This window comes from Natator depressus, chromosome 10 (genome assembly GCF_965152275.1).
Source record: "Natator depressus isolate rNatDep1 chromosome 10, rNatDep2.hap1, whole genome shotgun sequence".
Taxonomy (NCBI): domain Eukaryota; kingdom Metazoa; phylum Chordata; order Testudines; family Cheloniidae; genus Natator; species Natator depressus.
In genome coordinates, this window is record NC_134243.1 from 62,116,720 (window position 1) to 62,405,077 (window position 288,358).

The 288,358-nt window shown below is 40.3% G+C and overlaps 3 protein-coding genes across 6 annotated transcripts; 1 reads left to right on the forward strand and 2 right to left on the reverse strand.

The window, feature by feature from the left end:
• Positions 1-10,078: 10,078 nt before the first annotated feature.
• On the reverse strand, positions 10,079-47,491 carry CYP19A1 (cytochrome P450 family 19 subfamily A member 1). Of its 2 annotated transcripts, none has more exons than XM_074964773.1 (10): positions 47,330-47,491; positions 31,241-31,406; positions 29,277-29,427; positions 24,715-24,869; positions 20,530-20,802; positions 19,618-19,732; positions 17,736-17,850; positions 16,855-17,017; positions 12,923-13,164; positions 10,079-10,834 (listed from the first exon to the last, which is right to left on the reverse strand). In XM_074964773.1, the coding sequence occupies exons 2-10, from the start codon at positions 31,380-31,382 to the stop codon at positions 10,583-10,585; spliced, it is 1,608 nt and encodes a 535-aa protein (XP_074820874.1). In that variant the 5' UTR covers positions 31,383-31,406; positions 47,330-47,491; the 3' UTR covers positions 10,079-10,582. The 2 variants fall into 2 exon arrangements, with proteins under 2 accessions (XP_074820874.1, XP_074820875.1); XM_074964774.1 differs by having other exon boundaries at positions 20,626-20,802; positions 47,330-47,490.
• Positions 47,492-87,116: 39,625 nt separating this feature from the next.
• Positions 87,117-126,917, forward strand: GLDN (gliomedin). The gene is made up of 10 exons (XM_074966350.1): positions 87,117-87,437; positions 92,482-92,533; positions 95,155-95,172; positions 101,133-101,240; positions 106,315-106,470; positions 108,572-108,691; positions 117,425-117,508; positions 117,602-117,727; positions 118,926-119,076; positions 121,404-126,917. The coding sequence occupies exons 1-10, from the start codon at positions 87,117-87,119 to the stop codon at positions 121,861-121,863; spliced, it is 1,596 nt and encodes a 531-aa protein (XP_074822451.1). The 3' UTR covers positions 121,864-126,917.
• On the reverse strand, positions 125,790-229,780 carry DMXL2 (Dmx like 2). Of its 3 annotated transcripts, none has more exons than XM_074966349.1 (44): positions 229,462-229,780; positions 217,293-217,418; positions 214,299-214,370; positions 213,361-213,439; positions 209,014-209,173; positions 205,175-205,241; positions 202,787-202,965; positions 200,848-201,031; positions 198,937-199,111; positions 196,682-196,909; positions 190,454-190,731; positions 189,543-190,239; positions 186,847-186,968; positions 183,858-183,947; positions 181,940-182,057; positions 176,835-176,954; positions 175,874-176,101; positions 173,573-175,255; positions 173,106-173,216; positions 171,213-171,382; positions 164,857-164,954; positions 162,894-163,059; positions 162,065-162,206; positions 159,678-160,786; positions 158,274-158,465; positions 156,284-156,360; positions 155,282-155,412; positions 153,737-153,985; positions 150,084-150,265; positions 149,459-149,592; positions 148,250-148,335; positions 147,615-147,816; positions 143,783-143,900; positions 142,867-142,929; positions 142,384-142,470; positions 142,155-142,276; positions 140,657-140,795; positions 139,454-139,514; positions 139,201-139,328; positions 133,995-134,072; positions 133,274-133,365; positions 131,754-131,806; positions 129,414-129,631; positions 125,790-127,284 (listed from the first exon to the last, which is right to left on the reverse strand). In XM_074966349.1, the coding sequence occupies exons 1-44, from the start codon at positions 229,546-229,548 to the stop codon at positions 127,075-127,077; spliced, it is 9,111 nt and encodes a 3,036-aa protein (XP_074822450.1). In that variant the 5' UTR covers positions 229,549-229,780; the 3' UTR covers positions 125,790-127,074. The 3 variants fall into 3 exon arrangements, with proteins under 3 accessions (XP_074822450.1, XP_074822448.1, XP_074822449.1); XM_074966347.1 differs by having other exon boundaries at positions 162,065-162,329; XM_074966348.1 differs by lacking the exon at positions 142,867-142,929 and having other exon boundaries at positions 162,065-162,329; positions 229,462-229,779.
• Between the last annotated feature and the right edge of the window lie 58,578 nt (positions 229,781-288,358).

Genomic DNA, 288,358 nt, shown 5'->3' on the forward strand with positions numbered 1-288,358 from the left:
AACTAAAAGGCACAATCAAAATCTCCATTTTAAAAGACAAACTTTAAAACTGAAAAATAAGTTGTCACGGGGTCACTCAGCACACTGGTGCCTCCTGCCTCCTCATTTCAGGAATTAGCTCAGTCTTAGCAGGTGTCCCCTTGGGTGGTGGAGGCTCTCCCATCCTCACCTTTGCCTGCAGACCTGTTACGGCTCCTTTCTCTCAGAGTCTGCTTCCTGGCACCATGTGTCTGGTTTTTGACTGGAACACCAAGTTGAAAAGGGACCTGGTGGCTTCAGTCAGCACAGCTGACTGGACCGTTAAAAGTCCGGTCGACAGTGCTGCAGCACTAAGGCAGTCCTGGCACCATGCTGTGCCTTGGAAGTGACCAGTGGGTCCAGTTCCTAGGTTGTGGGGGGGGTAAGGGGCTCCACATGCTGCCCCCGCCCCAAGCACCAGCTCCGCACTCCCATTGGCCGGTTCCCAGCCAATGGAAGCGTGGGGGGGGCAGTGCCAGTGGGCGAGAACAGCACGCATGGAGCCCCCCACCTGCCTACTAGCGCTGGACCTGCTGGCTGCTTCCGGGGCACACGTAATGCGGTGTCAGGACAGGCAGACAGCCTGCCTTAGCCCCTTCCCCCCCCCCCACTGCACCGCTGACTGCGAGCTGCCCAAGGTAAGCCCATGCCCCAACCCCAAGCCCCTGCCCCAGCCCTGAGCCCCTCCTGCAAACACCTCATTCCCAGCCCCACCCCATAGCCTACACCCAAAGTCCTCACCCCCCTGCACCCCAACCCACTGCCTCAACCCACAGCTGCCTCCCATATTCCAAATTGCTCAGCCTCACCCCCCCCAACCCAGAGCCCCCTCCTGCAAACCCCTCATCCCCAGCCCCACCCCAGAGCCAGCACCTCCAGCTCAGAGCCCTCACACCTTCCCACACCCCAACACCTTGCTCAGCCTCCTCCCACACTCCGAATCCCTCAGCACCATGCCGCAGCCTGGAGTCCCCTCATGTACCCCAAAAACCTCATCACCAGCCCCAACCCAGAGTCTGTGCCCCCTCCCACATTCCAAATCCCTCGGCTCCCCCCCCCCACCTGGAGCCCCCTTCTCCAGCTCAATCCCCTCATCCCCAGCCCCATCTGGATCCTGCACCCCCAGCCGGAGCCCACACCCCCTCCCTCACCCCAAGCCTCAGCCCAGTGAAAATGAGTGAGGGTGAGGGAGAGCAAGCCACCGAGGGAGGGGGAATGTAGTGAAGGGGGGGCAGGGCCTTGGGGAAGGGGCAGAGCTAGGGCGTTCAGTTTTGTGCAATTAGGAAGTTGGCAACCCTTACACCTCCAAGGAGAGTCCAGCCACTCCTTGCAGTGGCTTGGCAGTCCGCAGCCGGGTCGTTCCTTTAGCGGAAAATGGGGGAGGGCCTAGGCCCACCCACTACTCTGTAGGATCCCTGGGCCAGGGCCCAAAGAGCAGCTTCCTGCTGCCTCTTCCTTACAGCTCCACCAGTCTGTCTTAATCCCCTGGGCCACTTCCCCACAGCCTCAGCATGTTCGGCTCCTGCCTCTGGCTCCTTCACCGTCTTCCCAGGGCCTCAGGCCTGCAAGCCCTAGCATCCCTGTTCATGGTGCAAATCTCTTCAGCCCTCTAGGAAGCTGGTCCCCTCCTTTGGGCTTCCTGCAGCAGATTGACTTGCTCTGGACTACAGCTTCCTTTTATAGGGGCCAGCTGGGCCCTGATTGGCTGGGCCAGCTGCTGCTCTAATTGGCTGCAGCCACTGCCCTAAGTGGCTGCTTCCTTGCAGTCCTCCAAGCTGGGTTTTAACCCTATCAGGGCCAGTGCTGGACAGATGCCCCATCACATAAGTAAACAATATTTGTTTAGAAGTTCTTTAGTATCGAGTTTAAGGCTGCTGCAACTAGTAGCTGGGTTATATTATTTTCAGCCTTAATAGTTTTAAAAGCCCTGAAGTCCTGGGAAATGTATTCTTCCAACACCAAATTCTACTCTGCTACACAATGGAGTTGCTTCAAATCTTTACTGGTGTAACTGAGAGCAGAATTTGGCCCGATAGCTGGATTGTTTTCCTGCCCATAACAATATTAAATTCCTTTCCTTCCACAAAACTGTAATTTTAATAAAGGCTATAGTTTAAGATTTAATGTTTCAATCCAGTAGAATAGTAACTGAAAGGATAAAATTAAAACTATTGGAGAATCCAGAGAGTGAACACTCTGAGTGCTATTGTTCTAATGTTAGTTTGTCCACTCTGACTTTTGGCATTTGTATTTTGTTAATAAATAATAAAATATAAATTTAAGCCTTTAAGACATCAAATCTTAGTTCTTTCCTTCAGACCTATGCTAGTGCGCCCTTCTCGATTTGTAGTGCCAGACCAAATTCTTCCTTGTTATACCCATGCAACTGTATTGATTTCAGTGTACTGTCACAGGTATGAATGAGGTGAATTTGGCCCACTTTCTTTCCGTTGAAGACTTGTGTCATAATTTCACAGTGCATTCCGGAGTAAACAGACAAACTCATGTTTGAATTTTAATGATTTAATCTCTCATGATTTAATCGAAAACCATTGTGTGAAATCCTGGCCCCATTGAACAAAATGGGAGCTTTGTCATGGACCTCCATAGGGCCAGGACTTCACCCATTGTATCTAATATTTTAAGTACTGATTGTGTAAATATACACGCTTTATTTTATTTTTTGTAGTTTGAGATCATGAAGTAAAGTGGACAATTTAAAACTTTTTTTTATGCACAGTACTTTTATTTGTACTTTTATTTGTCAAACACCTTTTCCATATTTAAGGTCTGTTCATCTATAATGACACTAACTTGTAAAATACAGTTAACAGTTTTGATCTATATGAATAGATTTAACACTAGTGAAGTAGTTACTGCGCAATAGTAGACCCAAAGTCATTCTGAAGGTCAATAAACTTTTCACAATACCTGATAATGAAACATCATTTAAATCCAGAGCAATAACAAGGTACAATAGCACATTCATATCTAAATCAACAAATTTGCTTATATCCACACTGCAAATTTGAAAAGTGTTTTCACTATTTGCAGATCTTGTGGGGATGAAGGAAAGCACAGGAGAAGAATATGGGCCTGATCCTGCAAATACCCTTACAAGTAGCCCTATATATACTAACAGCTGGCTTGAGTAATGTTTTGGAAGATTGGGGCCCAGATTAACTGTTTATGGGTCCAATCCTGTAGTCCTTTTGTAGGTACATAGCAATAGGAATAATGACTGCAGGATCAAGCCCACTATTATCAAAGCAGATAGGGACAAGGCTAATTCAAAATATTTATGGAAAATAAATTTACAAGTTTCTGTACAAATAACAAAACAAAACTCTCTTCATTTGACAATATTACTTCTGTCATGTTTCTAAATTCCAAGCCACAAACTCTCAAATAAATAAGGTATTAAAGGAATGATTGTCATTCATTTTCCAGTTATCTACATAGTTTAATATAATACTTTTTTAATTTGATAGCAAAATTCAAATATAATGTATTAATTCCATTACTGAGGAAAGCTTTATCTATTCAAGAATAATAATAATTATTAAATGGAAAATTAGAAACTAAGGTACCTCTAGAAAAGTAAAGTCTGTTTCCTTTTTTTTGTGTGTGCAGAGTGAACAGAAAGAGAATTAGTATGTAGTTCGTTCTCAAAGAAAATGAAGGCACCATGATTTTTACAAGTTTTTGTACCAGTGTAAAATATGTGGTCAGCAAAATACTGTGCTTAACATTTTAAGGTATCAGGCATATCAAGGCATGTTCTTGACCGAAAGATCCAAATCAGTAAATGATCAAGTTAAAGGAGACACAATCAGGACAAAATGTTCTCCTTTTGTTTTCTAAATCTATATTAATGGAGGCATCTTAGTCTAGAATGGAGGTACTGTGATCTAGGGGTGCAGGCATGGGCATGGTAAAGAAGAATTTCTCAGTTCTAATCCTGGCTCTGCAACTGAAGTGCTAAGTGGCCTTGGGCAAGACTCTTGACCTCTCTAGGCACAATTCAGATCTTAGTTGTACTGAAGTAACTCCATATGAGTTAATTTCACCTTGGGTGTGAAATTTTAGCTCTAATGAAGTCAATGGCAAAACTCCCAGTCACTCCAATAGGGCCAAGAATTCACCATGTGTTTCTGTTTTCCCATCTGTGAAATGTGACTAGTAGTACTTACTTACTTTCCTCATGTGAAAATGTATTAGTTAGTGTTTGTAAAGTGCTAAGTAACATTAATAGTACATTTAAGAGGTCCTTGGAAGGGAGATGGGATTTAAGCGCCCTTTGTCTTCTATAACGTGCCCATTTATGTACATTGTTTAAATTTTTAAGTTAGCCGTTATAATATTAATACCAGGTGGTTTTTAGAAGTATTCTCTTTTCTACTTTAATTAGGGTGTCAGATTTTTGATATCCAGTTTTTAAGAAAGTTGAATAAAAGTTTATTTCTTTTATGTTATAGTGAGAAAAAATAGTCTAATCATATAACATATGTGGAACTAACAAACCAGTAGCATTTGAACTCTCATCCTTCAGGTACCTGTCCAATCCACTGGCTGACACAGTGACATCAACATGTTCCTATTACATTTTTTTAATGCCTGCAAAGAAAGATATTAAAACATTTTATAGGGATTACAGAGGTAAACAATTACATTCTATACCTTCCATACAAGCCTCTATCTGCAACATGTCATGAAAAATTAGATTTAATATTTTGTAGCTACAGCAAGAAAAAAAAGATTAATTTCCCCACTTTTAGCTGTCTGTTTCTCCAGAGTACTGTATCAAAAACTAGGGCTGTTGACTAATCACAGTTAACTCACGTGATTAACTCAAAAAATTAATTGCAATTAAAAAATTAATAACGATTATTCACAGTTTTAATCACACTGTTAAACAATAGAATACCAATTGAAATTTATTAAATATTTTTGGATGTTTTTCTACATTTTCAAATATATTGATTTCAGTTACAACACAGAATACAAAGTTTACAGTGCTCACTTTATATTATTTTTATTATAAATATTTGCACTGTAAAAATGATAAAAGAAATAGTATTTTTCAATTCATCTCATTCAAGTACAGTAGTGCAATCTCTTTATCATGAAAGTGCAACTTACAAATGGAGATTTTTTTTGTTACAAAACTCTACTCAAAAACAAAACAATGTAAAACTTTGGAACCTGCAAGTCCACTCAGTCCTACTTTTTGTTCAGCCAATCACTAGGATAAGCTTTTGTAGGAGGCATTGCAAGATATTTGTTTGCCAGATATGCTAAACACTGGTATGCCCCTTCATGCTTCAGCCACCATTCCAGAGGGCATGCTTCCATGCTGATGACACTTGTTAAAAAAATGAATTAATTAAATTTGTGACTGAACTCCTTGGGGGAGAATTGTATGTCTCCTGCTCTGTTTGACCTGCATTCTGCCATATATTTCATGTTATAACAGTCTCAGATGATGATCTAGCAGATGTTGTTTGTTTTAAGAACACTTTCACAGCAGATTTGACAAAACACAAAGAAGGTACCAATGTGAGATTTCTAAAGATAACTACAGCACTTGACCGAAAGTTTAAGAATCTGAAATGCCTTCCAAAATCTGAGAGGGATGAGGTGTGGAGCATGCTCTCAGAAATCTTAAAAGAGCAACACTCCAATGCGGAAACTACAGACCCTGAACCACCATTCCAGACCACATGAATCCATGCTGATTCCCTATTTGGAATGGTGGTTGAAGCATGAAGGGACATATGAATCTTTAGTGCATCTAGTAAAAACCTTGCAAACTGTCTAAAACAGTGCTACGAGAACGCCTGTTCTCACTTTCTGGTGACATTGTAAACAAGAAGTCGGCAACATTATCTCCCGCAAATGTAAACAAGTTTGTTTGTCTGAGCGATTGGCTGAAGTAAGACTGAGCGGACTTGTAGGCGCTAAAGTTTTACATTTTGTTTTTGAATGCAGGTTTTTTGGTACATAATTCTACATTTGTAAGATCAACTTTCATGATAAAGAGATTGCACTACAGTACTTGTAATGAGGGAATTGAAAAATACCATTTATTTTGGTTTTTACAGTGAAAATATTTGTAACCAAAAATAATTATAAAATGAGCACTGTACACTTTTTGTTTTGTGTTGTAATTGAAATCAATATATTTGAAAATGTAGAAAATATCCAAATATATTTAAATACATGGTGTTCTATTATTAACAGTGTGATTAATGACAATTTTTTTAATAGCTTGACAGCCCTATTAAAAATGCTTTTGTTCATGCAATGTGAGGGTCACCACATCTGTGCAGAAGCCCAAAGAGAATAAAGCCATTCCAGTGAGAACCGTTACAATATGTTTTCTGCAGAGACTTCATAATAACTTATCTATTTTCTACCAAGACTGTCAATACATTAATGCTCTGTTTAGGCAGCTCTCTTAACCTAGGGATCTGAAATAACTTACAAACAGTTTACAACTGAATCAATCTATACCCAAATCTGAGGTGAATACATCAGCTACTAATTAATGGGACCTGAATTTTGTTGTTGCTTTTCTTCTAGTCATTCCACATGGGTTTCTACATCAGGATATCTGCTGTGCCCTAGTAGTGTAAGGTGGGGAATTTAACTAGTTCATTACCACTTCCTCCTCTTTTTTTTTTCTATCCAACTCTCTGGGCATGAATTTTTCCAAAGCTCCTGAGTGACATAAAAAGAAAAAAGAAAAGGAGTACTTGTGGCACCTTAGAGACTAACCAGTTTATTTGAGCATGAGCTTTCGTGAGCTACAGCTCACTTCACACACACATCTCAGTGGAAGTCAATAGGATTCATGCTCTTAAGTCACTTAGGCTCTTTTGAAAATCACATCCTGTTTCTATAAGGTTTCAGTAAAAACATTTTCCTGGACCTTATATTTAACACAAAATCAGCATTACCAAACAGATACCTAGTATTGCCTCTACACTTAGTTGACAGAATGATCTAGGGGCTGCACTTCATTAAGATATAATACTTAGATAACATGCCAGTGGGTATAAGGAAGGCACTTTGGAAAAGCCTTAGCTAGCTAGCAGTAGTAAATTAGTCTGCTGCCATTTTGATCTTTGAACTCCCTTGTAGCACCATCTTCCCTGGAAGATCTCCTTTTTCCTTTTCTTCCGATTCTTCTTGGCACTTGTGAGACCTCAGCTGGAGTACTGTGTCCAAGTCTGGTGCGACAATTCAGAAACAGAGTAACCCAAAGGGGAGCAACAAAAAATGATAACCTTTCCCCGGGTCAGATTTTAAAAAAACTTGGCATGTTTAGTCTTGAGAAAAGAAGATGGGTGGTAACAGTTTTCAAATATGTTTAAGGCTGTAATAAAGAGGATGGTGTTCTCCATGTCCACTGAAGGTAGGACGAGAAGTTATGGGCTTAAAGAAAATTTAGGTTAGTTAAACTTTCTACCTATCAGAGTACTTAAACTCTGGAATAGGCTTCCAAAGGAAGTTGTCTAATTCCCATCAATGGTTTTTAAGAGCAGGTTGGACAAACACCTGTCAGGGATGGTCTAGGACAGGAGTGGGCAAACTTTTTGGCCTGAGGGCCACATCTGGGTATGGAAATTGTATGAGGAGTTCACTGTGCAGGAAGGGGCTCCGGGCTGGGGCACAGGGTTGGGGTGCGGGGGTGAGGGCTTTGGCTGGGGGCATGGGCTGTGGGGATGAGGGTTTGTGGTGCAGGAGAGTGCTCCGGGCTGGGACCAAGGGGTTCGGAGGGCAGGAGGGGGATCAGAGCTGGGGCAGGGGGTTGGGGTGTGTGAGGGAGTCAGGGGTGCAGGCTCCAGGCAGTGCTTACCTCAAGCAGCATCCAGAAGCAGCAGCATGTCCCCCCTCCAGCTCCTACGTGGAGGTATGGCCAGGCAGCTCTGCATGCTGCCCAGTCCGCAGGCGCTGCCCCTGCAGCTCCCATTGGCCATGGTTCCCGGCCAATGGGTGCTGTGGGGGTGGCGCTTGGGGCTGGGGCAGCGTATGGAGCCCCTTGGCTGCCCCTACATATAGGAGCCGGAGGGGGGACATGCTGCTGCTTCCAGGAGCCGCATGGAGCCACAGTATGCATGGAGCGGGGCAAGCCCCCGACCCCGCTCTTCGACTGGAGTGCTGGAGCAGGGCAAGCCCTGGACCCTGCTCCCTGGCCGGTGCTTGAGGGACAGATTAAAATGTCTGAAGGTCCAGATGCAGCTCCCGGGCCATAGTTTGCCCACCCCTGGTCTAGGATAACTTGGTCCTATCTCAGCACAGGGGGCTGGACTTGATGACCTCTTGAGGTCCCTTCCTGTTCTACTTTTTGATGATTCTGTGAGTCCCCAAAATATGCAGCTTCTCGTCTTGATCATTATTTACAACTGAAGCTGTTTCATTACACATGGCTGAAAACTCTTATTTGTTTCAGTGATTGTCATATTCTTATTTTAACATTCGGTACTGTATAAATCTTGCTCTTGACAGAGTTATGAGAGAGCAGTGAGCTGCAAAAGGACACCAGTCAGAGATGTTGCGGACCTCACTTTGCTATTCTCCTAAGTGGCATAAAACAGGATTTAGATATTTATTTGTTCTAGGCATAGAAGGATGTACTTTGTTTGACCATTTGTGTACAGATTAACTAACCTGTCAGGACAGGGCTAAATAAGAAGGCTTCTGACTGATTGTTTGGCCTTTATCAAGACATTAATTTTGAGGGCTCCCTTTTCATAGGCATAAAAACTGGAATTTCCTTGTCTAATCAATGTCTTTCATTAAACCACAAAGTATATTTTTATGACAGTTGCTACTGACCCATGTAACTGGTAAGACACATTTTGATACACAGGACCTTGGGGTGCTATTCTGTAGGAATGTGCAATGAAAGATGTTTCTGCACCTAGCCACATTTTCAGCGGGAAATGTTGCTCTGCATGTAGAACTCCTGTTAGCTGACTTTCACATATCTGATTTCTGGAAGGTCAAAAACTGGTTTCAGACCTGTTCTTAAAGCTAATCCTGATAAAAGGTGTACCTAGTTGTAAAAAATACCCTTCACAATGCTCTATACGTGTCTGTTTACTGTTTCAGGATGTTTCCTGATTGACGTACCAAACTTCTGATCAGTCAACCCCTGAACCCCACACCTGCCCTGGAGTGGATGAATGAAGTCCATTCGTCATCGTCAAGAGTGACCAGCATCCACATCTGGAGCCAACTGCTGTTCTCGTTTACACCAGTGTAGCCCTATTGAAGTCAATGGGAGAGCACCCGTGTACTTGAGAGCAGCATTTGGCCCGTTGCCTTGAAAAAAGAGTGATGAGGGTTGTGTGGGATTTGGAAGGGATTCTCCCTCCTGCTGGGGTCTCTTTAGGAGCAACAACCCAAAATCTTACCCTTTAAGACAGAAGTCCCTGGCACGTGTCAGTTGTCGTTTAAGTAGATGGGGTCCTCATCCATGATGATGGTTCCTAGGGGCCATGATAATGTATGTAATAAATAATAATCATTGAAATAGGAGGATATGTTTTCATTGCAACAGCTGAGGAGGAAAAAGAACTACTCCCGCCAAGCCGGGAGAGGTGAGAAAGCTCTCCCTCAGGGTTGGGGAATGCTGTGCTCCACCTGTTCCCTCTTCCCTTATCTCCTGGGTGTCGGGCTCCATACTTTTCAGTCATGATTGGGCTTTAATGGTGTAAGGTGAAGACACTTATGGAGCTGCTATGGCTATGACTTTGGGAATAGAGACCTTGGAAGCCTACTGCAGTTGTCTCAAATGCTATCTATTTCTTGATACCTTTTAGAATTTAATATAATCAACAAAATGTATCTAACCTAATCATTCTTTGATCTTATCTGTTTAATATACCAGAAGGAAAAACATTGCAGAGGGAAAAATTGTTTCAAACTTCTCATTCTATAGACAGTATATTGGTAAACTGGCTATATCCTCATTACCCTTAGAGGAATTTAGTAATTGCTATAGATAAATACAGTTCATACATTTCCCAGTGTTTCTCATACTTTATACTTTATTTCTCATACATTAGTAGTGTTCACTAAAATGTTTTTGATGACAGATAATTAGACCTGTTATAACAACAGCTGATGATGCTTCTTGCGGGGGCCCACCTCTGCCAAAACAAAACAAAAACCCTTCACAGTGAATCCCAACCATATCATGCAAGCCTGCAGGCATGGAGCACTCAGGACTTGCAGTGTCAGAAGCAGAACAGAATTCTGTTTGAACTGGATGTTTTTTAAAAAGTAATGACAGTTTCTGCATGCAACATCTCATCAACTGAAGACAGCACTTGTCTATATACTTGGAACTTATTTATCAGTTTTGAATAGTGACCAGAACCTGGTTCTGCTGTGCAGCAGAACACGTGATCACCTAGAGCAGCAATGCATTAAGAACAACAAAATGTTTAGTTCAGAGCATGCGTGACTGCACCTAGGAGGGTGGACATTTCTCAGAATTTGACTACAACCTCAGAAACCTTAGACCTCTGAGACCACTAGTGATGTGTTGTTAGTCATCCTGACACTTGTCTATGTTTCTTCTTGGCATGAGAAACATCTCCAAAAAGGGCTGTCGTTCATTTGGGTGCATGGATAAGTCATTGCTTTTCTGGATGTTGTTAAGGCCTCTTCCTTTCGGGGTCTGTACTCTGTACCGTCTCAGAAGAGTCACCAGGATCGCCTTCATCATTACCATGGCAATAAACTTTCCTACACAGCCACGAGGGCCAAATCCAAATGGCTGAAAGTAGCGAGAAGGAACCTGTGTGAAACAATCAGAAAGCTGCATTGAAAGCACATAGAACAATTTCCAGAACTGAATTATTAAGAATATCATTGAGATCTCTAAGCATTTTATGGGGAAACCTTTAGACAGATTCTTTTTGGTTTAAGTATTTTTTTACATGCAGACTTCGTGGTCTTAATATCATTTTGTTTGTTTTTATCCTTTTTTTTTTAAAAAAGATCAAATAAAAAAACTTGTGGAAATAACATTTAAAATTGCAATCTCATTCTATGACCTCAAGAACTGCAAAAGTGAGGCAGCCAAATTCTGCCCATAAATGATGGCCAGTAGATCCCACTGACTACAGTGGTCTTGCACAGGGTGTGAATGAGGGCAGGAACTGGTCTCGGAAGCTGGAAATATGTGTCTGGATTCCAATGATATCATAATCTCATCAGTTAACTTATTGATTGGTGTGGGTTGCTGTTCATTTAGAATAATGTGTGTTATGTGGCAAACAGAATGAACCAAGTCAGATTGTATTGCTCACATTACATTAGTTATGAATCCCAAGAAAATGTCTGCTTTAAATACTTGCTCAAAGGGGAATATTTTTAGCAGCAAAATGAGTTTAGAAAGCAATCAAGAAATCCACTGAGAGAAATGGTTAGAATGGAAATAATGGATAAAATTGATGAAATAATCTAGAGTGAATAATTAACTTGATAAATTTAGCCACTTTTTCTCTTTGTGAATTTTCCACAATGATAAATTCTTGGGCTGAAGATTGTGTACAAAGTTCATTGTTGCTAGTTAACTATCAGCATGAAAATATTCGCCTTGTTGGTTAGTTTTGATTGGTTGGACAGAGTACATGATACTATTTATTCTCTGACTGGATGAATGTAAATCCTAGGATCTCATTTCTGGTTTGAATCTTCACGTTCGAGAGTTCAACATTAATTTATGGCAAATATCCCCTCATATTTTCTTAATTGTTTCTGCAAAGATCCCCACCAGTAAACATGTTTCCTAAAACATTCACTAAAAATTAGCACAAAATGGGTGTCAAAATGAATTCTTCTATTCACTTTTTTATTTGAATATTATGTGTGGATGTTTTTGGAGGTATTTGCCAAGAGCTAATAAAAGGTTTGAATAGGTTACAAAACAGTACCCACACACTAAGTACACAACAGGTGCTACTAAACCTCTGGGAAACATTAATACTAATGTTACCCTCAAACCCTTAGCATTTGGCAGGTTACTAGAGCATGGGGGAGGGAGTTTGCATAGTGGGAAAACCCACAAAACCAGCATAAGGAGGTTTGCCTTATACAATCAAGATGGGGATGTACCTGTTCTAGAAGAAGATCGTGTCAAGCCCTCCAAGTTTGCATGGCTTTTTGGCCTGCTACCTCTTGAAGTTAAGGAACTCAATACTTGCTTCAAACCATTAAAGCCTGATAATCCTAAGTGCCTCTTGAGAAGTGCTAAATTGATCTTAAAATTTCATAGTCCATGTCCTTTACCACTGAATGCATTGCAGTATCTTCAGCTTACTTCCAGTTAATTTGATCAAAAGCCGAGGAACCAAATAATTTGTGTTATAAGTAATACACCCCCCGACCTCTATTTTGATACATTTTTACCACTTGAAACAGCTCTTAGTGGATAATCTAATTTCTAGCTATGGAAAGCAGCCATTTAATTAATGACAAGCCAAAATTCTGAATAGGAGAAGAAGAAAAGCCCAAGGAAGACCCCTTAATAGTAAAAGGTGATTGCAAATAAGTTTTGCTGTTCATACATTGCTGTTGACATTGGGCCCAATCCTACAAGGTGCTGAGGAGGCTATCCCCGATGGTACTACTTGTGTGCTTACACTTAAACCTTTACTGAGGCACTTGCTGGAGTGGTGCCATTTTGCTCAGCATCATGCATGATTGAGCCCATCATAATCATTATAATGTGCTATGAAAACTGATGTGCATCCAGGTGCTTATATGGATAATGAGAAACTGACTTGTGGAAAGGACTTAATCCAATTAAGAGGAAGACCCATTTTGCATTTTAATTAGAATAATACTCTATCCCCTAGCAGAAAGAAGACAGGAAACTTACGTTCTTCTCAAAATTTTTGAGAGAAAACTCATTAGGCTTTGGGAAGAATTCAAGCTTATGCATACGTCCAATGTTCAGAATGATGTTTGTCCCCCTTTTCACAGGATAGCCATCAATTACATCGTCTTGTAAAGCCTTGCGCATGACCAAATCCACAACTGGCTGGTATCTCATACTCTCATTAATAAAATTCTCCACAACCTTTAAGTTTGACATGTCATTGCTCTGTACGTCTCTGTCACCTTGAGGAATAAAGCAGACAAAAGCAGTTGATTTTGCTATTCTAATTTTACCTGATTGATATTTGAAATGTTGCAGTTGATGCCAGAATGGTTTTGGAAATCCCTCCATTCAGTAAAAATGCTGTCTCCTTTCATGATACCTGGTGACAAGGAGCCTATGGGTTCTTGTGGCTTTGTGTTGCCTCACATACTACAGAAGCCAGCCATACTGTTTACCAACATGGACACTATGTGACTAATCAAATGATCTACCCCAAAGCCAAATCTCCTCTCTCCCACACAGTCTGGCTCTAATCCTGCTGCCATTGAAGACCATGGAAAAACTGCTTCAGTTCAGTGGAGCAGGAGCAGGGCCTTGTATGAAACTGATTTAACATGCCATAGATTCTTAAGCTGAAGGGCCAGATTCACTGACATGTGGTACAGGCTGTGCGTGTAAATTACACCTCCAGTGCACCAGTAAGGCCCTTTGCTGAAAGATGGGGATACATACACAAGGAAGGCAGTTAGCATTTCCACTGCCTTTCTCTCTTAGGGGTCGCACTAGTGGGGGAAGGCAGGAAAACAGGGCTAAGACCTGAAGGTTTCTCTACACAATATGACAATGAGCAGTACGGAGGTGTGATTTTGAAAGCATACTAACATGTTGAGCACTAATTGGTCCGTGTAGACCCTGCTAGGTCATTCTAGAAGTTCCCTAGTGGATTTTAATGGAGTACTATTTCAAAGTTTTCAAATTATGAAACATTGCTGCATCATGTAGATGAGCCCTGGTTCAACTCCTGTTGGAGTCAATGGAAAGACATTCATTTAAATAGAAATTGGATCAGGACTTTAATTCCTGCCAGGAACCAGGAGTGATATAGGAGATACAATACCCTCTTCTCAGCCATCCACTCTTAGATTGGTCTACTGATCTCTCTATCTACCTTACAATGATGAGGACCATGTAAGTGTAATGTATGAGATCTTTTCAGACATCTGCAGGAGCCCTACTATGGCTGGTCAGAATAAAATTCCCCAAACATTCATGAATTGGCAAACTGTGATTAAAACAAAATTGAAACCTTTCATGGTGATGGGTAGATTAAAATAAAACTCCACTGAAAACCAGGCAGGATTCTGATGGAAGCCTACATGCCAGGGGTTTCAAAACATGCCTGCCAGGCAGGTTTCCATCTGAAACCTTCCTGGTTTTCTGACAGCTCACCTATCTGGCTTCTTGGGAATCTGGGCTTATAGGCTTCCAGCTCCTTGATGGGGAGCTGAGAGCCCAGCAATCCTTGGTTCCCAGTATTTCAACTCCTTGAGAGCCCAAACTCCCAGGGTGCTCTGCACCAGAGCAGGCCACCTGGAAGGCTGTTTCAGAGTGGGGGCTCCCTGTACAGATGAGGAGAAAACGTTTAATAGAAATTTTTGAAATGTTTGGGTTTCATTCTGAACTGTAATAAAACCAGACTTGAAAATCTCTCAACCTCCACAAAATGTAAGTACCCTTCTCTGCCCAGCTCTACTTGTACTCCCTCAGTGCAGGGGACAGTGAATCTCGCCCAAATTTTACAACTATCCTATACTAAAATATTTATTTTTTAAAAAGTTAGCTATTTGCTGTCTTCGCGCTGTCCCAGTACAGTTCTGTATCCTCTTCAGTGAACTTTAATGGAATGGTGCAGGGGACAGTCATGGAATTTTTTGAAATCCTGGCAATTACTGGAACTGTTTGAAAGCTAAACATTTGGAGAAGTAAACTTTCGGTCAGTTGTTCAAAGGAAACAAATATTTCTGAAAGCTTCCCTGCTGTATTAACTCTATCTTCTGCTCTCCCAAATGAGACTGCCTTCAAAATTACAGGTCTTTCTGAAAAACTGGAGCCTAAGGCAACAGGGGTTAGATCTTAATATGGGCAGAAAACTCTGTATTAGTAAAAGAAGAATAATTAATTAAACTTACTATCTCGCCAAGGTACATAACACTGACTGGGGAAATCACTGATGTGTACGAGATTATAGGAGACAATTTACTTTAGAAAACTCAGCAGTCTGATACATTGTGGCACATGTAGGTTTTGCTGAGGCATTTTGTAGTTGATAGATATGAGGCTGCCTTTTGGCATTAAATTATAGCTGACTGCTTCTAGGAAGCCAAGTATAGTTGTGAAAGAGGCCTTTCAGCTACATATTAATGAGAACTGTTGTTACTCTTGTATGGCCCATGGGACTCAACACTTAGATATCAATGTGCTGACTTAACATACAAGTCCAGAGTTTGCTGGATTCACTTGGGTTACAAGGCTCCTGGCCAGCTAGAAAGACAGACACATCCACATGAAAGAAAGAGAAGAGAGATGCAGCTTGCTAGCTGGAGGGAAGAAAGGTGACAGGTGCCGTTTAGCTAAAGCTCTGGGACAACATTGAAAATAGTTTTGCACAAATGTTACTTATTTCAGATATGCAACTTGGTTTATAAGCAACATAATGAACCAAAATAAAGGAGCAGAGTGCCTGGAGATAATGGTGGATGAGAGTGAATACAGTGAATATTTACATTGTTTTTTAGGTTGGGAAGAGAAATTAAAGAAAGGGAAGACTAAAAGTTTAAGATAATTTGTGGGTCTGCTGTTCATTAGCATCCCTCAGAGGAGACCAGAAAATGGACCAGAGTTTTAAAAATCCTCAAGTCATTCTCTTCAGCCATTTAACCATTTTTGTTGCTTTTGTTTCAACTTACTCCAGTTGATCTACAACTTTCTACTAATGAGGTGCTCAAATTCAGGGAAGCAATTAAGCACATGTTTAAATCCATATGTATTCAGGAAGTATTTAGGGACATGCCTAAATCCTATTAACTTTGGGATTTAAGTATAGGCCTGAAGCTAAGCACTTGCTAAAGTGGTCTCTGAAGAGGGATGCTTCCCAGAACGGGGGCCTCATTTCAGTATTAGAAATGTGGCTTCACCAGTATCTTAGAGAGGGACTTTCATGATGCAGGGGATTCATCCTTTGGTGTGTCCATATAATATATCTTAATGAGATTGCATATTCAAAATAAAATAAAAGATTAAGTTTATCGCTAATAGATCAACTTGCAAATTCTGACTTTCTCTTTTTTCCATATGCTTTTTTGATTGCTTGAATGGTTTGACTATTATGCAGAAAATATTCACATGATAGATTTCTTAATTTAAAATTTTCCAGAGAGAATGTAGTATTTTTAAACAGCTTTTTACCTGTGCATACTATGTATATAGGGATAATATGATGTGAATAGTTGTTAGCTCAGCTAAGCTGGAGAGATCATACCTAATTTCACAGGTCAATACCAGTGGTTAAAAAGCACCATGAATCAGTTTCTGCTCTCAGTTACACCAGTGTAAATCCAGAATAATTCCACTGAGGTTGGTGAAGTGACTACAGGTTTATACTGGTGTAACTGAGGGCTGAATTTGGTCCCATCATTCTAGCCGATTGCCTCTGATCCTAATTTATTATTTCCTTAGTAGTTGTTTATCTTTTATCATTTTTTTTCCACTCAGTTTTGAAAGATCTTTCTTTTTACAATATTATGCAGCAAGATAATTATTGCACCCACTTCACAATAAATAAACTTTAGATTTTTCTTCCTGAAAATGATTAGATCACTGCTCAAGCATAATTATTTTCCAACATCATTGTCTTTATAGACAGCCCTTACCTATAATAGCTTGGATTTCCTTCATCATATCCTCTTCCACTTTAGGGTGCTCTGCAATCAGTACTAGCATGAAGAAGAGAGTCACAGACAGTGTGTCAGGTGCAGCTATCATCATCTCCAGCACACACTGGTTCACATTCTCACCAGTCAGATCTCCACGACTCTACAAAATTCAAGGGGGCAAATGTTGAATGCTGTACTTGAGCTCCAGCAAAGGTTCTGAGGTCAACAGGAAAGGGAGAATGTAGAACATGTAGACTCACTTGAAACAACTGGTTCAAGCCCTATCAGACTTTACTCAGTCCTTTATACTATTGGGAGAGAGAAGTAATAACCACTTCATATGTGTCTCAGATGAAGCACTGAAAACCAATGTCTTGCCTGGCGTATATGATCCTATAACTCTTTTAAGAAAAGTAAGGGTTTGTGCTTAACCCAAATTCCTCCTCCACTCACTGTGCTGCAGCATACTATGCACCGTTCACTTGCTATACTCCATCACAGAGTGTACTTGATTGCCAGACATTCTGCATGGTTATGATTTCTGAAGCACTTGGGGATCCTTTGGAGTAAAAGGTGTTTATATAAATGGAAAATATATGGGCCAAGGAGAGGGTGGAGGGGATGTGGGCATGAGCTTGAGAGCCTTGGGCACGTGGATATAACCTGAAAAGGTTCAGACAAGCAACCAAACATTTGGATGCAATTATTCAAAGCCTGGAACTTTTGCGATGCTCCAAACACTAATTAATTTGTATTAGTTTTAAATGACATTACTTTCTGCTATATAGGTTAAGTCAAACTCTGTTTACAAATCCCATTTTGTTCTCGGTGACAGGAGCATTTTGGACAAATTCATATTTTGTTCATATTCTCAGTACCTGTGCAAAAATCAGTTGTGATGCAAAGTCCATGTGGTCTTCTAGTTTTTCAACAGTGGAAAGTCTCTGTCGTTTCTGTTCTATTAAGATTTCAATTGCTTCTTTCAAATCCTTGCTGAAAACAGATAGAACCCAGTATATCTATAAACATCTGTGATATTTTAGTGCTTAGTAATGCAGGATGGGAAATGTAACAATAAAACAGACAAACAAAAACATTCTTTGGATAATTCTGTAGTGAAGCAGTAAAATAAGGCAGATTGCCTCTAGAGAAGTGAAAAGTGATGCTGTTCTTATAGTGAAGCTATAAGAGCATAGATTTGCCCTGCCAGACCAGATTGGTCCATCAACTAAGGTAATATGTCTCTAGCAGTGTCCAATACAGGTGGATCCAGAGGAAGGTGGGCAAACCCACAGATCGGGTAGCCTACTGTAAAATGCTGTACATGAGAGAGGAAAAAATTCATGACCATTATTAGACTTGATGAAAATGTGGCAAGGAATTTCACAACTTGGCTATATACTGAATGAAGTCCTTTTTTGCACAAAACCGTGGGAGCGTCTACACTTGCCAATGACTTTTTGCGGTGAAACTCAGATATGCCCAGTAAAAATAATGTGTGTTTTACTGGCACTATATTTAATGTTTTCCAGTGAGAGATTTGACTGCCCTCTTCGTGACCAGGGGAATCCCCAAAAAGGCACACTTATTTTTTGTATAGTGATAGAGCCATTTTAATAACAACTGTAGAGGGATTAAAATGTCTGTAGTTGATACAATTTGTGTGGAAATAGTGTATGCAGGAAGTCCTGATTAATGCATGGTCTTCCCTTCCAGTTGAATCAGAAACTATGGGAAACCCTGGTATGCTACAGTTCTCTAATTCAGTTCCCTTTAGGTTCAGGAGTCTGTCACATTCACAGTAAGAAGTAGTGGCCACTAAAAATTCAACATTTGCCTGTAGTTGTCATCTAGCAGTAACTGAGCCACCACAGTTGTCTCCTTAAGACATATTGAGTAAAGCTCTAGTATCATACATACCATTGCGTAGTGACTAATGTTGGCATTTTAGAGATTGACTGGAGGCAGGATTTCACCTTCTATGTGAATTTTGCCATTGACTTTCCTGGGGACAGGATTTCCACCACGGTAGATAGCCTTCCTTCCTTAAAATCCCATGAGTTCTTGTGACACAATAGTATGAAAAGTACTTAATACACATGCTTTTATAGTGAATATTTTATCAGACTAGTCAAGGACATCTGTCCAAGTAAGGACAAAGTGACTGCCCGTTTGTTTTATAACCAGTCATTTTTTGGTAGAGGAAAACAAAGGAGACCCTGAAAACTCAGTAGAAAAGGTTTTGGTTGTTTTTTGTGCTTGTCTTTAAACAGAAAGACGGCAAAACTAATTTGTTCCTATTTGAGGGAAAAGAGATGACAACCAGCATGATAAATGCTAAGCTTAAATCTGAAATGAAGAATTTTGGCAAAGATATAAGCACCAACAAGCAGGATTATACTGATGCGCTGATTTAACATTCACTATATTGCCATGGCTATAAAAAGGACTTGCTGTCTCAAGGAATTGCCAGCCTTCCAGGTTACTACTGGAGCCCTGGTTGGTTAGGTAGTAAGTGAAAGTGGATACCATAAGATGGCATTTCACTGCCTGTGTGAAGTGAACTGGTGATTTTCAGTTTTATACCTGAGTTAGCACTAATGTGTGTCTCAGCAGAGAAACCAAGACTAAATTGAATTAAACTGAATGGTCCCTCTCATTCATTTTTAAAAACAGAGAGAGAAAACTGACAAGCAAGAGTGACTCTAGGAAGGAGGGATTTATGTTACTCAGGTAATCTGTAAATCCGTTGATACTTACGCTGACTTTTCATATTTCTTGTACAGCCAAGAAATCTTAAAGAAGATGTCAGGTTTCAGCAAAAGCGTTTGCCAAGCATCGAAGTAGTTCTGAATTTTAAGCACAATGGCATTTTCTGAAAATTAAAAATAAACAAACAGCAATGTAAAATGTAAACTTCAATAGTTAGTTCACACAAATGTCACCCTAAGCTGCACAATAAAGGCCTGCTCCTGCTGAAGTCAATGGGAGCCTGATCAGGCCTTAAAAGTAGGGTTTCAATATTATCATATTTCTCTTTTACTGCCATGGCATTGTCATTACTGACATTCAAATATTTTGTTTTAATGTGATAAATAGCAGCGTGAAATATTTTTAGACTCCTGTGCAGATTGTGCAGTTTGTAAAAAGCAAGGCACTTCAGCTGAAAGGAGGCTGCAATGTGATAACCAGTGCCAAGCCATCTCCCACACAAGTGGAGTGATGGTGGGTGGGGGATTACAAATGAGTGGAAAACTTGCAGGTGAAAGTTTAGCTCAGTGGAAAGTTTATTCTGACTCTTAAATGCACATAATCGTGGGATAGGTGCCTGCAGGTACATGGAAATCTTGTTTTGCAGATTTCACAAACTTTTGTCTGCCAACAAACATTCTGCAGCTGGCAATTTGGTACTTCCTCTATTGTGGGCATGCTGCAAACATAAAGTTGGATTACTTTGTTGACTATATCGTGATTGTTAGGAACACTGGAAAACTAGCCTAACTGTCAAGATGCAGATGCTACTTCTCGATACGTGGGTCTTGTCAGGCTTAAAAACTGAATACAGGTTTTAAAGACCATTTTAAGCTCTTGCTCATGATTAGAATTAATTGCAATCAAATCTGACAGTGTTATTAAAAACTGAGCATTAGAGCCAGACCATGATGTACTTACTCAGGCAAAACTCCCCATTCATGGCAATGGGAAATTTTGTGTGAATATGCACCTTAAAAGTGGATCCATTATGAGATATAAGAATGTTATCTGTACCATCCAAAGGGATCCCTAGAAAGAGTGTGTTAGAAGCGTCCAGTGTGATCTGTCTCATAAAATTCAGCACATTGATGTTTCCTGGTCCACCAGTCACATCCTCCAATCTGTCCAGATGGTCTTTCGTTGATTCAACACAAATTGCTATCATGCGCACGAGACCTGGACCAGACAAAGCTGAAATGTACATATAAAATAGTCAGATTGTTCAACTTTCATGTTATCTGTATTATCCACCCAGTGGCAATAAAGTTGTAACAGATGATGATGTAACCAAAATAATTGGAATACAATATTTTTACAATTTTTAGCTTTTTAACCTATCCTCTGATTTAAACAAAAAACCCACTTTGGACATATTGATTAAAATAGCAAAATGTTAAATCAAAGCAAATATATGCTCCCATTCCCCAGCCATTACTATTATAATACTTAACACAGTGTGAGGCTTAATTAATCTGGAATTTTCAATTCTCAGTGCTTTTGTTAGGTACCTGGATCCATATTTATGCACCTGAGTAAATGGCCAGATTTAGAAAGGAGCTGGGCAACAACTTACATTGACTTCAGTAGCTGTGGTGCTCAGCACCTGTCATGATTTAGTAAAACAACTTGGAATATCCTGAGCATGAAAGATGCAACATAAACCAAATTCTATTTAATTCTTCTCCATTTTCTAATTTTAACAAAGCTCTAGTAATAACATATACCTCATCATCTGCCCACTTTCTATAAAATTCCAGTAGACTTTCATCTAGTCTATATTGGTTTCTAATGGTATCTTCTGATTTTTGCCAGGGTGGTTGTTCTCACATGGACTATAGGTTGTCTACAGAGCACTTGCTGGTGGTCTGTAGAGAACTAGCCAGCCACATAGTGGCTTGTTTATCTTACTACCAGATTGCATTAAAAGAACAAAAGAATGGCCATTCTGGCTCACACCAATGGTCCATCTAGCGCAGTACCCTGTCTTCTGACAGTGGCAAGTACCAGATGCTTCAGAGGGAATGAACGGAACATGGCAATTATTGAGTGATCCATCTAGTTGCAGTTTCTCGCAGCCAGCGGCTTAGGGACACCCAGAGTGTGGGGTTGCATCCCTGACCTATCCTCCATGAACTTATCTAATTCTCTTTTGACCTCAGTTATACTTTTGGCCTTCACAACATCCACTGCCAATGAGTTCCACAGGTTGACTCTGTTATGTGAAGTACTTTCTTATGATTGTTTTAAACCTGCTGCCTATTAATTTCATTGGGTGACCCCTGGCTCCTGTGTTATGTGAAGCGGTAGATAACACTCTTTCTCCACACCATTCATGATTTTATAGACCTCTATCATATCCCCCCTTAGTTGTCTCTTTTTTTCTAAGCTGAACAGACAGTCTTTTCAATCTCTCCTCATCTGGAAGTTGTTCCATTCCCCTAATAATTTTTGTTGCAATCCTCTGTGCTTTTTCCAATTCTAATATATCTTTGATACAGGGTGACCAGAACTTCATTCAGTATTCTAGGTATGAGTGTACCATGGATTTATATAGTAGCATTCTGATATTTTCTGTCTTATCTATCCTTTTCCTAATGGTTCCTAACATTTTGACTGCCACTGCCTGTTGAGCAAATGTTTTCAGAGAACTATCTATACTAGCTCCAAGATCTTTTTATTGAGTGGTAACAGCTAATTTAGACCCCATCACTTTGTATGTTTAGTTGGAATTATGTTTTCCAATATGCAGTACTTTACATTTATCAACATTGAATTTCATGTGCCATTTTGTTGCCCAGTCACCAGATTTTGTGAGATCCCTTTGAAACTTCTCACTGCCAACTTTAGACTTGACTATCTTGAGTAATTTTGTATCGGCTGCAAACTTTGCCACCTCACTTTTTACTTCCTTTTCTAGATCATTAATAGGGCCCTACCAAATTCACGGCCACGAAAAACGTGTCACGGACCATGAAATCTGGTCTTCTGCTGTGAAATCTGGTCTTTTGTGTGCTTTTACCCTATACTATACAGATTTCACGGGGGAGACCAGTTTTATCAAATTGGGGGTCCTGACCCAAAAAGGGAATTGTAGGGAGGTAATTTTAGGGGGGTCACGGTATTGCCACCCTTACTTCTGCGCTGCTGCCTCCAGACCTGGGAGGCCGGAGAGCAGTGGCTGCTGACTGAGGGCCAAGCTCTGCCGGCAGCAGCGCAGAAGTAAGGGTGGCCATACCATACCAAGGCATCCTTACTTCTGCACTGCTGCTGGCGGCAGCTCTGCCTTCAGAGCTGGGCGCCTGGCTAGCCGCCACCGCTCTCCAGCTGCTCAGCTCGGAAGGCAGCACTGCCACCAGCAGCAGCGCAGAAGCATGGGTAGCAGTACCACAACCCTCCCTACACTGACTTGCGCAAACACCCCCACCCCAACTCCTTTTGGGATCAGGACCTCTACAGTTACAACACTGTGAAATGTCAGATTTAAATAGCTGAAATCATGAAACTTACGATTTTTAAAATCCTGTGACCATGAAATTGACCAAACTGGATTGTGAATTTGGCAGGGCCCTAATTATTAATGAATATGTTGAAAAGCAGTGGTCCCAGTACAGATCCTTGGGGGAACCCCGCTATTTATCTCTCTCCATTGTGAAAAATGACCATTTATTCCAACCTAAAAATGTTATGGGTGGGATTTTTAAAAGCATTAGTCAACTCTGCTCCCAAGAAGTCAATGAGAATTTTAAAGTTCATTTAATGGGAGTAGACTTAGGCCAATTTTGAGTGTGTTTGAAAATCATGCACTCAGTGCTTACTCTACTCTTCGATGTAAGAAATTTCTGTAGTTGCCTCAAGGATGTTAAGCTATCATATATGGGGACAGGTGATCGACACAGTGGTGAATGGGAGGGGAGGAGGTCCACACTGTAACTGAGTTGGTGAACATTTGTGTAATTAGAAGTATACCTGCCCAGGACTGAGTAGACCAATTGAACCAAAATCTAGATGCCATTTGGAACCAGCTGATATTTTTCAGCAACAATGTCCAGTAGGGTGAAGATGTGGGACAAAACCCCAAAATAGGGGGTGGCAGAAGAATAATAGCATAGAAAACTTAGAATGATGGCAAATTAATACTTTTCTAATATTTCATGTCTTTTCAGCTTCTTACTTCAGGCCCCAAAATCACCACAGGGAGCTGTGCAGTTGCAGTGAGCCCACAGCCTTTCTTGAATTATGGGGGGTTGCAGAAGGACAAAGTAATAAGGGAACTATTGAAGCTCAGTGGGTTTGTTAAGAAACCTGCAAGTTTTGTTGGAATCATTAAAGTTGTTAGGTTCAAATGATCCCCAAATGTTATAAAAAGTCTACAACTGAAATTTGACAGTTTAGGTTTGTTGACACCACATGAGCCCAAAATTACAAAAGTTGTACAGCCCTAAAATAAAGTTTCAGGCCCAGATTCTCAGAGGAATTTAGGCACTTAACTCCCATTGAAAGTAATGGATGTTAATGGATCTAAATACTGCTGCAGATCTGGGTCCCATTGTTTAGTACGGTCATAACACCTCACATTTCCTTTTTGAGTCTGGGCCGTGTTACATAGCAACTAAGTTGATATTCTCAGCTGACCCTGTTACTTCCCTGATTTTCAATGTTCTAAAACAATTAATGATTCCTGCTGCACAGAGCTCTTAAGTTCATTCTGAAATGATAAACACATTTTAAATTAGGGTAGGAGTGAAGTTTCTTTGAAATCAGTTGAAGTTGGGATACAGAACCTTCTAGTTAAATAAATATTCTTACAAAATTGCCACTTGAATTAAGATGAACACTGGGCCACAAATGTAAAAATATTCAAATCTGGGGCTTGTGGGACATAATTAGGATTTGCTTAGAGGAAATTAGGAATTTGCAAAGTTATTGAAAGTCCTTCTCTAGTGTCGTGAGGAAAGAAGACTGAAATATTTTAGGGGGCAGGTCAGAGAAGGAAAAATGGCTCCTTATACTTACTTACACAAAATGCCAATCCCAGCATTTCAGAAGCACAAAATATATGGTACAGTAGATATGTGATAAATATAGAAATACATAATAATTTACCTTTGGTGAAAAAAGGTCGAATTTCTTTCCAGAGTGCTGGGTTATTATTAAATATAATACCATTTTCATGCATGCCAATGCACTGTAACCCAAGCTTGCTTCCAAATCTAGAGATATATTGCCCATGTTTCATTACATGGAAGATACTGGAGGATCTGGGAAAGGAAAAAAAGATCCTTTTGTAAATATATACCTTTAATTTGACTTATTCTACTTCAGGCCCAATTGTCTGAGGTGTTGATCACTTGTGAGACACAAAGCACTTTCAACTCAAACATACTGTGCACGCAACATTGAGAATGCATCCGATGAAGTGAGCTGTAGCTCACGAAAGCTTATGCTCAAATAAATTGGTTAGTCTCTAAGGTGCCACAAGTACCCCTTTTCTTTTTGCGAATACAGACTAACACGGCTGCTACTCTGAAACATTTCTTATACATACGATTCTTTAAAAGCCATGAATTGATTGACAGTATGATGCATGGCATTATTTTTATAAGTACAGTTTTTTTTATACATGGGCCTAGGCATGCACTGTTTTCTCAGTAAAATGGCAATTGACTGCCACGGAAATTCAACCGGAGTAAAGAGTGGAGATGCATAGAAATCTATAGGAACATAGACTTTGCCATACTGTCTCTGACAATGGCCAGTATCAGATGCTTCAAAAGCAGATGTAAAACATTTGATGGCAGTTATGCAATAACATGTCTATAAGGGAAGTTGCTTCTTCACCCTCGACAGTTTTTGGTTGCATTTCATTTTGAATCATGAGGATTGATAACCTCTGTACATTTTTAATTTTGTTACTGGTTAATGTAATAGAGAATGATGTTCTTATTATTCCTGTGTCTCATCCTTTAGTGATTTCTATTAAGATTTGTTCCTCAATAATCTCTTATGGCAGGGAGTTCCACAAGGGATTGCATGGGAGTACAGACTTGGAAACCTTATATATACTCATTACCCTGGGAATGTGGTGGTGTGTTTTATTCATGGAGAGTATTGTGTTTGGGAAGGTTGAGTCTGGTACTGAAAATACAACCCCCTACATCTGGTCACTAGCCCCAGACACATTAACAGAGTGAGATTTTCTAGGTCACCAGTTGAAATCCAGTCCAAATAACTGGAAATTGTTATAATCTAACAGCTTCTCAGTGACCTAAATGAAATGAGTTGGTGTTCCCGAGTGCACAGGCTTTCACATCTTAAAAACTACCAGCACCATTAGCACTAGCTGGCAATAGGAAAAATTAAATACAAACAAAACAAACGTACCCAAAAGTTTTGGAAGGGGTATAAATTCTCATGCTTCAGAGCATAAGCCAATCTCCATTAATGTGGGTTAGGAACAAACCAAAGTAGTGAGTGTTGCTAAGGAATCTCTGGTCACTTAAATCACATGATATTTATCTGTTTTCTAAGTAGATGATCCAGTCTTTATAAACTACTGTTGCTTCCATCCAAAATGAATGTACCTGCACTCTTGTGAAAAAACAAATGTTGTGCTGAATGTAAAGATTTTGAACTATTGACCCCATTGGAGCTACTGACTTGCCACAGATAATTGTCCAAACTGAAGTTTCCTTTTATGCAGGATATGAATGTGGCCATATTTTAATGTGCTTTGGAATTCAGCATAATGGTTCTGAATTTTCTCTCTACTTTTCACTCAGCTCTCCTTAAGACCACAGTCATATTCTGATCATTTTGACAGGCTCAATTTATAAACTATGGGACTGCAAAACTGCATAGCCTGTCTTTGAGGGATTAAAATGTGCAGATGTTAGATCCCATCAGTCATAGCGGGCATATACTGCCACCTACACATTTTATAGATATTTGATCATTGGCAAACCGATGATGAAACCACAGATATACATTTGTAGTAAATTTCTGCTACCTGAACATAAACACTACCCATTGGAGAATAAGGGAAGTCTGTCACAAGGATGCTCCTTAGAGACAAATAAATGTGACCTCAGTCTTCCAGTTTCATAGGGCTCAATCCTGCAAGGTTCTGAGCCCTGTGGACCATTAGCTGCTTTGCTGGATCAGAGCCAGATCGCTCATTGCTTTGCAAGATCCAGCCCATAGTGCGCAACATGCATCACGCGATTCAGTGCCTGGTCTAACTATGTACCCACGGTGAATGCACAATATAACAAGGACCTTGCTTTACCAGTATATGGTAGTTAGTTACATTACAATTCTTTGCTTTCATATGTTTAATATAAAATTACTAATTAATTAGCAGAGATTAGAATTACTCATATATATAAAACCAAAGAAGAAATATTACAAAAACAAAGTATGTGTCAAAAACAACCCTAAATAAATAAATAACCCTAACACCACCAGAATATACCCTCCTCTTTTTCTGTTAACCATGCTTATTCAATTATCACACTCTGGCAAACTGGCCTCCATCAGCATTACTACTTTAGAACCCAATTTCCTGTAGAGGGAGCTAGCTGCTTAGAAATGCTGATCCAGTGGCACAAACTGATCAGATCAAAGACACCAAAGAAAGGAAGAGTGAGACTGGCAGAGACCAAACAGTCAGCCACTTTTCATGCCACGCACGCTTCAGAGACCAAAGTCTGAAATCCTTACTCAGTGTTAACTAAGACAAAACTCTCATTGAAACTCATGGCCTGAGTGAAGACAATGGAGTTTTGCTATTGCCTTTAATGGGGCCAGGATTTCACCCAGGGAGTTTTGCCTGAGTAAAGATTGAGTGAACACTAAGGACTAGAGTATGGGGTAGAGCAGAGGCACACAATCAGAGAGGAATTCTGCTTCAAGGATTCTGCCAGGGGATTGTGCTCAGAGCTGCAACCCTTCAGGGAGTGCAGTATATTCCCCCATGTCCCTACTGCCCTGCTCTCTTTCTCTTCCTCCCCACCGCTCCTGGGCATCCATTGTGGTGGATTGTGCAGGGAAGGAAGAGTCCCTGTACTTCCATGCGCGCAGGGAGTGGAATGACGACAGGCCCATCACAGATGTGCAATCATGGGGAGAGGCTCCCTATGCTCTTTTTCCAACCTGTACACTCACCTAAGTGCGGATTTCAGGATTTACCCCCCTGAGCAGAGAGAAAAAATAAAGGTAGCTATTAAAATTGGGCTGGATTTTGCTGATGGAAGCTATAAAATCATATTTCATAACAAAATTATGCAATCAAGGCCTGGAGGAGACAATGTAAATTGTATTGCAGACTCTGCAAATCCCTCTGTGCATCTGCTAAGTGGAGTTGATGGCAAAAGTTCAATTGCCTTAAAGGGAGCAGGACTGTACCTGTATTTTTACAGAGCTCAGATCTTGCTGTTTAACTGTGACAGGCCCTAAGAACCACTGTGATTGCTCTATTGACATTGTAAAGGATTTTTAAATATTAGTTTTCCATGTCCTGTCGTGGTTTTTAAGTGAGAGGCAATCCTGACCAAAGCTGAGGTAATGACTGCACAGTCTGATTCATCTGCTGCATGGATTTGTGTGTCTGATTATTTCTTATAGACCTGAATCAAATAGTGAAAGAGAGCAATAAGCAGTCTTTGCATTTACACAGTCTGACATGTTTTAAGCACTGTGTGGACATTAAGTAATTAATCCTCACTACCCCTATATCCAGTCAGGAGGACGGGTAGTATTCTCATTGTCATTACCAGTTAGGTAGAAACTGAGACAGAAAGGTGAAATGACTTTCCCAAATCTGTACAGAGTCAGTGATAGCATCAGGATTAGAGCTCATTTCCCTGGACTACAATGTCTTTCAACAAGCTGGCTCTGACTTTTATATGACTGACGTATCTGAATCCAGAGTAGTTAGAACGGCTAATCCAACAGTTGTTTTTGTTGTTCTTTATGTGTGGAAAAGACTTTATTAGAGTTTTCATTTATGGAAAAATCCTCATCCTTATTACGAGTGCCCAGAACGTCCAATAAAAAAATCACTCCCCAAAAAACAAAACAAAACCCCCACCTCTATTGCAGTTAGTAAAACTACATGTTCCAATTCAGCAACATGTTCAAGAATATGTAATTTAAGCACATGAGTAGTCCCATTGATTCCAACGGGATTACTCCTATTCCTGAAGTTTTGCATGTGCTTAAGTACCTTGCTGAATTGGGGCCATAATCTTCAGCTTTTACTCACATTTTGAGAAAGATCTCCATGAGGCTATATGAAATTAATTTTTGGCTTGATCCTGCAGGCTATCAATCAATCAATGTTCTTATATAGTGTCTTATACTCAGTAGTCCTATTATAATTAATGCAGTACAAGTGAGAGTAAGTGTTTACAGGATTGGGCCTTAGGGTCTGATCCTTGTTCCATTGAAATAAATGGCAAAACTCCCATGTACTTCAGTGGTGTAGGGCCAAGCCTGTAGTATATAAGTATTGACATTCAGAAGCTGCACACAAAAAGAGAGTCAGCAAGTAGCAGAAGACAGAAGATTTCTGTTAGTGAGAAACAATTTTGAAAATCATGAAATAATTCTAATATAGCAAAGTGCCTGGCAATGTATATTATTAGAGACAGAGAACAAAGATTTACTTGCTAATAATGAGTGTTTCCTCTCCACTGATCCAGACTCTCATAAATTCTCCATACATCTTATTGTAATAGTTGCAGGCATTGCCCACTCCCATCCAAAGGAATCTCCCATGTGAAATGAGGGGACCAATTCCCATACAGAAACCAGGCCCTAAGGAAAAGGTTAAAGAAAAATGACTCTTAACAACTGATTAGAAAATATATCAGTATCACTCTTTGCCAAGGATCCTCAACACCCAAGTCACAGAGTCTATTGGACATTTGATTTCACATAAAATTGGCTTATGCAAACCTGATATGGAACACCTGTATCTGCAGAGTTGATAGTTTTATATCCACAGCAGTTCAATCCTGAGCCTGATGTACATTCTGTTTGCATGTAATAAACTAGACTCTGAACCTTTTTCTGATACTTCAAGCAGATGACTATGGGGTGGTTTTCATTTAGAGGTATAGTGGCTAGGTATCAAGGCAAAGGAGTAAGAAATAGTTCAAAGAATAATGACATCATACTATTGTTTATCTACTTGCAAATTTAACAAATAGTTTTAGTGACAAGGGCCTTTTTTAGACAGTAATATCACCTACAAAAGTCAACTTCCTAGCTTTCTTTTAATATAAAGAATGGTAAATGAGGAAAATACAGTTTTAGAAGATTGGTTTGTATAAGAGCATTCTACTCAATGAGTTTATGGAAAGTAACATTCTAATGTAAGAGGTCAGAACAGAATCATCTAAATTTAGTCAATGGTTAAGATTCTGAATTGAGTTCCACCAGTGTAAATCTAGAATAACTCCATTGACTTCAGTAGAGTGATTCCAGAGATGCACTAGTGTAACTTAGAGCAAAATTTTGTCCCCTTGGGGAAAAAGTGTGGGGGAAGAGTCTTAGAATGGCTAAAGGAACCTGTTCTAAAGGGACCCCCCTCTGTTCTACGTGGTCAGTCTGGCTTGCCTGCTGTAATGTCTTGGGATTTGTTCAGAGACATGAAAGAAAGCAAGTAAAGTTCTTACAGAAAAGTTTCACACATTATGTTCGCAAGATGTACAAATACCTCAAGATACTAGCCTTTATGAACAGGAATCAGAAGCCAGGGTTATTTAACTGTAAATTTAAGGCAAATGAATGCTGTTATCTCTCCTGGTTAATCCCATAAAGCATTCAGGCTGGACTACATAACCTTCTGCAAATGCTTTTCCAGTATTCTCTGAACTCTCCATGAATAAAGGTTATTCAAAGATAATTTGCCTGGGTCTCCTCTCAATTAGTTTTACTCAGGTGTAACCCCATTAACTTGAATAGCTATTCCTTATTTACACCAGTGCACTATGTTCCAGTTTATGGAAATGTATTATCCTGTACCTAATGGAGAATAAACTGAACAAGTGACATCTACATATGTTCCTGAAAACCTAGCAACAAGGGTCATCTGAATGAGAGGACTTTTGATGTTGGTCCATAAGGGGCTGTTCTTTAGTGTCAGATACATGGGAAAAGGTGGGTAACCAAAAAGCTCCAAAATGACCCCATCCCCTAAATTAGGCTTTTTTCGAGCAGAAAGCATCTTCCAAAGCTCTAACATTTGCAACAGTAACAAAATGTGAAGCTCTAAAACATCCATGAAAATAATCCAGACCATAAATATCTAGGCACCATGCTTAAAATTATATACTATTATTCTATCATATGCACACAAGGACAGATCTGTTCTGAAGAAAGTAAATAATGTGATACTTTTAGCTGACCAAACAAACTTCAGTGCACAAAGTTTGCGGGCAAATAGGGCACTTCAGATTTTTGTTTTTCTTAGCATTAAATCCCTCCTATATTTTATACAACATATTCCTTCTGTGTTTCCTTGATATACACTTATTACCCATCACTCCCCTTTTTAGCATAGTGTGAACAACCAAAAAACCCCTTTGTAGCATTTTGGGGGATACCATGTCTAAAATCAATTTACCTGGTATTGATGTTTCTTCATAATTCCATATTAGGAAAAGAAAGCACATGAGGAGGAGTATGGGCACGGTGGCAGTTGGCATCACTTCTGGCACCACTCTGGTGATATTGTAATGCATCAGATTCAGGGTTTCCAGTATCATCTTTTCTAAGAGAGTCTACTTTGCCTTCAGGGGGAAAAATATGGAAAGAGGCAGAAAGTTTCAAAATGCTAAGACACCTTTAATCGGTACCTTGCAACCCCTTTGCAAGTCCTGTAACTGAGCAAATTCATACCAGTAGTAGCTTTGTTTTATAATGAGACTGGCTGCTTAGACAAGACAAGCTAAACCACAAGTCAAAACAGACGTACAGCAGATTTACTTTTTGCCCAGAAATAACAAAGCATTTCTGACCTTGGTATTGAAGCTCAGGTTCCTTTGGATGCTTTGGCCAATAGACCTTTTATCTTTGATATTGCCCTTGGCTGGCCAACAATGACGTTAACTCCAGACAGAGTGCCAAATTTCTAATCATAATAAAAGAAATTAAACTCTCAACACATATGGAGGGGTTGAATGAACTCACTTGTAGTCTTTTATTTAAGATACCTACCTTTTTTCCCCCTCCATGTCACTAGCATTTGTGAATGTCCTTGGGTTTCCAAAATAACCAAGTATATTTCCCAGTAAACAAATGTAGCTTGCCCTGGGTAAAAATTAGCAGGCATCTGGGTAAAAATTATATTGGGCTTTATTTTTATCTGACACTGTGTGTCGTAATGCTTTGCCTTTCTTTACTTTTTTCAAAATATTTAGCAGAAGAGTATAGTACTTGTCAGACCAGACCATAGATTCATCAGGCCTCATGCCATATTTTCTCTTTGACAATGACCAATGCTTGACTCTTCAAAGGAAGTCAAAAACATAACAAACCATGCTGTAAAAGAGGGAGAAGAAGGGTTCCTTGCTGGTCCCTGCAGATGTTAAGTTATGCCATAAAGCATGGGATTTGATTGTCCCTGTGGAGGCAGATACTGTTATCTGTATGAGGATGATCATGCAGCGGGGTGGGGGAGCATTGTCCAGCTTGCCAGGGAAGAGGGAATAGTGCTTTACGTGTGTGTGTGTGTGTGTGTGTGTGTGCGTGCGGGGGGAGGGGTGCGGGGTGCTGCAAAAAGGGGGAGTGGGTCAGTGTGGTGACACTGACTCATCCCCAATGTCCAGAAGGGTTGGGGAGTTGAAAAGGGACAAGCACAGCAAGAGAAGCCCCTTTCCCCCTGGACCAGGTGGTTCAGCACCCACCCACGCTCCCTCCCCTTGAGGCGGCAAAATACTAGGTTTGGTCAGGACCTGCTGTGGGCATCATGCTAGCCCGCTCCTTCCTGGGGGGCTGGGCAAGAATTTTTCCCTCACCACCATATTGGCCTAGGTGGAGTGGGGGGCTGGGATTTGTCTTCCCAACAGTGGGTTCAGGGAGAGTGAGTAGGGAAGGGAGTTAGGCTATGACGTTACAACTCATTATGTAAGTGTGGGGCGGTTGTGCAGTGCACGGAAGGGATACAATGACCTCATAAATGGCTTTGTAAAGGACATATAAAGGAGGTGTTGGTTAAAGGAGCGGAATGAGGGAGTTCAGGGCTCCTATGACTGCTACAGGAGGAAAACCAGCCCCTCTTTCTTATAGCCCACCTTAACCCTCGTTGTGGGTGGTGGTGGTAAGGTCCCAGCAATGGGTTGGCTGGGGGACCTGGATGGAAAAAGAGGGGGGGCTGGTGAAAGCCTGCCAGGTAGATATTGAATGAACATGGAGTTACCTGCATTGTACACTTTCATCTGCCGGGTAGTCCCAGACATCTAATAACAAAGTCGTGGCCTGATTAAAACCATATCAAGTGTCTCCTGTCCTTCTTTTAGTATAGCCAGACACTAGATGTTTTACAGCTTGTTACTGTGCAATACATTAGATTAGATGAGTAAAACACCCTTTTAACTCTGCTCTTACAATAACTGTCTATTTGTGTTGTTCCCTAATCACTTAATATCTAAGTTCCAGGGTATAGGTACTCAGCATGTCCAGGTACAGCTGTTCTAGCTATTTCTTCCCAATAGTTTGTGTTTTCATAATGTTTATCTTGAAACTTTCTCTCATATTGTGCTTTTATTTATTGTGTGTTTTTGTCTCGTACTGTAGACGAATGTACTACCATACTCAGTTAGCAGTAAGAGTATTATTATTATTATTATATTTATGTAGTGCACAGAATGTGCTAGCTGCTTTACAGAAAACAAGAAGATGAGCTTACAATCTAAGAAGAAGATGTACAGAATACAAACAAAGGATGGGGCAGGGAAGTAATGATTCAGAACCTTATGAATTGAAGTGTTGCTACAGTGTTTTGGATCATTACTGTGAAATACTTGTAGCACTTTTTAAAGAAAATGTCTTACTGTAAAACAAAATGCCAAATGACCCTTTGGAAATACGCGTACTACACTGATAGGTACTTGGATCTCTTGACGCCTTTTGTACCTATGGATGCTCCTGTATCTTACGTTGCTTTACTGTTGTCCTCTCTTGCATGCTGGGAAAGCTTTGTGGATAAAAGCACAGGAGATCAGAGCTATATTCGTTGCTTTGTCACAGCCTTACCAGGTGAGTCTGGCCAAGTCACTTGACCTCTTCATAATGCAGGTAATTATACTATAGTTATCCACAAGGTACTATGAAGACTAATTCATTAATGTCTGTAAAGCGTTTTAAGATTCTGGGATGGTAGTATAATTGTATTCTAATTATTGTTGTTCTGACTTCAACAATAATTTTGATGTTAACAATATGTGGCTCCATAGTAGCAAGAAGGTAACTGCCTTAAAGATTATAGATTTCATATATGGTAATGGAGATGTCTGCTTTTATATGACCGTAAAAGATAAGCATAGAAAGTGCTGCCTATGAAAAAGTTTGCTTTCTTCTACAATTCAAGAAAATATACCCTGAGAACAGGGTGTGCGTATCACCGCTGTGTATCTTTGCTCTCTGGTAAATTTAATGGACTGTGATTTAAAATAAGTACCATTGACATTCCCCTATATCTGCTGCAGAGATGAAGACAGCAACTGAAGTTTTAAGAATGCAGTGGAGATGCAGAAACAGAGGTTGAGAGTCCAAAGTGCCCTAGTGTCCTTTCTGACCCCCAAGTCCTCTCCTCTGGAACCTTCATCTCCTAAAAATCCAATCCCTACTGTGTAAGACATTCCGTCTCCAATATGTCTCCAGTACATGTATGGGATGTGATAGATTAAATCCTGGATTAACATGAATCCCATGACTTTTACTGTCACCTTCCCAGAACCTAACTCTAGGGACTAGATTTTCAAAAGAGCTCAGCACAAGGGGATGCAATTGGATGCCAAGCTCTTTTGAAAATCTGGTCATCCATAGGTTTCAGAGTAGAGTGAGCTGTAGCTCATGAAAGCTTATGCTCAAATAAATTGGTTAGTCTCTAAGGTGCCACTAGTACTCCTTTTCTTTTTGGTCATCCATAGAGGCTTGTTTGTTCTGGTGAACCTGGTATTTCATTGGTTAGTATTAAATGAGTGTTTTAATTGGAATTGGAACAGGAATCCAATTTCTCCATAAGAATGAATGTAAATAGTGGGGGTTACGTTCTAGGGAAATTTTTTTTGCCAGTCAGAAGACATTATATACATATACAGTATAAGTTTTAAATAACTGTAAACAAGCAATTTAATACTGTACTCACCAATGATGATTGTGAAGCTTGGTTGAGGTGGGGCGTAGTGGGGTCGGAGTGTGGGGGTTTGCCCCATTCCACCTGCTCGGCACTCCTGCCGGGGAGCAGGGTCGGGGGCTTGCCTGCTCCCTGGCTGGAACGCTGGGTGGGCAGAATGGGGCAAGCCCCTCTGCCCCAACCCCATTCCCCAGCAGGAACACCAGGTGGGCAGAGCGGGGCAAGCCAAACAACGTTATAATGGAATATTGTGTGTCTTTAAACGAGGATATTCTGTAATAGATCAGCAACCTAATAACAAAACAGTGTTAACCAGGACGACTTTAAATGAGGAGTTACTGTACTTTCAAGTTAAAAGTCTCTGGCATTGGAGAATGACGTTGTTCAGTTCCTTCATCCATAGATGTATGTTTCCCCAACCTATCTGCTACCCCAAATACTACGTCCTAGAAACACCATTGCCCACAGCCACCACCCAGACAGTGAGATAACAAGTATCTAAATGTTTCCTTGTAGTACATCTGTTGTTTAGAAAACAAAATATGGGGCCAGCTCAACAGCCTAGAGGCAGTTCTGTGTGCTACCAAACAAGAGACCTACCCTGGGCTCACTTTTTCACTCCAGATAGTTGGTCCAGCACATGATGCAGTTGAGGACCTTATCTCTCAGATGAAGGTTTAGGCTTGTGTCACTTTTGTGACCTGAGCCAAAGGATAGGCAAAGTGAGGGGCAGTATGGATAGTGGTAAGAGGAGGAGATGGTAGGAGTGGGGAATAAAGAGAAAAACAAGGCTTAATGCAGGTACATTTTTAGAGTGGTCTTCCTGGGTGTCAAGCCCGAATGAAGCCGTTGACAGTCGGCTTTTGGAGGTTTGTGTGTTGCAGAGAATGGAGCTATCACAATTTGTGAAATGCAGCTATTGTGACTGCAGTTGTGTGGGATCTGAAAAACTTGAATGGAGGAAGTGGCTAGTAATTGAACAAACAAATTTTTTAAAAATGCAATTGTTTTCACTGCGCAATGGTATTTATATTAATGACAGTAGTGCATTATTGCAAACTAAAAACAAATAGAAACACCTAGCACTCTTACTTGAAATTGAGAGATTAATTAGAAACAAGTTTGGGTGCTTTATGTGTGTTACCACAATATCTGGATGCAAGCATGCTTGAATTTATAGTGTACAAATGGATGAGTTCCTCCCATTTTTTACCTAGTCTCCATCCCTTTCCACCTGCTACATCACTTCATGAGCCTACAGTCTCCAGATGGTGGTATGTACCAAAACAAAAATAGCACATCTGTGTGGATTAGAGATGGAGGAAATGAAGGTGTTTCTTTTCAGAAGTGCCAAAATTTTAGCCATATATAAGCCATATATTCATTACAAATTCAAACTCTGCGACCCTGCTTTTCAAGGGCTGCTGGTCTCTCCTACCGACCTTTGGCAGCCAGTGAACTGCAGATTCTTTGTTAACCTGCCAGTGATAATTAATATGCCACATTCCCTTAGCAATGCAAAACATGACATTATCTTTGTCTTGTGGTGGGTTCATCCTTTGCCTCTGTCTTTAGTAATCCATGGCAATAAAGGCAGCAAACAGAAATAAGTGACAGCACATTTGGATGCTACAGCATGGAATAACAGCTGTGCAAAGGCCCATACATACAAATATTTCAACTGCAGGCTCAAATGCCATGTGAGGGTCCTGAGCACCTAGCAGGAAGTACTCAACATCTTGCAAAGTTGAACCCCAAAGTATCTTCCAGGCAGTCCTAGATTTTGAACATGTTCACAGCTGGGATTTTGTCCCATTGTAAAGATATGGGCCAGCTGCAAAATTCAGACCAAGAAATCGATGCAGACTTCAAACCCCTCCAAAATTCAAGGATTATGGGGGTTTGAGGTCAGACTACTGCTAAAATTTTAACACTTATTCTTCTGTCAGAATAAAAATTGCACCTCTCTGATCCTTTGTGCGGTGGCATAAAAACAACTCAGTTACACCTTGTCATTAGTTTGAGTTTTACACTGAGGACTAACTTATTTTGGATGGGTGAGCATTGATGTTATTTTTCTACTCTACTAAGACATAATCTATTTCAGAGTGGCTTGAGAAATAAAATGGAAAATTACAGCTTCTTTCTTTTAAGTGTTATGCTTCACAATATGTGCTTCAGTGTTTAAAGGTGTAACTTACAAACCATCAATCAACACTGATACAAACACATTCATGTGTTTAATTTCTTGTAATTCAGCCTTTTTGCCATGACTCTCCACTTTCTACTTTTAACTGTCATTCACTTCCCTTTTTCAATGAGTCATTATATTGCTAGATAATAAAACCTGTTGAATGTAAATGTTTATGAATAAATGTAACTTAAACATACTTGGCCTAATTCTTATTTACACTGAGACCTTTTAACATTATTCTGCCTTAAAGTTATGACCCCCTTTATACTACCAGAGTGGTGTAAAGTAGTCTTAGGGTATGTCTTCATTGTAAACAAAAAGCAACAACAACAAAGGTGTGTTCTTAACTCAGGTTAGCTAACTTGGATTAAAATAGCAGTAAAATGAGGTAACTCAGGTTAACAGCTTAAGTTATAGTTTATAAGAGCGCCTTGGGTTGAATTTGAGCTGCTAATCTGCTTAAAACCCAAGTTGTTTTGTCTTCACTGCTGTTTTAACCTAAGTTAGCTAGCCTGAGTTAAAAACACACCTGTACTTTGCAGAGAAGACATACCCTCAGTGTAGATAACAATCAGACCTCAAACTCTTTCATAAAGAGAACAGATTTCACTTACGTTTCTTAAATATATTCTCTCGTGCACAGAAAAACGTTGGTCCTAGATTCAGTGAGTGTTAAGTGCCAAAATTTGCAGGTTTCTATTTTTTATGTCTATTTACTTTAAAAAAAAGTTTGTTGTGAGGAGAGAGTGGGACGATATTTATCCATAGAGAATCACTTCAGCTGAGCCATCCTGCCTACCAAACTGCTTATACTCCTTCCTGTATCTTCCTCTTCTGATGACAGCCATATGTGGCCTCACTTCAGTGTTATTCTAGGAAATAATATGGATCTGATGCACAAGAGTTTATTGACAGACAAACTTGCCTAGATAATAGATCTTGCTGCAAAGACTCTTATTTTCTTGAATTTCTATTATATATTCTTTGAATCTTTTGATAAAAGACTTAGAAACTGAACAAAACCAGGAATGACAACTGAATTAGTGACAGAGGCTTAGCTATTCCTGGTAATTTCTTCCTGGAATGTACCTTGTGTGTATTATTCCTTTCATGAATAAAACAGGCTGATTTGTGCATTTGGTTAGATTCTTGCTAATGGACTGTGTCTTTACTTTACTTTACTTTACTTTACTTTACTTTAAGGAGAAAATTAATAGATTTTATATTTTCAGGGAGGCATGTGGTACATTGTAGATCAAATAATCAGTGAAGTGAAAGGGGAAGCAATGGTGAAATTAGCAAAAAAAAAAAAAGAGAGAGAGAGAGAGGTTATTGCTTTCACATCTTGATTTTTATTTTGAGTAGAAAATGCATCAAACATGTTAATTCACTTTGCCTGTATCCTTACTAGGAGACAGCCTTAAAAAAAAAAAGTAAAAGTCAAATACTGGGGGGAAGCCCATCTCTATTCAAGAGAGAGGGTTTTGTGAGATAGAATGTTTCTATCATTGTGGAGCTATGAGTGTTTACTGCAAGTTTCAACTGCTGCTAAAGTATTTGCCACCAGAGGTCGCTGTAGATTATAAATCTAAAAGGTCTGCAATCAAGTATATTAGGAAACTTCTAGACTGAACTGAATTCCTTAAAATAGATGTTGCTGTGAGTGATTAGATGGGCTTCAGTCAGGCATAAGAATGTCCAGGTTTTAATGATTTTTGTTTTTTTCTCTCAGGTTATCAACGTTGTAACTGTATAAGTTTTAAAATAAAAGTAGGGAACAATAATCCTTCTCACCTGGCTCACAGAATGTGTGATGGCACAGGCCTGAGGTCAGAGCTCAGTGTGGCACACTAAGTATGGAGGAGTTTATGATCCCTCATTGAGAGAGCGGTTAACTGATCCCAGAAGGTTCTTTACAGAGTCAGTCTTGCCTGTAGGAATTTTCCTCCACTCCTAACAGCGAATCAATGCTTCAGGGGAGGGGAACGTTCCATCCTTTATTCCAGGAAAGGTTTTAAGCCTCCTTGAGAAAGTATAGCTACCTAGTTAAAATTATAAGTCATCAAGAGTTTTGCAGAGTAACATCATCCTCACAAATGACTCTGGCTTAGCTCAGGTCAGAGTATTTTCTCTGAATAGCTGGGGATAACAAATTCGGATATGTTTATTTAACTGTACACAGGTTTTACAAAAGTGTAACTCCACTGACTTCACTGCTGATTTACCTTGGTGTAAGTGAGGGGACCTCAGGTGTTAATTGTATAGTACTTTCCTTATTCTAGGGGTAAATCTTACCGATTGCCTGCTTTCATTGCTAGTTTAAGGTTGAAGGTTTCATTCAAATAGCAAAGGCTCAGCCATCCAATTGTGAGTAGACACCTGCCAAAAGCTGTGTGTTGCACATTACATGTTCATCTCTGGCCAAAAAATTATGTTATGTTTATTCTGTGGATGCTGCTTAAATGTGATATAAAGAAAGAGCTAAAGTGGAGAGGAACCAGGGAAAATGAAGTACACCTTGATGGGGAAAAAAGGAGTTAATTTCATAAATAAGGGAAGTGGGTAGACAATCCCCATATAAAAAGTTTCCAAATCAATTCTGTTTTACTCCAACCAATAATATTCCAGTGCAGGATATTCATAAGGAATGTGACTATTCACATAAAGAAGATTTTTTTGACGGCTGTAGCAACAAGTTCCACAGAGTTGCAGTGAACTCTATGACTATTCTAAACATGCTTTTTTTAATAATAAGGCTGTGATGTGTTTTTCTGGCAATAAAATCCATAGCTTGAAGAAAGTATTTATATAGATTATAGTTTGTCTGCAAGACTTGTGCAGAACTCCTTCAGCATTAGTGCTCTGATATGAACAATATGATTATAATTTATCTCGTTATGGGCATGATTTTGCCAGGTGCTGAGCATTATATCCCAAACCAGAAAAACAATCATGCTGTAAACTAAGCACATGAATAATCCCACTGAAGTCAGTGGGACTCTTCAGATGCTCAAAGTTTAAGCATGTGCTTAAGTGTTTTGCTAGATTGATGTCAAGTACTCAGCACCTTGCAGGATCAAGCCATGTAGCTTTTCCCTTCTGATTGCAAAAGGATATTGAATATGGCCATAGAAATTCCTCTGGTGCTATATGCATAGTTTTTCTCTAATGCTGTAATTCTTACAAGATGTGAAGGAATGGCAATAAAAGAGTTCCTTCACGATGTACCATGCACCTGATATCTGCCTATCACTCCTTCCTGATATTTTTTTGTTTTCAGAAGTTCCATGATTTCTTATTTCCCTTTTTACTTGCTTAATAGTGACTCCATTATGACAAAGCATACACCTTGCCATAAATGATGCTATCCGCCTTTTCTTGCATTTTGTAATAGGATGTGCAGTGCTACCTTCCAAGAGTTACTTGTTTACATTTTTCTACACCAGAAAAAAGACTTTTTTATTTTGGTCCATATAGTGTTTTGTTTTTTTTTTAAAAAAAGCTTCATTCCAGATTAGAAAAAGAAACACAATTCCCTAATCTGCACATTTAACCATAATTAATACCCAATGCCTACAGTTAACTCTTCCCCAATGGTTTCTAGAGCTATAGTCAGCACATCTAAAACTAGGTCAGTCACATAGATCTGACTTTTTAATCAATTTTACATAAAATCATTAGGTTATATTCCAACATCTTAAAGATGTTGCAGGTTTGGTGTCTTGTAGTTAATCCTGCAGTATTTGGCAGAGTATGAGCTCAACCAAAGTCCCCCCAACAATTCCTTTAAACTTTCTTTTTTTCTTTGAAAAGATTTTTGGAGGGAGTAGAGGCAAAGTGGGTGAAGTAACCAAGACAGCAGGGTCTTCATTGAGGGGCTGAGATGGAGCGGGGGACTTTATACTGAACCTCTTTGCAGTCTGAGAGGAATTCAGCACTACTCTTGTTTAATGATGAAAGGGGGAGGAGTTTGGCAATTTATTGTGTTTTGGGGCAGGTGAGGTATGAGAATGTGGGGGTATGCGTCAGCATAGACAGTAGAACCTAGAGGTCCTAGTTGAGATCAGGGTCCCATTGTGCCAAATACTGCACAAAGACCTAACAAGAGACAACCCCTGCCTTGAAGAAACTGTAAAGAGAGACAAAGATTATCCCCACTTTACAGATGAGGAGCAGACACACAGGGTAGGTTTAAGTGACTCGACCAAGGTCACACAGGAAGTCTGTGGCATACGTAGCAATTGACCCCAGGTCTCCTAAATCCCAATCCAGTATTATAATCAACCACTATGTCTGTCAATCCTGGCAGAGAGAGAGAATTGCATGTGAATGGGTCTATTCTCTCTTTTCTTAGGACCCAGAGAGCCATATTGGGACAAGCAAGGATCTGTTGTCACTTCTGTTCAAAGAATACTAGAAGGTGGTGCTGGAGATAGGGAGGCAGTTTGGGTTTCGGTACTGTCCCTCATGGTGACATGTTTTTCATTTGATCACTTACCTTTGAGTGTCGGACTAAGATTGGGGCACCATGCTGAACTAGTTAGTTAATTAATAAGAGTGGGGTGATGTTGGGATGGGGGGACAACCAAACCAAAAGGAAATGTGCCCTTTCAGTCGAGTGGATCCACCCTTTTGTGACACAGGTAACGTAGGAGTCTTATTGGATTCTTGGCTCTTTTATTGTCCAGATAAAAGCTGTAGATAAGAATATATTTTCCATCTTTGCGTAGCAGGGTGGTTGTTACCTTGCCATTATTATCCATGCTTTTGTCATCTCCTGTTTTGATTACTGTCATGTACATTGGGTTACACCAGAAGACCATTCAGAAACTTTAATGCAAAATGCAGTTGCCACTTGTCATTCAGGGAATGCATTATATCCATGTCCCAGAGACTGTGCTGGCTTCCGATTTCCCTCTGCATGATATTAACAATGCTAGTTTTGAGCTGCAGTGCCCTGCAAGATTTTGATCATAATAATTAGTATCATGTTTGAGCTAACAATCCCTTTAGAAATCAAAGGGTAGGGGTTAGGCTTTTCCAATGAAGTCACTTCCCTCCCACCCCCCATTGGTCCTCAAGTTTGTTGACCTTCCAAGTAGTCAACCAGTCTTCTCAATTAACTCAGGCCATTTCTGAGTGGTGGATTGGGAAGTATGTTCATTTTCATTATACTGGATATTTTAAAAAGTCCTATTGCTCATGCATGCAGAGAATTATAGGTGAACAATAGAAGTTTATTAAAAATATTTCACCAGCTGAAGCAATAGAGTCAAAGAATTCCTATTCACAGCCTCATAAATATGCACCCCATACAGCACTATTAGTAGTAAATCTTTTTTTCAGAGGATATCTAGAAAACAGAAGATGAGAGATCTGGCCTTAATTTCACTGTATGATTAAGTTTATTATTAGTACCCTACCTATACACCACAAACACGGAGAAACAAGCACCTTTCCAAACCCATAGAAATAAATACATGAACAAACCAAAAGCCATCTGTTAATTTTATTTTATTTATAATACCTGTATGCATTCAAAATATCTTGTTAGTCATTGCTCCACCACCACATGCAAATTTCAAATCTATGAAAAAAAGAATTTGAATATAAGTGGTTACTATCAAACACCAATAAACATTAGAAACATAAGGAAAAGTTAAACAAACAAACCCTGTGAAATACAATCAGAGTGGAAAACTGTGACTAAACAATCGGCACAAGGAAAATAACGGGCTACACTCTCTCCACTTCCAGGAGAGAATTTGACCCACTACTTCTGTGTCCTCCAGTCTTTTTGCAAACTCCTCCTTCACTCTCCACCATGCAATTTCCCCCATCTCCAAGATTTCAGTCACATTCTGGTATCCTGGTACACCACTTCAGCTTGCCTGCTGCCCCTCAGCTTTTCCTTCTTCTATCTTTGCAACTTTAGTGTGTATGGGAACACTGCAAATCTGAAAGAGAAGAGAAGGTCATGCCATGCTGGTCTGACAGTTGGACATTGACTCAACAGTTATGGTTATTTTATTGTTCATAAAGTAAGAGCATTGTCTGCACACACAAAGAACAGCTAGATAAAAAGCCTACCTACAATACACAGATGTTTTGCAGGCAAATTCTACCATAGCACACCTTAGCACAACTCCTCTACACAGTGACTAATGATCAAACAAGATACTGATTATCAAACCTGAAATAATATAAAGCTTTACTTACAGCCTGGGAAGAGCAAGATCCACAATTGTATCCCATCCTAGTCTCCACAGATGGTTGCAGGGGCCATGTGTAGCCTATTAAAGGTTACCAGTTGTTCCTGGGTCATTGGGATTGCTACTTTGATGGTGCATCTTGTTGATTTGTAGCTATACATCAAACGTGCATTGTTTAGTTAGATTTCTGAATGGCGCCTATCTAAAACTCTGTACAGTACCAGTACAGTACCAGTACAGTAATTATACGAATATATTCCTGGATCAACACAGAAAAAAGAAATACCCCACAGGAAAATGAAACCTTCAACCCCAGTCTTCACAATCACACCCTCTGTTCCTGTGTCAGTGAAAATCTGAGAAATTGGCTACGCATTGCAATCTGACCTGGAGAGCAGCACATTAGGCCTCTGATAGAGGAACGGGGTAGGAGCGAGGAGAGAGTTCCATAACTGGGGACCTCTTGGGGAAAATGTGCTGCTGCCATCCTTTCCCTGTTTATACCAAATGGCTGTTTGTGATCAGCAAAGCTGCTTCAGCTATTGCTGCATCCGTGTCACACAGAGTCCTCAAGCTCCTTAAAGATCAAAACCCACACCTCTAAATGCATCCAGAAACTAACTGGAGGCCAGTACAGATTAGAGTATTGGAGTAATGTGGTCACTGTACCACCTGAAGTTTCCAAATGGTCTGATGGTGTAGCCCCATGTTGAGAGCATTGCCAAAATCTAGTCTTGGGGTGACAGCAGGGGATCGTCTACAAGGAGGTCCACTTCCAAGAGGAAAGGTTGGCCACTTTTGGCCACTGCTTATACCTGGCTTCTTGGCAGATTATGGAAATGCCAATAAGACCTTCAGGTTACAAACGTGACTAATAAAGAACAAGAAAACTGCCCTCATAGGGGGGATAATTGTAATCTCTGTTTGGGTGCATCCCTAGCCTAGCAGCACCCCTCCTTCAGGCTTACCTGACAGAGCTTCAGCACGCTACCCTGCTCTATTTAGTGTATGTAGTTATTATGCATCTTTGGTCATAGTTGGTCACCATATGCCCATTAATCCATGTCCCCAAACACAGCAATGCTCCCTCCTTCCTCGTAATTCTTATAATTTTTTATGTGTATAAAATATTTGCTTAGGTAATACAGGTTTATCTAACGCATTTATGTGACCCCTTTCTGTAGTATCTGAGCACCTCACAATCTTTAATATATTTATCCTCACAGTACCCCTTTGAAGGAGAGTCCTACATGCAATGTTTCATGTACCCTAGTTGATATATATTCTGTCTTTTGGACGGGTACAAACCTATGCAATGATTTCTCCAGAACAGGCATATTTTTGCAGACTGCTCTGTTGCTATATTATTTCAAGGAAATTTTGTCATGATGCTTTTAGTGGGTTCTCTGCTGGAATACTGTGCAAATTGCCACTCATCCCTTCCCCACCCCCTGAAAGAGCAGTCTCATTTTGACAGGGCAGTCCTGTACCCTGCAAGGTATTAAAATGGTCCCAAATATCTTTTCGGACGATGCAACAGGATAATAGAATCTCTTAACATTACAACACAATCACTGTGACCTAGAGGACAGTGTCTCTAATATGACCAAGGCCATGTGGATGCCTTGTTTAGTTGTGGGGCTGTGAAATGGCAGACTCAGTGTTACACCAGTATGAACTTAAGCCAAGACTTTCAAAAGTCACCAGTGATTTTGGATGCCTCAGTTCTTGGGTGGCCAACTTCATTTTTCACAGCGTGGTTGCTCAGTGGTTTCTGAAAATCAGGACCCAAGTTGGGCACTCAAAAACTGAGGCACACAAAATCACTAGTAACTTCTGCAAATTTTGCCCTAGTGAATTAATAGACCTGCCCAGTTATAGAGTGATGTTAGTTGCCCATAGTAAACGAGACTAGAAAACACACCTGCTTTGGGTAACTTCATAGCGAGTATTGCATCCACCTTTCTTTCATGCCAATCACTGTGGTACCTTGGGAGCTGTTATTTACCTTAGATCAAAATACAAGGGAAGGTTCACTACATGGTGTCCCAGTGCACAATAGGGCTCTTCATTTCCACAATGATCTGTGATTGATTAAATTACAATTTCCACAAAAAATAAGAAGGTTCTGAAATTAGAATTTGGACAATGGCCCTTTCTGAGATTTTAATTACATTCTGATGTATGATTTGAAAAATACCTTGCCAATTGTGTCGCTTTTACAATAGGACTTTTTGTTGCTTAGAGACCAAAGTAGTGTTCATGAAAAGTGGCATCCCCAATAGAAGCTAGATGATGATTTTTGCATTGTACCTTTTAATGGAAAACACTGGATGATGCAGAATGAGAGTATATCAGTTCATGCTAGCCATCAGATTGAGACATATATACTAACAAAGCAGATTCAAACATATATACTAACAATGATCTAATGATCTAATTTGTAGGGACACTTTCAAGTTTTTTTTTTATTCCTGGTTTGAGAGTCTTATAAACCATATTATTCCCATGTCTTGTCCAAAAGAAACTTTTAGGACAACTTAAAGTGCAATTATACCTTCAAAAGTGACAGGAAGATTAGTGGAGAATGGATGGTCAGCATTTATCTCTAATTTCTATATCAAATGTGCTCAGTTTACACGTCAACAGCTGTTTTTCTTAACTGCTAGCAGCCCTGCAAACTCTACCTGTTATCTGAAAATCCAGCTGTGTTCTTTTTGCCTCTTACATCACCACTAGCAATATAGATTATGCAATTATAACTGAGCAGACAATTTAGTTTATCATATATAGAGAGAACAGAATCCAGATCTCTTTGTCATGATTATATGTCTACCATGGTAATGCTAATAGTCGTAGTAGAAACCTGTTTTCGCTGGTAAACAGATACGACTTTTAGAGATAGAGGGAGCTATTTTATTAAGTGGCATCACTTTTCACATATTGCCTTTAATGTCTGTAACCTCACCAAATGTTACCTAGGATATGAAAACCGCTGCATATATTCCAATGAGTATGTTAATAAAATTTAGAAAAGCAAAAACAACTTTGGTTTGGAAAAGGAAATAACAAAACTCATTTAGAATACAGTTTTTCCAGACATAATTTTCTATTCAAACAACTGTATGTATCAGAAGTGGACAAGGAAGAAATTCTAGTAGTTTAAGTAAAGACAGATCCTTACCACAGAAAACACCAGTGGCCATGAGACAATTAACCAACTCTCCAGATCAGTTATAGATGTGTAGTGTTCTACCCAATGCCTTCTTTTTCACCTCCATTTTCATAATTCTGACAGTTGATTTCTCCCTGCTATGGCTGTGTTACTTGGAAACCATAGTTTGCCCAATTCCAGTCATTTTCTGCTTAGCTTTACTTTGAGAATCCAGCTAACAGTTGACAATATCCATTCTCTCCCATATCTAGTTATGGAGCAAATCTTTCTCTCGAGCAGTGCATATGGACAGAGAAAAGGTTATTCTAAGTAGAAGGAACCCAGAAGGTACTAAAACATTAGACAGCGAGCATATTTCTTGCCCATGGAATTTGCACCAAAAATGCAAGAAGTTTGTAATTAAATACTTTTCATACTGTCTAAATGGTTTGAAAAGTTGAATGAAACGAACAATTTCATTACTGCAATAGTTCTGCCAAAATGTGCTCCTTTTTTGAAAAAAAAGTGAAACATCCCATAATAAATACTTACAAAATGAGTTTCTCTAATTTTGTTTTAAATTGCAAGACGTGTTTGAGTAAGAATGCTTTATGCTGTAAGTCAGAAAACATGTAAAGAGCTATTCAGACATTATATCATTTACAGAAAGTTAGCCAGAGTAAAGTAAGATCGAAACAACTCTAAAATTAATCAAATAGAATCTATGTCTCTTTCACAGTTATTCTAGCTTAATTTTTAAAGAAAAAATGCTAAAATATGAATGCTAAATAAGTTACCTGTGTCCTTTTGTTATTACTTCGTTCAGTTCCTGATGAGAGCTACCTGTGTTATCGGGTGTGCTCCTTTTAAAGATCAGAACAGGTTTTCTGATGACCACTCTGTGTGGCATCTCTTATGAAGGTGCTTCTTGTTGCTAAGAGATCAGTTGCTTAGAGATGAAGGTTTTTTGGTTTTTGTGTGTGTTTTGCAATAGGTTGGGGAAGGAAGGGTGTTAAAACGGATAGCATAGTGAGGAATAATGGGATAACGTTAATTCCTTGAAAACAGGAGACTTTTAGAAACAAAGCTTCCTTACACTGAGATGTATTAAGCAATCAAATAATTTCCAGCATAAATGCGAAGAAATGGAAGCTGCAGTACTTTGGCTATTTAAAACTGGAATGGACAAAACAATATAAAATGTGTTGTATGGAACAATCCTGAAATGGCAGCTGCATGACTAATGGGTCTTTTAAAGATCTATCTTGTGTGACTTTCTGACTGTATACAGATACAGTACACATAACGACACATACAGTTTACAGTCATAATGATTCTTTTGAGGAATTGCATATACACTGCTTGTTTCTTTAAACTTCTGTTTTATAGTGCTCCTAGTTACTTGTATAGTTTTGGCCACCTTTGTAACTCTAATTTACCCTATGGAAGTACAAATGAGTTATTTTGCATTTGTTTAAGATGTTGCTACAAGACACACAGAATGCCCACTTTGCTTTGGAAAAAGATTTGCAGCTTTGTTAAAGGGCAAGATTAATAATGATACCTGAGGATAATATACCTACATCAATTAATTATTCTCATATCCAACATAGAGGTCACCCTCACAACTTCTACTGAGGCTTTATGTGAACGGCAAATCTTTAGTCAATTAATTGCCTCTGCCAGTAATCTATAGAGGAAGACTCCAGGATTGTCACTCTGTGTGGCGTGTCATTATGAAGCCTAGAATGTCTGTATAGTCAGTGTGAATGATGGAAACAACTACAAGGATGATTCTTTTTGTTCAGAATATCACCAGGTTCAATCATCACTGGGATTTGTGCTCTGTGACTGCCCAATCTTTGCTGTGAGCCATTTTCAACTCACCGGTTTTCCTTATTACTGACAAGGGAATGTAGCCAGCAAGGTGGCAGCCATTGCCCTATATTCTATCTCCATGTAGAAGCGAGGCTGCCCTTAATAAAGTTGGATGCCACCTCTCACTGTTTTCAGTAAGATTGAAGCTGTGCCCACAGGCACAGAGGCTGCCCCGCTATGGTTCAGGGATCTAGACAACACACAGGGACTTGATGAGCAGCAGAGACACTATGAAAGGTGGAAGAGTGAGGGGGAGCAGACAGTGGGGGGAGCAGAAGACAGATTTAGGGGGTGGAGGGGGACGTGGGAACAAGGAGAGGCTGAGGAAGGAGGGAGGCTGTTGGGACGTGGAAGCAGGAATCAGAGTTAGGAGTTGCAGGGGGCTATGGGGGGCAGGGGAGGCTGAAGGCTAGGAAGGAGGCTGGGGGAGTACAGGGAAATAAGGGAGCAAGGGAGGGGTTGGGGGGGTGCAGAAGATGGGAGGCTGAGGGGAATGCAGAGGACAGTTATGAGGGTGGGATATGGAGGGAATAAAATGGCAGCTCCCCCAGCCTAGGGGTAATGGTGGGTAAGGGGAGTCACCACCAAACAGCCACAGGAAATAGTGTTGCCAGCTCTCATGAGCTGATCATGAGTGGTGGGATTTTGGTGTCTTCAGGGGGCAGCTGTTGTGATGATACAAGAAGTTCCTTCGAACTCACGAGGTTCAGAGCAGTGTGAGAGAGCTTCAGGGCTGAGGACCTAGAGCTGCCCTGCTAGTGAGCCCTCTCTTCATGCGTGGCCCTATAACAGAGAGGGTCCTGGGGCAGTGGGAAGCAGGGGAGGGTGAATATGGGGAAGTTGGATCCAGGCAGAAGAGAAGCCCCTGGGCAGCAGGAGGTAGGTGAGTTGGGGAGTGGGGCTGCTAGGTACCAGGTAGAAAAGCGCTGAAGCAGTAAAAAGTAGACAAGTATTTCTGTTGAGTCAAGACTGTAATAGGTAGTTCCCCTATCCCTGGGGTAAGGTAGAGGGTAAGTAAAGTCTCCAGGGAGAGGCATGCAATTTTTGTGTGCGTTAGAGGTTGACATTTCAACCTAAAATTATCACACATACATTCAGAGAGGAATAGAGGGGAGTTAAAAAGTCCAGAGACAGGCGACGGTGGAAACATACTTGAATACGTCATCAGTACAGTGGTATACTGAGACTGGCAAAACGTAATAAATAAGTTTCATATTCAAATCAAAGAACTGGGAGGAAGGTGGGCCTGTTTTCGGTTAGGTGGTATGAAATAATGTTGTCACATGCACATGGCAATTTGGCAACGTGCATATTTTCTTTCTATGTTTGTTGCCTAATATTTTCTTCCAGCAGGCACTGTTGCCTCACATGACTTGGGCTTTCAGCCAGTTTACCTATAATCTCTCCAGATTAATTTAGAGCAGATTAGACAAACACCTGTCAGGGATGGTCTAGATAATACTTAGTCCTGCCTTGAGTGCAGGGGACTGGACTAGAAGACCTCTTGAGGTCCCTTTCAGTCCTACTATGTTATTACATACAATGGGCCAATTTATTCCTCAATGGGAGCTTCTAGTGTTCAAAACCTCTGAAAATCAAGCCAGTAGAGCCTATTTTTTTCAGACGTGCTGGGTGTCTCCAGTTGAATCAATGAAGGGCAAGAGTGCCACATCGTAGATTGGGTACCTAAAAATGGTGACACCCAAAGTAAGGCCAGTTTTGAAACTGCAGCCCTTAAACTTTCTCCACCTAGTTTTATCCATCTAGGAAGATATGAAAATGTATCCGTCTTTATAATGCTCTTTCAGAACGTAAGAACTGCAATATTGGTCAAACTGATGGTCCATCTAGCTCAGTATCCTGTCTCTGGCAGCAGCAAGTACCAGAGCTTCAGGGGGAGTGTGTAGAACAGGACAGTTAGAGTAACACAACTGTCTTCCTCTCCCAGTGTCTGGCAGTTGGAAGCTTAGGGTCGCCCCGAGCAAGAAGTTGAGTCCCTGACCACCTTGGCTAATAGCCGTTGATAGACCTATCCTCCATGAATTTATCTATTTTTTTTAATTCAGTTATATGTTTGGCCATCACAACATCCCAAGGCAATAAATTCCACAGGTTAATTATGCTCTGGGTGAAAAAGTACTTCATCTTCTTTGTATTAAACCTGCTGCCTATTAATTTCATCAGATGACCCCTGGTATTTGTATTTTGGGGAAAGGGTCAATAACGCTTCTCTATTCATTTTTTTTCCATACCATTCATGATTTTATAAACCTCCATCATATCCCCCCATTTGTAATTTCTTTTCTAAGATGAACAGCCCTAATCTTTTTAATCTCTCCTTGTATGGAAGATGTTTTGTAACCTTGATCTTATTAGTTGCCCTTCTGCAAACGTTTTCCAGTTCTACTATATCTTTTCAGAGAAGGGGCAACCAGAACTGGACACATTATTCAAAATATGGGATTACCATGGTTTATATAGTGATATTATGATATTTTCTGTCTTATTTTCTATCCCTTTCCTTATAGTTCCTAACATTCTATTAGCCTTTTTGATCGCTGCTGTGCAATAAGTGGAAATTTTCAGAGAACTATCCATGGTGATTCCAAGATCTCTTTGTTAAATGGTAACAGCTAATTTTGAATCCATCATATTTGTGTAGTTGGTATTATTTTTTTCCAATGTGCATTACTTTGCACTTATCAGTGTTGAATATCTTCTGCCATTTTGTTGCTCAGTCACTCAGTTTAGTGAGATCCCCCTTGTAACTCTTTCGCAGTCAGCTTTGGACTTACAAAATTATTCAAGGTACCTGTAGTTATCATCTGCATACTTTACCACTTTACTGTTCATGCCACTTTACTGGTTGCTCCATTTTCCAGATCATTAATGAATACAGTAGAACCTCAGAGTTACGAACACCAGAGTTATGAAGTGACCAGTCAACCACACACCTCATTTGCAACTGGAAGTGTGCAATTAGGCAACACCAGAGATCCCCAGAAAAACAAAACAAAACAAAAAACCCCACACAAATACAGTGCAGTACTGCATTAAATGTAAACTACTAAAAAAAAAAAAAGGGAGGGAAGCATTTTTCTTCTGCATAGTAAAGTTTCAAAGCTGTACTAAGTCAATGTTCAGTTGTTAACTTTTGAAAGAACAGCCATAACATTTTGTTCAGAGTTATGAACATTTCAGAGTTACGAACAACCTCCGTTCCCGAAGTGTTTGTAACTCAGTGGTTTTACTGCATGTTGAACACCACCGATACCAGTACATATCCGTGGAGGACCCTGCTGTTTTACTTTTTCTCCCTTGTGAAAGCTGATCATTTATTCCTACCCTTTGCTTCCTATCTTTTAACCAGTTACTGATCCATAAGAGGACCTTCCCTGTTATTCCATGACCACTCAGTTTCCTTAAGAGTGTTTGCTGAGGGACCCTGTCAAAGGCTTTTTGAAAATCCAGGTACACTGGATTACCCTTATCCAATTGCTTGTTGACACCTGCAAAGAATTTTAATTGACTGGTGAGGCATGACAGTACTACAGCTTCTACCAGCTTGCCCGGTACTGAATATAGGTTCACTGCCCTGAAATTGCCAGGATTACCCCTGGAGTCCTTTTTAAAACCTAGCAGTCTATTAGCTACTTTACAGTCATCTGGTACAGAGGCTTGTTTCCGCAACAGTTACATACTACAGTTAGTAGTTCTGCAATTTCTTATTTGAGTTCCTTTCAGAACTCTTGGTGAATATCATCTGGGTGCTGGGGACTTATTACTGTTTCATTTATCAATTTGTTCTAAAACCTTTGCTATTGGCATATCAGTGTGGTACAGTACTTCAGATCTGTTACCTACATCAGAGCTATCTTTTTGGGCATCTCTCCCACATCCCCTACAGTGAAGACTGATACAAAGAATTCATTTAGCTTCTCTGCAATGGCCTTGTCTTCCTTGAGTTCTCCTTTAACACATTTGTCAGTTAGTGCCCCTACTGCCTGTCTGGCAGGCTTTCTGCTTCAGATTCTTGGAAAGAAGTGAGCACATAAATGCAGAATATCATTACAGCTATAAACCAGCTTCGAAAAATAAGGGTAGAACTATGTTCCTTATACTGTGAGGGGCAAAGGGGGCAATTGCCCAGGGGCCAGGGCGATTTAAAAGGGTCTGGTGTCTGGGAACCCCAGGCCCTTTTAAATTGCTCGGGCGGTCCACAGGGCCCTCTCTGCAGAAGCGGCAGGCTGAGGAATTCAGTGGCTGCCCTGGCCCCGCAAGGAAACACGTCCTCTCTGCTGTGGGTACCAGTACCAGGCAGGTAGGGCTGGGTGGGTCCCTGGGGGAGGGGACCGCTCTGTGCTCCCAAGCTTCAGCTGTTCTTGCTGGGAGGGGGGATCCTTGCTCTGTGCTGGCTCAGCAGGGCCGGTGAGTGAAGCCGGAGGGCAGGGAATGGGGGGGGCTGGGCTGTGAGGAGGTGGGTGGCGCTGGGCAGTGGGGCGGTCTGTGTGTTGGGGTGCTGGGCAGTGTGGGGGTCTGTGTGGAGTGCTGTGTAGTTGTAGCAGAAGGGCATTGGGTAGTGCAGGGTCGGGGGATTTGTGTGTGTTGGGGTGCTGGGCAGTGGTGGGTCTGTGTGGAGTGCTGTGTACTTGTGGTAGGGCTGTGGGTGGCGGGAGTGCTGTGCAGGGATGGTAGCGTGCATGGCACTGGGCAGTTGTGGTGGGGCTGTGGGCAGGGGGTGCTTGGCATAGCAGGTCCGGGGGAGGTGGGGCATAGGGAGTTGCAGGGTGTTGGGTGGGGGGGCTGTGTGGTATGGCATGGGCCCGCCCCAGAGGGAAAGGGGCACGCTGGCAGCACAGGTCTGGGTGGGCCAGTGTGCATCTGGCAGCTGCAGGCTTTTAAACAGTGCCCTTGCACTGGGCTGGGCAGAGCAGGGCTGCCCCCCTCCATGACATGCCTCATTGCCCCTGGCCGGCCCCTCACTCCAGGTACTGACCTCCCTGCACCGTGCTTGATTGCCCCCATGGGGGCCCAAAAATGTTTGGTGGTGGGCCCACAAAAGATTAATCCGGCGCTGGCTCCTAGGCACGTTGGGGTGGTACTGACGACAAAGGCAACCTGGTCGGCACATCCCTTTCTAGGAGGCCCATTAACTGTTCTGCCCTGGGGCCCAGAATTGCTGCTGGCAGGACTGTATAGCTTTAATATATTTTATCTTGAACTTTGCCAGCTGCTAGTTTTCTCTTTTCCCCTGTTTTCTTATTTTTTTCTTCTTCTTCCCTGACTGTTCCATATGTCATAATCACCATTAAAAAGTAACCATTTGCTGATAGATAATACAAATTTATTATGGTTATTTTCTATTCTGAGTGTAGGGGGAAATTATGGGATCTCAGATACCATTGTGTGGTTACTATTGGCAATTGCTGACTTTTTAAAAGTGACTACATTATTTTATAGATCCTGGAGCAATCTCTAGTATTTTGTAAGTGTAATAGCACTATTAGAAAGGGGAACACTGTGAAGCATCAGATTCTCTATTGTTGAATCTTAAAGGACACCATGATTGTCTTAACATACAAACAAGTATAGTAATAGTAATAATGGATGGGGTTTTAACTTCCACTATACCGGAATGGTAAGCATTTGGAAATAAGCTACTTAACTATTCCTGCTATATGAACAGCATCAAAGTGAAAAGATATTGGGCCAAATCCAGAGGTGAATGTAAGGGAGACTAAACTGGTGCAGTTCCCCCCTTCCTTTGTTCCCCGCAGCATGTAATTTACACCCACAGTGACTTCCAGAGACTATGATTCAATTACACATCACCAAGTGGGTGTGAGTGTAAATGAAACCTCTTAAAACTCACCTCAGTTTTCCCCACTGAACCTAAGGGACTTTCTCGTGGTATAATTCTATTTCAAGGGAGCAGAAATAGAAGAGTGTAATGGGAAAAGCAACTGTTGTACATTGGGGAACAGGACTAGCTAGTACACAGTTGGCTCAGGGTTAGGGAAATCCAAGAGTGACTCGTCACTTTTGCACACATGCAGACCTACCGGATTTTTAAGTGCCCTATGGACATATCTCTTCCTAAACATACTCTCAGGCACAAACCTGCAGCTGCTCTGTATGCAGAACACCTACACGAACTAGCCTATTATCTTCATGTGCCCTCTTGAGACCTGTATTTGAAACAGGCTGCTGAAAATGGCAATGTCTTTCAGGCTATGGCAGAATCCATGAATACTGCTAAGAACTCATTACTGTCATCCTGAGTAAGTGAATATCAATAGTGATTTACTGAGAATTGCTTGATTGAAAGGATAGTGTCACAGATGTCAAATTATTTTCTAAAAATGGACAGTCCAACCATCTTTTAAACAGGACATAGAACTTTTTGGTGACATAAATAATGTTGGTCTTTTCTTCTTTTTTGTCTGAGCCATGTATTTACTTATTGATGAAAAGTATTTTATATATGAACTGTGATGACACAGGGGACAAGAACCCCTTTGAATTAGTTGTAAAACATCAGCACAGAAGAGGTTAAATAATGTGAAAATACTTGTTTCTTAACACAACTAGGTTTAGGCAAGAGTTACTTGTGTGGGATATATCTTGAAATCAAATGTTGTTATGATGTGCCAGAGAAAATGTATTATAGTTCTTTCATGCCAAAGAATTCCCGGAACTTTGTATAATGCGACCAGAATAATTGGACTTCTTGTTCATTACAAAACTCTCTAGCTGAACGCTAAAAATTCTTCAGTCTGAGTAGGCATTCAGTGAATTAACAAAGTTCTTTTTTATAACATTAAAAATAATGCAGATCACTTCTAAATATTTTACAATAGACTTTTGTGAAAACAAGATGCAAAATGTTTTCTGTAATTGTAACAGGAGGACATTTTCCTCCCTGACAGTATGCCTCAAAATAATGATAAAATAGAAACCTAACTTTGGGTTTGTTTTAACAGCAGGGTCCTAGTTCTCATCTCACTCCAGTGTAGATCAGGAGTAGCTTGATTCAAGTCACTGGAGTTAAAACTCCTGAGGGTTAGACTCATTAGTGTGAGATTAAAACCCAGCATTGATGTTGTATGGACCTGATCCAAAGCTCACTGAGGTCAATAGGAGTCTTTCTTTTGATGCATTGCCCTCTCTGCCCCATGCTTTTCTAGAATGGAATCTTCTAGAGTTGAGATAGCTCTATGTTGTAACCATTGCTTGACCCAGCATCTCCTGTTCTTCTCCCCATGTCTACATTGACTGTAGCCTGCTTCTTTCATGCACCTTTTGGGAAGAAGCATTATGTCTTTGACTAAGTGTTCAATCACTTCACTTCTGTCTCTTTCTCTCGGAGCTACCTGCCTGTGATTGTCCCTCACTGACTGATCCTGCAAAATCTTAATCACACAAGTAGTCACTATGGTATCATGAAGTTCCTTTTATAAGGAAAGTTTTGCAAAATCAGGGCCTAACAGTGTATATGACAGAACTCCAGGGAGAGTATCTTAAATACAAAGAAAGTTTATTTGAGGAAAATATAAAATTAGAGGTAGCTAAACAAAGACTAATATTGCTAAGCAGGAAATATTGGGTGAAATCCTGAACCCACTGAAGTCAATGGCAAAACTCCCACTAACTTCAGTATGTCAGGATTTCACCTGCTATTTCTGGTGTGTCAGGAAAAAAAGTACCTTAAGTGACTCAACTCAACAGCTGTCTCTCTATTTCAACTGTGTCCCTCTGGAAGCTTCTGCCAGGGTGCATCTCTGAGCTTTATAGGACAATCAAGTTTCTTGGTCTCTTGAAAGCACTTGGTCTTGTATCAGTGGAGTCCAGTTACTCATGGAGGACCTAATATAATGCCCCATGCAATCTCGATTACAAGTTCATGACATTTATATTCAGATGGAGCCATCCGTGTGTATAAAATAAACCCCACTGCCATCCTATTTTAAGTGAGATAGGCCCCATCTATAACATGCAATATGTGTAAGGGATGGAATTAGCAATGAACCTTCATAACTTCTTCAAAAAGGAGATATTCTTCATGTACTATTCAACCTAAAAACTAGCCTCAGACATCTTATAAAAGATATGAGGCTAGCTCCTCAGTGCTAAGAGCTGTGGAAATGAATTCAGTGTAATTGGCCTTCTAGATAACTTTTTCACATATATCAAAATCAAAAATTTCCTTTAAATTACTTTCAACAGTAAAATGAATAAATTATACCCTTATGGACTTCCATCTCAAATTTCTAGGACCAATATTTTACAGTTACTCTAAAATTATCAGGTGTCAGATACCATTAGAAAAATGAAAACAACAAGGAATCCAGTGGCACCTTAAAGACTAACAGATTTATTTGGGATAAGCTTTCATGGGTAAAAAACCCCACTTCTGATGCGGCATTTGAAGAAGTGGGGTTTTTTACCCAGAAAGCTTATGCCCAAATAAATCTGTTAGTCTTTAAGGTGCCACCGGACTCCTCGTTTTTGTGGATACAGACTAATACGGTTACCCCTCTGATATTAGAGAAAAGTAAACTGCTACTTGTACCGCTATGCTTAAATACTGCCTGTTTTGTAATTTAACAGTGAATTTATATTGCTCATGGAAAGTGCCAACACTTGGAAATAAAGTTCTCTATTTATCCACTGATAAGGTACAACACTCAGATAAAAGCTCTGTTGTTGTAATCTGTAGCATATGCAATTTCCTTACAGTTATTCTAAGAGTACCACTTATGTGAAGATGTCCTCTTCTGAGTCCAAGCCATATACAATAAACCCAGTTCAGTGTTTGCAGAAAATCCACTTGTACCCATCTCCTCCCATCTTTTATTCAATACTTGGGACTGATATATTTCATATGACTTTGATTTTACATAAAATCAGCCTTTTAGGTTCCTGAGTGCTAGTTCTGAACAACTATTTAATTCAGTATCCACTATGCTCTTCAACCTGCATTTTTTTCCTCTTTCTACTTTACAGTGATTCTTTATACCAGCGCCTCTCTTTTCTAAATGATTAGCATGTGCATGCACTGTCAGACATTTATGCTCCAGAAGAGTAATCTGCAAATGTCTGTTTTTTCAGAAAGAATTTCAAAAGTATTTTGGTGGACTTTTCTTGCTTTGACTTGTCCAGGATGGTAGTTGCAAGGACAAAGGTTCTAAACATTGGGTCTGAAATAACTAAATGTTAGTCCTTGGCTGAAGAAGCGAGACACTTTTCTGCTTTTCTGGTCCTGGAGTTTGCTAGGAGCCAAACTGTCTGTGGGCACAAGTTAGAGCAATTTAAGATCTATGTCAGTTTGTAATGGCCCCAGAGGGGTTATAAGGATTGGCTGGAGTGCATTACACTCTGGCATCACAGCCTCCTGCCCTCCTTTTCAATGAGAAAACTCTGATTTTCAGACAATCTGTGAACAGAAACAGGGAAACATTTGTGTCAAATTATTTGTTCTAATTCACACGTGGGTTCTAGTTGTTATGAAATCTTGCCTCCCTAAATCTACACCATATCTTCCTTGTCATTAGCGTGCTTCTCAGCATTTCAGAACAAACTACAGATCACTTCCAGATTAGATATTGTGACAAAGTTCCTGCTCTACCTTGGTGGGTCTTGCGCTTATTGACGGATTTGCTTGCCTTGGAGCTTCATGGCAGCACTCAGCTTGGCCGTTTTTCTGAACCCACAGTCCAGGTCGACTCCTCCTGTGTCTGACCAGGAGTTGGGAGGATTTGGGGGGAACCCGGGCCCGCCCTCTACTCCGGGTTCCAGCCCAGGGCCCTGTGGAATGCAGCTGTCTAGATAGCTACAACTCGCTGGGCTACTTCACCATGACCTCCTCCCAACACCTTCTTTATCCTCACCATAGGACCTTCCTCCTGGTGTCTGATAATGCTTGTACACCTCAGTCCTCCAACAGTCCACATTCTCATTCTCAGCTCCTAGTGCCTCTTGCTCCCAGCTCCTGACACGTATACCACAAACTGAAGTTTTTTTTTCAGAGTAACAGCCGTGTTAGTCTGTATTCGTAAAAAGAAAAAAGAAAAGGAGTACTTGTGGCACCTTAGAGACTAACCAGTTTATTTGAGCATGAGCTTTCGTGAGCTACAGCTCACTTCATCGGCATCCGATGAAGTGAGCTGTAGCTCACGAAAGCTCATGCTCAAATAAACTGGTTAGTCTCTAAGGTGCCACAAGTACTCCTGAAGTTTTTTTAAAACCCAGGTGCCCTGATTAGCCTGCCTTAATTGATTCTAGCAGCTTCTTGATTGGCTGCAGGTGTTCTAATCAGCCTGTCTTAATTGTCTCCAGAAGGTTCCTGATTGTTCTGGATCCTTCCTTGTTACCTTACCCAGGGAAAAGGGACCTACTTAGCCTTGGGCTAATATATCTGCCTTCTTTTACTCTCCTATAGCCATCTGGCCCGACCCTGTCACAATATCTTCTGAATTTATATACAAAACAGACCAACCCTTAAAAAATAAAAGAAAATTCAGAGCCTCCTCTTTCCCCATAAAATAAGAATGACTTAGAAAGCAGCTGTGCGAATTTGCCTGTACCACCCTTCCGATGTACTTCAATTCTGATGTGGAAAGACAACATGCAGGTGTGAGAAGGCAGGATTTTGACTCTGTGCCCATTCATTCCTTGGTTTCTCTGGTGAAACTGCCAACAGAGATGCTAATCACTGCCAGTTGCAGTGGTACATTTTATCATATGGACACCTGTCTATTAGGAACTGGACTGGTGCTGCCAACTCATTTTACATAGGCTGCTGAACAAATGTGAGGCTGTAAGCACTTTTGTCCTCAATCTAAGCTGCGCCAGACCTATAGTCATGACCTCAAAGTGAGAGGTTCTATATCCCATTGTCATCCCCTGAACCATCATCCAGTTCTCTTCTCATCCAATAATCTTGACATTTTGATTTTTCATCTCCTGCTTGTCTCCTCCATGCTTAAATGACTTGTAGATAGAATTTCATTATAGTCACTTCAGTGCAACTTCAAAGTCTAGTTATTAAGTATGTCCTTGCAGTTTCTTTTCTTTTTTCTAAACAAAAGAGAAATTGAATGCAAAAAAAGAAAAGAAAAGTGTTAATGCAACAGAAGTGGGGCACATTTAAAATAAGAAAAAGTCAGAAAGTGCAAAGGTTAAGTCCCGCTGCAATGTTAACTTGATCGCTCAAATTTAAGTTGAAATGAAGGGTATGTCTAGACTAGAGGTTTTTCTCTCATTTTAATTTCAAGTTATCTGATTGCTGTTTAACCTGAGTTAGTGAACAGGTTTGTAAATGCTCATTAGGCAGCCTCCACTTATTTAGCTCAGGGCACAAATGTGTATGGTTTTTCCTAGGGCTCAGCCTGGAACAAATGTTTGTGGAGTGTCTAGTGGCTTGTCTTTATTGCAACAGCTAGCTCAAGAATGAGTGGCCACACTGTGAAGCGTTCCAGCTACACACAGTGATTGACTTGGCAAAGTGATTGGCTAAGCAGCTGATGAGTTGTGCCGACTCAAACTGTAGTCTGTAACTACAGCCCCACTGCACTATTAGCTTGAGCATCAGCAGCTCTCAAGCTTCAACCCACGTCCCCTGATGGACAGTTAGCTTGAGTTTAAAGCACCACTTTACCTAAGCTAGACATTTTAGTGTTATGGACAAGTCAGGTTAGGGGCCATGCTCGAGTTATACCTTGAACTAACAATGACGTGAAGACAAGCCCTAGACTGGGACAAAGAACATAGGCCATTCTTACCAGATGGGGAACTCTATCCTAGAAAGCAGTGACTCTGAATAAGATTGGGGGTCATGGTGGATATTCAGCTGAATATGAGCTCCCACTATGATGCTGTGGCCAAAAGAGTTAATGTCATCCTGGGATGCATGAGCAAGGGAATCTTGAGTAGGAGTAAAGAGGTTATTTTACTGATGTATCCAGTTCTGGTGTCCATAATTCAAGAAGGATGTTGATAATTTGGAGAGTTTTCAGAGAAGAGCCACGAGACTGTCTAAAAGATTAGAAAACATGCCTTATAGTGATAGATTCAAAGAGTTCAATCTATTTAGCTTAACAAAGAGAAGGTTAAGCAATGACTTGATTATAGTGTATAGGTATCTACACAAGGAACAAATATTTAATAGTGGGCTCTTCAATCTAGCAGAGAATGGTATAACATGATGCAGTGGCTATAAATTGAAGCTAGACAAATCCAGGTTGGACACAAGGCATAAATATTTAATGTTGAGAGTCATTAACCATTGGAACAATTTACTAAGGGTCATGGTGGTTTCTCCATCGCTGACAATTTTTAACTCAAGATTGGATGTTTTTGTAAAAATCTGCTCTAGGAATTATTTGGGGGAATTTCTTTGGCCTGTGTCCTATAGGAGGTCAGACTAGAATGGCAGTGGTCTCTTCTGGCCTTGAACCAGCATTCACCAAAGTGTTTGCTACTCATGTTAACTGGCAATCAACTAACTCAAATTAAGACACTGGTTAAAAACTCTAGTCCAGACATACCCTAAAAGAAAAACGTTTCCTGATATGAAGATAAAAGGAACAATGCAAACTCATGTCAAAATCTGAGTGAATATATGAGTAAAAAATGCCATTGTGACACAATATAAGGGTCACAATGCAAAGGAATTATGATTTTTAAATTTTATGATTAGCAATGCCTTATGCAATCATATCTGCAACTTTTATGACTAACATTCATTACAAGTATCCTTATATTTTGTTTAAAATATGAGTTAAATCTTCATCGGAAGTCTATTTATCATTCAGCCAGTTATATAAATGTGATACATGAAAAAGTTGTTAGATTCATTCTAGCTGAGCAGTGGAAGAGCTGTCAACCAAGAGTTGTGTTTCATTTTAAGAGCAATTTCATTACTTATAGCTATCAACAGCTGGCACTCGAGTGTATTAGTGTCTGTCCGGGAAATAAGATCAGGGCATGATGTACTTGTATGGAAGAGAACATGGTACACAATTAGAAACCGTTGCGTTTAATCCCAGGCTAATCTAAAATGATTATGGGCATTATCGCTCAGGAATTACTTTATAGAATTGACTCTCAGGAAACTTTAAATCAGTTAGAATTTTTGTCTTCCTCAAGCATCACCACGTTGGCAATCACTGTCATAACGTATCCAGCTTCAGAGTACAAAATACCTTTGGAATGCTAGATTGTCATTACTGTTAATGTAGCCATTTAGGTGCCTAGGACTGTGCCCCACGCCTTCCCCTGTATGGCCACATTAGCACCCCCTATGGAGTGTAAACCTTGCTTTCTTCTCGGTAAGAGGTGAGAGAATGGAGCCATGGCTCTACCTTCCCGTCTTCACCAGCTATCAGAACCGGGTGGGAAGGAAACTGCTCCCTTTTCAGGGCTTTAATAAATTACACCCTGTACCCGCTCTAGAGCAAGAGGGGAGCAGGGGCGGAATTGTGACTCTCTGAATCAAGATCCTTCCTGGGGCAACTCAACTCTGCACTAGCACATTCTCAGAGCTGAGTTTAAAGGCTCATTCTGGGCCTTCATGACCATACCTACCAGTATAGTATGTGAAGTTCTTTTTTCATATGTGACTTGCATATGTTAGGAATATAAACCTATGGCTTAGCAGGTTTCTATAATTCTCTTGCATATGTTAGGAATATAAACCTATGGTTTAGCAGGTTTCTGTAATTCTCTTGGGGAAAATCTACATGGGGTAGGTATAAGGCACGAGCTAATTAGAAATTAAAAATACCTAAGAACATCATATTCCCTTATGAAAAATAAGAAGCATTTATTTTGGATGTTTTACACGTGGACTAAGACAATACGTACAACTATCAGAGTTTGACTCTTCATGCTCTATTTCTTTAAACATATTTCTTCCAGTGACTGAAGGAGCCTTTCTTTTGCGTAGGTTTAATTTGCCAATGTTGCACTCTTTGGCAGATAAAACTTACTGAGTGAAACAAGACGTCTTCCCATGTGACTAAATTGACCCATGATAAATTAGTAATTTCAAATTACCCTTTGTTTAGGAAAAAGAAAAGGAGTACTTGTGGCACCTTAGAGACTAACCAATTTATTTGAGCATAAGCTTTCATGAGCTACAGCTCACTTCATCTGTAGCTCACGAAAGCTTATGCTCAAATAAATTCGTTAGTCTCTAAGGTGCCACAAGTACTCCTTTTCTTTTTGCGAATACAGACTAACACGGCTGTTACTCTGAAACCTTTGTTTAGGACAACATATAGCTGTTCAAAATAAAACAAATCACTTTTATAAGTATAAGAGGTGCTAGTTTGTTAGAACATGATCCAAAAGAAAGGATTTTCAAGTAGATTTTATATCTAGTTATATGTTTAAGCCTAGCAAGACAGGCAGTTCAATGTAGCAGCTAGTTTTAATGGGTATGAGAGATGCACAATTAGGTTAATTAGCCATCACCCTGGCTTACTTCAAACAAGAAAGTTTACCTCAGCTAGCCAGGTCCAAAGAGAAAAGAAAGGTTTCATTTAGCTCAATAGACAAAGAAAAGGAAGGAGCTTTCAGGAGTTGAGTATCAGGTCATCCCACCCAGCTGTCCAGCAACCTTTACTCTGCTGCTGGTTTGTAATATATTCTCCTTCTGGGGAATCAGGTGATTGTTACAAATGTAGGGTCCAGTCCTGCAAATAATTTTTTGCCAGGCAATGTACTCACTTCTTTAAGTACAGTGGTGCCATTATTTGTCCACAGCAGTAAGCATTTCAAACCATATTTTTTAAAAGGTACTTATATGCCTAAATTTACAAATTGGTGCCTAGAGTAGACTCCTTGAAGGGAGTTATATATCTAGGCATTTTTGAAAATCCCCCAAGGCACCTAATGTTTGTTAAAGGTTGGGATCTCTCTGCCTCCCTAGTCCCCCAACCTGGAGTCTGTCTCACAAAACGGAGAGAGTGCATTCTCTCTACTAATGAGTTTTACCCTTGTCACTGCCCCTGACTTTCCATTTGACCTTGAGAAATCACAACATCTCTCTATGCCACTTACCCAATGTACTTAATATAAACTTATTATTCCATAATCGGACTTTGTGTTGTGAGGTTTAATTGGTGCTTGCGGTGTGCTTTGAGATCCTTAAAGCAAAGCCAAAATACTGCCTATTATTTATTTAATAATTTTATTGCTGCCTTAGAGACTGACATTTGTTCACTGGCATTATGCAATAAAACTGGCTCTGAAGGGTCACTTCACGAGTCAAGGATTGTAAAATAAGGCACGGCTTTCTGATGATTTAAAGGGAGAAACCTCAGTTCACATTGCACATGCCAGATTAGAAAACAATGGGATTTTTTTTTTAAAAATGCAAACAATGAAACGCAAAAAGCAGTATCTGGAGCTGGCAATCTGGATATTTTTCCTCCTGCTAGGCTGCTTGCATAAGTTTAGCATTTCAGACCATTTCAACTGACTCACACAATAACTCAAGAGTAGTGTTTATTTCAGAGATGGAGACAGTGTGTTCTTGTGGAGAGCTGAATCACATGTGTGCCGCACAACAGGGACAGGCCATGTATATCGTACAAAACAAATTCCATCCGAAATACCTGCCTATCCAATTTTGGATTTGTGAGACTGAGCTGGTAAATGAAGGAAACTGTTAATATGCAAAAGGAATCCAATGTACTGTAGCAAGGCAAAAGGGGCGGCGGGGGGGTGGAAATCTGGAGTAAGCTTGACTCTGTCCTTACCTAGTGCATAGGAAGTATGTGGACCTTCTGAGCCACTTTAATTACATATCTTACAATATAATTAGTCTGGGCATTATTTCTACCCAAATTACAGATTTAACATTTCACTTATTGGCCCTTTTGTCTACTCTATCAAGATTATCCTGTAAAAGAGTTGCATTTCACTGGAACTGCCAGTATGAAGAAGCCTTTTTGTGTGGCTTTGAGGGAGCATTTCATCTCCCAATTGCCTCTCTAAAGATCTCCAGGTTACTTAGGCTAGTTGCTGGGGACAGTTCAGGGGGAAGGGGAGGGTTTTTATGAAATTCTTTGATATCTAAAATCAGACTGTATTGTTAGAATGCTAGATAGTAGCCCACCAAGACATCTCAGTGTTTTATGGAACAATATGCAATCTTGCACAGCTTTATCTTACACAATTATTGTAATTAGGAAGAGAAAACATTTATTCGGACAGTGCAGCTACAGAGACTGGGGGGTACACTTCACAGAGTTAAACCCACAAATTAATTTTCATTCTCTCAAATTAATGCATGCATTCCACACGCATTGGATATTATGTTATTCAAAATAAGCTAACATATTGAATATTCTACCCACTGATTCAATGTTCAAGTTACCTATTTTTCATTAAACTATGACAAGTGTGTGAGCAATTCACTCAAGTTTTTCCTAAACAACTTACCCGTTTAATCTTTCATGGAGCACAGGAATCTTTTAAGCTCGTGTCATTGTGTTACAAAGGTTCCATGGGTTTTATGTATACAGATGCAAAATGGAACCTTGTTCAGAATGTCCGCTTCTTGCTTTCAAGGTTTTCTGTGACTCTTTTCCTTTAAAAAAATCATTTTTTTCTAAGGAATGTAGTGCATCTCTTGAAACAAGGGTGATATCTTTCTCTGATACGTTTTCAGATTTATGCTTTGAATTATCCACCTCTCATTTGCAAAACATTATGAAGTATCTATTCCACCAGAAAATGTAGACCCCATGCACAATCCAGCTCCATCCATTTTTCCCCTTATTCATTCACGGCACAGATTCACTTTTCTAGTGGCAGCTGACCCTATCCCCTTTCATACATGTACAGAGGCACCCTTCTGTGTGCTGATCAAGCATTCCTCATACTATTGTGCTTGAAATGTTAAACCATATTTATTCACTCAATAATATTTGAATAAAGACATACAGGGCAAGGTTTTGAAAACTGCACACACACAAATGTGCAGATATTTGCTCGCCTGCATTAGCAATTGCATACATATGCTACTTAGGCACACAAATGCATGGTGTTTGCAGGGGCCATAGTGGAAAAACATGGGCCATACTCAGTTGTATTTTGCCCAAACTCAGTTAACATTCTATTAACCAAAAGTGAGCTGTGTCTACTCGACATCAGAAATGCCTTTCAGAGCTGCAGTTTTTAAAAGAGCCAGTGCAACTCCCATATAAATGACTAATTGCTTAATAGTATGGACTGGCAGCTACTTGGAATCCTTGCTAATCCCCTCCAGCTGTAGTACAAATATTAAATACCCGATAAGTGTATTAGCAGCACTGGTGACAACCACCAACACAATTTGAAATGTCTAAAAAGAAGAGATCTGTGCTTGATACTTCCCATCTATAAAGAACATGACTTGTCTTGAACATGGCAGAAAGGTGGTTGATGATGCTTCTGGATTGAGGCCTTGTTTTCACTGCTAAAAAAGGTGCATCTTTCCTTGGGATAATCAATGAGTGAGCTGTTCTGAGGTAAATACGCAGTGGCATCTAGTTTACCTTGCCTTATTGAGGTCAACACCAGCCTGGGGTGCAGTGCTGACCTCACCTATTTTACCACACATTAAAATTTAAGTGCCTTGTCTTCACTGTTCTTTGTTTTTTGATCTTACGATAGCTCTTGTGTTAGTTACTCCAAGGTAAAAAAATATACCTTTTTCAGCAGTGAAGAGAAGGCCTACAAGTGATAGACACAATAGTTTGATATATTGTAAGTCATGGGTTCTCAAACTTTTTCTTCCGAAGGCCCCCAACGTGCTATAAAAATTTCTCAGCCCACTTGTGCCACAACAAATGTTTTTCTGCATATCCAGTAGCTTAAAAGCTAGCGCCAGCATTAGGCAATAGCAAGCAGAGCAACTGTCCAGGGCCTCACACCACAGGGGGTTCGTGACGCTTTGTTGCTCAGGCTGTGGCTTGAGCCCCATATGGTGGGGTTTGGTTTTCAGCTTTCTGCCCTGGGCCCCAGCGATTCCAACGCTGGCCCTGCTCTCTGGTTTATTTTGGCAGGCTCCCTGAAATCTGCTCGCAGCCCCCCAGTGGACCCTGGACCCCTGGTTAAGAACCACTTTGTAAGGGTCACAATAGAAAAAAATGAGAGATTTTGTAGTTACTATGGAATCCTGTCTTGACTTGGATTCAGGGAAGAGAAAAAAACTTTGCAACAATGGATAAAGCAATCTTCATGTCCTTTGCTCAAGACAGTAGCAAGGGTTGGATCCTGATATCTGATTTGTTACTATTAGGCCAAATAGCTATTGTAATAGTGGCCAGAACCAAGCTGCATAGGTGCCTCCAATCTCTACCTAATTCCCATGGGCAAAGCTCTTTTGTTTAGCCTTTGTTTGTAAGATCAAGATTTGACTGCGGTTTTTATCTGCCTGTGTGATGGTTTCACTTGATTGTTATGTAAAAAGAAAAGTAGAGTTGGTTGAAAAACTTACATTTTTTTCTACAGAAAAGTAAATCTGAGATTCTAGTGCATATAAATTCCAGGGTTGGAAAGCAGTGATTTTTAAATGAGTTGCGGATGCTTTTGACCAATATAAGTAAAATATGCACAGCTCAAATTCAGTTAGGGAACATGGGTACATTATAATAAAATGAAATTGTAAACAACCTTTTTCCAATTGCTTTAATCCTCCTAATGGGTTTTTAGAAAAACGCTAGTAGTGATTTGTCTGTCTGTTATATAGAGCAGTCATGGCTGCATAAGTCAGAAGAGGGACAAAGTTCAGTAGAACCTCTCTAGATTTGTTTTCTTATTAAAGTGCAGCCTGAAGGCAGACCAGGTCTACAAAAGCATTTTCTGAATTTAAGACTGACTGATCATAATAACCCTATTTATAATGTCTGATCTACCATTATAAAAATTTGTCTGTGTGTCAATCAGGTTTGTAAAAAGAAAAGGAGTACTAGTGGCACCTTAGAGACTAACCAATTTATTTGAGCATAAGCTTTGTAAAGTATTCTGCTACTTAGCAGTTTTCTTTAAGAAAAAAAAAGATTTTTATTACGTATTCTTATGGTTCAGACAAATACAAGAAACAAGTACTTCCTGAGGCAGCCCCTAAATAAATAAACCCATAAACTACAATAAATCTAAATTAGATTAATTGTCTAGATTTTAAGATGGAAATACTACCACAAAACCATTCCCTTGTGCACTCCAAAAATTCCAGGTTGTCCACTATTCACTAGAGGTGTAACCCAGGCCCCACTGAAGTTGATGGCTTCAGTTAGGTCAGGATCTGACTGTAAATGCATATCTGCTACCTAATTTACCAGGTACAGGTTTCACTATTCCTCCCATGTACGTTTTCAATGGAACGTTGGTACCACATGAAACTGCACCACATGCTATAACTTCACCATCTCTGCAGCAGAAGCCAATGGCAGAAGCAAAATGGTTCGGATCATACTTTTAACAGTCACATTTGGTGAGGGGTTCAAATTAAAACTCCTGGTGTGAACAACCCCAGTCTTTGAGGGAAGTCAGAATCTGAACCTAGATCCAGTCCAGTTCTGAATTTTGTGGCTGGCAAAAAGGTATTTTTGATACCAAGGGTACTATGAAATAAGCATGCTTAAGGAAGTATGAAGCCAGCAATGCTGAGTTTACCACATACAGAACTGAGTCCTTTGAAATGAACCACAGAAAGGTCAGACTTCAGCATGAGCTACCAACAGATCAGATTTTGGCATAAATCTGCACAGGTCGAACTTCACTCTGTCAGATGCAGCCGGGTCTATCAGTTGCTCTTGTAATGAAACAGACAGTTTGCCTCGAAGCAGAATCATACACATTTGCTGTAAAAAGATCAAGAAACCAGTCACTGCCAGTTAATTCCAGATTTGAGGAGTGGTGTTGAAATTTCGGTCTGAGATGGCAACACCAGCTAATCAATAGTCTCTAGAAGTTCCCTCCTACTGTATCCTCTTCCAAAATTCAGAGAAATGGAAACATTTTGGTTGATTTTAATGACAATTTATGTCTCCAAAAACTCCATTTTATATCATTATAGTTTTAAGATCTGTAGCCTTTAGGACCATTTCTGTGGAATTTGGAATGGTACTATTGTGATCATTCTGTGGTAACGGTAGTACTGATTTGCACAGGATTAGAACTGGCTAGTATATCAATAAACACTCAGAAAAGGCCCACTCTGCAAGTTGCTGAGAACTTCAAATAGGTGCTGAGCACTCTCAACACCCATTGTACTCGATACCTTACAGGATCCAATCCCGAATCATGCCAAACCAACCTAATTCCCTTCTTTTACAGGTTGACTGGCCTAATGACTAGGGAGGATGCAATAGATATGATATATCTTGATTTTTAATATGACTTTTGACACAGTCTTACAAGGCATTCTCATAAAATTGAAATTAATATAAGGTGGGTGCACAGCTGGTTGAAAGATCGTACCCAAAGAGTAGTTATCAGTGGTTTGCCATCAAATTGGGGGGGCATATGTAGTGGGGACCCACAGGGGTCGGTTCTGGGTCTGGTACTATTCTATATTTTAATTAAAAGATTGGATAATGGAGTGGAGAGTATGCTTATTAAATTTGCAGATGAAACAAACTGGAAGGGGTTGCAAGCACTTTGGAGGGCAGGATTAGAATTCAAAATGACCTTGACAAACTGGAGAATTGTTCTGAATTCAACAAGATGAAATTCAGTAAAGATACGTGTAAAATACTTCACTTAATAAGGATAAATCAACTGCACAACTACAAAATTGGGAATAACTGGATAGGTGGCAGTACTGCTGAAAAGAGGGTTATAGTGGATCACAAATTGAATATGAGTCAGTAATGTGATGAAGTTGTGAAGAAAGCCAATATCATTCTGCAGTATATTAACAGGAGTGTTGTATGTAAGACACAGACGGTAGTTGTCCTGCTCTACTTGGCACTGGTGAGGCCTCCTCTGGAGTACTGTGTCCATTTCTGGGTGCCACATTTTAGGAAAGACGTGGGGAGTATCCAGAGGAGAGCAAAAAAATTACAAAAAAATTAGAAAACCGGTGAGGAAAGGCTAAGAAACCCGAGCTTGTTTACTCTTGAGAAAAGAAGGCTGGGGGAGAGGGAAGAACCTGATAATAGGCAGTTAAGGGCTGTTATAAATTGTTCTCCAGGTCCATTGAAGGTAGGACAGGAAGAGTGGGCTTAATCTGAAACAAGGGAGATTTGGGTTAGATATTGGGAAAATTTTTCTAACTGTAAGGGTGGTTAAGCACTGGAATAGGCTTCAAAGGGAGGTTGTGGAATCCCCATGATTTGAGAGATTTTTAAGAACAAGTTGGACAACCACCTGTCAGGTATGGTCTAGGTTTACTTGGTCGTGCCTCAGCGCAGGGGCTGGTCCCTTGTGGCCCTACATTTCTATGATTCTATGAAATCCTTTCTTACCTACTACATACCCAAGGACCCAGATTCTCAGATGGTATAAATCAACATAGCTCAAATGATGTCAATAGATCTATGCCGATTTATGCCAGCTGAAAATCTGACCGCAGGTGTCTGTATTTTAATAGTATCATACCGTTATGTACTTCAATCTCTCTGCCCACAAAGCACTGGGAAATACTTTGTCCTGAGCATTAAGCAGATGTGAATCAAAAAATATATGGCTATATAGAGTTGTTAATTTCCAGCAGAATTCCCACTGATATAAATTGGAGCTCTGTGCATGGATTGAGATATTTGGAATGATTCTTGCATGGAGAGCGTTTATAATTTTGTATTTCAACTACTGTCACCACCACTTCAGAAAACTGTCCAGTATGATTAATTATGGGGGGGGGGGGGAAAGCGGGAAATAGTGACTGCTTGCTTCACAATCCAAGATGAAAGGTTTGTCTGAGTGATAAAGATAAAATCAATGTGCCTGAATGGTTTCTTTCATCAACTTAAATTACATTTTGTTTACCAGCTTGTGAGCCTAAACCTTGCCAAACATTATTTTTAATCAATAAGGGCTACTTACCAGATGGATTTTACTACCTTCCTCCACATTTCACTATGGTACGAGTCATACCATAGTAAATGCAGCAGCTGATGGTTCAAGGCAATGAATATAAGGCATTAAATTCTGAAATGTATGTTGCACATTGAATTGTATCTAAGTGAGATTTCTATGGAGTCGTAGTAGGAATGTAAAAGAACCAAATGACTGACTGAAGGTATGAGTGATAAACAGTGGAATCAGGGTTATTAATGGTTCTAGCTTATGAATTGTTTTCATGAACAAGTACATCCGGATCATTATGTATAGTCTCCGTTGCTTTTGCTCCATATGAAATTGGTAAGTTTAGTAATTCTCTTCTTGGCTTGGCAGCAGGCTCCCTGCTTAATTACAATAGACTCTGATCTAGTTCTGTAAAGCATAAAAAGCAAAGTCGGCCATGCACACAAGAGCATTCCATTTAAAATTAATATCTAATAAAGGGAAACAGTCATAGTCAATTTGCTGTTTAAAAAAAAAAGTCAGCAACCTTCAAACTGGGTAATTTAAAGAAATACAAAGATACCCTAAGGTCAGTGACTACAGCTGACCTCTGCTGGGATGGTGATGTATTAGTACGATCAGTCTGGCAGAGCAGAATAAACAAGGACTCCCAAACAGCCCATTTGCTTGCTCCACTACAATTTTTCTACGCTACTAACCTCCCCTTTCTTTCCCCACCCCTATTAAACTATACATTTCTTTAGGGAAAAAAAGAGAAGCAAATACTTAATCACCCAAAGAAATCAGTGAATCTAATTGATGCAAAACTTACACCCATATCAACATAATAACAGGCCTAAACAGTTGCAATCATGTATCTGAGAGGGAAGAACCCATTGGTGATGACTGTGTTCTGATTCTCTTACTGGTGATAAAACTCCAGCATAGTAAGAACTTTCAAACAAAAATTCATAAAAGAAGAGAAAGGTGTTGCAAGAGGTAACAAGAAACATAAAGATTTCGCTAAAATGAATGAGAAAAGAGCCTAGAAAGCACAATCTGGGTCCGTGTCACTGATTCCCTCATATACCTAACACAGGCAAAACTCCCATTTCCTTCAGCTATAGCCAAACAAGTTGGTGGGGTGCAGGGAAAAAGCTGCATGCCCTATGGGGTGAGTCAACCCCCACTGAAGATAATGGGCTTTCCTTTGACATTCCTTGGAGTTGGGTCAGGTCCTAGATGCACAATTCTTTTAATATTTAGCACACAACATGCAGGACAATATATAATGGAGAACCTCCTATTCGGTCTATTGATATCTCTACCAACTTACTTACACCACAACATTTGTTTTTAAGAAGAACTGCTGACTTCAAAAAGGACGTGTGACTTGAAAAAATAGGGATTGAATCAAAGCTAAATGAGTACCCTTGCTATCCTGGAAATATGTCAAATTACTATAGAAAAATACCAAATTTCATAATGCCATTGTAGAAATCAAAGGTATGTGCTTATCTGGAATATTGTGTTCAGTTCCAATTAACCTATTTCAAAAAGTATGAAGAGAAATTGAGGGCTCAGAGGTAAGTGCCCAACATGATTAGAGGCATGAAATGATTTCCATAGGAAGAGAGACTGAAAAGGCTGGGCCTGTTTTGTTTAGAAAGGAGATGAATTGGAGAGGACATAAGAGGTGTTCAAAATGATGGTGTAGAGAACGGAAATCATACACTTCTGTTTTCCATTTCTCATAACACAAGAACAAGAGGCCACTCAATGAAACTCAAAGGCAGCATATCTGAAACTGGTAAAAGAAAATACTTTCTACAAAGAGCATCATTAGCCCATGGAACTTATTGCCACAAGGTATCACTGAAGCTGAGAACTTGGCAGAAGAATTGGGCATTTAAATCAGTAAAGAGAACAATCCACAGTTGCATTAGATAGGGTTGAAAAAATTAGAAGGGAAGAAAGTACATATGCTAAAGCCTATTGAATTCATTGTGAAGACTTCTGTCAACTTAAATGGGCTTTGGATCAGGCCCTGCAACCTCGTACTTCAGGGCATAAGCCAACAATTATTGTAGGGAGCTAAGTATAAACTTTCCATGTGGGAAGGTTAGTCTATAATTTTCCTCTGTGGTGTTTCTTACACCTTCCTCATTCCTTGCATCAGGAACAGGGTACTGAACTAAATGACCCCTTGTGTGATCCAAAATTGCAATCCCTAGGTTTCTGTTAATGCTGCTCTGACCAGAAAGAACATGCTCTGGGTAAAAAACTGCACTTTGATGTAGCAACATGTACATTTTATGGCTGATGTCTAAGCTCATAGGAATCATCTGCCAGAAATGAGATTTAATCAGGTCATGTGAGTGGAGTAAATCACATAAAAGGAATAATAAATCTAGTAGTAATGAGAACAGAAGCAAATAAACAGAAGTAAGGAATTTCATATAAACCTTCCCTACATTGTTGGAATATTATCACAAACGATGAAAGCTGAATAAGAACAAAGGTGCCAAATCCCCATTAGCCCTATTTTGAGGCCATACACAAAAGAAATTTTACAGTGGCTATTTCTTGTAAAGGTCCAGTTCCTTTAATTGACAGACCAGGAAATTACAAATCTGCTGTCAGGATTAAATATCTTTTTAGAATTGAGACCAAAAAAAGGAAACAATGAAAAACAAAACCAGTTAAGAACCAGATATTAGATAGCATCAACAACGCAGAATTGTATGCAATTAGAGGCAGAAATCTATAAAATAAAAAGGCATGATACCATATAATCTGAGAATCGTAGAAGTAATTTGCCTTTAACAATGTTCTATTTTAAAAATGTGATTTGAATGTCTTAATATTTGGATAAGTTAAATGTAACATTTAGGAAGAGTAGTGGGTAGGCAGAAATCCATCTTAATTCATCTTGTTGCTCTGCCACCAGCTGTGTATATTTGTCCTGTGATGTTCTTCTTGATTATACCTTTATGAAATTTTTAAATGTAACCATTTAAAATTTTGGTTGCTGGGATACCAGACTGAAGTTGGCAACTGTGCGGATCAACGCTTCACATTTTGTGAAAACTTGCAGTGGATTGAACAAACATGGAATAAGTCTAAGTAAGTCTAAGTAAGTCTAAGTAATCAGTAGTGATTACAGTGATTACAGTTGTGCCAAAATAATTGGGTGCAGCATCTTCCAGAAACTGAATGTCATGTTGAAAGCTGGATGCCCTCTTCCACTTGCACTGGCACAAGAGAGCTAACACCAGCAGAACTAGGCAGTGAGGTGTGGAAGAGGGTATCCATAGCTCATATGAATGCTTCCCCTCTTCCCCTGGAACCCGCTGAAGTTCCTTCTCTATACTGAATAGTTGGGCCTGTGTGGATCAGAACAGGCATGTCTAGATGACAAAAGGTGGCTGTAGAGCGGCATGTGGCATACTCCCTTCTGACTGCAACTCCCCATCACATTATGCTTTTGGAGAGCGAGGGGGGCTTAGGTGCAAGAGGAGGGGATCGTCAACGATAGCCTGGACTCCTGAGCGTGATGTAGTGACAGTCTCCAGTTAAACCATGGAATCTCTGAGGTTCAAGCCCAGTATCTCTGCAGAGTCTGTGCTTCTAGCAATATCCCCTCCTACTCCCATCTTTTTTCCCCCTTGCAAGGTTAGAAATCCCTCCCTCCTGAGGGGAGAATAGGGAGGAAACTGTGAATTAAACCTTTTTGTCTGAGTAATGACTGCAGGCAGGGCCTATTGTTGGTAAAGCACATTGCAGATGAAAAGTGCTACAAAACTGATATTCCAATACACATCTCTACATTTTCGAAAGAGGAAGGTGTCACAAGTCAGGAAGCAAGAAATGTATTTTTACCATGTTACAGAAATTGTGTCAGGAATAATTGAGGTGTCCGCGCATAAGAAAAGAGGAGATAAAGGAGGAATAAAATGTAAAAGGACATAAATAACAGATTGTTTGTTTGTAGGGCAGCATTACCTTGATACCATCCAAGAGGAGGGGGATTAGGATTCAGGACTGTGGTATGGTTCACGGAGTAGCATTGATTAATCACCTTTGTTTCCAAAGAGGCTATAGTTAAAACATTAATAGCAGCCAAAACACCACACAGCATTAATGCTTCCTTTTAAAGAAAATGTTTGTGACCCAGTGCACGCTTCCAGATTGAGGCTAGCGTGGAGTGAAGCTTTCTTACATAAAAAATTACCGCTGCAAAAATGTTTTATTTGCCTTTCTATCATATTCCACACCGTCATATCTGAGCATTTCCAAACATTAATGAATTTAACCTCACAGCACCCTGCAAGATAGGGAAGTGGTGAGCTATATATTTTGTTAAAGCATCTGGAAGCCTTCAGGCATGTGTACCTATATATTAGCATTTATTTATAATAGTATTTTTAATATTTCCCCCTTTGCTAGTATTCAGAACAAATGCTTTCTTTATCATGTGGATAAGAGACCAAGTCATAGGAGAATTCTGAGAAACACTATGTCTTGGGTATTTGGGGTTTGTATAAGCTCTGTAATAGACATAATACCCCAGCTGTACGAACATAGAGGTTATTGTTGCAGAAATGTCTTAACCTTTGTTGCTGTCAAAAAAGTCCAGACTTGGGTGCTGTTTTAAGGAAATGTTTTCAGAAATGCTGAGCACCTGCATCTCCAAATGAAGTCAGTGAAAGTCATGGGTGCTCGGGACTTTTGATAAACAGACCCACTGTGGTTATAATTTCTGGTTCCTGGCATGTACATCTTCTTATGAGTCTCTTCACAGTCACACACTAACTCTTTGTAAGTCTTTTTGAACTGTGGTGAAAGTAAATCAATTTGCTTACAAAACCAATAGTATTTGGATCATGATTCATGACATTTCTTTTCCCTCTTGGGGCTCCTTCAAATCCTTTTTTTTTTATGTAGACAAGGAACAGAAACACTGACAACATAGCTCTGAAAGGGTGCTTCCCAGAGTTGGAATATGCCAAATTATTCACTGTTGATGTGGGCAGTATCCACAGTGCCTGGATGGGAATTGAATACTCTGCCAAAAGTGGCCCCCTACATCCTGTATTTCCAGAAGATTTTGAATGTCGTGTCCTACCCATGTGCCATTTTGAGATCTGCACAGATGTGCCTACTTCCTCATCCGAAAATGAAGACATACGTGACCAAGAAACAAATGTTTTTTTCCCCTAAAACATTTCCTTAATACAGCCCCAAGTCTCGACTTTTTCAGGGATACTCAGTAGAGAATCCTGGCTCTTTAAAAATAATGTTAGGAATATGCCTTCTTTAGTGGAGAAATCCAAGAGGCACGTTTGCCTACAAATTTTGCACGCAGCTGTTCTGTGCAAAAACATATTGACATTACCATTATCCCATCCTCCTACCCCTCCACGCCCGTTTATTTGCTTCACCCACTCGTTGCATCTTATCCTAAACTAAGATTGTAAGCTCTTTGGAGCAGAGACTGTCTTGAATTTTATATGTCTGTACAGTGTCTAGTTCAATGGGGATTGGTTAAGGGCTATGTAGTAGTAATAATAACAACAATAATTAATAATATTACTAGCAATCTGGTGATATAATTTTCTGGTCTGGTGATTCCAAGAGGCATGTTATTAGTGATCTGTTAATGAGCACTGTGGATGCATCCAATTATATACCAGCTCAAGTTTACCATTCAGTTAACATATCATACAAGTCCATGATGACTTTGCCCTGAATATGACTACATTAGCTGTCAACTATTATTTGATTGGTTATCAAAGGAAACGATAACTTTTCTGAGTATATGAAAAGATCAACTTCCACGGTTTTCATAATAGATATTGAAGACAAAAACAGGACTGGTTCATCAAGATGCTCTTTAGATTGTTCTTAAATGGATCTTCTCAATTTAGGATATTACTATTGTCTTTAATAATATTACCATCATTATAGTCTGTCTGTCCTCCAATTATACCTTTGCATCATTGTCCTTCATTTTATTTGGATGGTGCTTTTTATTATGAAATACCTTAATAGGATATCTACTTGGGTCAAACTTGAGCTGATTGAATTATATGGCATATATTACAGCAATATAATCATTTGCCTAAAGACACTATTTTTCTCTTTGTGGACATTCTATGATCAAACTGCAATTTTTACTTATTTATACATTATCTTAATTTAATAGATTAATTTCTTTTGCAAATTTTTTTAAGGCTCTGTATGGATTGTGATCAGTTCACTTGCAAGTACTTAGTACTCAATGTACTCCTAGCATTGGTGCTTGTAAAATTTTACTGCTCGAATGTCCAGGAAAAGTGAACACACAGCAATTTTCTGATTGATTTAAATACCTTGATTGTTGCCAAACCATATCTCGGGAACCAAAACTGGCAATAATAAATTGTTTGTTGATTTGTATAATACCTGCTTGATTCAATAATTATAAGGGCCCCAATCCTGCACTGCATTCAAGGTGGGTTCTGCACAGCTCAAAGGGTACTGAGCGGGAAGTACGGATGCCTCAGCACTGCTGTACTCAATACTCAAGTGCCTATTGCTGCAAGAGACCCTCCTGATAGTCTGGGAACTATGGGGCATAGAGATGTTCTGGCCACAGCCCCTTTCCTTTGGTCATATCCTTATACTGGTGGCTATTAGGGTGGTGGCATAAGAATTGACGCTGTGGTTTTACGCCACTAAAGAATTTTCCTGTGCTGCAGGAATCCTTCACTGTCAAAACTAGCCTTAAGGCTGCTTTATGCCACCTTCCACACATCAGAGAATCTGGACCAGTATTCATTAAAAATATTAAATATTAATTCCTGCCTTGTGGTTTTGATAAGGATTCTCCTAGAGTCTCTTGACACCTTCTGAACTCCTAATTGCAAGGATATGCTGCCAGAAGCACTGACCTTTCTTGATAGTTGCTATAAAACTCACATATTTGACATTGTTTTTTTCAGTTGCCAATGCTATTATAATGATGTGACAGGTGAATCTTGGCAGATTTATCATGTCGTAAGCTTTTATCAATTGCTTTTATTTCCCTGGCTTGGATTATGAATGGGCTGCTACAGTCATGCTGTTTGAGTTGGTTCCGTTTTTAATTTTCCCCTTTGGGTCAACTTTCCTCTCTGATTCATCTTTGCTTTTACTAACAAGTGTTTGTTTGGGGGAATTCGGTGTAATCTTCTGGGAAAGTATCCTTAGCTGCCAGTGTACTGATTCTGTTTTTCAGTGATCCTTAGCTATGGTCCTCATCAAACATCATCATTTAATGACTTGCTTAAGACAGTGAGACATACGGATGGTGTTGAGTAATTTTCTTTGTGCAAAAACAACAAGGAGTCCTTGTGGCAGCTTAGAGACTAACAAATGTATTTGGGCATAAGCTTTCATGGACTAGTACCTACTTCATCAGATGCATGGAGAGGAAAACACAGGAGCAGGTATAAGTACATGAAAAGATGGGAGTTGCCTTACCAAGTGTGAGGTCAATCTAATAAGACAATTCAATTAATATTAGGATACCCAGGGAGGAGAAAAAACTTTTGTAGTGGTAATGAGTGGCCCATTTCAAACAGTTGACAAGAAGGTGTGAGTAACAGTAGGGGGAAATTAGTATGGGGGAAATAAGGTTTAGGTTTTGTAATGACCCAACCGCTCCCAGTCTTTATTCAGGCCTAATGTGATGGGGTCCAGTTTGCAAATTAATTCCGGTTCTGCAGTTTCACGTTGGAGTCTGTGCAGTGTAAGTTGTGCCTATTTACAGACATTAAGCATTTTTATTTTAGAAGAAGCTGCTTATCATTCTGGTTCTTAATTTATGACCTACCATTAAAACCAGCTATTCCAAAATAGCATCTGGCTGAGCCTTTACTCTGAATGTATTAATTTACTCTTGCAACCCTTATATTAAGTAGTACTCACTTTACTTCAGTGGAATTACATTAAGGGAATCCCTAGCTGATTCCTTAAGGTAGCTTTTAAGTCCACTTATGCTGCTGGCTGTGATAAATGAGAGGGGGGATAGCTCGCTTTTGTAGACACCCAGCCAGCCAGTTGGCTATGGAATCCCTCTTGGTGCTTGTTCTCTACTTGCTTTACCTGTAAAGGGTAAACAAGCCCACAGGTAAAAGGAAAGGAGTGGCCACCTGACCAAAAGAGCCAAGGGGAGGGCTAGAACGTTTTAAAATTGGGAAAAAGCTTCCCTTATCTGTGTGTTGTGGTTCTCCTGGAAAGAGGGGAACAAGGAGAAGTTATGCTGTGAGGGGCTTAAGCCAGGTATGAAAAACCATCAGATCGTACCTAGAGATTGCTTATCTGAAACCCGAGATATGTCAGTAAATTAGGAATGTCTAGAAAGACGTGATTAGATATATTTATGTTTATTTCTTATTGGCTTGTGGACTCCTCTGTGCTAACCCCAAATGTTTTTTGTTTTGCTTGTAACCTTTAAGCTGGACCTCAAGAAGGTTATTCTTGATGTTTCAATTTTGTATTTGGGTTTTTTAAATCTAGCAAAAGCCTAAGTTCCAGATGTATTTTCTTTCTTTTTGTTTTTAATAAAATTTACCTTTTTTAAGAACAGGATTGGATTTTTGGTGTTCTAAGAGGTTTGTGCACATGTTATTAAATTAGCTGGTGGCAACAGCTGATTTCCTTTGTTTTTCTTTCTCGGCTCTTCCCCAGAAGGGGGCGAAAGGGCTTGAGGGTACCCCACGGGAAGGAATTCCCAAGAGCGCCTTTCTGGTTTCAAAGGCTTTTTTTTGCATTTGGGTGGTTGCAGCATCTACTGATCCAAGGTCAGAGAGAAACTGTAACCTTGGGAGTTTAATACAAGCCTGGATTGGCCAGTATTAATTTTTAAAATCCTTGCGAGCCCCCACCTTCTGCACTTGAAGTGCCAGAGTGGGGAATCAGCCTTGAGAGTGGCACAAAGGGAACTTAAGAGAGGCTAAAGATCTGGCCCCTTGTTTTTACCTACAATTTTCTTAGATAAAGAATTACTTGATGTTCTGTAGGCAAATTTTATTTTTTCCCACAACAGGTTTATATTTATGTAAATTTGCTGCTTTTTAGATGTTACCCTATATAGGGAAACATTTGGATGTTTGTTCCTGCCATGTCCTTCACTTATTTCAGTAATGTGTAATGTACAATTTGTGACAGTGATTTCTTTGTTTTCTATTGGTTGCTGTTTTGGTAAAAGTATGCATTTCTTATGTTTCTATTGACATTCTTTCAGGGCCCATCGGTTCATTTGAATGGAATTTCTTATTGTTCGAGTCCTTTTGCCAACACGTCTGGATATTTATTTCACTGCTCTCTCCAGTAAGTGTCTTCCCACTTAGGTCTTGCATCATGGGATACATATTTATAAATACTAATCTTACGATTCTTTCTAGTGTATTTTAAATGGGTATGTGTGGTTTCTTCCCATGAAAAGACTGATCTCTCCTGAATATAAACAAGACCAAAATCATCCTATTTCTGTCTATAATTTAAACAGCTCAGTTTCCTTTATACAGAAATGGAATGGGCCAGATTCTGACGTCTGTTTCATTCACTGATAGAACTCTGGAGTAACTCCACATGGAATTACTTCATATTTGTGTAGAATTTGATGCACTTATTGCTGGAACTGTCCCATAAATATTGCAAAGACATTTCAAACATGCATGAGCGATTCTTTCTAAGGTGAATAGAACAGGACCTAATATGATTCAAAACTCGGACATCTCCCTTTCTCATATGCTGAAAGGGGTCTTTTAACATTTTTAAACAAACAGCCACAGTAAGACAATGATGATTCTCTCAGGAATCACCAAACTGCATCAGACCAGTGGTCCATCTAGTCTAGTGTCCTGTCACCAACAGTGGCCAGTACCAGATACTCCAGAAAACAGTACAAGAAACCATGCTTCAAGCAGCGTTTGGTGAGGTACTGATCCATCCTGCTGAACAGTTCATCTATTCTTCACCATCTGTCAGAATCCAAAGGATGATTTCCATTCCACTTAAACAGCTGCTAGCTGACAGTAGAATCCTAAAATAAGTACGTTGAATCCACATGTTGAATGCCCATCTTGGCAGAGAATAATATAGTCAAATCTATTGGTTTCCACTGAAAGGTATAAGGACATATCATGTCTTTTTCTTTCCCTTAATGAGTACAGTGAAAAGGTTTATATTTCCTTATTTCTAAGAATTCATATAAAGAGAGAGCAAAATTTGATTAGCTTAAAAATCAGACTCATTTTTTCCTTTAATAACATCATGAGAGGAAGATTGGTCCTTTATCTTACACACAGCTCATCCTCAATTGTCTCAGCACTCAATTCAGCTTTCATCATTGTTTGTCACACAAAGCCTGCTCCATTTTCCAGTGTAAGACATTGAGAGTAGAATAGATCGAAATATACAATTACATTTTTGCACAATAACAATTAAGAAAAATCTGTATGAGAGAATTATTTAAGCAAGATGGTGTGTCTTGCTCTGTCTGCATCCATCCTCTGCCCCAATAATTGAGCATTCAAGAGTATTTTTGAGGGGAACAGGATCGCCTGGGAATGGCCAGGAGGATACTGAGCCTTTCATCTCTTTGCTGTTAGTTTGAACTATGGCTGCACTGGTAGATTTTGACCTAATACGATAGTTGATCTGTGGCTTGTATGAATTAAATTGGTGGTCTCAATCTAGTTCCTAAAGAACATGGGCTAGATTTAAGCACTCTTTCATGTGCCAGGCTTCCATTGATGCAAATTCTAATGCATGTGTGAATTGAGCACACGCTTTTGAAAATTTGATCCCAAATGTCCCCATGGAAACCCCTCCACATAAACTGAAACTCTACTTACTGGCATGCTTTTGGACAGTCTCAGCAGACAAACCAACAACTGAATGTGCAGGATGGGGCGGGAGGGCTAAGAATTTTCTCACTCTTAGAGGATGAGATTCAAACAAGTCAGGAGTCAGACATATGGTACATTGGTGTGGGATTGTGGGAATGCTTGAATTTCCACTGTGAACTCTTTCTGCTGTTTTAGTGAGTAAATAGAATTTAATTTTCCACTGCAATCAATCTATCATGGATTACGTTAGTGACGTTTTAAAAAGCTGTTTACAGATGTTGCAATAGAGTGGGCTAGTTTTTGTCCATATTCCCCTAGCTTTCTTTAGACTATCAACTCTTCAAGACCAGTATTGTTTCTTTTCTGTTTGTACATCACCCAGCATGAAGGGGCCCCAGTCCTGATCCATGCACTATCATAATATAAATATTTACTACTATTGGTGGAAAGGCTATGGGAATCCATGCTGGGGTTTCATGCCCTTCTATGTGCTGTAGCTTTGTGCTCTGTAGGGGCTCCTCGCACTCCACCAGGTGAGGAGGTTTCTAGGCAAGGTGCCCAAATGTATCCATGACTATGCAAGTCCCCTGTGAAGTGAGTGGCACAGCAATCACCGAGGCCTTTGCAGATTCCATGCTATATTGGCAGCTGTGGAACAGATCCAATGCAGCCTTGTGGCCTGGGACTGAAGGGGGAAGATTCAGCACTTCTGACAACCAAGGAATTTCCTTGCTCATAGCCTTACTTGGGATGTTCACAGGGAGCAGGATGTACCCCAGTGTTTAACCATAATAAAGATAAAACCCAAATCCCCTTCAAGATTGGACAGATGGATAAACAGAATGCTATATCACTTCCACTATTCTCCAAATAGCGGCTCGTGATTAGTATGCTCTTTAGTCAGTCATTGTACTCTGAAATGGACAATAAAAGATGAAGAATCATTGCATGTTACCTTATACAGTCTCTGGAGTGCAGTTCCACCTAGGGCCATTTATGTCCTTAAAAGGAGACAGGTTTTAGTTTGCTGTTATGAAGGATGTTTAGTGATTTTATTGTATCAATGTAATTATAAATTATGTTTGTTTAGGACAGGGTCTGTTTTATGTATTTTCATTCATGGTTGTATTGTCTTTTTCACAAGGCTAAGCAAAATAAAACGCAACTGTACATTTCTATAATCGGTTAGGCTATCAGTTGACAGAGTAAACAAGTCTACTTGCTACCTTCATTATCACAAAAAACTATTCAAATGTAAATAAAACCTTATGATAATTTCAGTGTAGTTAATTCAAGTTGGATGGCTTCACTTAGTTTTTTTTGTCTTGCTTGCCGTGAATGTCACTACTTTACATTCTACCATCAGAAGACGCTCTGAGACTCCACTTATTCATTCCACAAAAAGATATCTGCTGCACATGACAATATCTGTACAATGACATCATTAATGGTTTATCTGCGGTGGCCTTGTGGGAGCTCAGACAATACTGTATCATAACATGATCAAAATTTTAATGATTGTCCTTATTTGTTATGTCTTTTGTTCACATTTCTACTGCCACTCTCCCCCAAAGAGGTGTGAAGAGATTTGGCGTCTGTAGCTGCAGTTTTCCTTCTATCCTGACATTTTGCACAGTTTACTTTATATTGTACATGTGGGTTCTCATAAAAAATAAAATCAGCTAATTTGAGGTGTGTGGAATCCTGACACATTTTGGGAGATGGAGGAGGCTCAAAAAAAGGAGGATTTAATGTCGTCTGACATATCATGAGCACAATCCATAATAATTACACAATATATTGAAACATATTTTCCAAATCTACTTTCTAAACAGGCATAAAAGGCATTTTTCAAGCTACCAGAAATATGTCTGAGCTACTTGCAAGACTGCCTCCTGCTTCATGATCAAAGCATCATACAACAGCTGTGTTCCATGGAACAACAGAATTGCCAAGCACAAGAGTGGATTTGTAAGCTTGGGATATGGAGCCTTCTTGGCATCAGGTCCTTGTCTACGGAATTCACTCATGAAAGAGAGCAGTATGATCCTGAATCTCTCTGCCTTCAGAATGAAATGTAAGTCTCATTCTTTGTCTTAGCTTTCACTTAGAGATGGGTGTGGAATGAGGAGGGACAGAGAAAGTGGCAAACTCCTACTAATTGGGAAAGGGGAGGAAGAGAAACAGAGGACCTCATTTTTAAGCTCTTTTTGGAAAGCTGCCCGGACATTACACACTGTATAGACAGATAGGTGGATACGCACGTAGATAAAATAAGCCGCTATTACTAATGTAAAATCTAAACTAATCTACTGTAGCTAACTTAGAAGGACCAACAGCTATATAAGAGAGCCACATTAAAAAGTCATCTAAATGGTCAAGTAAACAAGACCCAGGGTCCATCCCTGCTCCCATCAAAGCCAATGGAAATTTTATCACTCAGGACCTCAGTTAAGCTCCTTTGCCCCCACCCTGCCTACAAGGTTCATATACTTACATATGGGAACAACGAATCTAGGAAATTATCCCTGCTTGTGTATTCTTTAACTTGACTTTTGAAGTGGCCAACTGTTTTTCATGTTGGGTCTTTTTATACATATCGAAGCTTTAGTACAGTGGAGCTGTATTTCCCCCCCCCCCCCCCCCCCCGCGCGCAACTTGGCTCCTTTATAACATGTGAAATGTTTTGGATCAGAACTGCCTTTAGTAGAGAGAAGCCAAAATCAGAGGCATTTGAGGGTTGTTTCAAATTCTAGGTCAGATCTGAAGCTGCAGCTTTCTGGTTCTGGTTGAGAGGTGGCTGAAATTTCTAGAGAATGGCCATTCTGATAGTATTTCTGCCCAAGAACATGGAACCCCTCTTGTGAGGTTTCTCCCATTCAAAATGGTGGAAAGTTCTTAAGATCAATTGATCAATAAGTTTGCAAGAACAGCTTACAGGTTTCAGCACCATCAAACCCTAAGCCCTGATTTGGTTTTGAACCAAACATTCCAGCTCTGGATCCATGGGGGGGGGAAGAAAACCTGGATTTGTGCTGGAAATGGCCCACCTTGATTATCATATACATTGTAAGGAGAGTGATCACTTTAGATAAGCTATTACCAGCAGGAGAGTAGGTTTTGTGGGGGGCTGGGGGGGGGGGGAGAAAACCTGGATTTGTGCTGGAAATGGCCCACCTTGATTATCATACACATTGTAAGGAGAGTGATCACTTTAGATAAGCTATTACCAGCAGGAGAGTGGGGTGGGGGGAGAGAAAACCTTTTGTAGTGATAAACACCCATTTTTTTCATGGTCTGTGTGTATAAAAACATCTTCTGTATTTTCCACAGTATGCATCCGATGAAGTGAGCTGTAGCTCACGAAAGCTTATGCTCAAATAAATTGGTTACTCTCTAAGGTGCCCCCAGTACTCCTTTTCTTTTTGTGAATACAGACTAACATGGCTGTTACTCTGAAACCTCACCTCTGCCCATTTCCAGGCTGTAACCTAATACATAATCAATCAACTTTATTTAATATTCCTGCGTGGCAAGATTATCCACGCAATACTAGCTAAACTTCCAAAGCCCTGGCAAAGCAAGCACAAGACTTGGTATAAAGTCTGGGGTGAATGCTCTGCTATGGGTGTTCCAAACTTCTGATCAGAAAGTGGGAGGGAAAATCTTTCTAGCCCATCAGTTATGACTATAAGTAAACATTTTATAACTATCCATTAATTATTTTAATCTCTTTGTGCTCTGTATGTGTGATATAGCCAAATTGCAGGTACATTGATGTAAATTTGGAGTAATGCCACTGAAATCAATGGAGTGTAAATGAAAGTGAATTCAGCCCCATAAGTTGTCTTACAAACCTCCAAAAGCTAGCAAACTCTTAAGAAGAATTAACCCACCTAATTGTTAAAGGGGAAAAAGCAGTGGCTTTGGCACTGACCTTGAATTACTGTGTGTGGTCTGGTGTGTTTATACATACACACATTTTTCTTTAATAATTAGATGTTTTAACTCTTCTTTCAAGGGTTAGGGTCTCTTGGACATTTGTATGAAAATTGTAACATTTATGGGCCAATTTCTGCTCTGATTTACACCACTGATAAATCCTGAGTAACTCCATTGATTTCTATGGAGGTACTCTGGGATTTACATTAGTAATTGGGTGCAGAATTTGGTTTATTTCTCCCACACAGCACATTGGTGTCAAATAATTCATTGATGATCATAAAATGTTAATTCACATAAAGCTTTTGGAGGTGGCCCAGTTCTACAGCCATAACATTATATAAATGGTTATTAGTGAATTATATGGTACCTCTTGAAAACGTCAAGTTGCTTTTCTAAATTACAAAATTATATTGTAGATATAACAAGCAGCAAAATGGGATGTAATACAGCTATCCTTATAATATGGCCAAAAGCACAATAGTACCTCAGCCAGTGGAAGTAGTGAAGTCTACTTAAGCACCTAAATGTCTATCATGGTTGGAGGCAACAAGGAGTAAAGGTTGTCTTCCCTTTGGCTGTCCTGCAATTTCCCATAACAATATCCTGACCTAATTTCAATTTTCAGGGGCAAGGGTCAAGGCATACATTTTCAAAGTGGATGCTTAACTTTGATTTGTTTAGGTGCCTAATGTAAATAAGGATTTTGGGTTCATAATTTTACATGCCCACTATGAATATTTCAGCCAGAGGTTGTAATGAGTGTCCTAACCTAGATCCTCTGCCCCTCTTTCCCTATCCCTTAGCACTGTGCCCAAGTTCCACATCTTTTCCCATCATCCTCATTCCCTTAACCTTGTCCTATGCTGCTGCTCCCTGCGCCAATCTCTGATTGTATTTGTCCTGAGGCTCTGTCCCATACTCTGGTACCCTGTTCGCCTTCATCTCCCAATCCCTTCCATCAGACTGCATCCACGCTTCTCTGTACTCCTAACCCCTATGCCTGATCCACTGACCCGTGTCAACTCAGCTGTATCCCTGCCACTGTCCTCTTCCAACCCTTATACTCACTTCTCAGTCGCTGGTCCTCCACTCCTGTGTGCCTGTACTTGCCCTAGCCCCTGGACCCTAGTGTGCCTGGAACCGCTCTTTCGGATCCTGTGTGTCAGAAACCTGTCACTCCTCCTTGTCCCCTGCCCAGTCCATATACTAGATCCCCTGTATCGCTCCTGCCCCGTGTCCCTGCCCCCTACTCCCCTGCCCTGCCCTGGTGTCAGGTCCCCCATGTCCCTTCCTCTTGTACTCCCCTCACTCCAATGCCAGGTCCCCTGTGTTCCTTCCTGTCCCCTGGTCCCCCACCCTGCCCCAGTGCCAGGTCCCCCGTGTGCCTGCCCCCTGTTCCCACGTCCCCTGTGTCCCTGCCCCTTGCTCCCCCGCCCTGCCCCAGTGCCAGGTCCCCCGTGTCCCTGCCCCCTGTTCCCACGTCCCCTGTGTCCCTGCCCCTTGCTCCCCCGCCCTGCCCCGGTGCCAGGTCCCCCGTGTCCCTGCCCCCTGGTCCCCAGCCCTGCCCCGGTGCCAGGTCCCCCGTGTCCCTGCCCCCTGGTCCCCAGCCCTGCCCCGGTGCCAGGCCCCCGTGTCCCTGCCCCTTGCTCCCCGTCCCCGCGGCGCCCGCCTCTCCCATTCATTCCGCCTCGTCACCCCGGGCAGCTCTGTGGCTGGCGGTGGAAGCAGCCCACGGTGCCCGGGGCCATAAAGCCCGTCCCGGAGCCGAAGCCAGCCAGTCCCCAGCGCCGCTCCGCCCCCGCCTGCCCGCTAGCGCCGGGGAGCCGCAGCCGCTCGGCCTCGCAGGACCCTGCCCGAGCGCGCCTCCGGGCCGGGGATGCAGGGGGACGGCGGCCGGGCGCTGCGCTGCTTGCTGGCCGCAGTGGGGCTGCTCTCGGCGCTCAGCGCCGCGGGGACGCTCTTCCTGCTGGGGCAGTGGAGGGAGCTGAGCGCGGCGCTGCGGGAGCTGGAGGCTGCACAGCCCCAGGGGGGAGACAGTGACAGCATCCTGCGGTCCCTCCTGGGCCCCACCGCCCCAGGGGCAGCGGCCCCACGGGCCGCCCGGCACAAGAGGAGCCACCGCGGAGCGGGCGCCAGGGGCCACGTTCGGGCCGAGAACGATGAGTTGCTCATGATGATGACCTACTCCATGGTGCCGGTAGGGTGCGCCCCTAGGGGTAGGGGCTGGGCCTTGAGAGCATCTCCAAGGAGCTGGTGTCAGGGGAAGGGTCCATCGGAGGTTCCGCCAAGAGATAGGGTCTGTGGCCTAAGGTGGAGTCCCCAGGGCATATCTGCTTCCCTCCCCCAAGGGAAGGGCTGGGTCAAATTCTCTCCCGGGGAGGCCCTGCCCTGAGAACTTTACTAGTGAAATTCACCAGCTTATTGGAGGATGTTTTAAGAAATAAATGTTAACATGAAACTTAAATGAAGAGTGGTGGGACTTTCTCCCATCTCAGGAAAAGTGTGTGTATGTGTGAGTGAGGAGAAACAGTGACCCCTGCAGCAGGGCCGGATCACAAGACTGCCTAAGCCACCCTAACCTCCAGCACCTATGGCCTTTGTAGTAGTTGGTTCCATGTTCCCTTAATGTTCCACTTAATTAATGTTCCCTTAATGTTCCCTCTAATGTTCCACTCTGATGGTCCTTTAATGCATATGCATCCGATGAAGTGAGCTGTAGCTCACGAAAGCTTATGCTCAAATAAATTTGTTAGTCTCTAAGGTGCCACAAGTACTCCTTTTCTTTTTGCGAATACAGGCTAACACGGCTGCTATTCTGAAACCTGTCGTTATTTAAAATCAGTGGGATTAGTGGCATGGGTAAGGAAAGCAGGATTAGCTCTTTGTTAGTGTTGGGCCAGATTCTGAGGTCTTTTCTCAGGCAAAACGGCCCTGAATTTCTCACACTTCAATGGGAATTTTTCCTGAATATGGGGTTCCACTCATGTGCATGAGTGTTTCTAGGACAGGGGCTCTAGGGCCTGCTTCTTCTGTATCTACTCAGTAAAAAATACCATCAACATGTGGGAAACTCATTGTGAGTTTTGCCTGAGTAAGGACTGCAGGCCCTGGCTCAATAATAACAAGAAAAGGCAAATCTGACGCCCTCTCTCCCCTTACTGATGTAAATACTCCCAATGACTTTAAGGATTACTTATGGAAGTAAGGATTTTCAGTATTTCCACACTAAACGCGGTAACTGTTATGCTTAATAAACTATTGGCATTTGTATTATGTAAATGTTATCACTCTAACAACTGAATTTAATGAGATTACTTGCATAAAGTGACTCGTGTAATTATGATATAGAAGTTTATTGGCTTGACATTTTTAACAGAAGTACTTTTGATTTTTCTTTTGCATCAGAATGTTGTGTGGCAAGTTCTTGATTAAAAGTACAAAACACAAAGACTTATGCAGTTAAGCAGCTTATGTTTTATTTTCTCATATTTCAGAACAAATGTTAGGAAGATCAGGTTTGCATATATTGTCTTAAATTCTTTTTATTGAAGAAGAAATCCTTTGCATAAGATCATATGGTTTTTACTAGAACATTTTACTTTCTGTAGCCTTAAAACTATTTTGGAAATATCATCTTATATTTTTACTTAGTGATGTACAAATGAAAGAGAAATACTGTAAGTGAATGAATCTACTTTGCATGTTTGCCAGTTAAGAACATTTTTGTTCTGTCTGATCTGAAATGCAGCTTGGAATCTGAAAGATCCTCAGAAAAAATTAACACATGCTAATTGTCAACACAGGTCTGCAGAAGAAGAGGGCCTGATCCTGCTAGGTGTTGAGCACCCACTGATGTGAGTGGAATTTGAAGGTGTTTTGTTCCTTGCAGAAGTACTCAGCACCTTGCAGGATTGGCCCTCAGAAAGCCCCTTCAAACTTAGAACTAAAAATCTGCATGCATAGTCCCATTTACTCAAGGCAGACAGTCGTTATGAAGAGTTCTCTAGCAAAGACAAGGAAGTCAAGATCTGATATTTCTAAGGTAAAAACAATCAAGAAAAATACTTTAAAAAGATGTTTGAGTCATATGCTTAAAGTTAAGCATGTATTTTAGGGCCTGATCCAAAGCCCATTGAAGTCATTAGAAGGATTTCCATTAACTTAAATAGACTTTGGATCAAGCCCTTAGTGCTTTGCTGAATCAGAGCCTCTAAAGGAAACTTTGCCTCAGTAGAAAGTATCATATGATGTTCTCCACTTGGTGTTTATTGGCACTTCAGACAGTTGTGCTGTTTGCCTTGATTGTGTGAGTAAGAGTGGCAATATCAAATAGGTAGACCAGTGGTTCTCAAACTTTTTTTTTTTTATGGACCACTTGAAAACTGCTGAGGGTCTCAGCAGACCGCTTAGTGATCTTTCCAAATGTTGTTTGTACTGTTAGTTAACTACTGTAAAGCGCTTTGGATAAAAGTGCTATATATAAAATAACCTTAATAATTAACGTTTTTTTGTTGTACAAATAAAAGCACACAACTCATATTTTAATATTAGTAGTCTTACCTTTCTAATGTGTTGGATGTGCCCTCTCTCCCTGCCACAGCAGCCCCAGAGCTGGGTCTCTCCCTCTCTCCCCCACTGCAGCAGCCCCCAAGCTGGGGCTGGGAAGTGGGGGCGGTCTCTCCCCCGCCACAGTAGCCATAGAGCTGTGGGAAGGAGGGCTGTCTCTCCCTGGCAGCCGCAGCCCTGGAGCTGGGGAAAGTCGCCTCTTTCTCTGGCTGCTGCAGCCCTGCATGTCCAAAATTCCCACCACCCCCTCTTCTCACCCCACTGCTCACTCCCACCTATCCCCATTTTTTACCCCAAGGCCACCACATCACCTTATATGTGCGTCTTCTCCAGGATCCAGACACCTAATTAGTGGAGCCACGCCTGTGCGACTCCACTAATTAGGTGGGTGGTCCTTCATTCTGTTGTGTGTGGCCGCCAAGGCATGCACCTTAGAGGGAACTATCTGCGGATCACCTGAATGGAGCTTGCGGGCCACTGGTGGTCCACGGACCACAGTTTGAAAACCTCTGAGGTAGACCATCATCTTGAGCAGCAACATCTATGGGCCAGTAAACCATTCAGTTAGTGTTCTGAGTGGATGACAGTGAACTAGTAGGGGTGGTGTTTTGCCAGTTTGTCTAAGGCTGCAGAACTCCTAGACCTGATCTAGAGAGAAAAAAATGGAAGGCAGTGGTTCTGATCGGTGAATAGCATAGCAAAGCAAAAAACAAAACAAAAACAAAACAAAACAAAACACCAAACCACCGTTGTGTCCCAGATCGTTTTTGTTTATGTATCCTGAGTTTTTATTTTAAATTATTTATAAAGACAGCATCATACTTTGTTTTAAAAACTGACTTGACTTGTGTTTTTACATGAGATATATCAGGTCTTGGGTCCTTGATTTTGTTGAAGAACTCTTTGAAGCCTGGTATCTCTCTCACTTTCTGTGTTTGGAGTTCTCTCCTTTTTCTTTTTAAACCAAGTTTAAAGTGAGCCTAGAGTGGATGAAAAGGGCTGTATTGACAGGCATGGAGACAGAAATTCTCCATCCACAGTAGAAGTTCAGCAGGGAAGATGGTGGTATAAACTTCTCCTTGCTCCTCAGCTAAAGAGCTTTGACTCTGACTTATTGGTGGTCTGAGGAAAGTTTACTCTCTGTACCCATTGAATTCTTGGTCTCCTTGTTTGAGTTTACCAACAAGGGTGCCAATAAGTGCTAAATTTATTGGTTGTTTTTTATGACCTGGACACCTGTCTAGTAGGCGCTACATTGAGGCCACCAATCACACAGGTTTCAGAACTGTCGCTGAGGAGCAACAGCTTAGTCAATACCATTGTGGGCTGGATTTGAAACAATAACCAACAGAACAATAGCTGCAGTACATATCCCATTACTGATCCCATGATGCATGCATTTTCTACCCCAGTAACTTTACTGATTGAAGAACAGATTAAATGACAGTTGGTTGACAATAGGTTTTGCAGGTGCAAATGGTAAACCTTGCATGTCCTTAGATTATTTAAAGGGCACACACAAGGTTATGCAAAAACAAATGCATGCATGTGTGCTGAGTGGAGGCAGTTTTATTCAAGCACAATTGAAGGCTGAAAATTTTATCCTTTGTATCTTTTGATTTATAAAAATAAACTTAGCTACAACAGTGACAGTGTATACAATTTAAAAGAGAATGCAGTGGTTTTTATATTACCCTGGAAGGATACTTGTGACATCTGAAGACAGATGTTGTAAGTATAGTGAAGGAAGAGATAAAGCATATTTTAGATCAGAAATGTTGGCTAACACTTACATAAGGACTCTTTGATTCTGCAAGGCACTGAACCTTGCCAGCTGCCATTCAAATCACTGGAGTTGAGAGTACTCATCATCTCACAGTGCTGAGCCCTGTATTAGTACAATGTTCAGTCTTAGGAAGTAAATAAAAAAGAAAGAAATGTAGACAAAAATACAGTACCAGAATTTATCAGTAGGCATACTTACTACAACTTAAGGACATTGTTATAAAGATGGTCTTGTTGAGATGGTGAATTGTGGCTCTTTCTCGATTACAAGTATCCAAACAAATGCCCCAATTATTGTAGTGCCACAAATGGATGAGGTTCCAATAATCTAATTCCAAATTCACATGCTGCTCTGTATTATGTCAAGTGAAGAAATTAGTAAAAATCACCTTATATATCTGGTAAGCAAGTTAAGTTATGTTGCATGATGGAAAATGACCCATAAACGGACATATGTATGAGTTAAACACAGATCATATTTGGCTGCTGCCGGCTTTGATAATCTTTGATAACCTATCTCAGATAGAGAGCCATGAAAACCTAAGTGAAATAAGGTGTAAGTCTTTCTACCCAGACTGCATCCAGAGATGTGCCCATCCAGTATTTTTTTTAAATGCTGTTAAAATGGTACAATACACAGATTCTTAAAGATAGAATAATTTACAAATACATACGCAGGTCTTCAGAAGGCCAAAGTTAAGGCCTAAATAGTTCGCTCACATTCTACAAGGTGGTGTAGTTGTAAAGTAGATAATTTCCCCAACTGCTTTTTGCACAGCAATCACACAGAAGAATGAAGTGAACCGTAGAGATGTTTTATTTGTCCTTTCTGTAGACACTGAACCTCAGTGCACTGTTGTGAATTTTACATTTTACTTTTGTAATATTAGGTCCGTGTGATGGTGGATTTATGTAACAGCACAAAAGGGATATGCTTAACAGGTACGTTTTCAAATACTACTATAGTATTATGCTGAATGCTGTATGCTTGGTGATGAAATAATTTTTGGAGGAAAAATTGGCTTGAGATAATTATAGGCTGTAGGACTAAAATTATTATAGGAATGATACTATTGATCTGATTAAAAAGTCTCCAGAGTAACATTGTTCCTGGGGATGTTTATTTCCTAGATAGTTTTCCTATCACCCTTGCAGAGCTCATTACGGAATTGGGATCTCAATAATGGTACTTAATAACTCTTGGCATCTTCGAGGTGCTATACAACCATTAATGACTGGAGCTTAGCTTTTTGATTCTAGATCAGCATGGGATGGACAACCCAGAGGGAGGGAGGGACTTGTATCACTGTAGCAACTGCCATGGCTAAGGTAGGAGTGGAAGTAGTGGACTCTGAAGGATGATGATGGTCATATCATGAGACTCTGAGGTTGGTTTCTCAGAAATCCATAGGAATTTCAAAATACTTGATGGCTGGGGCAGGCTGAAGGCATGAGAAGTTTGCATATGGTCTGGGAAAACCAGAAAATGTAAAGCTTTAGCTACTCCAAGGGCTCTGTCTTGGCTTTGCTAGCCAAAGTATATAGAAGACTGAGCTGCTGGAGCTGATATACATGCTTGAAAATGAGAAAATAAGTAAACCACTTAGGTTTGGAAACCAGTTCAGTAAAACAGTTCAGGCCATTTGCAGTTGGTATGAACGACTGATCCAACAGGGTTTAATATCAATTTAACTGACCTGAATTCAAAATGAGTAGAATTTTGTGGGAAATTTCCCCTGTATGGATCTGGCCTTGATTTATTGGAGACAAAACACAAAAACTCCTTTTGAAAGCGCAGGTGAAATTTGACTGGAACAAAGACAACTCCACTGTCAAGTACAGCTTAAATGTGTCTTGTGTTGGGTTCCAGAATTCTGACTTCACACTACTCCGTGCCTGCTAAATCCCTTTCTATGCACTCCCTGAATCTTCATCTTAGTTAAGCCCACTCCAGCATTGGCTTTAACAATAGCTCACTACACGGTGGACATTACCTGTCTTCGTTACATTGGCTACATTTCAAGTACTTTTCCTATTTATCTATCTGATAAAAGGACATCTAGAGTCTTCAGTGAGTTCAAGATGACAAAGTGAGTGAGAGTACTAAGGAAAAAAATTATCTGCAGTGAAAAAATCAGGCATTTCTTGGAAAATTGACTGAAAAGGGTATTAAAGGGTATTGAAAAGGGTATTAACTAGCATCTACCAGCATTATTAAAAAATCAGCATAGATTTAGTGCTGTTCTAAACTGTGCTTCACTTTTCCTATAAAGCTTTTTAATGAATGCTTAAAATTGTCAGGTTTAGTGTCTGAGATCTGTTTATTTCTTTAATTTCTATGTAGAGTTTTAGATTTAAAAAGATTCTTTGTAGCCCTGGTAAAAATGTTAGTACAGAGAATTTGGTTCTTTAATCCCAGCAGTAATCTCTCTTCTTATCTTCCAACTTTCCCCAGTTTTTGATCAAAGTATGTTTTACCAGAAGTTACATAGAACAGATAATTCTTATTATGCCCTGTATTAATTATTTACTCCTGCCTCATGAGAATTATGGGCATGGAAGTCATGTAAGGACCCTTTATATTGCTCTGGCAGGGCAAAGTAATAGCATAGGCATACATTGTAAAAGCTACCCTAATTTATGGGCTCTCAAGTGATAGCACTAAGCTTCTCTTCCATGGAAAATGAATGATAATATTTTGCATACACCTAGTGGAGGTTTGTTTTCGATGTAGTTGAAGTCACAGACAGAACAGACTTCAACAGCTTCCACTGGAATGTCCTGTATTACACATATCCCTTGAACTACTAGAGTGAATCCAATTTCTAGTGTTACCAAACAGTGAACTCGCACAGGCAACCAGATCCAATCCAAACAGAGAACAATTACAAGTAAAAGGAGCCTGTTTGTTATTTAGCCATAAAGTTATTGCGGATTAGAGAGGAGAAAATATTTAACCATCCTATTTCAAACCTCTGAATTCCTGCTGATTACCCAGGAAGGTGTGTACTTTGGAATGGATATTCTCTAAAAATAATTTCTCATGACATTTGCAACGTTTAACCTGAGACACTGTAGACCTGTTCTTCCATTACCACAACCAAGGCTTTAGAGAACTCCTTATGAGGCACTAAGTAATGTAAACATAATAATTAATGGATGATTTAGGGGCATATTTGTGAAAAGGCACATAAACACCTGTCTCCTGCTTTAATTCATTCAATAGAATAGAGAATTCAGAGGCCATTCTTGTCAAATTGTTATCACTGGAAATTTAAGAAATGACTGGGCTTGGCATATAAAGTGGGTGTTTTGAAAGATTATCCTCACAAGCAATTATACAGCAAGTCTGGCTGGATCTGCACTAATGCTTCAGTACTTACTTTTCATTCAAAATAGCTTAACCCATAAGTGCCTCTTCAGAAGTTTGAAAGTTCTTTTCTGTCTTGTTTTGGTCTAATGCTAATCAGCTGAGTTTAGTGTTGGTTTTACTTGAGCTGCCAAGTTACACTCACCATTTTTTCTCTTTGTTTCCCGTGTTCTTTTGCTTGTTTTTGGTTTAGGCCCTCCAGGCTCCCCAGGTAAGATACCTTTTCAATTGTAATACTGTAGGTATGATGTTGATTCACTTGGTGGTTTAAAAAATATTTGTATAAAGACATACCCTAGACAAAGCGATCTCCAGGTTAGTGTGAGAGAGGGGTGAATCAATAAACATTCTTTTCCTGAAGACTGGCCCTGAATCTATGAACCAAAGTTTCCTAAGACTATTAAGAAATAAGAAAATATCTGGATGCTGAACATCTAGAAGTGCTTCTAGCCTGACTGTATGATGTGGCCCAGTGGTATAATGTTTATGCCAAAGAGAAAAAAAGACTCTGCTCTCCTCTCTGCCTTTTCTTATGATATTTCTGTTCTGCATCTAATCATTCCCATTCATTCTTGTTTTGGCTGAGTGCGGTGAGCTCGTGGTATCCAGGCCTGCCTACCAATCCACTGCTACCCATCTGTTAGCTATTCCAGGAGAATGAGAATAATTTTAGCAGTTCTACAACATCTATAAGAAGATCTCAAAATGCTTTGCAAACATTCACAACTTTAGCCTCTCAACGATCATGTGAGGTATATAGTGTCGTTATCCTTTCAGTGATCAGATAGCCTCTTGTTGTACTTCTTCCCCCTGGACAGTGAACTCCCTCCCCCCATTTTTCAGTAAAATTCAGCCTGTCCTCAGCATTTTGAGTTTTAAAATGCAACACCTATGCTGTTTTATAGTTAGACTTGGAAGGATTCGATTTTTATTGGTAAATGTTGGTAAATGTCGATTTCACCATAACAAACACGCAACGACAAAAAATATTTCCATCAAGGATAATACACGTTTTCAGATAGAGAAAGTAAGAAAAATGCTGCTTCAGAACTTATTAGAGTTTGACTTAAGGATATTTACACTTAGTATCTATTGACATATATTGATAATTTGTTCTTTAGTGGTTTTAAAGCTTTAACTTTTCGAATCTCAACATCTACTGTTATCAATAATTATTGTCTGAACCCCCCATTGGCTAATCCTCCTATAATTTCCTGCAACTCTGAAAAATTAAATAGATAAAATAGGAAAAATGCTTAAAAATAAACATCAACATTGTCTGTTGAAATGACAAACAAACAGAATTCTGCCAAACCAATTTATAATCAACAGCAACATTCAGCACTCCTCCCCAGCAGAGGGTGCTGCTGTAGGCTCTGCAAAGCCATTCTCCTAGCCCCTGGGGAAAACAGCCACAGCAGCACTTCCAGAAGGAAGCTGGTGGTAGAATTGCGGGGCGCCACTCCCTCACTGTTATAGGGGGAACCTGGCGGGTTGTTTCAGAACCACTAGCCCAGCAGAAGTAGGTCACAGCCCAGGAGCTGAGGGAAGGGGGTCAGTATGGGAACAGGCTTATTGTTGGGGAAAGAGTGTCAAGTGTATATTTATTTTCATTTTGATTATCTGGTCACCTCAATTGTCTCCACTGTACAGATAAGAACACTGGGGAACACCAGGCTTAAGGTCACACAGAGTCTATTGCAGAGCCATGAAGAGAGCCCCAGATACCTTAATTCCCAATGCTGTACTTGAACCACAGGACCACCTTCCCTCCTTTGCGTTGCTGCAACCATCCAGAGTTACCCGTGTCTCTACCGTGGCTGTCTCAGAGTAGCAAGAAGGATTATAAATCTGAGATCGTCTCCCCTGCCTGCCTGCCTACACTTTTGGTGCTACCGCTGCCTCTTATTCTCGTCCTATTAGGCTAGGTTCCCCAGGAAGTTCCAGCTGTAAACCCAGTTTAGTTAACTGGCTAACTAAAATAAGTTTATGGCAGAGTGTCACAAAGCTGCTGGAACATACTGGAGACTCTGGCCCTTTAAATTTATTATACCATTGTCTTTATATGAATGTTTCTGAACAGGATCCACGTTGCAGAATCTTCCAAACTTTATTAGTAAACTGACCCACATCAAATAACCAGGATACTAATCCCGTAATGTCTGTTTTCCATCATGAATATTTTTTCTGCGTAAAATTATCTTTCCCTTCATAAGGCATCAGTTGAATACTAAAGATTATGAAACGCATAGTGTAAACTATAGCTGCACTGTGTGTTTTCACATGACAACTTACATATATGTATTGTTTATTTCATGATTTTTAATATTTACCTGATGCCTTATTTAATTTGGGACCACTTTGCATGGAATTGATCTAATAAATAAACATATAATATGCTGTAGTGCAGTGCATGTGTCATGTAGTTGGATCAAATGGCTGTATGTATTTTGATCAGACATCTCCTTTGGCTCCTAGCACTGAGCTATCTCTTTACACAGTGAATGGGAATGGTGCTGAGGAGCCTTAGTTTGTAAGACAATCAGTTTATAAAGAAACAGCAGCCATTACAGTCTCACCAATTCCAAAGTTTAGGCCCAAACTACATACAGGAACTCCTCACTTAATGTTGTAGTTATGTTCCTGAAAAATGCGACTTTAAGCGAAATGATGTTGAGCGAATCCAATTTCCCCATAAGACTTAATGTAAATGAGGGGGTTAGGTTCCAGGGAAATTTTTTTCATCAGACAAAAGACTATATTATATATACACACACAGTATACATTTTAAACAAACAATTTAATACTGGTACACAGTGATGATGATTGTGAAGCTTGGTCAAGGTGGAGGAGTCAGAGGGTGGGATATTTCCCAGGGAATGCCTTACTGCTAAATGATGAACTAGCAATTGGCTGAGCCCTCAAGGGTTAACTCTCACACTCTACAAGGCAGAAGGAAAGGAGGGAGGGCAGACAGAGACAGACACACACACCCTGTGTGTGTTTGAGAGATAGAGATGCACATTTCCCCTTTAAGTATGAAGAGTGGCATCAGAAGTACACTGCCTTGTTAATTAGATCAGCAAGCTGAGACCAGACCACAGCTGCTGCCTAAGGCAGCAGCCCCCTCCATCCGTGTGTCCCCCCTGCTCTATGGAAGATGGGGTAAGCGGGATGCAGGAGCAGGGGGGAGGGGGACACCCTGACATTAGCCCCCCTCTTCTTCCCCTCCCCGGCCCCCACAGCAAGCAGGAGTCTCAAGGAGCAGCTTCAAGGCAGAGGACAGGAGCAGCACATGGCAGTGGGGGGAGGGACAGCTGAATTGTCTGCAATTGGTAGCCTGCCGAGCAGCTGCTGCACAGGGAACTTAGGGGAGCGGGGAGCTGCTGGGGGGGCTGCTGGTCCACCCTGGTTCCAACCACCCACCAGCTAGCTGCAATGGGCTTCTCTTCCTGCAAGCAGTGGATGAAGCAGGGGGCTGCCAAATGACGTTAGAAGGGAGCATTACACAACTTTAAACGAGCATATTCCCTAATTGATCAGCAACGTAACAACAAAACAATGTTAACCGGGATGACTTTCATTGAGGAGCTCCTGTACACTTACATATGTGAGGATCTCATGTAAATTAAACGTGTGCATGAGCCTTTGCAGGATTGAGGCCTGGGAAATTCCTCAAAAAACGTAGCTTTTAGAACAAATTTGAAATCTTTGCGGTTCACATTCTGTTTCCCGCCATCCAAGTACAAGTTGTGCACTGCTGAATGTTTTCCATTTTATTCCCCTGCTGGTCCTAGAGGCAGGGATGATTTTCAGTGAAGAACGGTTATTAATTGCATAGAGCAGGCTTCCATTTATTTGGACATGCAGGACATTTAATTCAATTTCTTTTTTAAACAATGGTTTAAACTTTTGTGAAAATCTTTTGTGAAACTTCGAGAAGCTTCATAAAATCCTAAATTTAAGAAAAAGTTGTAAAGTTTCACAAACTGCTGGGTCTTGCTTTCCTAGTTAAAAGCCAAATGCCAATCTTCATGCCAAATTAGGTTAGATGGGGCTCGGGCATGGGAACAACACAGGGTTTGCTGTATGGAATTTTTTAACTCCAACACAGTGGTATGGCAGGGGATACTTGTACAGATGCATCTATGTCCCCTGGACTGTAGCAGTGATCATAGCCCCCGTTGCTGCATGTGCCCCATGTAGGGTTTTTGGCTGGTGGGCTTTGACCCACTGGCCACTCCTCTGTCCTCTAATCCCCTGCCTTATGTGTCCACCCAGAGAGTTGACAAGGTGCACTGCGCTATGCCACATAAGGGTTGCACAGTTGTGTTTGTGCTTCATCCACCACTCAGCAGAACTGCACTAACTTTATTGTATTTTGGGTCTTGTACAAGGGGATGGTTCAGATTTAGCTTAAAATGCTATCACTAAGCACTTGTTAAACATTAAACACATGAAATAGACAGGGTTTAAGCAGTGTTTGCTTAAGGAGATAAGTATGTAGAACTGAACTCCTCTGTTTTAATTGGCTACATTTTAAAATTTTGGCTGGCGATTTTTCTGTTTATATTTTCCTTGTCCTTATCTCTCCTCATTTTATTTTTGATTTCTCTTCCCCCTCAAGCAGCTGCCAGGCTACAAGAGTGATTACTTGCCTTCTTTCCCTGCTTTAGTAATTGCAGTTTTTCCTAGAACCATTTTCTGTTAAGTATCTGGCTCTCTTCCCTCCTGTATGGGGGTCCAAAGGATGGTGGAGGGGGGACAGACCACTCGTAGTGCCCTCCCCCATTACGTCAGGCCAACCAAGGTTTGGAATTACTTAATCCTACCAGTAGGTAGGTAAGTGTTATTCTTATTTTACAGATAGGCTGACGGGCCCTGAGAGAGGTTAAGGTTACAACACACATGACTTGTCTAAGACCATACAGTCAGAGGAGAGCAGACAATTGAACTCCTAGTCCCTTCTTAGTGGTTCTCAACCTTTTCCATTAAATGACCCCAGAAAAAACAACAGAAAAAGGTTTGGGGACCCCCTTCCATAACTTTGGTTTCCTTCTCCCATCTAGTCATAGAGAAAGGGAGTGTGGTCATGATCCCACTGGGCCTCTTCAGGACCCTCATTTTAAGAGTCCATGAACAAGACCCAAACTGCTTCTCTGTACTGTTCTGGAGGCAAAAGGTGCAGCACCAATTGATGTCAATCACAGTTTTGCTCAAAGATCACGGGGAAAATCATAGAATCATAGAATATCAGGGTTGGAAGGGACCTCAGGAGGTCATCTAGTCCAACCCCCTGCTCAAAGCAGGACCAATCCCCAATTAAATCATCCCAGCCAGGGCTTTGTCAAGCCTGACCTTAAAAACTTCTAAGGAAGGAGATTCTACCACCTCCCTAGGTAACGCATTCCAGTATTTCACCACCCTCCTAGTGAAAAAGTTTTTCCTAATATCCAACCTAAACCTCCCCCACTGCAACTTGAGACCATTACTCCTTGTCCTGTCCTCTTCTACCACTGAGAATAGTCTAGAACCATCCTCTTTGGAACCACCTCTCAGGTAGTTGAAAGCAGCTATCAAATCCCCCCTCATTCTTCTCTTCTGCAGACTAAACAATCCCAGTTCCCTCAGCCTCATCAGATTTCTTTTGGCCCAATCCTCCAATTTGTCTAGGCCCCTCTGTATCCTATCCCTGCCCTCCAGCGTATCTACAACTCCTCCTAGTTTAGTATCATCCGCAAATTTGCTGAGAGTGCAATCCACTACATCCTCTAGATCATTTATGAAGATATTGAACAAAACCGGCCCTAGGACCGACCCCTGGGGCACTCCACTTGACACTGGCTGCCAACTAGACAGGGAGCCATTGATCACTACCCGTTGAGCCCGACAATCTAGCCAACTTTCTACCCACCTTATAGTGCATTCATCCAGCCCATACTTCTTTAACTTGCTGACAAGAATATTACCCTTTACCTTTAAGCTAGGACTCATGCTTGGTTATCAGAAATTGAAGGCCATTGCACTGGAATGTAGGACATGCTACACTCTGAACCCAAATAATGGCAGGTTCTAAGAACTGCTGATATACAGTAAATGCAGTGGATTTAAGGATGAAGTGTAAATAGTATTTGGTTAATGTAAATTACACTCTCCTGTTGGTTTGTTTAGGACCTCCTGGACTCGATGGATTACCCGGCTACAATGGATCAGATGGCATCCCTGGCATCCCAGGGCCAAAGGGGGAACCAGGAGTAAATGGAAGAAGAGGAAAAATAGGTACTTTCCAGACATATCCTATTTTACCCAAGAGTTCATTAATATTATACACAAGTACAGTTACTTATAGACTCTGAGCAGAGGAAATAAGTTTCAGTATATGTATTATTATTGCCAGCCCCATCTTTTCAGGAAACCAGGAAAGGTTTACACATGTTATAGACTACAGGAGCTTCTCCCTTAAAGTTGACCCAATTAACATTGTATTGTTATTACGTTGCTGATCAATTAGGGAACATGCTCGTTTAAAGTTGTGTAATGCTCCCTTCTAATGTTATTTGGCAGCCGCCTGCTTTGTCCACTGCTTACAGGAAGAGCAGCCCGTTGCAGCTAGCTGGTGGGTGGTTGGAACCAGGATGGACCAGCAGCCCCCCCATCAGCTCCCCGCTCCCCTAAGTTCCCTGTGCAGCAGCTGCTCGGCAGGCTACCAATTGCAGACAATTCAGCTGTCCCTCCCCCCACTGCCATGTGCTGCTCCTGTCCTCTGCCTTGGAGCTGCTCCCTGAGTCTCACTCCTGCTTGCTGTGTGGGGGGAGGGGAAGAAGAGGGGGGCTAATGTCAGGGTGTCCCCCTCCCCCCTGCTCCTGCATCCCGCTTACCCCATAGAGCAGGGGGGACACACGGATGGAGGGGGCTGCTGCCTTAGGCAGCAGCTGTGGTCTGGTCTCAGCTTGCTGATCTAATTAACAAGGCAGTGTACTTCTGATGCCACTCTTCATACTTAAAGGGGAAATGCGCATCTCTATCTCTCAAACACACACAGGGTGTGTGTGTCTGTCTCTGTCTGCCCTCCCTCCTTTCCTGCTGCCTTGTAGAGTGTGAGAGTTAACCCTTGAGGGCTCAGCCAATTGCTAGTTCATCATTTAGCAGTAAGGCATTCCCTGGGAAATATCCCACCCTCTGACTCCTCCACCTTGACCAAGCTTCACAATCATCATCACTGTGTACCAGTATTAAATTGTTTGTTTAAAACTTATACTGTGTGTGTGTGTATGTGTATATAGATATAGTCTTTTGTCTGATGCAAAAAAATTCCCTGGAACCTAACCTCCTCATTTACATTAAGTCTTATGGGGAAATTGGATTCGCTTAACATCGTTTCGCTTAAAGTCGAAATTTTTCAGGAACATAACTACAACGTTAAGTGAGGAGCTCCTGTACCAATAAGACATATAGTACCCAGTTCTGCTCTCTCTTCTACAGGCATAACTCCCGTTGACTTCACCAGCTTTAGACCAGTGCCACTCCATTGACTTCTATGGACTTACTCCTGATTTACACTATACTGAGAGGAGAATTTGGCCACAGTTGATATACTCTAGAGAGTATAGTACAGTCCTAATTAGAGAGAGAGAGAGAGAGATCTAATGCAGTTTAATTAAATCTTAGCATTTTCCACATGTAAATAATTATTATAATGGGAGTTGTGTTCTGTCATTGTAAGAGTTTTTCATCCTCCCCCCCCCCGTCTATGGCCTTGAGACCCCAGCTAGCCTTTGAAAAGGTTTCAGCAATTTGGGGAGACCCTGTCTTTATTATATGTCACTGTGACAGCAGGCAGGTGTGCACTCAGTGTGTGAGTGGAATGGAGTGGTGGCAAGAATGCTGCTTTACTTCCATTCTCTCTATCTTGCCAATTTATATTGTAAGTTCTTTGGGTCAGTGACAGTCTCTTACTAGGTGGGGGTTACAGTGCCTAACACAGTGGGGTTCAGAGCTTGGTTGGGGCCTCTGGGCATGACCATAATATGAATAATACAAACACTTTGAAAACTTGGGGCTGGCCATAATAATAATAATAATAATACTTTACACTACTGTTAATCCCCAAATGCCTCACAAAACAGACGTGTACGTGAACACACAGGATAGGAGCTAGATTCACAAAGGAACATAGGCATGGCAACACTCAGCGTCAGTACACCTGACTTCTAGGCGCTTAGGAAATCATTGAGATTCACAACCTAGCATGCTGGCTTTTGTGAATCCCATTCTCAGGCACCTATCTCTCTCCAGTCATTGTATAAGGAGCCTTGGCTCCTGAGAATGGGATTCACAAAAACCAGCATGCTAGGCTGCTCCCTGTCTAAGCTAGGTAATGGGAGATGCTGAGGAGAGGAGTGTATCCTAAGTCCTGCCCTTCTCAGAGAGTTCAGTGCCAATGCCATTTGTGCAAGGAGGAGGACCTCCCTCATAACTTTCAGAGTAACAGCCGTGTTAGTCTGTATTCGCAAAAAGAAAAGGAGTACTTGTGGCACCTTAGAGACTAACCAATAAATTGGTTAGTCTCTAAGGTGCCACAAGTACTGCTCATAACTTTCAGTACAGTGGGTAGGGAATATATGAGACTGCATGTGCGAGAGAGGGAGAGAGAGAGAATAAAGCTCTGTAGCCTGGTGGTTGGACTCATTTGGGAGGTAGGAGACCCAGGATCCAGTCCCCATGCTCCAATGACTTTCAGTTATTTAGCCACAGTGGAAAAGCTCCAACCGGAGACACTGAAAGAGCCACAAATCAGAATATCCTCTGGCCCCATCATTAGGATCTCTGTTCAAACCCTTTCTCCCGCTCAGGTGGAAGGGGGACTTGAGCCAGGTGAGTGCCCGAACCAGCAGGCTAAGAGTTATGGGAGAGGCTGGCGTTCTTCTCTCATCAGCTGTTTTGTGTGAGGTTGCCAGTGGAGGCCTAATCCAATAGGCAAGCATGCTTACCAGATTGGGCCTAGCAGGCAAGTTAGGTGGAGGAATGCCTGTATTCTCCCAGGTCCATGCATCATGCTGGGGCTGAGTCATCCAGACACCTAGAATGAGGCAGCATTGCGCATATGCAGAGGCACAAACATAGGCACCTAGGGAATGTTTACTGCAAAAATTTAGGCGCCAGCTGAGTTTAGGTGCCTACAGGTTTGGCAGCAGTTGTGCGAGGATTTTGTGAATTCCGGTGGGCCCTGATTCTGGGGTTTAGTCTCCTAAAGCGGCAGGTAGACACCAAGTCCTTTTGTGACTCTAACCCTAACTGACTTGCTCAAGGCACACCAAGGTCTGTGGCAGAGCTGGGAATAGACCCCAAGAGTCCCAGTCACCTTCTGTGACCGCTGAACACATTGACCTTGATTGTCCATTATGGCACTTCGCACAAGTCTGGATGGTGGGGTACAAAGGTGGCTGAAAATCATGCTGTGTCCACCTGAGGGAGTGTGAAAGAGTGGCTGTTATCAGCCTGCCTCCTGCCCACTCACTGCAGCAGGGTCTGCTGTTAGCAGGCCAGTTTTTGGTTTTTGATCTCAGTTAGCAGCATCGGTATGTGACTGACAACACTTGAGATGCGAGTTAAAAATTGTGACAGCAGTCAGGGGTGCATTCCTCAGTGACCATGTGTCTCAGTCACAAACAGTACCAAGGGAGTTGGCATGACTGCCTTTCTTGTTGGCAGTCTCCGCAAAGTGGCCATTGATTGAATGGGCATGGAGGCGGAAGTGCCTTTGTTCTCCACCCCTTAGAAGCTATTGTCAGGTTGGTATGGGGAAGCTTGAACTGACACTGCCTGTGTGGTACCAGTTCCATGGAAAAGCAGAAGACTTCAGTCTCCAGGGCTGAGATTTTAGCTCTTTTCGAAACATTTTGCAAGTTAGAAACCAGGGGTGAAATTTGGGCCCCATTGAATCCAGGGGTAGTTTCACTATTGAATTCAGTGGAGTCAGGAACTCTAAGTATATTCCCCATTTCACTGCATCATTTTAAATAGTTGAGTTACATGTAAAAAACCCGAGGTTCTCTACAATCAGTAGCCACCACCAACCCACATGATCCATTTCCAACTGACAGTGATTTATACATTTACAGCTCCAATGCTAGTACAGCTTTGGGGAAGAGGAAGAGAAGCAGACAGGACAAAATATTGGCACACGAATTGTGTACAAACCCGTCTTGTTCATTTTTTCCCCCTTACTGCAAAATGTGCTGATGAGGTTGCTGGGAGTCATAAGACTCAACAATATAAGATGTTGTTGAATATTTTACTCAATGGTAATCAGCTGCATAAAGTATGTGGACTGATCATGCTTGTAGCTAGTGTGGAGGCAGGATGAGGAGGCAGCATGAGGACATTACTAGGAAATGAAGGCTGTGCTCTGTCATGATGTCAGAAAAATAAAATGTGAAGAACACAACAAAGGTAATTTTACTAGAAAGGGAGAGGGCTTGTTTTCATTGGCACAAGTTATTAGTCTACCAACAATGAGCGCAGTGTTGTCTTAAAAGAAAGGCAAGCGGAGCTGTGTAGATGACTGTTTAATGCCCTGCAAATCATGGTCAGCATCTGTGAGATAAAAGAAGCATTAGGAGAAATTGTTTTCCTAAATGCTAGAAAAAAGGTAGGGATCAGGAAGGCTTCATTGGCTAACAAAGAAAGAGAAATGAAAGAATGAAAACAAAGTTTTGTGTGTGTATATGTATATCCATATAGGAAATGTTGTGTACTAAAAATAATGATGAAAGAAGGAACTGTGGACTAGGGGCTAGAGTAGACAGCTAGAGGTCAGTACTCCTGGGTTCTATTCTAGTTCTGAGTGGGTTCTTGTCAAAGACGTTTCCCTCTTTTTCCTCCCCCAAGTGATAAACTTATGCTAGTGGACTTCAAGGTAAAATAATACTTACTTTTTTTTTTTTAACCAAATACTCCCTCCTCACCCAGACACACTCAGGTCATTGGGTGCTGTGGATGCTTAGCACCTCAGAAAATCAGAACCTGGGTATCTCAAGCCAGGCTTGCAATATTAGTGAACACTTCTGAAAAATGTAGCCTTTGGGCTTTATGCATCATATACCATGTATCCTAACACATTTTATGGATAGTGTATATGATTTGGCTACAAAGCTATGTTAAATCATAAAAAAATGGCTCAAAGCCACAAAACTGAGGAAGTTCAGAGTGAAGAAAACAACTGGGCTGGTACGGCATAAATAATACATGATGTGAGTTTCAAAAATAGAGAGGAAGGTACGTTGACCTTAGGAATGACAGTCTTAAAAATGTATGTACTCCCAGGCATGGCTAACAAACTTCTCATGCCTAGGTTTACCAGGACCAAAAGGTAATCCAGGAGAGAAAGGAGAAAAAGGAGACCCTGGTGAACTGGGCTTACCTGGCAAAGATGGGATGCCAGGAGGAAAAGGTTCAAGAGGAGCAAAGGGGGACAAAGGGGATGCAAACAATGACGTGATATCAGAAGGTAGGAGGAAGTACCCTTAAGATCTCTCCTGCAGCACAGAAATATACAACACAATAAAATAGACTACCCTTCTCTAGTGCTGTGGTGTTCTCCAGGCCAGTGCCACACACTACCATTTATAGCAGTACTACCACGGTATTTCTTCATAAATGATCTGGAGGATGGTGTGGATTGCACTCTCAGCAAATTTGCGGATGATACTAAACTGGGAGGAGTGGTAGATACGCTGGAGGGAAGGGATAGGATACAGAAGGACCTAGATAAATTGGAGGATTGGGCCAAAAGAAATCTGATGAGGTTCAATAAGGATAAGTGCAGGGTCCTACACTTAGGATGGAAGAATCCAATGCACCGCTACAGACTAGGGACCGAATGGCTAGGCAGCAGTTCTGCGGAAAAGGACCTAGGGGTGACAGTGGACGAGAAGCTGGATATGAGTCAGCAGTGTGCCCTTGTTGCCAAGAATGCCAATGGCATTTTGGGATGTATAAGTAGGGGCATAGCGAGCAGATCGAGGGACGTGATTGTTCCCCTCTATTCGACACTGGTGAGGCCTCATCTGGAGTACTGTGTCCAGTTTTAGGCCCCACACTACAAGAAGGATGTGGATAAATTGGAGAGAGTCCAGCGAAGGGCAACAAAAATGATTAGGGGTCTAGAGCACATGACTTATGAGGAGAGGTTGAGGGAGCTGGGATTGTTTAGTCTGCAGAAGAGAAGAATGAGGGGGGATTTGATAGCTGTTTTCAACTACCTGAAAGGGGGTTCCAAAGAGGATGGCTCTAGACTGTTCTCAATGGTAGCAGATGACAGAACGAGGAGTAATGGTCTCAAGTTGCAATGGGGGAGGTTTAGATTGGATATTAGGAAAAACTTTTTCACTAAGAGGGTGATGAAACACTGGAATGCGTTACCTAGGGAGGTGGTAGAATCTCCTTCCTTAGAGGTTTTTAAGGTCAGGCTTGACAAAGCCCTGGCTGGGATGATTTAACTGGGAATTGGTCCTGCTTCGAGCAGGGGGTTGGACTAGATGACCTTCTGGGGTCCCTTCCAACCCTGATATTCTATGATTCTATGATTCTACAGTACCTGCATTCGCGCTTTCATTGTCTTAAACATGGTCGTCACTTGCAGTGACATTCCCACAGGCCTGCTGGGGCCTCAGGAGGTTCCAAGTAAAGAGGAACTATAGCAGTTCTGTGGCATGGGGAATGGCGAGCAGGTGCACAGGAAGACTCTGCACACCCTGTGCTCAGCAGGGCTGGGCTGCATCCCACCCCTGGGCAGCCCAGCATGTAGGAGGGTTTTGAAGCAGGCTGGTAGAGCTGCCCATGGGATTATGCTCCCCAGCCTAGTGTAGTTCCCCACAAAAGCCTTTCTACTCAGGCTTTGGGCTGAGAGATGTGTGAATTTCATCCTTGTCCAGTACATTTTCACATAGTAAATTTCCTCCTACTCTCTCACAGTGTAGTTTTTTCCTATTAGAAAATGACAGGCAGATTTCCACCCAGGAATGCATGCAGGAAGCCCATTGGCAGCTACAAATAAATGCTGCCTAAAATTATAGCACTGTAGCCTCTGATGCTGAGAGCTCAGAAAACAAAGTGATATAAGGCAACCCTGCTTTAAATTAAAGCTCAGTGTTCTCGCCATTCTTCCATTGTTGCTGTTCCCCAGGCACTGAAAGGACCTGGAAACCAGTTTATTTGTGACAGTGGGACAAGCACCAGGCTTCTTTAAAAAACTGGGTGCTATTAAAATCGATGTCTATCAAGAGCAGACAGGATACCTAGTGCTGCTCTGTCACTGCAAAGCCATTTGCTCCCTTGTAAACACAAACGAGGAGAGGTCTCTGTTTGGGAATAGACAAGCATTCAGCTTGTTACTCCTGCAGTAGATATCACTGCTGGATGGAACTCTAACCAGCTCTGTATCTGCTGAAGCAGGGCGCTGTGCTGGGGTCATTTCCAGGCATGGGTAGGGCCTTTAGTTCCTGCAAGCCTCTCTCAATACATCAGATCCAATGCATACAGTGTCCCCTGCTGAGAGGAGGTCTATTCACCTGCAGCAACTGTAATAGTCTATTCTGCTTTCTACCTAGGTGCAAAGGGGGAGCCAGGGCCCCCAGGACCCCCAGGGCCACAAGGTCCTCCCGGGCCACCAGGGAAACGCAAAGCAAAATCCCAGGTTCAGGAGAACATGTACAGCAGCAAGTGCACAGGTCAGTGTTGGTGTCTGGGGTATCCTCCATTATTCTCATGCTTTCCTTTATAGCAGGTGCAGGATTACACCTGTTATAGGGCTCCATTTCCACTAAGCACTTAGGTGTGTGCTTAACTCTGCTAGCTCCAGTGAGACTACTCACATGCTTAAAGTTAAGAAAATACTTAGGTGCCCTGGCCAAGATGAGGCTGTAATCAGTCTCTATAACAACCCCATGCTTTCTCACCCTCACTTCTTTCTCGCTGTGGGGCTACACATTTCCATGTGGTGTTCTCTGCTGGATGGAATAAGGGTGGAACATAAGTGAAATCTCTGAATTACGAGAGGATGGGAATTCAAGAGTTAACTCCCAAGAAGGGTAACTCAAAAACAACACGTCAAATATCAATAGTGTGTGCTATGGGAGGGAAAGGCTCTGAGAAAGCTGAATGAAAATAACAGTAAAAATTTGAAAATATTTGAAAATAGGTGTTGGGGGTTTTTTTTGTTTTTACAAATTTTTGCTAAACTGTTGTCTTTTAAATGCCAGTCTTAAATATTCATGTGGTGTATGTATGTGTGCAGATATTAACTGTGTAGTGAAATGCCTACTCAGCTGCTGAATTGAGTTAGACTTGAAGAACTTTTGATGCTGGAGGAGAAGGTAGTGCCACCCTCAGAGACTGCATGTCCAAAAGAAATGAACATGGGGTAGGGTGATGTCCTGATTTTATAGGGACAGTCCCGATATTCGGGGCTGTGTCTTATATAGGTGCCTATTACCCTCTACCCCCGTCCCCATTTTTCACACTTCCTGTCTGGTCACCCTAACATGGGACTTTGCATCAGGAACTCCTGAGTTCTGTTTCCACCTTTCCTGGTCACTGGTCATAAAAATACTGTACAGATATTATTTAGGTAGGTCTCGTGCACCTCCAGGAGATACAACTGATTCCATTTTGTAATTACTTTGGGGAAATATCATTGATTCCATGGTACAGCTAGGAGAACTTAGGCTCGACTGGGATGGGTGATTAGCCCAACATCACATGGCAAATAATTATCAGAACCAGCATGTAAAGCCAAGTCTTCCTCCCTCAGCCAAAAATGGGGCTTTTTACCCAGTGTACAGGGGCCCAATGGGCTGAGGTGTCACCCGTAGTTTGTAATTCTTTTAAGCTTACAAGAGGCAGTGTATACATGACAAATGTGTAACAATGGTACTTCATGCTCTTCGTTTACGTAATACGCTCCTTGCCATTGTTCTCTGTCCTTAGTCACAGTAGCATACGATAAACAAAGCATTTATCCATGTTTTATAAGATAACTCTTTTCTCAATCAAAAATAGATTGAAATTATGCCTCATAACTGAAGTATATTTACATCTCTGGAAGAGTTCCTCTTCGCTATGCTTGAGCAGTGTCCTGTCAATTAGCATTCTTCCATTTATCCTCTTCTCCACCAGAAAACTAGCAGTAAACAACTTGCTCTCTACGCAGCAGGAGTATTTCGTAAAAAAGTTGACAGTTATAAATGTGCTGAGCATCTTGCCACCCCACCAGAGTTTAATACAGGAATAAGATATTAGTATTCTTTTCAGCGAAGCACTTTTGTGGGAAGGAAGGGTTGGTGTCAACATGTTATGAAAGAATGTATTAATATCTATTATTGCCTGTCTAAACTAAATGCTTCCTTCTGTGCTTGGCATTTTAAACTGGCTTTCTGGATATATTTGAGTGTCTTCTTTTTGTATATTTAGGAAGGAGATAGTTTTTAATAAAGAGAATGAGATGTTTTATTGGGTATTAGCATTTGCCTTTGAAAATAATCACTGTCTAAGTACTGAGTGTTGTTGTTTTGAGGGACCAAAGTTTTTTCAGAAGTGACTATTGATTTTAGATATTTCAGTTTTTGGGTGCCCAATTTGAGACATGGACAAGGAGCATGTTGCTCAGAAAGTCCTAAGCACCCACCCTCTGGAAATCAGGCCTTTTAAGCTGTGTCCACTTGAAATCACTCATTATTATTTAAACTCTCAGCCACAATCATCACAGGACACTCCTGTGGAAAAAAATGGCAGAAAATGAAATTTTAAGAACCCAGTTCTAGTCATTTCCACATCCTGGAAGAGAATGAGCCAAATTTTGCCAATGGAGAGTTGGCACAATTAGAAGAGCTTGAGGTGATGACTAAGAGACTCAAGCAGATGGGTGCTGGAAGCAAGACAATGTACTGTGATAATCCTAAAAGATCTCAGCTCAGAATAGCCACAAGATAAGGAAAGTAGAGAGAAGATACTACAAAACCATCACATTTGTCTTGCTTAATCGCTTTTGAGAATGCAAGCAAACTTTTCCTCTTGGGTCCTCATAATGAACCCTGCTGTCCTGTTTTCCCTACATGCACAATACATCCACTGAAACCAATGAATATTTCAAGCTTTATAGCAACAGTTGAAATCTTCCTAGTGGATCTGGGAAGAATTTTGCTGAGCAGATGATGTCCCTGTTTAACGAGATCAAAGTAGTCCACCCCAAACTCCATCAGAAGATAAATGCTGTAATTGCTATGTGGAGATGCAGAAGAAGGTGAATTTAATAATGACTAATGGAAATAATCTGTGAACATGCTTAGTAAAGTGGGTTTTCTTTTTTAGTTTTGTAGTTTAGCTCAAAGGTGAATGTCACAATAACTTGATGCTGTCATTAATGTTGAAGCATGTGGAGTTATCATTAGATCTCACCATTAATACTGGATTTCATATTCTAGTAATTAGGGTTGCAGTGGGAACATGGTGTTTTTTCAGCATTCAGGACAGAGCTCTTGATAGTTGTTGGGAGTAATGTTCTCGGTTTCATCTTGTGCCATTTCAGCTGCTGTAGCCCTTTACCTTGCTTTGTCTGCTGTGTCTACCATATAATTTATCTAGTGAAAGGAAGATAACTGGGGAAGTGGATATTAACAGCCATTAGCAATGTCAGCCTTAGGTTAAAGGACTTCAGGTGAACCAAGGCTAGTACATGCTTTAGAAATATATATGTAGTTTTTCTCACTGTGATTCTGCAGCATTTGCTAGGATGAAAATGCAGTTCTTATTATGAGCTGTCACTGTAAGTAGTTAACGGAGTTAGTATCAAACAGAGTATGTTTCAATCTCTTCTTTTCTCTTTCTTTTATTATCCATGTTCTGATAGTACCGATCAAGAAGCAGAGTCCCATTGTGCTAGGCATTGTACCGAGAAGTGACAAAGACAGTCCCTGCCTCTAATAACTTCAAGTATAGGTATCAGACAGGAGACAACAGGTGGACTAAACAGACAAATGAGGTGAGAGGATTAGGTAACAATAAAATGAACAGTTTAGCAGAAGTCTGACTTCAACTTGAAATATAGAAACACAGGAATAAACAGATCAGAATAATGGGCCGTCTAATCTGGTATCCTGTCACCAATCTGATGCCCCATCCAAGGTCCTTCGGAGGAAGATGTAATACCCTTCCAAGGTACGGTTTTGCAATGTCATGCCTACAGAGGGAGTTTATTTTTAACCACGGCAATTCATGGTTAGTTTATGTCCTGAAACATCAGGGTTATATTGAGATAGTAAACATTTTTATCCTAGCTAATGTAACTCTGTATATTTTTTAATCTGTCCATTCTTTTTTGAATCCTTAACAGCTCTTGGCCTCTATAATATCTTGTGGCAGTGAGTTCCACATGTTAATTGTGCACTTTTTATATACAGTGTAGGCTTTACTTTACTAACTCTTGACACAATAATCACAGATTCCATATCTTGTTTTTGTTAGCACAATGTGAATACAACATTGCAATTTAGAGAAACGGCCGCCTTTCAATCCACACAGTGTTTCTGATAAAACATTGATAGTTTTGATCAATTTTGCAAAACACTTCATACTATCACTGGCTGACCATAGGTCCCTTACCCTACCAGCACATCTGTCTAGTAAACATATATATGTGCTAACTTAATAGTTTAACTAACTAAACTAACTTGTTACATTTAGTGTCCCAAAAAGGAACCAGAAAAAGACAACTTGAAATTAAGACGATGGTTTCAGATGCTAATACAGATACTAAAAAGAATCTAGTTAGCTAATATTTTTAAACAATTAATAAAGAAAACTTGATTTCCTCAGAAAGAAGACAATAACTAGTTAGGAAATGCATCTCCGAGCATGTTTTGTATTAATAGTGTTGCTGTCATTAACTGTTTAAAAAACTCTGACCAAACACACAACTCCCCACCCCCATCCCTCCAAAAACAGTGGTTTTAGTGTCATATAAACTCTGTTAACCTCAGACAGAATATTTTATGGTCAGAATATACAGGGTGCTAATCTTTTTTGGACAAGGTAAGAAATGAAAATTCCAAATGGCAGATTCTCAAGCTGTGGTTTATCTCAAAGTGCAAAATATCTTTTAGTCTTAGCTGCTTTTGGTTTCTTTCAGCTAAAAGTTCATGGAGAATATAACTATTCTCAAACCCAAATACTGCACTCAACTTCATCAGGAACACTGACCTGGTCCTTGACTGTTCCACAGTCTCAGATAAACTGCCGTCTAGGAGAGCTGCTTGTACAGTTAACTACATTAATTAGAATTAGTCTGGGAAGCATAAACTTCAGGGGTGTAATTTCTTAGCTCTGGGGAGCTTTTGACATGAGAATTTCAAAAGATGATCAAATCCTATGTATCTGGCTCCCAGTAACTGGCAAGTATAAGATACAATATTATTCAAAACTAGCCATTCTGCTTCTTGCGAAGGGTTCAGCAAAGACAAACATCTGTGTTGAGATATTAAAACTCTTTATTAGAGTATTCAAAACATGGAGGAGGCTGAGATGTTGTGCTGTCTTGGTTAATATGGTAGATACAGAGATGTTCTATTCTCACTTTTTTACCGACTTCCTGTATGACCTTGGGCAAGTCATCGAACCTGTATCCCAGGGGTGGGCAAACTATGGCCCGGGGACCACATCTGGCCCTTCAGATATTTTAATCTGGCCCTTGAGCTTGGGCCAGGGAGCAGGACCTGGGGCTTGCCCCACTCCGGTGCTCCAGCCGGAGAGCGGGGATGGGGCTTGCCCCCGCTCTGCACGTGCCATGGCTCTGTGCGGCTCCCGGAAGCAGTGGCATGTCCCCCCTCTGGCTCCTAGGGGACTCCGCACGCTGCCCCCACCCCAAGTGCCGCCCCCACAGCTCCCATTGGCTGGGAACTACGGCCAGTGGGAGATGCAGGGTTGGCGTCTGCAGATGGGGCAGAGCACAGAGCTGCCTGGCCGCGCCTCCACGTTGGAGACAGAGGGGGGACATGCTGCTGCTTCCAGGAGCTGCTTGAGGTAAGTACCACCTGGAGCCTGCCCACCTGACCCCCTCCCGCATCCTAACCCCCTCCCCCAGCCCTCATCCCCCTCCTGTCCTCCAAACCCCTTGGTCCCAGCCCAGAGCACCCTCCTGCACCACCAACCCCTCTACCCCACCCCAGAGCCTGCAGCCCCAGCTGGACCCCTCACACCTGCACCCCAACCCCCTGCCCCAGCCCAGAGCTCCTTCCTGCACCCTGAACTTCTTATTTCTGTCCCCATCCCAGATCCCACACTCCCAGCCGGAGCCCTCACCCCCTCCCGCACCCCAGTTCCGTTTCATGAGCATTCATGGTCCCCCATACAATTTTCATACCCAGATGTGTCCCTCGGACCAAAAAGTTTTCCCACCCCTGCTCTATCCTTCCTCCATCTGTACAGTGAAGGTAACTCTAGTTACCCTTTTTGGCACAGTACTTTGACATCATGGGATGAAAGAGGCTGTATAAGGATTACTAGAGTCTGGCTGTGGACACTGATTTCCAAAAGCCACATCTGGATTGAGTTGTTGGGTCTTTTTTGAGATGGGATGTCTGTGCGTCTGCTCTCAAGGGTGGACAGCTCTGACCTCATCACCCAAAACCTATGCCCTTTGTAAATGATTTCATTTGCTCATTTTGTATCAGAAATCCTCCATGTTGTGCTGCACCAGAGGTGGGAGTGAGGGGCATGCCAGAGGAAAGAGCGAGAAGCACTGCAGGGGAAATGGATCAGTTAATCTGTTTCTTCCTTCCAGAGCGTCAAGCTGCAGTTGCATGCAGTTCAACAAATGCACTGTTTTAATGTAATATTTGTATTACCTTGATGCCCAGGAACCTCAATCAAGGCCCCATTGTGCCGGGTACTGTATGAACAGCTAACAAAAGACAGTCCCTCCCACAAAGAGCTTGCAACTGACACATCAGACAGGATAAAATAGTGAACAAAACAGATCAACAGGGTGGCATGGGTTGGGAGAATGGCGTTACAATGAGCTTGGGCTACCTCCAGCCATGCTAAAGTAAAAACAGAACTGGGAACTGTTCCTTAGAGAGGCTCTCTGTAAGTGAATCAAAAATGGGTCATAAATTGGTGCTGAAAAGGCAGCTGTGGCTTTGCAGAATAAGTAAAGGAGCCTGAATAGTTTAGGGAACATTACAAAAGAATATTTAAAAAAAACAACAACAGAGTTCTTTCCAATAGGAAAATGTTTCCAGCTTTGTCTCTATTGTTTTCTTTCTATGAACTGCTTTTCGGGGGGAAGGATACATAGTTCATAAGCTCCCTTCCTCCTCCGCATTGTTTACAATTAAGAAAAGAAGCAGTGTAAGACGGCTGCCCCATGTTCTGTCAGCACTAAGCCAAGCTCTGGTGTGCATTAGTAGAGGTACTCTCATTAAAGGCAGGAATGGGACTGAGCCTGCTGCCCGCTGAGGATACCCCCTCTTGTGGTTTGTAGCTGTTTTACATGTGAGTTTATCAGCCTCTAGTGTTCCCAAACAAACATTCTTCATCATATCAACGGACAAGTTGGACAGCTGCCTGCCGTCTCATCTGCCTCACCTGTAACGGTGCCGCACATGCTCCCTAGCAACTCACAGCAAGGCATTTACATTTCTGTTGTTTAACAAAATTATGTAGTCCCAAAGTAGACTGATAGGCTGAAAACTTTTAAGGAGGGAAACAAAACCAGCCCAACCTTCCTATCAGGGTAACGAAGGGAATAAAGGCTGCAGTGGTAGTAAACACTCAAATGAGTTCCCCTGTAAGTCAAGTTGTATATTTCACTGCATAGTCCAAGGCAGACAGAAAGGTAGAGTGTGAAGGTTTTAGAAATCGAACCCTCTGCTTCTTCTGTAGGGGTGGAATCAGCACTTCTTCCCCCTTCTATTGCTTTTCACCCTAAATCCAGAGATTTTCCTCTATAGGGCTCAGAGAGATCAATCAATACAATCAAATGTGGTAGGAACTGGCTCAGAAGTGTACAGCTTCAAAGTACTACACAAACACGTTACATCCACCCCATAGGTAGATAAGGTGGAGACCATTATCTTGTTCTTTGACTCTCGTCTGTCAGCTCAGCAGAGACAATGGGTCTGAATGAAATCTCTCCACCACTTTCTGTCTTGTGCCAGCATCACTGCTTCATCTGGGGACAGTTATAGAGAAGCCAAATAACTTAGACAAGGCCATTGAGTGAGCCAGTGGCAGAAACAGGATTAGAATTCATGGATTCATAGCTCCAGTCCTGTGCTCAGTCCACGAGATTGTGCTGCTTCTCATGACACTAACCTAATGTCAGCAAGATGTAATTCCATGCGGAGAAACAGAGTTTGGGGCTCTTTGGGTTTGTCTACATGGTGCTTTAGTCTGCCCCAAAGAGATGTAAATATTAGTCTGCAGTAGCGTGATGCACTCTAACTGTCCCATGTAGACCATTCTGGCATCTACTAAAAGTTCCCTTGTGTGTGTTAATGTAGTCCTGTTTCAACCAGTACTATGTTAGTGTGCATTAGTGAACTTTCAGTGTGCATCAGTAGGGTCCACATGGACCAGTTAGTGCATGACATGCTAGCATGGACTAAAATTTACACCCCTCTGATGTGGACTAAAGCACAGTGCAGACAAGCCCTCTGACTGCTTGCTCCCACGAAGGTCTGAGGAAGACTTTCTTATTTGTAAAAGGGAGAGACAGCATATAAGATGTTGCTGCATCAGGTATGAGAACTGTGGAAGCATAAGGCTCTGGCTGCAGCTTTGCACACATACACCTAGGGACAATATGCCATACTGGAGCAGATTGAAATCTGTGGAAGGGCGTATGTGTGAACAGAATTGCTTTTTATATTGAAATAGTGGGGAGGGAAGACTTTCCCCATGTCTGGCTTCTACGCCTGTCTTATTATTGGATGCATTACTAGCCACTTATGTGTATTTTTAAATGTAAGGATTTGTTTGACAAGTGCAAAAAGTATTTTAATTTGGTTAATCGACATGTTTAGCTTAAAGAAAGCAAGAATTATTGTTTTAAAGTGTGATAAACATGGAAGCCACACAGCATATGCTAGTGTTATTATCCCCAAACTTATCTTTATAGCCAACTTTATAAAATTGCAATTCTCAATTTTGACACAACCTTAACAAGTGACAAATGGAGGCGGATAAGTATTAAACTGAATGCTCTGTATTTCATATTCCACGCTTTTTTTTTTTTTTTTTTTTGCTTGTAAGAAATCTTGATATATAAGAAACACAGGGGCAGATCCTTAGCTGGTATAAATTGTCACAGTCCATGCACTTCAGTGGAGCAGTTTACACCAACTGACAATGTGCCCCAGATCTGTCAAACCTATTCAGAGGTTTTGTTTTCTGTCCCCCAATTTTAGGTGAGACATGTGCCATACCAAACGATGACACGCTCGTAGGAAAAGCTGATGAGAAAACCAATGGGTACCACCCAAAAAAAGCTGGTAACTTATTCTAAACATGATGCACTGTTAAAGTCTACTGTTTACTTGCAGAGGTTGGGGGTGATCCAAATTTATTTTTCTCTTTGCTATTAGAATGCGTCATTAAATCAATAGGAAGCCCCACTGAGATGGGTAAGATACAGCAAACATTTGGAACATGGATGAGGGAACCTGCAAATAGAAGTGATGAACGAATTTGGCTTACGATGCATTTTTCAGGTACCATGGATATAACTGTGGATAGATTGCTCCTATATTGCTTTTTTCCTTTTTTCAGCCAAATCAGTATTTTTAGAAATATAGGTGTGTAAAAACCTGTAATGAGTGAAAGTGAGCTTTAGTGGGGAGGTCTGTTGCCCCACAGGTTGAAAAGCCAGGAGCAGTACTGCACAGTGGAGGTTATTTTTAAACCCAAGTAGTATAATTTTTTCTTCTTATAAACTAGAGCTGGAACAGTCCTCGTTGTCTGCCTAATAATTTATTATAACCTTTTAAAAGGCCTTTGTGCCTTAAATGTGCCACAGCATCAATGACTTTCTCCTGTGACTTCCCTACCTTGGCTCACAGGGTCATGTGACCCCACCTTAGCCAACAGAAGAGTTCTGGAAGAACAACAACAAACTTGAATCAGTGTGAGTGGAGGGAGGCCTCAATTTTTCCAAGTCTCGGTCACATTTTTTTGAAAACTTCATCTGCTTTCATAATATATCTGGACACACCTATTGGAGCCTCAGGAAAGGTATTCGCTAGCACTGCTTGGAAAATGTGGAAGGGAGTTTCTTTGGAAAATTTTGACTTTTCAGTGGAAAGAGGAAAAATTTTGGCTGAAAACCAAACATTTTTCAGCTGAACTGCTTTTGGGCTTTGACCAAAAAAAATTTCACAAAAAAATTCAAAAAAATTGTGGAAAGCAGAAAGTTTTGCAAAAAATTCCTTCATTTGAAAAATCCAATTTTCTGTCAAAATAGTTTAAAGGGAAAGTTTTCAACCAAGCCTAATTTTCATGTGTCTTATTTTTGTTCATTTTTACATCAATCCTACCATTTCCCTGTGACTTCAGTTTCCTAAATTGTGGCTCATAAGTTTAAGGGTTTAAAAAAATTGGGAAAAAAAAGAGAGAGAACAGGAAAAAACATGGAAATGGGCTGGATTCTGAGTGACCTGGGTCCCAGTCCACTGTTGGAGAATCCAGATGCTTCTGCAATACAAACGTTGAATAATAAACACAATAATTTGGTCTTAGATGGAGCCTTGTCTCTGGGTTTTTGTGTTCCAGCACTCTGAGAAATGTTAAAAAATGTGGCTACGATTGGCAGGAACTTGATTCTGATAGAATTGTATCTGGATGAGAGTAGAGATGTCAGATAGTTCAGTAAACCAACTGGCTGGTTTTCTTTCCTGTTTTCCCTCCTCTAAGGAAACATCATAAAAGAATATGAGAATGCAAATGCATTGCTGAATGACAGCTACAGGATCATTAGCCTCCCGGGGATCTTTTATGGATGTGGCCATGTGATATATAACAACTGTCTATACTATCAAAAAGGAGGAACCAGTATCATTGTGAAGTAAGTCAAAGATTAGCCTGATGGCAGCTTTGCATTCCCCTGGTTGGAAGGCACAAGAAGTAATGAGAACAGGGAACGTGAATGGAGATTAAAAGGGCAAAGATGAACTTCAGTGGGAAACCCCCCAACATTTTGTAATACACTCTGTTCTCTGTGTCTACATGTTCTGTAGTATCTTTGGGTTTCTTTTGGGATTATGGGTGGAAAGAGAGGGTGGATAGGAAGGGTAGGTGAATGGATAGTGGTATCTAACTCAATGGATAACTAGTTCTCCATTAGCTGCTACTAGAAATGGCCACCAAATTCAGAGGTGGAGCCCACAATGCGTGACAGGAGAATCAGTTGTCAACAGGCTCTCATCTTATAACTTGTATTGTTCTGACAAATTTAGACCCTGAGCCTGCAGTTGGACCCCTGCTCTGGGTATAATCCCACTGAAGTTAATGAGGCTCTAACTGGGGAGTGGAGGTCTAATGGTGGGATCAGGGCACAGAAAAAGCATGTGAGAAAGAAAGCAAGGAAATGAATCAGTCTTTACAAACATTAACTATTTTGAGCTAGCTAGATCTTCATCCCAGGGGCAAGCCCTGCTGCTTCAGTGGTGCAAAAAGGTCTCAAAGCAGTGTAAATTAGAGCACTCATACGGAAGCCCTACCTTATTCTAGGGACTGGTTCAGCCCCATGACTGGGGGAAGTGGACAGGTGGCTTAGAGCCTCCCTTTCCCACTCAGCTGGCCCCGAGAAAGTTCAGCCCACTGTCTTGATCGTCTGTTGTTTCAGACACCCCCCTGGATCATGTTAATCACGTCACGTAATTATGAAATGTAGGACATAGTGCAACATGCCTTTGGCACAGGAGCTTCTTGGCATGCCAGGCCTTCTTGTTGAGTTGGCACATATGCATGGCAGTGCAGTAGGTCAGTCACAAAGTCACATGCAATCTAGTGCTTCTAGTAGTGGTCTCTAACTTGTGCTGAGCATGGACTGCCATGTACCAGTACTCAGGTGGCAGGTGATTACAAGGCAACGTGGTGAGCCCGCAAGCTCCCTTGTAGAGTGCCGACTTCACAATGTGATTGCACATAATTAGAAAGTTGCTATGGCTTTCCCACCCCACCTCTGCTAGGTCTGAACCTGGAACTGCACATGCCACCACATCTGTGCCTTGTTAGTTTTTACTGAGGAGTTGGGCAGACAGTGCTAATCAAAAACAAAATTCAGCCTTGTGGGAAGAGCCAAGCAAATGGACTTCAAGGACAAGTTAAAGATTCCAACTGCTTTCAAGTTTCCGGCTGAGTCTCTGAGATCTGAGCCAAAAACACCATTGTATTTTGAAGTTTCTCCCCAGGCAGGTGTGTATCTCTGGCACCTAATCAAAGGGATACAGTGAGAAAAGATTGTGAACTGGTTGCTGGGATCATACATTGTTTGTTCTGCCAAAGACGCTTCCAGTTCCTTGCACCTTAAATGTTCTCAGACTTTGTTACCTGAACCACCTTGACTTATCTTGACAATATAATATGATAGGGTACCTACTGCTAAGAGATGGCCTTTCTATTATTAACCACACTTTTCAGTTATTAGTACCTCAGGCAGAAATTCTACTTCCATGCAGAATAGATTGGCAAAGTCTTCAGTGGACTTCATAGAGTCTCTAGCTCTTCTCCCTTTTGGGTTATAGAAAGTTCTTCTTGTGGGGGGTTATAGTTTTATGTGAGGGACTCAGTGTAGGGGGAGCTGGCTGGGGGATGTTGCGAATGTTGCTTTGTTGGAAAAAACCTTATCAAAGAACAAGGTTTTGCAGCATTTCCAAAAGTTATCAAACTCTGGATTTGTCTCATCTCCTCTGGCAGCCTTTCCAGGGGCAGATCTCCTCTAATGAGAATGTTTTGTCCCTTTCTCTCATGTGCTTCATTCCAGAAAAGATCTTCAGATACCAAACCAGAACTGGGGGTGGCAGCTTACAGGGCACAAATCTAAAGGATAGAGATGGGAGTGTTGGGTGCCGGTTTGTTACGATGCTCTCACCAGACATCCAGGGAAGACAGATGAAGGATTATTAACTGTTTTGATGGGATTATCATGGTATTTATTTAAACTCGGAGAGGATGCAAGCACAAGCAGTGTGATATGAGCACACACGATTATTTTTGTCAGGAAATCCTAAACACTTTGAGCAAAGGTTTTGTCCTGTTTTTAAAAAATTATAAAGGAAAGGCAGTTCTTCCCGAGAGACATCTTCATTATTAAGAATTTACCCAAATTATGTATGTATGAAAAGCAAATTCTTAAACCAGCATCTTAAATATTTATTTTGTTTCTTTCAGATTTGAGCTTGATACAGCATCATTCAGAACCCTGACAATTGAAAATGCCTTACACGATGGTCGCCACTACCTCTTTTCTAACTCCAAGACGTACTTCAACGTGGCAGTGGATGAAAAGGGTCTTTGGATTATCTATGCCTCAATTATTGATGAAAATATCATTGTAGCACACATTGACGAAGAGACATTTTCAGTCGTTCAACATATCAACACTACATACCCCAAGTCCAAAGCTGGCAATGCATTCATAGCATGTGGAGTGCTATATGTTACTGATACTAAGGATATGAGGGTAACTTTTGCTTTTGATTTGTTGAGAGAGAAGCAAATAGATGCAAGCTTTGAGTTAAGATTGGCACAATCTGTTCTTGCTATGCTTTCCTATAGTCTAAGAGATAGAGACTTGTATACATGGGAGAATGGCTATTTAATGCAATACCCTGTACATTTTGACAGCTGAATGCTATTTTAAAATGATACACCATGCTGGCCATATTAGGCTAAGTAGGTTATTTAAAGCTATATCTTATACATCTCCTCCCTTTAGTATACACACATATTTTTCTATTGAAGGTTAGTGGTTGTTTGTGTCTTCATAAAGGGGAGACCAGATCCCCTTGTGTCATTTAAATATACTTAGGCAGTTCTTGGCTTTATAGAGAAAGAGCTGTGTGTTAGAAACTTATTTTTGTTTTTTCCCTACCATGCAGGCCATAATTATATCTACTGTATACTGATTAGTCTACAATACTATGTTCAATAGGGTCTGTTTTTACTCTTAATTTGCAATTAATGTCTGCAATTATCTTCTAGTCAGTGATTATAGTTTAGTACAAATGTCTAAACAATGTTTACAAATAAGCTTCTTTGTATCATTTGCATTTAATATTTTGCATCAACTCTGAATTTTGTTTAGTTGCGGTATTTTTTTAAAAATTGATGTACAGTGATTAAAATGATCAGGAACAGTAATTTTTGTACTTAAGTAAATACCGTAAAGACCAAAGTAATAGTTTATTAAAAACTCATTCCATATTTATAAGTCAAAATAGAAAAAAAAAATAGAAAAAAGCAAGCATCCTGAAATTTGACAAATCTGGCTAACTACTAAATAACCAAAAAGCAAATAGAGAGGTGATGTAAATGATTCCTAGTGAAATGTGAACTTAGGTTTTCTGTGGGAGGAGGTGCTACAACAGGGAATGTAGTCAGGGCAGATGAAGCTCCTTTTATTTAACTTTTTTTGATTGCTTATCTTGATCTAACCTCATCTTTCTCACCATTTTATGGACATGTAACTTGCCCTACTATGCTTCCAACAAATTTGGCCCAAATTTACACAAAACTCCTAGTCACAAATGAAGACTGTACCGTTGGATTAGCATATTGTAGAAAAACCAACAACCTAAAACTTTGAATGAGAGTGAATGTACTGGTCAAAGTGCTTATGATGAAACTGGTTGTCCTGCTTGACTTTAGTCTTGGATTGCATTCAAATAAATGATAGTTGCAGCTAAGAAAATATAGCCAGGAACTTTTGATCTTGATCACTAGGAAAAATGACATTTTAGAGGCTGGAAGGGATTAAGTTTGTTTGGCCTTGAAGAATAATGTATTTAATAGTTTGACTACTAGCAACTAGACTATGTAGCTTTTTGTTTAAATTACTATGTTTGAAACTCTGCTCCAGTTCCTATTGCTTGAGCCTGATTCGTCACTGGCTTGAGCCCTGCATAGTCATGTAGTCACACTTGTGCAAAGTGGGTGTAATATGTTAGCACATTAGAATGGTAGTATTTAACACCCACTTTTAAATGGGTAGAAATGACAGTGCAAGGCAGAGGCGAATCAGGCCTTTGTGCTTAAGGCAAATAGGCCAGAGTTTCAATTTCCATGTGTTCAGCAGCACTGTGTGAAGGAATTTAATTAACTTCAGCTCCATTGGTATCTTTACAAGCGGATAAAAACAAATCAACAGTTCCCAGGAACTGCTGTACCGGCCAGCTGCTAGAGCATATCTCATTTAAAAAAAAGCAAAACACATTGAATATGATTATCAGACCTATAGTATGTTAAACTGAGAATTTGGCCTAAAATGCATTACAGGATGGAAACCTCCCCCAGCAATGCAGCCACCTGCACAGGCAGGTGACCCTCACTAGCAATTTGCCCCTGCCCATCTCAACTCCCACACACTGAAAAGAAGTCAGCACCAACCTTTCAAATTAAACACCAGGCAAAGGAACATTGTTGAATGGGTTATGTTCTCAGTATCACTCATATTTTTAGAGTCATCACAAAATAGTGATGTGCCATCTACAATATATCTTACTCTCTACAGTAGGGTATTTATTTGCAACAGCTTTCTGTGATGATTTGGGGAAATTTTCTGTGGACAACAAATGAATTCTGTTGAAATTATGAACATCTGTTTGTATCAGCCTGCAGACACTTTTTTGAATGTGGGTGTTGGTTGCTTTCCTTCTCTGATGTCCTTTTACCACCATGTTTTCCAAGGGTGGGTAGTAGCACAGGGCTAACAATGTACGGGTGTTAAATATTGATAGTTCTCGTTAAATAGGAGGATCCTAGACAAAAGGCTGACTTCTACCAGAAGTTAGTTTATCAGGGGCATCACCTGGTAGAGCTCTATGCTCACCTGTTGAGAGTGATCAGGTAGTCACATGACACAGGAGACTGGTAGTTTATAAAAGGACAGGAGGGTGGTCCTCTGGGTTTTTTTGTTGGTCATTTTTCACCACCTCAAGCTGTTGGAAGCTGTTTCAGGAGCTTAAGGAGGCCAGAGCTCACTGACCACATTTGGACCCCACCAAAGACTTCCAAGGTAAAGATGAACTAGAGTGAAGGGCACTGTAGCTGGAGTACTTGTTCTCTCTGCGTACTCCTGTACTTTCTCTCTTAAGAATTGAATTGTGACTATGTAAACAACTAACTTTTTTTTAAAAAGGGAGCATAAAAAATAAATACAAGTGGGCAGAGTAATGAGCATTTCTACTCACGAATAACACCCTATGAATTATTGGCTATCTCAATTCCATATAAGTACCTTCTTCGCCTGTTTCTAATCTATTATATCAGCATAGCTACCACAATGTTTCCTCCTTAACTGCATCAATGACTGATTTCCAAATGGTGGGAGGAACAGATCTCTATAGTTTAAAGCACATTTTAATCTTTCTGAATGAAGACTTTATATAATCTGTTGTTAAACTTCACTCAAAGTTCCTTCGTCTTTATGGGTTTCAGCTGAAAGTTCATCTTCACATAACCATAGTAAAAATAATTATCCAGAGACAGAGCAGCGGATCTTGCATATAACAACATTTTCCCCCTCCAACCCAACAAAAAGTGTGATCTTAATGGGAAGGTTGCTCAGTGTATTTGCTGTGAACATAATCACTAAACCATAGGCAGTGAAAACAAAGTAGGTGTACTAAGGATGCATTTCCACCTGAAGTTTGATTTTCTGATGATTGTAAGTTGAAGTCAGATGCTTTGATATCGTTTGAAAGTGTTGTGTGTAACAAGTGCCCGGATACGTAACTAACCTGCTTTGAGTTATATTAACCCTTTTCAAAATATGTAGTGGTTAGATGAAGCAGGAACTGCTGCCAGTAACAATATCAGAAGCATTAAATATCATTGTCATTTGCTGCACTATATTTTAATTCATTTTTGTGAGTAACATCCTCCTTAAGTTGCAAGTTCAATATATTAAAAAGAATCACATATACTGAATCTACTTAATTTAGCTTTAGGCTGTTAAACTACAAATAATTTAGAACGTTTTTTGTTTTGCTCATTTTGACTACATAAAATACTTATTTTAAATTTCACATTTTAGAGCTGGGATTTATTACCAGTACTACTGTAATTAAAAACTGAGGAGACACTGGCTAGGAAAAATAGCAGTAGGATTAGGAAACCTTTCACCTTTAGGACAAATTTAATGCAGGCTGGAAAGGGAAACTTTTCTGATCTGAGGCATGTCAAATGAACTAGGGGATCTCGGACCAATTACTGTTTCCATCAAATTGACACCATTGTGGGCAACCTTATCAGAGAGCCCAAGGACTGAAGCAGCAGGAAGGCGAATTAATTCACCCAAGTGACCGGATCCGTGCTGGCAGGATGATGTAAGAAGAGAGTGTAGTGCAGCTGCCTGTGCTGTAGAAAGTGAACTTCAGTTCTGTTAATCTTGCACCCCTTGGGAGCAGCGAAACCCAAGAGGAAGTCTGATGGCAAACCTCTTTTCTTGCCAATGACAATTTTAGCTCTAATGGTGACTACAGATCTAATCATGATACTGAAGTTTCAACAAGTCTGTTTAAGTGCAAGACAAAAGATTGCATAGGAACTAACCTGTTCCATGAAATAAAAGGAATTTATTTAACTTAAAGGTAAAACTAACAAATGACACTTCCTTTTCTTTCATATCCATACTTCACAACCTGCAATTAAAATCCCCTTTGGAGAAAGGTACATTTTATCCCATTATATTTTACATTGCAGCACAGACACCAAAATTCTCATTGAAGAAGTAGGACAATTAGTTAACATTTAAATACACAGACATCCATTCCAATATCTTATTAAGAACATGGTTTTTGTTTACACAGAAAAATACATCTAAATATGACAACAGTGGCTAGTATATTACAAGCAAACAATACTGAACTCTGCATAGTTTATATAATATGCTGTGGTAATAACTTAAATTACCAGTTTTATCAACTATTTTTTAGCTGGCCACATAAAGCCTGACATTTATCTGAAATGTGGCATTGTAAGTTACATTGGTATTCTCTTTTATAGCTTCATTTAAGGAAGTCTTTGTTTTCCCTGGACAAATATAAGAGTTTCAAAACTAAAAGCTAACTAAAAACATGTTTCTCTTCACTACAAACATTTAATGTTCACATTACATTTCTAATGTAAAGGCAGATCTCCAAAATATAAAACAGCCATCAAAGAAAAAGTAATGTGCAAATAAAGAAAACACTGCATTTTAAAAACGTGTTCATGTGCAATGTATAGTATCAACTGTGTATTTAATACTACCTGGTAAAAATATCAGCATAAAATGATACATGTGTCTCACAGTACTTTCTTCATTGCACATTGTTCCACAGCTTTTGCATCTATTACACTTTCCTGGCCTACAAATTCTTCCATACTCTGAATACCCTTCATTACAACAGGCTATTTTTTAAATGAGTGGTTGTAGACATGCTTCAATTAGTGGCAAGAACTGGAAGAAAAATAAAACCTGAATCACATTACACACTGCTTGTTGACTTTATTTAGCCACAGTGCTTGTATATGTCTGCGGCTACTGTTAGAATCTGTGTAAGATGCTTACTAAGGGAGGCTTGCTGTAGGTTATTGAGCTCTAACCTACCTATGACTTCAATGGGTTTTATTCTTTGTTTTTTACAATGCACAACATGCATTTCCATTCCCACCAATCTATGTATGCAGTGCTCAAGAACCCTGCTTTAAAAGTCAGTCTTTTTGTGTTTCATATAATATTTAATGCTGCAGTAATTGCTCTGAAAGCAATGTACGATAATTCCTTTCCTTAATGCATATTACTGCATTGTAGCTATTTAACGGAACTGTATAGAAAACAGGCCTAAACAGCGTAAATCTACAGAACGTCAAAAATGCCTGCAGGGATGTTGAAAGCATTAGGTAGAACTCTCATTTTCAGTGTGCCATCTGCTCCACAGGAGAAGATGCGATTGTCTTGCACAGTTTCAATCTGCATGACTCCAGCACCAATATTTCTGAATATGGACTGTTTGGCATGTTCGTTTTTAAAGGAATGAATTAACCCGTAGCCTGAGAGTCCCCAGACCTATATTGAGAGAATGACAGACAAGACAGAATGAGGTTAAAATGTGCCCTTTCTATTGAGAATCTGGATCAAAACCTTTGCTGCATCAAAACCCATTCAGCACAGAAGAAGGGAGAGAAAATATGGATGGTCAGAGAGGAAGTTGTACAGCTCCAGGATTCTCATGATGCTCTTTTACTGGCATAAATTAGAGCAGCCTAGGGGCTGCTTCAATGGATGACAGCTGTCCACAGTCTCTTAAGCGACCATACACCAACCGTGAATTCATATGTAGTGAAGCTGAGCTCCCCTCCACCTCATCCTGGCCTTCTCTGTTACCTGCATGCCCCACCCTATGCCCCCACTTCTGATTTATCCCATATGATGGGGGTGGAGATGGGAGGGGTGTCTGGCATACAAACTGCTTTTATGCCAGCTAAGAATGCCCCTCTGCTGGAATAGGGGCACAGAATCAAATTTCATTAACACTGGTGCATAATGAGTTTCCGACTTGGGACCCAGTTCTGCAAAGTGTAGAGAGTCCTCAAGCTCAGTGATGTAGGTTTAGGCCATTAGGAGGCAGGGGTTCTCTTATCTGACTAAAAGAAAAGGAGTACTTGTGGCACCTTAGAGACTAACCAATTTATTTGAGCATAAGCGTTCGTGAGCTACAGCTCACTTCATCGGATGCATACTGTGGAAAGTATAGAAGATCTTTTTATACACACAAAGCATGAAAAAAATGGGTGTTTACCACTACAAAAGGTTTTCTCTCCCCCCACCCCACTCTCCTGCTGGTAATAGCTTATCTAAAGTGATCACTCTCCTTAAAATGTGTATGATAATCAAGTTGGGCCATTTCCAGCACAAATCCAGGGTTTAACAAGAACGTCGGGGGGGGGGGGGGGTAGGAAAAAACAAGGGGAAATAGGTTACCTTGCATAATGACTTAGCCACTCCCAGTCTCTATTCAAGCCTAAGTTAATTGTATCCAATTTGCAAATTAATTCCAATTCAACAGTCTCTCGCTGGAGTCTGGTTTTGAAGGTTTTTTTGTTGTAATATCGCAACTTTCATGTCTGTAATCGCGTGACCAGAGAGATTGAAGTGTTCTCCGACTGGTTTATGAATGTTATAATTCTTGACATCTGATTTGTGTCCATTTATTCTTTTACGTAGAGACTGTCCAGTTTGACCAATGTACATGGCAGAGGGGCATTGCTGGCACATGATGGCATATCACATTGGTGGATGTGCAGGTGAACGAGCCTCTGATAGTGTGGCTGATGTGATTAGGCCCTGTGATGGTGTCCCCTGAATAGATAAGTGGGCACAGTTGGCAACGGGCTTTGTTGCAAGAATAGGTTGCTGGGTTAGTGTTTTTGTTGTGTGGTATGTGGTTGCTGGTGAGTATTTGCTTCAGGTTGGGGGGCTGTCTGTAGGCAAGGACTGGCCTGTCTCCCAAGATTTGTGAGAGTGGGGTGGGGGGGAGAGAAAGCCTTTTGTAGTGGTAAACACCCGTTTTTTCATGCTTTGTGTGTATAAAAACATCTTCTATACTTTCCACAGTATGCATCCGATGAAGTGAGCTGTAGCTCATGAAAGCTTATGCTCAAATAAATTGGTTAGTCTCTAAGGTGCCACAAGTACTCCTTTTCTTTTTGCGAATACAGACTAACACGGCTGTTAGTCTGAAACCTGTCTTATCTGACTATAAAACATACTGCACCTCTATAGCATGGTTTAGCTAAGGCAAAGTTTCCGCACAGTCTCTCTCTGTTGCATTCACCTATTGTCTTTCCTCTTGTATTCAGATTGCAAACACTGTGGGACAGGGAGTGTGCTTTTGCAGTGTCTAAGCAGAACTGGGTACTGGCCCACAATTGGAGTTCCTAGGCACTACCCCAATACAACTAGTTAAAATTCTTATTTAGAATTTGACGTTATACAGCTACTGTGACTACCCTATAGATCAAACTGGCTGTTTTTTAACAATTACTATAGTACTGTTGCAGGAAAAAGAAATCCAAAGGAAAACAAGAACATATTCAGAAAGGAAGACCATAATAAATTAAGATAAATCAGCATAATGCACTGTGCTTTCTCCATGTAAAATTCATATAAAAATTCAGCCACTTCAATAATCTTACCTTCATGTTACCTTCTGCTGAGCCTGTTGCAAAGTATTCTTCAGAAGGATCTAGTGAAAGAGCCTTAATAGCAGAGTCATGCGCTTGGAAGGTATGCAGGATTTGTCTCTGTCTGATGTCAAAGATGCAGACACATCCTTTTCTGCCTCCAGAAATCAACAGTTGCTGCTTAGGTGCATACTGAAGCACTGTGGCACCATGATCATGACAAGTGAAGGCTGAGACACATTGTAAGATTGTTACAGATCTGTAGTCTTGTGTAATCTTCAATTTTAAAGTACAGTTCTATTCTGAAAGGTGACTGGCAGTTTTTTACTCCATAGATATGCTCCTTTTGAGGGTGTGTGTATACAGTCATATCTGCTACATGAATGACAATAACTCTTTACACTCATTAGAGCTGCAGAGCCAGCAGAACTAAGAGTGAGATGGATTCTATTATTCCTTTAATCAGTTAATTTTGATTTATAGTTTAAACACACATCCCTGGTTGAAATTATAAAAATTGAGAAAATATAAAATTCATACTGTATGTTAAATTACATTAAAAAACTAATAAAAATATGGAAGTTGTAAAGCAGAGCACTCAATTAGAAAATGCCAAAAAAAGGTTGTGCAAACTTAATTCGGCCATCTTGTGTGCATGCATTATGATAATCTTCAGTTATGGGATCAAACGCTATTTTCTCCACAGGACCTCTGCTTCGTTCATTTTCTCTTAAAACTGAGATCCAATACTTCTGTGACACCGTACAGAAACTAACTACATTTTACAGCCCATATTTTTTAAATATGCGTTAAAATTTGCTTGTAACTCGCATGTATAACTGCTTGAGCAAATGCACTGATTACTAGCTACATGCATACTTATTAAAAATTATGTTTTAAGACAAGAAAATTTAAGCACAAGTTCAATTCTGAGTTGTTGAAGTAAAAGATGAAAGTACTCGACAGAGGCAAATACATTCATGAAACAAAAACATCCGTTAAAAAAACACAGGGTTAACCACAAATGCTAAATTAGATTTGCTTTGTTGTACCAATATACACTCATGGTATTCCAAGATGCGTCTATGAGCACAATACTCAGAGCTGTCCTTCACAATCAGAGCTGGCTTGCTAATGTGGCACCAGAAGACTGACTCTACAATGTCTGGCAGCCAATAACATAATTCCTTTCTAAACTTGGACCCAGCCTGGGTTATAAGATGTCTGGCAGGTGGCTAAGCACTCACCATAGCAGGCACAGTCAAGTCTATCAGCCTCTTTCTACTGTATGTGGCATATAAAAAGACTCCAGCCCCAAAGGTCTTCATTCCCCAACAAGCAGAATAAAGAAAAGGGGGCAAGTCCAAGGCAGTTATCTTTACTGGTCATGTGGATAAGAACACCAATGGAGGAGCTAATGATGGTCTAAAACATATAACACATATAAAACACTCTGAGCCCTTCACTCTTCACCTGATCAACATCAAGTTGCACAGGGAGCAATATCCTGACATCAGACTCCCCTTTCAGACTATTACATTTTCTCTTGGCTGCGTGTCCTTCCCTCATGCTGCTCCTTTCCCACAATCACAACTCCTCTGTTGCTGGACTTTCCCCCCTTTTCACCGTAATCACTCCATCTAATCTTTCCCATCCTTGCAGTTTCCCTCACTCCAAAGACCTCAAAAATACATCCTCTTCGGTCACAATTTATATTAACATGAAGAGGAAAAAATTCATCATGGAACATTCTATACCATCAAGATAGATACACACACAACTTCCCAACCACACAATCTTTCCTGTAACTCTTGTGTCCATCCTTGACCTCGTTTGTTAAACTTAAGTGGGCATCATGCCTGAATTAGACTGTAAAGCTCTTTGGGACAGGCCCTGTAACTTCTTAGTCACAACCACCAACATACAGCTCCCCTGCTTCAAGGCAGTGCTGAAAGCTATAATTAACTGCCAGTTTCAGGAGAGGTCTACATGCAGACTTATGGACCTGTTAATGATGACTAAAAAGTTTGAACATTTGGTGCCAAAACCAAACAGTTGCATTCAAATATTTAACCCTTTATAAACACCTTCACAAGATGGCCTTGCATGTGACCTTTTCTGATGCTCCTTTTTTTTTTTTACACTTTGGTATGTACAAAAGTAGACTCATGTTGGAGGCCATAAAATCTACTGTTTCAAGACACTCAGCAGTACTGGTATTGCACTGATTAACTTGTAATACAGCTGTTTAGTCTAGCCCCATATGAAATTTTCCTCTCAAAATCCAAGCACAAATCCCACTTGCTTCTTTAACCATTAAAAAACCGAAATATGTTTTACTGCAGTACTTACCGTGAATGAGACTGTTACCAGGGGATACCAAAGTGTCCCACAAGCACACATTTCTGGTGGAAAAACAAAACAAGTCATGATGGCAACTTGCTAAATGATCCCTGGGCTAGTATGGGTCACTTAGAAGATGAGGAGGACTTGTGCAGGACCTTTGCAGTCACAGGGGGAAGACATGCAAAAGCACAAATGACAGTTATGAGCCTAACTCCAGTTGATTGAGTCATTCAAGTCTTTGAAAAACTTTGAAATCCCCATTGGGGACTATGCTTGACTCTGCCTTCCTTGAAGGCTAAGGGCTTCTCTACACAGTGCTTTGGTCTGCACTGGAGAGGTTTAAATTTTAGTCTGCATTACCGTGTTGTGCACTGACTGGCCCATGTGGACCCTGCACACTAGGAGTTCTCTAGTGCACATCAACATAGTACAATTTGAAACAGGACTACATTGATATGCAACAGGGAACTTTTAGAGTGTGCCAGGTGTTAGTGCACAACACACTAGTGTGGACTAAAGCACATGTAGACAAGCCCTTGCTGTTAGTCTTACAGGAAGGCTGGGAAACATACACGCCATTCAATATCACAACAAGGATTGCCTCCTGCATTTACTAAATAAGCTCCTCCCCAACCCAGTACAAATGTACCCGTCAGAACGAGTTGCAGTTGGGATGTCTGGAGACCACTGAGTAATGATAAAGACAGCCACATTAGAAATGAAACCAGAAGAGATAATAAAATAAAACAAAAAGAGGTGCTCAGTCAAAAACCCTTGGTTCCAGGCAGTAGATCTCAATAATATGTATTTAATTAAAGGAGGAAAAAGGATAACTTTAGCACTTAGTGATAAGGAACTTTGAGAAGCCAACAGAATAAGGGGAACCAGTCTGCAGAAGGAAAGTAACTGAAGGAGTGACACACAAGCAGGCAGCCATGCACATACAGCTGGTAAGGGAATTCAACAGCGTTTAGAACACTGGGCTTCAAAATTCTGGCTTCAAGATCCAAAGATCTGTTACAGGTAGCTTTGCTGAAAGACTTTCACCTCTCAGCCTAGATATTTTTATCTATTTTTGACTGCATACCGTGGAAGCAAAAAAGTAAGAAAATAAAGTGGGTCTCAGGGTAGATGTTTTAACTAATTCAGAAATTAAGAAAGAAAAAAACCCTAACAACGCGAGAGTTGTAGAAGACGCTGTTTTCGCTTCTACTTTTAAATGCTGTTTTTGCCTCTACTTTTAGCTGATAAGGATGGAATACTGCTTTAGGCAGAAACCTTGAAATAAGGTAGCGTCCGGAGGGAGTTTGTATAAACAAACTGACAACCGTTAGCCGTTGATGTACGTAACAGGAAGGTATAAATACTTGTCTTATACTGCTTGTAGGGGTAACTTGTCTGCCTAAGTTCAGGGGAACCCCTGTCCGACCACAGTCTTCCCTTGCAATTGCTCATAATAAACTGCCTCTGGCTTGTTGCTAACAAATGCAGAGTAAGGACTTGTTTTCTTCCACAATTTACCACACCTGTTATCGCTGGACTGCCCGGATGTAGCCACTAGACTTGAAGAGGTAATGAACGCGAAGTCACTTGTGGTTTTACTGTGACACTGCCAACTCTATAAAATGAAACAAAAAACTATCACCAAGATGCAATCTTATCACCTATACATCAAAGTTTACTGATTACTTTGATTCATTACTAAAATCCCTATAGGAAGCAACACTGAAAGTGCAGAGAACAAAAAGATAAATTTTTATTAGAAATTCTAGTATTAAGAAAAATTCAAAAATAATTCACTATGTAATTAAACTGTGACAAATACAGAGTACAGTATGTTTTATCAATTTGAATTCACAATTAAGTGCTGGCTGTGTGTGCTGTATAATTAACAGCAAAGAATTGAGAAGAGTGAAGTGTGGTTTTTTTTTTTTTTTTTAAAGCTTGATGTGCACTACAATAGATTTCAGTCTTAGTAAATTCAAGGACAATGCTTAGGTTATAGCTGTCATCACATTACAGCTTGTTGTTTACTCCTGAAATGAATTCTTCAAAGCTGTGTCCATCAAACGCTATACTTGTTTTGATAGTCTGCCAATTAGCACAGCAGAGAAAAACATTAATCAAGAATCCGAACATTATCTGAACCTGCTTTTGACCTGTTTGAAGCTTTGTAAAGTAAGAGACACTCAGTCTTGGTTCCTAAACATTTCTCCTATAAAAAGAAAGAATGATTTTATTACGTACCAGATATGGTTTAGGATTAGATACAATTTGGTTGACTTGCCAAATACTTAAATATCCCTCTCCATCCGCCACGCCACACTACAAGAAAAAAATTTCATTTATTCTATAAACCGCTGAAAAGGTCTCCAGTGGCCAGTCTTACCTTTTCATCACTTTTGTGATATTTAACAAGAAGCTGAAATAGCTGCATGTATATTTAAATACAGTGGGTAAAAATCTGAAAGGCACCTATGTGATTCAAGACTCTAAGTTTCATTTTCAAAAGTGACTTGGGCACTTAGGCACTTAAATCCTTTTGTGGCTTTAGGCCTAAGTCCAAAATTTAGAACCTCAAAAACTCTGCTCAGCTGGTGCCTAAACTTCTATCCGTGAGCGTGCAAAAAGCCAGCTACATCCTGATGCTGCTGAGTGGCTCAATGCTTAAACCCTAGAAGGATTCATAAACTAGGCCTTTCCCCCCAGCAACCCAAACCAGGTTCAAATCCCCACTCTGCCAGATTTGAAATAGGGACTTCAACTCAGATTTCCAATCGCTCAGGTGAATGCCCTGCCACTGAGCTAGAGGATATTCTGGGGTGCCTGTCCCACAGTCTCTCCCGTTGAAGCTGTTCCTCTTTGTATAAATACTTAAATATTCATTGGGCCAGAGAGAGTGTGACAATAAAGCTATAGCCAAGTTGTTAGCACATTCACATGGGAGTCTGGTTCGAGTCCCAGCGCTAGGCCAAAGCACACTATGGAACTACTAGTGTGCGGTGGCAAGGTCCACACAGCCATTTAGTGCGCAGCAAGCTAGTGCTCTGTATGTCCAAACACCGGCTTGCCACACACCAACAGGCAAGCCCTAAGTCTCTTTGAAACGTTCCTATACGATGCAGCCCTCTTTTGAAACTGGGACTCTGGTACTTTTGAAAAAATTTTCCTATACGTTTTAAGTAGATTTTATTTTTAAATTTTTAATTTTAAATACCTCAGCATATGTTAGACCTGATACCCCAACACGCTAATGAGACAAGCTTAATTTAAAAAAAAAACAAACACACATGATGTCCTATAAAAATGATTTAGGAATGATTATACAATAACTGCATTGTACTATATGTGGCAAAGCCACAGGGAGCTCTGCAGATCAACACAAATGAGTAGCAATTAAACCTTTAGAGCACACTTTGGTACACTGTATGTGCTTCACAGACATAGTGTTTTAAAGAACATTTAAAATATTTCACTGATACTATTCAAATCCCTGTACCTGTAAAGTCAGGCTTCATTAGTTCCATGATGTGGCTTTATGTTTCTAGCTGTCCCTAAATGTGGGGCTTGTCCGGGATTCTGGGATGACCCTTTTTGTTGTCCTGTAACTGGCTTAGAGGGATGCCAAAACATCCCTAATTCACAGCAAGTCACTTTTATTCACTTAAGGTTGTAATAAGTTTAATCAAAGTCAAACAAAGTTAGTTTGTCTTCACATACACAGTAAAATATACAGAACCAGTCCTGAAAAATCAGAAGATATGGCTATTGCGGGAAACAAAAAAGAGGGGTTGGCAACTTCCTCTTAACTGCTTGGCAACTTCCTTCTTATAACTGGGCATCTGTTTCCTGCTGAGTCACTTCCTCCCTCCTGAGCTTAATCCTCTGGAGTCCCTCCACTCCCACAGACTTGCTTCCAGGGGAGCTCCATTTACATTACTTTCCTCCTCCCATCCCCTCCCCTGTTCCACCGTGTACGGTGGGGCCAGACAGGACTCCTATTCTGTGAATGGCTCCACAGTGGGCTCAACCCCAAGCATCTTCCTCCTTTGAACAGGAGGGTTTAATATATTTGTTAGGTATTGTGAGGTGTTTCAAAGACTTAAGCTTATCCAGGAAGCAGAGCAGGAGATGCCAGCTGGCGATTACTCTAGTTTGAATCAATCCCACTTCTGCAAGATGGCCAGCAGGAAAGAATCAGTGAATGAACGCTTACTCTTTTTTAATCTTACATTAAAACGATGGCGAAGAGGAATCCGCCTACTTCAGAATGGGGAGGCAGGCAGAAATTGGTGTGTGTAATAAACATAAATGGGTCAGATAAATGAAGGATTTTGGTTGAATTTGGAGGCTGTTCAAAAGAAATTGTTCAGGATACACAAGACTTCTAACCTAGCCCTATGTTTGTGGGGAGATCACACAAGCTGGAGGGACTCCAGTGAGTTCCATTTTCAGGCAGGGGATTCTTTGACCAGACTTGGTCCAGGCTAAGGGGAAGGAGCTCTAGCTATTCACTAGCATCAACTTCTTTTCAGCTGTCCCTCTGCCATTCCAGCTATCCAGCCAGGACCAAATATACATCTACAGCTCTCTCCATTAGCCTAAACCCCACATTGGGCACCCTTGTGGTCATTCACCCACATAGCCCTTGTCCTAAAATCTGTCACCATCTGTCACTGGTCCAAGACTGAGTGCTGCCCATCTTGCATGTCAGCCCAATTAAATTTTAGAAGAATTTTGAGATGGAGAAGGAAATGTATAGTGGCTTAAAAGAGTGACAGCTTTTTGGAAGTTGCTTGCAGGTTGGCAATGGAATTGGTAGTCCCAGTGGCAATGGATTTGTGGGAAGAACATACAGATGAGGCAGTCAAGAGTGCACAACTATCTGACCTGCAAATCATTATCACTTCAGAGCAGAGCTGACTGTGACTAACTTTTTTTTTTTTTTTTTAAATGGAAAATGCCGAGTTTATTGACACTTTTTGCAGGAACATGTCTCAGGTCCAGAATGGAATTTCTAGTCCGCACCAGAGAGACACCCACTCCAGAACAGCCAACAGAATGGTGTTTAGGACACTCACCTGGGTTGTGGGAGACCAGGTTCAAGTTGGGGCAAGTCTGATTCAGAGCAGGGACTTGCAACTGGGTCTCCCACATCCATGTTAAGTGCCCTAACCATGAGGCTCCCGGCTGTTCTGGGTTGGGTGTGTCTCTGTTTTTTGGGGAAAAATGTTGAAAGTTCTCTGTTCTGTCCTAATGCACAATGGGAATTTTTTTGAAATCTCAAAACATTTTTGTGGGACATTTTCTCAATGAGCTCTACTTAGGTGTATAATCAGTTACCATCACTTTGTAATTTCTATTGAATGATTCCTTAGGATCACTGTCACCTTACAAGAAAAACTTTCAAAACCAGTTCTGTTAGTCCAGTATATCTTCTGTTTTCTCTTCCTTTTTTATCAGTACAGATATTTGAATGAAATCCAGAATCTCCTGTCTAAAGGCTCCTCTGCTCTTGATGTTCTTTCCCTACCTGAAATACTAATCCTCAGTCTGTGACATCATCTCTTCCACAACAATCAACTGCAATGTCACAAAGAGGGGATTATTTCTTTGTGTGAGGACAAACAGGAGACACATTCTTCAATAAAATCCTGTTTTTATTCCTACCTGTGAAACACAGGGGAGGAGAGTACAGAACTGATTTCTGTTAATTTCTCTAGCTTTATGCCAGTATGATTCCACAGGAATCAATGGCATTACACAGGCAGAAACTGATAAACCAGAGGGGAGAGTTCGTCTCAATGTTTATTCAAAGTCTTCCATAAACATCAAAAATTAGTTGCTCTGGTAATGGTTACGTCAGCAAAAGCACTTTGATTTGAAGCAGTAAGACACAGCAGATGAACACTTCAGAAATAAATCATGTACCAGATTCACTGGCACACTACAGCTACCTTGCACTGGAGATGCAAATCTATTTTAAATAAATAGCTAAGTAAGTGTGGTTTACACTGTCAGGGTGCCAAAGTGGAGAGTATGAATGAATTTGGGCCCTAGTTTTCACAAAAATGTCTATTAGCAAGAATGAGGGGAAAATCCAGAAATTATAATAGTTTCGAAACTGAGAGCCAGATTTCTTGGTCCAGACACTTTGTGCAAGATGATTGTGAGTGACAAGGAAGTCGGGGAGAAGGAGACTTTAAAGCCACTGTTATGCTCCCCAATTCTTGGGCTGTCTGGGCAAGGATTGAGTCCACCAATATAAGTTACAGCAGCCCGAAGTCTGCTCTAAGTAATGTCTGGTGGCTCATGGGACCTCAGAGCCATTCTGGTAGCTGGGCATCCTAACACCATAGACCGGTACAGGAAGTGAAGTATGTGTCACAATGGTGGCTCTGTGCATTGTAGGATTCCCCAAGGTGGAGGAGACTTAAAGGATGTTTACAGCTTCTTTGTAGAAGCAGCACAAAGCAGACAGACAGCACTACTGAATCAAGCCCAAATGATTTTTAAAGTTTGAGCCATCTGCATCTCTCTATATCACAGAAATAACAAAAATATATTTGTAATCATACTACAGCTTTTCTGCTGAGACTTTTGCAAAATGTGCTCACTATAAAAAGAAAATACAAATCTAGTAATTGTATTTATGCCACTCTCCTAAAAATATCTTATGATTCTAAACTGAACACTTTAATACTAGTGCTAACATCTCTCTGCACTTAAACTGCAAGGTGGAATAGCCTCAATATTGAGCTTGACTGACTACAGTGGAGGTATAAATCAGAGGTGTGTTTTTTTTGTTTTTTTGTTTGGACGAGTTTCTGTACAGTACTATGAGGATATATGCTGCCATAATATTCTATATTTGTTTTGTAATACTCAATCATTGACAATGTGGCCATCTCCCAGGTTGGTTGCCCTTCATCAAAATCTTATTTAAGGTCAAAATGTTGAACCCATTACTCATATTTAGATGAGTAATTGTTCACCACTGAGAGCAAGGAGTTGACAGCTTGGCTCCTGCTAAATGAGGCTTTATGCATCTAAATAAGGGCCTGTTTCTACAAAAAATTACTACTAAGTGAGTAGCTCCAGTGACTTAAAGTTGGATTACTCATGGTAATAACTATTTCTAGGACTAGTCAAAGTAGTTAGTCTCTACAATGGTCATTAATATGAATAGTGAAAGTTGCTTATTCAATACAGCAGTAAATGTATATTTGAAGAGTGTCTGACCTTAAATATCCACATGTAGCTTTAACAATTTGTGTTTGCTAGATTGTATTCTGTGTTTTATGTGTGTTGAACCAAATCTCTTCTACACTCTAACACATTCTAGACATTTTTGTGCTCCCCTAGTTTAAAAACTGGCTAAGGTGTCCACAGTACAATCAAATGTTCATTTAAAAAGAAGAGGTGTAAAAACCCATATTTGGGGAGGACTAACCTTATTGCCCTGGGAATTGAAATACATTCTAGTAACCCTTGCGTTGCCAGCTTGTCGGAAGCATATCAGCTGCTGTGGCCTTGTCCATTCAAACATTCGAACGCTACCATCTTGGGCTCCTGTGAGATCTGGGGAAAGGGAAATATAGTTGATTTATTAATCAACAGGAAAATATCATAACATTTATTCTGTATTATGTTTTGAAAAACAAATACATTTTTCACTTTCACATTGTTAAACAGAAATTACTTACAATACTGATGGACTGGATGTGAAGCCATTCTCTTGACATTATTCAGATTTCTTTTAATGAGCTTCATATAAAAGAAATATCACATTCAATTTGTGAACTTCAAAGATTAACTACTTTTGAACAAGTTTGGAAAACATAAATGAACTCAGGATATTGTATATATTACTACACAATGAACTGTCTCTTTGTCCTCCACCTATAGATTGTTAATTGTTAACCATACTCTGATCCAGTTACTTTTAGTTGCAACACAACAACTAAGGACTGAATTCAGCAAAGGATTCCTAGTCAGGACAGCACTTAAGCATGCGCTCAACTTTAGGCATGTCCCATTGAAGGACCCTGTACTTAAATTCTTTTCAGATTTGAGGTCTGAAACAAAAGTTACGTATTACCTTTCAATTGGCATTTAAAAAAAAAAAGAAATCTGTCACAGAGAAAGATAATAACGGTAGGGTATTAATTTAAACCAGGGGTGGCCAGCCTGAGAAGGAGCCAGAATTTACCAATGTACATTGCCAAAGAGCCACAATAATACATCATCAGCCCCCCATGAGCTTTCCTGCCCCCTCCCACGCACTGGCAGCCCCACCAATCAGTGCCTCCCCCTTCATCCCCCCACCTCCTGCATTCCATGAAACAGCTGATTGGGAGGTGTGGAGGGGGAGGAGCGAGGGCATGGCGGGCTCAGGGAAGGGAACGGGAGGGGGTGGAGTGGGGGGAAGAACCTGTGGCAGAGCCGGGGTTGAACAATGAGCACCCCCTGGCACATTGGAAAGTTGGCGCCTGTAGCTCCAGCCCCAGAGTCGGTGCCTATACAAGGAGCTGCATATTAACTTCTGAAGAGCCGCATGTGGCTCTGAAGCCACAGGTTGGCCACCCCTGATTTAAACAATCAAAATACATGTAGGAATACAGTAGATTAATCTATTGTGCAAGAAAAAAAAAAAAACTTTTGGAGATTTATTTTCTAAGAAGTGTGGGAACATAGTTTATACTATTCATTGATTGATGAAACAAGTAAGTTATAGGTATGCCAACCCAAAATTATTAATGTAAGAGAATATTTAATTAGTTTGGCATTATTTTGCCAGCTGATGATTATCCTATGACCATCCAATGAAATAAAATGAAAGCATGCTTCTGAGTGTAGATCTTTCTATTAACTAACTATATACATAGCAAACAAAACAAACTGCATACCACACCAGCTCCAGTGCTAGTTTGTCCACTACCTAACCATGGCATAGGTGAAGATGGCTGCATCTGATTCACTCCAAATGATGGTGCACTTGACTGAGTGAGTGTTGTGGTAGAACCACGAAAGTCAAGGTCATCTGAACTGTAAAAAAAAAAAAAAAACAACACACCAGTGTATTACTGTTACATTTTGCTGTTCATCTTTTTTTTAAGTAATAGTGGCTGTGACAGATTGCAACTGCATGCTATGTCTTCAGAGATCATATTATATTAAGTTTACAAATGGTTTATGTATCGTTGTGGGCCAGGGACTGTATGCAACTCCAGAGGGGAGGGCTACCACAGTGCCTCTAGGTGGTGGTGGGGAGGGGGGATGGTAATTAATCATTCAGGTTGTAAACTCCTCCAGAGAGGCTTGCATATACTGGTTCAAATGGGATTTTCAGAGACCAGCAGTCAGAGAAAGTCTTTTGGTGTAAAAAAGTTGAGTTTAAATTGTCATGGGGCCTTCATTTTGATTCAGCAAATGGACAGACCTTCTGTCCAACGGGGGCCCCAAACCCATGTGGAAGGGTTGGAAGGACTTCAGCTCACTAAGACCCCCAAAGCCTGATGGGTGACTGTTGGTAAGCATTTAGCACGCGTATAGGAACTTATTGTGTTTAGATGTTTTCTCTGTAACGCTTTTACCCTAAAAATAAATGTATTTTGCTTTAAGGGTGGTTGGTAATTGGTGTACACCATTGTAGCCCCTAGAAAAAAGTTAACCACAGATGCTGGACCCTAGTCAGACCTGCTGGGGAAATCACAAGGGACTGCAAGCCTAAATATTCTGTTTGCAGGGGGAAAGATGTAGGTCACCACTACGTGGAGCTGTGACAGATGGGACCCTGAAATGGGTGGGTGAAAGTGGGTGCCCTCCAGGAAGACCAAAAGCGGGGAAAGTCCAAAGGTGCAGTTAATCTTGACACTGCGACAGGCCTGCCGACAGCAATTCCAGGCCTCAGGGCCAGCGCCGTCCCTACAGGGACGCAGGGCCTGAGGCAGAAGTGACACATCTGTCACTTCCGGGACTGACTGTGCTGGCCAATCGCACCAGCCCTCGGGGGGCCCCCCAAAGTGCGGGACCCAGAGCAGTAGCGCGCACCTAGAAGCCCTGCAGCCTGCCTGGGCTATTTAAAAGGGCCCAGGGCTTCCAGCCACCCTGGGCCCCTGGGCCTTTTTAAAATTGCCTGCCCCCTTTGCCCCTGTCAGTGGGCCTGCTGTGAACAAACTGTGTGACCTTGGGCAAGTCACTCAAAACTTTGTGCCTCCATTTCCCCATCTGTAAAATGAGGATAATGGTACTTAGCTGCCTTTAAAGTGATTTGAGATCTATGGAAGAAATGTATATGTTTTATTATTGACGACAACAACAAAAATGTGAACTATCTGCACTTGTGTCTGTACTGTCAAAGTAAAAAGTTACCTTAAATATACTTGCAAAGAAAGAAAAACTAACCTTTTAGATTCTCTGTCATATTCTTCCCCAATCCATATAAATGACTGAGCAGCCAACAGAGCTGAAACATCAAGTTCTTGCACATCATGTGTAGATGCTAAAACAATTTCACTGCTGTTTGCCTGCAGAGTACAAACAGATAACATACACTAATTTCAATTAAGAACTTAGAGCAACACAAACATAACGATTGAATAAAACAGTTAGTAGTAATGTTATTGGTTTTTACCTTATTAACTGCAAATGCCATTATCATATCAGACTCTTTGTGAATTATTTTTGCTTTTCCCCCTGGGTAGCCGAGATCTGCTTCAACCTACAAAACATTGACAGGTAATTTTAATTGGTGTATAACAATGTTTTGTAGTGGTATGGACAGACCGCAAAATCTATAGAAATTCATGCAAGAAAAGTTCAGTGGCCTCAGCATTGGTTAGGAAGCTAAACTTCAGACTTTTTGCACTCACTGGTGTTCTAAAAGCCAAAAATTGTGTATATTGAAGTTTAAAAACCCCCCACAAGTTGTGTGAGTAACACAATTTACAAGGGGTTCACTTATCCCAATTATAGGACATCCAAAGTTAATGCACTGATTAAGAGTCTGCCACACAGAGACTACATAGAACATTTAGCTTCTGTCATATTAGAAAAGAACAGCCAGTCCCACAGAACTTTTAAGAATGTGCTAAAGGTTTGGGAGAAGGGATACTACCTTGTTTTTGTGATCTTCTGCTACGCAGTTTTGTTTGACCTGCTCCACACGATCTTCTACAGACTACATAACACCACACAGTCACAAACACAAAACACATGCACAAACAAATATAAAAAAAGAATGAAACATTCCAAACTAGCTTTAAAAGGCCACCCCTCTCAGTAAATGATGACAAATGTTTGTAATTTTTTATAAAAGGCACAGAAACTAAGACAGGAATCTAAACAAACTCACTTAATGTAATGCCTCCTAGATGAACACAAAATGTATGGTATAAAAAGTACTTATCCCACAATTTTATTAGACTTGCAAATAAATTTATATCCTTTTCTTTTAAAAAATGTATGACACAATAAATAAAAGGAGGAGCAACACACACAAACTTCATACTTACAGGAAGTTTTAAGACAGTAAGTAGTACACTTGTTTCCAGTTTGTTACACATCAAAGTTTAAATTTAATTGCAACTAATTTCAGTTGTAATTATGATAGTCATAAAAATCAATATTATATATCACTATATAATATTATGTATATGTATATATTACACATGCATATATACATATATTGAAATGAGAAATTATTTTGTTTAAATATATTATATATGACAAGCCATAGAGATTCAACAATATTCAATTAATTTATTACTGTTATCCTACAGCAAAATAAAATGTTTTTAAATATATATACTGCATTGTAAACTCAGCTATGCCTTGTCCAAGAATATACATTTTTAGTTAATTTGTACTTTTAAAATCACCATGATAGCATGCTGTTTATTAAACACTGCTGAAGTGAAAAACAGGAAACTGAAATGCCAACCAAAATGAAAATATTAAAACAAAAATTAGAATGGAGACACTTAAAGATTGAGGAAATGTAAAAAAGCCTTTTAATTATTAGTTTTGTTTACCTCACTTTGCTTTCTTTTCTTAGTGAATATATATCTTATGAAGGTCTCCTGAAGAAGTTCTTGTTTCACAAGAAAATGCCATAGTCTTTTAACTGGAAGTGATGAATAATCCCTTGATCTGAAAGAAAAAATGTTTTGTTTTTTTAAATATAATTTCAATATAAAATTCATCATGGTCATAATATAATTAAATGTGGACAAAGAAATGTGAAGACTCCAAACCATTTTAGATGCAATTCAGTGTGAAACAAAATGATGGATTTGTATGCTCTGTGTTCTATCCAAGACAAGTCATAAGGAATAAAAACTTTCCTGGACTTCCTCTGTGATACCACATTACACAGAGTTACTGAATTCAAAGGGATTGTGGGCCAGAACTTGTTTCCTTGATTCACAAACACTAATATATTTACACTGTGCTGAAGTTACTCATATATTACAATTGTGGCACCAGGATGACACAAATAAATCATGTAAAATGCTTTTACATATTTCTTCTAATATTCAAAAGGTGTTTGGCAATTCTCCAAAATGGGCCATATTTTTGGAGTGTAATGTATGCGCCCTCCTCACGTGCACACACATCATATATCATTTGAAGCCTTATTTTATATACATTTAAATGAGGTACGATGTGGAGCTGTCAAATTTTGCTGCAAGACTGTAAATAAGCCTGTGAAACAACAGTATTCAAAATGAGTGTGTCCTTTTTTGCAGTTCCATAAACACTGCAAATTACTATGACTACAGTTTTTACTATTTAAGTTAATTTAAACACTTTAGTGTGGTGTTTATTGGTCAAAGCTATCAAATGGCAATGTAAGATTTTTATTGGTTTTTCATGAGCAAGTATTTTTTTCAGAAATGATGGAGCTATTTAGCTTGTGACAAAAATGGCAAATATTTGCAATATACTAAAATGTTTTCATATTGCATATTCTTAATTGTCAAAGTATCTCATAAGTGACTAACAGATATAAATAAGTATACGTGGATTCTTAATGTTTTTTTAATTTGTACGTTTTTGAATATATAATGTAGCATCTAATCTGCCTGGTAGAAGGTTTTAATTTGTAATTGCCTATGCATACAGTACTAGCCTTTGCTATATTCTAGAACCTAGCTTTTTAATTCAGTGACCCTATGCACAAGTCAGTATTAGAGATGGCAGTATACAGCTTCATATTGGGGGTTCAAGCAATCAAAATGCTCACTAAACAAAAATAGTATCAAAATTGCCAACATATAGATCTAATTCATATCTATTTTAGCACAAGTCTATACACTTGTATAAACTGAAAAATAATGATGGTGGTGGTAATGCTAACAATATACTTTGGGAATTTTACCATTACCACTAAAGTTACAGTATGTGGGAGGATACAAGCCCCTTAAAGCTTACATCAAAGAGACAGACTCAGCACAAACACATTTTTCATAGTTTGGGAAAAGAAAATCAAAAGAATACAAAACTGTTAAAAACTACCAGTGCTGGACAGAATTCTGTGGTGTTTGCAGCAGAAGCCAGGAGAGATTAATTATATTGGCAGCTACTAGATGAGTTTTCTATTTTAGAAGAGGTGCCACCGATACTCTACCACAGGAATTGCTTCAGAAATACACAAGTTGAATTTGGGACATGTCAGAGTTGTATAGAACCCAGGAAAGAAAACAGACTCTGAATCTGATCAAAGTGCATCATGTTCACCTGCTTCTATAGCTATCAGAGGAAGCACATCTTCTAGAGACTGGTCCCATTGATATTGTTTGCATGAGAAAAACATAAGGAAGACTAGAAACTTCATAAAATAGAAACATTTGAGAGAGCAACCAATCTAAAGGAGGCAGCACTTCAAGGAGGAGATGACATGTTGCGTGGAATATTTGTGAAAAACTTCATCTTTAGGTATGTTGAATGATAGACTTGATTGCTTTCTTCCTACTTGAGTAAAATGAATTTTAAAGAAAAACCGCCTAGTTACACTGCAACAGTCACCTTATGACATTGCATTTTATCAGCTGATTGAAGAGACAGACAACGATCTAATGCAAAGATATAAAGTCCTACTTACCTCAGATGTGGAAACTGTAAACTATTCCAGGCAAGATTAGAAAAACACCATGACTCTGCAATTTCATTCCATGCGCAGCATGGACAAGGCAAGCCTACCATTGTTCTATGCAGTGCAATAATAGCTAATGCTATCCAAACTGCAAGTAATCTGTAGTAGGAATTAAGTCATCTATAAATGTTTTTTGGATCTACTTCTCTTGAGTGAGCCTGTTTAACTGCTTTCAAATGAACAAGTGATTTTGTATAATGCCACTTCAATCCTTTGCCAAAATAAAAGCCTCAGATTATTATTCAAAGCAAGGTGATTGTAGTTTACAGAGGTCAGCTACTTTTGTGCCCTAAATGGGGCAGAAGTTTGTCCTTTCCTTGATACATAAAGAAGCATACAATTCAGCCAGCAATGAGAATCCTCATTCAGAACAGATTCAAAGAAGGTGCCTCTCAACTGTGGAGTGAATAGTATTAAACAGTTCCAAAATGATCTTACCACCACACACAAGCTTTGCTGCACAGCTATACCTTGATTTTGTGTGTCTCAATTTAATTGACATACTACACCTTCATGGATTCTGCATCAATTTTGATGAGCTGAGGGGATTCATCCTAGTGCTGCAAAACCTGAAGTAGAAAGACTCCAGGGAGGTGTGTTCACTCCAGTTTTGAAGAGCATCTTGACAAACAAAGATTTGGATGCCTTCACTCAAAGGTAAACAGGATATTGGATCACTATTGTAATATGGATGTAAAACTGTGCATGATGAACTACTTGCTTTAATTTTATAGGGTGCCCAGTGTCGTCTGAACTTCTACAAGACCTTATTTGTGCCTTTACCAGTAGAGATCACTGAACAATGCATCCGATGAAGTGAGCTGTAGCTCACGAAAGCTTATGGTAACCCACACGCTCTCGACAAATATCATAATGATGAACAAGACTATGATAACGATGTTGACTAGAAATGTCATCAGTGCTACTACATTTTAGTGATTTTTTTTTTTTGTTGTGATGCTTTCAGGTCACAAAAAGACAATTTTGTGTCTTGAAATACACACAAATGTATGCATTTCCTAGTGGCCATTTTATCGTGTTGATGGTATCACTGTTTATCCCCATTGCTATGGTAGTAGCACCACTTGACAGTTCCACATCAAACTTTGTCTTAAAGTACACATAATAAGCCCTCAAATGAGCATGTGTGTAGAGAAGGTACATTAAGTCAACCAAATCGGTGGGTCCACTGCTGGCCTATAAGGGTTTAATCAGATCACATAAGAACCAAAATGAAATCCAATGCTTCACATTTTTGAATAAGTGGCCCTTAATGCATGTTTGTAACAGTAGAAAGGAAATTGTGAACAAAAATATGTAGCAGAATCAACTACACAATTGTTCTATTAAATAGTGCATGAAAAAGCAGAAATAAAGTATGTGTAGAATAAAAATGCAAGTAGAACAGTGGGAAGAAGTTATCCAAAGATTAATAAAAGGACTTAAGCACCTGAATACCACTGTATTTGTAACAGTATTTACAACAATTAAACATAATCATCAGTAAAGATAGGCACCGTATTATGCTGCATTAATTAAGGTACAACTGTAAAGCCACTGTAGGTTAGGTTTTATTTGGCTTAGCCAACTCACTGTTTTCTTTTAACTAAAAAAAATCCACTAGATAGTTATGACTGTTTCTGCACAAAAGGTGCATATATCAAGTTATAATAAAGTCTGGATAGCAGTTTATTGAAAGCTTTTCTTACTTGAATGGTGTGTTTTCAGGTTCAAGCATTGCTTTGTTGCGGAGAACAGCTGATCCAGCTCCCACTCCAGTGTCACTGGGATAGGTATTGATGTAGTTCGGTGGTGGGCCTTCAAACTGATCCACTCTCTCTTGAAGGATCTGTTCCCAGTTTTCCAAATTTTTAATCACAGCAATACCCAATGGTGATGTCACAGGCAGATCTAAAGTGAACACAAAGGTTTAATACCAATATAAAACCCCTATACTATTAATAGCAATAAATGAATCCTGCAGTAAAATGCAGACACAATATTATGAATTTTTTTTTTTTAAAATATAGCAGCCCAGGGCAGAATTTATTCAGATACCAAAAACAACTAAGTAAAACTAAAAACAAACAAACAAAAATTCACAACCATAATCTGACATCGTATTCTACTGCTTACGTTTAATAAGCATAAGGAAGATGTGTGTGCTTCCACAGAACTTACAGAAAAAGATAAAAAAAATTGGATGAGTGCATTTAAAAAACCTGAAATAAAACACAATTCCATCTGTTAGCAATTGTGCAAAACAACTTTTCATATATAAATGCCAATACTTTACTAACTCGCATACAGAGCAAAGTAAAATAGAAGTCAGAATTTAACTCACCAAAGAATTCCAAACCAGCAATGGGAAAAAAGTTCTTTATGTTGTACAGAGCTAGTTTTACTATCACCAAATGTATGAGAGCCCAGCTGTAGAAAAAGAACAGTTTCCATTTTGTAAAGTACAATTTAAATTCAGTTATCTGCAGGACACAGTTTAGCTTCTCTCACCAAACCATGTAGATATGAGAAAGGTATTTATAACAAATCACAGAAGATTAGGTTTGGAAGAGACCTCAGGAGGTCATCTAGTCCAACCACCTGCTAAAATAATGAATAGTGCTTACTGAGTGAGTTTTCCATACTGCAATGCAAGGTAAGATCCTTATCTTAAACATGTTAAGTCTCTCTCCTTGGAGCCCAGAAGATTCCCCTCCCTCTTTTCCAAACCCCAGATCATCATCCTCTTCCCTCTAGCAGAGGGCACCTGGACATAGATCCCTGGGTGTGAAAGAGGGAAGCATATGTAAAGTCAGGAATCAAATATTAATCTCGTGGCAATGCCAATGAAAGTCCACATTACAAAACTTTCCATGACATCAAAATGAATGAAAAGGAATCATTGTTATGATATAAATCAAAGATTTTTTTTCCCACTCTCGTATAGTACAATGAAATAGTTCCATTTATAGTCTACTGGATTTGAAAAGACATGATACAATGTAGGTGGAAGACCTTTTATTTTCATCCACTTTCATAATGGATGTGACTCATTAATTTATGCCATCCTATGCTTGACATTTTTTTAAAAGTGTTCTTTCTAATCCACATAAAAAAGGAAATTAACACAGAAAATTCAAATTACACTTAAAATTGGTCTCTACTCTGAAAAGTAACGCTAAACCTGGCATCAAGGGATGTTCATTGTGTCTCAATGACTGAAATACAATTTGCTCAGTTTATTTGCTCAGGTGAATGCAAAAGGGAAAAAAACCTAGCTGCTATACTTGCAAACTCAATCGGAACTTAAAGTCAAGGTGAATTATTTCCTTTTTGCACATCAGTGTCAGTAATTTAAGATTATTCAGGCCAGTTTCTTATCTCAGTAATGCCTCTGCAAACCCATAGCTGTTAAACAAATAGATACTGTAAAATATACCTCACAGCAGAAAAGAGGCCCAATGATATCATCTTTTGCTTTGGACGAAAAGCTGAACACAAAACACGTTCATAAGTAAGTTTGTTTTTTAACTATGGTATAGTCTCCACTAACCTGTAAGAATTGGCATTTTTGTGTTCCTGGATCTGTGTGTCAGAAAGGAAAGCACCATCATCGTCCTCTTCATCACTGTGAATGCTTTCATCAGAATCATATATAACACCACTATCTGATAAAGGAAGAAATGGCTGCAATGCAAGACACAAACCTGTTATAACAACTCTTCAGAGTTGTCAATATTTTAAACATTTAAGATGTCACTTAAATAACTTAGTAGTGAAACAGAGCAGCTTGATATGTAAATCTATTAATATATCTAAATTGTAAGTTAGATGTTCCCTTCAAAAACAAGCGTGTAGCAAGGATCAAAATGCTTATTTCCACTATTTTTTGCTTGGCAGAAGAGTGCTAGATTGATAAGTAGATTGATATTTTGGAAGTTATATAGCAGATATGTAACTTTCATTTTTTCTGTGGGGAAAGCAACCTGCAAATTTTATTTTTTTTTTAACAGATTGTGAGGCACATTCATGAAAACACTTCTTGAAATTTTATTTTTGTCCTTTAGAACAGGAAAAAAAGTGCATGTGTTCTGTGCAAAGTATTTAATTTTATATTTTCAAATTTTAAAAGTCAGACATTCTTGTGATACCACTATGTTCAACCCAGAATGCCCTACCTTTGCCATAAAATAGTCCCACATGCTGAGTTCTGGAGGAATGAATTTTTCTTTGTAAGAAGGCCTTTCTGCAGGCACAGGTGGAGGTACAACACTATCTTTTACTGGTCTCCCTGGTACAAGCATTCTCATATTAAATCGACGACGATGCTTATCCATTTCTTCTGAAGGGACGGGAGGTGCTAAATTGAAAGAATTTAGATAGCTAAAACCATAGTAAGAAACAAATGCTATCCATAATTTATTTTTAGAAATGGATTAATTTTAGAATTTAAATGAAGTCACCAAAACCATGAATTTTGGTTAAGGTGTTTGGATAACAAAATCTGGTAGGTTTAAAACAAATTCAAAGCTAAACTACATTTCAGGTACTATTCCTTAAATGTGCCTGTAAATAAAGTAAGTGTAATCCTATAAATAGTCCAACTACAATAAATCCAAGTAGAGTTACTATTCTTTGCCACATGCATTAGGAAAACAAATTGTAATATCTCTTTTAAAACCTGTAGCTCCTGAAAACTTATAAGTTTTAGACCAATTCCTGCTTAAAACCATATTGAGAATGTTTTCTCCTTTAGAAAAATCCATGTTTTCGTTTGACATTTTCAGAAATGTAAACAAGGAAATCTAGACTATTTACCCTGGCATTTTAGGAAAATCTATGGGGGAGGACTGATTTTAACATTTTTTTAATGTAATCAAACACAATATGAATGTGGACTTTGAAAATGAGCTGTTCTGGATAGGCATAACTGAAGATTTACACTTACTTTATTATAAAGATAGAGATTTAAAAACACTCTCCTCTTTTAAAGCACACTAACATCCATCTACACTGCAAATCTTTACAAACCTTCATTACTGTCCTTTGAAACATCAGAAACTGCAGCAGCAGCAGCTAGTAGGTTTAAAGAAAACAGAATCTATCTTGAATGAAAGCCTTTGACCGTACAACTAGGAATATTTTTCTAGCTATTGCAAAAGTTAAGCAGTATAAATAAGATCATTACCGCATTTCCCTACCCAACATAATAGACTTTTTATTATTTAATTCAATAAAAAAATCAATTTAAAATATCTAATCGCTGCAAAACTTGAAGAGTTATTAGCAAGCTTCAAAAACTAGTAGAGAATAAAAATACTGATCAGAAAAGTTTCACCCAAAATGTCTGAATTCAAATTACTTTTCAGAGTTACTTCTTCCACAATTTAATAGTAAATATGAAACTCAGTTACAAAGGAAAGACAATCCCAGTTAAAATAAAACCAGTTTTTAAAATTCATGCCTTATGCCAACATTTTTTTTAAACATTTCTACTGGAAAATACACAGCAATCCGCGCATATAAGCTGCTCACCAATCTTCTAGGGTAAATATTCTTTGTCACAGCCAGCAGCAACTGCAGTGCTATTTGGCAAGGTTATTTGGTGTGATGAGTAGCACCCACTTGTTAACAGTATTTTATTTTCTGTCTTGCTGTCTGAGCATTTTGTTTTACCAGAATTAGGTAGAGTAGGAGACTGATTATTCACTGACTGTTCCGGTGTAGTTTTAGAAAGAGAGAATGATTTTCAAGGAAAAGTGCATCTACTTGGGAGGATAATTACAAGTATGTATCCAAAGTGGCAGCCAAAGTCCATCATCAAAAGTGATCACCTTTAGAGTTCCAGTAGAGTCTAGCTCCAACTCTAGTAGTTCTTGTTATATTTTACCAATAGTAAAATATCTATCAGTTGACAAATGAAATTTTAAGTTACATGGTTGATTTCCATGATTTATTAAGAGCCTAACTTGTGCAATATAAAACATTTTTAAAATTCAATTACAAAAGCTTCAAAACTGAGGTTCTACCTTAATTAGTTAAAAGACTCTTCTTTCAAACAAACCTGTTTAATTCAGTACAGAATATAAATAAAAATAAAATGTGTAGACTGCTTGCCAATATCCTCAGACTGGGTTTATTTGCCGTATGTGTCCATTGTGCCATTAAAATTTTATAAAGCTAGATTTGTTTAATGTTTACATAATTTATATCAGAGCAGTTTTAAAATTGATGTCACACACATAAAATGACTTCCTGCTTAATTCAACTTCACTTAAATACATTTTTCATTCCTTTAATTTTCTCAAAATGAATTAGCAATTAATTAAAAGCTGGAGAAGAGTTTAGATGAGTAAGGGGCAGTGTTTGCCAAAATAAAACTAACGATATTTCCCCAATTACTAGCTGAGACACACAACCACAAATTCATCAGAATGGTATGCATACTGTAGCACGTATTACCTCATACCTGGGACTCATATCTACAATCTACTTGAACTGTATGATCTTTGAGGTAGGTACTGACTTTTCATGATAATTATGTGCAGTGTTTAGCACAATGTGGCCCCATGGTATTTCCACAACACAGATATTAATAACTATCTCTTAGTGCTCCAACAAATGGAAACTATCCATGTAACAGCTCTGAGAGTACTCAGAACCTTTATGAACGACAAATTATGTGTTCTCTTCTTATTCAAAAATCAGATCAAGTGTCTGCTTCTGAATCCATCACGCATGCAGGGCAGAGGCTGGGGATGCGGGAGCTAGCGGATCCACTGCACTAGGACAAGGGTGGTGTCTGAGTTAATGCTAAAAGAGTGCATCTGCCATTTGTCACAAAACCAGTATCTCATACTCTATACAAGGATTTGGGACACTCCAAAAAGCAGAAGCGCTATGTAGAATAAAATTATATTCTACAGCTGAGAACTGCTTCATTCATGAGCATAAATAATTGCTTATTTGGCTCATTCTTGCTTAGCTCTAAATGAAGGAAAATTGGATGACTGTTTCAGTAAGTTCCGTTTTAAATCAATGATCAGGTATCCTTACTTAAGTCAAGCAGACACTCAAATCTCATATGTAATAGCTAGAAAACTGAACAGACTAGGACACACACCTGATGATCAGTAATGATGGTAAACAGAGCTGCAGATACTGGCGAGCCTTTAATATGCACTGGACTAGCAGTGATAACTGGCTGAAAACCATTAGCCACGAATGACTTTTCCCTAGAAGGCTGTATTAGGAGTCCTGTAAGTTTACAGATAAAATCAGCTAGAAGAGTTAAAATTAAGTTTTGGGAGATATGAAACCCTGTCTCATCAAACTTACCATTTTTCATGCAGACAAAAGGATAACAAATATGCCAGAGAGCAGTAAAGAGTTTAGACTTTACTATGCCAATTGCTCAACTGCTTTTTTCATTAAGTCAATAACTCTAATATTTGTATCATATTTAACGACCCACAATGTGTAATATATGAAGACAATGCCGACCTCCAAGAGCTAATCATCTTTTTTCCCCCTCTTCTAAATTAAATAATCTTGGCTAAAAGTTGTATTCTTGCCAATACATACTGATCAAGAATTCTAAGATTCCCATTAATTCCTTCAGTATGATTATGCAAGTCCTAAAAATACCTTTTACCCTGGAGGAGGTTAAGAACTGATGATATCAGACACATACTATCAAACATGATGAATTTAAAAGTTTATTTTTAAACAATGTTCCTGAACCTAAAAGAAGGAAATTAAATTCTTCTCTTTCCCCACAATTATACAAATGCACATTATTGGTCTGAAATTGAATCAACACAAAAAGTACCTGGAATATTTTCAGATTGTCTTCGGGGTTTCACAACAAGTTTCACTCCTCCCCCAAAGACAGCAGCCCACATTCGACCGTTCAGGGGATGGGCTGCTAGCCGAAACAATTCATTGCAAGAATTAGTAGCAAGGGCATGTATCAGGAGACTTAGGTAAACAGCTACAACAGCTTCACAGAGTAAAATGTTTAACTTTGGTTGGTCCTCATCCTGGGCTGAATTTAAGAGATTTATAAGTGAGCTCACACCTGCAAGAAGAAAAAAGAAAAGATGTATCTTTAAGAAGTTTGCAGAACTACGAAAAGCATTTTTCTTATATTCATTTCATGCTAAACAAAGAATTCTATGAGTCGCCATTTAGTACTTTGATCTAAATTAAGTTTATTACCCCTATTTCTGAATAGATTATAAAATTTGTTTCTTGATGATTTTCCTTTCCAAGACAGACCTTTCCCTGAGACCATTCTCTGTCTCAGGTGTGTGGCTGAATGGGTCTTGCTCAGATGTTCAGGACATGAGGTCAGGAAGAAATCTTTTCCCAGGTCAGGGTGGCATTGACCCTGGGTTTTTTTTCATCTTCCTCTGTAGCATGTGCCTGTGGGTCACTGGCCAGGATTATCTGTGTATATCTCACTTAAGCATATCTCTGCTATTGCAGGGGCCTTGGGCAGTGGTGCATCACGGTCCCTCCTCTCTGCTTGTGGCAGATAATGATTTAATCTCCAGTGGGCTGTAATACTTTGATCTAATTTAATTTTTTGGGTTTAGTGTGTGGGTGCTGGATGGTGTTGGTGGCCTGTGATATACAAGAGGTCAGACCAGGTGGATCTGGTGGTCCCTTCTGGCCTTAAACTCTCTGGCACTCTATAACGCCATCTGAGACTTTTTTGCAACTGTGCCTCTTTTCCTGCAGTTGCTACAGGCAGTTCAGATTCATCCATGAGGCTCTAGGAGTAGGTCTCATCTCCTTTACTCTTGCACCATATGAGTATTTCCAAAATTGTATGTAAACACCAAATTCTTATTAGATTAATTATAATGCCTTGTGCAACTTTACAAAATACATATCTAAAACCTGAGGCGGCCATGGCCAAAATACTTGAAGAACTTCTCTTGGATGGGATAGATTAGGGGAATGGTCATTCCCAGAAAAGAATTAATCAGGTAACCAAGTGTACATTCTGGATCCTGATCTTTCTCTCATTAAAGATATCTGGGGCACGGTGAGCATCTCTCTGTTCGAATATGTGAGCCATAAGTTAAATGCTAATGGAGTTCACCCAAGAGTTAAAAAGAATGCAAACTAGATTTTTCTATAAGGGAAGCATATCTGATAATATCTGCATCTTCAGCTGACTAATGTATGCTATCAATATTCTTGTTGGCTTTAACATTAAGCCCGGTGTGCATTTGTAGATGTCACTGCATGTTCTGAGTCACAAGAAAAAAAATCAAGAAATCAAGTGAGAAACAGATTGTGTGGGGACATCTGAAAAAAGTGTTCTTGGCATGCAGTTGTGAAAAATAACTTAGTTTTTTCTCACCAGGCCATTGAGCAGGAGTTGAATTTGGTGTTGCATGTTCTTCAATGCTTTCTGTCCTCAGCCTGCGTCGATCACTCAAAAGCAGTCCTTGATAAACCATTCCTGTAAACTGATTTGTTTCTGTTTGACTGCTAAACACAAATCAATTTTTTTCTAATGAGAAAGGATTTTAGAATATTCTTGTAATGTAGTATATATGGCAAGTTATTTTCATTTGAGTCTTTAATTTTTCAGAAAATACTTTGAAATTCTGTATAGCATGTAGGAGCGGTTTTAGAAGAGTAAAGTCATTATATTTTTACAATGTAAAAAAATAGTTAACTTTTAGTGCTAAAAATCTTAGTCTGCATGCAATGTTTTACATTCCAGTCTGTCTGTTTTTGGGCAAGAGAGAGATTCACTTTCAAAGATTTTAGTAATCAGAAAATGTGTTGTGAAAATTGCTAAATGCCCTCACATCTGTAGGTGTATTTATTCTCTACTCTTTTCAGAGATGGCCATATAACTATCTATCTGAAACTTGCTCATCTGTCAGGTACAAGAAGAAATTGCTCCTATATATCAATGTGTCCACTGTGGAAAATTGCCTTTTTAGTGTTTTCCTTCTAATAGAGCCTCACAGAGCCTCAATCATAGATTGAGTAACTAGAGATTTTCATTTTTTATTCTGTGCCGTAAAATCTACTAAACAATTTTTGGTATTAAATTTAATTCACGTAAAACTGTCTGGGCAAATGGAAGGCAGCCATATAGTTTTTGAAAATGTTACGAGAATGTAACTGTAGCTTCATTCACATCACAATTTCTTCATAGTGCATTAATTGCATTATATACATGAGTGCACATTGAACTTAGGCCTGGCTGTGTATACACATGAGTATATATGTGCTTATTTCAAAATGTTAGTTCTTTATGCATTTATTTAAAAATGTGAAAGTTTACTCTTACATGAAAACCAAAAACACATTTTAAACGTAACTGTAAGAAGAGCTCAATTTTTACCTGTAGCTGTGGCTGTCACACAAAGCTTGGTAAATAGACGCAGAAAGTGAAGCTGCTAATGAATGAAGTGTATGCACCTAAAACAAAACCAGCCAATATTAAATTTTATATGAAAAGTTGTAGGAAATTGCAATTTTTTCTTAAAATCACAGTGAACTAATTGAGACTGACTAGTGAGAAAATCTGAATGTTAAACACAAATGTTGAGTTAACTAGTTATACGTCACATGAAGAAAGGAATTGTTAGTTGTGATTTATTTTATTCATGCAATATACTAGTTTAAAAATTATATCCCAATTGTTTTAACTAAATTAAAATTTAGCTACACACAGGCTTCTGTTGCATTTACTATTGCAATCAAAGCTCTTCTCCCCAACATGCCTAAGACTGATGCTCTAATTAAATAAATGTCAAAATAATTTAGCTTACACTGAAATATAATTACCACCACCAGTGAGTGCAAAGTAAATAACTGCAATTTTCTGTTATGCAATATGCTGACCATTCTGATTTGTTCTAGGCTTCTGATCTACATCATCAATGATATACAGTTATTTCTCAATATCTGTAAAATAAATCCCTACACTCTGACGGCTAGTATTACCTGTTAGCCAAGAGTACAAAGAGCTGTATAATCACTGTATGGTTATTTTGCAATTCTGCAATAACTGTACTGTGTGTATATGTACATCTCTACTCTCACAACTACAATCACCCTTCTCTAACAGTTTTCTCGCCTAATTTTCTAGCCGTCTGCCAGCAAGGACAATACTTCGGCTTCTCGTTGCCTTCACTGGAGGCAGAAATCTTCCAATATTTACATAAAAGAATTAAAAATGAAGTCCAAAAAGCAAAGCAAATGGTGCTGTTAAAGTGCTGGAGGTTTTATTTTATTTAAAAAACCTTTAACTTATTTCCATCTCCCCTTCCATCATTCCTCTTGCTCTCAGAATAACTGTTATACTGTTTATACTATTGGTTGGAAAATACCATCTTTTCTTTCTCAATTCAGTTTTGAAATAAAATGCATGCAAAAACTTCAGTTATTATGGGGGAAAAGACTGGCTGAGCTGTAGTGCAGAAAGGAAGGCATGAGGAAGGGAGCTAAACGGAGAGAAAGGAGGAAAATGATGGAGAGAATGAGAGATGATCGGCTGGAGAGGGAAATGCCAGAAATGTGTTTTTTTTTTTTTAAATTGTCTTTCAACAATTTGACAACCCATTCGATTTTCCAGTGTTTTATTTTTTTTTCATTTAAATGTCAATATTGAATTAAAATTTGCAGTATAAAAATCTGAAAGTAACTCCTGTTAACTCAGCAGTAACCACGTCTTTGTCTATTAAACACTTTGGGACTTTTGTCATCTGTGTTTACTTACTCTGAACACATTGGCCTTTAGCTTCAGAGTTTCTTCAGCTCAGAATATGGGGCCAGATTTTCAGTGTGTGTAAATCAACAATTCAATTTATGGCAATTTTATCAGGCCCAGGGTTTATACCTGAGCTAAGAGGATGCACTTTCAAGTCAGAATACATTTTAAGACCCACTACACTATATAATTGTCATTTAATTCCACCCCAGGCATTGCTGGTGGTCAGTTCTGCAACGATTTATTTTATTGATCAACATAAACACCGGGATTCAATGATGTAGCAAAGGTCCAGATTTAGGATTGGCTTTTTGGTCACTCATGCTCTGGGTTAAAAGGCTTTTGCACTAGTGAATGGATGGGAGGGAAACAGCCAAGTGTCAAGATATCAACATTTACCCAGATTACAGGAGAACAAATATATCGCCACAAAGTTTAAAAGTGAGTTTGATTTTTCTTGAGTCCACCTGTATTGTTCAACTTAAGAGTCATCACTTATGAGTAACGTGGCCATCTGAAATGCATATATCATGCTGTGTCACATTCCCTTCTCACCATGTACAAACATACAAATACCTATGACATCTCAATTTCAAATTCAGAGAGAACTTTGTCTTACCTTTACATCTTCAATATTAGGATGGGGTGGAAATTTCATCTGTACTATGGTGTAAAGAATGTCATGGATGTGGTTATTTAAGTACAGCACAGGGTTGGCTATTACAGTTTTTGTTGAAGCAATACTTGCAGAAAGCAGTGGTAGCGTTGTGGGTAATGGAAGGGGAGACTGAAGTTGCTTTACTGTAGTCTCCTGTTTAAAAGAAAATACAGTAGGTAAAATGGTCACATAACTGAGAACAGAAATAGAGCACACATTTACAACCTTAATGATTAAACAGAATAATTTTTCTTCATTCTCTATCTATACAATATGGATTATTTTTATGATCATTGAGGTCAATGACAAAGCTCTCATTGACTTTAATGGTCTAGGATCAGGGACTAACATACATTCAACTCTTCTAGAATACTTTTTGATTCCTAGCAGGAAGATAAAACCACTAGCCCTAAGTAACAAGTGTTAGGACTATTTAATACCAAACACTACTATTAAAAAAAACACAAAAACCCCCCTGAGCTCCTATGCTACTCAGTGGTCTGAGTTTATGAATAATAATAATAAGAAAAAGTAGTAAAATTTTCACATATACAGTATGTGAGGAATTCTAAGTATTTTACAAACATTAAAACCTCACAACACTCGTGTAATCCTAGTACTATTCCTATTTTAAATGTAAAAAAAACTGAAGCAAAGTTAAATGACTTGTCCATCATCACACAGGATCTCTGTTGCTGAAAAGGAAATAAATCCCTCTTGCAGTCCTAAGATTTAGCTGCAAGATACTTTCTCTAGCATGAAATAAATACAAAAAATACCAGACAGTGCTTGGGGACACTATATTGTCTTTTGGATGACACACAAATCAAGCCCAATCACTTGTAGTCTCATGGCATTATTTGCAAGAGTTGGGGGGTATTAGATCTTGTCAAATTCCAACTGGAACCACATAGGTGGACAAAATGTAATTACCAAAACTGGAATGTGCATAGAATACTGAGTCTTAACACTTGGATACCAGCTTAAATGCTATGCTGGTAGGTGCCTTAGTACACTCTAAACTTGAAAATAATGAAATAGGATCTTTAATAATCATAGATGGCCAGGATCCAGATTTAAGATTTATGCAAAAGCAGCATCCCAAAATACCAGACTGTGCCCCCTAATTGCACCTGAGAAGTTAGAACTTTATAGTCTTAGAGAGAAGAGTACCATGTACTGACTTACCAACCCGACTGCAGTACCCTAGAAATGTCTGATCTAAGTATTACCCTGGCCCGACCTTGCTAGGGTGAGTGATTTGACAAAAATCAGTCTGATAAGCTGTGGCTGCAAGACTACTAAAATTCCTAAACTACTTAAAATGAACTAATCTCAATTTAAAGTCATTTAAAAGATTCTTACCTGCTGAGACTCTTGCAACAAAAACTTGAGCTCCATTCTTACAGATGCTAGACCACCACCTTGTGCCCCATGAAGGCTACAGTAACTTAGGAAAACTCTCAGGAGAGCTTGATTCTTTTGCAGCCACCACTTTCGTCTTTCAGCATGCTCTCGTTTTGCCTGCAACCTACGTCTTTCTATCTGGTGACGTTCATATGAGCCAATATCTGGCTTATCCAAAATTTCTTCATGATCAAGTCGGTCACCATCTACTTTAGTATACGTTTCACAATAGTCTTTGCTACCTGCTTCGTGGTTACATATTTCATGCATAGCAGCAATTTCTTTTTCCAGCCAATTGTACAGTTGAAATCTAAGCTTCCCTCCGTCTACCTCATACCCTGTAGCCAAAGTCCTCAGTTCGGTCATTAGGATCTTCAAACAGGCTCTGAACTTCAGTTGTTCGGCAATTACATCAACCTCAGTGTCACCTGCATCAGAGTCCTCCCCTTGAGGTGTCTGTAGTACATTAGTGTGTGCATTCTTCTCATCTAGTTTTCCATTTTTAGAGTCCAGTTTCGAACCTTTCATTGTTAAACCAACATCATCTTTCTCTTCCTCTGAGCCATCTTTGTCTTCACCCCAGTCAAGAGTAAGAGACTCCTCTTCGAATTTTACTGCTGGCTGACTCCAATCAAATTGTGCTGAAGAACCAGTGCTACTTTCCAAGGCAGATGAAGCTGAAAATGGCTTTGACCAGTCTATATTACTACTTTCAGCACCATCACTCTCAGTGTTTGACTCTAGAATCACATCAGTTTTTCTAGTAGGACTTGAACTGGATTGATCTCTCTCGGTAGAAATGCTGGACTTTTTACTTATTTTTGGAATTTTGGAAAGAACTTCAAGAGCTAAAACAGGGCATCCCACTTTAAAATGAGCATTTGCAGTGGTGAAGAATAATTTTCTCTCTATAAGATTAATTTTATCAACAAAACTTTTCTCAGTTTTTATGCCTAAAGTAGCCAGAGTCCCTTCTGGTGATCTGAAATATCTTCGGATGAGCAAAGGGTGGGTCCGAAGGTAATTGTAAAAACTAAACACCACAGGATTGCAGGACTTGATGATAACTAGAGGAATTAAACAAATATGACTTCTACGAAACATATCTACAAATGAGTATTATTTTAAGGTTGTTTTGCACCCCTGTAATTGCCACTTTACAAAACCTTACCAAAACAGTCTAGCATATTTGTAAAAATAAAAAGTAATCACATCCCACAAGAAAAGTGATAACATGAACTCATTATGGAAAGAATAAAAAGTTGCCTCTGTTTCTTCTGCTTTATGGCACTCAGGCAACTCAAATAAAGAGGAAAGCTGGCTTGGCTACAGAAACAGCTGCCTGAAGGTTACTATAGCTGGGCACAAATTAGAGCAGTCTCAAGGATGCTCTAACCGGCAATGCAGATTGAACCTGTCCCCAGGATAAGGGAAGGGGATGTAAAGTGGCACCTTTGTTTCCACCCTTTCTGGTCTTACAAAGATTGGCTGGTGGATCCTAGGAATGAGCCCAATGTTTACTGACAGAAAAAAAATTGTAAATTGAGTTATATATGTTAATTACTCTTTAAAAAAAACCAGCTTTCTTTTATTAAAAAGCGTGAATATTCCACTCCCTAAGCAACATGAGTTACACCGACATAGGCATCTGTGTGTACAGTGCTATGCTGGCGGGAGAGGTGGTATTTTTTTTTATGCTGACAGGAACTCTCTCTCCCATTGGTATAGAGCCACTTCACTGGACACACTGTAGCAGCACAGCTATGCCACTGCAGCGCTGTCCGTGAGACGTGGCCTAAAGGTTCAGTTCTGCAGAGATCCAGAACAACAGTGCTCAGGTTGGGGAAATGGGATGCTGTACCCTGCAAGTCCAGTCAAAAGGTGGGTGAATCTCAGGATTCCATTCTGATTAGTGCAGGTGTAGGCCTATCACTTGAAGGAAGTGCCCACAGGGAGACAGATCACAGGTATCACTCATTCATGAACCGCAACAAGAAGCATTTGTAAAAATGAAATAACTATACTCTAATAAGCTTATGGTAACAGTACACTGTAGCTATTGCACACTTCATATAACTACAACACAATGGAGAATTAAGCAGATTTTTAAACAGATATTAGCTTCTGTTTGTTGAAACCTTTTGTAAAGGTTTCTAACTGAGAATTATTGCATTAATGAATTACAACTACAGTACCAGCTACTTTAACTATTTTTGCTGCCTTTTTCATATTTAAGGATCTGTTTTTACTTCTAAATGCTTAATTATTATATTTAATTATGGAAGGATCTATAAATCCTAATGCTAAAATATAGTTGAAAATTACAACACTGATATTTCCCCTACCTGGATTTTCATCATCTTCCTTAGGTGTTTGTTCCAATAAAGTGTCAAGTGCTCTAGTGTAGTTTTTCATTATCCAGTAGGCAAGACTTCGCAGGAAGGGATCAGGATGCAATTTAGTACATCTGAATCCAGTTCCATCTTTCTGGCAACCCAAAATTTTTTCATAAAGAATGGATGTATAAGTGAGGGAGGTCTCAAATTCTGATTCATATAAACGAGCAATAACAATGGCCAGCTGAATATCTTCCATTTTTTCAAGACACACCTGTGGCATAAAGCATGACAAGCAAGCTGCTGGATTAGGAAAGCCTCGCTCTCAAAGAATGAATGAATGAATTAACCACCCACACTTAGAATAAAGAGTAATTTTCCCATCATGTAAAAAGTTTAAAAGGTACATCAAATTTTGGGGTCAGAAACCTGTATCCAAGTATATTTTCTCCCTCTGTTTGGTCAGAAATGTGCTGATTTTTTTTTCAGATTTTTATAAAATTCTTGTTTATTTAGTAGTGTATCAATGATCGAATAGAAGATTTTTTTTTCTTCAGGCTTACGCACAAATTTTCAGCCTTAATTACATGAACATTAGTTTTTTGGAGGTTTTTTGGTACTGAACCGTATGAAGAATTATATCTGATATCATGTACTAAAGACTCCTGTAATATGTACACACACACAGAGGCAGCAATAACGTTGCATAACCCTGACTTTTCATTGCTCCACTGTACAACTTTCTTTGCCACAGCTTTTGTGAAATGATTAACAAACAACAATGTTCATCAGTGTAATTCTCAAGTTCAGTTCTGAAACTCCACAGTACTTTATATACCTCTATAGCATCTTTCAGGGAACCAGCTAGTAAGAAAAAAGCAGCAGACTGTTCAAAGCGTTGTTTTCCCAACAAAGCAAAAGCATTTTTCAAAGCTGCTTTGCGCCACCTATCTTCACTGAAATTGTGGCTGAAAAATGTGGTCATCTTTTCATCGTACTGAGACCTGTGTTAAAAAAAACAAACAAAAAACTCACACAGAGTACTTAGTTATAACTTAAATTTTGGGCTGTCAAGTGATTACAAAAATTAATCATGATTAATCGCGCTGTTAACAATAGAATACCATTTTATTTTAAATATTTTTGGATGTTTCCAAATTTTCAAATATATTGATTTCAATTACAACACAGAATACAAAGTAAAGTGCTCACTTTATATTTTTTATTACAATACTTGCACTGTAAAAAACAAAATGGTATTTTTCAATTCACCTCATTACAAGTACTGTAGTGCAATCTCTTTATCATGAATGTTGAACTGACAAATGTAGACTCTAAAGTTCTACATAGTTTTATTTTTGAATACAGTTTTTTGTACAGAATTCTACAAGTCCACTCAGCCCTACTTCTTGGTCAGCCAATCGCTCAGACAAACAAGGTTAGTACAATTTGCAGGAGATAATGCTGCCTGCTTCTCGTTTACAATGTCACCTGAAAGTGAGAACAGGTGTTCGCATGGAACTGTTGTAGCTGGCGTTACAAGATATTTACGTGCCAGATGCACTAAAAATTCATAAGTCCCTTCATGCTTCAACCACCATTCCAGAGGACATGCATCCATGCTGCCTATAGGTTCTGCTCGATAACTATCCAAAGCAGTGCGGCCTGACACATGTTCATTTTCATCATCTGAGTCAGATGCCACCAGCAGAAGATTGATTTTTCTTTTTTAGTGGTTTGGGTTCTGTAGTTTCCACATCAGAGTGTTGCTCTAAGACTTCTAAAAGCATGCTCCACACCTCGTCCCTCTCAGATTTTGGACGGCACTTCAGATTCTTAAACCTTGGGTCGAGTGCTTTAGCTATTTTTAGAAATCTCACATCCTACCTTCTTTGCGTTTTGTCAAATCTGCTGTGGAAGAGTTCTTAAAATGAACATGGCTGGATCACCATCTGAGACCACTATAACTTGAAATATATGCAGAATGCGGGTAAAACAGAGCAGGAGACATACAATTCTCCCCACAAGGAGTATAGTCGCAAATTTAATTGACACGTTATTTTTTTAAACAAGCATCATCAGCATGGAAGCATGTCCTCTGAAATGGTGGCCAAAGCATGAAGGGGCATACAAATGTTTAGCACATCTGGCATGTAAATACCTTGCAACGCCGGCTGCAAAAGTGCCATGCGAACGACTGTTCTCACTTTCAGGTGAGACCGTAAATAAGAAGCAGGCAGCAGTATCCCCTGTCATTGTAAACAAACTTGTTTGTCTTTGACTGGCAGAAGAAGACATAAGACTTAATGGACTTGTAGGAGCTAAAGTTTTACATAGTTTTGGTTTTGAGTGCAGTTATGTAACCAAAAAAAAATCTGCATTTGTAAGTTATACTTTCATGATAGAGATTGTACTTCAGTACTTGTATGAGGTGAAATGAAAAATACTATTTTTTGTTTATCATTTGTACAGTGCATATATTTGTAATCTAATAATATAAAGTCATCACTGTGCACTTTGTATTCTGTGTTGTAATTGAAATCAATATTGAAAAATGTAAAGAACTTCCAAAAATATTTTAATAAATTTCAATTGGTATTCTATTGTTTAAGTGTGATTAATCACGATTAATTTTTTGAGTTAATCGTGTGAGTTAACTGCAATTAATTGACAACCCTACTTAAATTATATCTTTTAATCTTTTGATCCAAGATAAGTTGAAATAAGTTGAAAAAGAGTTCTTCTTTACACTATTAGTTTTATTCTTACTACTTTTAAAGTCAAAGGCTAACGGAACTCACCTAAACAGACCCCACACCACTGCTTTTTTCTTCATAGCAAGGTAAAAAATTGCAGCATCCAAGGCATCATTGTTCCTTTGAAATGAAGCTTTTGCAACCTACAGTAGTAAATGTAGAGCGAACAGAATTATTGCAAAAAAGCTGCCTTCAGTTAAAAAATACACAAACTCTGCTGGAAAGGACAGCATGGAGTTTTTGTGTATGTGTTTCTATAAAGCTGTAAAAGTGCCTTCTGAATATTTTGCAAAAGACACTATTTATACAGTTTGGGAGCAGATAACACTGTAAATGTTAGTTTTCCTTAAGGCCTTTGGAAAATATAATACTGATACATATATTTAAAAACATAACGAAGTTACAGAAAGGCAAATAAAAATCTTTCATCCCTCAATCCTGATGAGATACTTTTCATTTGGCAATGCATGTTGTGGAATCCTCTTCCACTGAGGATACCTCTCTGAGGGAGGGAACTCCAGTTATTAGGAAGAAACGATTAGTAATGGATGATTCTATCACTAGAAACATAGATAGCTGGGTTTGCGATAACCAGGAGAACTGCATGGTGACTTGCCTGCCTGGTGTGAAGGTTGCAGTTATCTTGAGACAGCTAGATAGACTTGTGTGTTGGGCTGGGCAGGAGACGGTGGTCGTGGTACATGTAGGTACCAATGACCTAGGGAAGGATAGGAGAGAGGTCCTGGAGGCCAAATTTAGGCTGCAAGGTAAGAGACTGAAGTCCAGGACCTTTATCGGAGCATTCTATGAAATGCTTCCAGTTCCACATGCAGGGCCAGTTAGACAGGCAAAACTGCAGGGTCTTAATGCATGGATGAGACGATGGTGTAGGGGGGAGGGGTTTAGATTTATTAGGAACTGGGGAAACTTTTGGGAAAGGGGGAACCTATATAGGAAGGATGGGCTCCACCTAAACCAAAATGGAACCAGATTTCTGGCACTTTGAAAACTGCTCTATGACCTTTTAAATTTTAACTAAGGGCTGGGGGAAAGCAGACAGGTGCAGAGGAGCATGTGGTTTGGACAGACATTCCTTAGGGGAGGATCTATTAATGGAGATTCTCTATGTCATAGTAAGGAGGAGACGATGGATGAGGATAAAATACAGGTAGGATCTGATGAGAAACAGTCAAATGAAAAAAAAGTCCCATTCAAAATTACATCATGTAATGGCAGACAGCTTAAAAAGTGCTTAAATATAAATGCTAGAAGTCTAAATAATAAGATGGGTGAACAAGAGTGCCTCATATTAAATATAACAGGCATCACAGAAATTTGGTGAATGAGGATAATCAATGAGACACAGTACTACCAAGCTACAAAATATATCGGAAGGACAGAACAGGTTGTGCTGGTGTGTGAGTGGCACTCTATGTGAAAGAAAGCGTAGAATCAAATGCAGTAAAAATCTTAAATGAACCAAACTGTACCACAGAATCTCTATGAATAGTAATTGCATGCTTGAATAATAAGAATACAGCAGTAGGGATATATTAATGACCACCTGACAAGGATGGTGATACTGTGAAATGCTCAGGAAGATTAGAGGCTATAAAAATAAAAAACTCAGTAATAATGGGGGATTTCAACTATCCCTATATTGACTGGGTACATGTCACCTCAGGATGGGATACAGAGATAAAGGTTCTAGACACCTTAAATGACTGCTTCTTGGAGCAGCTAGTCCTGAAACCCACAAGAGGAGAGGCAATTCTTGATTTGGTCCTAAGTGGAGCACAGGATCAGGTCCAAGAGGTGAATATAGCTGGACCGCTTGGTAATAGTGACCATAATATAATTAAATTTAACATCCCTGTGGTGGGGAAAACACTACAGCAGCCCAACTCTGCAGCATTTAATTGCAGAAAGGGGGACTACACAAAAATGAGGTAGTTAGTGAAACAGAAATCAAAAGATACAGTGCCAAAAGTGAAATCCCTGAAAGCTGCATGGAAGCTTTTTAAAGACCCCATAATAGAGGCTCAACTTAAACATATAACCCAATTAAAAAACATAGTAAGAGAACCAAAAAAGTGCCACCGTGGCTAAACAACAAAGTAAAAGAAGTAGTGAGAGGCAAAAAGGCATTCTTTAAAAAGTGGAAGTTAAATCCTAGTGAGGAAAATAGAAAGGAGCGTAAACTCTGGCAAATGAAGTGTAAAAATATAATTAGGAAAGCCAAAAAAGAATTTGAAGAACAGCTAGCCAAAGACAAAAAAAAAATTGCTATTACTTTTGGAAAGCAGGAAGCCTGCTAAACAACCAGCGGGGCCACTGGACGATTGAGATGCTAAAGGAGCACTCAAGGACAATAAGGCATTGCAGAGAAACTAAATGAATTCTCTGCATCCGTCTCCATGGCTGAGGATGTGAGGGAGATTCCCAAAGCTGAGCCATTCTTTTTAGGTGACAAATCTGAGGAAAAAGAACAGGAGTACTTGTGGCACCTTAGAGATTAACAAATTTATTTGAGCATAAGCTTGCGTGGACTAAAACCCACTTCATCCGGTGCATGCAGTGGAAAATACAGTAGGAAGAGATAGAGAGATATATACATACATACACACACACACACACACACAACATGAAACAATGTTATCATATACACTATAACAGGAGTGATCAGTTAAGGTGAGCTATTACCAGCAGGAGAGAAGAAAAAACCTTTTGTAGTGATAATCAATGCTTCCTCAGCTCTCGTCCCCTAATGCCCCTACTCGCACTACACTGATGACATCTGCATCATCTGGAACCATGGAAAAGAAGCCCTTGAGGAATTCCATCATGATTTCAACAATTTCCATCCCACCATCAACCTCAGCCTGGACCAGTCCACACAAGAGATCCACTTCCTGGACACTACAGTGCTAATAAGTGATGGTCACATAACCACCACCCTATACCGGAAACCTACTGACCGCTATACTTACCTACATGCCTCTAGCTTTCATCCAGACCACACCACACGATCCATTGTCTACAGCCAAGCTCTACGATAAAACCACATTTGCTCCAACCCCTCAGACAGAGACAAACACCTACAAGATCTCTATCAAGCATTCTTACAACTACAATACCCACCTGCTGAAGCGAAGAAACAAATGGACAGAGCCAGGAGAGTGCCCAGAAGTCACCTACTACAGGACAGGCCCAACAAAGAAAATAACAGAACGCCACTAGCCATCACCTTCAGCCCCCAACTAAAACCTCTCCAGCGCATCATCAAGGATCTACAACCTATCCTGAAGGACGACCCATCACTCTCACAGATCTTGGGAGACAGGCCAGTCCTTGCTTACAGACAGCCCCCCAGCCTGAAGCAAATACTCACCAGCAACCACATACCACACAACAGAACCACTAACCCAGGAACCTATCCTTGCAACAAAGCCCGTTACCAACTGTGTCCACTCATCTATTCAGGGGACACCATCATAGGGCTTAATCACATCAGCCACACTATCAGAGACTCGTTCACCTGCACATCTACCAATGTGATATATGCCATCATGTGCCGCCAATGCCCCTCTGCCACGTACATTGGCCAAACTGGACAGTCTCTACGTAAAAGAATAAATGGACACAAATCAGACGTCAAGAATAATATTTAAAAACCAGTTGGAGAACACTTCAATCTCCCTCGTCACTCGATTACAGACCTAAAAGTCACAATATTACAACAAAAGAAGTTTAAAACAGACTCCAGCGAGAGACTGCTGAATTGGAATTAATTTACAAAATGGACACCATTAAATTAGGCTTGAATAAAGACTGGGAGTGGATGTGTCATTATACAAAGTAAAACTATTTCCCCATGTTTATTTCCCCCCCTACTGTTCCTCACACGTTCTTGTCAACTGCTGGAAACGGCCCATCTTGATCATCACTACAAAAGGTTTTTTTCCTCTCCTGCTAGTAATAGCTCACCTTAATTGATCATCTCCCCACTGTATTTTCCACTGCATGCATCCAATAAAGTGAGCTGTAGCTCACGAAAGCTTATGCTCAAATAAATTCATCAGTCTCTAAGGTGCCACAAGTACTCCTGTTCTTTTTGCAGATACAGCCTAACATGGCTGCTACTCTGAAATCTGAGGAACTGTCCCAGATTGAGGTGTCATTAGAGGTGGTTTTGGAACAAACTGATAAACTAAACAGTAATAAATCACCAGTACCAGATGGTACTCACCCAAGAGGCCTGAAGGAACTCAAATGTGAAATTGCAGAACTACTAACTGTAGTTTGTAACCTATCATTTAAATCATCTTCTGTACCAAATGACTGGAGGATAGCTAATGTGACACCAATTTTTAAAAAGGGCTCCATCGGTGATCCCCGCTATGACAGGCTGGGAAGCCTATCTTCAGTTAGGGGCAAACTGGTTGAAACTATAATAATGAACAAAACTGTCACACTTAGATGAACATAATTTGTTAGGGAAGAGTCAACATGGTTTTTGTAAAGGGAAATCATGCTTCACAAATCTACTAGAATTCTTTGAAGGGTTCAACGAACACGTGGATAAGGGAGATCCAGTGGATATAGTATAGTTAGATTTTCAGAAAGCATTTGACAAGCCTCATCAAAGGCTATTAAGCCAGGTAAGCTGTCATGGGATAAGAGAGAAGATCCTCTTATGGATTGGTAACTGGTTAAAAGATAGGAAACAAAGGGTAAGAATAAATGGTCAGTTTTCAGAATGGAGAGAGGTAAATAGTTGTGTCCCCCAGGGGTCTGTACTGGGCCCAGTCCTATTCAACATATTCATAAATGATCTGGAAAAAGGGGTAAAGAGTGAGATGGCAAAATTTGCAGATGATACAAAACTACTCAAGATAGTCAAGTCCCCGGTAGACTGCAAAGAGCTACAAAAGGATCTCTCAAAACTGGGTGACTGGGCAACAACATGGCAGATGAAATTCAATGCTGATAAATGCAAAGTAATGCACACTGGAAAAAAGTGTAATCCCAACTATACATATAAAATGATGGGTTCTAAATTAGCTGTTACCACTTAAGAAAGCTATCTTGGAGTCATTGTGGATAGTTCTCTGAAAACATCCACTCAATGTGCAGTGGCAGTCAAAAAAGCAAACAATGTTGGGAATCATTAAGAAAGGGATAGATAATAAGACAGAAAATATCATATTGCCTCTATATAAATCCATGGTATGCCCACATCTTTAATACTGCATGCAGATGGGGTTGCCCCATCTCAAAAAAGATATATTGAAATTGGAAAAGGTTCAGAAAAGACTGCCACCTGAGAGATTAATAAGACTGGGACTTTTCAGCTTGGAAAAGAGACGACAAAGGTGGGATATGATAGAGGTCTATAAAATCATGACTGGTGTGGAGAAAGTAAATAAGGAAGTGTATTTACTCCTTCTCATAACACAAGAACTAGGGGTCACCAAATGAAATTAATAGGCAGCAGATTTAAAACAAACAAAAGGAAGTGTTTTTTCCACACAACGCACAGTCAACCTGTGGAACTCCTTGCCAGAGGATGTTGTGAAGGCCAAGACTATAACAGGGGCTATAAAAGAACTAGGTAAGTTCATGGAGGATAAGTCCATCAATAGCTATTAGCAGGGATGGACAGGGATGGTGGCCCTAGCCTCTGTTTGCCAGAAGCTGGGATTGGGTGACAGGGCATGGATCACTTGATGATAACTTGTCTGTTCATTCCCTTTGGGGCACCTGCCATTGGCCACTGTCAGAAGACAGGATACTGGGCTAGATGGACCTTTGGTCTGACCCAGTATGGCCATTCTTGTGTTTTTATTATTATGTCAGGAGGTTCCTATCAGCCCTACGCTTCTGTGAATCTATGATCTTGGGCTCCACTGGTGCTCCATTAGAATTCACAACTATTTATTCACTACCATATCACATACCATTTAATATTGTGAGTGGGTTTTCATTTAGACCCAAGGATCTGTCCACATGGATCTAATTCTAGGATCAGGGACTTAAGTTACAAAGCTGGGAGATTCAATGGGTAAAATTCTGATCCCACTGAAGGCAATGCGAGTTTTGCCTTTTGTTTGAGATTAAAAAAATCACTGGTTTATAGATTTAAGAAAAAGATTAAGAAAAATATTTTCTAAAAAGAGAAAAATCAGCAACTTCTTTTAACTTATTGTTGACCTTAAAGTACTTTTTCAATACATCTTTTCAGTTACTGACAAAAGATGTAACACATGCTGAAGATCTTAACACTAACCTTCATCATGGATTTCTGTTCTGAATGGCATATCTAATACATATCTTGCTATAATTTATTTCTTAAATTATATAAAACATAGCAAAGTTTTAACGTAAGTGATTCAAACTACCTTCTCAATGCACCTTCGGAGTGTGTTAATATTCCTGACCCACCAACCTATACCCATTGCTCTTAGTTCCGACCACTGTGGATCTCCTCTCTGGATAGCAGGAATCATGTTGATCAACTCTTCCTCAGCCTCAGAATGAAAAGCCCAGGCAAAATGGCAGGTAGATACACCTAAATAGTGACATGGGACAATTAATATTCAGCAAATAAAAGATTGTTAATAAACAAATGAAAAATAGGAGGGAGACTGCTTATGGGCCACATCACATGAATTTATCATTGAGTTTAAATTTTTACTTATGATAAAGTGTTTACAATGTTGCATCCTGGGGCAAATTTTTTCTTTTTTTAAATCATGAATGCAAATTAGCAAAACAGAGGTGGGATTCCCAGCTGAGGAGTGGGGTGCTCTTAGACAGGTCATTCCCAACAGGAGGAAGTGGTGCTGCTGACCAGGTTACTAATGGTGGTGTACACTCCAGAAAGAGAGGGTCCTGCTTTGAACACACTTTGCTATGCGTGTACAAAATTGTATTATGTCAGTAAATGTAGTGATTGTAGACTGCAATTATTTCAGTAAATCCCCAAAAGATTCTAACAAGTAATTTCTTTTTCTTTAAAGCATTTAATTCATAATCCAATTCTTATTTTCCAGACTTTGCCTGAACTTTCTGGTTGCAGTAGGGCTTTGAAGAGTAGTAGTGTGATGCAGGACTGCAAAGCAATGCCCAGGGAGCAAACAGGCAGTGAACTCAGCTCTGCTGGGAACTCACCTGAGAAAAGGCTTTTTTTCTGCCCCTCTTTCTCCCCCCACAAGGTCCTAATTTGGGAGGCAACTGCAATGGGCAGAGTTTAAAGGCTATTGCGTGTACACCGCAAAGCTTACAAGCAGCTGTGAGGGCAGGTGTGATACAAGGAAGAAGACACATGCTTGCTGCTTTAAGAGTCAAAAGGAATAGCGTGTCCTAACCCAAGAGGCCTAAATTCCTTCCTCCTGCTGACTCTCCCTCAGTAGCAGCTCCCCTTGATCACTGGCTCCACTTGCTACATTTCTCTTAACTTATCTGCCAAGTTTGCAGAGAGAAGTGAGCATACACATGCCACTGTCGGGACCAAAAAGCCAGGAAGGGAAATGTGCGGTACAGCAACACAGCCAAAGGATATTGGGAAAAACAATATGCTGCCTGACCCACTTCTCAAGCTCTTGAAATGACTGATGGCAAACTGTGTACGAAACACCATTACTTCCTGCTCCTGACTCCAACTGCAGCCTGAAGATTTTGGTGCTCAATGCAGCAGCCTTAGTGCTTTCAACTTTCCTTTCTCACACATGCTGGAATACTAGGGTGAGAAGCAGAGACAAAGGGAAAATACCCTGTTGTCACAAGTCCCTTCAGAGGCTGGGAATCTGTCTGCTCCTCAGGTGCTGCCTGCTCTCCTACCCCAGATTCAGAACAGCACCACTCAGCCCCTGCTTCAACCAGGAAGCAGATAGCTGGGATGAAAATTACAAATTATAGCTTAGGAAAAATAAACAGTCTTATTTTTATTTCTTCTGCAAAGGAGATTTAAAAAAAAACAAAACTTAATTTTGTTGGGGAAAATACCCAAACTTCAACAGACAAGCCATAATCTCTTTACCACACTTTCCAACTCATGACTTTTCTATAGCTCTCCTTCCATTACCCTGGTCATAGACTGTATCAAAGAACTTATGAAGTCAATGGTCCTATTCACAGTGGATGAAGGTAAACATATGCGTAAGTCTTTGCAGGATCATGGCTTAAGTGAACACACATCATAAAAATTCCTAAATGGGATAATACAGATATTGAAGATAATGCTGAAACATTTTTTGTCTGCTCATACGAACATAAAACATTGCAAGGCGTACCTTGATGAAGCAGCTGACCTCGATATAAAGGTGGGAGTGATGTCAGAAGGCATGTATGCAAGCGCATAGCCAACAAATACCGCAAGCCACATTCATCTAATGTGTCTCTGCCTGCAAAATAAAAAAAAACTGATTTGAGTACTTGTGAACACATACAATTTACACCCCATTGATATTTTCATAAGGGGGTCAAGAACTGAATAGATATGGAGATTGAATTCATCCCTCTACTTACTAACAGATCAGGATTGAGGCACACTGAGCAAGAGCATGAGGGGAAAGCCTACCCTACCATTGCTTCTGCTGTATCTTGTCGAATCGATGGTTTTAGATACCAGCTCTGTCAATTCAACACCTTTTTATGAGTACTAAGTTCACCTAAACACTATGATTAGTCATTATGCATAATTCTATTTTTATCAGTTGAAATACATGGGCGTTAATTAGAATTCACACTCACTACTAACCTGAGTAAGTCTTATCTCTGTTCTCATCAAGTTCAGTGCTTGTTGTAGCCACAGTGTCTGCCAAAGCAACCAGAAACATCTGCTCCAAGCGAGTGAGGCCTGGCAAACTTGAGTGCATCAGATGACTTGAGAGGACACTAGCGTGTTCTCGGCCAAAGTAAGATGGCCCATATTGAGAGAGGTTAATTACTTTGGATTTACTCTCTCTCTTTTCCATCTCAAAATCAATGAAGTCATCAGTTGTAACAGGGTGCATCTGGAATAAATTTGAGTATTGATCCTCTGTTTTTCTTTTAGTGTGATCTTCAAATCCTTTAGGTACTTTAGAAGTTTCTTCAGAAATTTTGTATGTGGTATCTTGATCAGCAGCAAGCAATGCATACAATGGCAGTGGTGGAATAGAATCTATCTCAGTATAGTCTCGAGTACCATCTTTTCCAGCAGCGATTGTGTCCTTTGCAGTACTACCGCTTACGCTAATGGTACGAGAAAGATGACGTTTAGGTCCACCACCTTCCCCAGCTTCTGCATCTCTAACTATTGCAACTTCTCCTGCAATACATTTAACTAAATGGGACAGAATGGCTTTAGCTCGGCGAACTTTACCTAAGTCCATCAATTCTAACAGCTGGGTTGGATGATACTGTGGAAGTGTAGGGGAAAGGACATGAGCAGCTTCAAAAAGGCCTCCATCTTGAATTACAGTTGGAGTGCCAAAGACATCATCTACAACACCTGCTCCATCAATTACACTGGTCTTCTTTGCTAGCAAACTTGTTTTTAATGGATCTTGAGTTGCTGAGTCTTCAGCAGTAAAAACATCACTTTCGCCATCACCAAATTTGACAGCATGTTTCCATTGTGCATACACATGCATTTCACAGTCCATTCCCACTACCAGTATACCATCTCGTACCCAAGAGAGAGAAACTGGCAATGAAGGAGTGCCATCTACAGAGGATACCAAGTCAATAGATCTCAGCAGTACCCATTTGGACTTTATACCTTGTTTTATGCTACCACCTAGTGGTAAAGTAATAATAGCTACTCCATCCTTACTGTTTGTTTGCTCGGTCACAATTCCTGAAAGTCGTCCATACATAAATATATTGGCACCCACCCCAACTGTCAGTATATGTGAGCCATCTTCTTTTGATACCCAATCCAAATGTACCAAATGCTTGATATTGGGCATAAGGTATTTGTCCTTGTTTAAAAATACATCTGATTTACTATATACAAACAAATTACTATCTACACTGACCCTTGAATCAAGTACACTCCCAACCTTAACTAAGTCATCCAGATGAACTGTCTGTTCCAAAACCCATTCTGATCCTCCTGTAGACTCACATTCAAATATACAAACATGCATAGAAAATTCTTTGGAAACAAAACCGTTATGCTGTAAAGGTTGTTTGTATGCCACAGCAAGACGTCCTGTGTAAGAACAGCTAACAGCAACTGGCCTTCCTATTATGCGTACTGTACTGCTGTTGTCTTCCCCCTCATCATTCATTAAAGGCCATTTTCTCCAATGATATGTCTCCCTCACTTCTTTTCCACTATTTAGATCCATCTCTACAGTGCATCTCCAGAACCGCACTTTGTTGTCTGAACAGGATGTTACTACCAAATAAGGCGCAAGGCATACTGGGTATATTGATGATGAGCTCAGGTGACCTAAAGTAAGATCAAACAGAATTCACTATTAGTAATATAAAATATAATAGATGCATGAATAAAATATACCATTACTATTTGCTGTGGTTTAGATTAGGAATATTAGGACAGATTTTCAAATTATTGGGATTTTCTTAATTTGGTTACATATGGGGTGAAATGATACCAAAGCAATTATGGGACTTAAACATTATGCTAGACCACTAGACGGAGCTTTCCTCGTTCTTTCAGACGTACACACAGCATGTACTATTCCAGTCTTCTGAAGGTGCTGGGGAACATTTGAAACTATCAGGGGGGAAAACAGTATTTTGGTAAAGCTGGAATTTTGATCTACTGACTAATCCAACTTTAACAAACAGTTTTATAAATTAGTATTAAAGGGGTCATAAAAACTAGTGTAGTCTTTTGAAAAGGTCAGCTGCCACTCTCTCTAATCTACTGGGGTACCAAGAGTGCAGATCCTCAAATTCAGAACATAGTTTATCGTGGAAGGACATATATGTCAGTTAGCCAGAAGTTCGGCAAAATGAGGTTGTACAACACAGTACTTACTACTAACTAGAAGTCAATTTGTTGCCAAAACTTGGGAGACTGCATAGAACAATATGGTTTTACCTGCTGAAGGGGTTGCTCTTATTACTTCTACACCAGTTGGAAGATCAAGTGGATAGCTATATACAAGTCTAGAACTCAGAATGAGTTTACTGGCAGTCTGAAGATTAGCAATTGATGAAGAACGTGGCATAGGAGTTGAGCCAGGTGAGGTATCTGGAGAAGACTCCACAGTCTTTTGTTCAGGTACACAAAGTTGATTCTCTGATGAAGTAACTTCAGGTTTTTTTGCTTGAAAGAAGCATTAGAAACGGTATTATAAATAATTGTGTGTACAGCCAACTTTTAGATATCCTATAGACAAAGAATTGTTTTCTTAGGAGTGCATTAGTCACATAGAACAGGCACATAGCATACTTCTGGGTTGCTCTTGTTCTACTTGGAAATAGTTTAGATTATTAGTCCTTGTTTTCACATGATCATAACTTTCTCAAACGTTCACATTTTTAAGATAAAACATGCCTGAAAATGTCACTTGTCCCCGTAACAAAAATGCTATTTTATGACTGGCACAGAGTGGATTTAATTTTCCTTAAAACTTCGGTAAGCAGCAGTCATTCAGCTGCATCAAACTTTTTCCACTGATCTTACAAGTTAGTCTAAAATTTCCAGTGCTTTATTTGTAGTAAAATTCAACCATCTGACCAACACTGTGATATAACTGAAATTGAGCTGTGCAAGTATAGTGGTCTTCTATGTTTTATACATATAAATATAATATAAAAATTGAAGTTATTGTGTAACAGAAAGTCATGTGACAACTTCCAATAACGTTACTTAAATGTCCTCCAGAATTTAAAGTGAAAATCTAAAAATTTAGTAAAACTGAACTGATTGCTTGGATGCTGCTCATCTGTTTACTAATGAGGAAATCTGTTTTTTAAAAAACTAACTAGCTTAAAATCAATTGTGCAACATTTAAGGTAAATACATGTCCATCTCTGAGAAAATACAAATCACTCACCTAAACATGCTTGCACAGATTTAAGATGAAGATGCCACATGTGAAGAACTGAGCAGCCATTCCTGTCTTTTTCAATTACTACAAGATAGAATTTTTCTGAGAAAGGTGGTGGACGATACCCTGTTATTTAAACCGAACACATAATTATGAAGTTAATGGTTCAATAAAAATGGTTTAAATAATAAACAATTTTTGTGAAAACCTCTGATACCTAAAGAACTATGTGGTTGGGGGAGAGGGTGTCTTTTTAAGTTTTCCAAAATGTTGCTTTGGTTGATTATTAATTTATAAGAATACAAAAACTAAATATATACACATCACCAAAAAAAAGTGGTTTTTAGCAAGGTTATATATTGTACCCTCATTTATGTAAGAAATACATTCTTCTTGGTTTGAAGTGTATGTCAGGATGACAATATCAAAGATTACCGAAAAACATTAAAGCTGATGCCACTCAAGTTGGGAGAGGAACGGGAAGTGATGAACAAGAGGGAGGGATAGCTCAGTTGTTAAAGCATTGTCCTGCTAAACTCAGGGTTGTGAGTTCAATCTTTGAGGGGGCCATTTAGGGATCTGGGGCAAAAATTGAGGATTGGTCCTGCTTTGAGCATGGAGTTGGACTAGATGACCTCCTGAGGTCCCTTCCAACTCTGATATTCTATGAGTTCTTCCCAAAGGGTCTTCTGATTCTCTGCCCAAGCCCCACCCAAACACAAATTAAAGAAGCCTGGGGGTTACTCTAACTTTCACCAGCTGGTTATGTTCACCAAAGGTCCATATCCCAGCTGGGGAAAGGAGGAACAGAATGCATCCATTTCTACTCCCCACTCCTTCTCCTGCATCATGGTTAGCGACAAGGGAGACATAGGAGGTAGATGTGCCAACTGTTCACCGCCAGGGGACTCTCCAGCAGGGCTTGCACATGGCTTCTGCTCCATTTGTGCTACTTGAGAGGCACAAAGGGAACAAAACAAGGCAAAGAGCTCCCCAATGTACTGATTGCGGCCCCCTGACCTTTTTGAAACATTGAGTGAAACCCTGCTCCATTGGAGTCAATAGCAAAACCCCCCTTGACTTCAGTGGGGCTTCCAGGGGGACACTGATGTCAAGGTTGTACACCACTGTTTGCTTAACCACAAAACTGCAATGATCAAAAAGTCTGACTGCAGGAGAATTTTATTTTCATTGAAGAAATTAATGCTCTGCAATGTAAATTTTCCTGCAGTTTTATTTTTGTGTCCTTGTGGCAAAACAACTGTTGCACCACACCCACAACTGTTTGTGGCATTGTAATAGCCGTACCTGAGCTTCCTGCAGGCCTCCTTTGGCCTGTTTCAGCCTCCAGCCATGACAGGTAACAGAGTCCCAACATTTTGCAGAACCTCACAGTCCTGCTCTTAAAGTCCAGTGGAAAATAACAAAACAAAAGAATTTTCAGGCCGGCTGGGCTCAGCTGGTAGCCGCTGCCTTTGCAGGCTAGCCCCAGCTTCAAACCATCCCAACACCAACCTAAGCTCCTAAGTTTCTCTCCCACTGCTTGGTGGCTGTCCTATTCCCCCTAACCAGGCTTTCAGGCCAGCTGCAGTTTCTGGATAGCCCATCTCTAGTCAGACTTCCAACTCAAGGCTCAGACTCCCAGGCTTCTTTTAGCCCTCAGCCCAAGAAAGCAAGCTCCAAGCTACCTCTTTCCTGGGCATCTTCCCGAGGTCCTCTCTCAGCAGCCCTTTGCTCCTTCCTTAATGAAGGCCTAGCCCCCTCCCTAGCTGGATTTGATCAGTTATGCCAAACCAGCCCTCCAGGAGCAGCCCAGTAGGTTAACTGGCTTCTCAAGCCACTTTAGCCCTTCCATCACCTTTGGGGGGTATATACCCCATCACCTACCCTCCCACTCAGGACAGCATCCCACCCAGTTGCTAGGGTCTTGCCACAGTAGGGGCAGGAAGGTGTTGACCTTGTCCAGGTTCTCACCCTTGTTATACCATAATGTCAATAAATAATCTCTTTCCCCAGCCCAGAGGGCTTCCAGCCAGCTGTCCAATGAACCTCTCATATCCTCTACATCAGGAGCTCCATCTGGAATTCTAACCCACTTTTTCCTTTTCTAGGTTTGCCTATTCTCAATAGGCCTCCTGCAAAGACTGATCCACCTTCACCAGCTTTTCTTGCAGCCTTGCTGCTGTTACCATTTACTCCATCTGCTGCTTCTCTACTGTAGAGGGGGTTTTGATGGCTTCTACCGGAGGAAAGGAGGGGATGGGTCTGCATCTCCACAGTATATTGTTCTGGCTCAACTTTGGGCCCTTGCTTTGTGGCATTTTTTGCCACCTGAAGCAGAGACAGTTCTGTTGCTTTTTGTGCTCCAACTCCACTTTTATCTGGACCCTGTCCTGTTCTAATTTTTCTACCCATCTTATAATTTTCTACTGGGAGGTACATACTTCAGCCAAGTCCCATTGAGCTTCCTGTAATTATTCCTGCAAGCTGTGAAGATGTCTCAGTTTCCTCTTTAGTTCTCTCAGTGGTCTCCAGATGATCTAACAAGTCCTTCCAATCCTCTTATGTGTGCCCAAAAGGCCCAAGTAACCCCGAGCGTAGTTCCGGAACATGGGTAGGTTTCTCCGCGGCTGGCTCAGACACCATTCCATACTCCATCAGGGCTGTGAAACTTTGTCAGTCTCTGCCCAGGATCACAGGCCACAGAAGGCACCTCAACATTCCGATTCTCACTTGGCCACACTGGCTCTGTATCTCCAACTCCACCAATGCCATTGGGTATACTCTACTCTCGCCACGCACATGAGATACGTGGACTGGAATGTGCTGGTCTATCTTGCCAGGTAGAAGACAGTTTCCCCTAATAAGAATTTGCCTGGAAGCCTGAGTCTATCAGGCCCTTCTCTCCCTATTTCCCCTACTTGATGGACACCACATATGGTGGCATCTGATCCCGCCTAAGGAGCCACCCAAACCACAAACTTTTATATCATCATCATCTCGGGTTATCACACTCTATCAGGGATGGCCACACCTGAAACACCTGTCCGGGTTTCCCTGGCTATCACCCAGGGTACTCCTGTTGATCTGAAGAAATGACTGGAAAGGGGGTCGAATGTGAACGTAGGTCTGCCCTTTACTCTTCCTCCTAGTGTGTTTTCTCCAGCCTCTGAAGATCAGGGTTTGACTTCTTCCTACCTTTTTCAGGGTGGTGATCTTGATCTGGCCCACCATTCAGCTCATCTGCTTCCAAAGAGGCCTCTCTTCTTTCCACTACAGTGCTGCTGTAAACTAGATGAAACTGCCAGACCCAACTTTGGGCCCCAGCTTGTAGTACCTGCAGACATTGTTATAAGATGATGTGTTCCAAAATTCTCTCTAGAGAACTCACCTCTGGGCACAGCATGATGCCATGTCTCAGAACTACTGAACACCCCCTGGACCATGCTTCTTGGGGGGAACTGTTCCATTGTAAAACAGTGTCAATAGGCTTCAGGTGTCAGCCCCATAAGATATGATTTTGCTCGTTCATTAGATAGGGCCCTGTGTGCCGTTTGGGCCTCTCATGACAGAAATGAGACCACCCGGGCCACCCAGAATGATTGTCCATCCTGCTGCACTAGCCACCTGTTTAGAAGTACATAAAAGAACCTCTGGGTCATTGTCCAGCCCCCAGTTTCTAAAGCCTGGGACTGACCTGCTGGGACCTTCTTCCCCAAGAGATGCTTGATTTCCTAAGGTTCATTTCTCCACACATTGCAGCAAATGCTCCTGCTGCAGCTGAAGGATTTCCCACTGATTTTGCTGTTCTAGCAGTAGCTGAAGGAAGAGAGACTGGGTCTGATCCTGCTGTTCCCACCAACATGTGAACTACGTCCTCCATTTTGCAGCTTTTCTGTTATTCTTCCTTTTTCAGAGGGAGTAGCTGTAGATTCCGGATGAGCTCCCACGTGGCAAACCCCTGGTAGCTGTTGCAGCACCACAAAGCCGTGCTTCAGTTTTCCCGTGCCTTCTTTGGCCATTGGCATGACCTGGCTCTCCAGCCAAGCCAGGTAACAGAGTCCTATCAGGTATAGCTCAATAAGTTAACTGGATTTTCAGGCCACTTTATTCCTTTCAGGGCCAGTGTGGGGTACATATGCCATCATAGTGCTCTATTCTGAATCTGTGTCAAACACTGTTCCCCATATTCAGGTTTTGGTAGCTTGAAAGTTATTTTCCACTAAAATTCTCTTTGTCAATCCAAAGGACAAAAACACTTGGCCTTTCTGTGCTTTATTAAACTGTTTGAAAGATGGACATGTACGTAGTACCTACGCCATCTCCACCAAACAACAGAGGCTATAATTTTTAAAATTTCACAGTCAATTCTTTTCAGGATTTTATAACTTTTTGTACCTTACAGAGATTATAGAGAATTGATTTTTACTGAGAATATCGTTAGGTGTTGAACACCCAAAAGGGGATTTTCAGAATATTTCAATATTGTACTTGTTTTACTTCTCCTATACCTGGGTGCAAGGAGATGGAGTGATCTTAATGCATCCCAAACACAACCAGTAAATCTAATTTTCAGGCTTTTTTGCCTTCACAGTACCCCCTTTAAACATCTCTGCTGGGTCTTATAGTCTATTCCCCCCCTCCCTTTTTATTTTTTACTAGCAAACTCTTCAGTCATGTTCTAGAGAAATAGCTAGCAAGTCAGAAACACTCATCCTATGAGCCAGAACTAATTATTGCTAATTTTTAGCTTTTTACCATTCCCCTTTACAAATTAAATACAAAATGTACCCTTAAAATATTCTATATAAACAAGTTCATGTATGACATCAGAACCTGTTCTATTTTCATACAAATGATAAAAAATTGAACAGATGAACTGGAGTGTACAACTCATATTATGCAAATTGGAAATGGTTCTACTTTGTGCAAATTAGAACACATTTAATGTTACTATAGTATAAATAATTGTTTAAAATACATGCTACCTATGTTGTATTGCACCTTAAAGAGCCTATATTTAAAAATAAATCTGTTCAATTTATGCATGAGAGGTTTCAGTGAACACTTTAGACACCTACTTCATATTGCTTACTATTTTTATACTGTACCTTGTGATGGTTTGAAAAATGTTTCTGTTTCCTTCCCTTCCACATCTTCCTTATGTGGTTTGTATCCCAAAATGAAATCTTCTTGAAAGACATGAAGCAACTGTGTATTTGAGCCACACTGGAAACATTGTAGAACAGTAGTTACAATTTCAAAATAGTTATACAAAACATCTTTCAATACTAGTATAATTCCTTTTTCGTTAGTATTGTTATAGACCAAAGTCACCCACTGCCATTCTTTAATAAGTAATGGCAGGACATTTATATACTTAAAAGATGTGGAAAAACAAATAATCATTGTGAGATCTACTATGCTAGACTAATTTTCTAGCCCAAATGACATTTGTGAAAGTTAACTGGTAAATTAGCACTACCAGAAAGATCCTTTATGCGCGGGCAAATTTTTAATGGATGCCAATTGACTGGTGGAGACCTAAGATTATTTTCTTTAAGACGTTAAATTTCTAGCTCTCTCTTCCTTGGGAAGACAGCCCCCAGAATGTAGTAAACAAATTGTTAGGAAAGGCTGTTAAGACAGGAAGAAATCAGAATTTCCTCCTTCCAGACACATTCAATGCCATGCTCTCCAACCAGCTATAGATGCTTCTGCAATACCACCCCAGAGAAGGAAGGTCACTGGCAAGTGACAGAAAATTCTCAAACCTTCCCCCCACACAATTGAAGTTCAAGTTACAGATCAATAATAACGACAAAAACTACAAAACCCCTGCGAAGATATGGAATCTTACTAAAGAGTTCCAAAAGACTTCCTTCATTACGCTGTATGTCTAATCAGGAATTGGTAAAATACATCTTTTTTGCTGGATGGGACACTGCTGTAAAGAGCACAGGAGTTGGTGCAATCATGATAAAAAGTACAATTAAGACCAAGGCATTCTAATGATTATACTCAGGATAAGATAAAATTTATGGATAGACAGTTTGTTTGGTCTGTTCTATAAAGGCAGAGTTAATCATATGGGTACCCTTTGCTATGCATGTCTACAATTTTGAATGTCTGGGTTAATTTTAAGTTAAGGTTAAACTCTGAATTCCCTGGTATTCTAACGGTGGTTATTTTTTTTTTGTTTGTTCTTAATCTTAATTCCATTTTTACTAAAATGTATGTCTAGGAATAAATGTTACAGGATAAGTTTAATTACACAGTTCCCATTAACTAAGGACAGTTGAATGGCTAAAGTGTTCAACATACTGCTAAATTAGCAAACAGTCATTAATGGGGAAAAATGAAACCCAATTAGCCCAGGTTAATTCCTTGAAATTCTGTTACAAATTCTCTACAAAAACAGACAGATTCAGATTTCCTTTAATTACACAGGCAAAGAAAAAAACAACATTTGATTGATTAGTCTCCTTAGGGATTGGCACCACCCCAGCTAGAACATTATAGCTGTAAGTAAATTATCTCAAAGGGTGGTATTCTTAAAAGATTTTGGAGTAGCAGTAATAGAAAATCCTTCTCAATTTTTTTTAAAAGCGTCAAGGAAATAAGAATTCGGTTATTACTAAAAACTTAGAAAAATTCAAAAATTATATTGAGATATTACTTTTATTTTAAACATAAGCTATTTTAGAGCTACATAAAACACTAGCTACATAATCAATATACACGAAAAATGTAGTATACCTTTAACTTTTCTTGGAAATGTGGTATATTCATGTTAACATGTTAAGATTAAAAGGAGACGTTCTCTCAAGATAATTTAATCATGTGGAAACAGAAAGAAAGTAATCTTTAATGGGCTTATTAGGATTGGAGAGAAAGGTCCTCTGTTTTACCTGTTAATTAGCATTACTTTGAAAAAATATTTTATCTTTTCAGTAGATTAGGTTAATTATCAGCCAAAACCATTAAACACTTCTATATGCCAACATTAATGGTCAGCCAGTTATTTACTTGGTTTGTTATTGCATCAAGTTCAATAATGCATCCTGGTCGAGCAGTAGATTGTTGGCTCACAATGTTAAACACTTCCCCAATGAGTTTCTGAAACAGAGCAAAAGGAGATAATAATTAGTACATTATTCATTCAAAGAGCAGCAATCCCAATTAGCTGAAAATATAATCATGTACAGTAGTTGGATGCTTCTAATTTTCCTTGTTGGCGTAAATAGTCATGCTTTTCTTACTGGTTTCATTTTGATATTTATGAACAATGCAGCATTAAGCATGAAATTAACATTGTTGTACTAGATCTATCCATGTGTATGCCTTAACACTTCTTGGTACATTAATTTTTATGGACACTTTGTGTTCATTGTTCAAGGATTTCTTCTTTGATTATGCCCATTTTTATAATGAGTCGTCATGTTTTTCAAACATAATGCTGTCTAATACATTGCTTCATTCCTGCTTAATTTCAAATTTTGTCACGGTGTAGAAAAACAGTAATCTACTGCAAGGCCTGTTTTTCATAAATGACTCTGTTCTATGCACAACCTAAACTTGGGTAGGTGGAAAGGAGGGATCTACATTAGAGGCATGTAAAGAGAAGAAAAGGCTGTGAATGGTGGTTCACAGGCTGACGGGTTTACTGTTTTCAGATCTAACCTGTCTTATACCTCTCAAAGGCAAGGAGAGATATGCAGTTAGGACAAGTATCACAGAAATTGTGTTAGCATGCAGTCCAGGGGTGGCCAAACTGAGCCTGAGAAGGAGCCAGAATTTACCAATGTACACTGCCAAAGAGCCACAGTAATACATCAGCAGCCTCCCCTCAGCTCCCCCCCGTCCCCAGTGCCTCCCACCCACCAGCAGCCAATCAGTTGTTTCGTGGCATGCAGGAGGCTCGGGGAGGGAGGGGGAGGAGTGAGGGCATGGCAGGCTCAGGGGAGGGTGTGGGAGGGGGTGGAGTGGGGTAGAGCTGGTGGCAGAGCTGAGGGTTGAGCAATGAGCACCCCCCAGCACATTGGAAAGTTGGAGCCTGTAGCTCCAGCCCCGGAGTCGGTGCCTATACAAGAAGCCGCATATTAACTTCTGATGAGCCGCATGTGGCTCTGGAGCCACAGGTTGGCCACCCCTGGTGTAGTCTGTGTAACTGAGGCTAAACAGAGGGTTTGGCAAGCAGGATAGGGAAGAGCCTGTTTATGGTATTAAAGTTGGGGGATGTGACTCGGATAGAGATGAGGATGTTCATTCTTTGGGGTTTGAACCAAACACCAGAGAACATTCTGGAGTCCAGCGTCTCTGCAGAAAAATTAGAGAAGCCAGGGGATAGGTATATGTTGATGCAGCAGTAGCAACCCCAGTGTAGCAATGAGACATCCAGTGAATCCTGTAGGTGGTGAGACTGTGTTTGGGGAGAGACCCAGTGAATCCTTTTTCAGAGTAACAGCCATGTTAGTCTGTATTCGCAAAAAGAAAAGGAGTACTTGTGGCACCTTAGAGACTAACCAATTTATTTGAGCATGAGCTTTCGTGAGCTACAGCTCACTTCATCGGTTGCATCCGATGAAGTGAGCTGTAGCTCACGAAAGCTTATGCTCAAATAAATTGGTTAGTCTCTAACGTGCCACAAGTACTCCTTTTCTTCTAGTGAATCCTGCAGGTAGCAGTACGGTTGCCAGTTTTGGCTAGATATATTCCTGGAGATTTCATTTTATGACCATCTTAATTAAAGATTAGTCTTCAATTCCTGGAGACTCTAGGACAATCCTGGACGGTTGACAACTCTAAGTGGTAGGACTGTATGTGCTGGGGTGGGAGACCGCTAACCCACTCCCTTAATATTTAGGCTTCAAATCCTGAAAATAGGCACATTAGGATGGACCACTGACCATGCACAGAACCCCAGTAAATGGTATGTGACGTGGAACCAATTGTCCATACTAGCACATCGATTGGAGAACCGGGGTGCAGTTTGTAAAGTTTTTCTGATTTTGGGCAGGGGATTTTAGTCTTGGAGTTTCAATAAACCACCCTTCTCCCTCACGCCCCTCCCCCACAATTACAACTTACAAGAGTGTCCCTATCCTCCTTTGTATATCAATAGTGAAAAAGTTTTCATTGCCACATAGGATTTCAATAAAACGAACTGTTCAAGCATGCAGGGTGCCCCTTCTGCATTCCTACAGCCAAGTCGCAATATTACACATGCAGTAGAGCTCCAGGAAAGGACAGGGCTTTGTCTACAGTGCAGGTTGACCGCCATACAGCCTCTCTCCCTGCCATTCCCAGGCACGTGGCATGCAGCAGAAAGAAGGCAGTGGGTGCTATGGCAGTGTCAATGCCCCAGCAGGGGAGGTTCGGGGGATAGTGGGGAATCAAGAGCTATAGAAAGGGAAGCAGGAGTGAAGAGAAGGGGTGCAATGAGCTAGTGGGAAAAGAGGGGAAGTGGGGACAGGACTACCAGAGGAAGCTAAAGAGGAGCAGGAGCTAAGGGAAGGACAGAGGCTAATAAGGGGACAGAATGGGGATGACAGAAGCCAGTGGAAATGCAGGATAGGTCAGGAGCTGGAGGTGCGGGGGGGGCTAGGGAAGCCAATGGTGACCCTTAGCACTCCCTCTTCCACCTTTCAGGTTCTGTCCTGCCCAACAACCCCACTCTGCTCTCCTCTGAAAGCTCATTTTCCCTTAGATTCTCCCAAGTTGCTGGCTTGCCACATGCCTTTGCCTCTCTCTTTAGGCATAAGGCACATCTGCTGCTACTGTTTGGGGAACCCGGTCGCAGAAATCTAGTCTTAGCCTTTCACTAATACTAAATCCAGTGTTTTCAAAACTAATGATTATGGACACATGCACACTAAGTAAAAATTACATGACATCACATGGACCTGCACAAAATTTGGCAGCTATGAGAAAAGTGAAGCTTTTGGAACAAAAATAATATGTTAAACTTTTGCCTTTTACATTTCAAGTCTCTCAAATAAACTGTATGTAAACTTACAGAACATTCAGGGTCAGACAATTCATCTAGAAGTTTTCGTGCATCTACCACTGCTTGATAAAGCCTCAGATTTTTGCCATCAGATGCTACAAAGCAAGCACTAGCAGAATTGCAGTATGTACCTGAATCAAAACACCAAATACAAATTTTAGCATATAAACAGATTATGATACCATTTTCCCCTCAATTATTGGCTGAAGTGACATTATGTAGCCAATTAGAATCTATTTTATTGCATGAAACTATATTTAATTATCAGACTAGTATTGTCGAAATATTGGCAAATGTCATGAAAATGTGTAAGTTAAATATAATAATGTAATATTGAAGTAATGTCTTAATTTACATTTTATGATAAATTTTAGTTATAGAAAACAATCTAAGTAGACACAAAATCCAGGAGCAGAATTAACATATAAATTAATGTTTATAAACAAACAAATCTTTGCAAGTGAGCAAAGACCAACAGGTACCATATCCAGCTGAATAATATCCTTCCTATTATGTCCATGACCTGGAAAATATAAACTCCTAATGTTAAAAGTAGCAATACAGGGGAAGAGGAGAAATTATGCACACAGTACAGATGTATACATTCAAGTGACCTGTAATGGTTTGTGTCCTTTTGGCTTCTCTAAGATGTATAAAATAGGTCTGATGCAATGGATTTAGTTTTTGTTTTTGAATTATTTTTCTGCTTAGCTTCCTACATTAGAAATATCAGGTCATGACTCAGCTCTTTTTGGCTGCAGAATGCCTTAAAAGGACTGAAGAACTTAATGAGATTATGGCAGCACAGAAGACTGAAACTTGATCAGGAAGGGATATTTAATCAGAGCATTAAACATTTGGGGAGGGACTTGTTTTTGTTAAAATCTATTTAACTCCAAGTCTTGAAAAACTCTTTTTCTTGACTCCTCTAGCAAAAATATGGAGGAAGCTTTTGTTGTTTGCTTTGCAGTTCATTTTTAAGGTCTGGGAAGATGAGAAGAAAAAACAAAACAAAACTCAGCTACCACAAGAGCCAATATTCCTTAATTACAGTTTTAAGAAATATGCCTACGCATATCAGTGTTGTGATTCAGTAATTTAATTTATCTTTAATTAGTGTTTAGCATTTTCAAGCTTAGTCTGAACACGGTTATTGAATTTAATAAGTATATAGTTAAATACTATACATTTGCTATGCAGATGAAACTTTCCAGCACAGTACGCAAAGACTACAGATATGGCATGGTAAAGCTGTTTATGGTATTTTGGAAGGTAAAAATTGAGTGACTGAAAAGGCTTAAAAAATTTTATACGGAAGATTTTCTTGGTAGTAATATTAGAAAACACTAAAATTAAATCCAAGAATTAAAGAATTTATTAAACCTGATGCTCTAGTGTCATAGCACAAAACTATGACCTACCATAATGGTGTCCCCTCCCACATCAATCCTCTGCCCCCTCCAAAACCTTATGTCTTCAGCATTAAAAAGTCAATGTACCTGATTATTAAAACTTATTCAGCTTTAGAAACAGGCTTCTTTAAAACAGAAAAAGGTGGAAAGAAGTCTGTTATATATGAAAGCTCCCAACATAGAGGACATTAAGTAGTTTATGGAAGGGTTGAGCAGGTTTAAGTGTCAGTTTAAAAATATTCCCTATATAAAAGGATACAATTATAACACAGATGTTGCCACTGTCAGACATTTTGCCATTTATACGGACCCTGTCACAGCACGTTCATGGTTTCTTAGTTTGCTTTGATCTAGTCCCATTTCAGAAGGCTATATCTGAGCAAACTAATGAACTGTTAATGCACAGCAGCTGATCAAATCCAACAAATTCTTTAAAAAAGAAAAGGAGTACTTGTGGCACCTTCTTTTTGCAACTACAGACTAACATAGCTGCTACTCTGAAACAAATTCTTTGTGAGAACCCTGTGCATGTTTACAGTTTGTTATTTAGTTCTCTTTGAAATGCGACTAGATCAAAGCAAAAGAACAAACTGTTAATGCGTGGTAGCTGACAATTTTTTGTTGCTGTGACCACAGTGTGAAATTATCTATATTTTACCTTGGCTGTGCCATGAATTATGCATAATTTTACCATGACAAAAATCCTATCCATACCTATATATTATAAAAGTGATGATTTAAAACAAATTGATTGCTGGAGTATATAGTAAATCAATTTTGCAACTATATTCTTAAATCAAAAAAGTTAGTGTTATTTTTCTTCCATAATAGGTTAGTTGAAGTCAGCTCTTTGAAGGAAGCTCCCAGAAGCTGGACAGATCAGGTCTCATCTCTTTCATGAATTCATTCCACTCAAAGCCCAAAGTTTTGAGCTATTTCACAATAAAGATAACCTTTTTCCAAAGGACAGTGTAAGATGTAACACATTGTTAGAACAGTTGGTGTAATTACCTATACAACATTTTAAGTTTCCTATTTTAGTACAAGGTATGCTTCGATAATACAAGTCAAAAAATTAACCAAAAAAATTAGTTTTCATTTAATGAAAGTTCAAAGCAATGGGAGTTTCTTGAAAAAAACAAGGAAGGATAATGAAATTATATAATGTATAACAAAACAGATAATGCCTAGAATAATGAAATAATTACGATACACGACTAAAATAAATTATAAATATTTTGTTTGAACAGATTACATGCAATTGTTATGTAAAAAAAAGTAAAACACACTCACCAAGACAATAGCTGGGAATAAGAGTTGGAAGCCAGGCCACATTAGAGAAGGCAGACGTATGAAGCGAGTTAATTCGAGCCAATTCAGATACTCCTCCAGTGTATGACAAAGGTCCAATGGGGTCTACACGCCACAGAATCAGCTCACTGTAGATTGCATTTGGGTCATGGAATGTACAAGTTGCTGCATTTCTAAGATGTTGCCTAGAAGAACCTTTTAAATGTTTAATAGGATCCATTATTTTGCTTAATCTATCAGCGTCCCATGGATGATCTGATTCAGGAGTTAACAGAGCATTATGATGAGAAGATGTTAATAACAAAGGTAAAACAGAATGGCAAGCCAGGTCATTGAGATGAAATCGGTGACCACAGTACCTAAATTTATGTGATACAGTAAGCACCGTGGTAAAAGCAGATTTATCAGCAAAAGTAACTGCCCACTGATTTAGGGATCCATCTATATGTTTGGAAACCATCATCACGATAGGAGCCATTATATTCACATTTGGGCTACCCTGGGAAGAGCTTGGTCCATTAATTCCAGATAGCACTCTAGGAATGTTAGTTGTCTTCTGATGCACAGCACTACTGACATCTTTTGTAGAGGTAGTGCAAGCGTACATCATGATGTTTTTACTAAGGGAGCTGGCATCTCCTGATGGAAATGCAACAGGAATCCGAGAAGAAAATGAAATCTAAAAAAAAAAAAAAAAAAAAAAGCCCAAAATAATGAAAAGTTTAGTTAAAATATAACATTTTAAACACAAGCCCACCATAAATGTTAATGTTTTTGCTGTTTTAGATTATATTTGTTTTACAGATTAAATTAATATTTACATATGTTTCAATAACAAGTATACAGCGAATATCTGTTAAAATAAGAAATAATTACGTTTTCTAGTATCGTACCTGAACTTGTCTAAATATTCCTGGATTGTACTCATCCAAATATTTCACATGCCACACTAAAAAGGTACCATCAATGGGGTGGATAGTAAAAAGCATATCTGGATTCCTGTTCCATTCAGTAAGAAGCATTTCAATTTTCCGATCTAACAAAACTGTAGGAAGTGGCATACGTGGGCTGGCTGATGGAGATGTTTTGGGGCTCCCCTCTCTTTCTCCATCTTCATGTTCTGAAGAGCCTGTAGCTGTTCCTGTCTCAGATTCTCTATCGACAGATAATTCTGAAACAGATAAACACAAACCGTCTTATACTACAGCAGAAATTTCCTTGCCATAATTTATAAGCAAAACAAAAAACTTTATTTAAAAAAAGATCAATTAAGGTGCTAAATAACAATGTTTATCACACTAAGCCTTTTGGGGGTAGAAACTGTCTTTTTGCTCTTTGTTTGTACAATGCCTAGCACAACAGGGTAATGGTTTATGACTGAGTTTCCTCGGCACTAATGACAAATCATCATCTACAAAACCCACACACACACACGCAGGTCCCAAATTAATACGATCCTTTCAGATAAGGTGATTGTCATGAAATGTGTGGTGTTTTACAGTTGATAGGGAAAAGGTATTGTGTACATACTGTAAGAATTGTGATGCCCTTAACTACTTATTTCCTTGTGTTTAAGGACCTGGGTGTGTGGTTTTTTTGGGGTGTTTTTTTTTTTTTTTTTTTTTATTATAAATTACGTGATAGGTCAGGCTGTTGTCATGAATTAACCTTACTTGGTTTTTGAAACAAAGATTTTTGGTTTTAGAGTTTCCCAGGTGATTTTTCCCCTTTAGCTTGTGTAGCTAAAAAAATATACTTTTTTTGAAATTTTAAATAAATGGAAGTAGCACCAGAGAACTAAATTAAAGGTACTGACCAAACTAATAATGGCTCCTGCCTTAATTCACAGTGCGCCTGACAAAATACACATTCTTATTATGTATCTAAGTTAACTACAGTATAAATGCACAGTGCAGTCTTCATTCATTTAGAATAGTGATGAAAAGCATAAGAAGTCTAAAGACTTTAACTGGTAAATGTCAGTAAACATCAACTTCACCATTCCCCCCCAAACCAATGAAAAAATATCTCCATTGAAACTAACAGAAATTTCGATAGGCAAAGAAAGAAAAATGCTGCTTGAGAACTTATGAGAGTCCCACCTTAATGTGCATAAAACATATTGTAACACGAGCATTAACAGACCTGGAACAGTGACACCATTTAGGTAGCTTTAATTTTTTGAATCTCAACCTGTCTCTCATGTCTCTATTCCATGTGGAACATAGGGTCTTCACCACAGCCTTCCACCCTTGCCGGTCTCCTGCTGCAGTCTTAGCTTCTTCCCATATCATTTTAATAGCTTTCAATTCTGCTATTGTGTCTTTCCACATGATCCTGGATCTACCTTGTTGCCTCTTGCCCTGGGAGTTGCAGTCCAATGTCTGTCTTGTTATATTATTCAGGTCTTTCCTCTGTGTGCCCTGGACATCTCCATTTTCACTCCATAATTTCCTATCCTGTCAGTTTGTTTTGTCCTCCCCCAGAGTTCTTCATTTGTTATTTTTATTGGCCATCTGATCATGAGGATTTGTCTAAGACAGGTGTTTGTGAAAATTTAAAGTTTAGATAGCAAGGCAAGTCTCCTAGTTTCAGTGCCACATAGTAAGACTGAGTTTATAATGGTGTTAAATATCTGAAGTTTAGTTTGGAGGGCAAGATTTCTGTTTCCAGACTGGCTTTAGAGTCACAAAGGCACATCTGGCTTTTGATATTTTGGCTTTAATGTCTTTGTCTGTTCCACCTGTTGTACTTACAGTGCTGTGAAGTGTAATAAAAGTTTCTGATGTGAAATATCAGACCTTTTCTATGTCCGTCCCAGATAGGTATGTTATTGGTATGTTCTGTTGTGTGTTGAACATCTACTGTCATTAAATAATTTTCTGGCACACAAACACATAATTTCCCACAACCGTGAACACGTAAATTCACATAAATCTAAAAAACACCTTAAAATAAACATTGATATTATCAATTGAAATCATATATAAAAAGGCAAAATCAAATTCTGCCAACCCTAAAGACAGGCAGCTCCCAAGTGAAAGTGGGGGGCAAAAGATGGCAGAGACCAATTTAATGCTACTCTGAGCGGCATTAAAAACAATCCGATAGATTTTTTCCACTAGAAAATCCTCTGGTTTGACAGTGGCAATTGGTGTCTAAAGAGTGGTGCCCAATCTCAACCCCATACTCCAGAAATTATGCAAAACCTCAACTGTACATAACCTGAGTGTAAGGGCTTTCATTGTCTTGGGGAAAACAATGTCGTATGCTTGAAATGGCTCAGGACTTGAACTCGAAAAAAGAAACTGGCACTCGGCTAAATTCTGCTCACAAGACACTTCTCACAATAGAGTGTGCAGATACTCAAGATATGACCATGCCTTCTCTGCTGGATTCCTCAAGCTCGATGTCCCCTCAGTGAGGTTCAAAAATGCATCCACAGACAGGGCCATATTAAAACCCAGGTCATCAGCATAGGGTCCTGTCATAAATATAAAGGGAAGGGTAAACCCCTTTAAAATCCCTCCTGGCCAAAGGAAAAATCCTCTCACCTGTAAAGGGTTAAGAAGCTAAAGGTAACCTCGCTGGCACCTGACCAAAATGACCAATGAGGAGACAAGATACTTTCAAAAGCTGGGAGGAGGGAGAGAAACAAAGGGTCTGTGTCTGTCTGTATGCTGCTTTTGCCAGGGACAGAACAGGAATGGAGTCTTAGAACTTTTAGTAAGTAATCTAGCTAGGTATGTGTTAGATTATGATTTCTTTAAATGGCTGAGAAAAGAACTGTGCTGAATAGAATGACTATCCCTGTCTGTGTGTCTTTTTTGTAACTTAGAGAATCCATCTAGGTAAAACCTTATGTTTTGAATCTAATTACCCTGTAAGGTATCTACCATCCTGATCTTACAGAGGTGATTCCTTTACTTTTATTAAAAGTCTTCTTGTAAGAAAACTGAATGCTTTTTCATTGTTCTCAGATCCAAAGGTTTGGGTCTGTGGTCACCTATGCAAATTGGTGAGGATTTTTACCAAACCTTCCCCAGGAAGTGGGGTGGAAGGGTTGGGAGGATTTTGGGGGGAAAGACGTGTCCAAACTACGTTTCCAAGTAAACCCAGTTAAAGTTTGGTGGTGGCAGTGGAAATTCCAAGGGCAAAGGGTAAAATTAATTTGTACCTTGGGGAAGTTTTAACCTAAGCTGGTAAAAGTAAGCTTAGGAGGTTTTCATGCAGGTCCCCACATGTGTACCCTAGAGTTCAGAGTGGGGGAGGAACCTTGACAGGTCCCAGCTAGCTGAGTCATGTGATGTCATCAGAATCTCAGGGTTTGTTTTTTTTTTTTTTTAAATATGTTTCAAGCCTTCATTGTTGCAAAGAATGGCTGAAAAAGTGAACTGTGTATAACTGACCTAGTGATGTCTGTCTGAGCCTGCATATGGCCTACAACAAATGGAAGAGCCAAGAAGTCAACTGACCCTCCCAGCTCTGAGTGGGTTGGTCTGAATGGGGTGTGTGGCTTGCATGCACTGCTGGGTCTGACAGAATTGGCTGCATGTGATGGGGTGTATCAACTTCAAATGCCAAAAAGATGTTAATTGACGCCTGAGAGCTTATTAGCCCCACCTTGTTACACCTAACAGCTGTGCCAGGTTCAGGGAGCAGTTAAAAGGAAGGAGTTCAGTGCAATTTGGGTGGAAGGGAGAATTTAGGAAAGATGTGGTTTGGAGTCCCCTCTCTGCAGGAAGGGCCTGACAAAAAACAGGTAGAAGAAGAACTGTGAGATAAGCTAAAGAGCAGAGTTATCTCCTGTGGTGGGCCTTGAGAAAGGGGCAAGATGCTGGGGAGGGAGCCCTGTTGCTTGGTGTTTTGCAGAAGGACAGAGAACTGGGGAGAACCTAAGGCTATGTCTACACTACAGCTTATGCCAGCATAATTTTTGTCACTCAGGGGTGGATATAAACCAAGCCCAAGTGACAAATTATGCTGACATAAGCACTTGTGCGCAGCGCTATGTTAGCAGGAGACCTTCTCCCACCGATGTAGCTTTTGCCACTCGCAGAGTTTGCTCTCCCTTCAGCACAGAGAGTGTCTACACCACACGCGCTGCAGCTGCACAGATGTATCAGTACAGCTACGCTGCTGTACATACAGACATGGCTGAAATCTGACTAAAAGCTCAACTGGGAGGGGCAGAAGTTGCTTAGTTTGTATTTTCATTTCATTGTTTGTTTTAATTTTGCTGAGAGACTCCAGGAAAAGCCCTGTAAGCCACTACTGTTCTGGAAGAGGAGAAACTGAACAGGCGCCTAGGAGGGGTGTAAGACGTTGTGCTGATTGCCATTATTTTGTTGGACACGATTTGTTTTGGACACTGAAACCCCCAAAGACGTGCAACTATAGTGTGGCATGGCTGGAGGGCCCACTCACCCTGGTACCCAACCACTGAAGCCTTGAAGAGGATAGCAAGAGAGTTGCGGAAATGCTATGCCATTTAACAAGGGGGTGCTCTGGAATGGTAAGTTGATGATGTGCCCCCTCAGTGGGGCTCAGATGAACTGCTGGGCTTTGTTCCTTTCCCAGGTGACCTTTTAGCTCCATGGGGGGAAAGTAGTAGTGGTGTTCTCAAGCATCATTCATTCATGGTAGCAAAATGAAATGTTACTTTCCAAACAATAGGCAGATATTCATAATATGCTTGTCCCTGTCCTCTCTGACAGTGGTGAAACCTTTTTCTTCTTCCCCTTTTCCCAGCTAATTGGGGTTAGGTCACTAGATCAGTCTTTTCCTTACTTGCCAGTCCAACGCTCACTCCATATCCACTCCATCCTGCTGTACACAGTCTATCCACTATTTTCTTGGCTGTCCTTCTCTGCCCACAAACTTAAATCTCAAGTGCCTCCTGTACAGAATTCCCTTCATTCATCCTTCACACGTCTATACCATCTCAGCTTCCTCTCTTGCAGCTTCTCACTGATACCACAAACCTTCATCTCACTTCTGATAACATCATTCTGCATTTGGTCCAGCAACATCACCCCCTCACACATCTCATTTCCATGGCTACAAGTTTTCTCAGATGCCTCTCTTTGGTTGCCCATCTCTCTGATCCCTCTTCCATGGCTTTGTATAATTGTCCCTTTAAGTAGTCTGGGCATCCATTTATCATAAATCATTCCACATATCTTGTGCCATTACATCAGTGGTGGACAATGAACAATATTAACATATGAAATACCACTGGGCATCGGAGTTAACGCCAGTGGTGTTAACATGGGTCAGTTCACACCTCCCGGAGATACTCTTACAGGCTGTGCGCATCTGGTAGACATCACTGCACTGCACTTACTTCACATTTTCAAGATTGTCTTCACAACTATATGGGGGATAGCCTTAGTATTTTATTTATGAAAGCTGAGATTCCGAGAAACTAGATGGGATGGCCCTAATGACCCAATGTGAAGCAGTCCAGTTCAGATTTTGGATACCACTACCAACTTCCTTCCATTTGTGCTTGCCTGCTACAGGTCAATGACCCAATGTGAAGCAGTCCAGTTCATATCTTGGTTACCACTACCAACTTCCTTTCATTTGTGCTTGCCTGCCACATTTGGCTATAATTTGTACTTATCTTCTCCTTTGCATATAGTAAAGGGAATGACGCAAAATTAGCAACCTTTTATTACTGTGTGCAAATGCCACTTTCTCTAGGCTAAGGAAAGAGATAATTATACATGAATATCCAGTAGACATTTTAACAGAAAAGCATACTTGAAGTTAAATATATAGTTTCCTCAATGAGAATCTAAATGAATGTAAGAGAATAATCAACCACCGATATGCAAACAGACATACAACAATATTCAGTATAAACCCCTTAATATAAAACCTAGGTTTTCACTATAATCTATAAAAAATGGACAGAGTCTTCACAACCTTCCAAAAGAAAGACTGTTAAACCTGTTTCATGCAGGAGATTATTGTGCCCACTAGCGGTTGCAGCCTACAGCACATGAAACCTGAACTATAAATGCCTATATTTGTGATGTGTGACATCATATGTACTATGTTCACCAGAGTAATTTTAATATAGACATTATAAAATAATAACCTGGATTACCAACCATGATCTAGTTTCATATGTAAGCCTCTCTCTTTCTCCTCCATTTCCTCCTCCTCTTCACCATCAGCATCTTGTTCTGGTTGCTGTTCAGCAAGCTTTCTTAGATGCTTCATAAATACTTCAATTGAGGATGTAAAATTAAATTCTTTATTATTCAGCCAATGAACCACAAAGCCTCCATTTCCTTCATCTACATTAAAAGCTGTCCCAGCTAACACTGATGGAATATCTGTGGAAATAAAATTTAATTTAAAAAATCGCCACCAAAACCACAACATAAATATATGCAAATTAGCTACCTAAAATACAGAACTTCGTAAATTTATACCTGTAAGCTAAAACAAGTTATACACACACGAGACAGTGGATAATTTACCGATACTAATGGAAATGGGTTGTTATAAGGTGAAGAAAGAAAATTAGCTTTGTTCCATACACAAAAACCAGTTACAATAACAAAAGTTATGGTTCTCTACATGAAAAACATTGTAGTTATGTATAAAAGTATTCATAAAACCAAACCATTTAAAGACAAGTAATAAATCTTATGCTGCCCACAAACACTCTTACCAAATATTAATCATAACATAGCCCTAACTCTGATAATAAGTTATTCTTAAAACGTATTCTTTGTTTTCATATCTATGTTTCTTTTAGGGACAGTGTCAAATGGAAAATATTCAGTTAATATATTTATCAACTGACAATTTTTCAGTATAATACTTATGTGCGCTTTCAAATTAATAGAATAAAGCCGTACATGTAGTTTAATAAAAAAGTGTAGATTAATTGGTAAAATTATACACGTATTGCTGACTTGCACTTGAGACTCAATGTGCTACATTAAATGTATAAATATAAACTTTTATAATTTCTTTCTTTTTCAAAAGTATTTTGTTTTGTATTTATAGTTTGAGATTATGGGTGTAAGAATATAATGTATTTTGGGTCAGAGTTAAGATTGTTGTGTTGCGATCAAATATGCATTTCTTTATACTTGACAAGAACAACCTATTTGTTTATTATGTCGACAGGGTATAATTTATGTCCTTAACTATTTATATCCTTTAAGTGCCAGGGTTTTGTAAATATGATAAGTGACTACATTGCTATTGGTTAACAACTTCTTTAATTAAAAGAAGGTTTCTTTTAATTTAAAAAAAAGCTTGTTTGGGGAATTTCACAAGGTTTTGTTAATGCTTTATTTTTAAAATTATGTGTAGTTAAAGAGACTCCTATTTAACAAATAGGATAAGACATATCACCAGATGGAAGGAGGGAGTGGTGGCTGGCTAAAGACTTGTACAGAATTCTCTCATTCAACGTACACCACGGAGAATGCATATGTTCCATGGGTACCTATATTAGGCTGTGTTTGTAAGTGGACATGACTATCTTCAGAAGTGCTCAAAAACTATAGTAAATTGAAGTAAAACTAAAGACCAGAACCAATGTAACTTGATTCCACTGCTAAAGACAAACCCGACAGGCCACAGTGCCTCCCAGGCATGTCCCTGAACCTTTGTGCACATTTCTCCCAAAGCACCTATCATTATCGTACCTAAAGATATGTCTACACTGGAGCTGGAGGTGAAATTCCCAGCTTGGATAGGCACACCTGCACTAGCTCTGATTGAACAAGGGTGCTAAACATCGCAGTGTAGCCGTGGGTGCACAGGCAGCAGGACAGGTTTGCCACCGCCAAGTATGTACCTAGGGTTGCAGACAGGATTGTGCACAGGGCGGCTAGTCTGTCCTGCTGCCCATATGGCTGTATCTACACTGCTATTTTTAGCACGCTAGCTCGATCACAGCTAGCAAACATACATCTACCTGAGCTGGAAATTATACTCCAGTGTCAGTGTGGACATACTCTAAGTGCCACTTATTGCCCCCAAAACATTAAGAGATCTGCAAAGGACCTTCCCCGTCAAACCCAAGAACAAACCAAACTTGAGTTTGTGCCTTTTTTGCTTCTTTATTATGTACAAAGATGACTCAAAAGTTTTGTTTTTCATCCAAAAAAAAAAAAATGGGGGGAGAGTTTTAGTTTTTACATTAGAAATACAGGTGCTGTCTATCCTGCAAGACTCTATGATAATTAGAGACTACTGAAATGACATCTTTGCTATGGACAGTACTCAAGAAAGCAGATCAAACCATGAGCACTACGCCAATACCATCTCCCTAACATTTCCATTTTGGATAAATTATTATTGGGCATTTAAAGGGGAAAAAAAAGAAGAGTATTTTCACCTGTAGTAGGGTTGATGCTTGCTGCTATATGAAAGTGACAGAGTGCATTAGCATGATGTGAAATATGACGCTGAACTTCATGCGAGCCCTGTTGATCAGGCAATAATTCTGTGTGAGTAATAAGAACTGAAGATCTTCTTTGTCCTTTTCTCATATTTTTCAAGTGATGAAGTGTCTGAAGTAAAGAGAAAAATCATATTTAAATCTAAAAGAAAACAACGCATTGTGAAGTTGATCATGAGAATATATCTATGCAAATCCTAATACCTAAGATGTGAAGACCCTGCACGCAGATTGTTTGAGGTTGTTAAACTGTGCACATTTTTTCTGATCAAAGCCACGTTTCAAAGCCTTCAAGTCTCTGCTCTAATCAAAAAAATATTATTTTGTGATAGCATTTGTATAGAGACAGAGCAGTCATAACTTTTGTCTACCAGCAGGGTAAGCATGTCTTAGTATGAAAGCTGACATTCCAAAAGTTGTCACAGCTATTAGTCTGATAAAGCAATGGATCTCAGCCTTTCCAGATTACTGTACCCCTTTTGGGAGTCTGATTTGTCTTATGTACCCCAAGTTTCACCTCACTTAAAAACTCATGTTTTGGCTTCAGCCCCACACGGCCTGGCAACCCATTAAAACGAACTCTCAACCCTCTTTGGGGTCGCAACCCACTGTTTGAGAACCGCTGAAAATGTAGAATAGCAAACAAGTCACTGGCTGAATGAAATTTTAGTTTGTACTTACTTTGCTAGTGCTTTTTATGCAGCCTATTGTAAAACTAGGCAAATTTCTGGATGAGTTGATGTGCCCCTTGGAAGACCTCTGAGTACCCCTATGGGTATGTGTACCCCTGGTTGAGAACCACTGTGAAAGGATCCTTGAGCCAATGACCTTTCAGCGGTATCATACTTCGTAACACACTTTGGATTTGTATTATTTTTATATTACTGTATATAATCTTCACACTTGTCTTGATTAATTCATAAAAGTCTTCAGCTTTCAGGAGTGGCACAAATATAACTGAGGCCATAATTTAAAAACAATGGCTTCTAAAAGCTCAACTGAGGACATAATTTGTCCTGCTACATATTTGTTACTGGTGATATGCCAGAAGGGAAGAGACCAGTATGATTTTCGTACACCAGGATGAGTTTTCAAAACTGGTAGTTTCTTCCCTCTAAACTAAAAATTTGATACAGATACCACCGAGACTCAAACATGAAACACCACAATGCCATCTTTGCAAAGACATTTTTCAAAGCGGAACAGCCCTTTAAAGACATTAACCAGACCAAACCACTTAGAGATGGAAAGAAAAGGTTTGTATTGATAGCATACATTTTACCTGGAGGGAGCTGAAAAACCTCCCCTGTACTGAAACAGTCTTCTTAGTAAACAATGCAATGAAAACCAAATGAACAGGAAATTTGATATTTTTTTAAGAATAACTCTCAGTTATATGCTAATATCTAATCTTCTTAAGGGGTAAGAATATTTTCCTTACATACGTCCAAGAGAATGTTTCAATTCTTGGTTTCCATGGATGTTGTCACAAGTATGGAATCTCATTCTCCAACCAGAATGAAATTACCACTTACTGTGCAGTATTTAACATCATGTGCTCCTAACAACTCTACACTCAGCTGAGGAGGAAGCAGATTCATTCCATTTTTCATCTGAGTCTTAAGGGTTTTATTCTCAAGTCTGCAAAAATAAATTCTCTTTTTCTTCTTGAATGATTTGTTGTAAACTGAGTATGTGAAAGAACTCAGACTGCTACACTCTGATCTACTGTATACTAGAGGCTAGACAGCATGTGGTTTCAGTTTTCCAAATCCCTTAAATTTTACCTACCCAAAATTTTAACTACTGAAATAAAAAATAATTAGCAACATAAATATTTAACAGTACCTCTAGAGCATGCTGTATTCTGTCTTTTTGCCTTCCAGAATGCAACAGGCTGCTGCTACTGCTGGAAGTGCTAGTCTCACAGATCTGCTCACCCAGAAGACTATCTTCTGGTAATAAAGTCTCTGCCCACAGCCGACAGATACCATCATGGCATGAAGTAAGTAACACGTTACAGACAGACCCCCTGAAAATAAACATGTCAGGATTACCTCACGTAACTAAATGAAGTACAGTTACACAACTGAAAATACAAAAACATACAAGTGTTAGGCAGTTATGATCTGCTTCTTGGAAGGTTTTTGGAACTGAAACATGTTTATAATAGTCGTAACAATTTAAATATGCTAGCTAATGGCAAATTGTAGATTACCAACAAGAGTGCATCTGATAGTAACATCAATTCAGATGAATTAACTGAACACTACTATAAGCAAGTTTATAGTTACAGTTATAATTATCTGGTTTGCTGGGTTGTGTAAAGTATGAGCATGTATACTGCATCACTACAGGAGTGAAAATGAAATCGTAAGCTACTACATCTATCATGTCTGCTTTAGAAAGGGGTTTGTTAATTATTAACAATTTACATGGATTTTCCTTCCAATGCCTGAAGAATTCCTTCCATTTCCTGAAGAAAAGATTTATAATTGTGCTTCCTACACTAAATTTACTAAAGTTTAGATCAGATTTTATAGAACTACTGATGTCAATAGGTAAACTGAGTAAATGTTCACCAATGTAATAAGCGTTGCATAACTTCACCCTTCAAAATACCGTGCTCCCTCTGTAATAGCTGATATTACTAACAGATACAGTAGTTACCATAAAAAAAAAAAAAAAAAGCAACCCTTTTAATGGTGACCACTCTAAAACAAGCCAAGGAGCTATATTCCCCATCCCTCTTGGGTGCAATGTCAACTTAATATTTAGGGCCCTGAATTCAGGTCCTAGAAAGTAAGTGAAAAAAATCATTTTAAAATATTTTGAAATGTAATTTAAGATCTACATTTAAATTCTATATATAGTTTCTTATAATTTTATAAGGGTTCCAAAAAAAAAAAAAAAGTAGCTCTGGCTACTTCGTGCCCTTTTGGTCCCCAGGTGGCCCAGGACTGGTGGAGCAAAAGGTGGCTTGAACGTCTTCGCAACACCCTCCTTTCCCCACACAAACATTAGGTGCAGCTAAGAAACTGGCCTGACAGCTTTTCAGCTCCCTTTATTAGATCTTCTTATATTTGTATGCAATTCTGTGACTGACAGTGGTTGTCTAAACATTCGGAAACCTACAATCATGGTTCGCTACTATTTGAAATGTATAGAAAAGCTGATACTTTTCAAATAGTAGTAAGGGATTGCTAAAGAGTGACCTATGCTCCAGTCCTGCCATTACTTATACACATGCTTACCTTGAAGCATACAAGTAGTCCCAATGAACTCAATGGGACTAGGCACATGTTTAAAGTGCAGGGAGAGCACAGTATCTTGAACTCAGGTCTTGTCACCTTTTAATAAATTACAGATGTATATGTATATAAGTATTTGCAGAACTGGGGCCCTACAATTCAATGAAAATGCGTGTTAGTTCCAAAAGAAGTAGGGAAAATACTAGATTATTGGATTAAATAACATCATAAAAAACAGAAGCTGAAATTATATGTGCACATCCTTAAGCATTACATCTTCAGTATAATACGTACGTGTATTTAAACTATCATGAAGACAAGGGCCAAAATTATTAAATTTGGATGTCTAAAATTAAGGTGCCTAAATTTAGATGTAGGTACGATAATGCACATGGTCTAATTTAGAAATGGCCCAAAAAGTGAATGAGAAACTGCTGAAAATGAAGTTTTTTATTCATATACCTATTTAAGAGCCTAACTTTAAGTACCCACACTTGAAAAATTTTGATCAAAATTTCTTACAGGAACTTTCTAACCTGGGCATGTACTTGCTAGTTTTACGCCATGAAAATCCTGTCACCGCTCGAGGATGTGCCAAATAAACAAAGGAAAAGTGAACAAGTGCTGAGCTTTTTTTCTTTTCTTCACTTTCTCGAGGTAGAAGAGATGACTTCCACCCAGTCATTGGATACCATACCTTTAAGAGACAATCGTCCTGGGCAAAGAAACAAACATATATACAAATGTTACAAAAAGGAAACCCAAAAGTATGGATGAAGTTAGCTTGGTGGTATACATCTAGTGAAGTAGTTAATTAAAATCAAGTTGAAATGTTGATATAGCATCACCACCAATACCAAGAGGTAACTTATTTAAAACGTATATTTTTAATGTGTGTGGAGAATTAATTTACAGTAGCAGATTAAAGTTCATGTTTTAAAATTGCCAAAAGTTATATATCAGTACAACTATATGGTGGACAGCAAATATCAAAACTGCATGAGCAAAAAAATGACTGACAGCTTTTATTTGTGATCAAGCATTTGTGTGAGTGCAGGAAACTGATGTAATGTCTGGCAGAAAGAAAGATCTAGCTGGTGTAATTCACCAATTTACACCAACTATGAATCTGGCCCCACATACATAGCACCATAAATTTAGAGCTCATTTCCTAGTAAGAAATACTCCCTAAGTCAGACAAAATAAGATGTGGCACACAATTAAGGTAAGAGGGAGAGAGAACAAAGGAAAAAATTTCTATTAGATGTTAATTTTATAAAGGGATTTGGAGGACAGTGAAAGCAGTTGTAGCACAAACAGAAGACCACTGCCACATATAGGAATAGTATGAATGAAGGCCTGAAAATGACAATGGAAGAAACATGAAGAGAGCAGTAAAGAGATGATCACAGAGAATGAAGGAAAAAGTGTGGAAGCCAGAAGAAAGACTACTTATGCACGGTCTGGGAAAACACAGATAAGCTTGCATAGTGTCTTTAAGGTAAGGACATGGTGGATGAATTGGAAGGGATAAGAAACTGGAAGCCAGTGAAGAGGCAGACATGGAAATGTGTTAAGAGTAGCATGAGAGAGAATTTTAGCAGTAGTCTTTTTGGCCTTTTGAAAAGATGGAAGAACATTATTCTTCCATGCTACCTTACTCTTTGTCCAAATCTTAAATTCTCCTAGGAATTCTTTCTATCTCACTCTCCTCATTAATCTGTCCTCGCTGCTGTTTAGAATCTCTGGCTTCATGACTGAAGCAGATAGTATCATAAATAAAACTACAAGCCAATTTCTTCCTTTGCTCCCCTTTTGACCCTTTTCAGGTTCTTTTCACCAGATTTTCAGTAGGTTAGACTGACATACACCTGCATTAGTGTGCGCTAAGAGATGCCTAGGTGCCCAGTAATTATCAGTGTAAATATAATTACACAATGGTAGGAAAATTAGCTCTCGGAGTTGCAGGACTGACTGAGATAGGGAGTAGAAAATGGAAGGAAATCAAATTTCAAAAAAAAAAAAAAAAAAAAAAAAATCTATTACAGACCTTTCACAGCCCGGCTAAAAGATAAAATTCCCACAAAGAGATCACAAGATTTGCTTGACCACAGATCCTACAAGCAGGACTAACAAAAATGCTCAGCAGGCAGCAGTGTTAAGAGTTATGATTACAGCTATACATCTGATAGAGCTATATGTTGCAACCTAAATGGAAGCCTCTTCTGACACAGAGACAGAGAATGGGCTTCTGGTACCATCTGCTACAATTATCTAGTCAGGGAATCTTATCTATATAAATGTATATGCACAGCAGATGGAGATATGCAAAGAATAAGACTTTCAAAGCCTAGCTTTTGGTCACTTTCTAACCACAAGGATCTTAAGATGTAGTACCTAGCCACAATACTACAGTGGGCACATTCCTAGTGAATCTCTCACACACACACACACACACACACACACGTCTGTAACAGCAACATAAGCACCATGCCGGTGACTCAAGGTAACCATTAAGGAGAGGAGTTGCAGTAAATAAAAAAATTAGTTCCTCAAACTCATCTTTTCCCTTAGTGGAATTAGTAGTATGACTAACAAAAGCTGAATTATCCGAATGTAAACTCAAGGTCACTCAAGTGACAGGACTTTAGATGAAATAAAAATGTATTGTTACATGAAAATTTAATCCCAAAAGCAGTTTGAGAAAGATACGAGAAACTGAAATGGAGGTAAGAATGGAAGTTGAAACTCAGTCTTCAGTATACATTTGAAACGGTTTGGTAATTACTTAGATATTGGGATTAGTTTTGCTTAACTATGGCTACATAATTGCACACAGTCCATAATTTTTGCATATTAATTATCATCAAAAGCTTGTGATGAATCCACATCCGAAGACTTAGCTAGCTATTATTTGTCCTTACCTTTCCAGCTGTTGCAAAGTATTCACCATCAGGAGACCACTCCATCAGATGTACAAATACTGCAGTCCTAGGGAAGAAAGACAGTTCAGCTTTAAACCTTGACTGACTACTGTGTATGTATTTTTATAATATTGCTCCAAAATATACAATTAATCAAGTATCATTATGTAATATTTAAGTGAAACATGTTGATAATTTATCGTCATTCCAATGTGTCTCAGCTATTATGTGCTGCATCCAGCTAAAAACAGCGATAGCAGTTTAGGATTATTTTTGCACAAAAATATCTGACACATTGACAAAAGAGAATGGGCAGAAAGTAACTTGTTTTTTTGCAGAACAAAGGCACATAAGCTCTCGATTCAAGTGCAAAAGAAAAACATCTCCTAGTTAGTCTGGGACTCTTTCTCAACAAAATGTGAGGCACTTGGCATTGCCTGAAGAAGCAAAGACATCTAATTTCAAGGAACCTCCATCTGGAAAGGAGAGGGCTTAGCACAGCATTTTTCAAGAATCAACGGTGCTGGTCCTAAAACTGGTAGAATAAGTCACCCACCTGGAAAATTTCCTTGTCTGCCAAGTAGAGAACAGAAGCATATATTGTTCTGGTGGTATTAGTCCCTCAGAGTACCTTATAACTTGGGACTGAAGAACAGGTCAGTTCTCGTTTCATCTAGAACATGGCAGCCACTCAGTCCATGATAGTTTGAATGACCTCTCATGGCAGGAAAGTTCAGATGGCAATTTTATGGCCCAAAATTCCAAGTTACTGATGCTTAGGCTGGCTTCTTTTCGCTTTCAGAGCCAAGACACACTGAGGTGCATAAATGAACACTCCTATCTAGAACAACATTTATCTGTTATCACACAAGTTAGAGACATCTGTGTGAATGGTAACCCTCTGAAAACTTTCTGGGGTAGTAACTACCAAATCACTGATTTTTCTGACAATGCCAGAGAACCATAACAGTAAGCTGAGAATATTCAAGCCTGAGTGATATAAAATGCTCAGCCAGGATGGAAGGGGCTTCCATCCACAGCTTGGCTGAGTTCACAGAATCATAGAATATCAGGGTTGGAAGGGACCTCATGAGGTCATCTAGTCCAACCCCCTACTCAAAGCAGGACCAATCCCCAACTAAATTGAATGAGTTGAGCTCATTCAAACACAAGAATGCACGGTCACACATAAGAACAAAGAATGTCAGTCACATTTTCAGAATGGTGGGTTGTATCCCAGCAGATAGAGACTCTGAAAAGGACTTACAGCTCATAGTGGATAACCATCTTAACATGTGTTCCCAGTGGATGCTGTGATTAAGAAGACTAAATGCAATCTTTGGATGTATAATATCAATTAAGCGTACAGAGGGGATACGTCTATATATATGGCATTGATCCATTACTGGAATACGGCAGACCAGCTCTGGTGTCCACACTTTAAAAAAGGATGTTGAGAAACTGGAGGTGGTGGGGGGGTCAGAAAAGTGCCACAAGAATGATTTGAGGTCTGGAAAACCTGTTTTACAATGATTTAATAAGGTCAGTCTATTTAGTTTACCCAAGAAAAGGTTAATAGTTGACTTGATTGCAATCTAACTCTAATCTAGGAGAAAGGCTTAACAAGACCCAATGGCTGGAAGCAGAAGTTTGAATTTATCTAACTGGAAATAAGGTGCAAATTTTTCACAGTGAGGTAATTAACTGTTGTAATTTACCAAAGAACATGGTGAATTCTCCATCACTTGAAGTCTATAAAGTAAGATTGGATGTCTTTCTAAAAACTTACTCTAGCTCAACCATAAGATATGGGCAGGATGCAGTAATTACTGAGTGAAAGTCTGTGGCCTTTGTTATACAACAGGTCAGACTACATGATAATTATAGTTCCTTCTGGTCTTAAAAATCTGTGTAACAAATACAATAATAATTAAAACAGAAATGTAAATTACACTAAATGAACAGTCAAGATGAGAGCAAAGGCAAAAGTAGAATAACAGGAACTGAGGGTATGGAGGGAACCTTGTTAAATGCAGTTGGAATATTAGACCTGCAGGCTGACATGCACGTCCTTCCTAACAGACTTTGGAATGCTTAAGGGAAAGTGTAGCGGGGTGGCTACCCCACTCCTAAAATAGAAGGGGTTAAAAGTAGCCCTGGAGAGGGCTGTGGCTGGGGATGGCTGATTGGGGAAGCAGCTGCAGTTGGGCCACGCCCCAATCAGGCCTCAGCTGGCCTGTATAAAAGGCTGTGACAGAGGCCCAAGGAGTCTCTCTCCAAGCTGGGAGAGAGCAGGGCCTGCCTGCCGGGGTGCTGTGCTGTGCCGTGGAAGGAGCAGGCTGAGCAGGGGTGCTTGAAGCTGGCAACTCCCCAGGCTGTAGGGCCTGGTCCGAGGCCCATAGAGGTACTGGGAGGTAGAGGAAGGCAGCAGGTCCAAACCCCCTTGCCTATGATGAGTGGCCTTTACACTGCAGTCTGCTCCAGGGAGCAGGGGCTTGGTGATGACTGGCAGTAGCCCAGACTGAGGCAAGGTGGGGATAGAGGGTTGGGGGTACCCCAGGAAGGGGAACCCCAGAGGCAGACTGTGGGAGTACTGCCGGGGGCAGAACCCCAAAGAAAGGGGCCTGGGGTCTGTGAGGGACACGGGGGGCCAGAGCTGTGCGGGTCACTGGCCTGCAAAGAGCGCTCCAGGCTGGAAAAGAGCTAATTCCCAATGACCAGCAGGAGGCGCTGCCGGGGTGAGTCCAGCTCCTTTATAGAAAGCAACACAAAGTACTGCTAGAATGGGAGCTGAAGAGGAAATCTCATACAGCTACTTGTTCTTTACAGGAAAAAAAAATTCTCAACATTATTCAAATAAACAATTCGACTGGTTGAAAATGTCTTTAAAGGTAAATCTCTCTTCAGTTGGGTGATTGTCATCTGATAGGGTGGGGCTCACATGGAAATATTTGTCTGATTATACCTCAATTATAAATCAGGAAAAGTTACTAGGTTATAATGATGCATTTCTTTTAACACACTAAAATTCTGATGATAGTTCTCCCCTCTAATTGCATTAAATGATTCAGTCAATATATAATATTTTTTCTGGGTATTTGAACGTGTATATCCTTCTGAAATATATATCTGAAACTCCTTTGTAATTCTGAACTCTGAAGAAATTCCATTGCTCAGTGGTTCCCTGCCCTTTTTTGGTTAGAGTCCCTTTCACCTTAAATTTCCATATTAGCATCCTACCTACATCCCCTTGCACCATATCTTGGCTTAAGTGCCTCTCTACTTTTTTGTCCCCGTCCCCCCCCCCCCCACACACACACACACCCTTTCCTTCTAACTCCATTCTTTTTCCCCTTCCTGTTTTTCTTCTTTCAATTCTTGTTTTTTTGCTCTCCTCACTTATTCCATCATGATATTCAAAACTAGCATTATTATTAATCATGCAGTGGTGTGCATCTCCTGTCTGGGGGCGTGCAAGCCGCTTGCACACACTAGCATGACCAGGGACAGCTGCCAGTGAGCCTGGTGCTTGCCCCAGTGGGCAGGGCTGGGGGCGGTTCAGCCACATTGGAGGAGCTGCCTGGCTAGGCACTAGCTCCTGAAACCCGACATGCTGCTGCTTGTGCCGCTGCCGTTCGTGACCCAGTTGCTGGCCATGGCCCTGCTGGTCTCGCTTGTTGTTGCTAGAGCCCTGCGACACCACGGATATCTGCTTTATATCCACAGATAAGTTTTGTATCTGCGCAGGGCTCTAAATATTGAAATGCTTTTAATTGCACACATTTAAAATGCAGTCTTTTACATCTAGTTAACACATCTTAGACTATAGATTCACTTACTTGCACTGCCAGACACATTTCCAGTCATTTAGAACAGGGAGAACTTTATTATCTTTGATCTGACTGTCAGGATCATCCTCTTCTTCCTCCTCTTCTAGAATGTCACTACACGGAGGGGCCCACAACTGCAAGTTGTCAGTTGCTGTCAGGAGCCTGTTACCTAAAAGTGAGTAATATTAATTGAAGTTGTAGAACAGAATGAGGAATTCTGGATGCATTTATATTGGAAGATTATATAGAGTATCCGATCTTGACAAGTAATTAAAAATAGCCTAGGAACACAACTTTATGAAGTCCATTTTGATTACAGTAGATTATTCAGACATGGCACACTCCACTCCAGTTGGTTTTATTAAATTTTTTTAGATTTTATTTTAAGCAAGAGTGCTTTTTTCCTGCTATTATGAATACAGTAATATGAAAATAATTGATATTGTTTTGGATATTAAACCATCTGAATTAAAAATAAACCCCAATAATTTTATAACTATACTGATATCATATTTCCAAAAGACACAGCTACTGATTCATACTACATTTAAACTTGCAAACATTTACTTAAACATTTGTAATGGCAGATGATAAACATTTGTTCTTCCAATGCCCAGATTTATTTCCCTGTATATCAGTAAGCCAACCCACTATTTGGAGCTATTTAAATTAAAACATGTTTTGTTACTGTCTGTGATAAGGCCTTGTTGTTCAGTCCATCCATTAGAAAATTTTGTAGGCTATGGGGAATTTTTTCTGCCAAAAACTCTAATTCCACTACCAGAAGTAGATGAAAGACGTGCAGAATTTCACAAATATCACCATTGTATTAGAAACAAAGAAATTTACAAATCTCCCTCTTAAATTTTTCAGTGTGCAAGTTGAAGAAAACAAAAAAGGGAGATTAAACAGGCAAGTTTAGTCTCAAATAAGGGTAGTTCTTGGATTTTTCCAGAATGTCAGAGGATCAAACTTCTCTTTAAAACTTATAACTTCAACAGGAACTTCTGCCTTCCTGTAAAATGGGTTTCTATTAGAGTATGAAATAGAGGATAAATATTAGTTAGTTGTCCTTTTTCCACAGGTAATTTGTCCATTTGACAGTCAAAGAACTGCAGGGGGGGAAAAAAATCTCCCAGTACAAGAAGTCATTGCTTATAGGCATACATAGGCAACAGGAAAGTGACTGTCCAAGAATTAACATGCTAACAGACTGGTTAATATCAATAACCAATCAGGCATATCAATTACTAGAAGTACTCTCACAGAACCCATTTTACAGGGAAAGAAGAAACTCTTTTCCAGCAATCCATTCTAATGTGTTGTACACATCCACACCAACAAGCCCAATTGTGAAGGAGAAAACTAGACCTCTTGATTTTTTAAAAACTTACTACATTACTAAATTACAGCCTATAGAAAATGTCTGTTGAAAGCTGGAAGGGCTGAAGTACTCACATCTGCTGTCTCCTATTTAGTCTTCCAGATGACCACTTTGCAATTTTTTTCTCTATACAGAAGCCACTGGAATTTGCCCCATTTAAAATAATCATATCTGGCCACAAGAACCTGGTAATTATCTCTACAAATGAAAGTAGCTAATGAGAAAATAAGCCTCCTAACTGAGAAGATCCACTCGCCATGAAAAGGACATAAGGAAGTTGTATTTGTAGTTGTATTATGTGTGTCTATATGCCTATTTTCTGACTAGGTACACTCTGGTGGCTGGAAGGAACTGAGGGATAGAGTCATTGTGTCTTATATACCCTCAGGTCTGAATGTTCAAGTACCACAAGGAAGCATGTGCCCAACCTCAAAGGTCTAAGCTTTCTAGATGGCTCCTGCTAAGATGTGGAGTGAAAAATGTGGAGCTGTGTAGGCAATGCTTGAAGAAAAGACTTGAGTTCACAGGTACTGATATGGTCTCCTGGACCCACATTCTTAGCTTCAATTGTTTGCTGCACTTCATAGGGTGAAAGAGTCCTTGCAAGAGTGTTAGATACACTTCAAATATTTTGTTTAACAGTGGTATTTTTAAGATACTTAACGCCTGGGTATCTAAGCATAATTTGGTGGGGGTTCATGTCTTCTCATGCTGATGTAGTTGAGAAAGGAAGAAAAAAGGGTGATTCCTGCCTCCCCAAAGCTATCATCAAGCCAACCAGCAAGGATTCATAAGTGTCTGGCTGGAATGTGACTTATTTTCTCAGGGAGAGATACAGACTTTTCACACTCATAGGCTTGTAAGGGGTGTCTCTCTCAACCCATACACTAGTGGGTTCTTGAGTGCCCCAATGTGGTGTTCCAGGGCAGGACCTTGGGCTTCCTTGTTAATAGCCTATGGAGGGGATTAGAGGCATAACCCGGTCCTAAAATTTAGTTTAGGAGGACTGCCTGGTCTTGGGCACAACTGATTTTGCCAGTTCCCTCTAAATTGTTCATGTCTTTCTTCTATTATGAACATGCTGATCACCCCTTAATCCATTTTCCACTCACTCTCCTGTTCTTAGTCACTTTAGAGCAAACTTGTACTTCATCAACCCGACACACTAATCTGTATCTTTGTACAAATGAATTTAAGTTTCTTTGATCACTATAAAATCAGATGGTACACATTCTCCTCTGCAGTTCACAGCTATAGCACAGATCCATAGTAGAAATATTTTTAACCTTGTGAAGTCATACTTTCCATTTATTTAACTACTTCCCAGCAATAGCTTTTCTTTTTGCCACTCAAAACATGTGGCACTTACAACATCCTTCAGGAGGAAAATGGTAATGTCTTGCTTTGAGACGTGGAACTGACAAAACAGGAAAATGTACCCCTTTGTTAAGATGGACATTTTAAAAATAGTTTTCTCAAGTAATTGTGACGCTCTGTACCTTGAGGGAGCATCCAGCACCCCCATGTTCATCCTTGTAAAATGATTGTGTGGTATCCAATGCAAAGTTTGTCATGTCGGGTGTCTTTGGAAGGCTCATGATGCACTGAGCATTGTTGTTACAGTAAGGTTATAATTTCATGTACATAATTATGAGGCTGAAAATGTAGATTCATGGCTTAAAATAAGCCCAGGTGTATACTCTCCAAGAGCTGAGAGGAAGTTCACACCTCATCAGGGCATGTATGGGACAAACCCAGTCTCACAGGAACAAAGGACGCTGGCCTAGGCAGCAACAAAAGAATCTGTTGGACTCTCGAGGGGGTCACGCCCCTTCCTTTGGTCAGTTTGGAACTACAATGAAGTAATCACCAGACTCTGAAAGGGGGGAGGGGCAAAGCCAAGAGGGAAGCAAGAACAAGATAAAAGGGAGAGATATTTGCCATGCTCCCTCTTCCACCTACATCTACGGACACTACACCAAGCAACTGAAGCACCGATCAAAGGGAAGAGCCTGGCTGAAGAGCAACCACCTGGCCTGTGGTGAGAAGCATTTAAGTTTGTAAGGGCACTGAAAGTGTTAAGAGCAGCTTAGAATGTGTTTTGCTTTTATTTCATTTGACTGGTTATTTTTTGACTTATAATCACTTAAAATTGATCTTTGTTGTTTATATGTTTGTTTATTCTACCTGAAGCAGTGTGTTTGGTTTGAAGCATATCAGAGACTCCCCTTGGGAGAACAAGCCTGGTACATATCAATTTTTGTTAAGGTGATGAACTCATAAGCTTGCAGCATCCAGCAGGCATAACTGGACACTGCAAGAAGGTTCCTAGGGTTGTGTTTGGGACCAGGGGTATTGGCTAGTGTCATTTGGTTGCACAATCCAAGGAGCAGCTTACATGCCAGAGGCTGTGTGTGAACAGCCCAGGAGTGGGGTTTCTCACAGCAGAGCAGGGTAAGGCTGGCTCCCAGAGTCAAGGATTTGAGTGACCTAGCAGATCACTGGTCCAGATAACACCAGAGGGGAAACGTCACAGTAATGCACTATGTTTAAGAGTGAATACTATACACAGTTCAATAACCGGTCAAATTCCAAGTGTGACATAATGTTAAATTTTAAAACATATCAGAATATATGCTAATCATAACATTCTAACTATCTTAGCATTAGTGATATTTATATCAGTTAGCTACCTAAGAGTGTAGTTCCTAAATTAAAACCTAGCATACTACATCTAAAACTCAAAAGTACTTGGCATAGCATCTTCATAAATGGTAACTGCAGTAGATTGTTAGTGTGATACTCAAGTTTATATCAACCTCTGTACCACATGTAGTGTCCCTACCACAGTTTGAGAATTGCTTATCTAATACATATATATTCACACTCCAATTTCATTTAAATAAAAATTTGAAACTAGAATCATTCTACAGTTATAAATTTTGAACAAACACTAATCAATTTCACATTACCTTGAGGATCCCATGCTAAATTGTAAGTCATAGAACTAAGGAAAAACTGCCCCGATTTAAGCCACTGACACTTCAGTTGCTGTAGTATAAAAATATTAGGAATAAAGGGTTAGTTCTTAACAGCAACAAAGCAATAAAGTAACAGCATTTTTTACTTTCTATATGAAGTTACAAATGTAAATTTCAGATTCCTATTCAATTGAAAATAAATTTAGATTGCTGAATCAAATATTTAATAACTTCAGAGGGGTAGCCATGTTAGTGTATAAGGTGCCACAGGACTCTTTGCCGCTTTTACAGATCCAGACTAACAGACGTATTGGAGCATGAGCTTTCGTGGGTGAATACCCACTTGCATCCGACGAAGTGGGTATTCGCCCACGAAAGCTCATGCTCCAATACGTTTTAGTCTATAAGGTGCCACAGGATTCTTTGCCGAAGTATTTAATAATTGCATTCAACTGATTTATAATGATTAAATGCAGCACTAAAATTCTTTTATCAGCAGAAAACTGAACATTCACCATTTTGGTATGACGTTCCAAACAAATGTACTAGCATTATCCAAAATACTATGGACTCGCTAAATACCATATCCCTGGTTAGGGAAGGAGGAATATAAACCAAAAAATCAGCCATGTTTCACTAAATAAAATACTCCTACAGAATAGGTGAAAACTAAGGAAAATTATATTTTCTAACCTTCATTTTCAAATGAGAGCTTTTTATTTTAAGGAACATTTGCTAGACAGCATTGTTTAGAATAAAATTAATTCTGATTTCTCACTATACAATTTTTTGAACTGTGTGTGTGTCTAACGAACATTTCTCAGTTAATCTCCCCCGTTCCATTCTAATGGGGCTTTAACAAGTGGTATGCATATTTTTATCTGCTCCAACAAAACAAGACATAGTTTAATCATGTAATACATACTTACACAATTTCTTTTGTGAGAATTTATACCAAGAGGTTCAAAAATACAAATAGCATTTCCATATGATGCTGCAATCTGGAACAGATTGAATGAGTAAAATGTTAAACTCAGGAAAACAGCATAATAGAACTCTCTAGAATTCAGATACTCACTGAATTTTCAATAACTTATAAGTGTAGGTGCTAAAGGAAAGCAAAATTCACACAAACATTACTTAGTGGTGTTGTACGTAGAATTGATTGCTTTTAAAAAACATTGAAAAATACATAATTTGTTTGTTTTGAGTAATCCCATGTTAAAGATCTAAAGTAAACAAGAGACCCTGAGTACAAAAGGACATGTGCTAACTCCTGTTAATCTGCTATTACTTCAGGGTAGCTACTGTTAATGCACAATGGAAAGCTGCTGCCTTTGCTCTTTCTGCTCTTGCTCTACTTCACAGAAAACTAGTAAATTAATAATCAGTGTTTGGGTCCTCGGTGTGATTCTAAGTTCCATTTCCTATCACTAAATATTAAGTACAAGAATACAGGAGCAAATGTTATTCTGTTGCTGCTGGGTTCAGTCAATTTGGAGGAAAAGCCTGGTATATGGAAACGGAATACTGAACATACTATTGGAAACTTATTAGCATACTTCAAGTAGGACTCCCTTGGAACTGAGGCCAATGGGAGCTGCAGGGGTGGCACATGTGGACAGGGCAGCGCCCAGAGCCGCCTGGCCATGCCTCTGCGTAGGAGCTGGAGGGGGGACATGCTGCTGCTTCTGGGAACTGCTTGAGGTAAGCACTGCCCAGAGCCTGCACCCGAACCCCTCCTGTGCCCCAACGACCTGCCCCAGCCTGATCCTCCGAACCCCTTGATCCCAACCCCGGAGCACCCTCCTGCACCCAAACACCTCATCCCCAGCGCCACCCCAGAGCCAGAACCCCCAGCTGGCGCCCCCAACTCTCCCATCGCACCCCAACCCCATACCCCATCCCGGAGCCCCCTCCCACAACCTGAACTCCTCATTTCTGGCCCCACCCCAGAGCCCACACCCCCAGCTAGAGCCAGCACCCCCGTGCCCCAACCCCCTGCCCCAGCCCTAATCACCCTCCGAACAGCTCGGTCCCAGCCTGGAGCACCTTCCTATACCCCAAATCCCTCATCCCCAGCACCACCCCAGAGCCTGCATTTCCAGCTGGAGACCTCACCTCATACCCCACCCCCGACTGCACACCAACCCCCTGCCCCTCACCCTGAACTCCTCATTTCTGGCCCCACCCCAGAGTCCGCACCCCCAGCCAGAGCCCTCACTCCCTCCTACACCCCAACCCCAATTTTGGGAGCATTCATGGCCCACCATACAATTTCCATATCCAGATGTGGCCCTTGGACCAAAAAGTTTGCCCACCCCTGGCCTAAGCCCTTGTGTGTCTATATTACAACCAAATTTGTAATATGGTCAGTTGTGTCCACATAAAACTTGGTCAATACTCAGTTGTAACTCTGTTGGAAATCACATTGGGTCTGCACATTTATCAGGATTCACTATGCTAGTACACATATTAAAGCATTTCTAGGTACTTTTAAAAAACACACACTTGCACCACTTCCCAGAACACTGGCGTAAATGGTTTCATTGTTCCTTGACTAGAAATGTTGCTTTTCTTTTAGCCACTTTAGACAGTACAGGAAGCATGGCCAGTAATAATACATAGTTTATAATCAGTTGTACTACATTTAAACTATGCCATTAAAAGGGAACCTAAGCCATGGTGATTCTTTTAATGTTTCAAAGCATATGCTATTTTAACTGCACACTTCCAAGAGAAGTGCTTCTGATCTCTTGTATTAGATTTCTAAACTTTTACTAGAATGTGCTTTTTGGCAGTAGTCTGTCATAAGCAGTGGCTCACATACACATATCTGGTGCACTGCAACCACATTTATTGAAATTATTTATAAATGTTCTTTTTTTCAGTGTTGTTTGAGAAATGAATGTGATTATATACGCTGAAATAAATGAAACTGTATTCAATGCAAATGAATAGTAATGGAAAAATTACTTGCATACACAGTATTCTACTTTTAGTAGTTTTCAATTCCTTGAGCCACATGGTCTCATGATTTGAGCACCAAAAAATACAGCCACTTTTGACAAAAACTTACATTCAAATTGTACACACGAGCTAAAACCATCTACTGACATGCCAATTTACAGCATCAAGTTGGTTCTATGGAGAAAATCTGCAAACTCCAAAAAGGGGCATAATCAGAATAATAAAGTGTTGGGAGGTAGGAGAGGAGGAATACTATATATGTTACCCTGCAAAACAAAGTAGTGTAAATTACCACAGAAAACTAGAATCAATTTAATTCTGTTTTAAGTAACATTTAACTTGCTGTTGAAAGAAACACACATTTTGATGCAGCAAAATATAAAGTTTTTAGTTAATGTCTAAAGTATCCAAGAACCATCTGCAAACAAATGAGAGAGTATGGTCTTCATCCCAGAATATATTATGTTCAGAAAAGTTTGCTGTACTTTTTCACATTTTATGAGACCCCTTACAAAATGGGGTCTGAACCTTTTTGCTACAAAGAAAAGCATGTGGCTTTCAGAATTTACTTTCAGAATTAGCTGTTGATGCATCCCTTGCTGATATTCAGACACATACAAATCAAAGTTTTTAAAAGTGGCATAAATTATCTGAACATGAAGAGCTTTTTCTACGTTTAAATAGTGGAAAAAAAATTTAAAAATAGAAACATTCAGGTAGCTGAAAATGGGCCAAATTCAGTTTTATCAAAAACTTTCAAAAAATAAAACACATTGGGCTAAAACAAGAATCATTACTTTTAAACAAAAAAGAGTTATTTAGAAAGTTGTAAGTATCCAAAAATAGGTCCTTAGCATGAAATTACCATCTCAGCAACAGCATCAACATGTCAAACAGTGTCTGTTTATACATTTCATTTTTAAAACTTTATTCAGACTCATTAAAGACCTTACCCTGCCTTGTTGCTGGGAGCACTCCACACAGCTGACTTGGATGTTTCCATGCTTAGCACCAGGAATAATCTGCACACATTCAAAGTCGTTTGCCAGAATAACAATATCACAGCCTGAGCCATATGCCTGTAATAGTTTTAAATAAATAAATATATAATCTAATGTTAATCCACAATGGTTACATTTTAGTAAATTAGTTTTAGAATTATTACATTTTTTTTCAAAGTGCATTATGATCATGAATACACACTTAAATCTCTACCTCTATTCACACTAGTAAAGTACATTAGCTTAACATAAACAGTTTACTCCTGAGAGCATTCTGTGCCAAAAAGTTAAAAAATTCTGAACCAAAAAATTTTAAAATTCTAAAAATTTTATTTGTAAAATAAATGGGGAGGCTCCAGCATGGCATTGGGGAGCACAGGCCACTGGTTGCAGGGAGGTGGGAGATCACTGTGCAGCTCCCCCGGGACACGGACTCAGCGGTGAGGCTTCACCCAACCCTGACACAGTGCAAGGGCCGGGCCTGCCCCGGAAACACACCAGGGCTCTTCCTCTCTGTGCCAGGTGCAGCATGTGTGGGCAGGCAGGCTCAGCAAGGCAGGATCCAAATGTGGAGGAAAGATCCAGGTGTGGGTTGAGAGAGTTCTATGTAGGGCAATCTTGGTGCGGGAGGCTCAGTGGGGGATCTGGATGCACAGGGGCTTGTTGGAGGGTTCTGGGTGCAACAGTAATGGGACTCTGCAGGGGGGTCCAGGTGAAGGTGGTTGGGACTCAATGGGGGGGGGGTCTGGGTATGGAGGAATAGAACTTGGCAGGCAGGTCTGGGTGTAGGGGGCTCAGTGTGGGGGGTCCTGCTGGGGGAGTGGGGCTCAGTAGGGTGGGGATCCAGGTGCGGGTGGCTCACTGGGGTGGTCCAGGTGCAGGGAGAGTGGGGCTCATCAGGGGGAGGGGGGATTCTGGGTGCGAGGGGGAGTGATGCTCGGCGGGAGGGCATGAGAGGGTCTGGATGCATGGGGGTTAGGTAGATGGGGGAGCAGCTCCCTGTACAGGGATCCCTCCCCCTGCAGCTAAGTGATGGGTGCAGTAAGCATGGGAAGGAGGGGGGAGGAAGTTTGCAGAGCTTCCTACAGCTGGGGGAGAAATCTGGAGGTGGGTCTGACATGGCCCTGGATGCTATGCAGTCCTTCCAGTTCCCCAGTCCCACCCCCTGACCCACAGCTATTTACCTCTCTGCCAGCTGCCCTGGGCACCTGAAACATGCTGGTGGGGAGGGTCGCATGACCACTCTCGTGGCTTCCCCATCAGAAAGTCATTTTTCTGCAGGAAAACAAAAATCTGTGGGGGACATAAATTCTGCACGTGCACAGTGGTGCGGAATTCGCCCAGGAGTAACAGTTTGCTCCTCACCCCTACTACAGCTGCTTTGTGCTGATCCAGCTGGCTCAACCAGCCCCCTGAATATTCTCTCAGCCAAAGTTGTGTACAGCCACAGTAACTTATTATGCAACCCCTTCACACTGGTGCAGAAACCATGGAAGAGGAAAGGGAGGTGGTTGGGGTATGCCTACACCTCAGTAATCCTCAGCTGCAGGAATGTCCAGTAGGTTGTGGGCAAAAAAAGCCAGATGTAAATTAGAGCCATCAGACCTACAACTGAGTACAGCTTAGTAGGATGGGATCATCTGGGATCGCTCAATTAGGCTCTGATTCTGCACCACATAATTCAATGGGAGTTTTGCCACTGACTTCAATGGAAGCAGTATCAAGTCCTGCAGACTTTTAAAACAGTACTTTCTCAGACCCAACCAATGAAGTCACACTATATAATAAATGTAAATTAAACTAATAGTATACCACATCTTTCTTGCTTTCTTCCTATTTACTATCTAAACATGCATCTGAATAAAATATTAGAACTGAACGTAGTATAGAAACCTCTTAATTCCTTTCTCACTGCAACTATAGTAACAAGCAACAGTAATATATTTTTAGTTTCTAAACAGGGACATACATACACCACTTCCTGTCTGGCAATTATGCCAATGATTTTGCATCTTCTATACTAAAGATGTAAAAAAAAAAAAAAAAAGTGCAAGAATACTGAACTATAATATCCTGTACCTTGCTACATCATTTCATAACCAATGTTCATTGTTTTATAAACAGATTACATTGTATAAGTAGAACTGGCAAAATAGACAAGTGATTTGCATTCAACAATTTAATATGGTCCCTTTATAGGCTATGCATGATCATAAACAACTAATTGTGAATTATATAATTGCAATTCTATCAAGGGATTTGGTGATGTCAAACTACAAACAGCCACTCGAGTTTTTCTTCTTGTGTGGTCACCAAACTCCTTAGGATGAAATTACAGACCGTCCCACATTCTCTCAATTCAAAATGTGTCTTTAATTTTACATCAGTCTTTTACTTCTCCAGCAGGACTAGCTCAGAACGCTTCTTATCAGCAGAATGTGCCTGATATCATGCCTGTGAATTATCAGAATGTGTCAGTAAGAGGAATGGAAGTGCCTTCTCACCTGTGAATTATATAGCTTTGTATTGTATGTGTGAAATACAGACACTTGTGTATAAATTAAGTCTAATATAAAATGGATAAAGTTCATCTTATTAAATGGAGAATTTTCTATTCTGTTTTCAAGGGAAAATAATGATATTCTTCTCCTGCATGATTTTTTAAAAGAAGCTTCCATTAATTGTTTACCATTTCCCTCTAAGACCATGTTCAAATATTTGTGCTCTGTTTCTAAAATGGCAATGTGGTCACTGTAGATAGGACTTCCCACCGTTCTTTTTAGAAATGAAAGTAACGCCTAAAGACAGGCATAAAATGTACCCTTCATTACATAATTCTCCTGCTGCTCATTTTTAAACAAAAACAGACACTAAAAAGTACAGCTGATCTCCATTCTTTTCAGAAAGTTACAGTTATGAGGGGGGGAAAACAGACAAAAGGATAGCTAATTGAAAAGCTGTAAATTTCCTTAGATTAAAAAAAATGGAGTTAAAAACAAATACTGCAAAATAATTACCTCAAGAATTAAATTCTGAATTGATTTCTCCCTTTAATTTTTTTTAATGTATAAGGATTCTCAGGCCAACAATTGTTTTTTATTCAGATTTATTTATTATTGAATAGATTATTTTCTTTTACTATTTAAAAAGTGAAGCTTCTATTGATTACATACTCCAAATATCTCACATTTGGGATTTTCTGGGTTCTAATAAGTATACTTTATTAGCAGAGTGTAAAACAACAAAAGCTTACTTCAGGGATCACGTATAATATATTGCATCTTCCACAGTACAAAACGCACATACCATATGGTCTGTCCAAGAAAACGTTATCAGACAATGGCTTGCTTGTCTCTGGTAGGAAATGACTATATTTATGTCTGCCAGCTTTTTACCTGGATGGTGTTCCGGTGAGCCCTAGTCACTCTGAATGATCTGTTACACTTAACACCCATATCGTAGCATCTGTGTCACACAATGTCAGTTCTTCACATCCACTTAAACTAAATAGCTTTTATAAACATGAACTAACCATAAATTCCATTTTCTGAAAATAAAAAAGTTTGCTATTGACTCCACTATAGTATCTAGCCAATTTGTTTAAAATTAGCAATGCCCTAGCCCTTATCAATTATTTTCTAACCATTTGTCTGTATTTACACATGTATCTTTTGAAGTTGTATCTTTATAAACATAGCTTATTTTACAGCCCAGATTTAAACTGTTTTATCAAGTTAACTTTCCTCTTGTTTCTTTCATATTAGAATTCAACAACTGATGAATTTCAAGTCAGTTCTCACGGTGTACAAAGCAGATTAAATTATGGCCCCACTGCCACCAATGGGACTGCAAAGAATGTGAAGATTCTGAAGTTCATCTCATGTCTGCAGAAACGCAGACAATGGCCATAGATAACTTGACCACCAGTACTTAAGGGGACAATACAGATGTCAAGGCCAGTAACCAGGCTGGAAGAGGGCCTTCAGATGGGGAAATCTGAAACAAAAGACTTGGAAACTGTTAAAAGCACAGTCCCTAATGAACATGAACAGAGGTAATGTCTGCATGGAAGCAGACTCAAACTCTGGCCCCAAGAAGTAAAAGTATTTGGGATTTGTTGGGTCAGCCGAACTTCGAGGTATATGTTAAGACAAGACATATGCATGGAGGCCTTTTGTTGTTTAACCATCTTCTCTGAAATTATGTTCCCGTTAACTACAATTTACTTTTGTTTTGAAGAAGCTGTAACAAGTCACTACATTTACCTCCTGGTTACAGCACCTGAAAGGAAAATTCTTGAAAAGACTTGAAGATGCCAAACCCAGTTGAACCTGCTGAGGAAAAATAGATGTTAAATAGAGGTACCGTACCCTGGGGATCAGGTCTGCAAGTGGGAGAATTGTGGGCTTCCACCCCAGCGAGGTAAAGGTTTATGACCTTAGACCTCACCAAAAAGACTTAAGAGGGGTCACTGGTGTAGCTAACACTACCCATGACAGGAAGTTTTGCCACTAACTTCCATGAAGCCAAGATTTGACCCAGTGTCTGTAAAAGGCCCTCTGCTACCAAAATACAAGGACATATATTCCCCATTGTCTCTATTTCAAACAAAGAATACTCCTGCCTCCCTCCTCCTTTTCCTTCAAGTTGCCAGATAGTGCATCTGCAACTTGTTATATCAATGGATGGCCAATGGCACATTAGATAACCAAGAAAATTACCTAATACATTTGAAGAGCCAGAAATGGTAATGAGTAGGTTTTGCTAGCCTAAATACAAAGCTAGACTCTTAATTAGCTAAGAAATTTGGACCCTTAAAAATTGTATTAATTATTCAAAATGTCATGAGTGAAGCTACAGGAAACTTAGAACCAAGGTATGCATACATTTTTGTGCATGCAACTTCTCTCCTGCTTTGTAAGTATATCTGTTGCAACTGTGTACACAAACTAGAGATGTGGTTACATACATGGCGCTAAATATCCACTGGTGCACAAAAATGTCCAATTTGCATCCTTTTGCAATTTATGATAATCAAGGTGGGCCATTTCCAGCATTTCCCCCCCACTCTCCTGTGTAAAGTGAAATGATCACTTTAGATAAGCTATTACCAGTAGGAGAGTGGGGTGGGGGGAGAGAAAACCTTTTGTAGTGATAAACACCCATTTTTTTCATGGTTTGTGTGTATAAAAACATTTTCTGTATTTTCCACAGTATGCATCCGATGAAGTGAGCTGTACTCACGAAAGCTTATGCTCAAATAAATTGATTAGTCTCTAAGGTGCCACAAGTACTCCTTTTCTTTTTGCGAATACAGACTAACATGGCTGTTACTCTGAAACCTTCCAAATGTAAACCTTCCAAATGTATAGTGTTGTGTTCTTGAGTCAATAGCGCACAACTCGTGTGCATCTACTGCAGTTCTACCAAAGCTATAAGGAGCAGAAAGTAGTGACACTGGAGCTATTTATTGAGAGGATATCACAAAAAGAGACTGGATAGGGCTAGATGGTAAGACATACCCTTACCCAAACAGCAGGCAGAAGGATGGAGAAAAAACAGAGTAGAACATTTCCTGTTAGGAGGCTTATGTGTAGGAAGAATAAAAGAAGCACCTCCTCTTCTAGTGCTTTTTCCAATACAGTTTTGATCTTTTCAAGCAAGTGGTAGAAGCCTCATTGCTTGGAAGTGCTGGTACATTACTAGACAACAAAAATATTGACAGAGGCTTGTCCATGCTCAGTTAGAATTCATTCCAATGGTCAACCTTTAAATTGTCTTCAGGGAATTTGTCTTAAACTGCTGTTTGAGTCTGTAAAATTGGCATTGAAGAGTTCCCAGACAGTACTCCCAATGCCCTTCATCTCAAATCTGCCATTTACATGTACAAGGATGTTTGTTTTTTCTAACTGCCAGCCCTGCTAATTTAACCTGGGATCTGAAAGTCAAGCTGTGTTCTGATGTATCACTAACAACAACCCTAACCAAGTGAAGAGTATTATACAAACCATGTTCCTGTGCATCTTTAGGTAAAGATTTCTCAATTTTAACTTAACTATGCTTATGGTAGCTCTAACAGCATTTATACATTTTGTTAAGATTTTCTGGCTCTTGTATTATCTCGCACTCCCATCATGCTACTGGCTCTGTAATTCTAACCAAAGTAAATACCTCCTTTTTTTAAATGCCTTCCTCTCTCACTATTTCCTGTGCCAACAAGCTAATACTTTTGGGCTAGATGATTTGTATTTCATCATGCTTTGACAAAGTAGGGAGAAAGGGGAAGATAAGCAAAAACAGTTTTTGAACAGAATTGTCAAGTTGAAGACCTCTTACTGAGATGTGTGCACATTTTACTAAGTTACTTATCTTCTCACCCCTTTTCTCTCCTTCCCTTCTTCGGTAACAGTACTACAAATGACTGCATGGATGGACGGACACCTGCATCTGCAGAGGGCCCTTGGTTTTTAAATGACCCTGTTGAAGTTGGGCTTTAAACTGCAGGATCAGGGCCTTATACTGTAAACTCTTTAGGGGCCAGTACTTTGTTTTTCTTGGTTTTGATGAGGTGCATTTTTACTTGATTTGCGGCAATTTTTGGCTTTTGAAAAACACTTTTTCTTAAAGCACATGTAAACTTAACACCAATTGTTATTAAAATCCCAGCATCAAGCAAATCTGCCTTTGCTTTTAAAGCAATCTTCCCTTCTTAGCAGGTGTACCTGCAAAATTAAAAAGCTTTCACTCAAATAAGCGTTACATACTTTTCTGGACTGCAAGACATTCCATATATCTGAGCACAAGTATATCTGAATTTTGTGCTACATTCAATACATTGCCTGTTAGAAATTCCTAAAATATAGTCTAGTTATACTTAATACAACCCCCCAAAAATCCATCAATCAATTGAGATTTTAACTAATTCTGGCCTTTTGCTCCTTGAGTTGGATTACTCAGAAGCAGCTCACTCTGCAGAAGAGGAAGCGTCCTGTAATATTTAATAGTACCCTCTCCCTCTTATTTAGGAGCACAGTTGACTGTCTCTCCTTTGAGTCAGTCATGTTCAAGCCTCCTTGGCTAAGAGTGGTGGCAACAACACAGGAGCTGGAATACAGTAGTATATTGCTATTGGGAACAGGATAAAAATACACTAGGGTGGCATCAGGGACAGAGGAGAAATCTATAAAGGATACAAAAATGAAAACCAAACACTGGGGAAAACAAGGTGCTCGGATCCACAATGATGAGAGCAGTAAAGAAACCTCAAACAGTGTCAGAAGACACAAAAGGAAACTAACATCAGTTTTATTTCTAGTCTCACTGATATCTTCCAAAGAAAACTCTGGCAGTTGCTACTCCATTTAGAAGCAAGGATGACTTTCAAGATCCACAAGCCACTAACAAGCTGCAGTTTGCCAATGTTCTTGCTAAGGGCCAAGAGCTGAATCTACAGAAGTGAATGATGACAAAGCTGTAATTGAGTTCAATGGCGGCAAACTTGACCCTGGCAGAGCAGGATTTCTGACCCAAACTAAGAGTTAATTACTTAAAAACAGTTAATCCATTACCTCCATTCTTAGATATTAGGAAGGGAATAGGGTATGTGTGTTCATTCATAAACAGCTTCCTCTCAGCTGCCTTACTGTTAGGTTCTGCAATTTAAATATCCAGAGTTGATAAACTATTATTTTTTCAGAAGTGTCCTCATCTCATTGTTTCTTTTATTATGAAAGATTATCCTCTCGACAATATAGCTAGCCAGAAAACAAATTCTGTTTTCTAGGTTTTGAAATCTGTTTTTCATTCTGAGGTATGAAAATTAGACCTTTTTAAAATTTCTTGTGAAGAAATATGAGCTAGAGAGACACCTACCCCAGAAAAGCCAGCAGCCCATTGGTGAGGGTACTCACCTGAGCTGTGAAATACCCAAGTTCAAGTAACTGCTCCAAATAAGGTCCAGCAGGGACTTGAACCTGAATTTTTCACATCTCAGGAGTGTTTCCTAACTACCTTCCTATAGTGTCAGTGTCTTGTTTGCTCTGACCCAATGAATATTTATCTATACAGAGTGAAACAGCGCCAACAGGAGAGTGACTATAGTCTGAATCAAACAGAGTGCCCATGATATCTCTCTCTCTCATTTTTTATCAAATTCCAATCTGAACTTGACAAAAGTTGTATTAAAACATACGTTTCTGAAAAATTTAAATTTCAGTGAATTGTTTTTGACGTGATGTTTGGGCTCATATCTTGGTCTAGAAGTGAGGGTTTCTGGAAAGTTAAAATAAGTCACCATGGCCTGATGAAATACATCCTAGAATACTCAAGGAGCTGACTGAGGAGATATCTGAGCCACTAGCGATTATCTTTGAAAACTCATGGAAGACAAGAGATTCCAGAGGAATGGGAAAAGGAGCAAATATAGTGCCATTTTATAAAAGGGAAATAAGGATAACCCGGGGAATTATAGACCAGTTAGACAGCAGCCAGAAGATTTAATCTACTTGCCAACAGTGCCTGAAGCTTGTGAAAAATTGAGGGTGCAAATTAATGGGACACTTTCCCAGTATTTTGAAGCCTGGTTTACACTTAAAAGCTTTGCTGGCATAGTTATGTTGGATTAGAGTCATGTTCCCCCCCCCCCCCCCCCCCCCACATTCCTAATCGACAACCTATGCCAGTAAAAGCCCTGGTGAAGACACAGTTATACTGGAAAAAGTCCATGTTTGGGAAATTGATACAAGCTATACAAGTAAAAGGACTCTTGGTACAAGCTGCATTCCACTTGGAGGGTTTGCTGGTATAGCTATACACTACAAAGGATTAGCGGGTAAACAGGCCTCATACATATAGAAGTTTGAGGAGTAAGAGACAGACTTCAGAATTCACAACCCAATGAGATGAACAGAAGAGTTCACACAAATATGAGAGCCCCTTTTTTCATGGGAAGTGTGGATGGGGGGAAGCCTCTTGTAGCAGGACCACCGCAGTTGTACTGTGCATGGTGTGAAGCAGGATTTCAGCACGCTATGCAAGGAAGCCACTACCCCAGCACCTGTTGAGCTCAGCTGTACTGGGACTCTCTGAATACCACTATACAACAGGTATTTGGGGACAGGGGTTCCACTAGCCAACTCCCCTCCTAATTGGAAGGATCACAAGCAGAGTAAAGGCTACTCTTATCTCCACGAGTGGAGTAGCAGTACCAAGCATGTTGGGGTTGGTCAAGGGGCAGGAGGGGAGACATTCTTTCCCGTAACCCAGGACTAATTCTCAGTGCACTGCTTGATCTGTATGCTCTGGTGGGGGGACAAGTTGTGGGCCAGCAGGCTGTTCCCACCTCTCCTCTGTTTCAGACTGTCTGCAGACATCTTTAAATGAAAACATTTCATTTAAACAAAAGTCATTATACAAAAGTATTGTAATGACTTGGCTTAAGAGGGCACTAGTGTCCTTAAGGACTGTTTTGTGTCTGTCTGCCATGTCTTATCCAAGTTCAATCTTCTGTGTGTAGTGTAAGATTTTTGGGTCACGCCATTGTAGCAGAAAGGGAGTTCGTGAGTTAGCGGTAGTTTAGCTGTAGGGTAGAGGGTGGTTAGCATGGGGAAGGGAAACCTAGGGTAGAGTGTAGTATGGGTTTGTGTGGGTTGGGTTGTGTACATGGTTCACCAGCCAACACTCCTTCTCTGGAAGTCATATGCATGCACCCATGCAAGGGGCGGGTGAGAGTGCTGGGAAAGGGCTGCAACAATAGATGAAAGTGGAGGGGGTGGTTTCAGGCTGGCAGGAAATATAAGAGAGGGCAGTGCCACTAGGGTCAGACACGCACAGAGTGGAATTCAGGGTGAGGAGTACTCGTGTGTGCGCAAAGACATTACGTGTATACCTAACTAATACATTTGAAACACGGAAAACCAGAAAAGAAGCATTTTGGTGGAAATCACAAATTGTGTGGGGAAAAATAAAATTCTGTGGAGAACATGAATTCTGAACAAATTCTGCATTGCACAGTGGCACAGAATTCCAGCAGGAGTAACTGTCCAACCTCTCCTGTTACCTCATCTGTTACTAGCTCCTGATGAAGGAGCTGTGAGGTACATAGAATTATTAGAACCAGCCAGCAGAGGAGCTAAAATGGGAACTCATGGGCCATGTCTATGCTACAAAATTATGTCGACCTAATTTACGGGAATAGCAGCTGGAGCCCTGTACAGGGTAGGAGCCCATGACTGCATGCCAGATTTCACGGGGGAGATCAGATTTCATGGTCCGTGATGCATTTTTCACAGCTGTGAATTTGGTAAGGCCCTACCTATAGTAATACAGCACTATAGGTGTGTATGGTGCTTAACAAAAGAAATCAACATTAACAGGTCTGCCATAGGCCCTGAGCCTGGAATGAGCTCTGCACAGGAAGACCTTTACGCTTGCACAAAGCTTATTGCAGGCTCAGGGCTTAAAACAACAAGAAATACGCCAAGAGTGAAATAAGACAGAATGGGAAGCAGAGAGTTACAACAGAGCAAGATCATGAGATATGTTTTCTCTTACATATCACTTGCTAGTTCCTTTTTATTTTAACATAATAAAGTTGCAGACAATAGCCAGAGGAGAGGCTCAGGTTCTTTACATGTAATTCTACAATTAAAGTGAACCATATAATTTTGCATTTGTCTAAAACATGACTTTGGTGTTCTTGGAAAATTGACGTAACCTAATACTGTATTGCTTAATCTGCAAAAGGATATAATTCGTTGTGAGTGTTGTAAAACTAACAGGTATTACCAAAAATAAATTTTATATCACAATGACAGCATATTATAAACTGACTCCCCAGGACATTATAATGGAAAGAACACTACAATATGATTTTATATGACTGTCAAAAGTAACAGCAGCCATACAATGCCCTTAGATGGTCAGTAGCCCTGCATAGCAGCACAAGAGGGAAAATGTTCAGTCTTAGTTCCCTTTGTATCTTGTAGCTTTTTAAACCATCTGTTATAACTGTTTTTAATGATAAGACCAAGCAGGGTTTAAAATGTCCTATTAGTCTGCCCACAGTTATTTTAGAATAAAAATGATGCTTTATATCACTTAGCTAAGAACTAGTTCAGGCCTGGAATGATGGCTGGTAAAGGTTATCATAAAACCTAGTAAGACAATTCCTCCTCAAATAGTAAAACACTGATTTAAATTATATTGTGCTAAACACTGCAGAAGCTGATCCCTCATTGAAATCAGATAGAGTCACATCATAACCCAAATCAGTGACAATTATGTTTACATTAAAATGGGGGAAAGAGAGGCCCATGGATGGTAAATAAATCAACTCAAAATATAAATTACTAGGCTCTAACAAAGTGTTTCAAATGTCTTATCTGTTTTCACTTATATTAAGGGAAGCTTTTGGTAAAGGAATAAATACTTAATTTTTCAACTCCTCATAGTAACAGAAGACCAATTGCTCTCCAACAACAGATTGGGTATTTAAGAAGATTGTTCCAACTGAATCTTTTATCGCAAATAGCCATACTATTAGCTATTTTATTCCTTGAACACAAAAAAAAAAAAATCAGTGACATGTAGTTGATTGGTCTCCCTCCCTCTTTCATCTTCACAATGTCAGGTGGGCCCTCAACACTAGCTAGAGGTGACAAGTGCATCCTTGAATCCCAGCCCCACTCTGCTGCTGTGTTCTGGGAGAGTAAAACAGCAGATCCCTCCCTCCCTCCCTCCCTCGCTTCGCCAAGTGGGCGCTAGGGGATTGTTGCACGGGAAACAGACATCAAAGGACTGAATGGATGGGTTATTTCCTCTCTCTCCCCACTCAATTTCTGTACTGGAGCATCTCAATATGAATTTCCCAGCCTACCATGAGAGCATAACTACCCACTATCATGCACCTAGTCAGCACCACTGCCCCCGCTATAATTACCCGCCCACTTCATTACCCCCACCTAATTACCTCACCCTTCATTATCCCATCCCACTGCCCCAGCTATAATTACCCGCACCCTTCATTACCCCCAGCTAATTACCTCACCCTTCATTATCCCATCCCACTGCCCCACCCTTCATTACCCCCGCCCCCGCCCCACTATCCCCGCGCCGCCCTCACCGTGAAGGGGGTGTCCCCGACGCTGCCCACCGAGTAGCAGTTGTCCCCGGGGTTGACGGCCCCGGTGAGCACCTGGTGCAGATGCATGGCGGCCCCGCAGACCTACAGGCTGCGGCAGGGCCGGCCGGCCAAGCTCCCCGGGGCCGGCAGTGCGGCGCGGCGGCTGCCAGCACCGAGCAGGACCCGGATGGCTCCGTGTTCCCTCCCTCCCGCCGCACCGAACGGGAAGTCACCGGCTCGCGCGAGCGCAGCCAATGGTGATCGGTGGGGCGCGCGAACCAGGTGAGCTGGTGCGCGCGCGGTGCACTCGCCGGTGGGCGTGGGCGTACAGGGCCGCGGCGCGCGTGCGCGCTGAGTGGGGGGAGTAGCAGAGTGCGTAGGACCGCACCCCAGGTGTGTGCGTGGCACTGCGCGCGGCGTGTGCACCGGGCCCTCTGCTGGCCGTGTGCCGGGGATCTCCCCTCTTCAGCGGGGCGCGGCCTGGGATCCCGAGCGAGTTCCGCAGGGTGTCGGAGCGCGTGCGCGCGCGCACACTCGCACGCACGCACGCACGCACGCACCAGCCCCCAGGGCTTGGAGTGGAGGCTCTGCTGGCTCCCAGGGCGGATGGAGCAGCTCTCACCAGGGACTCTAAAGTAGGGCTGCAAAGCGCAGTGGCAGAGTTAGGGAGTAACATCTGTGCAACCACGGGCTGAGAGGAGATATTCAGTGAGATACAGCCTGAGCTCCCCGTCCCCACCCCAGTGTTCAAAATAGTAGGAAGTGGTGGTAGAAAAATATTTTTGCAAATTATCAGAAGTGCTGAGACTCCATTAAAAGGAAAAACTGCATGAGCCTGGAAGAAAAGTGAGACAATCTGCTGCTGAATTAGTAAAGGGGGTTTTAACAAAGGGGCATGAGCTAAAACCTCAAACGCACTGTGATGCCCTGTCCTGGGCAGAGCTTTGATTTTAAGGTGCTTGTGGTCTCTTGTTTATTTGCACTACTGTAAGTCTTATATAGCTTTTGATGCCCCCAAAATATATTGTGCATAGTGCCTTGGGGAATTTGCTTCCACCAAGCACCACCCCATCCTTCTCAGCTTCCCCCACAGGTGTATGCAGTCCTCTGGAAACTGAGCACATGGGACGTGAGCGCCTGCACTGTCCCTTGGAATCTGTGCATTGGCACTCGTTTGTGCTCAACCCCTGGGGTGGGAATACCTACACAGAGTGTGTGGAAAAACTGAGCAGCAGTTTCAGATTTCCAATACTTATGTGCAGCATGCATTTAATCCTTCAGTGGTTTAATTGTAACTAGCTATTATTGACCTCAAGAATGGGGCCCGTGGTAGTAGGAAAGATTATCATTGCTTTCTGTGTCAGTGAGAAACATGTAAAATGGTGTAGCTATAGCGGGGGATAGAGGGTTCCATGATTCACTTTTAAGTGCTCAAACTGTATCGTTCTATTAACTGGAACTAGGGAGGAAAATGTTTTGGGGAGGCATTTTTTTGAGTATCAGAGGGGAATCAATTTGTATTAAACAAGAAAGAATAGTTTTGCATTAATTTCAGCGAGGTATCGGAGACAAGAATTCCACTGGTATCTTAGGCTCTTGTAGGTATGTTTCTATTCAGTGTATTTGTAATGACTGAGAGGATGGTCTTTTTTACAAAAGACTTTGCAGAGTAGTCAATGTTGAAACAACCGTAAGAATGTCAAGAATGCTGTGTCTTAGAAGAAGAAAAATAACCACCGAAGATCTATAAACTGTTTAGGGAAATAACCATTACATAATCCACCAAGATTTAAGGAAACACTGGAAGGTTGTCTTTACACTCAACAAAAATAGATCTGCACTACACTGCCAGTACAACTCAACCGTTGATAACAACAGTGGGAGCTGTAGTGTAGTCAAGGCTCAGACATTTTTTACCACCATATTATTGTTCAATCCTGAGGTGCTTATAAAATTCCTATATAAGTAAATGTGCGTTTTCCTGAGTAAGGACTTCAGGATTGCACCCTTGCACTTTGTTGCTTCCTCTAAAAAGATTTTATTTGCCCTAATTGAACATATAACCTTAATCATGTTAATATATAGATAAATCAAGCTCATGTTTCCAGTGACTTTCTAGCAAAGCAAATTCAGATTGAAAAATATTGTCATTAATCACTCTTGGCACTTCAAGTACTCAGGACCCAAGTCTACTGCTAGTGAAGTCAAGGAAAGTTCTGTCAGATTTCAAAGGAAATGGGATCATGCCCTTATATATGCTGGATACATTTGTTGTGATAACTACTCTGGCTCTCCTAGCATGCTATCCAAATGTAAAATTGCTACCAGTGGTGCAGAGATGATTCTATCACTGTTGTATTTGCACTTCCTCTGATCAAGGGTCTCTCCCTCTGTATATATGCCATTAACATTGATGCACTTTATTTTAGGTAAGTGCTAATCAGGCTTGACAAAGCTCTGGCTGGGATGATTTAGTTGGGGATTGGTCCTGCTTTGAGCAAGGGGTTGGACTAGATGACCTCCTGAGGTCCCTTCCAACCCTGATATTCTATGATTCTATGAAATAAATTAGATATTTGGGGCCAGATTCTCAGGTGGTGTTTCTACCTGGTGTTTCTACCTGTTAGTTAATGGAACTATGTCATCTGACACCGATGAGGATCTGACCCTTGAATGGATAATTACCACTTTAGCCATGGCATTAAGTGGAACTATATGTAAACAGTATAACCTACAGAAAACACTAGAAATTCAGTAAAGCCAGAAGTTGCAGCTTTTGAAGGAAAACATCCTTCAATTTAAGAGAGCACCTCCAGAGTTAGTCATACTATCCTATCCAATTGGATGCAAGCAGTGAGAGTTTTGGTTTGGAGCCCAGTCTTCTATTAGTCAACTTACTTATTTTCACATATCCTTTTAGATGACATCTTTTTGAAAGGCACTTTAAAAAAAAAACCCATTCTGATTCCTGACCCTTCCTCTGCTTTCTAAAGAAGTTTCTATTATCTCAAAAGTCAAGGTAAAATAAGCCTTCCTCTAGAACCCCTTTGAATCTTTGCCTTCCTGGGAACTTTACTCTGTAATTTCTGTCATATACAGGATTTTGATAGATGATTCAAAACTATCCTCCACCAAGTTGGATAATGATAAGGCTGAAATAATCCACAAAATATGTCCTGCCAGATTGAAAAGATAACTAGTGGTTTCTCCAAGACAATCCAAAGAGAAAAAACCACTAGACTTTCAGCTACTTTAAGGTATTTCTCCTCTGGAATCCTGATTTGAGGCTGTTTGTTCAGGTCAGTCCTTTTTAGACTTGATAAACTAGGTGAGGTCAATCACAGATGGGAGTATAGTGCTGTTTTCAACTAGGTTACCTCGCAGTAAAACAAAAATGCATGTAACTGTGGAAGACTACAGATGTGGTCAGGTTCTTCTATGAACAAGAAATCTTTCACAAGTATCTAGGGACTGAAACATTCAGATCCTGACTGAAAACCAGTCTCTTTCGGCTAGTATTCTGCCACTAGCCTAAACTCTGAGCAGTGTCCTTTGCCACTCCACTGCTGCCAATTTATATATAGTAACTCAAGTGATTATTTTTGTGCTTTTAGGGTTACAATAAAACATCTAAATAATGCATACTTGCATCTTTCTGAAGATCTTTATTCTTCCCAACTTGATCAATTTCTCCCCCACTCCCTAATCAGCTCTAATCTAGTCTACTCATTGTGGAACAGATTCTCTGCCTTGTGCCATTCCCATGAGTGGTACAAAGTGAATGGAAACTGCCAGTAAGATCCTGCAGGGGCGTCATATCCTTCGGCACAGTGTCAACTGTACGCCTCCCACCTTGCAGCTCCTGGAGTTGGAGGGGAGGGGCTGGAGTATGATGCACTCTGGCAGCCACCAGCTGACAAATGTCCCTAAGGTTTCAGTTAGTTCATGTTAGAGCAGCCCCCGAGTTTAACATCTTAATGTTCTTGGGGATAATGGATATTGCTGTCCACTCCTAAACAAAAATCTTTGAGACTCCATTAATCTATTTATGGCTCCCAAACATCTTGCATCTTTATTGAGAAAGAATACACAAGCCCAACACTCTGTGTTATAAATAGGTTTAAACCTAATATCCTAAGAACATTTATGCGTAATACTTTTGGAAATCTGGAAGGGGTTGATTCTGGTCAATCTCTGTAGGTGTCCTTCTGTTGTGCCTGTTTGTGTTTTGTAGGATTTATCTTTAATCTTGGAGGATCCTGGCCTAATTACCAGTTGGAAGAAAGAAGAACCGTAGCTGACAGTTAAAATCCTATTCAGGAAGAAACCAAAATATACTGCAGAGGCTTCAGCACTGCATTGAGTTTTACTATACTTCAAAGGCTTATGCAAGGATTAGGGTGACTTATATAGTACTGTACTCTGAACTATTCTAGAAATATAGTGAATGTGTCTCTATGGAATGTTTAGATTCTTTAGTATGTCTATCTAGATTGTTGACTGCTCTGTATCTTCACCTGCAAATAAAATGTTCTCTTCTCCTCACCCCATTCCACCCTTCCGTCACAGTTTAAATGCTTTTGAGCATTGCATGCCTGTCCTTCGCTAAACAGTCAGGTCCCAGTTTTACAGTCTGGATTAAGACTATTTTAACGTCAATAGGAGCAGAGTTAGGCCAACAGTGAGTGCTTTTGAAATCTTGCTGCTACCTTTACTCGGGTGATAAGATTTCTTGCATGAGTAAATATTAATCACCCGAGTAAAGGTAGCAGCAAGATTTCAGAAGCACTCACTGTTGGCCTAACTCTGCTCCTATTGAAGCCAAGCCCATGTTTAAAGGAAAACCATTTGTCAATTGATTTTGATAGGAACAGAGGGCAATGTGGATGCTTTTGAAAATCCTTCACTTAGTGAATACATGATTCTAGTTGCCAATAGTAATTTCGAAGAGTATATTTTGTTACAATTCCCAGTCAAACTCCTCCTTTTTGAGTTATTATTTGTCCAGTGTTGCTTATCTTTTATCAGGATTCAGAAGATAATCTTCTCTCACTTCTAGAGAAGAAATAGAGGCTATCGGCACTTTTGTGCTATTATTGATTATTAGTGACCTTTCCTCTGGAACTCCACTTAATCCCCAAAAAGTTTATTTTTAAAAATGTGAACTTACTTTGTTAATCATGAAAGTATTCTGTCCCATCATGCATTCAAATGACAGCTGCATTCACTGTGTCCTACAGTACATCACTAGTCCTGAGCTTCTGGGAAGTATCCCTTAAACAGAAGCTTTCACAAAGAGAGCAATCATCACTACAGTAAGAAGACAGTGAAACAGTGACAGGTATTTCCATAACCTGTTTAGAAAAAATCTAGAAACTATGGACACAGTCTTTAGCAAATATGTATTTAATTAACTGAGGTATTATACTACAGTTTTCCTTTCCATGTAAAAATAGAATATGCCTCTGTTCTAAAATGCGTAGATCTGTTATTTTAAAGAGGTAAATGACAGACTGCTTAGGATTCTACAGGTTTGTTGTGGTTCACAATTCTTCCAAGATATTGTCATGTTTTAAATTATTCACAAGTATTCTGGGCCACATTCATTACTGCTGTTACCCAGCTGACTTCAATGAAGATACACCAGTAATTATTTTAGCCCTTTATCTCTAAATGTGCAGGGAATGAAACAAAAATTGACTTCAGAGATATTCTTCTAATTAATTATTTGCGTTGTGGTAGTACCGAGGATCCCAAATCATGAACCAGGACCCTGCTGTGCAAGACATTGTACAAACAGAGAACCAAAGGTGGCCATCAAAACAACCTTTTAAGGTTATTTTATAATTGCTCTGTGTTGCCAGTGTTCTCTGTTCACCAAGGAAGACCCAGCCCCTGATCTTAGGAGGATACACACCTGCAGGGACAGTTATTTCTTTCACACTCCTGAAAACTTTGCTATTCAGGTTATTTCCTACCTTTCATGCATTTTTTTTCAATAGTCTGTACTGTGTATTTGGTGAAATACTTCTGATCACTTGAAACAAATGTAGTATAATGTAAACAGCCTTAGATGTTAGTTTCCTCATTTCAAAGCAAGAAAGCTAATTGTTATGAGAATTTAAAAAATTATGTTGGGTTTTGATGTCATGCTCAATTCTTAGAGGCAGATACTTGTTTTTTATTAAATAAGCTGAGGAGGGTGGGAACATTGGTTCTATGAGATCTATGTTAAAACAAAGGAATCTGGGTGGGCATTCATCCTTATCTCACCCTCTTTTATTACATATAGTTAAACATCACTGAAGGATGGTGTGGGTGCTTAGATCTTTAGCACTAACTGGTTGTTCTCCTCTCTCAAAGGGTTTAAGGCACTTAATCCAAAGAATGTTTGCATAATGTGCTTTAATTACTATTTCATTTACTAAAGTATTTTCCCTTCTGTGCAGTTAAGGAGAGACCTGTAGGTTGCCACCAGAGCAACTTGTTTTCTCCACACATCAACCTCACCATGGAACTTGAGGCTTTCATTTTCCTGGGCAGAAGATGATATTCTCTCATTCTCATAAATGCACATGGAACATCTCACCACTTGGCCACCCCACAATGGAGTGTTTTCAAGGAATGACATCACTAATTAGTATGCAGTGATGTAACCATGTCAGTCTCAAGATATTAGAGCGACAAGGTGCGTGAGGTAATATCCTTGGCTGGACCAACTTCGGTTGGTGGACGAGACAGAAGTTGGTCCAGCCAAAGATATTACCTCACCCACCTTGTCTGTCTCACATCACTAACATTTAGTGATGTTTAGTGATTCCCCAGCTGTAACTATATCTGGGTGGTAAGAGAGCAAGGCCAAAGTAAACCTAATTCTGGAGTCTTAGTGTTATGCAGCAAGACCTTGGACCTTGATAGGACTAGTTAATTTTTAATCCTATGCTACTGCCTGGGTTGATCCTGTGTGTTCTTTATCTGGATTGCATGCTTGTGTTGCACATAAATGTAGTGAAACTGAAAGAATGTGCACTTTTAAACAAACAGATTCTGAGAGAGCCATGTGCAATAGCAAGAGCCACTGTTTTAATACCAATGTTCATTTTATTTCCCCTGTGTCTAACCACAAATGGAAGAATCCTACTTTGTACTTGTTGGGACCACTGTTCATCTCATCTTATCCAACTTTGTCAAGGACTTTGAACCTGGAAATACATGCATGTGATAGAGTGGATGTATAAGTGAAGAGATTCGGAGTAAAATTGCTTTTATGTTTTTCTTGACTGGCTATTCTGAATTATGACTTAATGGAATGACATTGTTATAAATAGTAATAATTCACTGACAAATGAATCTCTGCATATAATTTAATTTCATATGGGACTCCGTGACTTGGAGACATTAGACGTACAGGGGAAAATGTTTCAAGAATTGACCCTAAAAAGATCTTTTGAAAAGAAATACTGAATGTATGTTTTTAAAAGGGGTAAAATGAAACTGTCTCATCATTGCTGTAGTAAGGATTTAAATTCTCCAGCTCTGAAAGGCAGGCATCTTCTGTCCTTAGGAGATAAAGAAACTGTTACACAGGTTTATTTATAGCTTAGGCTTATGTCCAAGAACTAAAGGAGACCAGAAGGAGCCTCCCTGTCATCAGCTTACTATGACAGCATTTTCAGGCCTAGGCTAGATATTCAATCCCGATAGCCCTATTATAAGCGTAACTGTAGCAACACTGTAGTGATTGTTGAGGAAGCAGTTGTGTCACAAGCCCCGATTTTCAAAGACTTAGAAGAAGCCAGATACTCTGGGCTAACATTTCAGCTGAGGACAAACACTAGAAAGGTGAAATTGATGAATAAACTTGTTTTTGCTTTTCAAATAGCTCTCAAATTACTTGGTTTTAAAACTTTGTTTGCCACAGAATTGTTAGATCCTGATCTCATTTGCACTGGTGTAAATGTGGAATATCTCCATTACAGTCCAGTGAATTTGTACTGGAGTATATGAAATTCTAGTCTGCAGTGAGGGAGGTCCCCTATGATATGATTGAAGAAATTGGATTTGGAAGTAACCAATCCCGTATTGCTTCTTCTGGAGCTCAGAGTTTTTTCACATTAGCCAGAGTATGTCATGAGAGGAAAAGGAATGCAAAGTGCACCACTCCCAGAGTAGCACATATTCAGCTTGGTCTCCTTGCCTTGTACCTACTATGGATGTACACCAGTGCATGGTGGGTCAGAACAAAATATCATCTTTACTCCTCCTTTGCACAGGTGTAAATGACTGCACAAAGCACAAGGCTTTGGAGAATTAGCCCTGTAGGCTGAGTGGAATCCTAGCAAGTATGCCATGGAAACTATGCTCATATGCAGTACAGACACTTTATTTTACAGGAGGAGCAGGGATTTGCCTGGTGCCAGCCTCCAGACACTAATTGTTACAAAGAGAGGGCAATGCCCTGGGCCAGAGGCTCTCAAACTGTTGTCCGTGGACCACCAATGGTCCGCGAGTTCCATTCAGGTGGTCTATGGATAATTCCCTCTAGGGTGCTTGTCTGGGCGGCTGCACATGAGCAAATGAAGGGCCACCCACCTAATTTGTGATGCTGCACAGTTGTGGCTCCACTAATTAGGTGCCTGGACCCTGGAGAAGATGCACATGTAAGGTGGGGTGGTGGCCTTGGGGGTGGGAATAAGGGGTAGGTGGGAGGGGGCAGTGGGGTGAGAAGAGGGGGTGGGGGGAATTTGGGACATGCAGGGCTGCAGCAGCCAGAGAAAGAGACAATGTTCCCCAGCTCCAGGGCTGCAGCTGCCGGGGAGAGACAGCCCTCCTTCCCAGCCTCAGCTCTGTGGTGGGGAAGAGACCCCCAATACACGCCTTCCCAGCCCCAGCCTGGGGACTGCCGTGGCGGAGGAGAGAGGGCACATCAATTGCATTAGAAAGGTAAGACACTGATATTAAAAAATGAGTTGTGTGCTTTTATTTTTAGAACAAATTTTTTTTTATTATTATTAGGGGGTTTTTTTATATAGCACTTTTATCCAAAGCGCTTTACAATAGTTAGCTAATGGTACAGACAACATTTGGAAAAATCATTAAATGGTCCGCCAAGACCCTCAGCAATTTTCAAGTGGTCCACGGGGGAAAAAAGTTTGAGTACCACTGCCCTATGCAGTCTTGAAATTCAGCTGACTTTTTGGGTGCTGAATGCCTTGGACTGCACTAATCAACCTGTATTGCCAGTTCAATGATTTTATCAAGTCTTGCAATATTTGGTGTTTTTCCTGTAGCTCATGAGGTCCTGTGATTACATGAGAATCTCTGCTTTCATTTAAAGAAAAACGTTTTTATTTCTCATGGTTGCAGAGAAAAGTTTGAAAATGTGAACCCTCCAAGTTCAAAACCCCAAAAGGCTGAAAAGACCCCAAAAAACACATTTATTTTTATCTCCTGACTTTAACTCTCTGTCTAATGACTTTTTTTTTTTTTTTTTTTTTTTTAGGGAACCCTGACTCTATTTTTCAACACTTGGAGTTGGCAATGCTACTCTGCATTCGGGAAGCAGAACCAGTGGCATTTTCCTTTGGAGGAGGTATCCCAGAGGGAAAGGGCTCCGCTAGCCCATAATGTAGATCTTCCTCACAGGTGATTTATCATGACTAGCGTAACTGCATCCCCCTTCCCTTGTTTTTTATCTAATTTTAACTAGATATACAGGTACCGCTTGCATGAAATTATACCATGAATAAATTAGCTAAACAGTCAATGGGCACCCAGCAAACACTAGGACTTGTATAAGGAAATTAGGACCTGCAATTCATCACTGTTGGAGATCTGCTGATGATGGCAACTGCAGAATTTGTAGCTTAGACAAAAACTAGGCATTTTAAATCTGGGTGTAGAACTTTCAGAAGTAGCTATGGGCCCGTTTTTGAAGGTATTTAGGTGTCGAAGATGTAGATAGTTCCTTAGAGGCACTTTCAAAAGTTTTTAGGTGCCTAACTTCTTAGGCACCTAGACACTTTAAAAATCACACAAAGCAACTAATGACTCTGGAGGCTTAACCACTTTCAAAAGTGATTTTAGTAATCTAGGAGCCTAAATCTCATTGAAAGTCAATGAGACTTAGGGCTTGTCTCCCTTTACTGGGGGATCGACAGGTGAAGCATAAGGTAAGTCGATCAGAGAGTTTCTCCCGTCAACCCAGAGTAGTATAGACACCACAATAAGTCAACCTAAGGTACATCTACTCCAGCTACATTATTCACATAGCTGGAGTTGCGTAACTTAGGTAGACTTAGCCCCATAGTGTAAACCTGCCCTAAGTGACCTTTCAAAAGTGACTTAGCCCCCTAAGGGCAAGGTTGACAGGAGAAACTCTCCCATCAACTTACCTTGTGCATCTCATTCTGGTGAAGTACCAGAGTCGACGGGAGGGCAATCGGCAGTCAATTTAGTGGGTCTTCACTAGACCTGCTAAATCAACCCCCAGGGGATCAATCGACATGTGTTGATCCCCTGGTAAGTAAAGACAAGCCCTAAGAGTGTGCAGTTACTTAGCCACTTCTGAAAACTTTGCCCTGTGCTCATTAAGCTGTTGTCAGTATATTTAAAAAAAAAAAAGAGAGAGTCTGAGCCCTGTTTTATGCTCTAGCTTTAATTTTTGCTACCACTTTGTGAGCTACAGATGTAGATCCAGTATGAAAGTATTTATGGATTGAGTCTATTATTTTCATTTCCAAAAAATGGATCATTATGTGTTCTTCAACATTTACCAAATATTTACATTTGTTTCTCACATGCTTTGCAACACTTCAAAAATATTTGCTCTCATTAAAAAAAACTTCTACAATACTGTTTAACTCGTGTAATATTCTTTCCTCCTCCTCCCCCTTTCTCTTTGTTCTTCAGTCATCATGTTTTAAGTAGGATTTTAAAAAAACAGCAAAGGCTGGAAAGTTAGACCACACACAATCTTGCACTTGTGAGGATTTGTGTGTGTGTCAAACAAATGCCCTTTCCTATCCCTACCTGGGTATAACCTTACTCCGGCAGCTGGCTCAGAATCATCTCCTGGACAGTGGAACATAGGAATTGCCAGACTGGATCAGACCTGGGATCTGTCTGTCAGAGAGAGGATTGTGGAGTAGAGGCCGGTGCTAGTAGCTTCAGAAGTACAAGAAATCCCCCCAGTAAACATATGGGGGATAATTGTATCCCCCACCCCCTTTAGTCCTCCCAACAAAGGCTTCCTCCTAATTGCTAGTACTGTAGTTAGTTTGGTTTAAACCCCGAAGCATTAGGTTTTATATTCTTTCCAATACTTTTTTTTGTGTTCACTATTATAACTCTGGATATTCTTGTTCATATAAACATCCAATTTCTATTTAAATCTTGGTAAATTCTTGGCCCTCAAGGATGTCTTGTAACAATGAGTTCCATGGTCTAGTTATTCATTGTGTGAAAGTGTTGTGGTTTGTTTGTTTGTTTTTCAATTCATTTTGAATTTACTGCCTTTTGGTTTCATTGAATTTCCCTCACACCACGTGTAAGGGGACAGCAGATGTTCCTGATCTACCTTCTGCAGATCAATCATTAGTTTATATGCTTCTCTCATGTTCTCTAAGCAATGTAAATTGTTTCAATCCCTCTTTTTTATGAGTTTTTTTTCCCCATCCCCTCAACTCATTCTCCTTGCCCTTCTCCAAACCCTCTCTGATTCTTCAGTATTGTTTCTGAGTTGGGGTGACCAGTAATGCACACAGGACGTGTAGTATACATCGATATTTTTTTAACTGACCAGTAATGCTGTGTGCCAACTGCTGAGCCAGAAGATTGATTCATTTTGGTAATTCTTTGAGGGACTAATTGTTAACTATGCTAATGTGAAAGTACTGAAGTGCTGACCCTCCGGCCCTGCCAACATTCAAGAATCGAACCATCGGTAGCCCCAGTGTAGAAAACGGTTAATCATGCTGTGCGGCTTCAGTGGCATTTGAGGGGTCAGTTCTTTGCTTCTGTGGAAGAAGCAGACTGCCTTTCTGCGAGGGAGGATAACTTTAGCGAGTTAATAACTAATGAATTCCTGATGAAACAAACACTTTACATGTACAGGTCCAGTGGGTCTGTCAGTGCAAATATGAATAATTTGACTATTCTATTAATCCATTTCAATGTCCCCTCTCACAAATATGCCTCTGTACGAGAAATCAATATGAACCCATTACTAATGCTAGCTAATGATCAAATAGATGTATTTTTAAAAGTATAATGGAAGCTCTTTTTTTTTTTTTAAATGGAACTGTGCATAAATTTAGAAAGAACTAGAGCTGTGCACGAACCAGAGTTTTCCTCCCACAGAAAATGTGCATTTCTGAGAATATTCATTCCAAACTGGAAAGAAAAGTCAGAAATGCAAAACTTTGAGCTTAATGGAAAATTGCAAAAAAAAAAAAAAAAAAAAAAAAAAAAAAAAACCCCAAACCCATTTCAGAGGAACTAGAATGGAATTTTTCTAAAACTTCTGGGTCAGGTGCCCAGTAAGCCAGGCTGCCAAGGAGATGGGGATCTCAGGGAGTCGGGCTGGCTGGCCAGGTTTCAGTTGAAAGTTTCAATGGAATCAACTTGTTTCCAAGGAAAATGTCAGTTGTCAGCATTTTCTGATGGGAAAATTGTTCCATTGGAAAATTTTTGACCAGCTCTAGTAATAACCTTTATTACAACAAACACTGGTAATATGTGGATGACCACCAACCAACTTTTAGAGTAATGAGCTACGTTTGTATTTAATGAAAGTACTGGAAAGTTAGCTTGAGCTGCCTCTCATTTTACACATTTTTGGAGGCTTTGAAATCACCAGGAATACTTCAGTAGTGAAATTACACAGTGCAGAGATAAGTAGTTGACATAAGTTGCTCCTCCGGGAATGGATAGTTCTTTTGTATAGGACAGGGGTGGGCAAACTTTTTGGCCTGAGGACCACATCTGGGTATGGAAATTGTATGGTGGGCCATGAATGCTCACGAAATTGGGGGTTGGGGTGCAGGAGGGGATGAGGGCACCTGCTGGGGGTGCGGGCTCTGGGGTGAAACAGGAGGTTGGGGTGCAGGAGGGGGTCAGGGATGCAGGCTCTGGGGGGCACTTTCCTCAAGCATCTCCCAGAAGCAGCGGCATGTCCCCCCTCCGGCTCCTATGCGGAGGCGCACTGCCCTGTCTTTAGGCACCGCCCCTGCAGCTCCCATTGGCCACAGTTCCCGGCCAATGGGAGCTGCGGGGGTGGTGCTTGGGGCAGGGGCAGTGTGTGGAGTCCCCTGGCTGCCCCTATGCATAGGAGCTAGAGGGGGGACATGCCACTGCTTCTGGGAGCCACGCAGAATGGGGAAAGCCCACTACCCCGCTCCCCGGCTGGAGCGCCAGCCTGGGCCAAGCTCCCCAGCGGGAGCTTGAGGGCAGAATTAAAACGTCTGGAGGGCCGGATGCGGCCCCCGTAGTTTGCCCACCCCTACTATAGGACCTAGCACAATGGCCCCAGTCTGTAATTGAGGGTTCCTGGGTGCAACTGCAATATGTATAATGATTAATAATAGCTTAAGTAATAAAGGGAGAGGCTTACTTTTTCAAATGTGACTGTACAAGGGAAGGAAACAATGTGCCCATCTTTGCTTTTTTTATTGCTATGAATGGGCTGAGTCACCACCCCATCCTGTAGCAGTCTCAGTCTGAGTTAGTGTTCAGACTTGCATTCTTCCTGGAGTCTGGCTTTATTGGTAACTCGTTAACAGTAGCATAGCATAACCCTCAGCTTATGCTTCCTCCGTCGTGTCAGCTGTACCCCATCCAGGACTGCCCCCATCCTACCTCCTGCTCATCTCTGGGAGAGGAACTTGTCCTAGACCACCAGGGAGGGTTAGTGAGCCCCACCTGCCACAGTGAGCCTGCAGGAGACTTTGTGCTTTATGTTCTAATATCCGCTCAACAGAAGAGCTTTTCAGCCTGTTGCAACAATGGACAAAGAGGGACATTAATTGGCGGTTTTAGAGTTCCTATGCACCAGTCATTTGCCTACCTTTGCCTGAAGCTGATGTATCAGGAACATATTTGATGAGCGAAGTGTTGTCCATATATTCATTTGCTAGACTAAACCGTGCATGAGAGGTTCCTCAGAAGTAAGGTCAAGGATGCTGTCCCGCCGCTTGTGATATTCTCCAGGAGCTTTAAGTTCCTCGGTCAATTAATAGAATGCGTTCTCTGTCTCATGCATAGTTTATTAATTTGTGACATTTATTGTTATGTATGTAATAAGTAATCAAAGTTCTAGACCATGAAAGTGACTATTACACAATACATTAAAACATTGTTTTTCATATCTAACGGTCTCAGAACACTACACATCGGAGAGTGCAACTGACTGGGAATTCCTTAAACAAAATGTGAGAGGTCTGCAGCATTTGACATGTGGAGCCTCCTAATGTAATGAAAGGTATGGCATGCTGATTCCCAAGCCAAGCATTTCGGTGAGATGCATGTTAGATGTTATCAAATTCTGCCAGCCTAACTGTGAAATTCTGCACTGCAAGATGAAGTGAAATTTTGTGTGCATCTTTCTAGTATTGCAAAGACACAATTATTCTGCAGGATTATTCAGGGATGGTAGAGAACTCTTTGTTCTCATCTGGCTCCCAGTTTTGAGATTGTAATAAAGATACAGTTAAAAGAAACATGCACTTGCTACATGCACAAACAGGATATGAGAAATGGAGCAAATATTGCCCTTATTCATGTTAAACATATTGGATTATTGAAAATGCACACTGGCTAATCTATTTAAAATCTTTAATTTGAACCAGAAATTGAGGGTGACATCCTGGCCCTATTGAAGTCAAAGGGAGTTCTAGCTATTGAGTTCAGTGGGGCCAGAATTTCACTCTCTGAGTGCTATTGGCTTGCTGAATGACCACAGGCAAGTCACTTGACTTTTCTGAGATTCAGTTTTCCATCTGTTAAATTGGGATGATAATGATACTTGGTGTCCACATGGAGACTTAATGTGTGTTGTGAATCCTGACTGCCTGTGCAGACCCTGTTATTGCACACTAAAAGTTCTGTGTATACAGGTCCACACAACCAGTCATTGTGTGGCTAGCTGGTTGTAGATTGACACCACAGCTTGAGGCACATTAAATCTCTGTGTAGACACCCTCTAAGTATCACATCCCAATTTAACAGATGGGAAAACAGAAGCCAAAGTCTCCATGTAGATAAGCCCTTACTCTCCTATGTAAAGTGCCTTGAGATCTGTGGATGAAAAGTATTGCATAAGAGCTATTGTTTTATACTTATTTCTGCTATAATAAAGGAAAAGTTAGGAAGCCAGTTGGACAGTGTGTAGTCAAGAAGAGGCATACTATGAATATATGTGGCCAGATTTTCAGATATACCAAGCACTCACAACTAAAGTTGAATTAATTGGAGCGGTGTGTGCTCAGCATCTCTGAAAATCAGACCAGTAATACCGAAATGCATAGGGGTGTACATATAGAGTGTGTGTGTGTGTGTAATATGAGTTAAACACTGATCATATTTGCCAGAAACATGATATGGAAACCCTGCCCACTGCATCACACAGATCTGCCACCATCTGTTCATAAAGAACTGCTGCACTGAAAAGAGAAACTTGTAGTGTGATTCTGTTTCCATTAAAGCTTGCAGAGAATTTGGTATTCTAGATATTTATTATATCTATTATATCTAGAATATAGATATTTATTTCTTTTGAACAAAGACTTGATCAGAGTCCATTATTTTGAAATTCTCATGAATATTAACACCTTTTAAGTGAAGGTGCCCATTTCTGTGTAAACATCCAGTTACCCTCTAGCTGCTGAGAAAGCAGGCTTTTGTTTGTTGTTTTTTATTAAAGATTATATTCCCAGAGAGTATATCTAATAACACCAGTAATTAAAACAGCAGGGAAAGCTGTCTCTCTTTTTTTACCATACAGCAGTGCCATAATTAAATGGTTACCTAGCAAAATGGCCTTGTTTCAGCATAACCATTTAGTCCTGATTGACAAAAAGTCTATCTCTTGATTCTTGTGGGAACACACAGGAATTATCAGATTAAGTAATACAATCAAAACAACTACACTTTGTCATTCATGGGTCTTTGCCATAATTTTTATCTAGCCAAATAACTTGGGTTTTTTAAAAGCACTTATTAATTCCAGAGCTGCCTGAGCTTACTAATTAAAACCAAGGTTATGTGACAATCTAGCTACACTGGGGCCATCAGTCTCAAGGTACTCAGCTATCAGTATGTTGGATGCTGTGGATTTGAAAAGTTATGGGAAATTGACCTTAAACATGAACTATCCCCAAAACAATGACATTTGATCCAATGTGCAGAGAGTCTCATGTTCAGCATCCACTACACAACCCTTATTCTATCTATTGCAAAGATACTGCATCACTGAACCATATTAAAAGGTAACATTTGTGTTGGCTCTGTAGTCAATTATGGCACTCTGCTGCTCAAAACACCTCCCATTTTGTCTGTTCCCAACATGACTTGTGATCTGTGAATTTAATAATGCTTTAAATCCTCAACTCTCCACTTGGCAAGGAGATAGTTGTGATGTTACACCTCATATTCTTCCTAGAAATATTGTTATGATATGAATATGGCATAATTAAGATATATTTTATGCAAAGTGGGTTGTGAGGTATCATTGGAAAGGTTATGATTTACTGAATGTGATTATCATATTTGTATGCATGTATCATTGCTGTATCTTAAGTTGGGAATATAAACTCTCTCAATTGCAAAAGTGTTTGTATCTGGGAAACGCCCATCAGACAGTAGGCAATCAGCCTCAATGGGCCACTAGGGAGAATAATAAAACTTGAAAGATACTAATCTCCTGCCTTCCTGAGAAACTTCCTGGGATGTTGCTTTGACCCTGCAGGGTCAGGTGATGTCACCTGGTATGGAGTACCACCTTGGACACTGCTGGTATTTTTCCATGGGAAAAAGGATTCCTGCCTTATATACATTCTATTTAAGGCTGGGAAGTAAGTCAAATAGGGCTCTTCTCCATTGCGTCCCTGCCCAAGAAGGAAGACTCTGAAAGCACCTGAAGAGACAGAGGAACTAAACTGGGAAAAACTGAGCCAGGGCTCAGTCCAGGCTAAGAAAGGGGTCTAGTCTGTAAAGAAAAGTAACTGGAATTCTAAGCTGCAGAAACTCTGCAACCTGCCTAAAACAATATTTAGGGTGAGAAATTACATTTTGTAACCTGTTTAATGAATTAAGCTTAGGTTGCATGTTTTATTTTATTTGCTCAGTAATCTGCTTTGTTCTATTTACTATCCCTTATAATCACTTAACATTTACCTTTTGTAGTTAATAAACTTTTCTAGTTTGTTCTAAAACCCAGTTTGTGCAATTCATACTGGCCGGCAGTGGGGAAGAGAAGCTGTGCATATCATCCTCCCCATTGAGGGAGGGAGTGTGTTTTGTTTTGGTTTTTTTTATGAGCTTGTTTTGAACAGATCTCTCTATACAGTGCAAGACAATATTATTTTGGGATTTACACTATGGATGATGTGTGCACCAGAGTGCTGGTCTTTCTCCTAGCTGAATCCTCCTACACAGAGCTGATTTCAGTCTGTCTGCAGCTGGGTATGGCCTTGCCTGGGTGTGTGCTGGAAAGGGGCTTGAGAGCCTGGCACAGCAACCCAGTGCAAGGGAAACCCAGGCTGGTAGGACCGATGGGCTCAGTGGGACCCCAGCAGGGCTTTGGAGCGGAGCCCAGAGCTGCAGCAGCTCCGGAGCAGTGGAGCTGCAGGTTTTTGCCTGGAGCTGGAATGGAGCCGGAGCACAGCTCCAAAGCCCTGGACACCAGCACATCCAGAGGCACTCCAAAAGGGGGGTCTAACCCATCACAATAGTGATGACAAATGTTCTATGTTGCTGGCTGGTGTAGTTGATACTACAACAGCCCCTAGTAGCTCTGGGAGGAGGGGAACCTGCTGGGGACTGGCAGGTGTGTGGCTGCATTGTTCCCACGCTTCGCCAGTAGCACGATGGAGCACTGGAGCTGTTGGAGCCAGGGTGAAGATTAGGCCGGTTCTTGCTTGGAAGAAATGCTCCTGCATTACAAATTCCTAAATGCAGTGTAGCTATAGAATCACTTATTGCAGTATATATAAATTCAAGTTGATACATAGTTACTCATACATCTAGGATAGAAACTCCATCTGTGCAACTGTTGTGATAATATGAGCCACTCAAGTTCATTTCTAGAGCTGGCAAGAAACTGAAATTCCGGGGGAATGTGATGGGAATGGTGATATTTCACTTCAACCTTTTGGAAATGTTTCTGAGATTCTCTGAGCTGCCTGGAGCCCTGGCGGCCTACCAGGTAGGGAGCTTGGGGACTCTGAAGGCTGGAACTGCTGAAGAGCTGGGAACTCTGGCTCCTGGGCAGTCTGCCTAGAAGGCTGCTGAGGGACCAAGGAAGCCCGGGGGCCTGGAAGTCCAGGCTCCCAAGCAGCCAGGGACCCAGGTAGGCAAGGTGGCAGGTAATCATGCACGTTTCTGCCAGAACCCGGCCTACTTTCTATCAGAATTCCCCTAAAATCACCACATTCCCACAGAATGCTTTGATTTTTGGCAAGTTGGCATTTTCCAACCCCCCAAAAAAATCCATTTGGAAAATTTCTAACCAGCTTTATTTCCCTCTTTGAGGGATAAAAGTTGCAACCTTTATCCAATATAGAACAAAGCGTGGTAAGAGAATTATAATTCACTGTCAACACAATGCACTAATACTGGAGAAAAATGTGGCTTAAATTTGGCAAGTCAAGTTTATCAACATACATCTCCAGCCCGTTGAGAAAAGCCTGGACTCCATACGACACCAGTTCCAAAATCAGAGTGAGTCTGTTGACCACAAAGCAGCCCCCAGAGAGTGGAGTGGTTGTATTGTGTTGGTTGTCCTTGTTTCCAGCTGAGATAAAGAACAGATGGGAGTGGGCGATGAAATTTTGAGCCAATGCAGACTGTGACTATTTTTTTCAGAAAGGGCAAAACACTTACTGTACTAAAGGCAGCTAAAAATACAGAAATACATTTCTAGTGTTACTTGTGCATGTATAAGCAATGGCTGCAGTTGCCCTACGGGTCTCACGTGAATGCGATCGGGGAAGAGGTGGTCTCTGTGTTTGCAGATAGGAGGAGTGGTGTCCATGGAATAATATCATCAAGATGCTGTTCACACAATGAAGAAGTTTGAGAGCCCCTCCCATAAGGTTTTAACTACATGGAAGTCCTATGACTCATGATATAAAAAGATGATCAGGGCAGTTAAGACAGCTTAATCCTTCATGCAGAGTGGTCAATGGTAAAATTACTGTTGGCTGCAAGGCTAGATGTAAAGAAAATTGGAACCTCTAATGGCCTGATTTTCTGCCTCTGCATTTGTTCCCCAAGTGCAAAGTTGGTGTGCAGGTTTATCTCAGGGAGGTAGGAAAGTCCGATTTTTCCCTCTTCATTAGAATTGGTCAACATTTTCTGAAACTTCAAAATTTTTACATGGGAGAAAGAAAACTTTCCATATTTTTTTAAGCTCATTTTCTCTCTCTCTCTCCCCCCCCCCCATCCCTATATTGGTCAAAAAGTTAAATGAAAACCTTTCACAATACTTTTCTCCCCCACTCCCTTTTTGTTGTTGTTGGGGGGAGAAAACAACAAGCTCTACATTTTACAGAGGGTCAAAATGAGTCAAAGAGGTGAGATCCTTACCCTCTCTGGCCCCTTTACACCAGGTGCTATGAAGGCCTTGGATCCCGCTGTGGGGATGATTCCTCTGGAGCAGAAACTGCTGAAGAAAGCCAGGCTGTGTTCCAAAGCTCTCCTCCTATGGTGCCCGAGGTAATGTGAATTTAACATCATTTTATTCCCTCATTCTCACCATTTCTTAACTAATAAACACCGATTTACCATTCAGTTTCAATTTCTATTTAGTGCCCCCAAGTTCACATCTGTCTCCCATGGCCAGTTAGAAGGAATATCCTCAAATCCTTTGTTATCCTTCCTCATGGAATATTCTTCTAGAAGCCAGGAAGGGGTGGGGGAATGACTAAGCATCCTCAAGGTATGTTGCATGCCACAAAAGACACATACTGCCAGAATAGATGTCCAAAGAGGCACAACTGGAGTTTTTCAGATGTAAAAATCTATTACAGACCAAAGAAAATATCTTCAGAGAGAAGTTGAGGGGGAAAAACCAACAAATTGAAAAACTGCAGGGCAACCTTAACATCACTCTGGCTAGTGTCAAATTATCTGCTTCTATAATCAAAGGAACCCATTCAGGAATATTTTCAGAAGTCATTCACTTCCCCCATCATCACAAGAGCTGGTTAAAACCTCTAGCTTCCTCAACATGAGAATTATGTATCCAAATCTAAACCGTCACTGTAAATGAAACCTTAGAGCTTCAGATTCTCAGTGTCACTACCACACCTTTCTATGGAACAGTTCAAGCCTTGCTTCTGTGGATGCTTGTTACTGAAATCTTTGCCTATTGTTTTGGGGGAGTTGATAGACTCCAAAGCGCTGTCAGCTATAAGGATCCTTAATCTGATCCCAAAACACCTTTCTTTAGAACAGTCATTATTAGTATATTTAGAAAGGCCCCTATCCTGGAGGTATATTGGGCCAGATCTCGGCTGGTATAAATAAGTATAGCTTCAGTGACTTTAACGAAGCTACATCAGTTTGCATCAGCAGAGGATCTGGTCCATCCCCTTGTTACAAGGTTATAGTCACATGAGGTAGTATCCCACTTTAGGAGAAAACTCATCAGACAATTTTGCTTGTATTTCTGTACTATTTTGACCTGATTGTAGTTGTTGGTTTCTTTCTGTCAACTCTCCTTGGCTGAATGCATGCCAAGTGGTGCTTGATGATAAAGCAAAGTCATAGAGCAACAGGGGAAAGAAAAGCAGCAATACTGCATACATGAGTGACCCTATATAAATGCACACCACGTGATAGCTGATGCTAAAATTAGATTAGTGGTAGAGGAAAGGAAAACAGGGACTTAATTATCTCTGGGGTGGAACAAGCAATGAAGAAAATCCCCTATTTTAAATTTAACGAAGTTTGGGACTTTATCAACAAATGCTGTACCAGTGTTGGTATGAAACAAGGACTTTGCATCAGATTTTACTGTAATTTAAATAGTGTCATTACATTGGCTGTACTCTATCCTTGAAAACCGTATCCGAGCAAGACTGTGAAAAAGGAACAAAATTGTCAAAGAACAAGAGAACAGAGTCTTCTCCCTCTCACCAATTAGAATATCAAACAGAAAAAAATTGCATTTCTTATCAGTAATTCTAAGAAAGTATTTGAGACCCTAAATTGCCGAGCTAATTTTGATCTCAATGATATTTTTTTTAGATTAAAATGGTGTTTTTTGCAATTACTCCTTCAATACTGAATTAAAGGAGTTGGTTAGGTCTTGCACCTAGAAAGTTGCCAACCTGCGCACATGCATGTCACTTCACCATAGCAGATGCTGCATATCATATGTCATAATGGAATACCGGAAAGGCCACCTGCAGCTTCTGATTTTAGTAATTGAAAATGCAGCACTAAAATATGTTTTGGAAAAAATCTAGTATCTACCTTGGCCCTGCCTTCACCCCTCCTAGCTTGGTTCTGCAATGTATTTGGGACTGCCACATGCTTCTGAGTTCCCTAGTGGGGCATGGTAACCGACCTCTTAGTCACTGGTCTCCACTACTAGCAGACTTTCCTCATCCTGGGGTCAAAATAACCAATCTATTACATTTCTTGAAAATTGGTTCTAGCTTCCCAGAAAATCATCTTGTTGACAACTTCTGCTTTATGTGTGTATATAGAAAGGAACCTAATCGGCAGTTAAGCAATATCTGCAAGAGGATTTGCACTAGCAGCCTGTTTGTTTTGGTACATATCTTGGGGTCAGTGTGAGTCATGAGGCCAAAGGACCAGTGGCTTCACTCACTCTGACGTGGCTTCTTGCTAAATAAAACAGATTCTTAAAGAGTGCACAAAGTCACTGTGGAGCAATGACTAAATAACTTTTGTCCATATTACTGTGCTTGAAAAACTAGTTCATAGAGAAAGAAAGCAACTTAGAACTTTTAAGGATGGAGAGCAGTTGCTGTGGCATACAGTAGATGGTAAGAAACTGTTACTCACTTTCTCGTAATTGTCGTTCTTCGAGATGTGTTGTTCACATCCATTCCAATCAGGTGTGCGTTCACCGCATGCACGATCGTCAGAAAGTTTTCCCCTACCAGCTCCTGTGGGGTCGGCTGTGGAGTCCCCTGGAGTGGCTCCTTCATGATGCTCAGTATAGGACCCTGCTGACCTGACCCCCCCTTCAGTTTCTTCTTGCTGGCTACTCCGACAGAGGGGAAGGCGGGAGGGTATTGGAATGGATGTGAATGACACATCTCGAAGAACAACAGTTACGAGAAGGTGAATAACCATTTCTTCCTCTTTGAGTGCTTGTTCACGTCTATTTCAACCAGGTGACTCCCAAGCTCCACCCTGGAGGTGGGGTCGGAGTTAAGGAATAGCTGATTGGAGCACTGCTCTACCGAAATCTGCATCATCTCAGCATGGGCAGTGAGTTCTATGGGCCCGTGGTGCCTTGCCCATAGAATATTCCTGGCCCGGGGCCTGGCTCCAGCAACGTTTGAGGCCAGGTCTCTCCCTCGGCCCTGCCTTCCGCCCCTGGGCGCTCCCCCCACCACTGGCAGTGTAGCAGAGTTGAGCGGCTTCCTGCCTGCTCGCTCCATGTGGCTGCTGGCCCCTCCCTGCAGCGCCTGGGTGGGGTGGGTCTGTGTCTGTGTCTACGCGTGCTGCTCCCTCCTCAAGTGCTCCTGCGGCCAATAGGAAGCTGTGGGGGCAGTGCCTAGGGGTAGCAGTGCACGGAGAACCCTGGCCCGCCCTGCCTCGGAGCCCAGGTAAGCTCTGCACCCTCCCAGAGCCTGCACCCCCACCCCTTTCCCACTCCACCCCCACTTGCTGCATCTGCTAGAAGTTTACAATCTGAAAGCAGAATAGGGCAGAAACTGTATTGGTACCCAGAGCTGTCTGATGTGGTAGCTGAAAAAGAGAAGAAGGAAGAAAAAGCAAATGCATAGTTTGTGCCCATCTATGTTGCCCAACTAAACTGGAATGAGGGCAGACTCCAGGCTAAAACAAGCTCTACTCATTGGCAGGACAAAGTTGCAGCTGTGTGGACTGACTATCGCTAGCTGAGATGCCTACAGGTGACCAAATCGGCTGTAGTCCATGACAGAGGGCTATTTATGTATGTAAGGTTTATAATACGAGAATAATTAAAAGGTATAGTCTGCATAGGAAAATATAGGTAGGGTGTGACGCATGACCAGAAAGGGTGAAGCATCCTGCAGGATATATTACTTAAATTCAACCCTTAAAAACACATGGGTATATAATGTTTGTGCTTTTGTGTATTTACATATATATTGGTAGAGGTCAACAATGTAATCAAACGGTTCCTGCCTATGCTGTATTCTGTTAATTCAGAGATCAAAGGGACATCTTAACATTTAAATGAACTGCAAACATAGGATATCGCTGTATTCATCTCTCTTTGAAATGTATAGCAATTCATCTGCGACTGGTGGAAAAACAGGCAATTGCCTTATGTTGATCTGTGTGAATAATTACCGGTGATGCTTAGGAAATGGGTCCACTTCAAGTTCCCACGAGTGTCTATTGTTCACCAAGGGACTCTGAGCTGTCAAAGAAGGCCTGAAACTGTATAAAAAATGGCTTGGTTCCTGATCCTGTCATCTCAGATCCGCTTGAGGTTTCATGCAGGGGAAGCCTAAGCCACAAGGACTGAGATCCCAGTTCTGACTGGCCCACCCTGAATACAACCATTGGACTATCACCTATGAACTATTTCTGAAAGAACTCTTTGCATCTACAAAGCTCACCATCTCTGCTATGAATCTGAAGCTCAAGATTGTACTTATGTCTGTATGTATACTGATCTTTTAACTTATACTCTCTCTCTTCCTTTTTAATAAATTTTATTTTGGTTAATAAGAATTGGCTGTAAGCTTGTATTTGGGTAAGATCTGGAATATCATTAACCTGGGAAGTAATATGTCTGATTCTTTGGGATTGGTAGAACTTTTTTATATGATGAATAAGATTTTTCACTAATCCTCATCATAAATGACTTGGGTATCTGGGTGGAGGCCTGAGGCGGGGTTACTTTATATCTGTTTGCTTATATTTATATCTGTTTGTTTATATATATATATATATATATATATATACACACATTATGTATAAAAATTTATATTATATATATTATATAACATTTATTTATATATATAAAATTTAGGTTGTGCTTTAATAGTCTAGTTTTAGAACAATTGGATATTGTTTGTAAACCTCCTTTTAAGCAGTCATGTGAAGACTGTAGTTGTTTACAACACCCTGCCCAAAACCTAAGGAAAGAAAATCCTTTTCAGCCATTTGAGTTACCCAAGCTGAAGTAGAACATTGTTTACAAGAAGTTAATTTACTGGAGAAAGAAAGAAAGAACTGGTTTATTGACTCCTGCCTCTAAATTCTACTTACATATCAACCAGATGCATAGACAAAGCACATTGAAAAGTTCTTGTCAACGTTTTGGATTTTAGTATCACTGACAAAAATGATAACAAAGATTCTCTTGATTTTTATCACAAGAGCATATTGGTTTTTTGTTCCATTTGACACCAGTTAATTAGGTTAGTCTGTTCTCAGAATGACTGCATGGAAACAGTTGCTTTCATGTATTGTTACTCTTTGGCAAGATTTCCTTGAATGCCAAATTGAATCCCATTCAGTCAGAACTGGGGCAGACATGGTATTGATTCTTGGGGAAACACAGTGAGCTCTTGACATTCAGGACTCACATTTATTAATCTGTTTACATTTCATACTGGCCTTAAATTAGGGGGACATTTATTGTAAACTTTGAGAGTGCCAAAAACATACAGAAATGCTTTCATCTGAAAATAATAGAAAAGAATTAATAACCTGCTGCTAGGGTTGCATCTTTTGTGTGGAACAGCAGTGACATCCAGTGGCCACCTTGGGTTATGGTCAGAGATACATTTTCCTGGAATTTATTCTAGGATTTATATTCTTATTAAAATCGGAGATGAAAGAACACATTGGGAAACCCTGCATGAGGTCAAACTGGCTTTGTAAGGCACATATTCTCCTAGTTCTTTAGACTCACAAGTCAGAACAAGCTTAATTAAAGTGAGTGAAGAAAAGTGTACTTTAAAATACTGTTTTGGAACAGCTCCCGCTTCCTCTGTTTGTCTTAGAATTAATGACAATGGGGAAAGTGCTTTTCTTGTGATCTAACTGATGTTCTTCATTTCTTTGTTGATGTTCTTCATTTGTTCTCTTGATTTTTCTCTTACACTGTAGCATTTTAAAGTGTGAATTGGCATATAATTTATTTTTTTCTGCTCTGGCTCAGATAGTTCTAGAGAAAAGGCTGGTTGTAGTATTTTGATTTCTTTTGCATTTCCTTCCTTTCCCCTCTCCTCCCTCTTTCCCCCCCAGATCTCTCTCGCTCTCATTAATACCAGTTTGGCTACAATATTGACTCCCTGGTCTTGTAAACAAATAATTAAGTGAATTAGTTCCTTATTTTGAACAAATTTCATGTTAATTAGTTAACGTTTGCAAATTACTTTGAAGATAAGTGCTAAATGTTGTTTTATAATTTTATCAGGTCAAACCCTGCAGTCCTTATTCATTCCTTAGTCAGATCTCCCTGTGAAGTCAATGGGAGTTTTGTCTGGATACGGACTGCAAGATTTGGCTCTTCGTTATTTTGTTGTTGTTTAGATTATTGGATGGAATTCATCAAATCACAGGGCTTACTCAAGGCTCTCTGGCCACACCACTTGAGCCCCGATGTTTTACTGTGCAGAGGACTGTGTGCAGAGCAGCCATAATAGGCTGTTTGCACTCCATATGAACCAGGTGTGAGAATGCAGGACTAAGGGGTAAGTCACTGGATCCACGTTCCCACAGATCTAGGAACCCCCTTGCAACAGATATTCTATCCAACACTTCCTTCGTTTCCCCCAAGAAGCCCTTACTCCAGCTTCATGCAGGGAGGGCTGAATTTCACCCTTGGTTAATAGTTCTGTTGTACAGTGTATTTTCTTCTGATTTGTGCTTCCTTGCAAGCCTGACGGAGGCTTGTTGAGAACGCCAAGTCCTACCACCCACCTAGCGGTAAGTTTATGAGCATTAGAGAAGTTGTTGCCTGAGTGGCTGGTGCTGGTATAATGGATCAGCATAAATCACAAGAATGTGGGGTTAACATTTCACAAGACTGGGCACTCCCATGGTTATCTAGGGACTCTGGAATTGTATGATCCCCCTTCCCCCCCCCAGTGGCTGACTGCCTAACGTTGGGCAAGTCACTTAGGCTGGCATCCACGAAGGGTCTTAGATGTTGAAATGCTTAGCATCATGGTGCCTAGCTTTTGGGCACCTAGAAAATCACAGGAACAATGTGATTTTTTGATAACTGTGCTTTTAAGAGTTGTTTGGCCAGAAGCTTGAGCAACGTGCATGTGTCAGAAAAATACATGGTCAAATTCTTCAGTCTGATTCAGGGCCAAATCCTATCTCCATCTCCAGCAAGTGTGCATAAGGCCCTAAGTGCAAGTGCATGGCTGGCAGGCTGTGAAAAGGAAATGCAGGGGCAATCCGTATCCCATCTGCAGCATGGTGTTGTGCTCTGTAGTGACCTTCTGTGGCAAATAAGAGGAGAAGGAAGGGAGAGCTGGGACAGGGCATGGAGTGGCCAGTGGATCTAGCATTATATTATGTGAGGGAGAATGGTCCAGGAGTTAGGGTGCTAGATTTGGATTCAGGTTCAGTTCCCTGCTTTGTTACAGACGTCCTGTGTAACATTGGGCAAATCACATATGGTGGGATCCACAACAGGTCTTAGATGTTGAAATGCTTAGCATCATGGCACTGGAAAATCACAGGAACAACATTGCAATCCACAAAGCTGTTAGGTGCCGAGGTTCCCTGTACAATGACTGGGGAGAGAGAGGCACCTAAGAATGTGATCACAAAAGACAGCATGTCTAAGTTAGCCAGTGGGAGGTGCTGACAAGAGCGGGGTTGATAGACCCCTAAATCCTGGCTCCTGGGAGTAGCCAGCTCTGCTTAGCAGTCCATGAACTGGAGCTGCCTGGAGTCAACCACTGTTGCTTTGTGGATAATTACTTAAACAATTTTTGGTCCGGAGAGAGAGGAAAAAGGGAATGACTCTGTAGTCCCGTGATTAGGGCGCCCACCTGCTGGCATGGGAGCCCCTGGGTCCACTCCTTTTGCTCCAATCCAGAGTGCAACTGCTTCATTAGGCGAGACTGATGGAGCCCCACTGAGCTATAGGATAGTCTAAAGGTGGGAAACCCCCTCTTCAAATCCGTTCTTCCCTCAGTCAAGGGGGAATTGAACCTGCATCTTCCACATCCCAGGTGAGTGCTCTAACCACTAACGTAACAGTTGTAAGGTGGGCACCACCAACACCACTTCTTCCTCCTTTGGCCAGATTCTGAATGGGACTCAATCTGGTAGGTGCCCTCTGAGCACGCCTACTGGATCAGGCCCTGCATGCAACTTAGGCGGCCAAATGCCTGTCTTCACCTGGTTTGTGAATCACTCTGGGACTTAGACAGGAGGTGGGCATCCGGCTGCCTAGAGCAAGGGAGTTGTGTGTGTGCTCAGAGGCTGGAACATAGGCACTGAGGAAACTTTTACTCTGGAGAAACTCAGGGGCCCAGTGAGTTTAGGCACCTACAGGGGGTCAGCAGAAGTTCTGTGGATCATGATGGAGCCAAGACAGGGACATAAACACCTTAGATGCCTAAGTCTTGGGTTTGGGTGCCTCAGTATCTTCATGGATCCCACCCTTAATCTCTGTGTCTGTTCCCATCTGTAGAATGGGCATAATAGCACTTCCCTATCTCACAGGGTGTTGTGAAGATAAATATGTTAAAAATTCTGAGATGCTCAGATACTACAGTGATAAGTACCAAAGAGATATACATGTATGGAAAGCCTGAACACTGCCCTTCCCCCTAGAAATCTTTCTCTCATACACTTACACATGATCTCCTATGCCCCCTGCCAATCCTCTCTTCAGTTTTCTGCATAAAACCCACTTGCTAGGGCTTTGTGCAGAGAAAACGTGGCTCTCAGTCCTTGCTTGGGAAAAATTCCTACTGATGTCATTTGCCTGTGGAAAGACTACAGGGCTTCACTCAAAGATGTAACTTAACTTAAAACCCAGCAATTCCTGGCAGCCCTTTCACTGGAAGCAAAGCATAAAGGGTGTGTGTGTGATTTTTGTGATCTTGTTTCAATGTCCCATGTAGAGGCCTGCTCAGAGAATTTCCCAACCTCCCAAAATATTAGTTTAGTTCAATGAATTAAAGCATTTCCATGTTTCTGGTCTTAGACAAGATTGCTGTAATTTCAGATGTTCAGGGTAATTTGGCAGGGTATGGTTGCCCTTATATCAATCACAGCTTCACAGTAGATGGCATTGTTAACTCCAGTCTGTGCCTTGGAATTGAACAGCAAGTGAAATGGCAAACCGGTGCATAAACCTGAAAATAAGCACTCTGCCCTCAAAGTTTGTTGCATCAGCAAGTAGTCATTACAATCTGCACTGTCCGTTTCTGGGTAATACTAATCAATTTAGGACAGGCAGTATTTCCAATCAGATTGCCTGTGCCCCTCACTTATGAATGCAGAAGAGAATCCATGAAATCAGAATGAGGCTGGTGTGGGATTGATTTTCTTATATCTGTCCTATTTTGTCACGGCATGAGCTGAAATATTCAGATACCATGTTTTTTTCAGATGCATCCCTTTAACTAAGGAATATATCTATCATATCTGCCAGTGAAATGAATAACACCACAAGGGAGGTATTTAATCATGAGCATGGAGATTGCACTGCAGATTGCTATGCCCTGACAGTGCCAGTCAAGATTGAATAAGAAAAATAATGCTGAGAAACAAGGTGTCCGACTGATAGTTACTTATGGAGGAGTAAACAGAGTCTGCATTTTTAATTTGTGTTAAGGGCAACATGTTCAAGGAATGCAACAGGATCTGTTCTTATTAACTTAGCTCAGCAATTTATAGAGTTTTGTGATTGTCCAATGATCTGTCAGCATATATGACAGCTTCTTGTAATACACTTTTGGGGAGGGAGTTCTGTTCAGGGGTTTATTAGTTCAGTGAAAGTATCCCTTAAGCAAGAGTGGCTTGTGTAACGCTTGTAATTTAAAGTACAAAGCGTATCAAGCATTTATGTTGGGTGAAGCTGTAAAGCTGGATAAACAAACAGGAGTAGGAGCCCATTGTGTTAGGTGTTAGAGTAGGGCGAGGATTTTTCTGACAAAACAGGTTTTCCATTGGAAAATGGTGCTTCATCCAAATCAAAACTTTTTGCAGGGAAGGATCCATTTCAATGCATTTTTTGACTCAAGAAAACTTCGAAAAGTAAGTTTTGAAATTATGTAAATGGTTTTAAAACAATGCTATTTTTCCAGTTCCAAATGACTCTTCATTTCAAAATGTAAGCATATCATAAAGGGGAAATATTAAGAGGGCTAAAATCAAAATGTAACATTTCAATTGACCCAAACAAATCTTTTCACGTTGCCAAAATTTTGGAGGTTTTGACTCTTTTTTTCATTCTCTCTGAATTGAATAATGTTCATGGGATAGGAAAACCACGTCCTGCCCAGCCCTATAATAAATAGTAGTACAGTAGTACCCTACTGCCTAGAAGCCCCATTCACAGACCAGGTCCCATTGTGCTAGCGCTGTGAAAACACAGAACAAAAAGACACTCTAACACACAGGGCTAGATTCACAAAAGGACTGATTTTAGGTGCCTAAATCCTAGAATCAGGCTCCCACTCTGATCCACAACATCCCTGCTTAGCTGCTGCCAAACCTGGTTGGAGTCTACATTTTTGCAGTAAAGTTCCCTTGGTGCCCATGTTTCTGCCTCCGCACATGCACACTGCAGCCCCATGTCTGGACTCATGAGCCCCGGAGCAGTACAGTAACTGGGGCAGATAGGTGTTCCTCCACCTAACTCACCTTTATACACTGAAACACTTTTCAGCAGCTGTTGGTGGGGAGTTCATGGGAACCTAATAAGGTCACCAAGACTCATAAGACTCCATTAAAAATCTTAACAGATGCCTAATGAAAATTCAGAACTTATTCTTTTTTTTAAAAAAAACTATTTTTTACTATGAACTAAGCAAAGGCACTTGCCCTCAGTGAGGACCGTGCTGCACTAACACATATTCAGTTTCCAAGTACCCATTTTTGCTGCAGCCCTCCTTAGAAAAATAAGAAATTAAAGTATAGTTGGAATTTCTTTGCACTGGAAAAAATGACATAAGCTATTTTAATCTTACTTTTCAAAAGGTGAAGCCTGGAAAATTTCAGTCGCGGAGTGAATGTTTCAGAAAGTTGTAAACATGTGAAAATGAGGTTGTAAATAAAGCCAGCTGAACACTGTGTAACACCACATTCATCAATAGGACCAAACCCAATGCACCACACTAGTTGTGAAAGTTCATTTGAATTCTGAACAGTTTTTTATTTGTTATCCACAAACAACTCACACGAGCTTTGGTTCATATAGATGTTTGGGGAATGGCTATTTGAATATTGCTATTTGCATATGAAAAAGGGAATTTGTGCACCAGGCTCATTTTGGTTATTTGCTATTTATCATTCTCCTATTTAAAAATGATCCATTTGTCCAGTCAGGGAATGTAAACATAATATGTGATTTATGTGACCAATCACGCCACTGAAAAACAAAAGTGAAAAATGAAAAGCATGCAGTTCTTGAGTAACCTGTGCTGAAGTATATTTGTATCAACTGTTTATTGAACAATTATGAATTGGAAATACATTCATAAAGATCAGCAAGAACAATTCATGAACAGAAGAAAGGATTCAATTAATCAGAATATTTGTTACAAATAATACCAGCTCTAGATGAATGGAAGCTGCAAACGTAACAGTCACTTTTAGGGATGGTGATATTTCTTTTCACCGATCTCTCTCTCTCAAAATCCACATGCAACATAATGTAAAGCGTGGAGGTGGGAGAGTTGTGAGCAAATGTTCAAATTTACAAAATACCGTATTAAATTCCAAACTGCATATGAGTGGGATAGTTGTTTTTTTTAAATGTTAAACTCAGGATTATAGGACCAAGTAGTAGAAAAAGTATTCATATATATGAAATCTCCTACTGGAACTAATGTCCAAAATGTCTCAACAAATCAGCCCTCCCTCTAGGCTCTAGTCTTCAGTCTCCTTTTTCTAATACTCCAGAATCCTCTCCTCTCCCCGACCCGTATTGAACACTGATTCCTTGGGCATCTGTTCTCTTGCAGACTTCTTCTGCTCTCCATTGTTCCTCCCTTCAAGCTGAAGTCTCTCCCCTTTCATGAGGTCCAGGTGTTCATTATATTATCACCCGATGCCTCCCTCCCCGCTATCTGAGAAGCAACATCTGTTGCACCTATGCTATAAATAATTGGCTATTAACTCTTTCCAGCCCATGATGGGGTTTCACCCCATCACACTCCAATAGTGACTTCAATGCAAATTGTAACTTGACATAAGATATTTGCATCAAGTATTAATTACTGGAATGGCAGGCTTATTAATGAGATCTGCTATTAAAAGGAATCTCACGTGTCCAGAATAAAGAGCCTAGATACAGCTTAAAAGTGGTCAGGAAAGAGTTAGTTAATAACTGATGGCCTCTGAGAAATAGAGATATTGCTCTAGGGAACCGCTATCCAGCAGACACTAGTGGTCTCTCTTCTTGGCAGTCTCAGCAGAGGCCAACCACCACAACTGAGCATGGAGACTGAGGTGCCCTCCTCCCACTCATGCCTAGAGGTAATACCTCCAGGTCAGGATGAAACACAATACAGAATCTCACAGGGGCCAGACTCTGCTTCTCCCCGAATGTTCCACTGAAGCTAGATGGCCTTTCTTAAAGAATGGCATTGAAATGAAAGAATGTAAGACTTAACATGTAAAGGCAAAGAGCCCAATACTGATAGTTTGAAGAAGTTTGCTTTTCCTTGTGAAAAATGGATTGATCAATATTGCTGAGAGACTTTTTCTATTAAACTTTTTTTAACTGGGGAGTCTAGACATCTCTTAGAAATCAGCTTCTTTGTCACAAATACTGCAGTGAGATTTTTTGTTTGTTCTCACGTTGGATTTTATTTGCATTCTAGCCAGAAATGTACAGTAGTTCTCTGATTCATAGCACCAAGATACTTAAAATGTTTAATGAGTTCTGATTCCCTACACAATATTTTAACTTGAACAAAGCTGCAATAATTCTAATATTTCGTTAGTAAAATGTGATGGCTTTGAAAAGAAACTTCAGCAAAGATTTGGGATTACATCAGGCAACAGAAAATATCCAACTTTCTTTTTTTTTATTTCAAAAATATAAGTAAAAATTTTAAAAAAAACCAAACTAAACCCGAGCACAGTTACACAGGAGTACCATGTGGCCAGTACAATAGGTCATCATTGTCTGATGATTTGCCTTCCTATTGGTTGGGTTGCTGATCATAGTACTCAGATGGCATTCATGCAAGACCACATGGAAAATACTATACTTTGAATTTACATCCTCCTTGACTTGGCTTCTCCAGCCCATTTCTGTTGACGTCATCCCCATTATATATATATGTAACTTAAGTCTTCTCCAGCATTTAAGTTAGCATGATACCAGACTGGGTTTTTCTGCTGGATCAGGTAAATCCTTGAATCCATGTATTTGTTGTCATTAAGTAACAAAGACTTCATTAAACTTTATTCTTAAGCGTTTGAGCAGCTTCAATAAGCAGCTATGGCAAAGACATTGTTTCACTTTTCTTTCAACTTCAGAAGAATTTATATTCTATCCAGTATATTTGGTACCTAAATCATATTGGGTGAAATTGGCCACTGGACAAAGGGCCCATACAAGTCCCGTTCACCACCTATCTCCAACTAAAGCCTACAAAAATAGAATTTAAGTGGGACTTACATGGTGAATTGTCCTTGCGTGGGCCAGCTTTCTTTACAGGGATGACTTTCACTCACTATGAGCTGATACTGCTTTACAAAAAAATCATTTGACATTATCAGCATGTTGCAAGAATAGGCTAACGTTATCATGCAGTGGTCTTTATGTGGACAGGTGTCCTCATACAAACTGCCATGCTTAGCACTAAACGGCTTTCAGCAGAGAGGTCAATGGGCGACTATGCATGGAGGCTGCACTGTACAGGTGGTCCTTCCAGGTTTGTGGTGCAAGCCTTCCCACACAGCTCCACCAATGTCCATGCTGTAACTTTGTGCAAAGAGAGGACTTCACTTCCTAGAGCTGTCAGTTTGGTTCTTTGCTGCTAGCACTGAAGTCATGTAAAAAATGTAAATGGCTATGTTAAAAAAACAACAACTAAAATTCAAAGCCCTTAAATAGGTGGAGAGCTGGCAGCAACCTGAAGTGCTTACGTGCAACCAATCACGTTACTGATGTTGCTCTCACTTAGAACCAAATTCACCTCTGCCATAAACTCTGAAACTCTATTGATACCAATAGATTGGCTGGTTTTGATGTCAATAGAGTTGAGCCGACTTAGGTCAGCAGTGCAATTGGTCCTCAAAGTACATTTGACCTGGATTAGCATTTCTGAGTGGGTAGCACTGTTCAAGATATATACTGTTTGGACCTTCAAGAACACTTGTGCTTTATCCTGCTTGAATTCTTTACCAGCCCCCAACAAAGACCTGTGACCTCCACAGTGAAAAATTGACTCTGGAATATATGTTTGTATCGTTCCAGAAAGACTTCTGCTCTCAGGGCCACAGGAGTGGAAAAGTTGCAGCAAAAAGTGCTCCTGCCCTTTTAACCTCCCAGCAACAAGCTTGACAGATGGTGCCCTTTTTCTCAGTTGGCTGAATAGCAGTCACATACAGGTGGCAAACGACAGAATTTAAATAAAGTACTGTAGAGTTGCAAAGATAATGTATAATTTCCCCAGCAAGGGACACAGTGCAAGAGATCCCTGATTTGAGCCTCTTTAATTCAGACAGCAATTCTCTGGATTTTTTACAGTGCCGCCATTCTATTTCATAACACTTTAAATTATTGTATAATTTTCAAGTAACAGTTCCCATTTTTTGCCACAATCAATTACAGTTTGAATCTCTTTCTGAAGAGAACAGTGATGATGTCTTTCAATCAAAATGACTGAAGTAAAAAACCAAAACTATCACCCCCCCAACCCATAATGTGGCCATTGTGTGCTGGTCACTGAGTGTAAGAAAATGTTTGCTGTCGGATTTATGTTTTGCTTTTGAAATGTTCTTGGCATAAGATGAGCATACTTGGTTTGGTGTAAAAAGAAAAGGAGGACTTGTGGCACCTTAGAGACTAACCAATTTATTTGAGCATGAGCTTTCGTGAGCTACAGCTCACTTCATCGGATGCATACTGTGGAAATTGCAGAAGACATTATATACACAGACACCATGAAACAATACCTCCTCCCACCCCACTCTCCTGCTGGTAATAGCTTATCTAAAGTGATCATCAAGTTGGGCCATTTCCAGCACAAATCCAGGTTTTCTCACCCTCTGCCCCCCCACAGACAAACTCACTCTCTTGCTGGTAATAGCCCATCAAAAGTGACCACTGTCTTCACAATGTGTATGATAATCAAGGTGGGCCATTTCCTGCAGAAATCCAGGTTCTCTCACCCCCTCACCCCCCTCCAAAAACCACACACACAAACTCACTCTCCTGCTGGTAATAGCCTATCCAAAGTGACCACTCTCCTTACAACCTGCATGAAAATCAAAGTGGGCCATTTCCAGCACAAATCCAGGTTTTCTCACTCCCCCACCCCCATACACACACAAACTCATTCTCCTGCTGGTAATAGCTCATCCGAAGTGACCACTCCCCCTACAATGTGCATGATAATCAAGGTGGGCCATTTCCAGCACAAATCTAGGTTTTCTCATCCCCCCCCCCCAACACACACAAACTCACTCTCCTGCTGGCAATAGCTCATCCAAACTGACCACTCTCCCCACACTGTGCATGACTGTGCATGGTGTGGTCATGGTGTGGTCAGGGTGAAAGCTGGAGGCATGTAGCTTTCACCCTGACCACACCACACTCCAGCTTTCACCCTGACCACACCACACGATCCATCGTCTACAGCCAAGCTCTGCAATACAACCGCATTTGCTCCAATCCCTCAGACAGAGACAAACACCTACAAGATCTCTATCAAGCATTCTTACAACTACAATACCCACCTGCGGAAGTGAAGAAACAGATTGATAGAGCCAGAAGAGTTCCCAGAAGTCACCTACTACAGGACAGGCCTAACAAAGAAAATAACAGAACGCCACTAGCCGTCACCTTCAGCCCCCAACTAAAACCCCTCCAACGCATTATTAAGGATCTACAACCTATCCTGAAGGATGACCCAACACTCTCACAAATCTTGGGAGACAGGCCAGTCCTTGCCTACAGACAACCCCCCAACCTGAAGCGAATACTCACCAACAACCACATACCACACAACAGAACCACTAACCCAGGAACCTATCCTTGCAACAAAGCCCGTTGCCAACTGTGCCCACATATCTATTCAGGGGACACCATCACAGGGCCTAATCACATCAGCCACACTATCAGAGGCTCGTTCACCTGCACATCCACCAATGTGATATATGCCATCATGTGCCAGCAATGTCCCTCTGCCATGTACATTGGTCAAACTGGACAGTCTCTACGTAAAAGAATAAATGGACACAAATCAGATGTCAAGAATTATAACATTCATAAACCAGTCGGAGAACACTTCAATCTCTCTGGTCACGCAATCAGAGACATGAAGGTCGCTATCTTACAACAAAAAAAATTCAAATCCAGAGTCCAGCGAGAAACTGCTGAATTGGAATTCATTTGCAAATTGGATACTATTAATTTAGGCTTAAATAGAGACTGGGAGTGGCTAAGTCATTATGCAAGGTAGCCTATTTCCCCTTGTTTTTTCCTCCCCCCCCCCCAGACGTTCTGGTTAAACTTGGATTTATGCTGGAAGTGGCCCACCTTGATTGTCATGCACAGTGTGGGGAGAGTGGTCAGTTTGGATGAGCTATTGCCAGCAGGAGAGTGAGTTTGTGTGTGTTGGGGGGGGGTGAGAAAACCTAGATTTGTGCTGGAAATGGCCCACCTTGATTATCATGCACATTGTAGGGGGAGTGGTCACTTCGGATGAGCTATTACCAGCAGGAGAGTGAGTTTGTGTGTGTATGGGGGTGGGGGAGTGAGAAAACCTGGATTTGTGCTGGAAATGGCCCACTTTGATTTTCATGCAGGTTGTAAGGAGAGTGGTCACTTTGGATAGGCTATTACCAGCAGGAGAGTGAGTTTGTGTGTGTGGTTTTTGGAGGGGGGTGAGGGGGTGAGAGAACCTGGATTTCTGCAGGAAATGGCCCACCTTGATTATCATACACATTGTGAAGACAGTGGTCACTTTTGATGGGCTATTACCAGCAAGAGAGTGAGTTTGTCTGTGGGGGGGCAGAGGGTGAGAAAACCTGGATTTGTGCTGGAAATGGCCCAACTTGATGATCACTTTAGATAAGCTATTACCAGTAGGAGAGTGGGGTGGGAGGAGGTATTGTTTCATGGTGTCTGTGTATATAATGTCTTCTGCAATTTCCACAGTATGCATCCGATGAAGTGAGCTGTAGCTCACGAAAGCTCATGCTCAAATAAATTGGTTAGTCTCTAAGGTGCCACAAGTCCTCCTTTTTGCGAATACAGACTAACACGGCTGTTACTCTGAAACTTGGTTTGGTGTGCAAGCAGGAATTAAAGAAAAGATAGTTGGAGTGTGGTGCTGTGTCTTGGTCGATAGAAGCACTGGGTAGATGTCGAAGTCATAATCAGCATCCAACCCAAATTCATCAGTCGATAATTTCACAGTCTATTAGTTTTAAGAAGTAAACATGTCCAGCACCATAGTCCATGTGGCTAAAAACTCTCCTTTCTCTCTGGATCGGTATATGCCCAACCTTTTCATACGCTCTTATGTGTCATTTCTTTGCAATGTTACTGATAGATTTATACTGTCTATGTGTTTTATTAGTGTGCTCCCCAAACTGTGCAATATTGCTAGAAAGCAACTAATTCCATCAGTTATTGCCCTTAATCCTATCATATAGCTCGCTCAATATTAGCTCCATCATTCAATGTACTCACGACTAGCTCTAGCTATCAGTGCACCCCTGAACATTAATTTCAGTATCTCTGATAGCATTAACTGCATTCAGGTATCAAAAGAAATCAGAATTGGTCATCTAAACTGGGAAGTTCTTACAAAGCAATTGCAGATAATCCCTTTCCCCCGACGCCCTTTTCCCTTCTCCCCCCATTTAGGAAACAGGAGATCTTTTAGAATTGCATCCATAATAAAGTGGAGGGAAATATGTGGCACTCCGTGGAAAATGTATCTGAAGCATACACATTCGAAACTGACTTTTTTAGAAAATTGGGATCAATTCAGAGATTTCAACTTGTAACCGTTATAATCCCTTGACTTCATTTTGTAAGTCACCTGCAAAAATGAAGCTCCAATCCAACGAGCAATTTAATAAACTGTTGAGACAGTGCAACATTCATTATAAAAGCATTCAACTATGGTTAGGTTAAAAAGTCGTGACCTCACAGCAGGAGCAGTCAGGAAAGTGTGTTGCAATCATACTTCATCATCTTTATGCATCTTTGAATTGTGTAGTATGAGAGATTCTCCAACAGAGGGAGAAATGTAATGAGCTACAAGTTTGCAGCACTAGGTGGTGCAAGGCTATGTGCAAAAGGCTATGTGAAGATTATTTTGAATGACTTAAATTGAAAGATATATTACTCCTCACTGATGCTCATATGAAATGGCAATATATATCTCTGCCACTTTTGTTACCAGTAATCATTGTTTTGGTAATTTTCTTTGAACCTTAATCAAATAGTTGAGAGGTTGTTTTATAGTTTTTTGTTGTTCTTTTTTAACATCCATAATAATCTGGTCTAATGAGTTGCACTTTTCATCGATTGCAGTGATAGCTGTTCCTTAATTCAAATTAAGCTACAATGAAATAAGCTTTAAGGGAGATATGTGATAACATTGCATGTCTAGTTATTATCACAATAATCCTTACATAAAAGCTGTAAAATAAAAAAAACATACACATTGCTAAAACAAGGCAGTCTTTGATAAGAACTCTGATAAGAATGCAGAATACAGTGTACTGCATATGGAGAAAAATGTCTCAGTGAGCTGAACTTCATAAACTATATGGCATGGAGACACATTTTGGCATAACTGCTGTTCTTTTCTAAGGGCCCAGCTCAGTTTTCCATACCTATTTACCAAAGTGCTTAAACATATGCTTAACTTTAGGCATCAATGGAACTTGAGCAAGTGCTTACATTTTAACACATGCTTAAGTGATTTGTTAATTTAGGGAGGGACTTAAGCATGTTCTTAAGTGCTTGGCTGAATTGGGACTACAGTGCAGTGGTTTTCAGGTGCTCTCGGATGAAAATGTCATGTCAACCCAAAGACTTTTGAGCAGTAGAACTCTCACTGCAGAACTCCATAAAGTCAATCACTGCTGTGTCAGCAGTTTGTTTCATTTTTAAGAGTCCCTGCCTAAGGGAGAGAGACTCTTTAAAGTTTGGTGAGGCCACTTTTACTCTCAGCAGCAAAATTAACCAATATGGAAACAATTATTGTACAATAACCAAATCCTCTGTCCAGCTAGTTGCAAATGGCTGTGCTCAGCAGTGAAACTAACTGCACTGGGAATATTACAAAATGACTCTCCCTGAGAGAGCAATTCGTGTAACATTGTCAGATTACACAATGTCAGAGCAAGGTACTGAAGAACATATTGCAATGACAAATACACATGCAAAGTCTTGTGACTAATGTAGTTGGTGAAAGTGAAGACTTGTATTTCAGAGCAACTTGTGGGACATTTGACTTCACAGGCTATCTGGGGCTATGAATGCTGCAGGTGTTATGCTTTCCACCTCTGAGATGGGAAGTGAACAGCTTGAGTTGGGCTCTTGTACCTTATTTACTGGCAATGAGCCAATTGTGTGTACTGTAGAGGTAGTTATATTTCTAAACTCATAGAAATAGGATAGAAAAAGTGTTTTCACATCAGAATTGTATTGGTTCCTGGAACTGAGTTTCAGGGGGGAAAAGGCCAGATCACCACATGGGCCATTAGTCAGGATGTGAGCAACACTATCTGGGGAGCAGTGGCCAAAAGTCACTCAACCCTAAAAGACCTTGGGGAAGTCTTCTTGCTATCTCTTTCCAAGGACTAGTAAGTAGAAAAAGACACTTTGGGAAAAATCACAGGTAATACCAATGATTCAGAAGAGATGGCAGAGGCAAGGAAAGTGATCTGGGGCCAGCTAAGTGAGCCATAATTACTTGTAATCCAGTGATAAAGTGCAACATCAAGTGGTGATTATACTTATGTAAAACTTGGTGTTTTAACTTTACAGGGGTTAGATGATGAATGTTTAAAGCCCCGATGCCACAGTGATGTGTACTTGATAGACTCATTTTCTTGGGGTATGAACCCAACTGGATGAAAAGCAAAGTATCACCGATTCTGCAAGTGGAACTCAGTCAAAACTCCAAACTTTCACATGGCATCCACTGAAATCATGTGAAACTGACAAGTGCTCACAATTTTAATGCAAAACTGTAACTCAGCCCAGGATCAGTTGAAAAGGGGCCCAAGGTCACTCAAAAGCTTTAGACTCACATAACCTGAATTTTAATTTGGTTACAAAACCTAAAAACAAGCAAGTTTGCATGGTTTCAAGTTTTGTTATGAATCTTTCACACAGCTCTGGTTGTGGGTCACTAGGTAGGCAGACAAGTGGGCTGACATAGACATTAAGATGTTTTTAGGTCAGATGGGTTCATTACTCTGATATCTGCAGTGTTTTTTTTTTAAAAATATTTAAGCTTACTTGCAGACAACAAGAGATGTTTGTGTATTTTGAACTGCTAATGCTTTAATAATAGGAGAAAATCAAGACAAATTATTTCTCAGATTTGATCTCTTGATGGCCTCTTAATGAGCAAAAGTGCTAACTAAATTTTCTAGTTAGGAGACCTGCTGAACTATATAGATCTCATCAAGGTGACAGTAAAAAACCTTTGCCACTAACATTGGAAATTATGTTGGATAATAACACGTAAAGTAAAATATAACTGAACTACCTCAAGTAAAAAAGATAAAAGCAGACGATTAGACTGTCTAGGGCACAAACCCTGAATTAGTACCAGACCAGCAACAACACAATCTCTATCTCTAAATGTGTGCCATAGCAATGAAGGTGGAAATCCTCTCCACCCTCTTCTCAGTAGTATCCATCAACTCTCACCCATAGAGCTAGTCCACATAGTGAATCAGCTGACAGCCCCTGACCTACACAAAGTCTTTCAGATGTGAAGAGCTTGCACTTATTTAACCAATAAGATCAACAAAAGCATGGATGGCCTTGCAAGGAGTGTGAGAGCTGAGCTTATTGCAAGAGGACAACTAACCCGGCTGCCTTTTTAAGGTTTAGCATTCTCTCCAACAGGACCCTGGTTATGTATTGCCTTATCAGGAAGAGACTAAACCAGGCTTGACCATATTAAAGTCTAAATGCAGGACTCACCTCTTCAACTCTCTCCCTCCAGAACTAGGCCTTAGTGGTGAGACTTGGAGGAAAAGTGAAAACAAGAGAAGGAAAAAAGAGCAAAACAACATGAGAAGAGTAAAAGAACAACAAGGGGGAAAAGAGTGAATAGAGCCCTTTTGGAGCATGCTCAGTGCTGCCTTTAAATTGTGCTGTCCATTGCTCAGAAACCAGCGGTGTGACAGCAGCTTAGAAATACCTGAAAAAGATAGGTACACTATTGTCCTGTCTTTCTGAACTGTCAGAATCCTCTCCAAGCTTCCATGCAATCCAGTACCAAGGCCCGCAGGTTACTCCACTCTCCGTTCCACCTCCACTACACCATAGTCTCACTAAGATGAGAATAAAATCCATAGCAACATGTTCAATGTAAAGATATGATTATATTGTCCCTTTATTACCAAGGCATGATGGAGGGGAGATAGGTGTTGAGCTCATGTGAAGGATTTAGTATTCCATGGCAGAGGTCATTGGACTGGCATGGAAATCATGAGGGTGACTGGAAATTCAGTTAGGATGGTATAATTTGGTTACTGTTTTATTGTATGTGTTGCTAAAAGTGCTGTAATGAACAAATGATGTTGCTCTTGGAAAAAATGAGCAGTGCTTTCATTTTGCATTTGTTCCCTTTAATGCATTTTTTGTCTTTACCACTTTTCTTTCCTGTACAGCACATAGAGTTTGGCAAATACTTTTCCTATAATCCTATTGACTGCTAACCAAGAGCTCTGATAATTGGAGTCCATTTAGCATTTACTACTCAGCTTCATGTTTTGCATACTTTATCTGTGCACTTGAAACAAATAAATTTTTGAACTGCAAAAATATTCCAGCAAACTTTGAGTTTCCCTGAAAGTCTGACTTTAATAGATAGAATCTATCATAATGAAACAGGGCCAGAGAGATTAAGTAAGGCAGGATTTTCAATTCCAAATAAAAAAAAATCCTCTTTGCTTAATATTTTATACATCAAAAGTCAAAGAAAAGTAACTTAATGAGATATCTTAGGCAGAAAGCCACTAGAGACAGAGACCCAAGTACTTGTCCCACCCATGTGATTCGTGTGCTCCTCATACTGTACAGTAGGGCAGAAATCACATGTAATCTAAATCTATTTTAAAATTTAACCAAGAAAAGTCCAATAGTATTAATCTATTTAATAAATGGAGACGATAATATGCAGTTAATGCTGTTCACCCTGATCCACTGTGATTTACAATATCTGGCATGTACATTGAAGGCTTGGCTAAAAAGACATGATAAGCATTTAACTAAATGTACAGCAGTTACATCAGATACCATTGGAGTTCCTACCTTCAGACCTTCATTTCTCTCTTATCAGGAAACACTATGATCTTCAACACTGACAGTTTGTCTGACTGCCAACTTGGCAATGGGATACTTTCCCCTCCAGTCAAAGACTTCAGTATGCTTCTTAATGTTCTTTTCCTTCCATTTAATTCGAGCAACTATATGATCAATTGTAACCGGAACTATAAAATGCACTGACAGGGGACTAATTCTACAAATATAAATTATCAAATAATTCCATAAACTTTCTCATGTCCCTTTGTGAAAAGTGTCTACATACTAGTGACACCTGCTATTTTTAAAAAAATACAATTATATTAGCTATCCAACAATTTGTTTTTCACACAGCACAAGTCCACAACTAAAGCTATAAATTAAAGAGATAGTTGTCTTTATTCCTATGGCTCAGTCATGTTGTTTCTTAGCATAATTCATCCTTATTATGAGACAAATATAAGTAGTACATAAAACACCAGCATAGAATCATGTTTAGTAATTGTCTAAACCATGCCAACTTTATCAAGTTATTGGTGTGAGATGTATTATGACTATGCAGAATAGCTAACCATTCAGAGTAGGTCTTGATAATGATTTATGCAGTATCAAAATAAGTCAGATTATGTAACAGTTATTCAAATTTCTACATATTTGGATGCCCAAAATAAGTTATCTTTCATCCAGAAGAATCCTGTAACGTATAAATTACAGTACACACACACAGGCACTAGTTCTCTGATCTGACCTACGTGCACTCTGGCCAGGACTGAATAGGGCTGCAAACAGTGTACACCTCTTTTTGTTCCCCCAAATCCTGGAGCAGCCACAGTCTAGTCTGGCTCTGACATAAGTTAGAACAGCCTCCAGGCTGCTCTAACTTCTTTATGTCTCCATACAATCCAAAGGGGCCATCTTGGCAGTGGGAAATTGCTGGAGTGTAAATATGCTCTGATCATGTACTTTTTCCTTCTGAAGCACATCCTGTTCTGCAGGCTCACAGTTTGTGCGGGCTAGTGCCTTCTCTACCCCGTCCATGGATTGTCTCTGTGCAGGGGGAATCCTGCCATGGTGGATCCACCAGATCTCCAGCTGCTTTCTGACATCAGTGTCTTGCAAAGCAGTTGGAGCAGACCCAGGACTTGGGCCCATATGTTTGTTATGCTGTTACTGGTGGCAAGGTACCTGTCTTTGAGAAGTTAAAAGAGAATGCAAACTAAGCGACAAGGAATAGTAATTGGAAATAGAATTGCTTGTTCCAAGTTTCAATGGGATATTTCACATTCTTACTCTTGCATGGAGCTGATTAGATATTAAAAGCTGGAAGGTATTAAACTATAAGCAAAGCCATTTTGATCATAAGAGCCACTTCAGAGACAGGCTATTAAGTTGCGCTCCTCAAGAAAAGGAAAAGTCATTGAGCAAGGAAGCTGATGATAAAGCTGTGTTTACCGTGACAAAACAATTCTTTATACTCTTGTTGCTAGTGCTGGTCTCCCTCCTCTTGTACACCCTCCTATACCTACAAGCACATCAAAGGAACTGTTCTCAGTATTCCTACCAGCTGGCCTAACAAACACTAATTTGCTGACAAAGGTTGCTTATGACAATTATCCATGCAGGAAACTGGACTAGATGACCTCTTGAGGTCCCTTCCAGTCCTATGATTCTATTTTATTAACAAACACGTCTGGCCACACATTGGGAATGAGATGAGATTAGCAACTGTTTTTTAAAGCTGGCACATTGCTAATACATTGAAGTCAGACAGGGAGCATCTCTGTGGCAGAAGCTGATACCTTGGCAGTCGTCATGCATAAAACTTTGTAGCCTTATATTTTTGAGGGTACCTAAGTGGGTTCTTGTTCAGAGCAAAAGAAATATGTGAACCCAGTTTTATTGTCTTTGCCCTCACGTATAGCTAGAGCAAGAGAGAAGGCGCTGGTGAAGCAAAGAAGGGAGAAAAAGTGAAAGAGTAGAAAAGGGAAGAAGAATTAGGCAGAAATATGCAGTTTGCTCATTTGATAAATACACGATATAGGTAAGAAGATAATTCAGCTAGTCTCTCAGAGACACTGTGGAAAGAGTGGGTCCTCAGGAAAACTTTGTGGCCTTGATTTTGTACTCATACTGGTGTAACAGTAGTGGACCAGATCCTAAACTGCTGTAAATCAGTATAGGTCCATTGAAGACTGTAGAATGACACCAATTTACACAAGCTGAGGATCTGACCCACGTGGGAATTACCCTGAAGCAAAGCTGGTGTAAGCGAGATGAGAATTAAACCTTGTATCTTTACTTAGCTCAAGTCCTTGAGCAAAGAGATGGCCATATATGCATAGTGTTCAAGCACTGCATTTAGCATTCCTTGGCCCAAAGGATGACCACAGCGATGAAAAGACATGAAGAAGGAAATGTGTGGGGCTAACTAGACTAAGCTAGCAAGACTAAGGAATTTTTTTAATTGCTTAAGGCAAATCAGGGTTGATGGAAAGGGATTTGATTGTAGGAGTCGTCCTACAATCCAGGGCATTGTTTCTCTGGTGAGACAGCTTGTATTACAGTTAAGCCCATACAATTTGTAACAAAGTCTCTTTCTGTTTAAAAACAAAACAATACCCTGCCCTGTTATCCACCTCCAAATTTTTTTCATATAAAAAGAACTACATTTCTGTAGCCCCAGTGCATCTGAAGGGCTAGTTGTATTGTTTAAATGGATCTAAATAATCCTTCAACTATAATTTATGTACATCATTTGTCAGGTTTGTATTGATTACAATTCTACTGAATGTCAGTTTTCTCTAGAGATGCATGGAACAGAGCAAGGAGCTGATCCTCTGATTAGAGCTCTATTAAGCTGTAATGATCTGCAACCTTGTATACTACAGAAGCTGTGTAAGGTCATGGATCTTGGGAACGGAGCAAGCTGACCTGAGAAGAAAGGTGGGCCACTCTGTGGAAGCATTTTTCTTTGTTTTCACAGCTCAGAGTCACCTTGATCCACAGGTGGAGAGTGTTCAGGGAACTCAACTCCGCACTCAGTCGTGATACTTTCTCCATGATATTGAAAGTTTTTAAACATAGACACTTACTCTGGGGAATAACTGGAGTGCAGCATTTCCCTAGCATGCCTCCTCCCTCCCCGCATCAGCCCATTCAGGTTTCTGATCCACTTTGATTCAATTCTGCAAACTCTTTTATTTTAAAAATCTACTTTTAACACATAGATGTCTTCCCCCATTTAGTCTCAATAAGTCAGACAGCCTGTTTTGGCTTTTCTTCAAAAGCAGGAAGGGCAACATCCCCTAGAGCCATCATTTGTTTGAAATATTTTTAAAAGTTGCTCTGGCTCATGGGTGGCAGGAATAATAGGCCGGGGAAGGCTAAACCTTCTCTGGCACAACTGCTACCAACCCGCTGCCGGATACCTGGGCTGTGATGACCCCACCCTTCTCTGAGGCCCACACTACCTGCTGCTGCCTGGTGAGTCTTCCTTCCTCTCCTCCACCCCCCGAGAGGTCCCTGCCACTTGCCATGTCCCGCCTCGCCTCGCCTCGCCTCGCCTCCCCCACAGGGGCGAGGGAGTGAGGAGGGATGCAGGAAGCCAGTGGTGGGTGCGGAGTCTGACAGGGGAGTGAGGAGGCAAGCGGCAGGTGAGCGTCTCATGATGGGCAGGTGGGTGGTGGTGCGGGGGCAGGGGGGCAGAGCAGGGAGCGTTTGGGGTGGGGCCAAGGGTGGAAGAGGCTTGACAGGGAACTAGCCTCCCCCAGGGGGAGCTTCACATGCCACCCATGCTCTGGCTTTGTTATTGCTGCTGTTTATTATCTGTATTACAGTAGTGACTCAAAGCCCAAGTCAAAATCAGGGACCTCTTGAGGGCAACTAGTTCCTGTATAAGCACAAAGCAAATGTCAGTTGGTGCCCTGAAGAACTTACGTTCTGGATGTAATCACTAGTGATTCCTGGCAGCTGTTGTAGGTCCTCTGCACCTGAACAACATTAGTTTATCCCTTGCCAGCTGTGCACGCTCAGTAGGCAGCCACGAAGCTCTTACCACATGTAGTTTGGGATGGTAGCTGACAGTAAAGGGAGGGATTCTCCTTCCTTCTATGACCAATTTACTGTTGTGGTAACATAAAGCAGATGTAAAAGCCCCAGAGGCTTCTGGGGATAATTTCTTCAGGGGAGGAACTGAGATGGACAGTGGCAGGTAGTTTTGCAGGCTCTTTTCCATGAGCTCTGTTGCAGAGTATGCCAAGAGGTGGGGCTATGGGAGGTGGTGCAATGGAGACTTTGAGTGGTGTTACAATTTGTCTTTGGGCTGCAACAGTGATTTAAGCTATGTTAGTCCCTTCTCCCCAAAATCTCTTCTAGAGATGTCAGCTTGGCAAGTAAGGGAAGCAGGCCTAGCTGGGTATTATGAGGCACTGATTCCCAGTGTCTGTCACAAGTGAAATATGATTAGTATCCATAGTGCTGAGCCATGCAGCTCTGTGGCTCTGCATATAAGAACTGATTTTGTTTTGTCTTGAGTTTTAACTGCCACCCTGCAAAGGAAGATTGGATTAAAAGAACATTTGGGATATATATCCAGAGGGAACAACTGCCCCTGATTAACCTAATTTGGTGAATGAGCATCAGTTTGCTGCAGAAATATACCATTAAATGTGATACTCTGTAAGAATTCAAAAGAGATGAGCTTGAAAAGGGGAGTTTGACATTTGCCTGTGGTTTATTTTTTTGACAAAGAGGCAGGTTTGTAGGTTGTAATGGAATTCTTAGTAAATACCAGTGGATTCATGTTTTCATGTTTCTGTTTATAAGATAGAGAGCACATGTTGTTTTGTACTGAAGCATGCGTAACCCACACTCTCTCAGGATGGTGCTCTAGCCCCTTTACTGGAGACTGGGTCACCTATTAAGGTTGCTGAGGTTTCTATAGCCTTGCCTAATGCGCTGTCTCTCTTAGCTCCAGCAGTACAGACTTACACTTTTAGATTCTGAGGCTTTGGGTTCAGTCCTTGCTGCTGATGTGTGTTATACTTGCATGTGTTAGCTACTATGATGCATGCAGCTAATTAAACTAATGCATGAAGATCGGGGCCACATCCGGCCCTTCAGATGTTTTAATCTGGCCTTTGAGCTCGTGCTGGGGAGTGGGGTTGGGGGCTTGCTCCATGCGGCTCCCAGAAGCAGCGGCATGTCCCCCCTCAGTCTCCTATGCGTAGGGGCAGCCAGGGGATTTTGCACACTGCCGCTGCCCCAAGCGCTGCCCCCGCAGCTCCCATTGGCCAGCAAACAGGGCCAATGGGAGCTGCAGGGGTAGTGCCTGCAGATGGGGCAACGTGCAGAGCCATCTGGCTGCGCCTCCGTGTAAGAGCCAGAGTGGGGACATGCCGCTGCTTCCAGGAGCTGCTTGAGGTAAGCGCTGCCTGGAGCCTGCACCCTGACCCCCTCCTGTGCCCCAACCCCTTGCCCCAGCCCTGATGCCCCTCCTACCCGCCAAACCCCACTTGGTCCCACGCTCCTGCACCCCAGAGCCCGCACCCCCAGCAGAGCCCTCATCCTCCCACTTGCACCCCTGCAGCAGCCCGGTGCTTCTTCCTGCACGCTGAACTCCTCATTTCTGGCCCCACCCCAGAGCCTGAACCCCCAGCCGGAGCCCTCACCCCCTCCCGCACCCCAACCCCCAATTTCGTGAGCATTCATGGCCCACCATACAATTTCCATACCCAGATGTGGCCCTTGGGCCAAAAAGTTTGCTCACCCCTGGTGTACGTGCTGGTTGTGCTTCCATTGAAATTGATAGAATACTTCCGTTGACTTTAACACAGACATGATCATGGCCCCTATATTTGAATGGAAAATTAATTTGCTCATTTCTTGGGATCTGTTTTCTCATTGACAGTATAAGTAGGGAATGTACAAATTCTTACATCCAATAGTATTAGGCGTTGTTTGCACTGGGGGCTTCAACCATTGGTAGCCAGTTCCTGGTGTAACTGAACCAAAACAAATCCTTCCAATTAGTGCTTTGCACCTGTGCAGTTCGTCCTGGCTTGAAACCAGACCTCTGTTGGTTTGTAAGGATTCCTGCTATAAACAGCAAAACATCTTATTTTATTTTTAAATTAAAATTATTACTTTTTTGGAAATTATGAACACAAGTATTAGCAAACGATATGGAGATCAAGGCCCATATAAACACCAAATGATCTATAACAATTCACAAGGAAATCTTACGTTTTTTTCTAATTAGACCTTGGCCTAAAGACTGCTGAATTATTTCTAGGATGCATATTTTTCGTATCAAATGTTTTATTTCCTAGATATGACCATAAAGATCTGTATAAACTGATCAATGTTATAGAAATTGCCACTGCACTACACAGCAGTTATCACTGCCTGCCACCAGGATCAACAAAACCTCTTATTTCATGCCTGAACAACTAGTCGCATGAGAACTCGCATGAGAAATGCTAACATGGTTCTTATTTGTTCAAGTTTTGACCTTGACTTTTTGTTGTACATCTGGAGGCAGTTTTTCCTGCTTCAGGGAACTCAAGGAAATGACTGGGAGAAATCAAAGTTGAATATTCATTTCTCTTCCATATTTTGCTTTTGGAGTAATGCACCTCATACTTGCAGAAAATCCAATGAAGAAATTTCCTTGGTTTCATTTACATTGCATTCACAGTTTACTTGGGAAAAGATGTATACTGATATTTCTGCACCAGCAAACACTAGAGTTAATGGTGTAAACTGACTTCCATTATAACCCTCTGTTCTTTCACTTATACATTTTTGAAAACTTCTTACTGACTCAAATTGCCATGATTAATCTCAGCTCTAAAGTTCTGAGGAAGGTTTCAGTTAAATCAAGGCAGCTATATATACAAATGGGAAGATGATACATGCTTCCCATTAATTTTTTAATTTGTTGTATTTATTTTACTTTTGTATACAAAAAACTTGAAAAAAGTTAAGCATGCGCTTAAGAACCTTGGTGAATCATGGGTATTGTTTAACAATAGTGCACTCAGCACTGCTCCCTCCTTCTGGGGCCAAAGAATTACCTGTGTCTGTCTTTTCCCTTCTTTAGTAGAAGGAGGGAGGTGGGGGGTTGGGACAAAACTAGCCATTGTTTTGCCGGCCCTTAGTATTCACAGTATTTGGAAAGGAGTTTGTCCCTTCCTTCTGTTTAGGAAAGCAGTCAGCTGTCCATCCATAGGTCCCCAGTTTAGCTATCTGATGAGTTAAGGATGATAATGACCCCTTCAGAGTGGATTACTTTAGCAGAGGAAGTGGGGTTATCACTCATTTGTTCGATATAATATATTTGGACTGTCTGTAACACTATGAAGTAGTTTCTCCTTAGAATATTGAGGTTCTTTTACCCATAGCATAGTTGCAAAATTCATGTTCTTAGAGTTCTTTATGTTTTAATCTGTTACCTTTAGTATTAATCATTTCTAATAATAGTGTTTTGGAGAGAGACCTGGGGAGGAATTTACAAACTTCATGATATTCAACAAAAGACATTCTTTCATTTTTAATATGAGAGTCAATTCTGATCATAACAGTGGTGTGTCACTTGTTTGCTTCAAACTTGCTAATGCTGTAGTCTTAAATTATTAAATAATTTAATTTCATTATGACATTGGGTTTCACAGTAAGTGTTAAAACCTTTAAATCGTTCATCTCTATCTACCTTTTGAGTAGAAAAGCATATATCAACCTGAGGGGAAGTTAATTTGCTGTTATTACTTTCCTTAAATAGAAAACATTGTATAGCTAGAACTGATTTTTGTCCAGTTCCCAATTCTTAAGTATTTCCACACAAGTTTAACTTATTCCTCTGGTCCTTTTCAGGCTGACATGATGTCCTAGATAATTGTTCTGGATAGTTATTCTTTTAATAAATGATTGCTGGATGGGAAGAAGTTGTTTTGGGATCCTCCTTTCCTATGACACCATATTCTGATATGGAAGGGTTTGTTTTTCGTCTGGTGGTGGACTGTAAACTATAGGATTAGGAAGTCCTCTCTGCAAACAGAAAACTCATCCCGTTCGTTTTCAATAGAAGGTTATTCTGAGGGTCATTTCTTCAAGCACTGAATCTGTACCTCCACTTTTCAAGTGATGCTTCCCATTTGAACACTTTCCCATCTCTACTTGCACTTTGTTTTTTGTTTATGATGGCAAAGAATTTCCACCGTTCTCTGCCTACTTGTGGCCTCATGTTCAGTTTTCAATGGACTACCGTCAGCAAATATCAAAATTCCTTTTAATCATGTGCTGTCCTTGGGAGATGGCTGTTAAGTGACAATAAATATCACATAGCTGTCCTTTAATCAGTGCTTTTTCCCACCAAGACTTGCCGTGGAAATCTGCCAGGTGGCAAAGGCAGCTGGCATTAACAATGTTTTGATTCATGGCTTTGAGTCTTGACAAAACAGGATTATTTTTTTCCCTAGCACTGCAGCAGCAATGGGGGAACTGAAAGCCACTAGGCTGCTGACTGGTAAGGCAAACTTTTTCAGTGCGTCTGTCAGGCTGTCAAACATTTCTGTGCCTGCTACAGACAAGCACTGAGGCATGCCTACAAAACAAATAAATGATTTGGCCTACTCTTCATATTAAAAAAGCAGGGGAACAAATCTGACCCCAGCAACTAGCAGCTTGTCATCCTCAGGATCTGAACTTTGGTCCATATTTATAAAGTTTTCTGTTGCCATGCAGTACTTAGTTTTTGTTGTTTTGCACAAGAGATATCATCATCAGCAATACAGGTGGCTTTCATTGCTCTGCAGCTCCAATTTTTATCTCATTTCTAGGCCTGCACTATACTACTTCAAAAGATTCATAATGCAATTTGACCAGCAGATGAAATGTGGTACTCAGCTCACATATTAAAATATCTCCTCACCATCTGTGACCTCTGAATGAGTCTGTACTGCAAAATAATGTTTCTGCACTGAAAGTGTTTTACACATGCAGAATGTCTCTACAGGTCATGTTGTGCACTGTGCCAGTTGTCAAATTGTTCCCACATGCAGTGTGATAGCAACAAGTGTTTCCTTTTCACTTAAAGCCACCCAGTTGAAATCTGATTTCCAGATGTTCTGAAATATTATCCTACTAACTACCCTCTTTCTTCCTGGGGTGGGTGCGTGTGTGTGTGTGGTTTTTTGTTTTGTGTTTGTTGTTTTTTTTTTTGGTGGGGTTTAGTTGTTTACAGCATCCACACTTGTTATTTCTCTGACAAAAACTAGATTGCCTCACATGCAATATAACCCAATTTTAAAGCTACAGGATTTGTGCAGCTAAGTTTCTAGCCTGTCTGGAAACACCTATTTTTGTTGACAGAAATGATTGTAATCATTGGATAAGCAGCGTAGCTGTGCTCTTCTATAGCTTTTCTTTCAAACTGTATGACGGTTGTTTAATTTTTTCCTCTGGCACCTCATTACTATTCTGGATCTCAACCATGTCCCTTGCTAGTTCAGTTCTGATTTTTGTCCTGTCCTTTATTACTGACATCCAGAGCAGTTGTCTTTGTCTGACCTGAGTGCTTCTCAGACCAGTTGGCAGCATCCCCAGATCCTACTTTAATCAGTCCCACAAACTAGAACTGGTTGAAACCTGCAGTTTGTGTGTGTATTTCACTTTTTGAATGTTTTGATGATTTTACATTTTCATCTCAAATTTTCATTTACATTTTCTCTCATTTTGTTGTGGGGAACCCGCCCACCCCCACTTTCTCTCACTCTCATGCCCCTCTCCCTAAAAAACAGGTGAGGGATTAAAAAACAAACACCCAATTTCTCTCATTTTGTAATATTTTTCTATTACAACAAACAGTCAAAGTATTACTTTGTGTTATTGTCTCTTTAAGAGAAGAAAAAGTTTAAAAAGTGAGGGGGTGACTTTTAAAAATGAAAATGTAACTTTCTCACTTTTAAATTTTATGAAAATTTTTCATCCCGGATTACTGGTGGAGAAGGGGAAAAGTTCAAAAGTATATGTTTTCCCACAATTCCAGCCTAAAAAAATTCAAAAATACTGAACATTTGTGGACAGTATTTCCCCCCACAAATTTTTTATTTTATTTTTTCAAAATACAACGCTTTTTTTTGTTTTTGAAAGAACACTTTTTTTGGATCAGCTGTACCCCTCCCCATGTCGATTTTCTGTGCAAACAATTGAACTATCACAAGGAACCCATCCCAGCTGGTTTAGGCTCTTCTTTCCGGCAAAAGATTTATTGTGCTTAATTCATTTTAAAACTTCTTTTTTATACCGTCTTGAAATTCTAAATTTACCCTTAAATAGCTGACCTTATGAGTGGAACTATACGTTTTCCAAATAAAGTTACTGTAGACTCTACGGGTGGAATCCTTTCCCCTAGCTTTCTAACTGTATCTTCCAGGACCTCTTTCTTACATGCCACTGTGTCAATGGTATCAATATGTATATGTACCATAATTCCGGACTCTTCTCCAGCAGTTGCTAGGTTCTTGATTTTTTCAGAGCTGTTGAGCACTGGTTATTCCCATTGACTTCAGCTGGAGTTGTGACTACTCAGCACTTCTGAAAATCAAGCCCAAAGTGTCTCTCACTGATCACTCCAAACGTGAGACACCCAAAATTAGTGGATGCTTTTGGAAAAGTGGTCCTAGTGTGTCTAGTTGTCAATTTTGCTACCTTTTCACTTTGTAGGCAAGTCTCTGAACACTTTCCACATACTCTGTCATCAATCCCCTCTCGCCACAGACTGTCTGCATGTCCTATCAGTATCCCCTTTCCAAGAGTGACAACCTTGTTGCATAAAGAATAATCACTCCCCTCTGTCTATTGGAAGGCGACTTCCATCTAAGAGCTCTTCACCTGTGTTTTACTTTAGTCCCTTCCTGTCTTGAGTTTGGTTTCCTCAACAGTAGGATTTAGGTAGCCAGTTGTCAGATAGACCTGCTCTAAAATGACCCTATATAAATAATTGCATCTCTCTCCGCTCTTCTAGCGCAGCACCTCTGAGCTCAAGATGCTGTGCGTGGGTTCCGAGGGCCCATGAGCTGCTTACAGCAGGTCCATGTATACCGCACTTGACTGCAGGACAAGTCATCATTAATTTTGCAGTCTGGTCAGTAAACTGGGTAGTCTCCCTTCCACCCATAAATCTGTGTCTGGTCTTCTGCCTCTAGAGTTATGGGGAAATGGGCATTGCTCCAGTGTTGCGTGAGTACTCAGGTGACCTAGGTTTTATTTTTCATTTAGAAGCTAAAGGTTTTTAAAATTGTTCATTTAATCTGTTGTTCTTTACTTGGGCCCACTAAAAACTAATTTAGCTGGCTACCTCCCTCAGCGCCAATCTCCCCTTGCAGTCCGTATGCCTCTGTGCTTACTCTCCGCGCCCCTCTCTCCTTCTGCCTTGCAGACTACATGACGGTTGGTAGGGACAGTCAAAAGAGAAACCATCTTGCTGGAAAAAAATGTTATTCTAAGGGCTTGTGTACACGTACAGCGCTGCAGCGGCACGGCTATCGCACTTTAGTGAAGATGCTACTACGCCACTGGGAGAACTTCTCCCATCAGCATAGTTAACCCACCTCCACGAGAGATGGTAGCTATGTTGATGGGAAATGCCCTCCCTTTGCTCAAGGGTGTGGATTTTTCACACCCCTGAGCAACATAGTTATATCGATTGTAAGTTTGTAGTGTAGACCTGACCTGAGTCGCACCAACAGAAGTATCACATCCAATTAAGTGATGTTGTTGTTTTGACTCAGCAAGGGTTAGGCCTCAACTAAAACATTATATTTGAGTTGGAGCTGAAAAGGCATAGACAAATTGGACTGAATTCAGAGGGGAGCAACAAAAATGTTGAAGTTTGGAAAATAAGATTTATGAGGAAATGTTAAGAGAACCAGGCAAGTTCAGTTCAGAAGAGAATTCTGAAGGGAGACATGCTAACTGTCTACAAACATAAAGGGATGTTATAAAGAGAACTGGGACCAATTATTCGGAGTCAGTGAGGACGGAACAAGAAATACTGGTCATAAGCTGCAGTAGGGAGAATTTAAGTTAACTATTATTAGGAAAAACTTTGTAACTGTAGAAACATTTGGGCAATAGACAAAGTTGTCCAGGGAGATTGTGAAATCAGTATTCTTGGGGACAGTCAAGGCTAAACTAGCCACCTCAGGGATGGTATAGGGATAATAAAATTAATCTCACCATGGTGCATTGAGCTGAGTGATCTAACATACTCACATCTAAAGCTGGGAGACCATTCACAGCAAATAACTCATTCAGTGCTCCTTTTAGTGTGTTCTTTATTTAAAATAATTAATTATTAATAAACATGAGCTCCTTTCAGTTTGTTCTTTATTTAAAATAATTAATAATTAATGAACATAAGCCTATGGATTGCTTGCAAACTGTTTGCCATGAGAGTTTCATAGTGTATTCTATTCACGCTTCATAACTTGTTTGTAGTGCGTGACTGGTCATGTAGGTCACATGGCATTTTTCAACACACTGATTGGATGACTCCAAAGCCCACAGAGCTTCCAAAATGACCACATGAACATTTCCAATGCAAATACATATTAGCATTAGAATTCATGACCGTTTCCATGAACAGTTTTACAAACAATTTTTTCCTGGTATTACTATTTTTGTAAAACAAATAAAAGGGGGTGGGTAAATACTATTCAATTGAATTCCTGGTTTTATTCAAATAAATATATCTTTTAAAGTATATACATAACTGTGCTCTTTTCACAGCTGTGAAAAAAGTGGAGAGAAGAAAAAGGATAGCAGTGGAAGTATGGGCAGGGGAAAGGAAAGTAAACGGGAGAAAATGAGAAGGATCTAGGAAAAGGGGATTTGAAAAGGGAGAGGAAGAGATGGATGAAAGGGGGAAGAAGTATTGCTGTTTAAATTCCAAAGGATGCCATGGCAGAGAGAGACAGTCAGACTTTCCATGTAAAAATAGAAACATTCAACTGGCAGTTCTTAAAGCTCACAAATTAACATATTGAAATACCAACAACAATTTAAAATCAGCTGATGGAACTAGCTTATTTTTTTTTATTATCCTGGATTGGGAATGGTGGAGGGCTGTTGGTATTCTATATTAACCTGCTGCTGCCATAACAGCTGTGAATTATGATTTTCTAAAGCTGCTGTAGTTATCTATCTTTCTTCTATGTGCTCGCACACAGTATAGCGATAGCTGCAGAATTGCAGAAAACCTGAAAACATCCTCAAAGTAGATTCTGAGAAAACACACACAACTGCAGGTGAACACACAAACAGTTTTCATGCAGCAAATATTATCTTTGCTACTGAAACTGCCAGTGAGGTGCTGCTGAATTTCAGGATACTTTGAGCCAAAACATTAGTTGAACCAATGTGCTGTGTCTTATTAAGAAATTGCACTACTGGTACTGCTGTGGTTTGGTATATTACAGTACTGGAGCATTTTTATAAGGGATTTCTTAAGCTTGCTAAATTTCCCACAGGTATCCCCTTTTGACCTGAATCATTAGCTAAAGTTCAGGGCCTTGCATGACCTTTCCACTAGAAGGAGAAATTGATGGGAGAGCCAGATATTTTCTTTGCTGTAGTCTTGTTTATTTGCAAAGATTATGCATAAAGTTCTGTTTCCTGGAACACAGTAAGAATTAAACAGGAGACAATTCCTTTGCACACAATTCCAAACTTGCCTTTCCAGCCAGCACTGTCTGCCCAAAATCTTTCTTAGCTTTCCCTCAGGGTTACATTACCATTGCTTGTTGTTGTCTGCTTGGTTTTTTGGCCTCTCCTGGCCCCTAGTTTCTTGTACACACACAGACAAAAACAGTCCACCAATCAAAGCCCTACCACTTGCACTTTAAATTCCTTGGGCCATATGATTCAGTTTCTGCTCAACCTGTGCCATGTGCCTGTGTTTTGGATGTGACTGGTGTTATTTCAGCCACTTTTTTACCTTTATCCTAAATAAAGGGCAGCAGTTACACCCAATCCATGACAGCAAGATTTAACCCACTCCATACCACCACTTTGGAGATAAGTCTTGATTCTGGCCCCACTCCAACTTCCACTGAAGTCAATAGGAGTGTAAACTAGTGAATAGTTTCAACAGTCAGGGAAATCGGAATAAAGTTATTTTAAGTCTTTTAAGGCCTGTTCTTCAGGGCTGGTTTTATTGTTTACAAAACAAATAGAAACTCATCTGAAAAATACTGGACAATAATTCTCACAGGCATACCCAGCCAGGAAGGGAGAGGACATACCCTTCCCCTTCGACCCAACTTCCCTTTTCTTTTATATATGCCCCAAATAGCAATGTGAAAGATCTGTACATCCTTCGCCGCAGTGTCCTTACTTTGTCCTATTGACATCGATGGGAATTGGACCAGAGGCGTGCTGAGCAATGACCAGCAATAGACCTGGGCTACCAATACAGATGGGAAAGAGTCATTTCTCTCACTTTTCTTCCTGTCTGCTCTTCCAGCAAATTAGCAGCTGCTAGTATTTTTCAGATCGTCTCTGAAATATGTAAGACTGGGTCTCTTACAGCACATGACAGTGGGGAGGCAGTAAATATACTTCACACTGGGTGTTGGGACTTTAAATTAGCTTCCCCAAGTGGCCAATACATCGGTGACTGACCTCAACATTTACAACAAATAGTTTATTTCATAAGAGCTTCCATAAAGATTGGCTTTACAAACTAAATTGTTGTAATTGCTCTGGCTGGTCTTCATGTAAGCCAAGCTGAATACACGTGGATACGTAATACTAGGTTATGAATGAAGTGTGTTTTCTGATGGGGTTTGAAGGAAAACAAAAATAACCAGAGTTTGATTTGCACCCCTATAAGTCTATGCTCAGTGAGATGTCATTTTTAGATATTTCCTGTGTTTTCTTTCACGGAGTCTCAGTACGTAAGGCTCAGCTAAATGAAGAACTAAATTAAAACTGTCATTTCAGCTCATAAATAACAGATGTCTCACCCATTTAATTATTTATAGTCTTGAATCTTTCAAAAATGAAAATAGCTATACACATTTTTAATGTAGTTCTTGGTAATTTGCTGCATGAATGATAACTTTCCAGATAATCCCAATACACAAACATGAAAAATAAAACTTTGACTGTCTCGTTTATCTTATGTGGCTGCTTCTTTGATCCCCTGTGAGTTTTTTTAAATTAAAATGTAAGTGAAATCTAATCACAACAAAATGATGTTCATACACTCACATTAATGATTTATCTCCCTGAGATCACAGTGCAGGTAGTATGGACATTAGAGATTCATTTGCTGCCTGAAAATCAATGCTTTTTTTTGTGTGTGCGTAAGATTAATCTTTTCGTCTGTGAGAGCTGTGTTTGGACGGATCACAAGAAGTCTGAAATATTAATGCTGAAAGAAATTGACTGAGACTGTGCCAATATTTAAAAAAAAAGTCTTCTGTAGTCCTTAGCTAATGATAAAATTCTGTCACTGGACTTAATGACTTATTCTCCTTTCATAAACATGGTTAATATAATGAAGATTGGATTTATTTGGTTAACAAAGATTCATTAGCACAATACACAAAGAATTTAGATATATACAGCATGTTGTTATATTGGGGATTGGGTGAAACCGGCTTGAAATTGGTGAGTGTAACAGCCAGCCTACTTTCAAGATAAATGAAAAAAGCGATTAAGCTCCTTTATGGAATAGATGGTTGAAACAATAGGAGCTACTGTCCAAAACACAGGCCAGAAGCAAGGCAGTCAGGAATCTGAGCTATGTAAGTGGAGGATTTTCAGTGGGAGCAGAATAAACATGCAGGGGGCTGGATATTGGTTATTCATGGCATTGTGTGTACGTGCGCGTGTGAGGGAGAATCACACACACAAGCCACAGAGACAGCCAGAGAAGTACGTGTATCATGACCCTGAGAACGTAAGCAGGGCTTAATTGTGCCAGGGATTTCCAGGACTGAGCCCCAGCATCTCTAGGCTTGGCAGTTCATAGCCCTGGCACCTCTGGGCTTGCCACATCAGTTGTGAAAGTAAAATAAGTTGCTTGATCCCCAGCACCTCTTTCATTACAAAGTGAGCCCTGAAGGTATGAGCGAGCTTTTGGACAGAGTGCTGGCTGGAAAGAGGTGTCAAACTGTGAGCAAAGAAACTGTTCTTTGATCTCTCTTGTGTTCAGGGAAACAGGACTTTGTAAAGAAACAGGACTGCATCAAAGAAATATCTACCTCCATCAATGTTTCCTCCTAACAGAAACAACGCTCAGCACCCTAAATCGTAGCCAACCACTTGGGTCAAATGTGGTAACAGTATTTCAAATCTGACTTTGGTACTTAAAGAAAAAAAGCTTTGTACACGTAAATAGAAGGAAATATGAGAAATTTGGATGAGGAAACTCAGAACAGGGCTGATTCTGCCACATGCAGAATAGTGCCTTACTCTGCAAGTGGTGTCACTGGTCAGATGCTCAGCAGGTCCACTGAACATATGATCCAACGTTCTGAAGTCAAGGAAGCTACAAAGACTTACACCAGCTGA

Excerpts from the sequence above, each read along its gene's own strand:
- DMXL2 (XM_074966347.1), bottom strand. The coding sequence starts at position 229,548 with ATGCATCTGCACCAGGTGCTCACCGGGGCCGTCAACCCCGGGGACAAC. Across the intron at positions 171,383-173,105 it reads AGGTCAGCTGCTTCATCAAG|GTGTATCTACCTGCCATTTT; the intron begins GTACGCCTTGCA and ends GTCACTATTTAG. Across the intron at positions 131,807-133,273 it reads GGGCAGTCCAGCGATAACAG|AAATGTGTGCTTGTGGGACA; the intron begins GTGTGGTAAATT and ends TTTTTCCACCAG.
- GLDN (XM_074966350.1), top strand. The coding sequence starts at position 87,117 with ATGCAGGGGGACGGCGGCCGGGCGCTGCGCTGCTTGCTGGCCGCAGTG. Across the intron at positions 117,509-117,601 it reads GTACCACCCAAAAAAAGCTG|AATGCGTCATTAAATCAATA; the intron begins GTAACTTATTCT and ends CTTTGCTATTAG. Across the intron at positions 117,728-118,925 it reads GCTTACGATGCATTTTTCAG|GAAACATCATAAAAGAATAT; the intron begins GTACCATGGATA and ends CCCTCCTCTAAG.
- CYP19A1 (XM_074964773.1), bottom strand. The coding sequence starts at position 31,382 with ATGATACTGGAAACCCTGAATCTGATGCATTACAATATCACCAGAGTG. Across the intron at positions 17,851-19,617 it reads AAGAAATATGAAAAGTCAGC|CAAGGATTTGAAAGAAGCAA; the intron begins GTAAGTATCAAC and ends ATCTGTTTTCAG. Across the intron at positions 10,835-12,922 it reads TCAAAAATTTTGAGAAGAAC|GTTCCTTCTCGCTACTTTCA; the intron begins GTAAGTTTCCTG and ends TGTTTCACACAG.